General features: G+C 38.8%; 1 long non-coding RNA gene across 2 annotated transcripts; it reads right to left on the reverse strand.

The window, feature by feature from the left end:
• Positions 1–41,343: 41,343 nt before the first annotated feature.
• Positions 41,344–211,513, reverse strand: LOC139182717 (uncharacterized). 2 transcript variants are annotated; one of them, XR_011566247.1, is made up of 8 exons: positions 208,656–211,513; positions 155,268–155,356; positions 153,823–153,948; positions 153,153–153,249; positions 107,335–107,388; positions 62,896–62,960; positions 44,315–44,343; positions 41,344–42,500 (listed from the first exon to the last, which is right to left on the reverse strand). It is a non-coding gene; the product is annotated as an uncharacterized lncRNA (long non-coding RNA). The 2 variants fall into 2 exon arrangements; XR_011566248.1 differs by lacking the exons at positions 41,344–42,500; positions 44,315–44,343 and adding an exon at positions 44,375–49,127.
• Between the last annotated feature and the right edge of the window lie 42,457 nt (positions 211,514–253,970).

The following is a 253,970-nucleotide window of genomic DNA, read 5'->3' on the forward strand; positions in this document are numbered from 1 at the left end:
ACTTTATTTTTGGGGGCTCCAAAATCACTGCAGATGGTGACTGCAGCCATGAAATTAAAAGACGCTTACTCCTTGGAAGGAAAGTTATGACCAACCTAGATACCATATTCAAAAGCAGGGACATTACTTTGCCAACAAAGGTTCATCTAGTCAAGGCTATGGTTTTTCCAGTGGTCATGTATGGATGTGAGAGTTGGACTGTGAAGAAGGCTGAGCACCGAAGAATTGATGCTTTTGAACTGTGGTGTTGGAGAAGACTCTTGAGAGTCCCTTGGACTGAAAGGACATCCAACCAGTCCATTCTGAAGGAGATCAGCCCTGGGATTTCTTTGGAAGGAATGATGCTGAAGCTGAAACTCCAGTACTTGGGCTACCTCATGCGAAGAGTTGACTCATTGGAAAAGACTCTGATGCTGGGAGGGATTGGGGGCAGGAGGAGAAGGGGACGACAGAGGATGAGATGGCTGGATGGCATCACTGACTTGATGGACGTGAGTCTGGGTGAACTCTGGGAGTTGGTGATGGACAGGGAGGCCTGGTGCGCTGCAATTCATGGGGTCGCAAAGAGTCGGACATGACTGAGCGACTGAACTGAACTGAACTGGTGGTCCAGCAGTTAAAATTCTTTGCTTCCACTGCAGGGGGCATGAGTTCAGTTCCTCGTCCAGGAAGATTCTGCATGCCACGAGGTATGCCCACCAGAAAATAAAATAATAAGTAAATGAAATAATTCCAAATTAAAAATATAAGCCAAATCCCTGGGCAGAAATGTCCTTTGTTTCCTTAGGCAATTGGGTAGATTTTAGCGGTAAATGAAATATCTCTCTATAGCATACCTAAGGGAAGATCTTGTGATCATGAGAAAAATAATTCCTCATCATCTGCAGAACACTGATTTGATGCCATCCTTTGCATGAATAAAAATATTTTTTATCATAACAAACAAAACATTTAGAAATTCAGCAATTAATGACTTCTAAAAACTGTGCTAATAATGACGATAACTGAAATTACTTCATTGTAGGCTATATTCTCTACATTATTATGTTAAGTTATAATTACCTTGTTTTTTCCTCCAGTAATTTTTTTCTTTTAATAGTGTAGATTAAAAAGTGCTTTTTCAGACTGCATTCCACTGTGTTCTTTGGGATCTAGTCTTAACACCATAAACTACAGCAGAATCAGGAAATGGAGCCTAAAGGGACCCTACTTAAGGGAGTTTGCTAAAGAAATGATTAATGGATTTCAGCATGGAACAGTTTCCTTTTAAGTTTATGCTAAAGCATTAGCCCTGAAGGTTATGGTACTGGGAAATTTAAGTTCAATCTACTTTCATTGTAAATTGAGTGCAAAGGTCATAATTAAAGCCCATCTTCTGGTTCCCAAATTTTAGCTTCTCTAAATTATCTTTGGTTAACTAACACAATTACTCTCAAAGGGATGAGATATAATATCTAAAAAAATAAGATTGCCTTTACCCTGGTGGCTCAGATGGTAAAGCATCTGCCCGCAATGCGGAAGACCCGGGTTCAATCCCCGGGTTGGAAAGATCCCCTGGAGAAGGAAATGGCAACCCACTCCAGTACTCTTGCCTAGAAAATTCCATGGATGGAGGAGCCTGGTGGGCTACAGTCCATGGGATCGCAAAGAATCAGACACGACTGAGTGACTTCACTTACTCACTTACCTTAGAAATTAAGCAACTTCAATATTTTAAGGTCACAATACATCATTCCTTACCCAAGTCAACTCTCCTCCTGGCCTTCCCCATGACATAATTCTACATTTCAGACTCGCACATGGCTTAAATTTTCAGACAGCAGCAGGCTCAAAGGAGAAGCAGTTGTAGTACTTAAAGGGGTACCTGAGTGTATAGTCATTGACTAGTAGACAAACTAACAATACTTAGTTCAGTAGATTGGCTAGTTTTTAATCCAAGAGAGAAAGAGGGCTATTGCAGGAGAAGGAAAACTTGGAAGTCCAAAAGTATAAGTTTCTGTCCACAGATGAAGGTAGGAGTAGGAGACTCAGCACCTGGGGAAGAGAGAGAGAGGGCAGCAGAAACATTCATGCAAACTTATCGCTCATAGCTGACTGGAGGAAAGCCTTCTAAAACTCCATCACAAAGATGATGGTACCTCTCTGAAGCAGTCAGGATGCCAGCAAGTTGTGCCATGTAAAGGAGAAAACAAATTCACAGCTGTGAATTATCTTGTTCCAGATCTCAGCCAATGCAAATCACAAGATGCTACCTAAAATATTAACATGATTTACTTGGACCTTTGAGCGCAAATAAAAATAAATGCCAAAGAACATTGTCATAAAGTTAATCAATGATGAATAATGGCTATTGTTGAAGGGGGAAAAAAAGCCTCAAAATTGTTTTGAAACCACAAATATCCCATCAAAGTTTACAATATAGTGCATGTATTACCAAGATAATTTTCTTCCAATTAGAATAATAGAATCAGACAAAACCAAAATGTTAGGGAAAAATACAAATAAATTATACAGTTGAATTATTACATACTTTAAGACTTTGGGTAGCAGAGGTAAACTAATACTTCCAGTCTTTTGAAAGCAGCTTTCTCCTACACTTGGGCAGCCCTTCCAGGAAATTTCTTGTCAGTCTTTGTGCCACTGTTTACATTTCCAGCTGGCTTTCCAGTTTCTTGAAACTACTTGGAAGAAACCATTACATCTTCTCAGATTGAAATTTTTAATTGGTATAAACAAAATTATCATATGATTTCAACACTTCCCCTTGCTACAGTGCTTTTTTCCAAAACTATTTAACTAATCATCCTTCTAAGGATTTGGCCCAAACATAATCACAGCTTCTTTGTTGAAACAATTTCTCACCTTTAAAAAAATAAGTTGGCAGAAGTGGCTTGGTTTTTACTGTATCTTATTTGTAGTGAATTTTTTTTCCCCCATAGATAATAGTTTTGGAGTCAAACCCAGTCTAAGGATCTATGAGATTGACCCCAGGGTTTCACCACTCCAGGCATGAATGGCTTCCTGTGTAAACACACATGGCCCATGTTCAGAAGTGTCCTGGTCTTGGCTTAATGCTCTGCCATCACCATCTGAAATTCTTAATAATTTTTGAGCAGGGACCTTGCATTTTCATTCTGCATTGGGTCTTGCAAATTATGTACCTGGCTCAAGGTAACACCTTCATTAAACAAGTCCTTGCCAGAAGACCCTGCTTAGGTCCTCAGAATTCCTACCAGGTTGGGTCTGATACTGAAGATATGAAAAGAGTCATTTTTCAGAATACTATTACAGATTTGCTTCTTAGCTTGAGCCAAGTTATAAAGGGACCAGGTAAGCAATGGGAGAAGAAAGGGTATATAAGCAGGAAGGGAGAGGAAAACTCTCGGAAGATGTTCTGCAGCTTTCTAAGATAGACAAAGAATTTAGGGGGATTCTAGATGACAGAACAAAACTCTAAATATCACTCTCTATTAACATATACCATAATCAAAGTCAGTTTGCACTGAAAAAGCAAATAAACAATTTTAGCTTGATGATCATAGCTTAAAAATTAGAAGGGACTTTAGAAATCATGTAGTTCAACCTTTTCATATTTCTGTGTCAACAGGAATATGAAGATGACAAAGCCTCCAGGCTCACGTACAGTTAGGAGTTCAGCAGTGATGAAAATCTAGGTACTCTGGTTCCCTATCCAGAGGGCTGTCAAGCACACCATTTCACCTCTGAAAAATGAATGCAAATGTCCTTCAGAAAGCTGGTCCAACACAGGCACGGTGTTGAATCTAAGAATGGGCCCCGATGTCAACTACACTTTTACACAGTCTCCTCCATATAAAGTACTCAAGAGCTTGTTGTCTGGATTCTGTGAACACCAAAGCCAGATTTTGCATGGCTGGCTTTGACAGTGGTATCACTGTGGATTTACACTATTATAGTGAGGGTGAAATGGGGTGGTGGGGACAGTTTTAAATCATATTGTTCAAAGTATTTTTCATACAAAGTGTACACGCAACTCCCACTACATACGGTCTTGTGTTTTTGACTTAAGTATTGCCAGTTCTCAATAGTGGTTCTGTCTTTATTTGCAAGCAAATGTGACGTGCGATGCCCCCCCAAACACATTTTTCTTTTCTGGCACTTTTCATATTTATTATTGATTTGGGGGGGGCGGGGGCGCGGGTGGTGGCTGTACATGAAATTTAAGAATAAAAAGAGTTCAGTTCTGGTTTTGTCATGAAGTTAGAGCTCCCTCCAGTGATCTATCGAGTTCACTGAACTTCAAAACACCCTTCCTTTTCAACTGTTCCTCAGTGCATACAAATAAAGCTAAGCTTTAGCCTTTTTAATGCAGATTTTCCTTTGTAAAAATTAAACTCAGCTGGTAAATATATTAATATTGATTTCTCCTCAAATCTTGTTAAATGTCCATAATCCAAATTTTTCCTCTAATAGAACATTTAGAGGGTAGGATCAATAAAATAAGACCTGGTCAAGGAATTTTCATATTGGCAGAGAGGCTGTTCATGTATTGTTATTATTTATAAACTTTTATGACTCTGCAGGTGAGACTGAACTTTCACAGTCATTAACAAACAAAGAAACCAGATAGGATAAGTGCCCTACCATTCACACTAGAGTTATTTATATTTCAGAGGCTTTTAAAATGAACTGAAATAACTTTTTAGATTTATCACAGCCACCTTTAGCATTCCTCTCATAAACTGCATTCAATTTACTGGCTTTTACAAGCCAAGCATAATAGTGTTCATATCAGCAATGCCATATAACTTGATCAACTAGAGGTAGTACCCAAAGGAATACATGAATAATTCATGAAACTAACTGAGGGCCAAGTGGATATTAAATCAACTTTGACTGCAAAAACTAGTTATGATTTTTGTGATTTATTTAGTTAGTTACTTACTTGATAATTTAGTTCCTCTGAATACCAGATAAGGTCCTTCTTTGCTCAGGATCAGGGAATCACAGCCACAGTAATTGACAGGATGCTCTCTCAAACACTTGCCTATTCCATCTCTCCTCCTCTCCTTTTTTTTGTTCCTTCCTCACCTTATCTATTCTTTCTCTGTCTGCTTCTCTCTCTCTCACTATACATATATATATGTATGTAAGCAGCAATGGAAATAGAGATGACAGAGTTTCTGTATGAAGAGATCTTAGAAAATTTTAAAACAGGAAATCACATCAGCATACAATATTTCAAAACTATGGAATCTGGATTTAAGAAAAATTTTTTTGAAAAGTGCCTTGCTCTAGCTATTTACACAAATCTAAACAAGAGAACTTTATTTGATATCACTTCTCTTGACAATGATGTTAATAATGTTGCATTATATTTATCTAGCACATTATACCTTACAACGTTTCTTCACTTAGTATACCAATCCAGACAACCAGAACATGCTCTCTTTAAAGGTCAAGTACTACATACTACATATGGTAAGAGTAGGGAAACAAGAGGGACCTCAGAGTGGCCTTTTACATTTTACGCCACCATTAGTTCTGGGTTACTGTATAGCGGAGCTGTATATTCACTAAACGGAGAAGGCAATGGCACCCCACTCCAGTGTTCTTGTCTGGAGAATCCCAGGGATGGGGGAGCCTGGTAGGAGGCTGTCTATAGGGTCGCACAGAGTCAGACAAGACTGAAGTGACTTAGCAGCAGTAGCATATTCACTAAAATGTTTATGAAGTTTAAAGGAGATGTCAAATTTAGCACTTGAAATAGGAAAGTAACTAAGGTGTAGATAGTTAAAGCAAACTGCCTAGCCAAGAAAAATGTGCTGCCTCCTCTATAGCAAGCACAGGTGTTCTGTCACCATTATCCACGACCAGAAAGTCCATTAGGAGGAATAAATCTAACGATAGTGCTGGCGGTTAGCCTGAACAGCAAGATTTCCTTGGTAGGAGCCCACCTGCCTAAGTCAAAACGTTGTGGGGGAAGATTCCAGGAACATTCAACCATCTTGTTAACCTGGATTGTTTGCAATGTTCAAACAGTTTTGCTAGATGTAGGCTATTTTAGTAAGAAAGTAAGTGAAGACACCGAGAAAAAGTTCACTCTGCAGAGAAACACAGCAATCCCAGTTACTCACAGATGTCAGTTTCTATGAGCAGTAGAGCAGCTTCTATGACAGATGTGAATCAAGCCTCTCACTCTTATTCCATGGATCTCAGATGTTAGTAAGCATGAGAATCACCTGGAGATCTTGTTAAAGTGCAGATTCCCAAGTCTGCCCCCCAATCTTCTGCTTGTAAAGTACAGGTATCTTTCTTTTATTCAGGAACTTAAGGTGATGCTGATGTCGACTGCCTGAGTACCACACTTGGAGAAACAGCTGTGCAGACTAAGCCAGTGAAACACGTATGGAAGGCAGGAGTGAGGACGATGACCGCTGTATTACTTTCAGTTGTTTCTGTGCCATAGAAAGAGGACTGAAGCGAATGCCATAACAAATAGGCTCTCTTCCTGCCTCTGAAGAGGAGTTCCTTCAGCTTCTGGGGGAGTATCACTGACTTCAGCTTTTAAGATCTACTCTATAGAATCACAAGGTTAGAGTTTTGTTTTTTTTTTTTTAATATCTGTATGTAAGAGTGTTTCTCAAAAATAGAACACCAAAGTAAAATGCACATTTTATTAAAGAACAAACTGCTCAGGGAATTTGGCAGCATCATTCACAATGTACAGATACATACTTCAATTAGAAATGCAATGAATTCTCTCTTTTACTTGACTGTTGAAAATGACTGTGATAAACTCCTCTAAATTAGTAGTCCTCAGTATGAGAATCTCTAGGTCCATCCATGTCGCTGCAAATGGCATTATTTCATTCTTATTCTATTCTATTTAGGTGCCACATCTTTTTCATCCATTCCTCTGTCGATGGACATTTAAGTTGCTCCCATATCTTAGCTATCGTAGATAGTGCTGCAATGAACATTGGGGTGCATGTACCCTTGTAGATCATGTTTTTCTCCAGATATATGCCCAGCGGTGGGATTGCAGGGTCATATGGTAGCTCTATTTTTAGTTTTTAAAGGAATCTCCATACTAGTCTCCATAGTGGCTATACCAATTTACATTCCCACTGAAGAGTGCTGGAGGGATCCCCTCTCTCCACACCCTCTCCAGCATTTATTGTTTGTGGATTTTTTGCTGATAGCCATCCTGGCTTGTGTGAGGTGATATCCAATTACAGTTTTGATTTGCATTTCCCTAATAATTAGTAATGTTGAAATTCTTTTCATGTGCCTCTTGGCCATCTATATGTCTTTAGAGAAATATCTATTTAGATCTTATGCCCATTTGCTGATTGGGTTGCTTGTTTTGATGCTGTTAAGCATCATGAGCTGTTTGTAAATTTTGGAGTCTAATCCTTTGTTGGTCAGATCACTTGCAAATATTTTCTCCCAATCTGTGGTTTGTCTTTTTGTATTGTTTATTGTTTCCTTTAAACAATAAACAAAAGGTTTGAATTTAAGTAGGTTTCATTTGTTTATTTTTGTTTTTATTTCTATTATTCTGGGAAATGGATGGAAAAAGATATCGATTGATTTATGTCCAAGAGTGTTCTGCCTATGTCTTCCCCTAGTGAAGTAAGTCAGACAGAGAAGGAGAAATGGTGTATGACATCTCTTCTATGTGGAATCTTAAAAAAAAAGATACAGATGAACATGCTTACAAAACAGAAAGAGACTCACAGACGTAGAGAACAAACTTAGGGTTGCCAGCGGGGAGGGATAGTTAGGGAATTTGAGATGGACATAAATACACTTCTATGTTTAAAATGGATAACCAACAAGAGCCTATTGTATCAGATCAGATCAGTCGCTCAGTCGTGTCTGACTCTTTGCGACCCCATGAATCGCAGCATGCCAGGCCTCCCTGTCCATCACCAACTCCCGGAGTTCACTCAGACTCACGTCCATCGAGTCAGTGATGCCATCCAGCCATCTCATCCTCTGTTGTCCCCTTCTCCTCCTGCCCCCAATCCCTCCCAGCATCAGAGTCTTTTCCAATGAGTCAACTCTTCGCATGAGGTGGCCAAAGTACTGGAGTTTCAGCTTCAGCATCATTCCTTCCAAAGAAATCCCAGGGCTGATCTCCTTCAGAATGGACTGGTTGGATCTCCTTGCAGTCCAAGGGACTCGCAAGAGTCTTCTCCAACACCACACTTCAAAAGCATCAATTCTTCGGCGCTCAGCCTTCTTCACAGTCCAACTCTCACATCCATACATGACCACAGGAAAAACCATAGCCTTGACTAGATGAACCTTTGTTGGCAAAGTAATGTCTCTGCTTTTGAATATGCTATCTAGGTTGGTCATAACTTTCCTTCCAAGGAGTAAGCATCTTTTAATTTCATGGCTGCAGTCACCATCTCTAGTGATTTTGGACGGCCGGGAGGAGATACCCCATGCCTCAAGCCTGAGGCCAGGGTCGACAGGCGGGAGGAGCTACCCCACGGCCCTAAGCCCGAGGCTAAGGGTGGCGGTGGGGAGGACCAACCCCAGGTCCAAGGAGCCGTGGCTCCGCGGGCACAGGAGGGCCTAGAGGAGCTATCCCACAATGAAGGTCAGGAAGGGCAGCAGTGAGGAGATACCCCTTGTCCAAGGTAAGGAGCAATGGCTGCGCTTTGCTGGAGCAGCCATGAAGAGATACCCCATGCCCAAGGTAAGAGAAACCCAAGTAAGATGGTAGGTGTTGCAAGAGGGCATCAGAGGGCAAACACAGTGAAACCATACTCACAGAAAACTAGTCAATCTAATCACACTAGGACCACAGCCTTGTCTAACTCAATGAAACTAAGCCTATTGTATAGCTCATGGAATTCTGTATGATGTTATGTGGCAGCCTGGATGGGAGGGGAGTTTGAGGGAGAATGGATACATGTATATGTATGGCTGAATCCCTTTGCTGTTCACCTGAGACTATCACAACATTGCTAATCAGCTATACCCCAATGCATAAGGAACAAAACAAACACATATGCTTAAAAAATTTTAGAAGAAGAAGGAGAAAGCCTCTCAATGGCCAATCTGAGAAGATAGAGGCTGATGTATTTTTAGTGGTCAAGAGTTAGTATAATATAAAACTGAAATGGAGGAAAGAGGTAGAGAACTTATTTTAAAATGTTTTTTTTCTGATTTTTAAAATGTGTAAGGTCTCTGAATTTCTTTCACGAAAGACAATAAAGTGCTCTTAAAGTGAAAGTCGCTCAGTTGTGTCTGACTCTTTGAGACCCCATGGACTATACAGTCCATGGAATTCTCCAGACCAGAATACTGGAGTGGGTTCCTCTTTTCTTCTCCAGAGGATCTTCCCAACCCAGGGATCGAACCCAGTTCTCCCACATGACAGGCAGATTCTTTACTAGCTGAGCCACCAGGGAAGCCCAAAGTGCTCTTGGGTATCTGCAAAAAAATAAAATAGTAGTCCTAAAACAGGAATTGTTTGGAGAAGATGCACAAATGTTAAAATGCATACCAATTATAAAATAAAACAGCTGTGCAAAGCTGAACTTAGTCTATCAATCTGATAAAGTAATGCTGCTATATTTACCCTAATTTTTCAAAGTGGTTTACATTGAGTTTTGAAAATTGAGTCTGTGTTCTTTATCAAGATAAACCAAAATAATAAGGGCAGGCACCCTGGCATAAGTAGAGACGAGGGCTTTGGACTGAGACTAAAAAATGCAATGTTGGCTAAATCAAAACTTTGAGTCTTCTTAATACCCCAATCCCATCATCCATAAAATGGGGATTAATAGTGTTTCCCTCCCCTCAAGGGTTTCCTAAAAGGGATAACTAACAAAGTAAATGGTTGTAAATTATTTTGTAAGCCTGCTGTTTTGCTGCCAAATAGGAAAATTTCGATTTAAAAGCTGGGATTTTCAGAAGCTCTGAAATATTACAAAGCAAGTCACATTTCATGGCTAATTTAAAACATCAGGGGTTCACATAAGTTGTTTATAATGATATTTGCCAATTCCCATGTTACTTGATGATTTATATAGCTTCAACTTTTACAGCTGAACCTAGCCATACCTCTCTGGCCATGATTCTCTTTTATCAATACAACCAGCTCACATAACTGTCTATATCTTCAGGGGATTAAGCACCACTTTTTTATCTAGACCTAAGAGTAAATTCAGAGATGATAAAAAATTTCTGGTTGCATGTCCAATGTGTTATTTATTTAGATCAGAAAAAGAGCTGTTATATACAGGTTTAGGAGGACTTTCTAAAGCCCTGATAAAATCTCTCTATGCCAAATGGAATGGCACTGAAATTATTTCAAAACCTTAAAGCTCTTATAAGTGGAACTAATCATTCAGCTAAAGAGTCAAATTCTACTTCAGGATTTGGGACCAAAAGATGAAAGCCAAGCAAAACAAAACAATGAAAAAAGTTGGTGGTGGAGGGTGGGGGGACCTGACTACACCAAATCTCTGAGCCACAACATTAAAGTAAACAACATGTGTCTGCTTAAAGGGAACTGGGAGAATCTGAACTTTGGATGGAGATGGTATAAATGATACTCAGTGTTTGACAAAAATTATTTATCCTGAGAATTGGCTGGGATATTAGATAAAAATATGAAGTCTTAGACTTCACTCTAGCTCTCTTAAACCAGAATGTTGGGAAGAAGACACTAGAAACAAGAATTTTTAGTAAGTGTTGAGATTCTTGCAACATAAGGTATTGGTGGTGGGTCAGCAGTACACAGCATCACCTAGAAAGTTATTAGAAATGCAGAATATCAGGCTGCACTCCAGACCTGTTAAATCCAAACTGGTAATATAACAGAATCCCTGGGTATCTTTCTCTGATAGCTCAGTTGGTAAATAATCTACCCGCAATGCAGGAAACCCTGGTTCAATTCCTGGGTCAGGAAGATCTCCTGCAGAAGGGATAGGCTACCCACTCCAGTATTCTTAGGCTTCCCTTGTGGCTTGGCTGGTAAGGAATCTGCCTGAAATGCAGGAGACCTGGGTTTGACCCCTGGGTTGGGAAGATCCCCTGGAGAAGGGAAAGCTTACCCACTCCAGTATTCTGGCCTGGAGAATTCCATGGACTGTATAGTCCATGGGGCCACAAAGAGTCAGACACAACTGAGTGACTTTCACTTTCAATTTCCAGATATTATTGTTGTTGTTAAGTCACTAAGTTTGTCTGACTCTTTGAGACCCCATGAACTGCAGCACCTCAGGCTTACCTGTCCTTCACTATCTCCTGGAGTTTGTTCAAATTCAAGTTCTTTGGGTCAGTGATAGATAGCATCCAACCATCTCATCCTCTGTCATCCCTTTCTCCTCCTACCTTCAATCTTTCCAAGCATCAGGGTCTTTTCCAATGAGCAGGCTCTTCACTTCAGGTGGCCTAAATATGGAAGCTTCAGCTTCAGCATCAGACCTTCCAATGAATATTCAGGGTTGATTTCCTTTAGGATTGACTGGTTTGATCTCCTTGCAGTCCAAGCGACTCTCAAAAGTCTTCTCCAACACCAACAGTTCAAAGGCATCAATTCTTCAGTGCTCAGCCTTCTTTATGATCCAACTCTCACATCTATACATGACTACTAGAAAAACCATAGCTTTGACTACACTGACCTTTGCCAGAAAGTGATATTTTTACATACACTTAAGTGTGAGAATCACTGCCTCAGAGGATTCTTATATTCTAACAAGTTTGAAAAGCAAATACTATATTGGAAGGAGTCAGAGGATTTGATTTGGGGTCAAGCCCTAGCACTGCCACTAAACAACCCTGTGCTCCTTCTGTGAGATGCCTGGGAGTAGAGGACGACGTGTGAGTTCTGTAGCACTGAACAAATCATCACTTGACCTTTGCATCAAAGCTGAAGAGTTCCCAGAGGTTCTTATTTGAAGAAAAGGGAGAGAAAAGGCTAGCTAGGCAAAGATTATTATTAAGCAGTTAGTTCTCAACAACCACAGGGTAGGCAGGTGCCAGGCAATTTAAAAACTGCCAGCTTGCATAGAAAAAGATATATATACACACACACACGTAAACCTGGTGAAATCTGAATGAGGTCAGTGAATTTGATCAGCGTCAGTTTCCTGGTTGTGATGCTGTGCTACAGTTATGCAAGGTGTTGCTGTTATATAGGTGAAGGATATTCGGGATTGCTCAGTATTATTTCTTGCAATTATATGCGGACCTACAATTACATTACAGAGTTAGGGGAAAACAAAACAAAACTTCATGCCCAATAGAGATACACATTTTGTGTCTGAGAAATCTAAGGTCAGGAAAATCAACTTTCTCCAAAGCCTTTACTAACAAAATAGGTAAACTTAGAAAACAGTAGCTTATGGTAGATGCTACATCAGAGAAAAATTTCACAGACTGGACTGAATTTCTGTGTCTTCTATCTTATGTTATGGAGTGTTAAGTGTCATTGCTTTTAGTGCATTCATTAATGCAGGCACTACTGAATCCAAGTACTGTATTAATTCAGCATAAATCAAAGCAGGCAGAAAAGAAAGGGAAAAAACAAATCTTTCCATCATAAGAACTATTAGGTCTAATATCAGGGAACAAGAAACCAGGTGTTTTGAAAGAAAAATATTAAGCCACTGTTGAGTTTCAATCTTTTTCTTTCTTTTACACATTGAAGAGGAAATATTTTGTAACTTAAGGGGGACATACACTATAAACCTCCTCCAAATTGTAAATCAAAGTCAACAGAAAGTCTTTATCTCAGAAGCACAATTTTACAAATTTTAAAAAGTATTTCCAGTGATATCTATTTGTCTTAGAGAGAGAGAGAGGGGTAGGAAGGACAAAAGAAAAGAAGGACCAACAAAAGTTATGAAAAGAAGTAAAGACTATAGTAAGAGGTAAAAAACAACAACATGGAGCCTACTTTTTGAATGAGCACAGAAATTCATAGAGCAAGCAGTCAATAGGGTTTTTTTTTAATGCTCTTCTCTCAAAATGAAAGCACATGTTCTTTAACCTATCAAATGGTTAAATATATTCTGAAGAGTAGTAAGTTTTTCTAAAAATATGGCAGTACTGACCTATCATATAAGTGCCATACACTTAGTAAAAAAATGAATTAATATTACCTGTCTGGAACACACTTAGGTAATACACCTCTGAAAAGTCCAAATACTTCTATATAAGGATATTTATCATGTCATCACCTTTAACAGAAAAATTAGCAATACTATTAATTAGAAATTATATTAATATCTAACAATTATGCTCTAAATTATAAAACATCAGCATAGTAGAATAAAAGTTTATTTAAATAATTATTTTAATAATGTTCATTGACCAGGAACCTGATCATCATATTACAGATTGTTTCTTGAAAGGTTAATGATGATTATTTTGAATGTAAATTATTATTCTCTTTCTACAATTGACTTTCTGAATTTCCTACAATAAGCATGTATTTAAAATTAAGAATGGATGGCTCTAAGTTCTTCACTGGAAAAGAAAGAAGGATCTTCCTGGGATGATATCCCTGTCCATGGTTTTCATTTTCCCCATTAAGTTGGGTGACTGAGAGAAGGAAAATGAATGTAAAGAAAGGGGCAAGGATGGAAGAAAGGGCTAGCGGTCCATCTCCAGCCAGGACTACCCAAGATGATGAGGTAAGACTGGTAAAGAGACCAGGGCTACCAGTACCCTGAGCTCTGCCTGCCCAGTGCCTCTGTGGTCACCTTTGGTTATGATTAGAAACACAAGGTGTTTTTTTTTTTTTTTTTTTTTTTAAGATTCATCCATTTCAGTGCTTTTCTTCTTTTTCTTTTCCCCATTTAAGTTTCCTATTAAAATTTAGTTTAAAAGTTTCACCTTGTTTTCCCCATCTAAGTCAAATTAGAAGAAAATCAGTATTATGCATGCAGGAAGCATGAGAGGGACTTCCCAGGTAGTTCAGTGGTAAAGAATGTGCTTGCCAAGGCAGCAGATGCAGGTTTGATCCCCAGGTCGGGAAGATCCTCTGGAGGAGGAAACAGCAACCCACTCCATTATTCTTGCCAAGATAATCCCACAGTCAGAGGAGTCTGGAGGGCTACGGTCCATAGGGTCGCAAAGAGGTGGACACAACTGAGCATGCATGAATGCCAGTGAAATGGTGCTTTCAACTTACATCACTGCTTGGATCCAGAGAGGGAATTTAGAAGAGGAAAGACTAGAAGAGGTTAGCTAGCTGCAACTGCAGATTTTTGAGCTTGGTTTCTCTTTTTGAACTTGGTTTCTATTTTGCATACAAAATAAGCTATGCTTTGAGGCAGTAATTGGCACTGCCATAATACTGCAACATGCCATGTTTTTAAAGTCAGAGGAATTCCTAAGCATAAATGGAGTATGAGCACCAAACGCCTCTTTACACACTGCATTTTTATAAGGCAAGTGTTTGGAGTCTGCATATGTGCATAAATGCAGGAGTGTAAGGGTATCTATGTGTGCTCAGCAGTGAGATTTCCTCCCTCTGCATGTGCATAAAATAGAACTCTAGCTTGATAAAACCTTGCACCTCCTCCTGAACATAAAAATCCTCTATTAGTAAGTAGACTAGACAGCTCAGAGAGAAGAAAAGCAGAAACAGAGGCAGTAGTTTACAAATTAGCCAAACCAAGAGTAACAATCAGGGCTCCTGCCTTCCTCCTCCACACCAAAAGGCAACCTCTGACACTGTCCTTGTTACTTTGAGTCCTGCAGTGAAATGGTGCACTCCTGGATTTCCATAGGCAAGGGCTTCCCTGGTGGCTCAGATAGTAAAGAGCCTGCTTGCAGTGTAAGAGACCTGGGTTCGATACCTGGGTTGGGAAGATCCCCTGAAGAAGGAAATGGCAACCCATTCCAGTATTCTTCCCTAGAGAATTCCATGGACTAAGGAACCCTGGTGGGTTACAGTCCATGCGGTCACAAAGAGTCAGACACAACTGAGCAACTAACACTACATGAGCACAATAGACTGTCAGTAGCTATTGAATAAAACCCAAAACAGTGAAAAATTTGGAAGGAGTAAAACAGGGAGGGGAGGCATCTGATAGTCATAATCACTTTTGTTTCTGTATAAACGTTCTCTATACAGGTGTTCTAGTTTTACTTCTGATGAAAGGGAGTAAATAGAGGCATGCAATAGTAGCCAAATCTCATCTGAGAACACTCCATATTGTTACCTTTTCAAAGGCTCAGGCCATTTGGGTGTAACTCAGGTTGTATACGGAGAAGGCAATGGCAACCCACTCTAGTACTCTTGCCAGGAAAATCCCATGGACGGAGGAGCCTGGTAGGCTGCAGCCCATGGAGTCGCGAAGAGTCGGACATGACTGAGAAACTTCACCTTCACTTTTCACTTTCATGCATTGGAGAAGGAAATGGCAACCCACTCCAGTGTTCTTGCCTGGAGAATCCCCAGGGACGGGGGAGCCTGGTGGGCTACCGTCTATGGGGTCGCACAGAGTCAGACACGACTGAAGTGACTTAGCAACAGCAGCAGCAGCAGGTTGTATCAGATCAGATCAGATCAGTCGCTCAGTCATGTCCGACTCTTTGCGACCCCATGAATCGCAGCAGGCCAGGCCTCCCTGTCCATCACCAACTCCCAGAGTTCACTCAGACTCACATCCATCAAGTCAGTGATGCCATCCAGCCATCTCATCCTCTCTCGTCCCCTTCTCCTCCTGCCCCCAATCCCTCCCAGCATCAGAGTCTTTTCCAATGAGTCAACTCTTCGCATGAGGTGGCCAAAGTACTGGAGTTTCAGCTTTAGCATCATTCCTTCCAAAGAAATCCCAGGGCTGATCTCCTTCAGAATGGACTGGTTGGATCTCCTTGCAGTCCAAGGGACTCTCAAGAGTCTTCTCCAACACCACAGTTCAAAAGCATCAATTCTTTGGCGCTCAGCCTTCTTCACAGTCCAGCTCTCACATCCATACATGACCACAGGAAAAACCATAGCCTTGACTAGATGAACCTTTGTTGGCAAAGTAATGTTTCTGCTTTTGAATATGCTGTCTAGGTTGGTCACAACACTCCTTCCAAGGAGTAAGCGTCTTTTAATTTCATGGCTGCAGTCACCATCTGTAGTGATTTTGGAGCCCAGAAAAATAAAGTCTGACAGTTTCCACTGTTTCCCCATCTATTTCGCATGAAGTGGTGGGACCGGATGCCATGATCTTCGTTTTCTGAATGTTGAGCTTTAAGCCAACTTTTTCACTCTCCTCTTTCACTTTCATCAAGAGGCTTTTGAGTTCCTCTTCACTTTCTGCCATAAGGGTGGTGTCATCTGCATATCTGAGGTTATTGATATTTCTCCCAGCAATCTTGATTCCAGTTTGTGTTTCTTCCAGTCCAGCATTTCTCATGATGTACTCTGCATATAAGTTAAATAAACAGGGTGACAATATACAGCCTTGACAAACTCTTTTTCCTATTTGGAACCAGTCTGTTGTTCCATGTCCAGTTCTAACTGTTGCTTCCTGACCTGCATACAAATTTCTCAAGAGGCAGGTCAGGTGGTCTGGTATTCCCATCTCTTTCAGAATTTTCCACAGTTTATTGTGATCCACACAGTCAAAGGCTTTGGCATAGTCAATAAAGCAGAAATAGATGTTTTTCTGGAACTCTCTTGTTTTTCCATGATCCACCGGATGTTGGCAATTTGATCTCTGGTTCCTCTGCCTTTTCTAAAACCAGCTTGAACATCAGGAAGTTCATGGTTCACATATTGCTGAAGCCTGGCTTGGAGAATTTTGAGCATTACTGGATCAAACAAGTTAACATATACAATAAGTAGAATTTTGTAAATTAACAAAGGATAATTGGACATCTGAGGATCTCCTTGTCCAGCTTGCCATTTGCTTTTCATCAATTTTCTATCTTCACACCTTAAGATATCTACCATCATATAAAACTTATATAAATTTGATATGCAAATGGCTTCCCTTTGCTAGGAAGGCCAACAGCTGTGTATTCCTAGACTTACATAGTCTTAGAGTCTATGTGACAGAACACATGGAGATGTGTCTATTACTTAAGTAAAAAAATCCTCTCTATTTTCCCATTAAAATGAGTTGGCTTTTGCTTCTTAGGAAGGGATTTTTTTAGCTTTAAAATATAGCTTACATCTTTTCTGATTTAGCAGAACAATCACCCATTGAGTCCCAAGTCCATATTGAAAATCAATAAGGTTGACCTAGGGTGACCATATAATTTACTGTACAAACCAGGGCTTTTTTAAAGATGTTTTTAAACATGGACCATTTTTAAAGGTTTTATTGAATTTATTCCAATATTGTTTCTGTTTTATGGTGTTTTTTTTTTTTTTTTTTGGCCATGAGGCAGGTGGGATCTTAGCTACCTGACCAAGGATCGAACCTATACCCCCTGCATTGGAAGTAGAAGTCTTCACCACTGGACCACCAAGGAAGTCCCATACTGAAGCATTTTTGATAATGAAAAGGACTACTAAATAGACAGGCAAGCCTGGCTGCCAGACATTTTTAGCCTTGTCCCAAATTAAATATTAACAGCTGCTTCTTAGTGCATTTATCATATTGCAATCATTGTAGATACCACATAAAATATACTGTATTTTTCTCAGAATATAAAAAATAAAGTTCAAAGATATAACAAAAGCAGAATGACAGCAATGTAAGTTCTTATAAGGTGATAACAGAAAAATGCTTCATTCTCTACCCACTCTGTCTGGTTCTGCCCCTTCTGCCTCAGAGACCCCTCTGCCTGTGTTTTCTGCTCCTGTCTTGTTCCTACCAACCTGCAGGCTACACGTAAGAGAGCCTTAAGCAAGTGACCATACCAGCAAAGTCCTCACTAGGTGGTTATTTCAAATAGAAATTGGATGCAGGATTTGTTACAGAGCCACGGTAGAGAACATGATTCACCCAGAAAAAAAAAATGAAATTTTATCCTTTCATCTGTTTGCAGTTTCAGCGCTAGAGAAACCAAATCTCAGAATACTTTGTCATTCTTTACTTCTTTTCCCTTGATGTCTGCTCACTCTACCAATACATACACTTAGAGCACTGGCATTTCTGCTGTGATATTTTTCTCCTCTGCCATTCCTAGAAGATTCTACCTCTAAAACTGGCTGATCATAGTTGCATTCTTAAAAGTCACAACATGAAAAGAAGCTCGTTCATTTTATGCCTTTTTCATTTTGATATCTGATTTTTCCATGGACATCCCAAATACATCCAGAGGCATCAATCTGGGTGATTTTCAGAAAGATAAATTAATCCTGGGAAAAGAAGCTACCATCTGTTTTGAACTTGCCACACTTGTGGTAATGGAAGGGGAAAATAAATAAGCTTCTACTTCCAGAGCAAAAGAAAGGAATAAAATGAGAAAGGGAATCAGAATCACATTCTACATAAAAACCTCTCTCCATTTGTCACCAAATAGTTCTAAAAAAGGTGTTTCTCCAAGCCAAAACACTGATTCTTCTTTTAGGTAAAAATCTCACTTAGGTATCACATGAGCAAGTATGTGGCTCAATGAGTTTTAGCAAAATTAACACCACTGTGTAACCAAGTCACAGATCAGGAAATAGGACAATAGCAGCACCCCAAGATATCTGTGACCCCACTTAATTTTTATACTGTTTTCCCCAAAGGTAACAATTACTCTAATTTCCATCACTGTTGAATGGTTCATTCTGCCACCAAATTTTTTTAATTAATATTAATTAGGTAAGATTTATCCTTAGTTATTCATTTTTATCAATCCATGGTATTTTTTTGCATGCTTATATCACAATTTATTTATCCATCCTACAGTTGATGAACATTCAGGTTGTTTTCAACTGGGACAATGACAAATAATCCAGCTAGAAATCTTCTTGAATAAGTCTTTTGGTTTCTATACACACATATTTCTGTTGGATATAAGAATAAAATTGTTGGTCAAGTGGTACATAAATTCTGCCACACAATTTTGCAGATAAGTTGTATTACTTTACATCCCAGTGTGTAAGAGTTCCCATTCCTCTACATTCTCATCAATATTGATACTGTCTATCTTTTAAATTTCAACCATTCTGATGGGTGTGTAGTACTATCATGCTGCTGCTGCTAAGTCACTTCAGTCGTGTCCGACTCTTTGCGACCCCATGGACTGCAGCCTACCAGGCTCCTCCGTCCTTGGGATTCTCCAGGCAAGAACACTGGAGTGGGTTGCCATCTCCTCCAATGCATGAAAGTGAAAAGTGAAAATGAAGTCACTCAGTAGTGTCTGACTCTTTGCAACTCCATGGACTGCAGCCTACCAGGCTCCTCCGTCCATGGGATTTTCCAGGCAAGAGTACTGGAGTGAGGTGCCATTTTAGCTTTAATTTGAATGTCCTTGATTATTAATGAGAGTAAATATCTTTTCATATGTTTATGACAATTTGAGTATCTTCTGTGAAATGTTTGTACAGGTATTTTTCCAACTTTTCCTTGTGGTTCTTTTCTTATGGATTTGTAGGGATTCTTTGTATATTCTAAACCCTATGAATAAATATAAATATACATATATTCTATATATATTCTATATATATTATTCTATATATATATATATATACTATATAGAATATATATATTCTATATATATTAAAAACATATTCTCCAACTCTTTGACTTGACTTTTTAAATGTATTTGATCCTCTTTCTTAAAATTAGAATAGTCCAAATTATAATTTTGCCCTTTTTGCTTGTGTCTTTGGGATGGTATTTGTATTATAAAATATTCTTTTAGGCTCTCCTCTAGAAGCTTTATTGTTTTTATTTTACATTTAACTGAAATTTGACTGTATCTACATGTGAGGTGGGGCTTCCCAGGTGGCCCAGTGGTGAAGAATCTGCTTGCCAAAGCAGGTGGCACAAGAGATGTGGGTTCCATCCCTGGATCAGGAAGATCTCCTGGAGTAGGAAAAAGCAACCCACCCCAGTATTTTTGCCTGGAAAATTCTAACCTGGCAGGCTACCATCCATGGAGTCACAAAGAGTCAGATATGACTGAATGACTAAGCACAAGCATGCAAGTATGTGAGGATATTTTTTTTTCATATAGATATCCAATTTATTGAATTTCTCAGTTTCTAGGAAAACTCGTACTTTCCTCCCTGTATTCTGTGTCACCTTTACACAAAATAAATGATTGCATGTATGTAGCTCTCTGTCTTTAAGATATGAATATAAGGCTTTGTTGTTTTGACAGTCCTGCATCTGTATGACTTTTGTTTTCATAGGCTAATAAAACACATCTTTTTTATTCCATTGTAGCTTATTTTTTACTTATAATTTTGTTCTTTTTAAAAATTGTGTTGCTTGTTCTCAAATTTTTTAGTATTTTCCAGTTATGTTGTAATTGAATCCTAGATTTAATTCTAATATGATCGAAGGAAACACTCAATATGATTTAGTACTTTAAAATATATGGAAACTTTCTTAATAACTCACCATGAGTCTGATATTAATTTAGTTATAAAGCACTTTTGGACTTCTGTTTATATATTATAATTTTTCCTAACATTTGATTTTCAACATTTCTGTTTCAACATTTCTTTTTACTTAGGGTACATTTTTTTTCAAATAGCTTATAGATGTGTTTTATTTTTCAACTTTCAATGGGAATTTTTATTTTGCTTCCACTTAATGTAATAATTTGTATGTGCTCAGTAACTCAGTCATGCCCAACTCTTTGCAACTCCATGGATTATAGACTGCCAGGCTCCTCTGTCCATGCAGATTCTCCAGGCAAGAATACTGGAGTGAGTTGCTATGTCCTCTTCCAAGGGATCTTCCCAATCCAGGGATCAAACCCAGGTCTCCCACACTGCAGGTAGATTCTTTACCATCTGAGCCACTAGGGAAAGCCAAGAATACTGGAGTGGGTAGCCTATCCCTTCTCCAGGGTATCTTCCCAACCCAGGAATCGAACCAGGGTCTCCTGCATTGCATGCAGATTCTTTACCAGCCTGAGCTACCAGGAAACCCAATCATTTCTATACTTAGATTTAAATCTACCATCTCACTCTTCACTTCTAATTTTCCCACATTTTCTATCTTTCTTTCTTTCTTTTTGCAAAAAAAATGCATAACAAATTATACTTCTTTTACTTGTACTGACAACATTAGAGAGTGCAACAAGCATCCTCATTTTATTAAAATGTAATATAAATTAGAATTTTATCTCCTTCCAGATTATGGTAGGTCCTTAGAATATTTTAATTCTATTTTCCTCTCTTTTACCTTTTGTGTAATTATTGCCATCAATTTTAATTCAATATATAGTTAACTACAATGAGACATCATTTATATTTAGGTTGGCCTAAAAATTCATTTGGGTTTTTCCATAACATGGAAAAATCTGAAGAAACTTTTTGACAAACCCAATATTGTTATTTTCACTGTCAATTTTCACTTAGGTTTACTCACCTTTCCACCTTCTCCATTTTTTTTCTTGCTTTTCCCAATTTTTTGTTTTGGTATCATTTTTCTTCTCCCTAAAGGAATTTCTTTCATGTACACTTTAATGCAAGTCCACTGGCAACAAATTCTCTCAGCTTTTGCTGTCACAGAAATGCCTTTATCCTTTAAAGGTTATTTTTACTTAGTTCAGACATTAAAATAAACAACCATTTTTTTCCTCCATACTTTTAAAGATATTATTTAATTTTCCTTATACTTCTATTATTTCTATTAAAAACTCTGTTCTGCTTATCTTTTTAGTGATTATTGTCTTGGTTTCTAATCTTCTTGCCCTGTGCAGCTCAAGACTCACCAAATGACCCAAGGAAAAAACTTCTGCAGATTGTAGGCTCTCTTCTTTATATCTGCCTCCTATCCTAGGCTTCCCTGGTGGCTCAGAGGTTAAAGCGTCTGCCTGGAATGAAGGAGACCCAGGTTCAATCCCTGGGTCGGAAAGATCCCCTGGAGAAGGAAATGGCAACCCACTCCAGTACTCTTGCCTGGAGAACCCCATGGACGGAGGAGCCTGGTAGGCTACAGTCCATGGGGTCACAAAGAGTTGGACAGGACTGAGCAACTTCACTTTCACTTTCCTATCCATAACCATGGGCTCTCAAGTCTTAGATGCTTTGGCACTCTCTAGCTCCAATTTCTGTAACTGTAGTCCCATGAGATTATTTTAAATTCTGCTTGCTTCTCAACCACCTTATCTGACATACCCCTGGCTTCTTAGCCTCTTACTGTGTGCTTCTTAAGAATCAGCAAATGCCCTCTAGCAGAAAGCAATGAATGCCAGCCCAATTCAGTCAGCTTTTCTTCACTGCATGATTTTGGACTATCAGTCCCAGTGGCTTGAAAGACTCTGATCTCTGTAAAAAGTTTTTTTTTTTTTTTTTAATTCAGCTGTTCTAGTTATTTTTGTCAGAAGCACTGGTTTATAACAAGCCATTCTATCGGATCTGGAAGTAAAAGTCAAAATGTTCCTTCTTGAAACTTGGTCAAAGCCATTTTCCCATTTCATAATGGCCTTTTCAAGATTACAATAGACTTTCTAAAAAATATTTATTTGGCTGTGTCAGGTCTCAGTTGCAGCACTCAGGATCTTCGATCATCCTTGTTGAATGCAAACTCTTTGAGTCATGGCATGTAGGATCGAATTCCCTAATCAGGGATCGAACCTGGGCCAGCCACACTGGGAGCCTGCAGTCTTACCCAGTGGACCTCCAGGGAAGTCCCTCAAGATTACGGTAGAATTTAGTATGAACAATTATTAGCTTCCATTCCCAGCAACAGCATAATACATCCTTCTATCATTGGCATCAGCCTGGCCACGTGACTTCTTTTCAACAGTAAAATGCAGTCACTTTCAACCAGAACTTTAAAAGGAAGATTGTATATTACCATGTCTAGTTTCCCTCTGCCTGAGACAGAGTTACACATAGAAGCTGTTCCAATAGCATGAAGGACAGAGTGAAGGAGAAAAGGAAGCAGAGCCGGAGCTGCCTTGACATGGACACAGGGCGTTTATTACTATCAGGGCCTAAAATTTGGGGTTGATTTTACTGCAGAATAACCCAGCCTATCCTGACTGATACATAGATGCAGAAAGGAAACTGATGCAAATAATTAAAGTGTCTCCCTCGAGAGGAGCCAAGATGGCGGAGGAGTAGGACGGGGAGAACACTTTCTCCCCCACAAATTCATCAAAAGAGCATTTAAACGTCGAGTAAATTCCACAAAACAACTTCTGAATGCCGGCAGAGGACATCAGGCACCCAGAAAAGCAACCCAACTCTTCGAAAGGAGGTAGGAAAAAATATTAAAAACAAAAAAAAAGAGACAAAAGAGGGAGGGACGGAGTTCCGTCCCGGGAAGGGAATCTTAAAAAGAGAAACGTTTCCAAACATCAGGAAACCTTCTCACTGCCGAATCTGTGCCGAGCTTTGGAAGCACAGAGGGCAACATAACAGGGAGAAAAAATAAATAAACAATTTAAAACTCGCAGATTGCGAGCCCTACGGTAACTCCCCCAGCAGAGAAGCAGCGCAGACGCCTGCATCCGCCATTAGCAAACCGGGGCTGGGCAGGGAGGCGCGGCGTGGGCTGCATCGCTGAGAGTAAGAATCTGGCCTGAATACCCTGAGCGCTATCTGAGCGAAATAATTTGGGCTAGCAAACCAGACTGTGGGATACCTACCACGCGAAAAGCCAGCCCTAACCTAAGACCGCCAGGCCCGCGCACGGAACAAAGGACTGAACAGAGATAGCCGGCTGCAGACCTTCCCCCTCCGGTGACAGGCAGCCAGAGCCGGAAGGGGGCAATCGCAGCCCCAGAGAGACATTATCTATAAAACTGTAAGCAGGCTTCTTTGCTAACTAAAACTTCTTGGGGGTCTGGACGGTCAACATCTGCCTGAGAAGGTGCGCCGGTTTTACATCCAGATAACCGAGTGGCGGGGAGGCGATAAGTCGCAGCATTGGCGCTCGCCTGGGAAGAGCAAATTGGCGCTCGGACCTGGGAAGAGCACAAAACGCAGGCCCAACTGAGTCTGCGCTTCTGAGGACTACCCGAGTGCCTGAACCTGAGCGGCTTGGACCTGGGAGGTGCATGCAGCCCAGGGCCAGCCTAGGATTGTTCCCGGCGGAACAACCTAGAGTCCGAGCAGTGTGGACAGGGAGGCTACACGCGCCGTGAGCGGGGGCAGACCCAGGGTGGCTGAGGCACTGCGAGCCCACGCCAGTGTTATTTGTTTGCAGCATCCCTCCCTCCCTCCCCACAGCGCGACTGAACAAGTAAGCCTTAAAAAAAAAAAAAAAAAAGTGTCCTCCACCGTGCCCTTTGAGTCAGGGCGGAAACCAGATACTGAAGAGACTAGCAAACAGAAGAAGATATAACAGAGGGAAACGCCTTGGAAGCTACAGGCAATAGATCAAAACCCTGTGGTTACTACGGACTACATAGGAAGGGGCCTATAGATCTTGAGAAATATAAATCTGACCAAGGAACTAGCCAAAAATGAACTGAACCCACAACACCCACAAAAAAAAAAAAAAAAGTCCTAGATATATTTTTATTATTTTTATGATCATTCTTTCTTTTTTTTTTAATTAAAAAAAAAAATTTTAAGTCCTCTATTGTTCCTTTAATTTTCACCTTTATATCCTATTACTTTGCAAAAAAAAAAAAAAAAAAGACCCTATTTTTTTCTTCTTCAGCAAACTTCATATATATGTATTTTATAATTTTTTGACCTTGTTTTTTTTTGTTTGTTTTTGTTTTTTTCTTCTTTTCTTTAACATTATATTTTTGAAATTCTAAACTCTACTCTAGATTTTTAATTTTCGCTTTTTGGTATATGTTATCAATTTTGTACCTATAGTTTTTTTTTTATATAATTTCTGTGACTTTTTTTTTTTTTTCTTCTTCTCTGTTTCTTTCTCTTCTTCTTTTATATAACATTGTATATCTGAAATTCCAAACTTTACTCTAGATTTTTAATTTATGCTTTTTGGTATTTGATATCGATTTTGTACCTGTATTTTCTTTATAATTTTTGTGACATTGTTCGTATTTGTTTGTTTTCTCTCTTTATTTTTCTTCTTTTTTTTTTTTTTTTTAACATTGTATTTTTGAAATTCCAAACTCTACTCTAGATTTTTAATTTTTGCTTTCTGGTATTAGTTATCAATTTTGTACTTGTACTTTCTTTATAATTTTCGCGACCTTGTTTGTTTTTGTTTGTTCGTTTTTTCTCTCTTTCTTTTCCTTCTTCTTTTCTTTAACATCGTATTTTTGAAATTCCAAACTCTACTCTAGATTTTTAATTTTCGCTTTCTGGTATTAGTTATCTATTTTGTACCTGTACTTTCTCTATAATTTTCGCGACCTTGTTTGTTTTTGTTTGTTCGTTCTTTCTCTCTTTCTTTTCCTTCTTCTTTTCTTTAACATCGTATTTTTGAAATTCCAAACTCTACTCTAGATTTTTAATTTTTGCTTTTATGTATTTGTTACCAATTTTGTACCTATAAGGACCCAATCTTCAGGACCCATTTTTCACTAGGGAGTGAGATTACTGGCTTGACTGCTCTCTCTCCCTTTGGACCCTCCTTTTTCTCCACCAGGTCGCCTGTGTCTCCTCCCTAACCCCTCTCTACTCTACCCAACTCTGTGAATTTCTGTGTGTTCCAGACGGTGGAGAACACTTAGGGAACTGATTACTGGCTGGATCTGTCTCCCTCCTTTTCATTCCCCCCTTTTATCCTTCTGGCCACCTCTGTTACCTTCCTCCTTCTTCTCTTCTCTGTATAACCCCGTGAACATCTCTGAGTGGTCGAGTTGTGGAGTGCACATAAGGAAGTGACTACTGGCTAGCCCACTCTCTCCACTATTGATTCACCTCATCTGATTTGGGTCACCTCTAACTCCCTCCTCCCTCTTCTCTTCTCCATGTAACCCTGTGAACCTCTCTGAGTGACCCTCACTGTAGAGAAACTTATCATCTTTAATGTAGATGTTTTATCAATGGTGCTGTATAGAAGGAGAAGTTTTGAAACTACTGTAAAAATAAGACCGATAATCAGAAGCAGGAGACTTAAGTCCAAACCCTGACTCCAGGGAACTCCTGACTCCAAGGCACATTCATTGACAGGAGCTCATCAAATGCCCCCATACCGACACTGAAACCAAGCACCACACAAGGGCCAATAAGTTCCAGGGCAAGACATACCAAGCAAATTCTCCAGCAACAAAGGAACACAGCCCTGAGCTTCAAGATACAGGCTGCCCAAAGTCACCCCAAAACTATAGACATCTCATAACTCATTACTGGACATTTCATTGCACTCCAGAGAGAAGAAATACACCTCCACCCACCAGAACACCGACACAAGCTTCCCTAAGCAGGAAACCTTGACAAGCCACCTGTACAAACCCACACACAGTGAGGAAACGCCACAATAAAGAGAACTCCACAAACTGCCAGAATACAGAAAGGACACCCCAAACTCAGCAATTTAAACAAGATGAAGAGACAGAGGAATACCCAGCAGATAAAGGAACAGGATAAATGCCCACCAAACCAAACAAAAGAGGAAGAGATAGGGAATCTACCTGATAAAGAATTCCGAATAATGATAGTGAAATTGATCCAAAATCTTGAAACTAAAATGGAATCACAGATAAATAGCCTGGAGACAAGGATTGAGAAGATGCAAGAAAGGTTTAACAAGGACCTAGAAGAAATAAAAAAGAGTCAATATATAATGAATAATGCAATAAGTGAAATTAAAAACACTCTGGAGGCAACAAATAGTAGAATAACAGAGGCAGAAGACAGGATTAGTGAATTAGAAGATAGAATGGTAGAAATAAATGAATCAGAGAGGATAAAAGAAAAACGAATTAAAAGAAATGAGGACAATCTCAGAGACCTCCAGGACAATATTAAACGCTACAACATTCGAATCATAGGGGTTCCAGAAGAAGAAGACAAAAAGAAAGACCATGAGAAAATACTTGAGGAGATAATAGTGGAAAACTTCCCTAAAATGGGGAAGGAAATAATCACCCAAGTCCAAGAAACCCAGAGAGTACCAAACAGGATAAACCCAAGGAGAAACACCCCAAGACACATATTAATCAAATTAACAAAGATCAAACACAAAGAACAAATATTAAAAGCAGCAAGGGAAAAACAACAAATAACACACAAGGGAATTCCCATAAGGATAACAGCTGATCTTTCAATAGAAACTCTTCAAGCCAGGAGGGAATGGCAAGACATACTTAAAATGATGAAAGAAAATAACCTACAGCCCAGATTATTGTACCCAGCAAGGATCTCATTCAAGTATGAAGGAGAAATCAAAAGCTTTTCAGACAAGCAAAAGCTGAGAGAATTCTGCACCACCAAACCAGCTCTCCAACAAATACTAAAGGATATTCTCTAGACAAGAAACACAAAAACGGTGTATAAACTTGAACCCAAAACAATAAAGTAAATGGCAACGGGAACATACTTATCAGTAATTACCTTAAATGTAAATGGGTTGAATGCCCCAACCAAAAGACAAAGACTGGCTGAATGGATACAAAAACAAGACCCCTACATATGTTGTCTACAAGAGACCCACCTCAAAACAGGGGACACATACAGACTGAAAGTGAAGGGCTGGAAAAAGATTTTCCATGCAAATAGGGACCAAAAGAAAGCAGGAGTAGCAATACTCATATCAGATAAAATAGACTTTAAAACAAAGGCTGTGAAAAGAGACAAAGAAGGTCACTACATAATGATCAAAGGATCAATCCAAGAAGAAGATATAACAATTATAAATATATATGCACCCAACACGGGAGCACCACAGTACGTAAGACAAATGCTAACAAGTATGAAAGGAGAAATTAACAATAACACAATAATAGTGGGAGACTTTAATACCCCACTTACACCTATGGATAGATCAACTAAACAGAAAATTAACAAGGAAACACAAACTTTAAACGATACAATAGACCAGTTAGACCTAATTGATATCTATAGGTCATTTCACCCCAAAACAATGAATTTCACCTTTTTCTCAAGTGCACATGGAACCTTCTCCAGGATAGATCACATCCTGGGCCATAAAGCTAGCCTTGGTAAATTCAAAAAAATAGAAATCATTCCAAGCATCTTTTCTGACCACAATGCAGTAAGATTAGATCTCAATTACAGGAGAAAAACTATTAAAAATTCCAACATATGGAGGCTGAACAACACGCTGCTGAATAACCAACAAATCACAGAAGAAATCAAAAAAGAAATCAAAATTTGCATAGAAACGAATGAAAATGAAAACACAACAACCCAAAACCTGTGGGACACGGTAAAAGCAGTCTTAAGGGGAAAGTTCATAGCAATACAGGCACACCTCAAGAAACAAGAAAAAAGTCAAATAAATAACCTAACTCTACACCTAAAGCAACTAGAAAAGGAAGAAATGAAGAACCCCAGGGTTAGTAGAAGGAAAGAAATCTTAAAAATTAGAGCAGAAATAAATGCAAAAGAAACAAAAGAGACCATAGCAAAAATCAACAAAACCAAAAGCTGGTTCTTTGAAAGGATAAATAAAATTGACAAACCATTAGCCAGACTCATCAAGAAACAAAGGGAGAAAAATCAAATCAACAAAATTAGAAACGAAAATGGAGAGATCACAACAGACAACACAGAAATACAAAGGATCATAAGAGACTACTATCAACAATTATATGCCAATAAAATGGACAACATGGAAGAAATGGACAAATTCTTAGAAAAGTACAACTTTCCAAAACTGGACCAGGAAGAAATAGAAAATCTTAACAGACCCATCACAAGCATGGAAATTGAAACTGTAATCAAAAATCTTCCAGCAAACAAAAGCCCCGGTCCAGACGGCTTCACAGCTGAATTCTACCAAAAATTTAGAGAAGAGCTAACACCTATCCTGCTCAAACTCTTCCAGAAAATTGCAGAGGAAGGTAAACTTCCAAACTCATTCTATGAGGCCACCATCACCCTAATACCAAAACCTGACAAAGATCCCACAAAAAAAGAAAACTACAGGCCAATATCACTGATGAACATAGATGCAAAAATCCTTAACAAAATTCTAGCAATCAGAATCCAACAACACATTAAAAAGATCATACACCATGATCAAGTGGGCTTTATCCCAGGGATGCAAGGATTCTTCAATATCCGCAAATCAATCAATGTAATACACCACATTAACAAATTGAAAAATAAAAACCATATGATTATCTCAATAGATGCAGAGAAAGCCTTTGACAAAATTCAACATCCATTTATGATAAAAACTCTCCAGAAAGCAGGAATAGAAGGAACATACCTCAACATAATAAAAGCTATATATGACAAACCCACAGCAAACATTATCCTCAATGGTGAAAAATTGAAAGCATTTCCTCTAAAGTCAGGAACAAGACAAGGGTGCCCACTTTCACCATTACTATTCAACATAGTTTTGGAAGTTTTGGCCACAGCAATCAGAGCAGAAAAAGAAATCAAAGGAATCCAAATTGGAAAAGAAGAAGTAAAACTCTCACTATTTGCAGATGACATGATCCTCTACATAGAAAACCCTAAAGAGTCCACCAGAAAATTACTAGAAATAATCAATGACTACAGTAAAGTTGCAGGATATAAAATCAACACACAGAAATCCCTTGCATTCCTATACACTAATAATGAGAAAACAGAAAGAGAAATTAAGGAAACAATTCCATTCACCATTGCAATGGAAAGAATAAAATACTTAGGAATATATCTACCTAAAGAAACTAAAGACCTATATATAGAAAACTATAAAACTCTGGTGAAAGAAATCAAAGAGGACACTAATAGATGGAGAAATATACCATGTTCATGGATTGGAAGAATCAATATAGTGAAAATGAGTATACTACCCAAAGCAATTTATAGATTCAACGCAATCCCTATCAAGCTACCAACAGTATTCTTCACAGAGCTAGAACAAATAATTTCACAATTTGTATGGAAATACAAAAAACCTCGAATAGCCAAAGCGATCTTGAGAAAGAAGAATGGAACTGGAGGAATCAACCTACCTGACTTCAGGCTCTACTACAAAGCCACAGTTATCAAGACAGTATGGTACTGGCACAAAGACAGAAATATTGATCAATGGAATAAAATAGAAAGCCCAGAGATAAATCCACACACATATGGACACCTTATCTTCGACAAAGGAGGCAAGAATATACAATGGATTAAAGACAATCTCTTTAACAAGTGGTGCTGGGAAATCTGGTCAACCACTTGTAAAAGAATGAAACTGGACCACTTTCTAACACCATACACAAAAATAAACTCAAAATGGATTAAAGATCTAAACGTAAGACCAGAAACTATAAAACTCCTAGAGGAGAACATAGGCAAAACACTCTCCGACATACATCACAGCAGGATCCTCTATGACCCACCTCCCAGAATATTGGAAATAAAAGCAAAAATAAACAAATGGGACCTAATTAACCTTAAAAGCTTCTGCACATCAAAGGAAACTATTAGCAAGGTGAAAAGACAGCCTTCAGAATGGGAGAAAATAATAGCAAATGAAGCAACCGACAAACAACTAATCTCAAAAATATACAAGCAACTCCTACAGCTCAACTCCAGAAAAATAAACGACCCAATCAAAAAATGGGCCAAAGAACTAAATAGACATTTCTCCAAAAAAGACATACAGATGGCTAACAAACACATGAAAAGATGCTCAACATCACTCATTATCAGAGAAATGCAAATCAAAACCACTATGAGGTACCATTTCACACCAGTCAGAATGGCTGCGATCCAAAAGTCTACAAATAATAAATGCTGGAGAGGATGTGGAGAAAAGGGAACCCTCTTACACTGTTGGTGGGAATGCAAACTAGTACAGCCACTATGGAGAACAGTGTGGAGATTCCTTAAAAAACTGGAAATAGAACTGCCTTATGATCCAGCAACCCCACTGCTGGGCATACACACTGAGAAAACCAGAAGGGAAAGAGACACGTGTACCCCAATGTTCATCGCAGCACTGTTTATAATAGCCAAGACATGGAAGCAACCTAGATGTCCATCAGCAGATGAATGGATAAGAAAGCTGTGGTACATATACACAATGGAGTATTACTCAGCCATTAAAAAGAATACATTTGAATCAGTTCTAATGAGGTGGATGAAACTGGAGCCTATTATACAGAGTGAAGTAAGCCAGAAGGAAAAACATAAATACAGTATACTAACGCATATATATGGAATTTAGAAAGATGGTAACAATAACCCGGTGTACGAGACAGCAAAAGAGACACTGATGTATAGAACGGTCTTATGGATTCTGTGGGAGAGGGAGAGGGTGGGAAGATTTGGGAGAATGGCAATGAAACATGTAAAGTATCATGTGGGAAACGAGTTGCCAGTCCAGGTTCGATGCATGATGCTGGATGCTTGGGGCTGGTGCACTGGGACGGCCCAGAGGGATGGTATGGGGAGGGAGGAGGGAGGAGGGTTCGGGATGGGGAACACATGTATACCTGTGGCGGATTCATTTTGATATTTGGCAAAACTAATACAATTATGTAAAGTTTAAAAATAAAATAAAATTGGAGAAAAAACCAAAAAAAAATAAATAAATAAATAAAGTGTCTCCCTCATCATGCATCACCAGAGGAACAGTTGCTCTTTGGTCCAAAGATTGCCTTAATAGAAGAGAGCTGATCACTGAGTCAACCTCCCATATACCCAGAAGAGTCTTTTGTTAAGATTTTCAAAGATAAAGACGATAGAATAAGTCCCAAGGTGTTTTTGACTTTGACCTTTTCCTAAAAGCTCCGATTATTAGAATTCAAGTCATTATGTAAATTCAGATCATTGAAGAACTAGGTTCTTTTACCAGAAAAAGTCATTCAAAGGATTTCTCAGCTTTCTTTCCTTTCCAATGGTAATAAAAACTTTTTCCTTGACCTATTTATTTCATATAGTTGCCAGAAGACTTATATGAGAAGAGTACTTTGAAGTAGAAGAAAGCTTCATACAAATGCAAGGTGCTAAAAAAATGTATCTTTTATTTATGATGAAATTAACCCTCATAGGATACTTCATTTTCTAAAATATATTCATTCAAGGAATATTGGAGCATTTAATAAAGTAAATTCAAACTATTAGCATTTAAATTTGTTAGCTGAATAGTTTCATCCTGCCCTTACCTAAAACAGCAGCATTTCCTCCTTTATAATTAAAGGAAGTCACAGAGTCAAAAACCCAAAAAATTACCTAATGCCCTCACTGGCAGTAACTTGGTTGAAGTCCTCTATTGTCTCACATGGAACCCTGGCCTTGCCCAAAATGAAGCTCTGGTTTTATGCGTAGATTTTATAACCCTAGAAACTGACTTCCCATTAAAATAAACCTGTGACAGAAATCATATCACAGAAAATAGGAAGAAAGAAAATTCTACCTCATATGATGAGGTGTTACCTTATGAATGAGACTGCAGTTTAAATTAAGAATACTTTAGTGGCTTTGAAAATACTTTCTGTTTTTTAACTTTGAAGTGACCCGTTAAATTGATCTGTGAAGGTCATAGATACCCCTGGAAAGTGGTGCTTAAATTCTTTTCAGTAGCAGAAAGTCCTGGTTGAATTAGTGCAGACCCCATGGAGACTTCTGAAGCTGTTGATAAATCATGTTTAAGAGCTTTTCAGCCCAAAGCTCAGCTGTAAACTTAGGCAAAGCCATGAACAAAATTGCAGGTGGCAGTGCCCCATAACTATCCCCTTCTAATCCAAAGTGATCCCCTCTGAGCCACTTTGGCATCAAGCAACCATTCATCAAATTAGGCTGAGTCATGCATATCTTCACTTATACTCAGCTTCTCGGTGCAGTCAGATCTCAACCAGGTAAAGAGCAGGCATAGTGAATAACTCATTCATCAGTTAAGAGAAAGAGTGTAAATCTGTGGATCGAAAACAACCATGTAGGGCTTCAGTGTGAGCCAGTCCTGTCAGTGTTAGACAAAGACACCAGCAAGAGTCTCTCATTTTATTTGGATATCATGCTCCTGAAATATATACAGTAGTGTCACCAGTCTGAGCAAGCAACAAGACTAAGGAAAATATTTAAGTCATCTCTAGGCTTTTCTTTTTCCTTATAATAAGCTCTTTAACATTCCATAATACATATTTTCCTTCTCCAAGTGCTCAGGAAATAGGAAATAGATAAGAACCTTGTTGTCAACAAAGAGTATAACTTTAGTACATTCAGTTATCCCATCAGATTCCAGTCCCAATTCTAATTTAGGGCACAAGGCAGTAAGATACAACAGAGGTCGACTCCCGGCCACCAATTTAGCTGAGTTAGTCTTTGAGTCCTCTGGAGGAGAAGTTCAGACTGTAAGCTTACAGAAGGCAATGATAATGCCTTTACATTTTGGGGCTTAATATAGGGTGTCCAAACTGAATTCAGTCCCTGGGCTTCTTCCTTTATGTCACATATTATGATATTATAAAAATGCAATGTATTCAAATAACAGAATATTATGGAGAAGGCAATGGCAATCCACTCTAGTACTCTTGCCTGGAGAATCCAATGGACAGAGGAGCCTGGTAGGCTGCAGTCCGTGGGGTCACGAAGAGTCAGACACGACTGAGCGACTTCACTTTCACTTTTCATTTTCATGCACTGGAGAAGGAAATGGCAACCCACTCGTGTTCTTGCCTGGAGAATCCCAGGAACGGAGGAGCCTTGTGGGCTGCTGTCTATGGGGTCGCACAGAGTCGGACACGACTGAAGCGACTTAGCAGCAGCAGCAGACAGCAGCATGAAGCCTTAATAATGACATCAGTTTTTATTTGTATGGAGAAATGTTCATGATACATAGCTAAGAGAAAAGCAGGATGTTAAATTGCATTTACATCCTGAACATAAATGTAAAATATGAACATATGCAGTATATGTGCATGAGAAAAATACTAGACACAAGTAAATAACTAAAATGTTAACAAAGGCTCACTACGTGGATGGACTATGAACAGTCCCTGAGACACCCTAGGGAAAATAATATGCTAGGAAAAAAGAAAAGTTTGTCCTAATTCTTCCCTATGCCTCATCTTTGAGTTTGGGACATGAAGTCAATTTCAGAACTGAGAAGAAAGAACAGGAGACCTGAATCAAGCATCTTCCAGTTGCTCCAATAAATCAGCCATAGATTTGCCTACACTGCTCTGTATCTGAGTTTTTGTGTTTTTTTTTTTTTTTTTTTTAGGGTAAAAAGCACCTGGAAGTGACTAATTTTTTAGTTTTTTTCAGTGTTCTCTGTATGGTGTATTTTAATCAGCAGTACAATTTAGCAGTTGCATTAATTAATTAGCACATTAATCAGGAGAGCATTTTAGCAGCTAATCTCTAGCAAACTAGCAGTTTGTGATAAAATTTTAACAGTAGGAGAACATGCAGCATAGTAAATTATTTTTCAATGTTATCATCACTGTGGGGCTAGCAAAGGCTGAAATTATGTAACCAAATTGAAATCTTTCTTAAAATATACCTGCGCAGGGCACATTTGAGAAATTGTATGCTTCATGGGGAAAGGTTTAACAATTACTATTTTCTTTGCAAAGGAGCAGTTCTGAAGAAAACTGTCAGGCACTCCAGGAAACAAACTCTGTAAGTATTCTTAAAATACTCCTTGTGTAATTTCATAAAAATTTAAGTTTCCTCTTCTATTAGCAGGATCATTTATGTAATAATGAGAAGTTCCAAGATATTATTTTATTACATATGTTACAGTGATTAAAATGAAGGAAATACTTGCCTTGTGATGAAAATGTTACAAGTCTGATTTTAAGCTCTATAAAACCTTTACAATGAAACTTATACTTGGAAAGGGAAGAGAAAATATATTTCTTCCAATATAATGTTTAGGGATAAATGCATGTAGTACCACAGCCAAATGTAATATAATTTTTGATGAAATATAAGTCGAAGACTTTTGCGCATGGAAACATCACTCCTTTTTGCTTCATTATATCTGAAATGCAGTGACATGTGCTTTTATTGAATCCATGCATATTGAATTCCACATGTTCTAAAATTTAAAAATGTGACTGAAAAAATCCCATAGGCTGATATTAAAACTTCCTTTCATTTACAAAGCCTGGGGATATTGAATTCTCATATACAGCAATGTATTAGTCTGAACTGTTAAGCAGTTCTTTATCCTCACAGCATTTCCCTGGGAGAAATCAGCGTTCTTTCATGGCTCCACATCACTTTTTCAACCTCAGAAAGGAGAGGGTCAGGGTAACCAAGGGAGCATATGCTGGTTAAGCATTTCCTTACATTTCAAACTCTTGTTATATTGATTTTTTCTTCTAGCTCATAGAAATTGCACTCTATTTAAAACATATTATACAAGTTAGAAGAATTTTAATTTCCACTCTAACTTTTGTTTCCGTTTATAAATCACATCTGTATCTCCCAATCTTATGTCCTTTCTTTTCTAAATTTTCAACTCTATACAACCTACTTGATCAGCAACTCCACTCCAAACCCAAAGAAATCCCAAAACTACTGAGAAGGACAAATGAAATAGCTTATTTGACTACAAAAAAAGATATAAATTGCAGCATTTAGTAAGGATGTATTCAAATGTGATGGTACTGGGCGATTTTCTTATAAATGCCTGATAAATAAAAGGCCTGCCATTGCAATTAACTACCCATGCAACTCCATGAACTATTCTTTTGAGACAATGTCATGTATTGAAGATTTTTATGTGCTTAGGTTGGAATCTATGCATCCCTTTTGTCACAGGTAGAATCATTGTAATTATGTTGTTAGTGCATTAGTTGACTTCATTTGTAAGCACAGCATTTGTTATTAATAAATGTCTTATGGATGAAAAACCTCATTTAACTATGAGTCACCTCTATTGATATAATCCTTCTTACTTTATGAACTTTTATAATTAACATAAAGCTTGCCTGGGTTCACATTCTTTCTTGCTGACTAAATTATCTAGTCCTCTCCCATTCCCAGTCAGCTTGGATATACAGGCATGCACACATATGCATGCAGTGACACAAACACACACACACAAGTACACATGCATGCACACACACCATCCTTCTGATACAGTATCCATTTGAAGGTACCCTGGTGAAATATTGATTAATGTTGCTCTGTATTAAAGCATTAATTACTGAAGCATATTCATTTGCTCTCTCTCTCATGGCAGATTTCTATACTAAAACCTGGAACAGGTATAAACTAGGTATCCTTCGCTCATTGGCTCAATGAACATCTAAGATGTGATCAATTCATTTCTTCAATAAATATTTATTGAAAGCTGCAACATGCTTGGATTTTGCTCTTTAGGTCCTCAAGATTTGTTATCATGGTGAATACAATACTCCTGTGACAAACCTAGACAGAGTATTAAAAAGCAGATACATAATTTTACTGACAAAGGTCAATATAGTCAAAGCTATGATTTTTCCAGTAGTCATGTATGAATGTGAGTTAGGCCATAAAGAAGGCTGTGCACTGAAGAACTGATGCTTTTGAACTGTGCTGTTGAAGACTCTTGAGAGTCCCTTGGACAGCAAGGAGATCAAACCAGTCAATCCTGAAGGAAATCAACTCTGAATATTCATTGGGAGGACTGATGCTGAAGTTGAAGCTCCAATACTTTGGTCACCTGATGGGAAGAGCCAACTTATTGGAAAAGACTCTGATGCTGGGAAAGATTGAGGGCAAGAGGAGAAGTAGGTGACAGAGGATGAGATGGTTGGATGGCATCACTGACTCAATGGACATGAGTTTGAGCAAACTCAAGGAGATAGTGAAGGACAGGGAAGCCTGCCATGCTGCAGTCCATGGGGTCGCAAAGAGTTGAACACAACTTAGTGACTGAACGACAAGAATACTCCTAATCTGCTTTGCTGACTTTGGTACACCCCTTTACCAATAAACTATCATCTTTTACACTGTTGCTACAGGGCTCTTCATTAAACATAAATCTGATTGCATCACGCCTCTACATTAAATTATTAAATGGTTTTTATCACCTTTAGGAGAAAAGTTAAATCCTTCAGGATAGCCTACATTTCTTTCTTGATCTGGTCCTTGCCCACCTCTGCACTATCATCTTGTGATGGCTAATTTTATGAGTCAACCTCATTAGGCTAAAGGATGCTCAGATACCTGGTACAGCATTATTTCTGGCAGTGTTTATGAGACCATCTCTGGAAAATATTAGCATTTAAATTAGTAGACTGAGTAAAGAAGATCATACTCACCAATGCAGGGCAGCATCATCCAATTTGTGGAGGGCCTGAAGAGTGCCAGAAGGATGAGGAAGGATGAATTTTCTCTCTGTATTTGAGCTGGGACATTCATCTTTTCTACACTTAGACATCACATTCTTTGTCTTGGCTTTCAGACTCAGACCAGAACTCACAGCATTGGCCCTTCAGTTCTCAGGATTTTGAACTCAGACTGATTATGCCACTGACTTTCCTAGTTCTCCAACTTACAGATAGTAGACTGTGGAACTTCTCAGTCTCCATAACTACATGAGCCAATTCCTAAAATCACAATCTCTCTCTCTCCCCCTATATATAGACAGGGAGAGAGAGAGAATCACACATGGTGGCTGTAACTTTCGTAGTTTGAAGTGTGACAGGAAAACTAACTTGATTTTTTTTTCCCTTCTTCACAATTTTATTGATAGATTTGTTCTTTCCAGAGATCTTAGCAACCTCAGAATACATTTTTTTTCTTTTCTTTTAAGAACTTTACCTTTTCACTTAAAGGAAGTACTTTATGTCTTCTCTTTGGCATATCTAAATTGTTAGCATCACTACTCTTGTAATTCAGGGCTGTTTTGAAGTAAAATAAGGGTCAGCTGAACACAAGCACTGTGATACTACAACAGTCAGTATGATAACTGAGATGGCTACTAAGTAACTAATAAGCAAGATACTCTGGACAAAGGAATGGTTCACATCCTGGGTGGGACAGAGCAAGACAATGCAAGATTCCAACACACTACTCAGATAAGTATGCAGTTTAACCTTTATAAATTATTTATCTCTGGAATTATCCATTTAATATTTTGGAGCCACAGTTGACCTCAGGTACCTGAAACCATGGAGAACAAAACCGTGGATAAGAGGGGACTACTATATATATTGTTGTTCTTCAGTTGCTCAGTCATGTCCAACTCTTTCAGATCCCATGGACTGCAGGATAGCAGGCTTCCCTATCCTTCACTATGTCCTGGAGTTTGCTCAAACTCATGTCCTTTGGGTCAATGATGCCACCCAACAAACTCATCCTCTATCATCCCCTTCTCCTCCTGCCCTCAATCTTCCCCTGCATCAGGGTCTTTTCCAATGAGTCAGTTCGTCTCATCAGGTGGCCAAATTATTGGAGCTTCAGCTTCAGCATTAGTCCTTCCAATGAATACTTAGGGTTGATTTCCTCTAGTATTGTATATATCCCTTTAGTAGTGTATGCACACACACACACACACAAACACACACACACACTTATCTATCTATCCAAAACCATTTGGCATGGAACACATATTCTTAAGGACATTTTAGATAACATCAAATTTCAAGGACATTTTCATGAGGAACAAATGTCTTATAGGTGTTTTGCACTGGATCAGATTTCAAGGATCTTTTGGCATGGACTAAATGTTCTATTGATTTTTTCGACAGGATCAATGATTACCTTTTGGACAGAACCCAATGTCTTTCAAGCATAGTGTTTGATTCTATCCACAAATTCGGGCATTCAATGGGGGTCTTAGAACATATCCCTTGCAGATAAAGGGCTAGGGGCTACTCTATATCCTACTGGTTCTGTGTTTCTGGAGAACCTTGACTAATAAATACTTCTAGCTACTTCCCTGTGCCAATACTCCATTCCAGCATATTCCATTTGTTGTTTCCCAGATCAGAGATCAGTCGCTCAGTCGTGTCCGACTCTTTGCAACCCCATGAATCGCAGCACGCCAGGCCTCCCTCTCCATCACCAACCCCCGGAATTCACTGAGACTCACGTCCATCGAGTCAGTGATGCCATCCAGCCATCTCATCCTCTGTCGTCCCCTTCTCCTCCTGCCCCCAATCCCTCCCAGCATCAGAGTCTTTTCCAATGAGTCAACTCTTCACATGAGGTGGCCAAAGTACTGGAGTTTCAGCTTTAGTATCATTCCTTTCAAAGAAATCCCAGGGCTGAACTCCTTCAGAATGGACTGGTTGGATCTCCTTGCAGTCCAAGAGACTCTCAGGAGTCTTCTCCAACACCACAGTTCAAAAGCATCAATTCTTCGGCCCTCAGCCTTCTTCACAGTCCAACTCTCACATCCATACATGACCACAGGAAAAACCATAGCCTTGACTAGACGGACCTTTGTTGGCAAAGTAACGTCTCTGCTTTTGAATATGCCATCTAGGTTGGTCATAACTTTCCTTCCAATGAGTAAGCATCTTTTAATTTCATGGCTGCAGTCACCATCTGTAGTGATTTTGGAGCCCAAAAAAATAAAGTCTGACACTGTTTCCCCATCTATTTCCCATGAAGTGGTGGGACCGGATGCCATGATCTTCGTTTTCTGAATGTTGAGCTTTAAGCCAACTTTTTCACTCTCCACTTTCACTTTCATTAAGAGGCTTTTGAGTTCCTCTTCACTTTCTGCCATAAGGGTGGTGTCATCTGCATATCTGATGTTATTGATACTTCTCCCGGCAATCTTGATTCCAGCTTGTGTTTCTTCCAGTCCAGCGCTTCTCATGATGTACTCTGCATATAAGTTAAATAAACAGGGTGACAATATACAGCCTTGACGAACTCCTTTTCCTATTTGGAACCAGTCTTTTGTTCCATGTCCAGTTCTAACTGTTGCTTCCTGACCTGCATACAAATTTCTCAAGAGGCAGATCAGGTGGTCTGGTATTCCCATCTCTTTCAGAATTTTCCACAGTTTATTGTGATCCACACAGTCAAAGGCTTTGGCATAGTCAATAAAGCAGAAATAGATGTTTTTCTGGAACTCTCTTGCTTTTTCTATGATCCAGCGGACGTTGGCAATTTGATCTGTGGTTACTCTGCCTTTTCTAAAACCAGCTTGAACATCAGGAAGTTCACGGTTCACATATTGCTGAAGCCTGGCTTGGAGAATGTTGAGCATTACTTTAAGCATGTGAGATGAGTGCAATTGTGCAGTAGTTTGAGCATTCTTTGGCATTGCCTTTCTTTGGGATTGGAATGAAAACTGACCTTTTCCAGTCCTGTGGCAACTGCTGTGTTTTCCAAATTTGCTGGCATATTGAGTAAAGCACTTTCACAGCATCATCTTTCAGGATTTGGAGTAGCTCAACTGGAATTCCATCACCTCCATTAGCTTTGTTCGTAGTGATGCTTTCTAAGGCCCACTTGACTTCACATTCCAGGATGTCTGGCTCTAGGTCAGTGATCACACCATCGGGATTATCTGGGTCGTGAAGATCTTTTTTGCACAGTTCTTCTGTGTATTCTTGCTATCTCTTCTTAATATCTTCTGCTTCTGTTATGTCCATACCATTTCTGTCCTTTACTGAGCTCATCTTTGCATGAAATGTTCCTTTGGTATCTCTGATTTTCTTGAAGAGATCCCTAGTCTTTCCCATTCTGTTGTTTTCCTCTATTTCTTTGCATTGATCACTGAAGAAGGCTTTCTCATCTCTTCTTGCTATTCTTTGGAACTCTGCATTCAGATGTTCATATCTTTCCTTTTCTCCTTTGCTTTTCGCTTCTCTTCTTTTCACAGCTATTTGTAAGTCCTCCCCAGACAGACATTTTACTTTTTTGCATTTCTTTTCTGTGGGAATGGTCTTGATCCCTGTCTCCTGTACAATGTCATGAACCTCATTCCATAGTTCATCAGGCACTCTATCTATCAGATCTAGGCCCTTAAATCTATTTCTCACTTCCACTGTATAATCATAAGGGATTTGATTTAGGTCATACCTGAATGGTCTAGTGGTTTTCCCTACTTTCTTCAGTTTCAGTCTGAATTTGGCAATAAGGAGTTCATGGTCTGAGCCACAGTCAGCTCCTGGTCTTGTTTTTGCTGACTGTATAGAGCTTCTCCATCTTTGGCTACAAAGAATATAATCAATCTGATTTTGGTGTTGACCATCTGGTGATGTCCATGTGTAGAGTCTTCTCTTGTGTTGTTGGAAGAGGGTGTTTGTTATGACCACTGCATTTTCTTGGCAAAACTCTATCAGTCTTTGCCCTGCTTCATTCCGTATTCCAAAGCCAAATTTGCCTGTTACTCCAGGTGTTTCTTGACTTCCTACTTTTGCATTCCAGTCCCCTATAATGAAAAGGACATCTTTTTTGGGTGTTAGTTCTAAAAGGTCTTGTAGGTCTTCATAGAACCGTTCAACTTCAGCTTCTTCAGCATTACTGATTGGGGCATATACTTGGATTACTGTGATATTGAATGGTTTGCCTTGGAAACGAACAGAGATCATTCTGTCGTTTTTGAGATTGCATCCAAGTACTGCATTTCGGACTCTTCTGTTGACCATGATGGCTAGTCCATTTCTTCTGAGTGATTCTTTCCCGCAGTAGTAGATATAATGGTCATCTGAGTTAAATTCACCCATTCCAGTCCATTTCAGTTCACTGATTCCTAGAATGTCAACATTTACTCTTGCCATCTCTTGTTTGACCACTTCCAATTTGCCTTGATTCATGGACCTGACATTCCAGGTTCCTATGCAATATTGCTCTTTACAGCATCAGACCTTGCTTCTATCACCAGTCACATCCACAGCTGGGTATTGTTTTTGCTTTGGCTCCATCCCTTCATTCTTTCTGGAGTTATTTCTCCACTGATCTCCAGTAGCATATTGGGCACCTACTGACCTTGGGAGTTTCTCTTTCAGTATCCTATCATTTTGGCTTTTCATACTGTTCATGGGGTTCTCAAGGCAAGAATACTGAAGTGGTTTGCCATTCCCTTCTCCAGTGGACCACATTCTGTCAGATCTCTCCACTATGACCCGCCCGTCTTGGGTTGCCCCACGGGCGTGGCTTAGTTTCACTGAGTTAGACAAGGCTGTGGTCCTAGTGTGATTAGATTGACTGGTTTTCTGTGAGTATGGTTTCAGTGTGTCTGCCCTCTCATGCCCTCTTGCAACACCTACCGTCTTACTTGGGTTTCTCTTACCTTGGGCGTGGGGCATCTCTTCATGGCTGCTCCAGCAAAGCGCAGCCATTGCTCCTTACCTTGGACGAGGGATATCTCCTCACCGCCGCCCTTCCTGGACCTTTAACGTGGGATAGCTCCTCTAGGCCTTCCTGCACCCGCGCAGCCACAGCAAGAAGACTGTATTCTCTTACTTCTTCACCTTTGTGGATACTTTTTCTCTAATATGGACTGACCTCTTCTCTCCCTGCCCTGCACAACACATGTTAATTATTTAGGACTCCCATCTCATATCACTTATTTTCCCCACCACATTCTGTCCTTAATTAAGCCTATGTTAATTGCTATCTATGTGCCAAACTTATGCTAGTTGTTTTCTTTCTTTAATAGAATCCTATATTTGTCTCTTAGAAGTTACTATATTTGATTTTAATGATTTTCCAGTCACTCATTTCAGTCCAAGCCCCATAATCAGTGATTGTCTTTCATCCTTTATTCCCCCAATACTTTGCAAAAAACAGAGGATATTAAGTTTCAATTGTGTTAGTTGAAAATAAGGGTAATTTATTCAACTAAGCAAAGAAAAAGGCTTTGGGCTCCAGAATGGAAGCAATGGTGCTAGAAAGGATATGTGTTTTTAAAACATGACTTTTAAAGCCTTAAAGTGATGCTATGGACTTTTATAAAACCTGGACTTTTGCAAAGCTATGAAATCCATGAGTAGAATTAGCAGTAGAATAAAAGCCTCAGGCTGTTATGGATTTGTTTTATAGTGAAAAGTAGGACAAATCAACCTACTTCTCCTCTCATTAAGGGATGACACACTTTCACCATGCCCAAGCAACGGCAATATGGGAACACTGGAATTTACAGCACCTTAGCGGTCAAATCTTTTAGAATAAACCATGAAATTCATGAGATGCTAGCACAAAAATTCTCATCTAAGAGAAAGAGCAGTTCTATAATGTAGGCAGAACACCCACGACCTCGATTTTAGTCAAGGAAATTGAAGCCCAGTATCATTTAACGCCTTGCTCAAAGTTGCACTGCTAAGTAACAGATATAAGCGTCACACTTAATTTCTGAAACTAAGTCCATCATGCTCTTTCTCTATGAACAATACCAACATCCAGAATTCACAAAGATAACCAGTAGTCATAACTGCTTCTGGATATGTATCTATGTCTGTTTGGGATGGGGCAGGAAGCAGCAGGGAAGTGGTAAACAATGAATAAATATCATTCTGACATTGAAGTACTATATTAAGGTGAACTACTTTTAATCATAATTTTCATATATTATATTTATAGAAATAGCTATAGTTATATCTTTTAGTCAGAAGTAAAGTGTCAAATTGAAGAAGGAAATGGCAACCGACTCCAGTATTCTTGCCTGGAAAATCCCTTGGACAGAGCAGTCTGGCAGATTACAGTCCATGGGGTTGCCAAGGGTTGGACATGACTTAGCAACTGAACCAAAGTGTCAAATGGGAAAGATCCCTGGGAGGAGGGCATGATCACCCACTCCAGTATTCTTGCCTGGAGAATCCTATGGAAAGAGGAGCCTGGTAAGCTGCAGTCCAGTGGGTCAGAAAGAGTCAGATACAACTGAAGTAACTTAGCACACAAAGTGTCAAACAAGCTAATGCTATGGCTCTTACATCTTCTGAAATTAACCTTTTCTGAAAATTGAAACTTACTCATTGGGCCAAAAGCAGAAATGACATAGACTTTACCCTAGGTAACTACATTGATTAGCTAATGAACCAAAGTTACACCCAAAAGTAAATGTTGGTTTTAAATGGTTCCCTGAATGTCCAATCACCAAATACTTTGCAGAGAAAATCTGTAAGATAAAGACAACAGAAAAACACAAAGAAGTCCAGAAACTCAGGAGGAAAGTGAAGAAGCTATAAGAGGTACTACAAAATGACAAAAAGCACAAGCAAAGATATAAGTTCTTCCAACTCAGAAAGAAAGGGGATCCAATTATTTACATAGAACCCATGCTAGGAATTAGGGTGAAATGGTAGACAAGAAAATGTCACCTTGAACAATTATACTCACTGGCTTCTCTGAAGACATAGGCTAGCTTCCTGAAAAAAGAGAAACAGGAAATCTGGCTTTATTGCTTTCATGTTAGTGCAAGAAGAAGTCAACAAAAATATTCTCAGGAAGACCTGAAATTACTTGCAAACTCAGTAGACTGACATTTTAGGAGAAATTATTATTTTGATATACAGATATTGTAGGCTTAGAGATTTAGGAGTGGTTATTTGAGGCACTATGAGATTAAGGAATCACTCTTCAGTATTTAGTTCATATTCTTAAGAGACTGGTGTGCACAGAATGTTAATGTGGATATAGTGAGAGTAATCATTATCAACACAGCTCTTCCTTAGTTGAATTTCCTGAAACAGTGAATTGGGGAAGGGTTTTCAGAGTGAGAATGAGCATGATAGCCCTGTTGATTGTCACTGACACACATGGTGGACCCTCCAATGGGTCTAATCTTCATAACCAGCCTCTGTACCCAAGAAGTGGAAGGGAGAATGGCCCCATAGTCTCATTGTAGAGAGAGAATTCCAATAAGCAACAATGTCTCTCCTGAGTAGAAGACAGAGAAGCAATGTGCTGTTCTGAGTAATCATGGAATCAATAAACTTCCATGTTCTCCTCTTATAAGGATTGATTGGTAGTTATTATCCTAGTGAATTTAAATTTGTTAACAACAAAATTCTATAGGGTCTTGATACTATCTTGTAGTACCTCCTTGGAAGAAAAGTTCCTAGGAAGAAAAGCTATGACAAATCTAGACATCATATTAAAAAGCAGAGACATTACTTTGCCAACAAAGGTCCATTTAGTCAAAGCTATGGTTTTTCCAGTAGTCACGTATGGATGTTAAAGTTGGACCATAAAGAAAGCTGAGCACTGAAAAATTGATACTTTTGAAATGTAGTGTTGGAGAAGACTCTTGAGAGTCCCTTGAACTGCAAGGAAATCCAATCAGTCCATCCTAAAGGAAATGAGTCCTGAATATTCATTGGAAGGACTGATGCTGAAGCTGAAACTCCAATATTTTGGCCACCTGATGCAAAGAACTGACTCACTGGAAAAGACCTTGATGCTGGGAAAGACTGAAGGCAGGAGGAGAAGGGGATGACAGAGGATGAGATGGTTCGATGTCATCAATTACTCCACAGATATGAGTTTGAGCAAGCTCCGGAAATTGGTGATGGACATGGAAGCCTGTCGTGCTGCAGTCCATGGGGTCACAAGAGTCGGCCATGACTGAGCGACTGAACTGAACTATCTTGTAGGCATAAACTTGTATGATTTGATCAACCATCTCTCACTAAAAAGCAAGATCACCTTGAAATCCACAGCAAGAATTGTACATGCAAATTACAGTGAAATAATTAAGCAGTTAACTTGGTTGGAAAACATTTTACCCACCAAACAAATTTTATAAGTCAATCAACTTTATTAAATTGAGAATAAACAGCTAATAAGAGAGCACTGATTTCAACAGGCTCACACTGTTGTAGAGCACACTTATCATCACCTATTACTCCTTAATAAGTAGAGCAGTGAAAGTATCACTATAAATTAGCTTCAAAGTCCTTAAGAGGTTTCAATGGGAGAGGGGAAGGAGACTGTAAAAAGAACAGAAAGGATAAAGTACAAATGAGGGCAAGCCTTGCCAGCGATTCCACTGTTAAGAGAAAAGTACAAAGAACCTTGAAGAGGAAAGAAAGAAGTAGTGGGCCATTAAATTCAGAGCAGCAAATTCTGATAAAGTAAAGCAGTGGCAGGTAAATAAGAGGTGGGTTGAAAATATGTAATTAGTAACAGTCATGAGTTTCAGTTAATAACATGGCAATTAACCTCAAAATAAAGTAGTTTTATTAGTTAAAACAAATTATTTCTCTTCTTCACATAGGGGTTCAAAATACATTATTAATGGTATCTCTCTCTCTCCCTCTCTTTTTTTTTTTTTTTTTTTGGCTCCTTGGTAGATGTTTTCCCATTATTCCAACTACCAGTTGCATTTGCCATTCCATTTTCTTGACCCACATTAAAATTAGGCAAGTATGAAATTAAAACTCCAAACATTTTCAAGAGCTATTTCAAATTCAGAGATTTATATCCCTTGCAAAATGGGATTTTGACTTTGACGCTGGTCTGGGACATGAGATCCCTAAGAACATTTCAATAGAGATATGAAAGAGTTAGGGTAGCATGGAGGGAGAGTAATTTTTTAAAGTACCTGAAAGTCCTTTGTGACTAACTTCTCCAGGTTATTTATGTATGGAGCATTTGACAAATTCTAAATAGGCTCTAAGTAAAGCAAAATGGACTCTTATTTTCTTGGTAGCATTTAACTTTTATAATGACATGGGTATTGGAAAACAGATACCCCTGTGGTTCTTTCCATACTCAAAATCTAACCTAAGTGCCACTCAAGGTCATAAAATGCCCTCTAAACCCAATGACAACATGAAAAGCATACAGACAATCCATATGCAGGTATGCGCTATCTCCAGCTTACTCTGAAATCCAAGGTGGAGGGTGTACTTCTTTATTACTTAGAATAAAAAATGCCTTCTCGATTAATATTTTGTGAAAATAAATGCCTAGATATACCTCTTGTAAAGAACAAAATTTAGAAAGAGCTTGAAGGTTAGAAATAAAGATGATCCACTTAATACAAATGAGGTCAGGGTCCCTATACACAAGGAGCTTTTAATTAAGCAGAGAAGAAAATTCACACATGATAAAGAATCCCTTTCCCATACTCTCTCTCTCTCTCTCTCATACGCACACAGAGACACAAACACACACATGAACATCAAATTAAGCCAGAAAAGTCTGCTTTAATCCTGTCACATATATTTAAAAGTGAGCATTCCCAGGCAGACAAACCTGGATTGGATCCCAACTGTGATACTTGCTACCTGGATAACTGCCTTCTACTTACTTAACCTTCCTCAGACTTGGTTTCCTCAATATAAATTTGAGAGAATATTGTTATTTCCTGCAAAAGGCCGTTGTGAGATTTAAATTAGAAAATGCTGAATACCTATTATAAGGGAAGCTGTTGTGTAGTTACTAGACATTCAGAAGAGGAGTCTTCTTTAGTGCAGGGCATGCTGTGTAACATGTTCAGTTGCTTAGTCATGCCCAGCTCTTGCAACCCCATGGACAGTAGCCCACCAGGGATTTCCCAGGCAAGAATACTGGAGCGGGTGGCCATTTCTTTCTCCAGGAGATCTTCCCAACCCAGGGATTGAACTTGTGTCTCCTGCATTGGCAGGTGGATTCTTTACAAGTGAGCCACGTGGGAAGCCCTTTAGTACGTACACATATGATTAACCTCTGCAGCTCCATGGATACTTTCAGCCCTCACTCCTTTCTTAGTTCCTTTAAGAAGTCAATCTATGAGGAAAGCTGTGAATTAAAATATATCTCCTCTATTGACATTCCCCATCACCACTGCCACCATCTCAAATACTTCCTTCTCTTTTTCCCACAGATGGTGGGCCTTAATCTAGCCAATGATGCCCGGGAAAAGATAGAATCTCAGTTGTACTCCAAACTTTCTCTAAAATTTTTGCTTTTGATTTGTCTCCTTAAACCCTCGTCCCCTCTCTCAGTCAATCATCATTTCCATTAACTCTCTACCTATAAACAAACAAACCAAAATCATTGCCTTCATTATGCAAACTATTTTTATTTTCCTTTTCCCCACCACCAGTCTTCAGTGGAAGATGTCTCACACCAGTTCTCCTTCTCTGTAATGAATTCCAGTCCCAATCCTACAAACCATTTTTACATGCTCATCATTTGCTTCTCTGTATCAGTTCAGTTCAGATCAGTCACTCAGTCGTGTCCAACTCTTTGCGACCCCATGAATCGCAGCACGCCAGGCCTCCCTGTCCATCACCAACTCCTGGAGTTCACTCAGACTCACGTCCATCAAGTCGGTGATGCCCCATCTCATCCTCTGTCGTCCCCTTCTCCTCCTGCCCCCAATCCCTCCCAGCATCAGAGTCTTTTCCAATGAGTCAACTCTTCGCATGAGGTGGCCAAAGTACTGGAGTTTCAGCTTTAGCATCATTTCTTCCAAAGAACACCCAGGGCTGATCTCCTTCAGAATGGACTGGTTGGATCTCCTTGCAGTCCAAGGGACTCTCAAGAGTCTTCTCCAACACCACAGTTCAAAAGCATCAATTCTTCGGTGCTCCTGCTAAAAAGATTTGCACCTTGAAACGTCGCTCATTTCCATCCTATCTCCACATGTATGACTGCATCATCATCATCCCGTTGCTCCTCCTCATGCATGTGAATATACCATCTGAATAGAACACTAGCTAGAGACTTTTACTTATATTCAGTCCATCCTGCTAGTTCCTTCAGCAAAGTTCTCTAGCCCCTGGCACACACCTCTCTTGAGCTCTTCCATTACATTTCCTTCAGCTGTTGCTTTATCCTTGGCAGCCTGTGAGCATTTCCATCACTGTCAGTTGGGGCTTCCCTGGGTGGTGGTTCTGCTTCATTTGCTCTGGGAGGAAAGGACCTTGGAGCCATTTGTCATCACCAGTAGACTTTCTTCAGGTTATACAAGTAAATTCCTGACCAGACAGCTGTTACGTTTTCAAATGAACTATAACCTTGTCTGAATTTTCTTGTCATTTTTATCAAATTTCAATGATACTGTAAGAGACATAAAAAATCTGCATATAATCAAACTCTACCTATATATTTTTGAGGTTATAAAAAATGTTGACCCGGTGTTATTGTCTGTTACTGAATATGAAACAGCTGTGCCTTGATTTACTGTGTTTTCAAATCTGCGACATCACAGAATACTTTTCTGCAAAAATAAAAATAAAGGTGATAATACAATTATGTAAAGTTTAAAAATAAAATAAAATTTTAAAAAAAAGTTGATAGAGTGCCACTAGTAATATAATACATGCTTTAATTTTGTTATTAAGAGGAGCCTGTATTCTATGCACAGACATAGCTGGGTAAATAGGAGCTGATCTCCTTTGCTGTAAGTGGCTATCCTTATAAAAGAAAATACATTTGAAGTACAACTGGAGATATGGTGCTTTGGTCTATACCACAAATTAGACATAATCCTGGCCTTTTAGAAATTCACAGAATGGTATTTTCATAAATGTCTGTTTAGGTAATAGTACTTACAAATAATTTGACTTGAGTTTTCTTTAACGTTAGTGATTTTATTTACAGAACATGTCTGAAAAATTAATGTTTTGCTTCTTTTTTTTTTCTTGGCTGCATGGCACGTGGGATCTTAGTTTCCCAAATACGGAATGAACCTGTGCTCTCCTGCATTGGTAGCACAGAGTCTTAACTACTGGACCACCAGAGAAGTCCCCTTGCTTTGTTTTGTTTTGCAAAGTATGTCCTCTGACTCTGAGTTATAATAGAGAATTGTAAACTTTAAATGATAGATTTTCAAATCTTATAATTTATTTTTCTTATTTTTATTTTTTCTTATTTTTATTTTTATTTAGACTCTGAGTTATAATAGAGAATTATAAACTTCAAATGATTGATTTTCAAATCTTATAATTTCTTTTTATTATTTTTATTTTTTCTTTTTATTATTGAAATGTAATAGACATATAGCTCTGTATAAATTTAAGGCATACAGCACAAAGATTTGATTTATATACATCATGTAATGATTACCACAGTAAGTTTAGTGATTATCATCTCATAGAGATATAAAATAAAAGAAAAAATAACAATAGTTTTTCTTGTCACAAAACCTCTTGGAATTTACTCTCTTAAATTTTATGTATAACATACGGCAGTATTAATTAATCATGTTGTACACTATATTCCTAGTATTTGTTTATCTTATAATATGAAGTTTAAATTTGATTTCCCTTTTTTAATGAGTTTGCTTGTTTGTTGTTTTTGAAGTATAATTGTCCAAGCACATGTTATCCCTCTTACACAACACAGCAATTTGTTATCTCTATATATTTCAAATATATTACCACTTAATCTTAAAAAAAATTGTGAAGCCCAATTTTTTGTAGCTCTATTTATTCTATTATAAAGAAATTTATATATTTTCATTTTATCAGTAAACCCTGATAATTAGTGCCAATAGATTTCAGTGTAAAGGCATCTTTAAGTGGAAAAATTATTTTAAAATTATAAAGAAACAATTTTTTATAAATAGATGTTTTGTATACTTAATGACCATTTACACAAAACTATATAATATTAGAAACCCATACTTTCTTAGCATCATATATTAAACCTAGAAATATAAATAGTTTGATACAAATGTAAGCATATTTTAAAATATCTTAAAATTGGGATGAAAATAGCTATTGCCCAGTACTATGCATTGATATAGTCATCAAACAATTACATGTGAGTTGTTAAGCAAAGTGTTTTGAAGTTTTTCCTTTCAACTTTAAACATTTGGGCCTACCAGTTTTGTTTGTTTTTTTTTTTAAGACAAATACCATGTGATTCCACTCATCTATATTTAAGGTTGTCAGATTCATAGAAACATAAAGTAGAATGGTGGCTACTAGGGACTGCAGGAAGAAGAAATGGGTAGATGTTGTTTAATGAGTAGAGAGTTTCAGTTTCGCAAGATGAAAAGTTACAGAAAGCTGCTGACAAACACTGTGATACTTAACACGACTGTACTATACACTTGACAATGGTTAAGGTGGCAAATTGTGTGTGTTTTTTTAAATAACACTTAAAATTTGTTTAAAAGACAAAATGAAAACAAAACAAAATAAATTAAAAACACCCCACAAAAACTCATATATAGATCTAAATGCCTTTAATTCTGTACTGTAATTTAATTTTCTGCTCTGTGATAATATTGATAATCATGTTACCAGAAATACATAAGATAGAATATGCAAAAATAAACTATGGAATAAGGTAACTTCTGCTCAGTTTGAAGAGGGACATTTTGTTTTTTATTAATTGTGAAGTAAGATCTCTTGTGCTGAACTGTGAGGTCACTCTATTAGACTCTCTCTACATAGGAAAGAAGTGAGGTGTCTTCAACAAGATGGAAAATCTAGCTTTTATAGTAAGTAAGACTGAACTTCATAAATAGTAAAAGTGCTTATCCCTTGATACAACAGGAAAAAAAGAAGGTTCAAGCAAGCACATTAGCTTTACAGACATCATCCATGTCATTAAAATCTCTATTAAAGTATACCTGCCTCTTTTACTTGCTTAAAGCTAAAATAATAATACAAAGAAAGCAAACCAAAAAAAAGATTTTAATTTGCAAAAATAAAAGATATATTTTAATGATTTTAGAAACAGCCCATATCAGCAATCTTATTTCTATATTTTCCTAATAATGACTTGTGATGGCATAGATTTCCACACGAGAGGAAAAGTAAATAGTCAACTTCATCTGTCCCAACCTGAGACCAGATCCTTCCAGCTGGCATTTTCCAATGAATCAGAGAAAATATATGAACCGGCTAAACCACTGAGCCATAAAATCCACTTATAAAAAGCAAGTTATTTCACACTATGAAGGCAATATGGGTAAGCACTGGCACTTACTGAGCATCTTTACATGCTCAAGTCTGTGCAAGGTACTTTACATACATTACATTATTAAATATTAAAAATTCTATGAATTAGGCAATAATATTTTTCATTTTAAACCAAGGTTTAGTGAGCAGAACATGAACTCACCTACTTCAAAAATCTACATGCTTACCATTGCATTCAATATGTTCAAGAGCTTTCTTTTTTTCTCTCTCTGATTTCATTATATTCCAATCCTATTCTTTCATTTGCTTAATTCATCCCCAAGATTCATCCCCAAGATACAGTCCCTGCATGGGACCATATATTATTCATACACAGGCTTATTTATTCTTATATGAAATAGATATAATTTATTTTAAAAATTGCTTGAAATATAGAGATTCAATAGATCCATTAAAAATTACTTTTTTCTTTTTGGAATGAAGCTATTTATCAACACTCATCACATGAAACAAGGCTCTGTTAATAAATGAATCACTCACAAAAACAAAATAAAAATCTTTTCACTGCCACCACACCCTCATCTTCATAGCTCACTGTATTCCTTTCTGCTAAATCTTTTTTCATATTGGCTGTACACAGTCATAGTTCTTCCTCTTTATGACTAGAAGCAAGATAATTCCATTCTACTAGTGGAAATTTTAGGAATTTTTTATTTATATTTGTTCATTCATATACTCAAAAAATTGTGAATAAGCATTGAGTCTATGTCTACAATTAAGAGTGACAAGCCGGGGCTTCCCTGGGGCTCACAATGTTAAAGAATCCACCTGCCAATGCAGGAGACACGGGAAGATCCCACATGCCGCAGAGCAACTAAGCCCGCGTGCCACTACTGTGACTAGAACCTGGGAGTTGCAACTACTGAGTCCATGTGCCATAACTACTGAAGCCTGACTGCCCTAGAGCCCATGCTCTGCAACAAGAGAAGCCACCACAGTGAGAAGCCATCATAACTAAAGAGTAGCCCCTGCTCACTGCAATGAAGACCTAGCACAGCCAATAAATAAATTCATTAAAAAAAATTTTAATGCACTGTATATTCTTTTTTAAAAAAGAAAAAAAGTGATAAGTCTGATTTCTAATACTAACTAGTGTGGATGCTTTGACCAATTTTGGAGACAACTGTACAGCCATTTAACCCAACTGTTTATTATTGTTAGCCTCTGTGTTGCTAATTCTTTTTATTTAATACTCCCCAAGAGGACATTTATCCAATACCCTATATTAAATATTGATAATTCAAATGTCTACATTTTCTATCTTACTGCAAAACTAATTTTCATAGCCCCCCATTGCTATGTGGTTCTTATTAATGATTGAGATGTAGAATTACATAAATGGCATAAAACTATCTAGGTACTTATCATGATATTAGGTAAACTCAATGAAGCTTCCAAAGATAACAGGGCACTGTTTTCTGTTGTTGTTTTGCTTCTCCCTAATTTAAAGCACATAAAACTTGAGACTAGTTCTCATGTAAAAAATTCGACCATAATTTCCTGGAAGTTCAGAATACTTAAAATGATGACAAAAGTATGAGTTTGGGATGTGAGGCATGTCTCATAAGTTTAGCACATCTTTTTGTCTAATTTTCAGGAGACTTTGTGCTATATCTTCAGGCAACGTTCACTCGACTCTTGATTGTTGCTATATGCTTCCTTCACCCATTTGTGGCTAGCTCAAATCTCCCACATTAAAGATAAATAAAACCAGCTGAGTCAGACACGACTGAGCGACTTCACTTTCACTTTTCACTTTCCTGCATTGGAGAAGGAAATGGCAACCCACTCCAGTGTTCTTGCCTGGAGAATCCCAGCCTGGTGGGCTGCCGTCTATGGGATCGCACAGTCGGACAGGACTGAAGTGACTTAGCAGTAGCAGCAGTGTTAAAAACAACCTATTCTTTTGTTTTGTTTTACTGCCACAAAATCCTCCAGACCAATAAACTTGAGAAACTATACGCTAGGCACTGGCTTGGATAAGTTGACCAAATATGGCAGAAGGTGTAGAAAAGAAAGAAAAAAGAAAGAAAATGAAGTCACTCAGTAGTATTCGACTCTTTGCTACCCCATGAATTGTAGCCTACCAGGCTTCTCCATCCATGGGGTTTTCCAGGCAAGAGTACTGGAGTGGGTTGTCGTTTCCTTCTCCAGGGCATCTTTCTGACCCAGGGATGGAACCCGGGTCTCCCGCATTGCAGGCAGATGCTTTACCATCTGAGCCACCAGGGAGAAGGTGTAGAGGAAGGAATTAATTAATGTGGGCAGAATGGTTTTCCAACTCCCACAAACATACTCCACAGACTATAAAAATGACTTAGTATTCCTTTTCAAGATGCCTTTGATTTCATTTTAAACTATTCACTTGTTGAATAGTATTGGCGTGGAGAAAGGATAAATAAGAGAACTCTGGGCAGTGAAACAATATTTCTGCCTACCATTGCAATATCTTTTTGCCTTTTCATACTGTTCATGGGGATCTCAAGGTAAGAATACTGAAGTAAATTGCCATTTCCTTCTCCAGTGGACCACGTTTTGTCAGAACTCTCCACCGTGACCCATTTGTCTTGGGTAGCCCTACATGGCATGGCTCATAGTTTCATTGAGTTAGACAAGGCTGTGGTCCACGTGACCAGTTTGATTAGTTTTCTGTGAATGTGGTTTTCCTTCAGTCTGCCCTCTGATAGATAAGGATAAGAGGCTTATGGAGGCTTCCTGATGGGAGAGACTGACTGTGGGGGAAACGGTCTTGTTATGATGAGCGGGGCCATGATCAGTAAATCTTTAATCCAATTTTCTGTTGATTTGCAGGACTGTGTTCCCTCCCTTTTGTTTGACCTGAGACCAAACTATGGTGGAAGTAATGAAGATAATGGCAACCTCCTTCAAAAGGGCCTGTGCACACACTGCCACACTCAGTGCTCCAGGCCCTGCAGCAGGCCACTGACAACCCATACCTCTGCCAGAGACTCCTGGACACTCACAGGCAAGTCTGCGTCAGTCTCTTGTGGGGTCACTGCTCCTTTCTCCTGGGTCCTGGTGCACACAAGGTTTTGTTTCTGCCCTCCAAGAGTGTGTTTCCCAATCCTGTGTAAATTCTGTAATTAAAACCCACTGGTCTCCAAAGTCAAATTCCCTGGGAGTTCTCAGTCCCTTTGCCAGATCCCCAGGTTGGGAAATCTGTTGTGGCTCCTAGAACTTTCTTAGCTGTGTGAGAATTTATTTCGTACAATAAATTGGTATAATGAATCATGGCATCCAGCCCCATCACTTCATGGCAACTAGATGGGCCCCATCACTTCATGGCAACTAGATGGGGAAACTATGGAAACAGTGACTGACAGACTTTATTTTCTTGGGCTCCAAAATCACTACTGATGGTGACTTCAGCCATGAAATTAAAAGACGCTTGCTTCTTGGAAGAGAAGCTATGACGAACCTAAACAGCATATTAAAAAGCAGAAACATTACTTTGCCAACAAAGGTCCATCTAGTCAAAACTATGGTTTTTCCAATAGTCATGTGTGGATATGAGAGTTGAACTATAGAGAAAGCTGAGCACTGAAGAATTAATGCTTTTGATCTGTGATGTTGGAGAAGACTCTTAAGAGTCTCTTGAACTGCAAGGGGATCAAGCCGGTCAACCCTGAGGGAAATCAATCCGGAATATTCATTGGAAGGACTGATGCTGAAGCTGAAACTCCAATACTTTGACCACCTGATGCAAAGAACTGACTCACTGGGAAAGACCGTGATGATGTGAAAGATTGAAGGCAGGAGGAGAAGGGGTTGACAGAGTATGAGATGGTTGGATGGCATCACTGACTCAATGGACAGGAGTTTGAGTAAACTCCTGGAGTTGGTGATGGACAGGGAGGCCTGGTGTGCTCCAGTCCATGGGGTCACAAAGAGTCGGCCACGACTGAGTGACTGAACTGAACTGAACCACTGCAATATCAGTTTACCTTTTCCACTTTTCTCCACCTCTTACTCAGAAACAGGTTAAATGACCAAAGAACCCAAATAGACAAAACTAGCCTCAGGAGGGATTTAAGCATAAGATGACTCATCAAAACAAGTAACATAATTAATTATTCCATTTTTCAGATCAACCTGTTAGCCAAATTCAAACAAACATGATTTGACTATCTACAAAGAGGCACTGACCCAAATGACAGAGACACACATAGAAGTATTACAGGCTTATTCTGCAAAAAAAGGCAAATATGGGTGGTTGGAAATGGAGCTTATATTTATTGAACACCTTATTTAATCCTTATAACTGTTATAAATTATACTTAGTACTCTAATCTACACCTATGTAATTGATTCCTGAAATATCAGATAGTGTTTGAAATAAAAATGGGAAAATGTATCTCTTTATTTGTCAAATTAAAATATTCTCCTTCCCAGTAGTTTATTTAAAACTTTTTGTAAAACCAGATGGCTCTAAAGCAGTAGTTAGTTCTTAGCAGTTTTTACTAGATTACTTTGAGAATTTGAATCAAGAAGTTATGGATAATCTTTCACAGAAAAATGTGTCTCGAAAAAGTGTGAGTGCCTGCATTCTAAGTCTCCTCAATTGTATCCGACTCTTTGTGACCCTATGGACAGTAGCCCGCTAGGCTCCTCTGTCCTCCAAGCAAGAATCTGGAGTGGGTTTCTATGCCCTCCTCCAGGGGATCTTCCCAACCAGGGACTGAACCCACATCTCTTATGTCTCCTGCATTGGCAGGCAAGTTCTTTACCTCTAGCTACCTGGGAAGCCCATAAAATGTGTATATATGCCCCCAAGTTATTGATACAATTTCGGAGCATTCATGAGCCTGTAAGTATCCTTGTACCCACTGCAATATCTGGTACACAGACACAGACAGCCAGACACACACACACACACACACACACACATCAAATCCCCAAAGGCTGCAGCCTCTTTCTTTCTCTGAGTCTTTACATCATTACCTATACTTGATATCTAATTTTTTATATTTCCCCATTAATTTACTGAACATAATCCTTGCCATTTCAACCACAAAATGATATCTTCAAAGAAACGTGCCTTTTATATTCTAACTGGCACACAGAAGACACTTAATAATCACATGGGGAATTATTAGAAAGAAAAATACAAGTAAATGAAAGCTGTGATTACATGAGACTCTGCATGTTGCCCCTTGGAATGTTAACATTCCCACTTGAAACACATTTAGATAGTCTCTAATCAATGCTTCTTTGCCATCTCTTCTCCACTAACTCATGGATTACTGCATAACCTATGATCTTTTACACAAACATGGTCAAGATCTGCCCTGCAACTCACTGAATTTCAGCTTCAGTGAGCCAGAGGCACGTACTTCACAGGGCACAAGATTTAAATCCAACTTTGGGAGCTTTAGGGGAAAGACACCCTTACTTTCTTCTCTATCTCTGTTCAACACGATAATTCCCCATTTGACATCTTCACACTGCTGGGTCAAATCTCTTTGTCTTTGTGTCTGACCTAAGACTATTAAAAAGTATCAGGCCAGAACTAGGACTGCTATGGGGCTTCCTTTAATGTAGCAAATAGAGAAAACATGCTTCTCCTGGAGAGAAGTTTTGACATGCTTTGGTTACAGCAAGGTAGGTCACTTAACATGCTCAATTGACCACCTCCTGCAGTCCTCCAAAAACAAAGTAGAGCTGGGTATCTGATGCTAAGTATCATGGAAATCTCAGAAAATGTTTTCATCATTTGATCAGAGTTTTATACCTACTTCTCCTTTACTAAAAAGAAAAAAAAAATTACAGCACACGTGCTAACATAATTACAGGTACCACATGCAACAGGAAGTCACATATTATTTTAGCTTCCTTAAACTCAGTCATCATCCTGAACAAAAATAAAATTTTAAAGTCTTATTTTAAAAAATAAGTCTACACTCAAGACTACTTCCTAGAAAGTGGATTTAAAACAAAGGTTTTATGATATACAGATCTAATTTTTTGCTTCCTTTCCCTGGTCTTATTGAAGTTGTATTACATTAAAAATTAGAGAGAGGAAAAAGTGTTTCCTAAATTATTATTGGCCACTTGCTCATTTTTATAGATTCTATTCCTCCTCATATTATTTTCTCAGTGAGATTATCACTTTTTCATTTAGATAGCACTGAATATACAACTAAGAAGTCAGTTACACAAGTTGCTATTAAGAAAATGTAGTATGCATATATGTGAGAGATCTGAGGTAACCTCAGAAATACCAAAGTAGGGCTTGAGCTGTGACTCAAAGAGGGCCACCTGGCCATTATATGGCCACCTATCCATATAATGGATAGGAAGAATGGGTGATCCCAGAGACATAGATCACCAGAACAAAGCCTCAAATTAAATTATTGTTCAGCAACTATCATATAATGAATGATTAGTTTTGAAGTTTGAAGTTGCTAATTTTGGGAAGAACTCACAATCCCATATTTAGAAGAAATTTCTGATTAAACTGGGACTGACCCACCTACCAAATGCCACAGAGAACCTATCGAATGGAAACCAAAGGGAATGAGCAAAAAGGGTGGGGCATGGGTGGAAATGAGAAGGAAGATTGTGAGTTCAATTAGTTTCACTATGTAAAGAGCAAGTGGAAACCATGAAAAATACTAAGACAGTGAAAGAAAGAAAGTGAAGTTGCTCAGTCGTGTCTGACTTTTTGTGACACCATGGACTGTAGCCTATCAGGCTCCTCCATCCATGGGATTCTCCAGGCAGGAATACTGGAGTGGGTTGCCATTTCCTTCTCCAGTAGATCTTCCCAACCCAGGGATTGAACCCAGGTCTCCCACATTGTAGGCAGACACTTTACCGTCTGAGCCACAAGGGAAGTCCAAGAACATTGGGACTATTGTATTAATACAATATTAGAGCCAATGTCAGGAGCTCTTAGAGAAAAAATGTCTCAAAGGCCTTCTCTGATGCTTGCAAAGGCCCAAATGATTAATCATCAGAGGAAATGTTACCTTTTTGTTTTCTAATAATTGAAGTGTCCATAGGGCTTCCCAGGTGGTTCAGTGGTAAAAGAATCTACTTGCAGGAGATATAGATTCAATCCCTGGGTCGGGAGGATCCAGGGAAGAGGGTACCTGGAAGATCTACCTGGAAGAGGGTAGATCCCCTGGAGGAGGAAATGGCAACCAGTCCAGCATTCTTGCCTGGAAACTCCCATGAACAGAGGAGCTTGGCAGGCTGCAGTCCATGGGTTCTTAAAAGAAATGGACACGACTGAGCAATTGACCATACATGAAGTGTCTGATCACCTACACAGAATGAAGCAGCCAGATGTTTGTGAAAAGGCTCTGTTCCATCAGACCAAGGATTAGACATTGTTCAGTAATCTATTATTATTTATTTTCTTTATTGCCTTACATCTAAGTGGAATCTTAGATGGAAGAGAACATGAGATAAAAATCTAAAATGGACATTTCCCATGAGGGAGAAACCAACATAGAATGTTCTTTCCACTTTATATAACTGTGTCATGTAAAATCTGATTCCTGAATTTCACTTAAAAAATTTAGCATTGCCATCTGGGGTAAATATGTTTCATTAGTTTTCTATATGATGTCTCTTAAGGATATATGAGGCAATTACATAAAAAAAAAATAGTTCTGACCTGAGTCCTAATATGGCCTCACTAAATTGAACCACTTACTCAGAAGGAAAACTGGCCTTAAAAAATGTACCACATTTTAATTCAGCCTCCAAAATATCTCTTCTCTCCATTAAACATTTTTAGTTCCTCTGCAATGACCTACTACGTCCAACAGATTTTTGTTTGTTTGTTCATCTTTTATGAAACAACTGTTTTCTTTTGGCCTTGTATTCTGAAATTTCTCCAAAGTAAAAATTGAGCAATGATGAATTATGGAAAAATTGTTCTTGCTTCCAAAATATTCACATCTGACCTTTGTTTAAACAACTCTATCTGTCATTTTTGTCAACAGAAATTAACAACAATTTAAAAAAGATGAAAATGGACATCGTTTGATATCATTTCAGTTCCTAAAGGTTTGCCATTTTCACATAGGCTTCCCCACAAGACAAAAACCACCCCCAATATCAGAGAAATCACTCCAAGCCCCTATTGCTTCCTGAAGTGATCATTCAGTAAAATAATAAATCAGTCTCATTCCTACAGCTACTGTTTCTTGCTGTCTTCTTTTTATTTGTTTTCAGCTTGAGTGAGAAATTTATTTTTGACAGTTTGTTATTGTATGAAGGAGGTAGTTATGTTGCATTGTAAAATGCTGAAATCTTTTCTCACATAGTTACAGAGCACCTCCTTTTCCATTGAAATATAAGTTAAGTCTTTATAGAATTCCCATTAAATATCTTTCATTGTGGTACCATCATCAAATGATATTGAAACATGATCAAAGCAGATAATCCAAACTGCCAAGTATGTGGCAGTTTCATATACAAAGGAACCTAGATTTAGATTTCTGTGTTAGTGCAGAGAAAAACCAGTCATATTAGAACCAACTTGATTTTTCCCAACTTTACTCAGCTTAAGAAGTTCTTAAAGTTTCCCTCAGTTTGACTAAATTTAGACAGACCTCTTCTAGACTCTGGGCCCTCATTGCTCTTATCCAAGAGCACTTACTTTAGAAAAGTTGTCAATTCTTTCTCTGCCCCTTTAAGATGTAAAAAAATTTTAAAGCCTCTGGCCATTTTTTAAGCCAGGAATGTCTTTCTCAAGGAACTGGAAGTCATCTCTTTGAAATTCAGACACTGAGGAAGACAGAACCCCTGCCCTCCAATTTCTTTGAGAGCCTAACAGCCGAACTTTCCTGGCCACCTTGCTCCAGTTGTAAAATCACCTTATGAAGACTGCTACTCTTTGGGGTAAAGCAAAGATTAACAAATACAGATGGCTAAGAAACTCTCAGCATCACCTCAAATCTTAGAAAAACAAAACACAACTCCCACTCAGTCTCAGTTCTGGTTGAACAGGTCTCGAATAAGGCCTTCTTTGCAGGTTGAACTTTGTCCAGTGAACTTTTTGCTTGACAAGTGTTAATGGATGTGCTATTCTAGAGTATCCATATACATAAGGTTTTTCACACCAGTTTCTGGACATATTTTTAAGTATAAAAAAGAAAATATCAAAAACAGGCTTAAGGCTATCATGAAATACCAGAACTAATATAAAATCAAACCAGCTGCTAAAAAAACTATTAAAATGTTCATAAAGTCTAGGATCAAAAAAAAAAAGATTTATTTACTTCATGTTTCTTTCTACAAAAGTCTTTTGACAGTTTGAAATCAATAAAATAATAAAATATAAACAATAGAATGAGAGAATAATACAAATGCACTTCCTAGAAGAGAAAACATAGGTGTTGTGATCATGTTTCTTATTTGGTTCTGAAGTTACTGACAGCCAGGAGGAAAAGGAATCAATTCCTCAAGGCAATTTTTCTAAAATAATGTCTAAAAGTATGTTCATGTAGAATTTCATACAGAGAATAGTGAGAAATTTAAGAGTTTTCATGTTAATGTAAACGTGCATCTGTGTTTACAGCAACGCCATAACATAATTACACATTGTTAAGCCACCCAATCTGTGGTATTTTCTTATGGAAGACTGATAAGACTGATACAGCAGGTATGAATGAATAAAGGAATGAATGAATACTACCTTGCATTATTATGAATCCCTCTTAGGTCAATTTAAGAAATCAGAAAATTCAGTTGGTAAATTTGGCATCCTTTTGGCACACTGATACAATTTTTGGTGATTCAATTAATAGAGTTTATAGCAGTGAATTCATTAAGAAATGGGGCTAGTTTCTTATAGTTTAATATTGTAAATTAAATATGGCAAACCTGGGGAGGTGATTAATAAAAACACAAGGATTATAAATCAGAAGGCTCGAAGTTTATGTTTAAGCTCAGTCATTTGGAGAAATGTACTAAGAGCTATGACTATCACAGCAATGATTTACTAACTAATTTCTAAAGAGAACTCTGAAGGAAGCAGTGGTTTATAGATAAGCACTGTTGAGCTGATGAAACAGAGCTTTTAAATACATCCTTACTTCAGTTCTTCTTTGCTTTAAATCTTAACATGCTTTATTTATGCTGCCACTTAATATGCTTTAATCATTATCTGTTTCCATGTTATTTAGTCTCCTCTGAGATTTTGATTATTAATTCATGCTTTTGAACTTATAGTTTATCCATGATATTTCTGATATTCTAGAGTAAATTACCAAATGAAAAGACCAACAATTTATAAATGCCTTCAAATCATCTCTCATATTCTACTGATCCAGCCAATAGCCTTCAAAATCCCTATATGTGACCATGATGTGTTATTTTTATTAACTCATTCAACCAATATTCTTTTGGCCATCTACCAGACACTATGTCAGTTTCTGGGGCAGGGGAGATGAATTTGACATACTCCATGCACTCATTGAGCTTAACATTTAGTACGAAACTCACATGCAAACTACAAGGAGAGGTGGTAGTCAATTCAACCCAAGTGATGAGTTAATGCCTTTTAGGAAAGAGAGGACTGGCAGGACATTAAAAGATGAGAAGGTGTTTTCCAGGAGCCAGATGCATTAAGACTGAATCAGGAAGAACAAAAGCCTGGAGGTTGGCAAAATTTAAAAAAAAAATTTTTTTCAGAAAATGTTTAACCTAATTTGAACAACTGAGACACATAATACACTAGTTTCTAGAGTTTATAAAGCAAGACATCAAAGTTTATATTTCCTCAAGTTCTTATTCAGAAACATTTTCATGTCTGTCTAAACATATCAACACCAAGCACATGGATCCAACGACCTCCATGTGTTTTTATACAGAATATTTGTTTTACTTTTCAATTGACTTGTGAATCAAAATCTAGATGTGCTCAGTGGCTCAGTCATGTATGAATCTTTGTGACTCACCAGACTGTAGCCCACCAGGCTCCTCTGTCCATGGAATTCTTCAGGCAAGAATACTGGAGTGGGTTGCCATTTCCTTCTCCAGTGGATCTTCCCAACCCAGGGATCGAACACACACCTCTTGCATCTTCTGCATTTGTTGGCAGATTCTCTATCACTAGAGCCATCTGGGAAGCCCAAGATCTAGAGAAGCAATATAAAATAGAATTGATTATTTTAAATTAGATACATAGAATCTGATGTATCTATATAACCTGGGGTTCTAACCCTGAAGCCATTCATGAACTGTATACCTTAAACGTTAAAAACTAATATTGAATATTGTTTCTTTTCCTAATTAACACAAACATATTGAGAAAGATTTGGAAATACATAAAAATATCACGATCAGTCATTAATTAATGTTAACACTAGGTACATGTAATAAACATATCAGATACAGTTTCTATTTCCATTTAAATGATAGTTTCATTCTTTAAAGGACAAGGTCAAATTGCCCAACAGGAACACCACACCAAGTTCTAGTCCTCCAGAAGGGCATGTTTGTTAAAAAAAAAAAAAAAAGAAAAGAAAAAAAAAGTTTATTAAAGGCTTTGCAAATTTGATAAGAAAGAATGACATTTCATTATTCTAATATGCATTTCTTAGATTTGCATTTGCATTTCAGATAACATACTCAGCTCCATTTTCATCTAGTTCTTTGATTTCATTTTTATGTTTAAATATTTAATGCATTTTGGAATAGAATACAAAATAGAAACACATTTCCATCACTTTTCAACCAAGTAATTAATCAATTGTTAGAACATTATTACTGAGTAGTCTTTCATTTTCCAAATAATTGAGCTATTACTTTTATCATACTGACACTGAATATATCTCAGATTTTTTGTCACAGGGCTTTCTATTTATTTTCACCAATTTTAGATTCTTGTTCTGTACCACATCATTACTTCAACTATTGTAATTTAATAACACATTCACACCTGGTGGTTCAAATGACTACATATATTCAGATGTTGGACTATAATGATTCATAGAATGGTGGCATTCACCTTACATATGTGTATCAGATCAATATTGCCCAAACATCTGTAAGACTAACCTGAAGAGTGAAAAAAGCAGCAAAGAGCAAAAAAATCTGTTCATTTTAGTTCTTGAATACTTTAAAGGCAAATATCATAGAAATCTAAATTATGTCTATTATATTGTGTCCTCCTAATATTTTCCAAGTACAGCAGCTGATACACATATACATAATTGCTGAAGTGGTAATAACTGGAAAAAATTATTTTATGCTCATTCTACCCAGTATTTCCATTATATACATGACTTTAGAGCCATTGAAATAAAGTGAAAAGAGAATGTTACTATCAATTTAAGCACAAATTTAAGCAAAGGAATTTAAACAAAAATTTCAATGATTAGATATTTACCATCAGAGTGTTTTTAAAAAGCATATTAAATCAACTTCTTTGATTATTAGAGTTCAGAGTCTATTAAGACTATTAAGACCTTAGCAGCAAATAAAAACAAAGTTATTTGATCTTTTCTACTAAAACTGATTTTCAAAACAGTTGCAAAAGGTTCCTTTAAACTGGTAACAATAATACTGCACATGAAAGATGCTTGCTTCATTTGAGTATATTCAATTACTCAGTTCAATGATCATTCATACTTGTAACTAATAAATGCCATACCTGGACGTTCAAAATAATAGCCTATCATACTGCAGCCTCTTAAAAATGTCACTGAATTTGCAAGTCTTGCTTTAGAAAGTCATGCAAATATTTGGATAACACACAAATGAATTAAGTATGTATTATTGTCCTAACTTCATGTTGGGACATTTTTCATCTCATTAGAGTTGCTAAATAAATAACATACATTTTATGTATATTGAATTTTCTAAGTAACTCATAAGATATGACTTTCTGATAGAATCATGTCCAAAATATCGTGACTCCTTTCTTATCTCAGTGAGCTGGGGAATGGTGAGCCTCAACATGGTCCCCACAAGTATTTTCCAAAAGTTTACTAAAGAATCATCTATGGACAGAATCACCCACAGACAGAATACTTCATCATCCAAGGTTTCAAAGCTCCTTATCTAAAAATAATCAAACAGCAAGATGTTCCGCCCTAAGAGGGAAAAATAATAGCAGTACCTTACTTCTTTTCTTCTGTTTTCTTTTATTAGGTAGCTGCAGGGATTCATCGCATTTTCAGGAAGGTAAACATCTTCTTTATTAAAGTTTTCTCTGGTAGGAATCAGTAATAAAAGAGGATAATCTCTCCCTCTATACTGTCTTTCCTTGGGTAGTATATTTTTCACATCATTCTTTGACACTATTAAAGAACACTGTCCTCGTAGCATAGCCAACTTTTAAACTTTTAATATATTCTCCAATTTTATTTTAGAAAAGGAACTTTTTTCTGAAATGGGAAACACAGTAAATTTTAAAACTTTAATAGTTTCACTTTCTATACCATGTGTTCCAATTACATGAGTTGTGTATTTAAATGGAAAGCACTCCCTATACAATGCGGGAGCCTTGTTAGATAGGGGCAAATTTAGCAGACTTTTAGACAGATTTCTAAGGGAAAAGATAAAATCATGCCAGATATTATCCTACTAAAAAACAGAATTGATTTTGTAAAGGAAAAACAATGATGAAAAACAAGTTCATTTCTAAAAAATAAAAATCAACTTTGTTTAGCATAATGAGGTTTAAAGAAAAAAAAAAAAAACTAAGCAGGTAAAAACCTAACCCAGGGTTTCAGTTTTCAGAAAGTGAACAAAAATGTAGCTATCAACATACCAGGAAAGGGATCTGGACAAGCCCTGGGGATCAATTAGTTTAGTACCTCCAACTGGGCTTTCCCTATGGAGGTGACATATTTCTGTAAAAACAAATGTACATGGGTATGCATGTGTCTACATCAGACATATGGGGCCAGATGAGGCCCTGCTCTTGTCGTTTGTGACAGTTTGAGGTTGAAATGTAGAAACTCTCGATTGTCAAATCCTGTCACTTACCTTTTTATTGGCCTGTTTCTGCTTCAAGACGGAAAGAAAATAAAGGCTAACTCATTGCTTTCTCTAAAAACACCATTGTTGGAATGATTATACAATAGAACAATCAAGCTCAATGGTTAAAGTTGATCAATACACATGTTTTCATTGATTTTCAGTGGGTATGAAATGCAATTCACTTAAAACTGGCAAACATTTCCAAGAGTTAAAGAGAAATAGAAAAGACATCTTTTAGAAGTGTGATCTTGTAAATACATGTCAAATTTGATGTAAATAATTACAAGGCAGAATTACCCTCTCCCCAGCCTTTAACCTTTTGCCTAAAATATTACTTTCTTTGTGATAAAAGATCATTTGATTTTTTTACGCTCCAGAGTCCCTGAAGACAAAAATTACTCTTTTGAAAGTTGCTATTGTATTCTGCTAGGTCCATCAGTTGCAATTCTTAAAAACACCAAAGTTCTATTTAAGGAGAAAATCAGGTTTATAATTTGTCGGTTCCTCAATTTTCCTTCTTTTCGATACAAAGAGGAACACTTTATGTGACATTGCAATCAGGAGAAGAAAAGGGAGTGCTGAGGTAACAACCTGTACCTTTGTACGGTGCCAGGAACATCAAGAACAACACAAAATATACCAAAACCACTCATTGGAAAGGAAATCTTGATACAGAAATAAAGGACCTGATTATATTTACCACTTAGAGCACACGTTTCCCTCCTTACAACTAATGAAAATCAAGAAATTAAGTATTTCAGTGTTTCATGATTAGAAATAAATTCTAATGTATGTGTGTGCATTGTGTTATATTTAGCCATAAGAATATTTTTGCAAATCAAAGTAGACATTCCAGAGGTTCGCTTTTGCTTACCTGGGCTATCAATCAGAAAACACCCTAGATGCTGTGAAAAGTATACAACCCACTCCAAAGACCCAGGCTATTATAACTGCCACACATCTTAGCCAGGGTGAAAGAGGAGTCTGAGACAAGTATTAAAGTGCAGATCCTTTACTTGGGAGGTGCAAAACAAGGGTAAAAAGGAAAGTCAGCAAAAACGGCTCTAAACCAATATGAAGTGAGTCGCTGTGTGCTCCCTATCACTTCTCTGTAAGCCGCAGAAAAAGGTGCAGAGTGTTTAGCCGGCCTGGCTACTTAGAACGTGAGTCTTCTTTGGACCAGAGGCAAAGAGAAGCTGTGCCTTGAAATAGCTGATAAAAGGTAAGGAGGTAAAGGAATGGCTCTGCCTGCTTCCTCCTGACTTCTTTCCCAGGGAGTTAACACCCATGCACTCTGAACCTATCACCTGGCAGGCAGATGCTTAGAATGCCAGAGTCTACCCCTGGAGCATAATGTTTCATTGAGTCTGAAGTGATAGGAGCAGTTGGAAACTCGGCATGTGGCTGGTTGGCTCCACAGGCCATCTTGCTTGTTCAGTGTGGCCGAGTAGAAGGGCCAAGCCCTCCCAGAGTAAATGACTAAGCAAAAGACTAACTCTTCTGTCTTAGGGGACAGAACTGAGTGGACTTTACCTTCTGTCCCCAGAGAAAGTGACTAGCATGAAAGAGCTGCTGAAGTTTCAGGTAGGGGCAGTGCCTAGGTAAAAATGAGGAAGAAGATAATGTACCTATGTGTGGTGGATAAAGTAATAGGTTGGCATAGAAGCAAAAACATATAAGGGAACATATCCAAATGGAGCAATCACTTTGTGGGACATGATGGGTTTCTTAGACTGACTAGATGCCAGATTGTTTTCAGATCACCCCAACTCTCAGGCAGTTTCTGTTTGGCATCACAGAGTTAAAATTGCTTCACAGTCTAAGACAGATTGTCAAAGCAATGAAAAATAAGTCAAAGCTACTAACATCTGTGTCTCAGAAGATAAAGACATTGTGAGATTCGCATACCATTGATTCCACATCAGACAGAAGGCAAACACGGTAATTGCTGATGTATCCAGAGTCCTTTTTCCCATGATGCTGAGTCAATGATGGACATCAACACTGGTTTTATGAACAATTACATCTGCAAAACTTACCTGTCATGGCTAATATTAAACAAGACAGAAACATCAATGAGATCTGAGAGTAAAGTCAGAAGAGAAGATAAATGGTTTTCCCCAGCTTAGGTTCCTTATCCAATTGCCCAAAGAGGATAGTTTAAAGTGGTGTCTTCTTCAATGATATTTTCTTGGGGTCAGTTTCTGCCCTGTGCCTCTAACATTGAAAAAAGGGAGGGACAATTTCAGGGCAAATAACCCTCTGGATTGAGTTATATTGAACAAGTGGGGGACATTTTTCAGTCTATCATATGTAGTTGTGACGGGGGAATGAGAGGTGGCATGTCTGCCTCTTTAGGTCCACGGACTTTTCGTGAAAGAATTCTGTTAGTGTATCCCTTAGATCAGCTTCAGTCCTAATTTAAAATGCTGACCCCTGGGGTCCATCAGAGTTTTACTGATCTATGTGGAATGGGGACTAGAAATCTTCACATTAAAACAACCAAGGAGATTCTGAAATAAAGCTTATTAAATACTGATAAAATAATCTTCAAGGAAAATAATCTATTTGGTGCCCATAAATGCTTTTGAAAATGGAAAGAAATCACCTGATACCTCAGGGTTCCTTTCTAATAGTAAAGGTGCTAAGGCTTCAAGCCAAGATTTCCATTACAGACCTAAGGAAACAGGAGTACTCCTGTGCTGTTAATTAACAACTAAGACCCATGATCCCCCACCAATGAAAAGTTCTTAAGTAGCTCTGACTTGATCTCTCAGTACTAATAATTTAATTGGAAACATAAAAGACCATGCTAATGTGCATTAGGAAAAAGTCTTACTCAAGCCGTGTTCACTAAGCAGGGGTTGCTAATTTTCTCAATGTTCCTTAATATTAACTGTAGCTCTAACTTGGAGGTTTACCCAGTTTATATAGCTATTGACAGATGTTTACAATACCCAGAGTCCTTTAGCTCAGAGCTTTACTGTTATAAGCATCTCTGATGAGGACAAAATGTTGTGCATGGAGCAGAACACTCATTAAAATTTGTACTTTATGTTACTACATATTAAAATGGAAGTTTGGCCAAAATAGAATCGTATAATAGGTACTGTATTCCAAAGGAGACACTAGACCATCCACAGAATTCAAAAGGAGATTTTAGGAAACTATTCACATATTCTTTAACCACAAACTCACCAGAAGGATTTAAACAGATCAAGAGTGGCATATTCCAAAAAACTTGGAGGGGAGAACTATGCCACAATGCCACATTGTTCCCAAAGGGAAGTGAGAATGTAATGAGTGGTTTCAAGACCACTTGGAGGGCTTGGTATGTGTCACATGCAGTCTGGAGACACAATGGACAAGTTACTTAGTCACAGGTAAGAAATCTAAAGGGTGAGAGAGAAGGTAGCCTGCTGTTTTGACAATGGAGCAAAAGAGTTGGTGCTGGCTTATAAATTTAGACTCAGAATAAATCCTGCATGAATGCTTTCCATGGACCAGATTGAAGGTCACACACATAGGAACCCAATGTGAGGTCATCTTAAGACTCAACCAAGAAAACCACATGGCAGTTGACCATAAAAGAGAGAATTTGAAAATAACAAGAAATGTTAAAGGGCTGAGAAAGCAAAATGGAGATGCACTGGGTAGCGTCAAAAGAACTTCAGGTAAGATGTCCCCATAACTGGATAGGGGAAGGTTTCTAAAGTACACTTAAAAGAGAAGGAGCCTTCTTTAATCTCCTACTGGTCTGAGAGAGCATAGACCAGCCAATGACAGTATCAGTCAGTTGAGACTCTCCTATCTTTGTTTTGCTCTACCATTCAATACCCTGACTACAAAGTGGTCAGAAGGGTAGTTAGCCAGATCAAGGTAAGGGGATGAAGAGGAAAAATGGAAATGCTAGGGATGCAAGCGATCATGTCTTTTCCCAGTTGTAGGATTCCAGTCTGGCTCAAGTTAGGAATAGACAGAAATCTCAAATTTAAGTTTAGAATTTTGATTAGGACATGAGAATGGACATTTTAATTATGAACTAAAGATTGTGTCTAAACTTAAGGCAACCATAACTAGAAGAACAACAGATGTGGCTCTTATTTTTAACAGACACAGGAGAAGAACTAGCCTTATAGAATAGACTTAAAGAAACAGCAAAAGACAAAAATAAAGTTATTGTATAATTACAACTCATGAATTATTTTAGTTCAACTGTAATGGCTCCTTTTACTCAATGTTTAATTCTTTAAATTCACGTATCTAAAAAGCAAAACTTAGAAAATCCATTTTTTGTGGGCATTTAATTCTAAGATTGATTAATTAAATTCCTTTAAACAATTTGAAGGGCTTCCCAAGTGGTGCTAGAGGCAAAGAATCAGCCTGCCAATGCAGGAGACACAGAATATGAGGGTTCGATCTCTGGATCAGGAAGATCTCCTGGAATAGGATATAGTAAGCCGTAGGCTGCAGTCCATGGGGTTGCTAAGAGTCGGACACAACTGAGCGACTTCACTTTCACTTTTCACTTTCATGCATTGGAGAGGGAAATGGCAACCCACTCCTGTGTTCTTGCCTGGAGAATCCCAGGGACGGGGGGCGGGGGGGGGGTGGGGGGGCCTGGTGGGCTGCTGTCTCTGGGGTCGCACAGAGTCGGACACAATTGAAGCGACTTAGCAGCAGCAGCATAGTATTTTTGCCTGGAAAATTCCATGAACAGAGGAGCTTGGCAGGCTGCAGTCCATGGGGTCACAAAGAGTCAGACAGGACTGAGTGAACAACTTACTTAAACAATTTGAACTGCGGTTGGCAAATTAGTGTGACTGAATTTTTGGATACTTTAAATACTCTAAATAATAAACAAAACATACAGAAACACAATGATTTATAATGCCCCAAACCTTAAAATAATACTGGTAGCAAAAGTGCTAATACCATAAAGGAAATGTGCTTTAATTCTTAATTTTACATGTTTTCGGGGTTCTAATTTTTATACCTTCCTAAGTTTTATGAAGCTTTACCAGAACCAAAGTTTACAATCTTCACAGGGATTAAAAAAAATTTTTTCCAGGTCTAAAAGAAAGGCAATGTTAACTTAAAATACCAGAATCCAGGTTCTTGGCTAGTCATTTACATTTGCAGTGTGGGACTGGACTTGGTTGTATAGTCCACGATAAAGCAAACTTCTGTCTCTGCAATAGGTTGATTGCCCTTTTACATCAGACTTTCAATCATCACATCCTGATACCCATGTATCCCTGACTTTAATATAAATCTTAACTTTTGATGACTTTGCTTTCTCAAAGCTTCACATAGCCAGAATCCCCTATGCCATTGCCTTGATATTATGAATCACTGACCTGGTTTGTTTCAAGTATTGAAATATACATATTTCTTATTAGTAGTTTATAAAAATTCATAAAGTTTTATTCATAATAAGTAGATACTTCATCTCCTAAGAGATGAATGATTGAATTTTTGTGCTTTTGCTTCTCAAAACATTTGGATCATTTATAATTTTGGAGCATCGCATTTTGTAATGGCCATTGTGTATGCCTATATGCCATAGTTGTAATCAATGTTAACAACCCTGTAAGTTATTATTATATAACACCATTAATTCTGATACATCTGTTAGTATTTTCCTGGTCATTTTTATGTCAAGAAAAACGTCTACCTTATTGCACAGAAATCCTGTCATATTGGTTCATTTATTTATCTTAATTCCTTTTTCATTTTTACACAAATGAGTATATGTGCTAAATATATGGAAATATATGCTAAACAAAGAGAATAAAACGTCACGTGTCAACATTTTCCTACTTGTTTTAATCGATAAAGATTTAAAGATCCTACATTCTTTTCCATATTACAAGTACCTCTTTGCATACTTCATGTTTCCTCTTTTGAGTATTACTGGGAACTCATGCTTTTTGCAGGCTTAACTTGTTCCAATTTAACCATTAGCATTATTACTTCTGTCCTTATTTGCTGGCTCTTCTGTCATTGAAGCTCTACCTCTGAGGTTTCAAGCAGCAGCTTGTTGTTTTGAATCCATCTCATTTTGTCTTTGCACCAGACACGGAGTCATCTACCCTCCAGCGATCAAAATTTGTGTGCTAGGGGTATCCATGAGGGCTGGTAATAAATGAGACTAGTGCCCCTGCTGTAGGGCCATTTATAATAATGATAGAGCTGGAAAATAAGTCTTTTAAGGACATGAATTCACACTGATTTTTCCAATGTAACATATTACTGAACCCAGCTTTTCTCGTAGACTTGCTTTTACGCTTATAATAAATATGTAATAAGATGGAAAAAATTCATTACCTTCACAGCTGGTAGCAGAATTCCACCTCAAGAGAGATCAATCTCCCTTGGGAAAAATGTTTTAATTTTTTAGAGTAGAAGGTGAACTCCTTTCCCCTCCTGATTTCTAGCATCAAGGCCTAAAAGGATGACCTCAAAGTTACAGTGAAGAATTTAGCTATCTAAAGGCTGCCAGGAAGAAGGGATTTGAGTACAGAGGATGAAAGAAGGGGAAGGAAGGAGGGCTAGTACTGCCTCTCATTGACGATCCATCCACTAGAGAAACAAAAGTTCAAATTCCTGGAGCGCTGGTGGGTGCCGGTAGCAAAGTGTACAGGGGCTGTCCATGGAGACTGAAGAAAGGGCTGAGCATCATATAGACTGAGGAGCCGTAAGACAGGTACAGTATGCAAGCGTGCACAAACCCAAAGACTTGGAGAGATCTGCAATTGAAAATTCCTTGTAAATTTGCCAAAAATTTGGAAGATCCCTTGAGACTTCAACAGGGTAGAATCGGTGAGGTTAACGCCGATTTCATTTAGACCTAAGGAATAGGAAATTTCTTTGTCTTAAAACAGAAATAACTTCTTAGAATAGGGTTGCCAGATATAGCAAATAAAAACATACAACACCCAGTTGTTTGAATTTCATATAAATATTTTTTAAAAATTAGCAGAAGTGTGTCCTGTGCAGTATTTGAGACATAGTTATGCTACATAAAAATTCAACAAAATGGGTTGAGCCCACATTGTAAAATGAAATATAAATTGTAAACAGTTTACCAGATATGATTTTTATATATATTAAAAACTACAAATATATTCAGTGTAATTATGGTATCATCTGTATCCTTCCTCATTATAAATATATAAAGCCTTTAGCTGAGAGAAATATAAAAAAGCTCCACCCCATTTGTTTTTGTGTTTATTTGTGTATCGGTCATCCTGATTTTGCATTGTTTCTTCATCCCAAGCTTTCCGCATATCCTATGCCAATATGTGATAATCATGGTTTTTTAAAACTACTGTTCAAAATTCTCAGAATATCTATGGGATTGCTGAAAAATCAAGTAGGAAGTCTTTAAAAGCTTTTTCTTCAGCTTTAGTTAACTCTGTTCTCCAATGCACAAGACGTTATCTTGAGCTCAAGCACTGGAAGACATCCATATAAATTCTGCAAGATGATAGCTATGATGTCACCCAAAAGTGTTCCTTCTCATGTCTCCCCACTTCATCTAGCTCATCGGAAGCTTTGAGGCCTCAGTAGTCTTGTGATGCTGTTTTGAGGAGGGTGAAAAATTCTTTTCTGGTTGGAATAAAGAAGCATCCGGGTTGGGGAAAATGTCTACCTCGCTCTGCAGGAACCCTGTGGCATATCGTGTGACATGGGACCCTAACTGCAGTTACGCAGCATTTTTTCCTCTCTTCCCTGACTTCACACAGGGTACGCTCATTTTTTCTGCACCCTCAGGGCCCTGCCTTCTCAACCATTTTTCCGTCCTGGGCTTTTTGCGTGTAGTGACGTAAGGGGAATTCTCAGCTTAGTTTGGTCATATGATGGATCAGGGACACAGAATTAAGAATTCATCTGGGAGACATATTTCCAGTGAAAGATGCATATCTAGAGATCTACAGCAAGAAACTGGGTTTCTTGGGTGGGTTATGCAAAATCTTTTCCAAAGGAAACACAGAAAAAAACTTAATGAAACTTAACAAAAAATGATTATCTGGGAGCAAAATGCATTTGTGAAAAGCTAAAAGAAAAAAAAAAAAAAATGGCATTATCCAAGTCCTGCTGAGAGAAGAGCTGACTGAACTGCACTAACTGTGGTAAAGAACTCTAAACGAGCCCAGGCCCTCCAAGGGAGAAATTAAGAAAGAGGCACAAAGCCTCCTGAGTTTGCTTAGCTTCTCAAAAGGTGAGAGGCACTCTTCAAGCTTCATTCTTCTCATCTGCACAGAAAAGAGTTTGGGCTAAATCTGTGGTCTTCCAGCTGTGCACCAGCAGGCCTTCTGTTTCTGTGGTGACACGGAGATGGGGGAGGTGGGGTAGGAAGTTCTATTCAAGAGCCAGAACAGTTCAGACTAACTCTTTTACATACTGGAATTCACAGAAAAATGCCATTGATATAAATATTTAGTACCTGTATTCGTTTCCTAGGGCAGCTGTAACAATTATCACAAACTTCATGGCTTAAAACAATAGAAAGTTATTTTATTGCAATGACTATTGTATTTCTAATAATGATAAGTAGGTAGTTTATCCCAGCTCTTCTTTATATTCTTCATAAATATTCTCAGGCATTTATTATTTCATATTTGATAATTTTATGAAATCCCTCACAAAATAAAATCCTCTAGAGTCTAATTAAAATTGCATTGAATTCTTATATGTACCAATTTAGTTTATCCATTGATCTGTTGATGGAATTGAGTTTGTTTTCATCTTTTGGCTATGATGAATAAAGCTGCTGTGAACACGGGTATACAATTTTGCCTGAGTCCCTGCTTTTAGTTCTTGGGGGTATATACCTAAGAGTGAGATTGCTGAATCATTTGATCTATGTTTAATTATTTGAGAAACCATCACTCCTTTCCTTAATGCCTGCATCATTTCACATCTTCACCAGCAATATGTAAGAGTCCACAAAGCTTTCTTTAAACCATATGACTTTCATCACCTTTCTCACTTCTTCAGTCATAATTATTTTTTTCTAGGTCCCTACTTCTTTATCAATTTTGGTATGTTTACTTTGCTGGGAAATCAATAATTTTCTTTGGCATTTCAAAATATCTTCCATCCTTTTTCCCTTTTATTTTACCACTTATCACAGGATTTTAAAGCTTTAAGTTTTCTGAGTTTTTGCTGTTCTGTAGGTTTTGATATTCATCATTTTTTATATTTTTAAAGATAGTTTAGTATGGGCCTGCCAAGAATGTATTCTTAATTTCCAAGTATGTTGGGGGTTGGGAGAAAAAAGAAAATTACCATCTCATTGTCTCATCTGAACATTATCAGAGGCAATGGCACCCCACTCCAGCACTATATTCTGGAAAATCCCATGGATGGAGGAGCCTGGAAGGCTGCAGTCCATGGGGTCGCTAAGAGTCGGACACGACTGAGCTACCTCACTTTCACTTTTCACTTTCATGCTTTGGAGAAGGAAATGGCAACCCACTCCAGTGTTCTTGCCTGGAGAATCCCAGGGATGGGGGAGCCTGGTGAGCTGCCGTCTCTGGGGTCACACAGAGTCGGACATGACTGAAGTGACTTAGCAGTAGCAGCAGCAGTAGCAGCAGCAGCAGCAGCAGAGGTAGTAGTCTATAAAAATCCTGCTTTTAAAATTTTGTCAAGGCATGTCCATGGTAGTCCAGTGGTTAAGACTTCATACTCCCAGGGTAAAGGATACCAGTTTGAACCCTGGTCAGGGAACCAGGAACCCACATGCTGCTCGGCACAGCCAAAAACAATTATTTGTCAAAATATCTTTTTTATTTACTTATTTTTCATTGAAGGATAATTGAAGAATTTTGCTGTTTCCTGTCAAACCTGAAGATGAATCAGCCATATTTAGCTATTATGTGGTTTTCAGGCACTTTTGCTGTTTGGTTTCCAGATTTTTCGTAGACTGTTCAATTTATCACTTTACTATTGCAAAATTCCCCTATCTTGATTACTACTTTCAACTTTCCATACCTCTTTTGCTACTATTAACATAGCTCCTACTATTGCTACACCTGCTTTCTTTTCCCTTTTTCTTTTTGTGATTTCCTTGTATCTCTTAGTCATCCCTTTATTCTAATATTTCCTCTAGGTCATATGCCCTTAGTTCTTAGGAGCTCCTTTCACACAGAGGGATGAAGTGACTCACCATCACTCTATCTAAATTAGACCTTCATGTTGGCCTTATTTTCAGCCCCAAATAGATATATCCTTCTTCCTCTTGCTCTAACAGATGATAAGCTCTAGAAAGTAGGTGACTGAGAACTAAGTCTCCTTTAAGCCACAGTATTTCTGGAATCCTCTCACTCTCCATTGCTTTCCCACTAGAATATTTCTCCTAAATTATCTTACCTAAACAGAGAAAGGGAAATTTTTACAGGGAGTTGGAAGAACTGAATTTTTAATAAAGCTCTGCCAATAGCTGTGTGACCTTAAGCAAGTCAATTAAAGTTTCTAGAACTATGGCCTCAATTGTAAAATGTTCAAATTGACAAGATGGACTCTAGGGCCCTTTCCAGTTCTGCAATTCAGATTCTACCATTCTAGAGAGGAAAATTCAAGGAGGGAGAGAAAAGATACAAAGCCAGTATAGGTCAGATACAAAAGGTCAATTGCAAATTTTGAGAGCTAGGCACAAAGATAATCTTTTATCTTAATTATGTACCAAAATATCACATGCAAGGCTATGATATAGCATCACTAACTTTTAAAATTATGGTTATGAATCGGGCTATAGGTTTCAAAGTTAATTCTGTGGCTCATTTAGACATCTATTAAATTGAATACCTTAAAATTACATATTGGTCTCCATAATTTTCTAATTCAACCCTTAAATGATGAACAATCATGCATTTGAGATGTACCTATATCTGAGAAAATTATTTTGTGTCTGAATTCATTTCAAGTCATGGTACACTTATTAACCATTCCAGCAAAATTTATACACAAATTCCATTATATAATAATCCTTCTCCCTCTAAAGTTTAACAGGGAGAGCAGGTTAAATTGTGCAGTGTAAGTTTTCACATCCGTTCACAAGAATTGCAATATTACTCTTCTATATCAGAAGGAAGGGAAGTGTGGCAGGAAGAATCCCATGGATTTCTGGTAAATCTTAACACTTTACTGTCTCAAAGCCTGTCTACAGTCCAAATGTGAGAATTCTGGAAAACAAATTAATAATTCTAATGCTTCACTCTACATTGTTTCTTATGTAGTCTGAATATAGAATCAAAACTCAAAGCTAAGATTTTTTTCTCTTGGAACATGTGTAGGCCAGACCCATGCCTGCATTCTGAAGACTGATTCAATAGTAAATTGGTAGGCTTTACTGAGTGCCTATTATGAGCATTGTTTTACTTTAAACACATGATATAATGAAGTAGTAAATAGAAAAAAAGTAAAAAATATTTTTTAAAAAAGGAAGATTTGATATTCGTCCTTGAGAAACCTACAACCTGATTCAGGAAACATTAGAAAGAATACTGTATACAGTAATAAGAAAAATAGCTACATGGCAAAATGAAATAATCAAAATGGCATTCTGATAGGCTCAATAATGACGCCTCTAAAAAATCCATGTCCATGAAACCTTCAACTTTATTGCCTTACATGGCAAAAGGGACTTTGCACATGTGATTGATAATTCTGAAATAGGACTTATACTGGATTATATGGGTAGGTGCAGTATAATTACATAAGTTCTTGTAAAAGGGAGAGAAGATTGTCAGAGAGTAGTAGGAGATGTGGGGGATGGAAGCAAGAGGTTGGAATGATGCAAAGAGCAAGTCACAAGCAGGTGCCCTCTACAAGCTGAAAAAGGCTTCTTCCCTCAGATTCTCCACAAAAATCAGCTATGCCAATGTCTTGACTTCAGTCCAAGACTGAGTATGGACTTCCAACCTTCAGACTGTATGAGAAAAAATTTGTATTGTCTTAGCTACTAACTTTGTGGTAGGAAACTAATACAGCCATGGTATTATTTGAAAACATAGTTAGGAGGTAGCACTGAATGAAATGAAAGTATAATAGAAATGAATTATTGATGGTGATGATGACATTTTATGTTAGATCAGGAACATCCTCTCTTCAGTCTTCGTTTTCATAAAGAAAACTTTGGTATAACACACCCCTTCACTTCTGGCCTTTTCATCACTCTGGCCCTGGTAATATGGAATGATGTCTTTGGTTACTTAAAGATGGATATCTGGGCTTGCTCACTTCATCTTTGCCATTCTTGGAAAGAGCTTCCTGTAAAGACTAACATGTTCTGCTCTTTTTCTTCTTTCCATGGGATGGTTGGCCCAGTGGTACTGCCATAATAGGCAGGTTGAGTCTACTTAATTCTGGAGTACATTTAGCAGGACAATTTGTCTTTCAAACTAGACTGCATTCTCCAACATTTCTCCATGATTAATAAGGTAATATTTTGCCCATTTATTTTCTTTTTCTAAAATTCCCAATTATTCATAACCTGGGTAGGAAAAGAGAGGTGCAATTTTGGGGGGAGGAGTCTCGGATTCCCCACTGCTAACATTTATACAGAGCATACCAGGCACGGAAGAGAGCATTTTGCATGTATCATCTCATTTCACCCTCACAGAGACTTGATGAAGCACGTACTGATCTTACCTGCATTTTATAGCTAATAGAACCAAGGCACAGAGAGGTTAAGTAACTTGCTCAAGGTCTCACAACTTGGAAGTGATTCATGTTCAGGTCTTTCTCACTTCAAAGCCCAGGCTTTTGAACACTCTGTACATTGCCCTTCCTCCTGGAGGACATGAGGCTAGACCTGAATACTAATGATATTCCTAAAGAAAGCTCTGTCTTCTTGGTATCAATCTTGGTTTGACTTCTTTCTAATAAGCTTCTATAAAGTTTTTTTCTAGATATAAATCTCAGATTAAAAAAAATAGAAACTATAGATCATAGTAGGTTTGTTTTGTACACTCATTTAAATGGTATTAATTACCTAGGTCACCTATAACTTGCTTTCACGTGAACGCAGCCCAAACTTGATTGCAAAAATAAAACCTCTCTGAAAAGATTTCATCATTTAAAATACAGCCACCCAGAAAGCCTTTAATCTTCCATGGCATGGAACTACCCCCATTCAATCAGAAGCTGCCTAAGGGGTAATTTCAAACATGGATGCCTACAGCTGAAAATTAAGATATTAGACTTTCATCTCATTTGACCAGTTTTATTTTACTTTTGATTCCACTTCCCTCCCCTTCTCTTATCCTGCAGGCAGGGGACCATATATTTTTCACTTCATAGAGGATTTAATAGGTAGTCACAATTCTATAGCTGGACATCCCACCAAAACAATATTCTCCATGATAAATTCTGTCATTTTTGACCCTCAGCCTTCCTTTGAGAGCCATATCAACCATATTGATAAGACCTCATATTACCATCTCAAGAGTATAACAAGGTTAAGACGATTGCTGTCTCAGCAAGAAGCTGAGTTTTTGATTCATGCTTTTATAACAACAAGGCTGGATTACTACAATTTGTTGTTGGCATCCCTCCCAGAATGCTCACTGCTTTGACTTGACTTTGCAGAGAGGATTCAGCAGTCAGGGTGTTCAACAATGAATACAGAAGTGTGTGCACATACCATATCAGTACCACAAACATTCTGTTGAAAGAGAGAACTGGTTTGAAAAAGTGTAGGTATAGGTCCTTTCTTTTAACCCTGTGAAACACAGTGAACCTTTTCCTTCCAAAAACAAGGCTTTCATATATAACCATGGCTTAGAACTGACTGTGACTCAAGAGGTCTAAGCTACTTTATAAGAAAGTCATATTTCACTGGACTCCAGGCTTTGATCTGAATCCTGGGCACAATCTCTCTATTCAAGAGCCAATTCCCATTTCTAGCACTCTTAGTTATATCTTATCAGATGACACTTCCTTAAAAAAAAAAAAAAAGTAATGTATAGAATACAATACTATTCTATAATCTACATTAACACCTTGTGTGTGTGTACTCATTCAAGTTTGACTCTTTGCAACCCCCTGAACTGTAGCCCTTAAGACCTTGATGGTGGCAGTGGTTTGGTCGCTAAGTTGTGTCTGATTCATGTGACCCCATAGACTGTAGCCCACCAGGCTCCTCTGTCCATGGGATTTCCCAGACAAGAACACTGAAGTGTGTTGCCATTTCCTTCTGCAAGAAGTCTTCCCAAAGCAGAGATTGAACCCAGGTCTTCTGCATTGCAGGCAGTCTCTTTACTGACTAGCCACCAGAGAAACTCAAATCACACAATAATATGCCAGCATACAAGTCTCACTCAAAAGTATTTCTTACTTATACTTGTAATTCCTAGATGACGTCTCCTTCCATCTACTAGACCAGTACTTATCAAAGTATACTCCTGGAACCATCCATCTCAAGATAACCTGGAGTGTTCATTAAGAACACAAATTCCAGGGTTTACCCTTAGAGTCATAATCTCTAGGGATGAGACAAAGAACCAGAATTTTTTAAACAAGCTTCCCAAGTGATCTTAATACACACTGAAATTTGAGAACTTCTGTAACTAGAGACTGTAAACCCTAGGAGTGAACATTCACAAGTCTTGTTCAGAACTTACCATGCTGCCTGACCCTGGTAGGTAATCATTGTTTCTATCAATGATGTAAGAATAAATGAACAGTTGATGAACCCATATGGAGATTCACAAAGTCCAAGGCAATGCCTCCCTCTGTTCTTGTGATCTACTCAGCACTTCTGACAGGGGCATAGAAACCACAAGTAGAGTTGGGAGATTGAGTAAAAAACAACAAAAAGCACAACACCCACCTTGTTAAATCTGAATTTCAAAGAACAAGTAATCTTCAAGATGAGTATTTTCCATAAAATATTTGGCAACTCTAGCCCCAGAGTATATAGCTCTAGACTGACCCAGTCTCCTCTTGGCTGAGTTCTCACAGCCACAGAGGGAAGACACAGATACCTTGTACACAGGATCTCAGCAGGGGAGACAGGATCCCTTACTGTATTTCTCCAGGAGAGCTGTCAGTTTTACCCTTGAGTAGTGACAATTTCCTCCCAGTCTCATTGCTACTGCCTGAACAAGCCTTATCCAAAAGTGAGACTCTTATTTCTCTGACACTTTAATAACTCATCTTTTAAAAAAGAAGTGAAAATGTTCTCTCATACAAGTTGCTATGCTGATCAAGTGAAGGAACATGTGTAAGCTTAATGATATTATTTACTTCCTCAACTTCGCTCACTTCAGAGCTGTGATCACCTTCACTTTCTACTATCACCGTTGTCAACTCACACACATATGCACATCAGCATGTACCCACACTATTTCAGAGTTCTGCTTATGTTTCAGGCAGGTGATCGGCACGATAGAGCATGGAGATTAAGAAAGAGAGGGCTCTGGAGGGAGAATGGATACATGTATATGTTGGCTGAGTCCCTTTCTTGTTTACCTGAAAAAAGAAAGCTGAGTGCCAAACAACTGATGCTTTTGAATTGTGGTGTTGGAGACGACTCTTGAGAGTCCCTTGGACTGCAAGGAAATCAAACCAGTCAATCCTAAAGGAAATCAGTCCTGAATATTCACTGAAAGGACTGACACTGAAGTTGAAGCTCTAATACTTTGGTCACCTGATGGGAAAACTGACTCATTGGGAAAGACTCTGTTGCTGGGAAAGATTGAAGGCAGGAGGAGAAAGGGATGACAGGGGATGAGATGATTGGATGGCATCACTGACTCAATGTACATGAGTCTGAGCAAGCTCCAAGAGTTGGTGATGGACAGGGAAGCCTGGTTTGCTGCAGTCCATGGGGTCACAAATAGTCAGATATGACTGAGCAACTGAACTGAACTGAACTTACCCACAACATTGTTAATCAGCTACACACCAATACAAAATGTTTTTGGTGTTAAAAAAATAAAAATTTAAAAATAAAGAAAGAAAGAGAGGACTCTGAATTCAAGTATTCAAATTCCATCTCTGCCATTTATGTCTTCTGTGTGACTTGGGCTAGTTATCTAACCTCTTCAAATTTGAGTTTTTTAATTTGTAAAGTGGAAATAATAACACTTGTTTTATAGGGTTATTGTTAAGGAAAAGGAGCACATCAAGGGTGTGTACTGTCACCCTGCTTATTTAACTTATATGCAGAGTACATCATGAGAAACACTGGCTGGAAGAAGCACAAGCTGAAATCAAGATTGCTGGGAGAAATATCAATAATATGCAGATGACACCACTCTTGTGGCAGAAAGAGAAGAGGAACTAAAAAGCCTCTTGATGAAAGTGAAAGAGGAGAGTGAAAAAGTTGGCCTAAACCTCAACATTCAGAAAACTAAGATCATTGCATCTGGTCCGATCACTTCATGGGAAACAGATGGGGAAACAGTGGAAACAGTGTCAGAATTTATTTTGGGGGGCTCCAAAATCACTGCAGATGGTGACTGCAGCCATGAAATTAAAAGACGCTTACTCCTTGGAAGGAAAGTTATGACCAACCTAGATAGCATATACAAAAGCAGAGACATTACCAACAAAGGTCCGTCTAGTCAAGGCTATGGTTTTTCCTGTGGTCATGTATGGATGTGAGAGTTAGACTGTGAAGAAAGCTGAGCACTGAAGAATTGCTTTTGAATTGTGGTGTTGGAGAAGACTCTTGAGAGTCCCTTGGACTACAAGGAGATCCAACCAGTCCATTCTAAAGGAGATCAGTCCTGGGTGTTCTTTGGAAGGAATGATGCTAAAGCTGAAACTCCAGTACTTTGGCCACCTCATGCGAAGAGTTGACTCATTGGAAAAGACTCTGATGCTGGGAGGGATTGGGGGCAGGAGGAAAAGGGGACGACAGAGGATAAGATGGTTGGATGGCATCACTGACTCGATGGACGTGAGTTTGAGTGAACTCCAGGAGTTGGTGATGGACAGGGAGCCTGGCGTGCTGCGATTCATGGGGTCACAAAGAGTCAGACATGACTGAGCGACTGAACTGAACTGAACTGTAAAGATCAAATACATTGATATAAGCAACCACTTAGAACAGCACTTGCACATAGTGAGCTTCAACGGGTATTAGCTTCTAGATATTGTTATTTTTGGAATGAAAACTGACCTCTTCCAGTCCTGTGGCCACTGCTGAGTTTTCCAAATTTGATGGCATATTGAGTGCAGCACTTTCACAGTATCATCTTTCAGGATTTGAAATAGCTCAACTGGAATTCTTTCACCTCCACCAGCTTTGTTCATAGTGATGCTTTCTAAAGCCCACTTGACTTCACATTCCAGGATGTCTGGCTCTGAGTGAGTGATCACACCATCATGATTATCTGGGTCGTGAAGCTCGTTTTTGTACTGTTGTTCTGTATATTCTTGCCACCTCTTCTTAATATCTTCTAAGGCAATGCCAAAGAATGCTCAAACTACCGCACAATTGCACTCATCTCACACGCTAGTAAAGTAATGCTCAAAATTATCCAAGCCAAGCTTCAGCAATACGTGTACCATGAACTTCCAGATGTTTAAGCTGGTTTTAGAAAAGGCAGAGGAACCAGAGATCAAATTGCCAACATCTGCTGGATCATCAAAAAAGCAAGAGAGTTCCAGAAAACCATCTATTTCTGCTTTATTGACTATGCCAAAGTCTTTGACTGTATGGATCACAATAAACTGTGGAAAATTCTGAAAGAGATGGGAATACCAGACCACCTGGTCTGCCTCTTGAGAAACCTATATGCAGGTCAGCATGCAACAGTTAGAACTGGACATGGAACAACAGACTGGTTCCAAATAGGAAAAGGAGTACGTCAAGGCTGTATATTGTCACCCTGCTTATTTAACTTATATGCAGAGTACATCATGAGAAATGATGGGCTGGAGGAAGCACAATCTGTAATCAAGATTGCTGGGAGAAATATCAATAAACTCAGATATGCAGATGATACCACCCTTATGGCAGAAAGTGAAGAGGAACTAAAAAGCCTCTTGATGAAGGTGAAAGAGGAGAGCGAAAAAGTTGGCTTAAAGCTCAACATTCAGAAAACAAAGATGATGGCATCTGGTCCCATCACTTCATGGCAAATAGATGGGGAAACAGTGGAAACAGTGTCAGACTTTATTTTGGGGGGGCTCCAAAATCACTGCAGATGGTGACTGCAGCCATGAAATTAAAAGACGCTTACTCCTTGGAAGGAAAGTTATGACCAACCTAGATAGCATATTCAAAAGCAGAGACATTACTTTGCCAACAAAGGTTCATCTAGTCGAGGCTATGGTTTTTCCAGGGGTCATGTATGGATGTGAGAGTTGGACTGTGAAAAAAGCTGAGTGCCGAAGAATTGATGCTTTTAAACTGTGGTGTTGGAGAAGACTCTTGAGAGTCCCTTGGACTGCAAGGAGATCCAACCAGTCCATTCTAAAGGAGATCAGTCCTGGGTGTTCTTTGGAAGGACTGATGCTAAAGCTGAAACTCCGGTACTTTGGCCACCTGATGCGAAGAGTTGACTCATTGGAAAAGACCCTGATGCTGGGAGGGATTGGGGGCAGGAGGAGAAGGAGATGACAGAGGATGAGATGGTTGGATGGCATCATTGACTCAATGGACATGAGTTTGGGTGAACTCCGGGAGTTGGTTATGGACAGGGAGGCCTGGCGTGCTGCAATTCATGGGGTTGCAAAGAGTCAGACAGGACTGAGCAACTGAACTGAACTGATTGTTATTTTTATTATTAGCATCATTGTATCAAACCCCAATATGTTGTTGACATTCAGTGACCTCACAGGACCAAGAATTACTTCCCCAAGTAATCCCTCTGATTTAGGACTAGAAAAACCCCCAAGTCCCCATATTTTATTCTCATTGATTATCCTCTTTAGGAGCTGAGAAAATATTTAACGTATGTATCAATAAGCTGATTTCCAGCCTCCAGGAATTTCTAAAGCATATGTGCTACTGTGATCCTTTTTTAATTGAACTAAATAGCCACAAATAAAGAAAAAGCTTAGAGTTCTCATGATTCTATATTTATTTCGGTAACTAGTTGTTTGGTTGAAAAAGCATATCCTTAGAAATTGTCTAAAGATCAAAATATGTAACCCAGTATATTTTAAACATCTAACATAGATCGAAATATGTCCATATTTCAAAAATTGTGACTCATTATCATCACCAATTTAAAATTTTGTAAGAAATACATCTGACTCTTCCTCATTGTGCAACATGATATCACCCAGTGCCTTTTATCAAACAAATAATTAGAGTATTAACATGATAGCCATTTATTTATACATTGACATACCTATTTAATAGTATTCATTGACTGCCTCTATGTGTGAGGCGCTTTGCTATAGCAGCGAACAAAACAAATAACCTTGCTCTCATAGAGCTTACATTCGATGAGGAGAATGGGGAAAAAAGGAAAATATATACTGTGTCATTTGGTGATAAATTTGTGGGGGGGGGGAAATTAAGCAAGGATGGGCATAGGCAGTGCAGTAAGTGCTATACTTTTTACTTAGAGTTGTCTGGGAAGACCTCACTGATATTTGTATAGATACCCAAGAGAGGTGATCGAATGAGTCCTACAGATACGTAGGCAGAGGGGGCAGCAATGCAAAGACTTTGAAGCAGGTCAGCACTTGATGTGCTTGGCTGAGATAAATAGACCAGTGTGACTAAAATGGAGAGAACATGAGAGGGGATAATAAATGATGTCAAAGAGAAGCAAGATGATGAAGAGCATTGTAAGCAATTATATGGACTTTTGCATTTACTCAACTGACACGGGCCACCATGGAAGGGTTTTGAGCAGAGGGGTAATGGGATCTGGCTTATATTTTAAAAGGTTCATACAACTTGCTGTGTGGAGAATGACAGTGATGGGGTGGGCATCATAAATGTAAGGAGACCTATTAGGGGTAATGCAATTATCCGGGAGAGAGAGACGGTGGCTTGAAGGTGGTGATAGCAGTGAAGCAATGAAGGTGATGAGAATTAGTTGCATTCTGGATATATTTTGAAGGTGCAAAAGCACAAGTGTGCATTTTGTGCCTTCCAAAAATCTAAGTGTGCCCATTTGTGGAATAAACCAGACAAAGGTAAATGTATTGCAACTTTCTTTAAAAATATTTAAGTTTTGAATCAACAATGATGTCCAAAGGTATGGAGCTGAGAAACTGCCTCCGGGGTAATGGAAGAGAGATTAGAAAGATAAACAATGAAATAGAGAAACAGAAAGCCATTGTAGGTTTCTGAGGAGGTAAAATTAAAAGAGTTGGTAAGAAAAGTATTGTTTAATACCTTATCCATCTTGACTTTTCTCAAATTAAGCCTGAAAAATACTGCATACCCTGTGAGAACAAAATACTGTTAATAGTTTATATGTACTATTTCCAGTTGTATTTACAAAAGTGAAATGGTCCCTTTTCCCTTAGTAAAGGTGAAATTCTTTCTAGAATGGAGTACCCAGCTTTGGATCAGTGCTGTAAATCAGCAAACCAGGTGTGCTTCCTGAGAAACCCCACAAGTGAATAAGCACCTTCCCCTAATGCCGCATCCCCTTGAATGTTCAAGAAACCTGATTTATTTATCTATGAGTTTAGCCTTATTTGATAACACCTTGATGCAAACAGAATGTTTTGCCAAGAACCAAAGAAAAACAAACCTGTATAGGAATTGGATTTAGAAGTAAAAGGCAAAAGGGCCAGAAGAACCCAAAACAGGGCTTTAGAAGATAGATAAGCAGAGAGCAAAGATTAGATTCAGGGATTTTAAAATTCCTCAGAGTAGATGTTCTTTGGGTCAAAAATCAAAAAAGGTTCAGAAAAACACAAAGCTAATTAAAGCCTTAAAAATGGAGTTTTAAAACATTGTAAGAATACTGAAAAAATTTAACCTGAAGAAAAGGTAACAAATATTTAATAGGAATGGACTTTTAAAGTAAATATATCAAAATCTGGATTCACTATTAATACCATGTCCACTGAGAACCCATAAGATGAAAGTTGCAACCCAAGCAAAGTTGGCATCTCCTTGCCTGAGTTTATCTGAGTTTAACACTCTATAACCCAGGGTGATAATTCCAAAAGTCTCTAAAAGCAATACAAATAGGCAACGGGCAAATTCATGCAATGATTATGATGGTACCTTCATGGTGGCTATGCCATTGATTTCTGATACAGAATTACTCTCTAATGCTAATTTGATGTGGGGGGAGTGTGGTTCTATGAACTTGTCTGGAAGGGAATGTACTGACAGCCAATCAAAATTTTTATGAAAGGGCTTCCCTGGTGACTCAGCGGTAAAGACTCTACCTGCCAATGCTGGAGACACGAGTTTGATACCTGGGTAGGGAGGCTCCCACATTCCATGGAGCAACTAAGCCCATGTGCCACAACTACTGAGCCAGTGCTCTAGGGCCCAGGAACTGCAACTACTGAAGCCCACACACCCTAGAGCCTGTGCTCCGCAATAAGAGAGAATACCACAATGAGAAGCCCGCCCACACACTGCAGCTAGAGAGTAGCCCTAGCTCTTTGCAACTAGAGAAAAGCTCACACAACAAAGACCCACAGCCTAAATAAATAAATAAAATTACTTTTTAAAATTCTTATGAAAAAGTTATCTTCACAAGTGGAAGTAGAGAAAATGGCTAAAAATGACTAAAAATAATAAAAGCAATCAACTCAGAATACCAAAGCATACTGATAGGTCTTGAATGTCTAAAATGAACTGAAATGAACGAAGGAGTATTCTACAGGAAAGACTGTGCCTGTCAGAGGTCCTACCATGGAAGTAGACTGAGTTTTTTCATAAAAATTCACTTGTGACAAAGACTGTGATAGCTCTTGAAAATGTCTGTAATTAATTATATTTTGTCAGCTTCTTAATTTCTCCTAAGTATATTGTTATTAGTATGCTCATATACCTTTATTCTTTGGTGTCATAAATCATTCTATTGCTATTTCTATTCTTGTTTTGTTATAAATATATTTATGGGAAGGATGCTTTGAATTTACTTGAGATATATATATATATATATAGCAGGGTTAATTAATGTAATCTCGGTCACAATGTAAAAACATGAAACAAAAGCACTAAAAATCATTGTAATAATAATAATTACATTTATTGAGTCCTAAGATGTGTCACATATTTTACACATATTATTTTTAACCTCATGACAACCTCGCTGATATGTATTATCATCTTCATTTTTCATATACAAAATCTTATTCACATAAATTTAATTACTTGAAGGAAACAAGGCCAGGAAGTAATAGTGCTGATATCTGAAAAGATATTAATTTGAATTTAAAACTTCGGGACTTTCTACTACACTGTTTTTAGGAAGGAATGATGCTAAAGCTGAAACTCCAGTACTTTGGCCACCTCATGCAAAGAGTTGACTCATTGGAAAAGACTCTGATGCTGGGAGGGACTGGGGGCAAGAGGAGAAGGGGATGACAGAGGATGAGATGGCTGGATGGCATCACTGACTCAATGGACATGAGTCTCAGTGAACTCTGGGAGTTGGTGATGGACAGGGAGGCCTGATGTGCTGCTATTCATGGGGTCGCAAAGAGTCGGACACGACTGAGCGACTAATCTGATCTGATCTGATCTGATTCATGCCTGGAAAATCCCATGGACGGAGGAGCCTGGTGGGCTGCAGTCCATGGGGTCACAAAGAGTCGGACACGACTGAGAGACTTCACTTTCATGCATTGGAGAAGGAAATGGCAACCCACTCCAGTGTTCTTGCCTGGAGAATCCCAGGGACGGGGGAGCCTGGTGAGCTGCCATCTCTGGGGTCGCACAGAGTCAGACATGACTGAGTGACTTAGCAGCAGCAGCAGCATTCAGTTTACTTGTTAAATTTGTGCTTAATCATTTTTGTTAAGTTGATGACATTTAAGAATATTGAAAATTTAGTTTGTTTCATTGTTATTTTGATTTACTCTTACTAAATCAATGTGTATGGGCAACATTTTAAAATGATACTTTGGAACTTTTATTTCTATTACAATTCACTACAAATACCATATGAAAAGATGTTCGAATTTTAGTGTAAGGGCTGTATCAGTTATGAATTCTCTTCTACAAAATAAATGAACAGAGAGTTCATTTTGCAGTAAGACTTAAAAGAATGAGAATTTAAGAACATCAGCTCCAACTAAAACCCACAACTTACCAGGTTTTAGAGATGACGGTTTGGGTAGCCAAAGGAGGAAGCTCACTTACACGAGGGAGGTCATGGAGGATAATAGTGCTGCTTGAAATCTGACCTCCTAGTATCACCTATGGATATTCCCAGAGTCAATTTAAACCCATGAGAATATCAGAATTGATTTAAAATCCAAAAACATTCATTTCTTTTTACAAAGAGTAAAACTTTTGTAAAACAAAATATTTCTCTCTGAAGATTAGGATGCAAATTCCCCTCCCTCTGAAAACAAATAAAGCAAAACAAACACAATAAACTTCAATGAGGCTAATTTACTTCTGAATTACTTAGATTAAATCAAGCCATATAGACCGCATGCTGAGGGCAATTTTGGCCCCAAACCCTAGGGTTATATACCAGGCTACCACTGTACTGATTCAGCCTTTTTGCTGCAGTTAGTAGAGTAAGAAATTCTGTAAGTGAGCTAAGCCATTTAGAATCAAAAGGCTTACCTTGTGAATCTTACTACTGTTTTGCCGGGACTCTTTACCTATAACCTCTCCAACTGTTCAGGGAGACACAAATGGGCAATGAGGAATAGAGTCAGTTCCAATGAGGGAGAAAAAGACAGGAACTGGCTTGTCTTGCTTGTTCCTGAAAGCCCTAATTTCAGAGGTGATCAGTATGTGTTTAAAAAAAAAAAAATAGTGTTTTTTAATATGCCTAGTTCTGTGTTCTCTTGTGCTAAGTCATGCTCAACTTAACGCGACCCCATTGAGTGTAGCCTGCCAGGCTCCTCTGTCCTTGGGATTATCCTGACAAGAATAATGGAGTGGGTTGCCCTTTGGGGATCTTCTCACCCAGGGTTTAAACCCACATCTCCTGCATTGGCAGGCTGATTCTTTACTGCGGAGCCACCAGAGAAGCAGGTAATAATGCCTAAGCCATTACTAACATATCTAAACTATTATATGTATATTGAACTTCTAAAGTTGGTTCAAATAAAAACACTCAAGAAAAATATGAATGTAGCAGTATTTCACTTCAAGAAAGTTAGAGATACCAAGAGAACATTTCATGCAAAGATGGGAACAATAAAGGACAGAAATGGTATGGATCTAACAGAAGCAGAACATATTAAGAAGAGGTGGCAAGAATACACAGAACTATACAAAAAACATCTTCACAACTCGGATAACCACGATGGTGTGATCATTCACCTAAAGCCAGATATCCTGGAATGCGAAGTTAAATGGGCCTTCGGAAGCATCACAATGAACAAAACTAGTGGAGGTGATGGAATTCCAGTTGAGCTACTTCAAATCCTAAAAGATGATGCTGTGAAAGTGCTTCACTCAGTATGTCAGCAAATTTGGAAAACTCAGCAGTGGCCACAGGACCGGAAAAGGTCAGTTTTCATTCCAGTCCCAAAGAAAGGCAATGCCAAAGAATGCTTAAACTACCGCACAATTATACTCATCTCACACACTAGCAAAATAATTCTTAAAATTCTCCAAGCCAGGTTTCAATAGTATGTGAACCGTGAACTTCCAGATGTTCAAGCTGGGTTTAGGAAAGGCAGAGGAACCAGAGATCAAATTGCCAATATCCGTTGGATCATCAATAAAGCAAGAGAGTTCAGAAAAACATCTACTCCTGCTTAGACTATGCCAAAACCTTTGACTGTGTGGATCACAATAAACTGTGGAAAATTCTTCAAGAGATGGGAATACCAGACCGCCTGACCTGCCTCTTGAGAAATTTGCATGAAGGCCAGGAAGCAACAGTTAGAACTGGACATGGAACAACATACTGATTCCATATAGGAAAAGGAGTTCGTCAAGGCTATATATTGTCACCCTGCTTATTTAACTTATATGCAGAGTACTTCATGTGAAATGCCAGGCTGGATGAAGCACAAGCTGGAATCAAGATTGCTGGGAGAAATATCAATAACCTCAGATATGCAGATGATACCACCTTTATGGCAGAAAGTGAAGAAGAACTAAAGAGCCTCTTGATGAAAATGAAAGAGGAGAGTTAAAAAGCTGATTTAAAACTCAACATTCAGTAAACTAAGATCATGGTATCTGGTCCCATCAGCTCATGGTGAATAGATGGGGAAGCAATGGAAACAGTGACAGACTTTATCTTTTTGGATCCAAAATCACTGCAGGTGGTGAATGCAACCATGAAATTAAAAGATGCTTGCTCCTTGGAAGGAAAGTTATGACCAACCTAGATAGCAGATTAAAAAGTAGAGACAATACTTTGCCAACAAAGGTCCATCTAGTCAAAGCTATGGTTTTTCCAATAGTCTTGTATGGATGTGAGAGTTGGACTATAAAGAAAGCTGAGCGCCATAGAATTGATGCTTTTGAACTGTGGTGTTGGAGAAGACTCTTGAGAGTCCCTTGGATTGCAAGGAGATCCAACCAGTCCATCCTAAAGGAAATCAGTTCTGAATATTCATTTGAAGGATTGATGCTGAAGCTGAAACTCCAGTACTTTGGCCACTTGATGCAAATAACTGAGTCATTGAAAAAGACCCTGATGCTGGGAAAGATTGAAGGCAGGAGGAAAAGGGGATGACAGAGGATGAGATGCTTGGATGGCATCACTGACTCAATGGACATGAGTTTGAGTAAACTCAGGGTCATAGACATGGAGGCCTGGCATGCTGCAGCCCATGGGCTCGCAAATACTTAGACACAACTGAGCAACTGAACTGAACTGAACAATGACATTTCTCTTGAAAAAGGCAACACTCACTTCTTGGTTAATTCTTTTCTGTCGCAAAGACAATGAGATGCATGACAATGCTTCTGTCTCTTCCTCTTCTATACTAAGAACTGAGACATACATTCAGACAACTTTATAAACCACACTGTGACTATTCATCAACCACAAAATCAAAATCTTAAGGCTACATCTGATCAGAATATTTTCATTGCAATTATCTCATCAGATGACAGAAATGTGACTTAAAGTAGCTCCTGGTGAAATACTTGCCTTTGCAACTGAGGCACACCTAACCTATGTAATTTTAGTTTAGATGCTATTTTCCAGGATTCAGGTGATGTCATCAGGATCTGGTTTCTCTGAGTTGAGAAGTACTAATAGACAGGATTTTAAGTCAAATCAGGATTTGAGGCCCAACTCTACTGTATTTTGGAAATATTAGAGAAAGCATGAATTCTGTGAATTTCAATTTGCTTATTTGAAAACTGGGGATAATAATAGCTTTTGAAATAGGATCAAAAGAGACTATAAAGGAAAGTGTTGTTAAAATTCTAAGGTATTATATAAACATTAATGATAAAAGCACAAGACTTTTCCTCCTAATAGGGTGTTAAAAGAAATTCCAGTAACAAATTACTCTTATAAGGACACATGTTGGATTTAGGGCCCACCCACATCCAGGATAATCTCTCAAGATCCTTAACTTATTTATATCTGCAAAGACCTTATTTTCAACTAAAGGCCCCATTCATGTGTACCAAGGCTAGGACTTGGATACACGTTTGAGGCTACTATATGGGGTATATGTACAATCTTTGCAACTTTTCTGCAAATATAAAATTATCCCAGAATAAAAGATTTATTCATAAAAAGGAGGGGGCAGTGGTTAAGTGGAATCAGTATAATGGATGTGAAATCTTACACATTGAAAAAATACTTCCTCAGAGACAAAAGGAAAGAAGGGGAGAAGAGGACTGAAAACAGATATTTAGAGGTTTAGGCAAGATATTAAGATGGCTCATGGCAGAAGAATCCCATTCACTCTAAATATGAGGTGTTTTATAAGCAAAAAAGGGAGAGAGTGAGAGTGAATGAGTTTGAAGATAATACGATAAGACCTCTGAGGAGAGGATGCACTTTCCAAAAGCTGAAAAGACTAGAGCACTAAACCTTCCTGGGCTCCAACTGAAGTCATCAACCATGACTAAGCAACGGTGTCAGTTAAGTTAGGTCATTTGCTCCAGCAGGCCTCAGCAGCTTGTGCACAGTAGCGGATAAAGAGGGTGGCTTGAGTGATCTAAGGAGAGGATTGGCCAATAGATACAGTGACAGGTATGTTAGTGATGAACAAACCAAAATATTTAACATTGAGACCCAGGATAGATGGGAAAGGGAGTAAAGACTGCTAGAATCATTTTCCCAATGTTTTCTTCTAGAAGTTTTATAGTTTCAGGTCTTATATTTTAAATCTCTGGTCCATTTCAAGTTAATTTTTGTGGATGGCATTCACAAAATGCCGTTTTTCCTCTGCAAAATGCAGTTTCATTTCTCTGCATGTGGACATCCACCTTTCCCAACACCATTTATTATAGAGAGGATCCTTGATCCATGGTGTGTTTTGGGCACCCTTTCAAAAATTAGTTGACCATGTACGTAAGAGTTACCATCCAGGCCTACTATTCTGTTCCACAGATTTATGTGCCTGTCTTTTATGCCAGTACCATATGGTTTTGAGGAAAATCTGAAAGTGATAGAGCAGTTCTTTTCAGACTTGTATGTACATATGAAGCACCTGGGGATCTTGTTAAACTGTGGATTAAATTTGGGGAGGGACTCTCAAGTGAGGCCAACACCACCACGATTCCACCAAACTCATTTTGAGAAGCAAGACAACCTAGAGATCCTGAGGATGTCACAATGCAGAAAAGAGAGGCATACAACTGTGGCAAGAAATGAAACTGGGAATTCAAAGATTCGGTTTTCTGAAATCGATTAGTGCTAGAGGATGACGGAGCCCAGACAGTTGTCCTGGGCATGAGTGGTGGAAATCAAGTGGCAGCAAATTTTGTTTGAAGAGTGTCTGAGGTGTTTGGTGGGTCTTCCCTATAGACACTTATGTCACATGAAATGAGGACAGTTTGAGTCCAGAGAAACACAGTCAGGTATTAAATTCTTCAATGTCTTTTAAGAGGAAAGACATAGAGACTACTGAAAGGTAATATAACCCAGGGAATCTGAAGAGCAGATATGTTTCCATTCATATTTTGGAAGTGAAACTCTCCGGAAAACACTGACCCCAGTTTCTAAGACACAGAGAGGTGAAAGAATGAACAGTCCCAATCAAAGTTTGGAGGGAAGTTTTTCAAATAAACTTCATTAATGACTCAGACTTACTAATAAATTCCAGTTAAATAAGAACATGGTAAACAAAATTACCCTGCTTATTTAACTTATATGCGGAGTATATCATGCGAAATGTTAGGCTGGATGAAGCACAAGCTGGAATCAAGATTCCCGGGAGAAATATCAATAACCTCAGATATGCAGATGACACCACCTTTATGGCAGAAAGCAAAGAAGAACTAAAGAGCCTCTTGATGAAAGTGAAAGAGGAAAGTTAAAAAGTTGACTTAAAACTCAACATTCAGAAAACTAAGATCATGGCATCCAGTCCCATCACTTCAAGGCAAAGGGATGAGGAAATAATGGGCTCCAAAATCACTGCAGATAGTGACTGCAGCCATGAAATTAAAAGTCACTTGCTCCTTCTAAGAAAAGCTATGACCAGCCTAGACAGCATATTCAAAAGCAGAGACAATACTTTACCAACAAGGGTCCGCCTAGTCAAAGCTATGGCTTTTTTCCAGTAGTCATGTATGGATGTGAGAGTTGGACTATAAGGAAAGCTGAGTACTGAAGAATTGATGCTTTTGAACTGTGGTGTTGGAGAAGACTCTTGAGAGTTCCTTGGACTGCAAGGAAATCCAACCAGTCCATCCTAAAGGAAATCAGTCCTGAATATTCATTGGAAGGACTGCTGCTGAAGCTGAAACTCCAATACTTTGGCCACCTGATGTGAAGAACTGACTCATTGAAAAAGACCCTGACACTGGGAAAGATTGAAGGGAGGAGGAAACGGGGATGACAGAGGATGAGATGGTTGGATGGCATCACCAATGCAATGGACATGAGTTTGAGTAAACTCAGAGAGTTGGTGATGGACAGGGAGGCCTGTCGTGCTGCAGTCCATGCGGTCACAAAGAGTTGGACACAACTGACTAATTGAACTGAACTGAAACAAAATCAATTAAAAGGCTCAATGTTATCAGGAAAACTGAAGGTGCAGGATGTAAAGTTTGTGGGGAGTCAATAGGAGAAGGCTGGAATGAGATGGAGGGAATGAGAAGAAACCTTGTCTTGTGGTACTTGCCCCTCTGATGAGGACTTGGGAAAGCTGGGAAGAGAGAGGAAGAGTGGAGAGCTAGACAGGGAGGCCATAAATGAAGTCAATATATTCCCAGGACTTAGGAAAAAATCACTAATAAAAAAAACTGTTTCTCTCCAAAATACACAATTCCTAGTTCTACACATGGATATAAACAAGAAACAGCAAGAGTGCTTCTCTGATGATCTTTAAGTTCTAAGAAAGATGGTATCTGTTCAGGAGCAATGGATTGAAGACTTCACAGGAATACAATTATCAGATTTACTTTAAATTTTGAAATATAAAAAGGTGGCTTTTTTACCTCCTGCTGTTGATTCTCATGGAAATTATGCTTATCATAGGTTTTGGGAAATGTAGCTTGGGGCCCTGTGGTGATTGACAGGAGCGCTAACAGTGGATGTAGTCCAGAATGGTGGATTAGAGATGAGACCTTTAAAGCTGTCCTGCATTCTAATTAGATGATAGTCATGAAAGATGTAAGCTTCAGACATTGACATTGTCACTTCAGGCAAGGACAAAAGTCATCTAACTTATATTAATATGAGAAAAGTTTAAATCTGTTCATTTAATATGGGAAAGTTTAGGCAAACTTTCATTAGCTTTTTGGGTTGATAAATGAAAGACTGCAAGACTCTAAAAGCCACATCATTTATTCTATAAGTTAACAAAGACTGAAAATCATCTTATGGTAAATCACCATTTTTATCAGTAAAAATATCTTTGTACTGGAGCAAACAGAATATTTTATTATCATCTTTAGAATCTTTCTCATATTATTTTTAAAGACATATACATTTTGCCTATTCCATAAATTAAAGTTAGGAGAAAATAGTAAGGAGCTGAAAAATCTGGAGTTAATATGGAAAATATTTGTATCCTTAAATATATATATTTGTTTTCAGTGTTTTTTTCTCCCTAATCCTTTGGGTTAATGTGGTATATTTATAGTTTTAAGCTCTTCAGTCTAGTCCTCTCTAACTTTATTATACTCTTGCCTACAGTGATTTAAAGACATAAGATCAAGACTTAGATTTAATTATTAAGATAATTCCTATAGTCTATTTTATTTTTAAATTGCAGTGCTTTCACCCTGTTTATGGGTTAGAGTGCAGTGTTACAAGGCTTCTACAGAATTAAAGATACATTTAAATTCTATACAATTTCAGTGGTGGGTCTGGGAAAAAGGCAAATCAAAAATTGCTATACCTTTTGAAAAGAACTAAGTTACAACTTGCTTGTTAACCAGCAATGTGTCCAGAGCTTGGACTTATTTATTTAGCAAGCAGATGTTGACCTTAACTACATCCCAGAAAGTGTGCCAAGTGTTTTTTGTTTTTTGTTTTTTCCACAAAGTATGGAAGATGATTCTTTTTGTTACAGAGTCTACAGCTTAACTGAAGAACAGAACATATAGGGCTTACAAAGATCATCATCAAAGCAGCATATGATTAAATGCAGACACTAATATCATTTCCTTTACTAAACATTTAGATATTTTCTTAAAATAGCTGATCTTTAGAATATTACTAAATACTTTTCCCTCTAGAAAATCCCAATTTATTCTAGAGTAAGTTCTTGAGGCTTACCTCTATTTTGTCAAGGTCTTAGTCTTGAATCATTTCTTTTAGTGTCTAGCACACAATAGGAACACAACAAAGGATTGAATGAATGGATGAGTGACTAAATTAAAGAATGTTGAGAGAAAATGAAAAATATATAACTTTCTCAGATGTTTCTGTTTTATCTGAACATGAGAAAATTTTATTTAAATATACATTAAGTTAAATCCATGTTTTCATCACTGTTTCTCAAAACAAAGCCAGACATTAAATCCAACTAAAGTATCTTGGAAATTTTCCTTCAAAAGCAGTAACATTCACTCCATCTATAATTTGTTTTACCTAAATGAAATATCTATAGAGTGATGCTAGAATGATTTTCTTAGTAATATCATCTTGGATGTATGCCTTCTTCACATTTATCATTTATTACCTAATTTTTTTATATAACTAGAAACCAGAAGCACACTTGTAATGTCCTACATCAATAATGACCGACATTAGTCCTTAATATTTCCCTTCTCTGGACCAAGCTTGCTCTTAATCTCCCCTTGTTTTTGAAGGATGTTGCCCTCTTCCTTGACAATCTTCTTCAAATATGGACTCTGTGGGAGAGGGAGAGGGTGGGAAGATCTGAGAGAATGGCATTGAAATATGTAAAATATCATGTATGAAACGAGTTGCCAGTCCAGGTTCGATGCACGATACTGGATGCTTGGGGCTAGTGCACTGGGACGACCCAGAGGGATGGTATGGGGAGGGAGGAGGGAGGAGGGTTCAGGATGGGGAACACATGTATACCTTTGGCAGATTCATTTTGATATTTGGCAAAACTAATACAATTATGTAAAGTTTAAAAATAAAATAAAATTATTAAAAAAAAAACAAAACAATGTCATGTTCTGAGTCAATCCTCACTATAATGATCCATTTCTCTTAATGCTATTTATTTCTGCAAATTTAGGATTATCTTTAAATCATTTTTTCACTTTAACATGACTTTTAATAGTCTTGATATTATAGAGTAATAAGAATAAATTATGGGGGGGAAGTAATGGTCCAATCTAGTAATATTTTTAATGATATTTTTCTCCCATGCACTTGTCCTCACTTTAAAGCCAGGATCACTATGCCATCTCTTTCTATTCCTGCCAGAAGGTAGCTACAAAAGGAAATTCTAAGGAACAACTGAAAAAAAGTTAACAAAAGGCATAATAAATATTAATAAGCCTGAAAAATATTCAACCAACAGCCTATTGTTATTATTTACATCAAAAGAAAACATGGGAACTAAGCCTCAAAAGCAAAAATGAAGGGGAAAAAATTAATACAACAGAACTTAGAAATTAGATGAAACATCAGAAAACTGAAAGGGGTTCAAAGGAGAAATCAGAATATCCAGAAGGAAGTAAGGATGACAAGAGTTACAAATATGCTATGGTATGAAGCAACCGGTAACTATATCATAAAGAATTCACATTCTTTACTTTAAAAAATAATTCCTTCAGGCTTCACTTCTCATTAAAGGCATGCTGCTAAGTCGCTTCAGTCATGTCCGACTCTGTGCGACCCCATAGACGGCAGCCCACCAGGCTCCCCCTTCCCTGGGATTCTCCAGGCAAGAACGCTGGAGTAGGTTGCCATTTCCTTCTCCAATGCATGAAAGTGAAAAGTGAAAGTGAAGTCACTGTCGTGTCTGACTCTTAGTGACCCCATGGACTGCAGCCTACCAGGCTCCTCCGCCCATGAGATTTTCCGAGCCATGTGGCAGAGCTGTTCTCCTGGGTTCCCTTACCCTACTGCTCTCCACCCCGGTGCCCATTCCCAATAAAATCGCTTGCTTTGTCAGCACATGTGTCTCCTTGGACAATTCATCTCCGAGTGTTAGACAAGAGCCCAGTTTCAGGCCCTGGAAGGGGTCCGCCTTCCTGCAACAAATGGTGACTCTGGTGGGGACTCTTCTTCACTGAGACTGACATCCTGACCACTCAGGGTACTCAGGGGCCAGCTTGCCTGCCAATGGACCAGACCCAGCGGCCACAACTGGGACCCCTTTGTCCCTGGTCTCCTCCTAATGTGGCCAACTGGCCAGAGTGCCCCGACCGGTAAGGAACAAGAGACTTTATTGACCTCTCTCCCATTCCCTCTCTCTTTCCTCTCCTTAACCCTTCTTATCCTTCCCCGTTTTCTAGTCCCCTAGTCCTGAATGCAGGAATCTGGTCAAAGGGCCTCAGCCTGAGCTGAGGATTAGAGACTTATCACCTCCTCTTGGCAGAGAACTCGAATTCTGGTTTTGGTCTGGTCTGATTTCTGGTAGGGCCGAGTTCCAGTCCTCCCTTCTCTGGAGGCCCAGGGTAAACTCCCATAACGCCTGGGTATCTGCCGGCGGCAGGAGACGTCTGTAAGGCCACCCCTTTTGCCCCTCTCTCCCGCCTCCTCCCCCTTCTTCTTTCAATCTGGATTCCTTTCCTCCCTTTGAAATCCTTGAAGACCTGAGATATTTTCCTTTACTCTGTTAGTACTTGGATCTGAAGTTCTGTGTCTCTATAGGAGGTTTTCTGAGAGATTGTATTAAATGCATGAAGTAGTTCAAATATGAATTAACTAGTTATTCATGCATTCATTCATCAGAAATAAAACATCCTTAGTCATCAAAGAATGCAACTGACTTCTAGAAAGTGTCTTTCTTTGATGGCCCCAATACATGGTGCATTCCATAAGGATTTCATAAAGTTCCAGTTTCTTTCCCCTATAGGTTCCAATTATTTCGTATCTCTTATCATTACTTAAGATTTCTGGCAAGATCTAAAAAAAAGTGAGTCATAGGCAAGACGTTACCAGAAAGAATGAGAAAGATACTACGCAGTTTGTTATTGGTGTATTGCCCATGTCACCAAAAGGTGCACAGCGTAATCTTTAGATGGCAAAGACATTCTTCTTTGATTCACTCCTGTATTCCTATTACCAAAAACTGCATGGCATATAGGTGTTGAAAAAAATGCAGATTAAAATTGGATGCCTTCACAGGGATATTCATAAAACTGGTTCACTAATTAGGTATGTCTTTAGAAACGTTTTAATACTTTCTATTACTCATTATAGCATCCATTCAAGATGAGCTTCTCTGGTGGCTAAGTGCTAAAAAATCCACCTGCCAATGCTGGAGACACTGGTTCAATCCCTGCGTCAGGAAGATTCTCTGGAGAAGCAGATGGCAACCTGCTCCAGTATTCTTGCCTGGGAAATCCCATGGACAGAAGAGCCTGGCAGGCTACAGTCCATGGGATTGCAAGAGTTGGACATGACTTAGTGACTAAATCACCACCACCAATACTCATTATTCAGTGTTTAAGAAGTAGTGTAGTCACAAAATGAATAGCAAATTCACACAAGGAATATTATGTTCAAGTATATTCACATAACATATATCAGCATTAACATGGAGAAAACAATTTCTCTGAAAACTGAGAATTAGTGAAAAAATAATTTACTAGGAAATAGATTAGAAATTTAAAAAGCATTTAAAAATGTGGCAAATTTGCCAATTCATAGCTCATATAATAGAGTTCACAGCATGGAGAAATGCAGGGAGTTTCCTACCTAATAAGCAAGGGAAAATTTTTACAGAATCAAACAAAACAAAACAAAAAACAAACAATAAGCAAACTGATATTCTATAAAATAAAAATTAAAAAGACTTTAACAGAAAAATCTAATACACAGGATTTAACTGGGCATAATTTGAAAGCATTCTTAGCTCTAAGAAATTATTATACAAAAATGAGGACTTCCGGATTGGAAGGACTTCCTGAACATTGAGTACATGAAGGAAGGAAATAAAGATTCAGGACTATGAAACAAGTTGGACAATGAAATCTCGATTAGTATAAGAGATGTTTCAAAAGGAAAATAAAAGAATGTGGGAAAAGGCCAAGTTATAGAAGAAGCTTATTGAAGAATAATGGGTTTTCAGTGCCTGTCTGATGAGTGGATGAATGGGGGACAAACAAGTAACAATACATGTATGTTTTAGCTGTTTTAAATAACTATATATTTAACAAAAAAACATGTTTTGTTCTACAGAAATGGTTCTCAAAGTGAGACAGTATAAGAAATCCAAAGTCTTAAATTCAGTCCACAAGTTGAGGTGATTTTCTCTGATAACATAGCTTTGTAATATATCCACATCTATAACATAAAGTTTGTCCATGGTAAGAAATAACCATTTTCTTAAAACATGACATGAAAATTACTTATTGTGATAAACAATCATGCTGAGGATGTATAAAATGTTTTTCATACTTCTTTTGTACTGTTAATGTAATACACAAACAACTTGGAAAAGATACAGGGTACTGATGGGGAAATTTAATAAAATAAGCTTATCATTACATGTTAAATAAATAATCCCTTGGAAGAAAAGGGAGGTAGCTAGACAAGGGCAAAAAATAGAAGACAGAAAAAAAAAAATAAAGAAGGAGAGGGAGAAGAGGGAGGAGAGGGTATGGGGAGGAGGGGAGAGAGGAAGCAAACGAGACTGCCTACTGTTCTCAGCTTGACTAAACTTCAGATAGGTTTCCTCTGGACCTCCTGTTCTTAGAGCATATACTTTAGAGAACTTTTCTTTGTAAATTCTTTCCCTGCCCCACTGAGATGTATGTAAATCTTTTCAAAGCTTCTTGATTGTTTGAAACCCAGGAATCTTTCTCCAGGGCCTAGGAGCCATCTCTTCGAAATGTAAACATCAGGGGAAATAGTGTCCCAACTTTCTACTAGTGTGGAGAGATAGGAGACTAACCCCAGTGTGCCGAACTTGCTTCAAGTATTAAAACTGTCTCCTGTCTCAGGTTTCCCTAGAGGTCCAGTGGTAAGGAATCTTCCTGCCAATGCAGGGGACACGAATTCCATCACTGGTCTGGGAAGATTCCACATGCCACGGAGCAACTAAGCCTGTGTGCTACAACTACTGAAGCCCTCGTGCCTAGAGTCTATTGGTGCTCTGCAACTAATAAGAGAAGCCGCCACAATGAGAGGCCCATGCTCTGCAATAAAGAGTAGCCCCAATCTGCTGCAACTAGAGAAAACCCATGTAGCAGTGAAGACGCAGCCCAACCGAAAGGAAATAAATAAATACATAAATACATAAACTATCTCCTGTCCTAAAGACAAGAAAATTTACTTTTCCTTTGGGTAAAGCCTATCATCTAACAAACTCAGATGGCCTATGTTCTCTCACTCACCTCAGTCTTTAAAACTCTCACAACCTTTGCTTTTGGTGGGGTTGAACTCAGAGTGAGTTCTGGTCTTTCTCTCTCTTATTGCAATAACCTTGAATACAAAGTCTTCCTTCCCTGTTTAAATTTGTTACTTTTTTAAAGATGGAAGAAAAGCAAATTTTTGACAGAAAAGAAGAGAGATAAATAATTACTAGTTTAAAGGCATAATAAATGAGAGCTTTTTTAATCACATGGTTTTAACTAATCATTTGCTGCTACTGCTGCTAAGTCGCGTCAGTCCTGTCCGACTCTGTGCGACCCCATAGACAGCAGCCCACCAGGCTCTGCCATCCTTGGGATTCTCCAGGCAAGAACACTGGAGTGGCTTGTCATTTCCTTCTCCAATGCATGAAAGGGAAAAGTGAAAGTGAAGTCACTCAGTCATGTCCGACTCTTCGCAACCCCATGGACTGCAGCCTACCAGGCTCCTCCATCCATGAGATTTTTCAGGCAAGAGTACTGGAGTGGGTTGCCATTGCCTTCTCCGAACTAATCATTTAGTAGATACTGAAGCACTAACTTATCAAGGATGCTAAACCACTGTAAAGTGAATACATTATCAAGCATGAATCATTTCTCAATATCTCAGGTGGCTATAAAGTAGGCTCAACTAAGAGGCATTTGGGACAGTGCCAGCTGATTGTGAGGAGGAAGAAATCAGGACAGAAAAGAACAGGTAGTAAATTCAAATGCCACCAACCCAGGTATAGTGCCAACTGCTGAAGATGACTTTTGGTCTGATGTTCATCATCCCAGTGCTAGGAAGACTCACACTTGGTTCAACCAGGTACTGCAGTCCAAGCCAACATATAGAGTACTGCAACAGAAATTCAGAGCACATGTTGGTTGAAGCTGAGTTGGTTCCAAGAGTATTTTCAGTAGTCAGGGAACAGAGAGCTGTGTGTATTATTCTTGTCAAAAGGACATGGCAAGGACCCAAGGAAGAACAAGCCAGAGAAACAGAAGCCAAAGACCATCAGGTGGCCTGAACAACTCCATGAGAGGACATAGGCAATTCAGTGGACATATATACTGCTTGCAGCAGGCATCCTTGGAATTTTGATTCTGTCAACAAGACTAATTCTGCATTCCAAGGTGAGTGTGCAGAGACTCAAATACACATCCAATAATTGTTATGGTCTTAGATGCTGGGAGGTAGTGATGGGAAATGATGATGGGTCAATGAAATGGACTAAGCCTTCAGGTGGAGAGAACAGACACTAACATAAAGAGATGGGCAAGACTGAACACTTAAACTGTCTCCTTCCTTATTCCAAGGTGCTAGGCATTGTTCTTTTAAGCTTCTTAAGAACTTTTGAAAATTCCTGCTACTTTTGTCTCCAGGGGCAAGCACAGATATTTATTTAAAGGTGTGATACATGGAACTTTTTCATCAACTCACAAAATGTGAACCCTTCCCAGAAAGCAAAACAACATACTCCTATTGTCTTTCATTTCCAAGTGCCAGAGGGGAATAGCTTTTAATAAATACTTTTACACTGCACTTCAGTTGAATTGCTATCATGTGAAACAGGCCTGAGGAGAATAACACATTGCCAAATTCCCTCCAGTGAGTGCAAAATAATACTGTAGGGTCTGGCAGAGAAATAAAATGGAAATCTGATTACTTTGTTTTATTCTATATGGAGATAATGTGTGAGTACATTTAAATACATAATTCAGTGCATTTCAGCTATAGCCATAGATGATGATTTAATGTCAGCCTAACACTAACCTTGCAACATGAGAGCTGCATTTAGAGCTGACAACTAAAAAGAAAGTTGATGAAATTACACTTTATTTTATTTTCTGCAGAGCTAAGCAGACCTGTTTATTCCATTCCTAATGCCAGCTACCACTATAAATTTGAAGAAACTAAACCTACCCAGAAAAGGCCATACATATTAATAAAGCCAAAGGAACTGTCTGCTTATCATACTGGAATAGATTCAAAGAATAAATAAAAAATAAATAAAATATGGAGATCATTTTCATGGGTCAAACTACAGTAAGTGACTTATAGTCCAAATAGATTTCTAATAAATTACCTTTTAATTGTATAAAATCCATCATTGTGTTAAAGATAAGTAAATTGCTACTTTTGAAGGAATGTAGAATAGAAAACGCAGTACAGAAGATAATTTGTAAAAGTTAAGAGTGTAGGAGGCTACTAGTAAGATATTAGGTAGAGACTATCAACATTCTTCAGTAATACTACAGGAGAGCTGAAATATATTACACTGGGAAACAGTTGTAATAATTTTAAGATGATTATTTAAAAAATTGAGTTTCTCCCATTTTATGTATTTTACTTACTTCTTTGGTAACAAGTATAGTGTAGTCAGAAAGTTGAGGCATTGTCTAGTTTAATTCTAACACTAATTTTCAGGCCACAGATATAGCAGATGAGACATTATTAGGAGACGTCCAGAATGCTGTGAACATGGTGAACATGTGAAATGTTTAATAATGCCCATGTAAGATTCAGGTTATGTTGTAATATTCACATCTGAAAAGCAGTCTCCTTTCAAAGGTCAGTTTTCCAACTCCTACTTCTGTGACTTAAGGCTGAGGAGACAATTGGATCTCCTCCCACAACAGAAGGAAATAAAAATAAAAATTTAAGGATTTCATATAATGTTCTTACTTCCTTACTTTAATGACTTTTTTTTTGATAGAAATTTTTATTAAAAAAAAAAGAATTAAGAACTAATATAATGAATAACATGGGAAAATAAACTCCAATTTTACTTCTAATTTACACAAATAAAATAAAGGGCTAGTCTTAAAAGTAAATTATCTTTGACATAATCAACTTTTGAGTTTCAAAACATTTCTTTTGCTGATTACATATTTTCAGTTGGCTTACAGGGTAGCTTTTAGCAGTGCTTATCTATTTATGCTTAATTAATAAATTATAGCTTATCTTGTTTTCAAACAACAAAAAAAAAGGTATTTGAAGCAACCATCTGTAGGTTTGTCCTGGCTGCAGGTTTTTGTTTTTTTTTAATTCATTTAATTCCAAATTGTAATATATAAAAATATCTGCCTTAATTGCTACTGCTGCTACTTCTATGTCTACTATTCTGCCACCGCTACTCTTCATGTTGCTTCTACCTCTGCTTCTTTATAGTTACACAGATTGCACTGAACTGAACAAGGGGTTTGGAAATGTCTGTGTCTACCTGGGACATTCTAGAATTATTTCGTCTGCTACATTTGGTGCAGAGTGATTTGGCTCTGAGACCAGGGGACTTCATGGTGCCCACATGGTGAGGTGACTCTGATCTCATGCTACTTTGGATTCTCTTTTCAAGGTCAAGGCTTCTTCTCAGTCCCCAAGACTGACAGGTATATTCTCTAAGGGTCTTCACCAATCACAAGTTCTACAGCTCATTGTTTTCACTAGTCACTTCTACCCTTCTCCAAAGAACTCTGGCTTTATCATTAGTGATTTTAGCTGTCACCTCTTCTTGATGGCCACTTCGGCTCTGGAGAAAATTGCCAAACTGCATACCTCTGGATCCACCCTGTGGTCTCATGATTCTCAGGTCTCATTCAGTTCAGTTCAGTCGCTCAGTCGTGTCCGACTCTTTGCGACCCCATGAATCACAGCACACCAGGCCTCCCTGTCCATCACCAACTCCCGGAGTTCACTCAGACTCACGTCCATCGAGTTAGTGATGCCATCCAGCCATCTCATCCTCTGTCGTCCCCTTCTCCTCCTGCCCCCAATCCCTCCCAGCATCAGGGTCTTTTCCAATGAGTCAACTCTTTGCATGAGGTGGCCAAAGTACTGGAGTTTCAGCTTTAGCATCATTCCTTCCAAAGAAATCCCAGGGCTGATCTCCTTCAGAATGGACTGGTCAGGTCTCATTAGGGTCTGTTTAGTTTATTAATTCTCACAATGAGTGAGACATTTTGAAACCTGGAGCCTAAAAGTGCCTAATATACAGAAACTGTTATTCATATCAAATGGCTGCCATATTGTTCCAGAACTCTTCTCTGTATTTTCAATCTTCTCTTTTTGTATAAGGGTATGCTCTCAGAATGAATCTAGATGATAACAAACAACATGCCTGACCCAGCAGTTTCATTTGTCACAACTCTGAATATTGCTGTTGTATCTTTAGGTGGCATTTCTGCATTGAATTGAGCCAGTGGGCTGTTTAATACCAGTGCAGTCTATCTGAATTCATATAAACCCAACATCTCCATGCATACAGGATTTTGAAAGAGTTAAAAATAAGACCAGTTAAAATTCAGAGTATAGCTAACCAATACACATAGGTCCAAAGTCTCTCATGACAAGAAATGTAAACTAAAATACTTTAATTCTCAGATTTCTTTAAGAATTAAAATATTCAATAATATTCAGTCACTTTCATTTCTATTAATTCTTGTTGAAGAATTGGTGAAATTGTGACAATCCTATATCAATTTCTTCAACTATAAATGGAAATAATAATACTTATTTATAGTATAAGCATATCATATACTTAGCTTTATACAAATGCTCATTTACGTATACAAGCATATGTATAAGCATATACAAAGTAATTAGAATTGTATCTGACACATAAAACTCTAATGTTAGCTATCATTATTATTATTATCTACATTTAAAATAAGCAGACCTACGACTTAGCAACTTCATTTATAGGAATTTATCCCAGAAATAGAGGCAGACTAGGCTTTGTGAGGTCAGAAACTTAAGTCACTTAATGCCATCTTAAAGATAGCATCTTTAAGAAAAAGAACACAGCAAAATGAATTCAAAATCATTACAAAAGTGAATATATATAATAAGAAAAAAATTAAACCAAATTATAGGAGTCTTAAAAATCAGGTCCCTCCTTTTTTAAAAGCTTTCTTTAGAAAAAAAAAAAAAAGCTTTCTTTAGGAAAACCATCAGAAATACTCATGTAAAAATGTTTTCTGTTTGCATCCTGATATCCTCTTGCACCAAAAATCCTCCACACCTCTCAGCATTCAGAGAACCATGCAAGTGACACGTCCTAAAGCTTCTACTTCATTGTATTCATAGTAAACCCACCTCTGCCAAGAAGAATGCACATGTGTAATAAGGATATCATTAAAAGTCTACTACTTAAAGATATGTATGTTCATATACTCATTAAATTTAGTAGACATATAGATACAAATAAGAGGTTGTTTACTACAGCATGGCTTATACTAGCAAACAGAGAAAAAAATAAGGTCTATTAATAGGCAGCAAAGCATAATGGCTGAAAGAGTGAAGTCTGAAGTCAGAGGGACTTGGGTTAAATCAAAGCTCCACTACTCACCGCTGTTTGACTTGAAGCAAGTTACTTAACCTCTCTGTTCTTATGTTTCATTATCTGTAAAATAGGGATAATAATATTTTCTATGTCATTATGTTATTATGAAAAGTCAATGAGGTGATATTTATAAAGAGCATGTAACAGTGCTTGGCACATAGTAAATGTTATTTAAATATGAAATAAATACGAATCTACTTGGAAACTAATTAAGTCCATTACATCCATACAGTAGAATACTATGGACTTCACTGGCGATCCAGGGGTCAAGACTTTGTGTTCCCAGTGCAGGGGGCATGGGTTCCATCCTTGATCAGGGAAGATCCCACATGCTGTGTGGTGTGCCCCCCTCCAAATAAATCAGCACAATAGAATTCTATACAGACAATTAAAAAGTAAAGATAAATTTATATTAAAATTAGATAATGATATTGAAAGCTGTTGTATAAGAAAGGGAAATTACAAACTACAAAATTCAATATATCAAGGATGAGGGAAGAAAAAGAGAGACTTGCTTTTATGCTACTTATAGGTATAGGTAGAGTAGTTCAATATCATACTATTCAGAGATATTATTTGTGTCTAATGTGAAGAAAAATATGTAAACAATTCATGACAGTACAGCATTCATACTTAAGGAAGTTTAAAAACAAATAGTTCCACAATTTTTTTAACCTTCTTCCCATAGGAAAATGAGGTCTATTTCCTCCTCTTTGAACCTAGGCTTTGTCTCTGTTCTACTTGCAGAATAGGATGAGAGTGATACTACCCAGTTTCTGGATTCAGGTTATGAGAAACCTGTTTCCACTTTCTGGTATCTGGTATCTTGGGATATTCATTATCAAACCCAGCTTCTGTTCTGAGGAAGCCAAGGCCACATGAAAAGCCCATCTACAGATGTTTGGGCTGACAACCAAGCTGAGGCCCACTAAACATCCTGCATTAACTACTTAACATCTGAGCTAATATGGCTTTTGATGTAAGCCCTACCCCTCTTTTCAGCTGAGGTCCTAGACCTCATGCAGCAAAGACAAGCCACCAACACTTTACTCTGTCCAAATTCTTGTTCCCAGAGGTTTTGAACATTAGGACCAGTTTGATGGCATTAAATTTAATGCTGGTTATTATACTATAGATAGACAACAGGCAGGTAACTAGAATATATATGTTTTTCTCATGATCTATTTTATATGCTCTCAGTCAGTGACAGTATCTTCTTATCCAACTATACTTCCAACTTGTGAGTATCTAGAGTATAAGTGGACTCAGTGAGGTCTATGGCATAAATTGGGTGAGGTCTGTATCTTCCATTATCTGCTGTCTGATGATTTGTCTTTCTGCCATTTGTCTATGGATGAGCAAATAAATTAAATTAACCTCATTGAAAGCTTGTTAATGACAGGGCTGGACCTGATGCAAAGGGAAAAGTTTTCGCCACTGCTGAAAATACAAGTTTGGTGAATGCACTAAGGGCTTTGAGAGAATAGTAAAAGAAATCTAGGCAAATCTCACCCAGTAATTGAGAACTAAAGGAAGTGTTTGATATCATAAAGGACATGTTAGACTTAACTGTAATCTGGAAAGGACTGGGCAATAGTTGCATGAAATCATTGGAAAGCTGGAAGAAACCTTGGTCAAAGGCATGACATCAGTCTAGGAAATTAAATGAACGTGGAGTCATTGCCTTTGCATGGTGCATGACGCATACATCCATGTGGAAGGTACCCTATACTGTGTTTGTGTGGATTCTTTCCGGGAACCCTACTGCTCTATCAAACTGTGCATGGGTCTGAGATCACTAGACTCTGTGTGTGCATGCATTTCCTCACATGCATGTCTATATGAATCAAAAATGCCTACATATATGTTCAAGAAATTCATAATAGTGGTTAATAACAATTCCTTTTGGAGAGTCTAGGTACAGGATTTAGGGAAGCAGATGGTCTGTGGGAAGAGTGGAGAAACAATTTTTTAATTTCTTTTTTTTTTACAAGAAGAATATTGCTTATGTAATTTAAATTTAAAAATTGATTTTAAATAAATGAGTCTAATTAGAAGCATGGAGTTTATAATTTCACTTCTTGGTTTTCTCACAGATAACATGGCAGTGTTTTTTCCTGGCAAGTTTTCCTCTACTCCCTTTTTGAAAATGACAGTACTAGAGAGTGAGTTGTAAGTATTCCTTTTCAACATGGAATGGTTATAAAATGTCAGACCCTTCCACTTTTTCTTTTTATTATTTAGCTCTAAAGATTTCCAGGTTCTAAAAATAAGATAAACTTCTCTCCTGAGTTTATGTACCTTGGACATATTTTAAGTATACAGTGGTCATTTATGAAGTGCGTATCTAAAGGTGGACATCAAAACTGTGTTTGCAATAATCATTTTTCTTTTCAAGCTATCTCAGAGTGATCCCAGGAAATGTTCCTTCATGATCAAAGCAAATCATCGCCTGGAAAAATGCACTATTTTCAGTTAACTCTGCTATAAGCAAGTGCCAAATGCATTTGAAGACAGAATGTTTCACACTAGAGAAAGTTAAGTACAGCACTAAAAAGCAGCCATGAGATCACCAGGAGAATCTACACAGAAAACATGTGGGCAGACTGCACATATTTATTCAGGGCAAAAGCACCATCAATGCGCACAACTTAGCTTTATATATCCCACAACATGCCCCAGAGAACAACTGAGACTTGAAAAAGACAGAAGGCAAATATGCATGCCTCCCAACTGTCAAAGCAGGCAGTTGGGCAACTATATTAATCATGATGTAAACGCTCTGTAGCATATTCTGTTTCAATGGCATTACATTTCTTTCTCACCCCTGTGGAAAAGAATATAATCCCTAAGAAAAATGGGCAATTTGTACTTGAACTAACTTTAAAGCCCTGACTAAGGACAGATACTGTAGTGTTTCTGTCTCAGTGGATAATAATTCCTGTTAAGAAGACCACAGGCTATAGAAGAAGCCGTAGATGCAAACTCACACAGCAGCTTATGATTAGGGAAAGCTGGTCATGACAAACACATTCTTTCTTTCTTCTCTTCCCACCTCAATTAATATCAACTTCATCACGCCTGACTATCGGGAGCACAAGGGAGGGAAAGGGAAATATACTTTATTAACTCAACAACAGTTACATCCTTGCTACTAATTATGACTCAAAAAATCACCTTTCATTTGCTACACAGCTTGTCCACACTACTCTGCCACTAAAGCAGTAATTTTTGGAAGTGAGATGTGGGAAGAAAATATTGAAATTCCACTTATCCTATTCTAGAAATAGAAAAAGGCAATTAAGCTTTACTAATATTTACTGTTGAATGATCCTGGGTTTCCACCCTAAGTCTATATGTCAGAGAGTCACATGTGACATATGCTCCACACAGGATATGGAAGGAAGGGTAAGTCTTCCTCCAACTTGCCGTTCTCACTGGTTCCTTAGATTTCAACATATTGCAATGAATTACAGATTGTGTATGCCTAGTTAGAAGGTCTACAGCCTATATTTATAAGGTTTTCAACAAAACTAAATCTTCTCAGCATGGTCAAAGGGCTTCTAAAAACATCTCTGCAAAGAAACTCAGATCAAAGATAAAACTAATGATGCGAGTTCAAGTAGATAAAAAATAAAGTAACAGAGTTAGCACATCTATGCTTAATATGAATTCTTTGCTGTGTTGTAAATTAAAAACAACAATGATTTAATCATATGTGGATCTATGTCAATCCCCTCAATTATAAATTATTTAAAGTCTTCCACAATATTCTCTAATAATGAACTTCTTTTAATTGCACATTATTCTTTGAGATAGTAATTAGAGATAGTTTATATATAGATAGTTTAGGGAACGTATATATATATATATATATATGTTTAAACATATATATATATGTTGCTACACAGCTTGTATGTGTGTATATATATATATATATATATATATATATATATATATATGTTTGTATGTATAGATATTGGAGAAGGAAATAGCCACCCATTCTAGTATTCTTGCCTGGAGAATTCCATGGACAGAGGAGCCTGGCAGGCTACAGTCCATGGGTTCACAAAAAGCCAGACATGACTGAAGTGACTGAGCACAGCACATGTATAGATATAACTTATAAATACATATATAAATATGTATTGGGGAATGCATACTGAGTTTTTTAATGATAGATGCATATATTCAAAAATATTGAGGCCGCTTGTCAAAAAAAGAACAAGGGGCAGGAGAGAATTAAGAGCATGTAAGTTCTTAATTTCTAGATGATTTGTTCTGAAATGCTGACAAAGCTCATTTCAGCAAGAAACCACTAAGTTAAGCAGCTATACATTAAAGGGATTACTTTTTTAAAGTACCTTGTTTTGCAAACTTTGGCCTACTCACCTCCAGAGCCATTTTCTTGAAGTGATTAACTTAAGAAATGCATGATGACACACTGGATTCCAAAAGAAAATGTTGATTCACTTAAATAAGTGAGTAATCTCCATCTTTCTTAAGCAATTTAAATGGAAATGATCCATTTTATGTTTTGTTTCTGTGTCTTCTCTTAGGAGAAATGTGCATATTATTTCACAGTGAAAGTAGAAAAGATGGCTTAGAAATTAATATTTACCAGGAAAAACACAGGCAAGGACTGTCTCTGCTCTTTTCCCATCATACAGATGGAAGAGATATCAGAAATCAGCCATTGCAGCCCTCTCCATTGTGCAGGTAGGTGTGGCAGGACTGCACAGTTCATTAGCCTACAAAACCAGGACCAAACTCTTTTGACTCATGAACCAGTTATTCTCCAATGAAAGGAGACCAAAGCAGAAACACTGTGGTATTCCTAGAGAGGAGTCTGCTCAAAAAGTTAACTCATATACAATTGGTTTTCCTAAAGGAACTACCTTCCATAGAAATAAAAATAGGAAAAGAGAATGGACATAAAAAGAAGAAAAACAATAATTTTAGGACATAAAACAGTCTTTACATGTGGTTTTAAAGTGATTGCACAACTAACTGATTGCCAACTGGGAATGGTGCACATTTTCATTCTTTGTACAGAATCTCTTTGTATAGTTATGCTCTGGAAATGTTAGAAGATGAAGCACATTTAAGATGGTTTTACCTAGCATAAAGAGTGTAGTGTACTCCACTTGTACTTAATGTACCCCCAGAAAAGTGTGCAGATTTTCCTTGGCTTTGGTGACCCAGTGACTTTTTTATTTTTTTGGTATTATATCTTTCTCTAGTGGGAATAGTTTTACCTTCAAATGAATTTGGCACTTGTGAGTAGCTGAATTAACTAGAAACAATGTACTTTTTCAGGAAGTGATTTACCTTAATTATACAAGATTCCCCAAGAAATCTTTTGAGCTCCTCACCAACCTAAAGTAAGGTTTTTAAAAATATATATATAGTATCTTGGAGGTTCTGATTCGTTGAATCTGGGAACTACCATTTTTAGGAAGCACCTCTGTGATTCTGATGTAGGATCATACTTTCAAAAATACTGCTTTGTAAGAAACTTTCCAAGTGCTTATTTTAGAGGCAATTCCCTTAAAACGGGGCAAGTACAATATTCCCATAATGTGTTCAGTGCAATAACTGCTTGATATTGTGTAAGCAGATGATCTACTTATTTAAATGAATTTCTCAGTTTGACAATGTGGAATCACATTTGTTGTTGTCATTCAGTTGCTCAGTCATATCCAACTCTTTGCTACCCCATGGACAGCAGCACACCAAGCTTCCCTGTCCTTCACCATCTCCCGGAGCTTGCTCAAACTCATGTCCATTGAGTCGGTGATGCCATCCAACCATCTCATCCTATATCATTCTCTTCTCTCCTGCCTTCAAGCCTTCCCAGCATCAGGGTCTTTTCCAACGAGTCAGCTCTTTGTGTAAGGTGGCCAAGTATTGGAGCTTCAGCCTCAGCATCAATCTTTCCAATGAATATTCATGGTTGATACCCTTTAGGATTGACTAGTTTGATCTCCTTGCAGTCCAAGGGACTCTCAAGAGTCTTCTCCAGCACCACAGTCTGAAGGCATCAATTCTTCAGTGCTCAGACTATTTTATTGTCTAGCTGTCACATCCATACATGACTACTAGTAAAACCATAGCTTTGACTACACAGACTTTTGTCAGCAAAGTAATGTGTCTGCTTTTAAATATGCTGTCTAGATTTATCTTAGCTTTTCTTCCACAGAGCAAGTGTCTTTTAATTGCATGACTGCAGTCACCAAGCACGGTGATTTTGGAGCCCAATACTACATCTTCATAAAATCAAAATCATATACTACCTGTTACAAAGAAGAATGTTTTCAGAGATCACAGAAGTTATAATACATAACTTGAAATACACTATTGTAGGAGTTCCCTAACTAAATATAAATTCTGAAATGCTTTTTACTTGGCTTCAAATAGTTCCCATTGTTTAAGAATAAATAACATAAAGGAGCATGTAATAAAGAAAGCATTTTGCCCTTCAGATAAGTCTATCACAGAACTTGTCAGGATATGGAAATGAAGAACTCCTACATGACATTACTTCTCCCATTTATGACTCCCACCAAATCCAAAACTCCTAATAATACCTATGAGCCTCTATTGATCAGGGTTATCTAGAAGAATGGCGTTAGTCCATCAATGGCCATTAATGTGTAAATGCAGATTGACTTAGCAAACAGTAATGAGAAGGCTGAGCGCCCAAAGAATTGATGCTTTTGAACTGCGGTGCTGAAGAAGACTCTTGAGATTCCCTTGAACAGCAAAGAGATCAAACCAGTTAATCCTAAAGACAGTCAACCCTGAATATTCATTGGAAGGACTGATGCTGAAGCTGAAACTCCAATACTTTGGCCACCTGATGCCAAGAGCCAACTCATTGGAATGAGAATGTATGCTGGGAGAGATTGAGAGCAGGAGGAGAATGGACGACAAAGGATGAGATGGTTGGATGGAATCAGTGACTCAACAGACATGAGTTTGAGCAAATTCAGGGAGATAGTGAAGGACAGGCAAGCCTGGAGTGCTGCAGTCCATGAGGTCTCAAAGACACACAACTTAGCGACTGAACAACAAGCAAGATAAGGAACTAATATCTTAATGAGAATGCAACCAAGCTGGTAAAGAATCAGCCTGCAATGCAGGAGACCCCAGTTCAATTCCTGGGTTGGGAAGTTCCTCTGGAGAAGGGATAGGCTACCTACCCACTCCAGTATTCTTGGGCATCCCTGGTGGCTCAGAAGGTAAAGAATCTGCTTGCAATGCGGGAGACCTGGGTTCCATCCCTGGGTTGGAAAGATCCCCTGGAGGAGGGCATGGCAACCCACTCTAGTATTCTTGCCTGGAGAATCCCCATGGACAGAGGAGCCTGACAGGTTACAGTTCATGGGGTCTCAAAGAATCGGACACAACTGAGCACCTAAGCACAGCACAAAGATTTAGATTAGATTCCCGGTTGTGTGCTCTGGGCTGGAGAGGTCTGGAGCAGCAGCTGGATTCTCCCAGCCTAGAGAAGCATGAGCAAACTGAAGCCAGCAGCGTGCAAGAAGAGAAATGATAAGAAAGGAAGGATCTGCTAAACTAAGACTACTTCACAATTTTGACCTTTTCCCAGGGCCCTTTCATATTGAATATTTAAAATGACCTGGCTTCTTCTAGTAGAAGCTGCCTGGCTGAGAGAGATGGCCCACATTTGCAAAAACAAAACAGAATTATAATCCAAGCCCTAATAGCAGCTGTGTGATCTTGTAGAAAACATCACCTCTGTACCTCTCAGTTTCCCATCTGTAAGAGGGGGATATGAATTCCTGTTCTTGGACCTTTGAGAATTAAAGAGATGGGTATGTAAAGTTCCTGATATGGTGCTTCTTCTCTTCATCTGCTCATCTGTTTTCCTCCATCTGCTCACCTTTCAGTGCAGGAAAAAGGAAAGGGGGAGGCACTTTCCCTGGTGGTACAACTGAAGCATTTGTGAGATTTTTCTGATTTTCCTTACAAATGGGATTTCCCAGTTAGCACAGTGTAAAGAATCAGCCTGTTGATGCAGGAGTCACAGGAGACCAGGGTTCCATCTCTGAGTTGGGAAGATGCCCTGGAGAAGGAAATGGCAACCCACTCCAGTATTCTTTGCCTGGGAAATCCCATGGTCAGAGGAGCTTGGCAGGCTATAGTTTATGAGGTTGCAAAAGAGAACTTTGAGACTAAACAACAATTTCTGTCTTTTTACAAATTCTGCAGCCATTTCCAGGGAGAAATGAGTATCACCCCATGAATATGAACTGATTATTTCTAATTTTCTGTCATTTTACTACTCTTATAGAAAAGGTAAATATAGACTTGGAATGTTGTGGATCTTTATGAAATAAAATTAACATTAATTCTTTGAGAGATCATTATATTTGGCACTAGAGGAAATACAAAGAAATATAAGACACACGTCTTTTGCACTTCTGCATAGAACTTAATTGATTAGAGTCTCAAGGCAAGTGAAAAGTTTCACAGCCATAAAAAATTAAATGGCAACTCAAGACATAATAGGAAAGATGTCATGGGGCAGTCATGATTAATTTCAAAATGAATTGCACAGACAATAATTTTTAAATGCTTTTGAAAGAGAGAATGATCACTTCAGTTAACATACTGAAGAAAGTGTGAAGCAGAAATTGGTGGAAATTGGTGACCTATAAACTGAAGTCAACCTTCAGGTCTATTTAGTTTGAAACGCATAGTGTTTTTTTGTTTTGTGTCTTTTTTTTAGTAAGTCACCAACATCAAAATTGAGGAGAACAATGCCTATGGTCCAGGGAAGGCCTTTCTAGACTAAATTGGTTATCCTGGGAATTTAAAGGAAGAAGAAGAGAGAAATCTAATTATAGTCCTACTCTCCATTAGTTCATTCATTTGTGAATAGCATCTTTCTTCTATCTGGGCATTTCTTACACTCTCTGAAATTTATTCCGTCTTTCCTGCTGTCAAAAATTCTTGTTAGCAACAACTTTAGATAGACTTACTATTTCTTGAGCTACCAGAGATAATTAAAATCATCAGGATAAAAACCAGCAGTTCCTCCTCCTAGGTGATTATCAGCTGAGAGCTGACTTCACGGGCTGACCACTTCATACAGTGAAAAAGCAGGTAATTAAATCTTCAAATCTGTAGGAATCCACAGGGACTAAACAGCAACAAGAAATTTTACATTTGAGACATTTTGAGAATCAGGTCAATGAATAAACAGATATTTCAGATTTGATTCCAGCATATATACTGACACAAAGAAGCAAAATAAAAATGAAAGAGCTTTGTTCATAGTTGCTGTCTTTTTATTGAACTCCACAATTTTAGTAGAACATTGAAATATTCTCATTTAAATATTCAGAAGCTCAGGATGGTTTGTTTCCCCAAAATTTTTCTTTATCATATAAACATATGTCTATCACTGTGGAATTTAATTGATATTTACTGCAAGTTGTTTTCAAGACATTTTATTCCTTGAAAACACCCAACATTCTGTGACCCAATCTGCATATCCAAAGGTTTTTTTTTTCTTTATGCAACATTTCAAAGTTGATTCTACTCACATGTCTACCAAGTAATGTAGCACATTTTAATATCTTAACACTTTGGTCTCTAGACTTACCTTCTGAATTTTCATTGACAATCAGGAGAATCACTCATATCCATATGCAATATTTGAAATAGGAGGAAAGATAAATATTTTCTGGCAGAGTAGAGGCACTAACCATACATATTATTCCCGTGCGTGCATGCTAAGTCACTTCAGTCGTGTCCCACTCTTTGCCATCCCACGGACCATAGCCCACAGTTTTCTCTGTCCATGGGGATTCTCCAGGCAAGAATACTGGAGTGGGTTGCCCTCTTCCAGGGGATCTTCCCAACCCAGGGATCGAACCCACGTCTCTTCTATCTCCTGCATTGGCAGGCAAGTTCTTTACCACTAGCACAACCTGGGAAGCCCCATACATTATTCCCACGCCCACTCAAAACCTCAACACACGAAAATTTGACTTTCAAAAAATAAGAGCCATTTTTCACTTCATACAACTTTTTGAGTTGCTACATAGTATCCCTTTAAACAGACATCATTTCAGTGTCTTATATACAGTAGATGCTTGATTTACTCATTGAACATGAATTCAATGACTAAATGAGATACTTATAACATCCAAGTTTTACTTTCAGAACTTCTTAGAAATATATATATATATATATAGTTATAGTTATAGTTATAGTTATTTGAATACACTAATTATGTGGGAGTTAAGATCATTTTCACTCACTAATAAGATCAACTTCACTCACTAATCTTTTTAAGAGAAGATAAAAACAATTCATTTTGGTCAAGCCTGGGGAATCTACAACCTAGTCATGTTGTAAGTTAGCCCTGAGGATATCTAAGAATCTACTGTAAATGCTTTCAATTTACAGTTTCAGAGGATGAACGTCATTAGCCCACTAACCTGGCAGCTCAACCTCTTGGTGTTACAATTAAACAGATGGCAACATTTTGTTGAAATATCCACCTTCATAGACATAGAAGAAAAAATTGTGGAGAACAAAATGACCTTTGTAACATATTTTCCACCTAAACTAATATAGGGAAATAAATAATAATAATGAAGCTGCTTTGAATTTAAAGAAGACCACACTGTGCTGTAAGCAGTGCTGGACAGAGGACCAAATATGTCTATTTATTTATTTTTATTTTTGGCTGTTCTGGGTCTTTGTTGCTGCATGGGCTTTTCTCTAGTTACAGTTAGCAGGGACTGCTCTCCAGTCGCAGTGCAGGAACTTCTCGTTGCAGTGGCTTCTGTCCCTGAAACCACAGGCTCCAACATGCCCAGGCTTCAGTAGTTGCAGCACGTGGGTTCAGTAGTCATCGTGCACAGGCTTAGTTGCCCTGAGATATTTGGGATCTTTCTGGATTCGGGATCAAATTTGTTTCTCCTGCATTGGTCACTAAGTCACCAGGGAACCCCAAACATGTCTCTTAAGGCATGTAGTTCTAAAACTAAGAGTTTTAAATTAGGTCCCTCTGGCAATCTCGGCCCCAGAGACAGCATTCTCTACCAAACTGCAAGCAGGCTCCCAGTTACTAACCAAGACTTCCTGGGATCCTGGATGGTTGACATCTGCCAGAAGGGTCACAGCCAGACATCAGCTCCCCAGAGGAGACACACGGCACCCCTAAGATGCTGTGCATCCAGGAAACTGAGCGGCTGGGATGGGGGAGGTGATAAGATGCACTGCCCTACCTGGGGAGAGTGCGCTTACCAAGCACCTGGTCACCTGAGGTGCTCAGACCTAGGAAGGGCACAAAACGTAGGCCCAACTGAGGCTGTGCCTTTGTGGAGTACCTGAGAACCTGAACCTGAGCAGCTTAGACGTGAGAAGTGCACGCAACCCAGGGCCTGCTTTAGACAGTTCCCCTGCAGAGAAACCTGGAGCCTGAGTAGTGTAGACTGGGAAAGCACACACACCATGAGCGGGGACAAACCCAGTATGGCTCAGACACTGCAAGCACTCCCCACATATGCCAGTGATATTTGTTTGCAGTGTTCCCCCCTCCCCATAGCATAACTGAATAAGTGAGCCTAAGTAAGTGACCACCTTCACCCCCTTGTGTCAGGGTGGAAATTAGACACTGAAGAGACTTGCAAACAGAAGAAACCAAAATAAACAGAGGGAACTGCTTTGGAAATGACTGGTGCAACAGATTAAAACCCTGTAGTTAACACCGTCTACATTGGAAGGGGCCTATAGACCTCGAGAAGAAGTATAAGCTGGAACAAGGAACTATCTGAAACTGAACTGACCCCACACTGCCCACAACAACTCCAGAGAAATTCCTAGATATATTTTACTATTATCAATTTTTTAATTTAAAAAATTTTTAATTTTGTAAGTCCTTTATTACTCCTTTAATTTTCATTTTTATAACCTACTATTACCTTGTGAAAGAAAAGATCCTATTTTTAAAGAAAATTTCATATATATTTTTTATAATTTTTGTGATTTTGTTTTGTTTTCATAATATTGTGTTTTTGAGAGTTTAACCTCTACTCTAGATTTTTAATCTTTTCTTTTTGGTATTTGTTATCAATTTTGTACCTTTAAGAATCCAATCTTCAGTATCCATTTTTACTTAGTGTGGTTACTGGCTTGATTTCCCTCTCCCCCTTTTGACTCTCCTTTTTCTCCCCCAGGTCACCTCTATCTCCTCCTTCCCCCTTCTCTACCCAACTATGTGAATCTCTCTGGGTATTCAGGGCTGTGGAGAACAATTAGGGAACTGATTACTGACCAGATCTGTCTCTCTCCTTTTGACCCCCCTCTTCTCCTCCTGGTCACCTCTATCTCCTTCCTCCCTCTTCTCTTCTCTATATAACTCTGTGAACCTCTCTGTCTGTTTCAGGCTGTGGAGAGCACATAGGGAATTGATTACTGACTAAATTGTTCTCTCCCCTTTTGATTCTCCCTTTTCTCCCCCTGGTCACCTCTATCTTCCTCCTCCCTCTTCTCTTCTCCATGTAACTCTGCGAATCTCTCTGGGTGTCCCTCACTGTGGAGAATCTTTTCTCCATTAATCTAGATGTTTTATCATTGGTGCAGTATGGATGGAGAAGTCTTGAGGCTACTGTAAGAGTAAGACTGAAAACCAGAGTCAGGAGGCTTAAATCTAAAACTTGAGAACACCAGAAAACTCCTGACTCAGAGAACATTATTCAACAAGACCTCATCCAAAAGGCTCCACACCTACACTGAAACCAAGCTCCACCCAAGAGCCAACAAGTTCCAGAGCAAGACATACCATGCTAATTCCTGCAACGCAGGAACATAGCCCTGAGAATTAATATACAGGCTGCCCAAAGTCACATGAAACCCACAGACACCTCAAAACTCACTACCAGACACTTCATTGCACTCCAGAGAGAAAAGACCCAGCTCCACTCACCAGAACACCAATGCAAGCTTCCCTAACCAGGAAACCTTGACAACCCACTCATCCAACCCCACCCACAAGGAGGAACCTCCACAACAAAGAGAACTCCACAAACTGCCAGAATATGGAAAGGCCATCCTGAATACAGAAATCTAACAGGATGAAAAGACAGAGAAATATTCAGCAGGTAAAGGAACATGATAAATGCCCACCAAACCAAACAAAAGAGGAGGAGATAGTGAGTCTACCTGAAAGATAATTCAGAATAATGATAGTAAAAATGATCCAAAATCTTGAAAACAAAATGGAGTTACAGATAAATAGTCTGGAGACAAGGATTGAGAAGATGCAAGCAATGTTTAACAAGGACCTAGAAGAAATAAAAAGAGTAAATCAATAATGAATAATGCAATAACTGAGATAAAAAAACACTCTGGAGGGAACCAACAGTAGAATAACTGAGGCAGAAGATAGGATAAGTGAGGCGGAAGACAGAATGGTGGAAATAAATGAAGCAGAGAGGAAAAAAAAAAGAATTAAAAGAAATGAGGACAACCTCAGAGACCTCTAGGTCAATGACAAATGTCTGAACATTCAAATCATAGGAGTCCCAGAAGAAGAAGACAAAAAGAAAGGCCATGAGAAAATACTTGAGGAGATAATAGTTGAAAACTTCCCTAAAATGGAAAAGGAAATAGCCACCCAAGTCCAAGAAACCCAGAGAGTCCCAAACAGGATAAGCCCAGGGCGAAACACCTCAAGATACATATTAATCAAATTAATGAAGATCAAACACAAAGAACAAACATTAAAAGCAGCAAGGGAAAAACAACAAATAACACACAAGAGGATTCCCATAAGGATAACAGTTGATCTTCCAATAGACACTCTTCAGGCCAGAAGGGAATGGCAGGACATACTTAAAGTGATGAAAGAGAAAAACCTAAAACCTAGATTACTATACCCAGCAAGGATCTCATTCAGATATGAAGGAGAAATCAAAAGCTTTACAGACAAGCAAAAGCTGAGAGAATTCAGCACCACCAAACCAGCTCTTCAACAAATGCTAGAGGATCTTCTCTAGACATGAAACACAGAAAAAGTATATAAACTCAAACCACAAACAACAAAGTAAATAGCAATGGGATCATACTTATCAATAATTACCTTAAGTGTAAATGGGTTGAATGCCCCAACCAAAAGACAAAGACTGGCTGAATGGATATAAAACCAAGACGCCTATATATGCTGTCTAAAAGAAACCCACCTCAAAATAAGAGACACATACAGACTGAAATTGAAAGGCTAGAAAACTATATTTCACACAAATGGAGACCAAAAGAAAGCAGGGATAGCAATCCTCATATCAGATAAAATAGACTTTGAAATAAAGGCTGTGAAAAGAGACAAAGAAGGACACTACATAATGATCAAAGGATCAATCCAAGAAGAAGATATAACAATTATAAATATATGTGCACCCAACATATGAGCACCACAATATTTAAGGCAAATGCTAACAAGTATGAAAGGGGAAATTAGCAGTAACACAATAATAGTGGGAGACTTTAATACCCCCACTCAAACCTATGGATAGATCAACTAAACAGAAAATTAGCAAGGAAACACGAACTTTAAGTGATACAATGGACCAGTTAGACCTAATTCACATCTATAGGACATTTCACCCCCCAAAAAGTGAATTTCACCTTTTTCTCAAGTGCACATGGAACCTTCTCTAGGATAGATCACATCCTGGGCCATAAATCTAGCCTTGGCAAATTCAAAAAAATTGAAATCATTCCAAACATCTTTTCTGATCACAGTGTGGTAAGGTTAGATGTCAACTACAGGAAAAAAAACCTATTAAAAATGGAAACATATGGAGGCTAAACAACACGCATCTGAATAACCAACAAATCACAGAAGAAATCAAATATGCATAGAAACGAATGAATATGAAAACACAACAACCCAAAACCTATGGAATTCAGTAAAAGAAGTGCTAAGGGGAAGGTTCATAGCAATACAAGCTTACATCAAAAAACAAGAGAAAAATCAAATAAATAGCCTAACTCCATACCTAAAGCAACTAGAAAAGGAAGAAATGAAGAACCTCAGGGTTAGTAGAAGGAAAGAAATCATAAAAATTAGGGCAGAAATAAATTAAAAAGAACCAAAGAGACCATACCAAAAATCAACAAGCTAAAAGCTGGTTCTTTGACAAGATAAATAAAATAGACAAACCATTAGCCAGACTCATCCAAAAAAAAAAAAGGGAGAAGAATCAAATCAACAAAATTAGAAACGAAAATGGATAAGTCACAACAGACAACACAGAAATACAAAGGATCATAAGAGACTACTATCAGAAACTATATGCCAATAAAATGGACAATGTGGAAGAAACGGACAAATTCTTAGAAAAGTATAACTTTCCAAAACCGAACCAGGAAGAAATAGAAAATCTTAACAGACCCATCACAAGCACAGAAATCAAAACTGTAAGCAGAAATCTTCCAGCAAACAATAGCCCGGGACCAGATGGCTTCACAGCTGAATTCTACCAAAAATTTAGGGAAGAGCTAACACCTATCCTACTCAAACTCTTCCAGAAAACTGTAGAGGAAGATAAACTTCCAAACTCATTCTATGAGGCCACCATCACCCTAATACCAAAACCTGACAAAGATGCCTCAAAAAAAAGAAAACTACAGGCCAATATCACTGATGAACATGGATGCAAAAATCCATAACAAAATTCTAGCAAACAGAATCCAACAACATATTAAAAAGATCATACATCATGACCAGTAGGCATTATCCCAAGGATGCAAGGATTCTTTAAGGTCCACAGATCAATCAATGTGATATATCACATTAACAAATTGAAAGATAAAAACCATCTGATTATCTCAATAAATGCAGAGAAAGCCTTTGACATCCATTCAACATCCATTTATGATAAAAACCCTCCAGAAAGCAGGAATAGAAGGAACATACCTCAACATAATAAAAGCCATATGTGATAAACCCACAGCAAACATTATCCTCAATGGTGAAAAATTGAAAGCATTTCCCCTAAAGTCAGGAACAAGACAAGGGTGCCCACTCTCACCACTACTATTCAACATAGTTTTGGAAGTTTTAGCAACAGCAATCAGAGAAAAAAGAGAAATAAAAGGAATCCAGATTGGAAAAGAAGAAGTAAAACTCTCACTGTGGATAACATGATCCTCTACATAGAAAACCCTAAAGATTCCACCAGAAAATTACTAGAGCTAATCAATGAATACAGTAAAGTTGCAGGATATAAAATTAACACACAGATATCCCTTGCATTCCTATACACTAACAATGAGAAAACAGAAAGAGAAATTAAAGAAACAATTCCATTCACCATTGCAATGAAAAGAATGAAATACTTAGGAATAAATCTACTTAAAGAAACAAAAGACCTGTATATAGAAAACTATAAAACACTGATGAAAGAAATCAAAGAGGACACTAATAGATGGATCAGAAGAATCAATATAGTGAAAATGAGTATACTACCCAAAGCAATCTATAGATTCAATGCAATCTCTATCAAGTTACCAATGGTATTTTTCAGAGAACTAGAACAAATAATTTCACAATTTGTATGGAAATACAAAAAACCTCGAATAGCCAAAGCAATCTTGAGAAAGAAGAATGGAACTGGAGGAATCAATAGCCTGACTTCAGAATATACTACAAAGCTACAGTCATCAAGACAGTGTGGTGCTGGCATGAAGACAGAAATATAGATCAATGGAACAAAATAGAAAGCCCAGAGATAAATCCACGTACCTATGGACACCTTATCTTTGACAAAGGAGGCAAGAATATACAATGGAGAAAAGACAATCTCTTTAACAAGTGGTGATGGGAAAACTGGTCAACCACTTGTGAAAGAATGAAACTAGAACACTTTCTAACACCATACACAAAAGTAAACTCAAAATGGATTAAAGATCTAAATGTAAGACCAGAAACTATAAAACTTCTAGAAGAAAACATAGCCAAAACATTCTCTGACATAAATCACAGCAGGATCCTCTATGACCCACCTCCCAGAGTAATGGAAATAAAAGCAAAAATAAACAAATGGACCTAATTAAACTTAAAAGCTTTTACACAACAAAGGAAACTATAAGCAAGGTGAAAAGACAGCCTTCAGAATGGGAGAAAAGAATAGCAAATGAAGCAACTGACAAAGAATTAATCTCAAAAATATAGCAAGGTTATGCTCAAAATCCTTCAATGTAGGCTTCAGCAGTATGTGAACCAAGAATTTACAGAAGCATAAGCTGAATTTCGAAGAGGCAGGGGAACCAGAGATCAAATCACCAACATTCACTGGGTCATGGAGAAAGCAAGGGAGTTATATAAAAATATCTGCTTCTCAACTGACAAAGAATTAATCTCAAAAATATACAAACAGCTCCTGCAGCTCAATTCCAGAAAAATAAATGACCCAATCAAAAAATGGGCCAAAGAACTAAACAGATATTTCTCCAAAGAAGACATACAGATGACTAACAAACACATGAAAAGATGCTCAACATCACTTATTATCAGAGAAATGCAAGTCAAAACCACAATAAGGTACCATCTCATGCCAGTTAGAATGGCTGCCATCAAAAAGTCTACAAACAATAAATGCTAGAGAGGGTGCAGAGAAAAGGGAACCCTCTTACACTGCTGGGGGGAATGCAAACTAGTACAGCCACCATGGAGAACAGTGTGGAAATTCCTAAAAAAACTGGAAATAGAACTGCCATATGACACAGCAATCCCACTGCTGGGCATACACACCAAGGAAACCAGAATTGAAAGAGACATGTGTACCCCAATGTTCATCACAGCACTGTTTACAATAGACAGGACATGGAAGTAACCTAGATGTCCATCAGCAGATGAATGGATAAGAAAGCTGTGGTACATTTACACAATGGAGTATTACTCAGCCATTAAAAAGAATACATTTGAATCAGTTCTAATGAGGTGGATGAAACTGGAGCCTATTATACAGAGTAAAGTAAGCCATAAAGAAAAACACCAATACAGTGTGTTAATGCATATATATGGAATTTAGAAAGATGGTAATGATGACCCTATATGTGAGACAGCAAAAGAGATACAGATGTAAAGTACAGTCTTTTGGACTCTGGGAGAAGGCGAGGGTGGGATGATTTGAGAGAATAGCATTTAAACATGTATATGATCATATGTGAAACAGATTGCCAGTCCAGGTTCGATGCATGAAACAAGGTATGCATGAGGCTCAGGGCTGGTGCACTGGGATGACCCAGAGGGAAGGGATGGGGAGGGAGATGGGAGGGGGGTTCAGGATGGGGAACACATGTACACCCATGGCTGATTCATGTCAGTGTATGGCAAAAACCAACACAATATTGTAAAGTAATTAGCCTCCAATTAAAATAAATTAATTTAAAAAATAATAAATTAGGTCCCTCTGCTGGGTAAATTTAAACCTTTCAAAGAAACAATACCTCTTTCCAGACCCCCATGTAAGAAAAAAACAGATCCCCATGTAAGAATAAAACAATCTATAGCCACAGGGCCAACAAAGATAAACAATTGCTGGCAAACTACCAAAGTTCCTCTAGAGTATATGTATTCATTTAAGCAGCAGAAGGATAAACAAGACTGAAGGTTCTGCTTTGTTCCAGTCTCTGTGGCAATGTTCTGGACACTATCCAGCTGAAAAGAGCAAATATTCACAGCATGTTAAAGGAGTGAGTTTGAACCTTATTGGTTGAGGAAAATAGAGATTTGTGTGGCTTTCTTACTTGCTGGAAATTGTCTCCTATTTCTTCAGTTCTGGCTTCTGACCTCTTGACTCTACCAAGATGGGTCTTGAGTACATTACCCATGAGTTCCTAACTGCAAAATAGTGTTGACATTTTTAGGCTTCACTTTAATACATCTTTCTGCAACACTCAGCATGCAAACCACTCCATTCCCCCAAAGCCCCTCCCCTCTCAGGTCTCATGGACTTGTATGCTACCACTTCTCATTCTATCTCCTGTTAATCTTTCTCCATCTCCTTTGTGGAGCTCTTCTCTGCTTCCTTCCTAAAATGCCAGTATTCCAACTATCACATTCTCTTTAGGTAGAGTTTTATTTCCCCTCATACTTTTAATTACAACTTATTAAAAAAAAAAATTCTACAGTGGTTGCCAGGGTCTAGGGGAAGGAGGGAGAGGGAGTGCCAGTTTAATGAATATAAAGTTTCATATTTGCAAGGTGGAAAGTTCTGGAGATCTGCTTCACAACATTGTGAACATATTTAACACTGCTGAACTGTACACTTAAAAATGTTAAGATGACAAAAAACACACGTGTTTTTTTACCATGATAAATGTTAGAAAGATTATACATTCCAAATCTCAAATTTAGGATAATTTTGATTACAAGCAGCAGAACAGCCATTCTCAGGCTGCTATCCAAAAGTCTACAAGCAATAAATGCTGGAGAGGGTGCAGAGAAAAGGGAACCCTCTTACACTGTTGATGGGAATGCAAACTAGGACAGCCACTATGGAGAACAGTGTGGAGATTCCTTAAAAAACTGGAAATAGAACTGCCATATGACCCAGCAATCCCACTGCTGGGCATACACACTGAGGAAACCAGAATTGAAAGAGACATGTGTACCCCAATGTTCATTGCAGCACTGTTTATAATAGCCAGGACATGGAAGCAACCCAGATGTCCATCAGCAGATGAATAGATAAGAAAGCTGTGGTACATATACACAATGGAATATTACTCAGCCATTAAAAAGAATACATTTGAATCAGTTCTAATGAGGTGGATGAAACTGGAGCCTATTATACAGAGTGAAGTAAGCCAGAAAGAAAAACACCAATACAGTATACTAACCCATATATATGGAATTTAGAAAGATGGTAACAATGACCCTATATGCGAGACAGCAAAAGAGACACTGATGTATAGAACAGTCTTTTGGACTCTGTGGGAAAGGGTGAGGGTGGGATGATTTGGGAGAATGGCATTGAAACAAGTATATTATCATATGTGAAATGAATCGCCAGTCCAGGTTTGATGCATAAGACAGGGTGCTTGGGGCTGGTGCGCTGGGATGACCCAGAGGGATGGGATGGGGAGGGAGGGGGGAGGGGGCTTCAGGATGGGGAACACATGTACACCCGTGGTGGATTCAAGTCAGTGTATGACAAAACCACTACAATATTGTAAAGTAGTTAGCCTCCAATTAAAATAAATAAATTCATATTAAAAAAAAAGAAAAGCCATTCTCAGCACCCTGGCTAGCGCACTACATGGCTTCAAGATGGCTGCATGTTTGCACACATCTGGCCTAGTAAGCATTAAGGAACTCTCCCAGTAGGATCCAGTAAACACCCTTCTATTTCTCATTGACCAGAACTGAAACACCAGCCACTTTCTAAGCAAATGACTGGTGCAGGAATTGGTATCACTATGACCAGAAGAGACTATTCAAGCTGAGAGGCTTCTCAGAAACCTTTGTTGAGGCTGAAGTTGGACTCAACTTCCCAAAGCACATGGCTGCACAGAGAAGGATGAGGATGCAAAGTCAGACCTCTACCAGCAGGGAAGAAGAAACGTGGGGAAGATTTAGTTGGGCCACAACTGTATCTGTTACACTGATCTCTCCTATGAGCAACAGATACATGAGTACAACTGTTTCTGAAACATGTGCTCTATCAAACTTAAAATGTGCAAAACCAATCATTTGCACATCTTCTCATATTGCCCACTGTATTTGAGAACACTTCCACATAATCAAAAGCCTAGTCGAAAGCTTGGAGAAGTCTTCCACTCATTCCTTTCCCTATATAAACAATGATCTCCAATTTCAATAACCTTGACTCTCCCTCTCATTTCTATTGCCACTCCCTCCTAACTCATTTTCCTTGTCTCTAGGCTGGCCTTTCCTAATCCTGTCCAGCTGCTAAGCTGATACTGACTAGAACAATGACTCTGAAGCACAGACCTGATCACGTAAGTCTCTTTAGGCATGATCTATACTGGCAATTCTTTGTCTGTGATGCCCTGAAATCAGATGCAAAACTTTTAAATGAGTAAGCGAAACTTCCTGGAAAACTATCCCAGAAAAATCCATGACCTGGTAAAGCTTAAAAAACTACTGACATAATGGATTTTAAAAACCTAAGATATTTAGTATGAAATAGAAGAACTTTTATGGTCTGTTTCCTACCTACCTCTCTAGACTCATTGATTGCATTTCTTTCCCTTACGTCTTATCATTCCACTTAAACTACTTGCAGCTACTCAAGCAGTATAACTCATGCCTATGTATAAACTTGGAGAAGGCAATGGCACCCCACTCCAGTACTCTTGCCTGGAGAATCCTATGGACGGAGGAGCCTGGTGGGCTGCAGTCCATGGGGTCACAAAGAGTCGGGCATGACTGAGCGACTTCACTTTCACTTTTCACTTTCATGCATTGGAGAAGGAAATGGCAAGCCACTCCAGTGTTCTTGCCTGGACATTCTCAGGGACTGGGGAGCTTGGTGGGCTGCCATCTATGGGGTCACACAGAGTCGGACACGACTGAAGTGACAGCAGCAGCAGCAGCAGCAGCGTGTATAAACTAGCACTTCTTTCTAGCTTTCTTTCTTACTTTTTTTTTTTTTTTTTGGCCATGCCACGAGGCTTGTGGGATCTTAGTTCCCCAACCTGGGACCAAACTCGTGCCCCCTGCATTGGAAGCACAAAGTCCTAACCACTGGACATCTAAGGAATTTCTAAATTAATACTTCTTTCCAGATTACTTTTTCTGCCCTAATCCATTCAGAACATACCAATACATTCTTCAAAATCCAGTTTGTGTATCACTTCCTCTGGAAAGTCTTCATTTATGTCCCCAGAATATATAATTTCCTTCTATGTACCTTTATTTTATAGATTTTTTTCTATTTATAATACATTTGTCATTGTGGAGCATGTGTGCTAAGTTGACTCAGTCATGTCTGACTCTTTGCGACCCCATGGAGTGTAGCCCACCAGACTCCTCTGTCTATGGGATTCTCCAGGCAAGAGTACTGGAATGGGTTGCCATGTCCTTCTCCAGGGGATCTTCCAGACCCAGGGATTGAACCCGTGTCTCTTATGTCTCCTGCATTGGCAGGCGGGTTCTTTACCTTGTCACTGTAATATATCTTTACGTATTCTGTTCACCAAACTGAGCTGTCCAAGGAAATGATGGTGTATTATTCTTTTTGTCTGTTCCCATCTTCTAGGAAAAAAATCTCAGTACAAAGTAGATGTTCATAAAGTATTTGTTGAAAGACACAACTCAAAAATATGTTTACTCACAGTTGATATACAATAATGGAATTGTAGGTTAACAAGATACTGGGTTTTAACCTGACAACTGCTTCCTTTCTCTTACGTAGGTTTGACAGCAATTGTTCTCAAACTTTACTTTGCACCAAATATATCAGTGAAGCTTCTTAAAAATACAGAGAGAAGCCTTGGGCCCAGACCTACTAAGCCAGAATCTCTGGGGCTATGGTTCTGACATCTGCTTTAATAAGAGGCTGCCCGGATAATCATCACACACATCAGAGTCTAACTCTTGCTGTCAACTACTGACAGAAATCACTTTCCATTCCAGAGCAAGGACCAAAGAAATATTCCCACTTTCTCCCCCATTGTGACCTTAGGCAGAAAGGTCTGTCACTACTTATGACATCAGAGGATAATCCATGTTAGTCACTGCCAACCTGCTTTCACTGAAGTTTACCATAGCTAGGCCATGGAAGCAACCTAGATGTCCATTGGCAGATGAATCGATAAGAAAGCTGTGGTACAACGGAATATTACTCAGCTATTAAAGAGAGGAAATGTAAATCGAACTTCAGTCCTGGAAGTCATTTGGACGGTTCCAGCTGAAGAGCCAAAGTAGAAAATTAATATTCCAGCTCCCAGAAACTTTATTTCCATGTTCCTTCTGGGCATAAATGATTTGTAAGTCAAATAGAATTATTCTGGCCCTAGTAATTTTGCATAATGGCTCACAGCATGGTATTCTAGTTCACTTTTAGTATTATTTTTCTTTCATTTCCATAGAAGACTGGCCACATGATTCCCTAAGCATACCAACAGAGCCCCAGACCTACACACAGCCCCTGCCCAGCACACACATATATGTGCTGGGCTTAGTTGCTCAGTAGTGTCCAACTCTTTGAGACCCCATGGAGTGTAGCACACCAGGCTTTTCTGTCCATAGGGATTCTCCAGGCAAGAATACTGGAGTAGGTTGCCATGCCCTCCTCCAGGCAATCTGCCCAACTCAGGATCAAACCCAGGTCTTCCACGTTGTAGGCAGATTCTTTACTGTCTGAGCCACCTGGGAAGCCCTGGTTCTTATTTAGTTGAGTTTAAAATAAATAACTTATGTACATAATTCCTCACAAAAGAAAACATTTTAAGAGTCTATATGAGAGTATTTTCCATAGTCTCTCAAGCTATTAATTTTTAATGTAAAATTAGGTTTTATTCAAATCTAACCTGTTGAGTTCAATAAAAACTTCTTATAATATCAGGTATTAAGAAAGCACCTTTCAAAAGCCTACAGGTTTTTAATTCATTGGCTCACTTCTATCTTAACTCTATAGAAAGCAACTCAATAATCTCTCAGTTAGCATGCAATTCTGCAATTTTTTTTTATGCTCAAAAGTGGTTAGTGGGGGTCATAGAGGGTACAGTGGGAAACTTCAAAAAATTGAGGCTGTTGCAAAGAGCATGCTGCTGCAGGCAAATTTGAAATGGAACACTGATTTTATTTTGATCAATAAATCCAGATAACACGGCATTACCATTCTCAAACACTGCAGTTTTTGCTTCATTTTAACTGAATGTGTCTTGTGGAATCTTGTTTTATTCCATAAGACAGAATGACATTTTTTTCCCCAGACAAGCAAGACCTATCTAAAAATCAATCTTTCAGCATGGCAAATACATTGTAAATTATAAGGCAATGTGTATACTAAGGCAAGTGTCGTAGTTAATTTTAACAATTTATTAAAAGCGTGTCAGGATTTTGATAATACCAAGGAGATGAAATTTCTTACACAGCATGCCGGATCAGCACAGTTTTCGATTTGAGATTATAGGCCATTGACTAACATGTCATCAGGTTCACATAGTATCTATGGTCGATACACTCAAGAAATTAAAAGCACTCCATCCTGGGTAAGACATAGATATGAATGACTGAAACAGAAGACCTGAAAACTTTACAATTTTGATAAATATATACCTTTAATAGATGTTTTGATATATTTTCCAAGGAACTCAACATCTGCTTTAAAATCAAAGCTTCATGGGAACCTTCCAATGCTCTGGTGTCAACACGTCCCTTCAGTTCAGTTCAGTTCAGTTCAGTTGCTCAGTCGTGTCTGACTCTTTGCGACCCCATGAATCGCAGCATGCCAGGCCTCCCTGCCCATCACCAACTCCCAGAGTTCACTCAGACTCATGTCCATCGAGTCACTAATGCCATCCAGCCATCTCATCCTCTGTCATCCCCTTCTTCTCCTGCCCTCAATCTTTCCCAGCATCAGGGTCTTTTCCAATGAGCCAGCTCTTCACATCAGGTGGCTAAAGTTTTGGAGTTTCTACCTCAACATCAGTCCTTCCAATGAACACTCAGGACTGATCACCTTTAGAATGGACTGGTTGGATCTCCTTGCAGTCCAAGGGACTCTCAAGAGTCTTCTCCAACACCATAGTTCAAAAGCATCAATTCTTTGGCGCTCAGCTTTCTTCACAGTCCAACTCTCACATCCATACATGACCACTGGAAAAACCATAGCCTTGACTAGACGGACCTTTGTTGGCAAAGTAATGTCTCTGCTTTTGAATATGCTATCTAGGTTGGTCATAACTTTCCTTCCAAGGAGTAAACGTCTTTTACTTTCATGGCTGCAGTCACCATCTGCAGTGATTTTGGAGCACAGAAAAATAAAATCTGACACTGTTTCCACCGTTTCCCCATCTATTTCCCATGAAGTGATGGGACCAGATGCCATGATCTTCGTTTTCTGAATGTTGAGCTTTAAGCCAACTTTTTCACTCTCCTCTTTCACTTTCATCAAGAGGCTTTTTAGTTCCTCTTCACTTTCTGCCATAAGGGTGGTGTCATCTGCATATCTGAGGTTATTGATATTTCTCCCGGCAATCTTGATTCCAGCTTGTGCTTCCTCCAGCCCAGCATTTCTCAGGATGTACTCTGCATAGAGGTTAAATAAGCAGGGTGACAATATACAGCCTATACGTATTCCTTTTCCTATTTGGAACCAGTCTGTTGTTCCATGTCCAGTTCTAACTGTTGCTTCCTGACCTGCATGCAAGTTTCTCAAGAGTCACCTAAAATTCAGGTCTTTGTTTCTATATTAATTGATCCCAGAGAATAAGAATGCATAATTCTATCTTTTCACTAGATCTTTAAAAACCATTCTTTCTTTCTTTAACATTGCTCAAGAACCCCACTTTTTGAAGCATATGTCATTCATTCATACTAAATACATCAACATATACCTTCTGTTGGAAAAGATTTTAAAAAGGAGAAGATTGTTTAGTAAAACATAAGTTGTTTTATTTTGCAGAGGAAAGGGGGCTGTTTATTTTGTCTCGTTAATGGTTTGGCTGGTGATCAAGCTCTGGAATTTATAAAGAAAGCTGGTTCAAATGCCCAGCTTCAGGAATCTGCATTTCTATCCCTTTAACGTTCCCTCTTCTGTCTTCCCTTTCTTTTTTGGTGATCCTATGCACCCTCTTAGCTACAACTGCCCCTTCTTGGCTAATGATCCATTCTAGCTTGGACTTTTCTCCTAAACTCAGCCAGCTCTGTAGTTCCACCTGTGTATGGCACATCTCCACAAAGGTATTCTCTTCACAAATCAAAAATCAGCATTACTGCATGCATGCTAAACTGTTTCAGTAGTGTCAAACTCTTTGCAACCCCATAGACTGCAGCCTGCCAGGCTCCTCTGTCCGTGGGAGGGATTCTCCAGCAAGAATACTGGAGTGGGTTGCTATGTCCTCCTCCAGAGGATCTTCCCGACCCAGGGATCGAACTCACGTCTCTTATGTCTCCTGTTGGCAGGCCCGTTCTTTACCAATAGCGCCACCTGGGAAGCCCTTAACATTTTACTGAAGTACAATTTATTGAAGTTCAATAAATACTCATTTAAGCTAAAATGTGCATTTTCAAGATGTGAAAAATTGAATCTTAGAATGGTTTATTAGATTATCTATAGCTGCCTCCTGGAAACAAACCTATTTCTCTAATCAATAAAACTTGAACTTTGTTCTTTGAGATGACTAACAAAATTGAAAAACTTCTGATTTATCAAGAAAAATAGAGAAGACATTTAAAAAATTATCACATCAGAAAAGGATGATTTTTGGTTCTTGAATTTCCACTTATTCCTTATTATAGATTTCAGCTTTCCAATGAAACTCCCCATTCTGTCATCAATTTTTCTTGAACATAATTTTTAGTTCTTTTAAATTCCAATATCTGAATCACCTGTGTGTATTTTTATTGTCTACTCTTTCCCAAGGTCCTATCTAGTAATAAGTCAAGGCACTGGACAGAAAAATTGTAGAGAAACTGAAAGGGCAATTCTTCCTCTAAAAGGCTTTTCTCAAGCTTCTAGAAGGCAGTTTTGAATAGGAGCAGAAACATTAACCAAGTCAGGGCTTAAGCTGATTGGGGTAAAACTTTCAATATTCCTCAAGCTGATCTATTTCTGATTTGCCCTTACTTCTTGTGTATTGTCATTCAGAGCTCTAAACTGAGAACCTGGGCCCATTCACTTAGCAGACTTTATACTCCAGTTTTTGTCTCCCAGTACTATCAGATTTCTGATAACTGCTCTCTGTTCAGCTTCTCTAACTCCTGGTCAGCACTGCCTCATGGGCAAAATTGCTTAGAAGGTAAATCTCACTTCTCTGCAATTCTTTTTATTCTAGGATTATGACTGCTCAAATCTTGGCTGCCTTGGAAACCATACAATGCCTTCCAGCAGATGTTTTTCTATATTTTATCCAGATTTTCTAGTTGCTGTCAGGGAGAGGACTGGTTAACTCCAAGCCAGCCCATCATAGCTGGAAGCCAAGATATATTTTGAAGATACAGTGACTGGGATTTGCTGACAAATTAGACGTGAAAATCGAGTGAAAGAAACTAGTTGAGAGTGACAATGGGGTCTTGTTTGGGGAGTTTTACCCTCAAGGAACCATAATAAGGGAGTTGTAAGTAGTTAAAATGGGGAAGGCTAGGTGGGGCAGATAGGCTTTGAGGGAAAATTGACAAACTCAGTTATGAATACATTTAAAGTGAGACGCCTGCTATATATGCAAGTGGTGGTGCTGAGTAGATGGTTCAGTACACAAATTTAGAGTTCAGAGGTGTCCAAGATGAAAACATGAGTTCATGAATCTTCAGCCTGTGCTTTTGGAGTTTACAAGGTCAAGGCTAAGATTTATACAATATTGAAATGCAAAACAGTGAGTGGCACTTAAAAATCTTAATGAATTTTTCCATTTTTATAACAGGACTTTCAGATTGGAATATCTGAAGTAGAGCAAGAAAGCAAAGTAGAGCAGAAAGAGGCAGGATTCCACTTTCAAACAAATCCTACCACATTGTTTCTCTAAAGACAAACAACCATGATCACTTTATCTTCTCACTCAGATAGGAGGTTTGGCACCATTAATTCCCTTTTCATCCTTCCTCTCAAAGGACTCCATCTGTAGAAAGAAGCCTGAATATAGACAGAGTGGTCTGTATTAAAAGGGAAACCAGAGAGTACAAAAGTTCTTGAGAAAGAGAATGAAAAATGAGAATTTAAAAAAAAAGGTAAAAAAAAAAAAAAATACAAGGATACCTGAAAGTGAATAATCCATGAATTTGTAATATTTACTTATTTCCAAACGCTTAAATTAGGATGTCAGGGCAAGAAAGTTTGAGTCTAACCTTAGTTATCTCTAGGGGATACACACCCTCATTAATTAGTAATGTGTGTGTGTATGCTCAGTAGCTTCAGTTGTGTCTGACTTTTTTTGACCCTATGGACTATATCCTGACCAGGCTCCTCTGTCCATGGGATTCTTTCAGGCAAGAATACTGGAGTGGGTTGCCATGCCCTCCTTCAGGGGATCTTCCCAACCCAAAGAATGAACCTATGTCTCCTGCATCTCCTGCATTGCAGGTGGATTCTTTACCCAGTGAGTCACTCACTTATTTAACTAATTAAGGAACTTTACAAGGAAGGAAAATAAACTTGCTTTTCTAGCTAAGAATCTCTACATCTGCTTTTTAAAAAGTCAGTTTTTTTTTCTATAGCCCCCCTAAAACACTTTCATTTACCATTTCATATACTTTGTTACCTATAGAGACAGGATTCATCCAGGACAAAATCAGAATCACAAAATTTGAAGCTTAAGTAGCTGCATTTTTTAAACTTCCATTGATTTCAGAAAGCCTTGGTTAGCAACCATGATAATTTTCTGTCTTTCCTCATTATTGATGTTATTCAATCACTAATTGCTACGGACAGTGTTTGTGTCCCTTCAAAATTTATTTGTTGAAATCCAGTCTCCCAAGTGGGCTTCCCTGGTAGCTCAGCTTTTAAAGAATCTGCCTGCAATACAGGAGACCCCAGCTTGATTCCTGGGTCAGGAAGTTTGCCTGGAGAAGCTACCCACGCCAGTATTCATGGGCTTCCCTGGTGGCTCAGATGGTAATGAATCCGCCTGCAATGCGGAAGCCCTGGGATCAATCCCTGGGTTGGGAATATTGCCTGGAGGAGGGCATGGCAACCTACTCCAGTATTCTTGCCTGGAGAATCCCCATAGACAGAGGAGCCTAGCAGACTACAGCCCATGGGGTCGCAAAGAGTCAGACACAACTGAGCAACTAAGCACAGTACAGCACAGCAACCTCCCCATGGATGGTATCTGGAGGTGGAGCTTGGGAGAAGTGATTAGGTTATGAGGTCAGAGCCCCCATGATTGGGATTAGTGCCCTCCTGAGACTCCAGAGAGCCCCCTTGCCCTTTCTGCCACATGAAGACAGCGAGAAGATGACTATTATGAACTAGGAAGTGGGCTTTCAGCAGACATAACATCTGCCAGTGCCTGAGTCTTGGATTTCCTAGTCTCGAGAACTGTGAAAAATTACTGTTTCTTGTCTAAGCCACTCAGTCTATGTAGTGCTCAGTCATAGTAGCCTAAATAGACTCAGACACTAAATGAAGAGTGATCCAGAGCTTCCATCATCACTTGAAGGGTACCTATTCTCATCAGTTCTAGATTAGCTCAGAAACCTCATGCTCTTTCTCTTGGTTTCAACCTATTTGCCAATATCCAGACCTGATGGAATAATCTTCCTAGAAGACCACATTGATCACATCACTCCTAGATGAAGAATCTACCATGACTTACTACCTCTCAAGTTACATTTTTTATTCATAAACTCAAGTCTCCCTAAAATAAACCCATAATTCTTCATCTTTGCCTCTAATGTTAATCTCCCTAATGAATCATATAACAAAAATTAAATTCTGTTTATGATTTATTTAGTTTATAAGGTCTTCTTGTGATTTATAATACACCATTCTGTTTGTGTATAACGCATGATATAACTAGTACCAGATATTTAAGTTGACTCCCAAATCTTGCCACAAAGGCCATCTTGGAGAATATTAGGAAAACAAGCACATCATGACCTAAGCGTCAGATCAGAATTCTAGCACTGAAGCTTCAGCTTCAGTGCTAACCAGTTGCATGACCTTGGGAAGATCATTGTTTCTTTAAGTCTCTGCTTTGTTATTTGCAGAATGCAAAGCTTGAATTCAATTACCTCTTAGGTCCATGCAACGCTAATGCTTTATGAGGCTCTCACCTCTCATAGAGAAGGGTGAACTAATGACTAAAAATAGATGGCATTAACGTACAAGTTCATGATTTTATAGAAAATAGGCATTTGAAGCAACTTAATAAGCTAATAATACTGTATTTAATAGATACATAAATTACATTTATTCTTATAAGTATTTTTGTTTCTTCTTTTTGTCATTTTGTGCAAAAAGTGTTCTGTTCTTGCTTAAAATCTAAAACGGTCCACCTCTGTCTGATGTGTCTTTTTTACACAAACTCTAATATTTCCAAACAATTCCAAATGCTTTGAATCTGCTCACATCTGGTCACAATAAAGATAAAGCTGTGACAGTATTTCTAAAAATAAGTTAAAACCATCTGAGATGCCAAAAAGCAATAACCGCAATAACCATAATAATGGAGATTGCTTCATCTGCACAAAGGGAAATGCTGCAGATTTCTGCTTCTTGGTCATCATTACCTCCAAACTTTGATTATCCACCACCCAAATTCATACGTTCTTTCAAGGTCAGGCTCAAAATTTCACTTCAGTAAATTTTTGCATTGTGCTATTAGTCCAAATTCATTAGTACTTTCAAGGTCAGTCTCAAAGTTTGGTTCACAAGCCCTTCCCTCCTATCATACCTTTATTCTTCTTGAGACAGAGGCCAGGCTTAGCTTCACTTTACTCCCTACCTATTTAAGACCTCCTTCTCCATGGCTGCACTGGGTTTCAGTTGCAGCGCAGGGGGCTTAGTTGCCCTGAGGCATATGGGATCTTAGTTTGTGTCCCCTGAATTAGAAGGCAGATTCTTAACCACTGGACCACCAGGGAAGTCATCGATTGTGTTTTGCATTCTTCAGTTACCTTGTGATAATGGAAGGATTTGATTCTGTTCATTCTTTTTGGAGGAAAATGTAACTTTGTGATCAGATTTACAGCTAAAAGCAAGCCTCCTCTCAGTATGACACAGTGTTTCAGCAGCTCAAAGGTATTAGTGTTTAAACCTCTCATGCTCAATCTCGAATGAACTGGTGCCAGTTGGACAACCAGTTGACAACTGTCCGTCAGGCTACCAGTTGTGGCAATTTTCTGGAATATGTCATGGAAAGATTTTTCTGAGTCTTTTGGTGAGACTGGAGCCAAGGATACATTCACACAAAATACCCTGGACCCCATATGTTACAGGTAGTTCCAACATAAAAAGTATAAAAAGAACAAGGGACATCAATTTCTATAGCTGTAGAGAAAAGATCCAAAATCATTTGCTTGTTTTATCCTCCTTCATTTAAAATTGATTTTCTTGAGCACAACTATTTAAGAAAATCAAATTTTAGTGAATACACTTGTTTTATTTAATCCAGGGGAAAAAAAAAAACCTGCCCGCTTAGAGAGTCCTACATGCTTCATAAAATGCTTTCTGAGTCGAGTTTTATGTCAGGGAATTTTGGAATGCAGATTGGCAAGTGATAACAGCCTTTGCACAGAGAAAAGATGGATAAATAGTCATGCTTGAGGAAAACAACTGAAAGGATGTCACTGTCCCCTGGTATAGGATGAAAGGTGAGTTATTTGCTAGCACTGGGCCTCCTGGAATTTGGGCAACAAAGAATACAATGAAGATGAGCTAAGGTCAGCTATTCCAGAGGAAACTAAATACAGGTTTCTTGGCAAGCAAGAGAAGCTGAGACTGTGGATGCTGACAGACTGGAAATGACCCACATGGCAAAGGCTTCTGATGGGCAACAGAGGGGAGAAAGACTGACCAGCCAAGCCTTCAATGGTCACGAGGCAGATGAACATTTGGAAGACTGATTGTTTTGCTTGATTCTCAGTTGTCTCTTTTTAGTCTTCAGATAAAATATGTGTATGCATGATATGCATGGATCAGGATAATTTCAATGGTTTGCCTTACATTCCCTTTCCCTTCTTTTGCTTTAAAAGCAGACGGCAGGCTCCTTGTTGGTTTGTTTCAGGAGAAGTTCATGTCAGGGTAATCTGGGCTTTATTTTCAGAAGTTTAGCACTGCGGGAGGAATAAGGTTTGAAAACAAAAGATGGCCTGGGCTGAATTATGAGCCCTTGGACCAGGAGTGGTATTATAATCCATGGTCACATTAAACTTCAAGGAAACTGGATCCTACATGGGTCTTCTGGACTGATCAGAGCCCCATAATCCAAGAATGGCATGGGAAAGGCAGAGTTATCTAATTGAAAGAGTAAGGCATGTTGGTGGGAGAGAAATTCCTGTGGTTCCACTTTCTTTCAGTCTCTAAGCAGTCCCAAATCATCAGGCCTATTGTGGGGGATAGATAAGAGTATCCATACAACAGACCTTACTGTCCCCAGCCAAGGGGACAAGTAGAGAAGTATAACTGAGTTTTAAGAACAAGTGGGTGGGAAGTACAGGCAGGACCACGTGAATTCAGAGTCGCTTGGCTGACTATCACTGAACATCACTCACACTCCTTGCCTAACAGCTTATAAACTTCAAAGATAAATTTAGGGTTTTTATAGTTAAGAATTATTTCCCTCATCATTTAATATTTTATTTGCAGCATGAAACCCTCAGACTTTACCCTGACCTTCCCCCTAAACTGAAATCGTCAAACAACACAAACCTCTAGCTTTGTTCACTGATTCACACTCCTCTCTCTACTCCTTAATGGTGTCTAACAATCTCCTTTAACATGGAAGAAATTTCTCTCACCTCAAATCCCACTGGACTTCAGCTTTCAAAACAAAACCCACAAAGTCCTCCCACAAGCTTCTCTCAACAAAGAAGCAGTCACTCTTACTATTTTCTTGAATGGAGGGAGGAAAAGAGGGGGTTTTTTATTATAAAATTTTAAGATAATGGCTTAATGTCAGAGCTATGGGAAGCAGAACAGGTACAGTTTCATTCCTCTTGAATGTTAATTCTAGTGGGTCTAACAACTGTATTCTAGGCTTTTCTCCTTTTAAATTTTCTTCTTGTCTCTCTTTTTGGGCTGAAAAATATGTAGAGCCTTCTATGCCCTAGTCAACATTTTCAAAAATTTACTCTTAATAATGGACATTTCAGTTATACCCATGGTAGAAAGGTGACCAGTGACCATCAAGGCCTATCTGAAATTTTAGTAATGTATATGAAACTTGGGGAGGGGACACTCAAGGATAATTATAGTCACATTTCCCTGCAGTACCTCAGGAAGAACTGGAATAGTGTAATTCCGTTTTTCTCTCAGGGGAGGCAGTAGTTGTACAAATGGTCTGAAGAGCTACACTTTCTGAATGGGAAACCTGACTCCATCAGAAGTATATGACTTGGGAAAATGCTCCTGGTCCTTCAGTGCCTGAAATCCCTCAGCAGCTGAGTGAAAATACTAATAGTATATGTTTCCATTTTGGGGGGATGACTGAGTTAAAATTTATAGACATTCATATTACAGAGGGCTTCCCTGGTGGCTCAGACTATAAAGAATCATCCTGCAATGTGGGCGACCCAGGTTTGATCCCTGGGTTGGGAAGATCCCCTGGAGAAGGGCATGGCAACCCACTCCAGTATTCTTGTCTGGAGAATCCATGGGCAGAGGAGCCTGGCTCCATAAGGCTCTACAGTTCATAGGGCCCCAAAGAGCTGGACACAACTGAAGTGACTTAGCACACATGCACATAATACAGACAGACAGAAAGGGAAAATCGAGAGGAAAGGACACTCCCTCCCAGAAATTTCACACATCACTTGTGTTTTTATGTTCCACTGGCCAGACTGGAGTTACAGGAATACTTCCAGTAGTCAAGGAAATGTGGAAACCATGAGCTGCCATTTACAGAGTTCCATTTCTCAGAGGAAAGGAGAATAAATATAGGAGAACAATTAGCACTTTCTACCGGAGGTATCTCTTGGAAGACTGAATTTGTAGATGGCGATTTGTTCCTGCTACATAGGCTATTCTGTCTCTTTCAACAGCCTATACTGAGGTGATATGTGAGGTGAAGAATTTTGTTCTTCTCCCGGATGTAAGTAGTTCCGCATGAACGGGAGAAGATGAACTAAGGAAGAAGATATTCCTAAATTTAGAAACCTTGCCTTCTACAAAAGAGTTTGAGCAAAGTAAGAGTTACCCAAGAATAACTTCACTGGATTAGCTAGCTGACATGGTGGACAAGGCAAGAATTATAACCCTGAATTTATAGGTGAGGAAAATTGAAGCTGATAAGGAAGCTGACAGCATTCACACAACTGTTCAAAGGCAAAGCCTGATCTCTTATCCATGACTTCTGACCACAAAAACAAGTGTTCTTTTCATTAAACCAAGTTTAGTTTTATTGCCTAGCTAAATATTGAATCATTGTTCACAGTACTTTTTAAAAGAACAAATGGCTCTGAGGAAAGCAGTGTTGTGATAAAGTTGTATTTTAGGAGCTAGGCACCTGAATTCTGTTCTCAAGCCTACTATTACTTTTGTGACTTGGACAAATCAGTAGTATTTGTGTGCTTGACTTACCAGATTGAAAAATGTGAAAGCTTTGTAACTTTACTTAGTTCTACATTATGTGTCAGTACTATAATATAAGCTAGTCCCAGGCAAGAATCTAGCCTTCATGTAACAGACAGAGAACCACTTGTCACTCAGCATACAAAAATAACTCTATCATATGTGACCTGCTGGACTAGATGACCTCCAAGGCTTTATGGGAAAATTTTTGGATACCCAAGAAGCATCCAGAAGCACTCAGTAACTGACTGGTGAAAAAGGAAAGGCACCTCTGATTTATACTGCTTGGTGAATAAATCATTTGATACTTGTGGCAAGTGAACCAAAAGGAAATTGAGATATTCTAAAAAGCAAAGTGAATCAGAAAAGAGTCTGAAAAAAATTATTTTTTAATGAATTTAACTGCTGGTAATTAGGATTGGCAGTAGAAATTAGCATAAACACACTGTCCAAATGGTAATGCAACTAGAAAGTTGTTATAAATTCTTAATGCCCCTTTTAAGAATAGAAAATGACAACTCATCAAAGAACAATTCATCAGGGTTCATGCAGCACTGACCTGAGCGCTTCATTGCTCTGATCTGTAGAGCCCATTCCAATTTACTAGGCAAAATGCTTTGAGCAGAGAAAAGAGAATTTTCATATAGTAATAGTCAAGACTGGTAGGTTTCAAACTTTCTGGGCTGAAGAAAATTGTCCCATTTTTCAAAGGAATTAGTAGGCAGAAATTCAATATAAGAATAATAAAAATAGCAGTAACTAACACTGACTATTAGTATGTATTAATAGCAGGTGCTATTTTAAATTTATGTGTTATTTTATTGAAGACTCACAGCAGCACCCAGATATTGGTAATATTATCCCAAGTTTGCACCAGATGAAGAAAGTTTGTAATAAGGAGGTTAAGTAAATCATGACGATCACCCAAGTTGTAATGGAAGAAGCCAGGTGTCAATGACCAAATCTGCCCCTGAGCCCAGTTACACGCTGCTTAAAACAGATGTACCAGAGCTGTTCTACTAGTGCTGCCTACTATTCTAAATGAAATCTGCCTTCAGAACACCTCATTCATGGATATCTTGAAAAGTACTTGTGATTCTGTCCTTAGATTTACTAGACAGAAGTCTCTCCCTTTATAACTTAATATGTATAAACACATCTGAACCTTTTGTATTTAATTTTCCAGTCAGATCTAAAAGACAGTCATGTCTGAATGAGACAATAATCAATTTTTGGAAGCCTCCAATCTAGAGCAGAGGTACAGAAGTAGACAGCAGGTGTCCCATAATAAACATTCAAGGCAACTACATGTAACTACAATAGGTGTCACATGATTGTAGGAGAGTAGTGACCTCATAGAACGCTGCTGCTGCTGCTAAGTCACTTCAGTCGTGTCCGACTCTGTGCAACTCCATAGATGGAAGCCCATCACGCTCCCCTGTCTCTGGGATTTTCCAGGCAAGAGTACTGGAGTGGGTTGCCATTTCCTTCTCCAATGCGTGAAAGTGAAAAGTGAAAGGGAAGTCACTCAGTCGTGTCCGACTCTTAGCGACCCCATGGACTGCAGCCCACCAGGCTCCTCTGTCCATGGGATTTTCCAGGCAAGAGTACTGGAGTGGGGTGCCATTGCCTTCTCCATATAGAACGCTAGCGTTTATATACCGAAGAGTTGACCAACCACCATGGTGGCTAGAGAAATGCATTAAAGATGCAAAAGCTACGGTTTTCATTTTCATGTGGTAGATAACTCAACTTTAGTTTGTTTCTAGGCTAGTACTTACACCTTGAATCAAAGTGAACTTCCTTGCAAGTGCAAAGTCCTTTTCTCTTTCTGAGGCCTTCTCTCTTTATCTTTCTTTGTCCCTACAAAGTAGAATGTATCTCCAAATCATAGCCCCCTATTTTGCAATAAATGCAAGTAACCAAGACAGACAAGATGAGAGTATGACCAACAAACCATCACGAAAATTCAACCACTCTGGGAGACACAAATCCAAACATCCCAACCTAACTATACATCAGGGTATATATTTTACTATTTTTTTTTTGTTCAAAAGACAGCATAATGCTGTATCCACAAGAACGCAGACCTCATACAGTAATAAATAAACTTCTGCGTGCTTTTAAAATGTCTTCTTATAATTCAACTCAGTAAATGTTTATCCAGCCTCCTGTCTGTCCTTGGCACCAGTGATACCAAGATGACAGTGACACAGTGTCACCCAGTTGGTACAATCTTAGCCATCTTTGCTCATTTGTAAACTTTTATTTGTCAACCATTTGTCTCTAATTATGGGTGAAGTTTTTCAACCTTAAACACTTTTACTTCCACAGTGAACATCTCCAGTGCTTCTCCTGACATGGCAACAGTAAGGAGAAAGTATTACTCATTTCAGCATCTTAGAAGCAGCCTCAGAGGGCAGGTTCCCAGGAGAGGCTTAGGCAGGGTTTACCCAGTGAAAGTTTAATCAACTTCACTAGTGGTTGTGAAGCATTATTGAGCAATACCCACATAAAATGGGCTTCACAGGTGGCACACTGATAAGAATCCGCCTGCCAATGCAGGAGATGCAAGAGATGTGGGTTTGATCCCTGGATGGGGAAGATCACCTGGAGGAGGAAATGGCAACCTCCTCCAGTATTCTTGCCTGGAAAATTCCAGACAGAGGAGCCTGACAGGGCTACAGTCCGTGGGGTTGCAAAGAGTCAGACATGACTGAGCCAGCAAACACATCCACACATAACATAATCCTCATCTTTGGTATGTGTATTACACATGCTTTGGTATGTGTATTACAGAAGTTTTACTAGCAGGATGAATTGGCTGTTCAAAAAAAAAAAAAGCTCTCTACTGACAACATTGTATAAATGAGATATATCTGATAGGTCAATGGTAGGAAGGAAGATCATGTTCATATTTAAATCTGAAATTTTCTACTTTATACCAGAGAAATGGGCAAAAAGATAGGATACATGCACTGGATAGAAAATGAGATTTCTAGTTCTAAACATCAGTCTTTTACAAGAAATTTTAATTATTAATAATCTTTTCAAAAAAATATAAACAAGGAGCATATACCAATTTATAATGATATCAAATTTGGCTTGAGATTTTGAAAGCCTATGATTTAGATATGCAACTGTATAACTGTTACTCCTGCTGTGATCAGAGATTATAAAACATGGAAGTGTGAGATTGCTATGCTTTACTGATTACCTTTTGCTATACTCAATCTTACTTTGGCTTTGTTTGGGGTTTGTTGTTTTTCTTAAAAAAAAAAAAAAAAAAAACAGGTCCATGTACAACCCTACTTTGGTGAAGTATGACTAGGACAATATTAAGAGTTCATATTGAAAAGTATAATTGATAACAATAATTTAGTAGCACTTCTATTTTTAAAAAATTGAAAAAGCTGATGCACAGCTCTAGAATGCACAGAAGTTATGCAATTTAGTAGTCATTTACAAAGGAACATAAAAAATAAAGTACCCATTTTTCCCAAGAGAAATGGAAATGCAATTTCCCCAGCAAAATCTATTCATATTTGAATTTTTATTAGCTTTCTGTAATGGAAAGGCTATTAAATATATATTGTTTTGTGCTTCTGAATAGTTTTCACATCTTCTTAAGTGAAGACAAGATCAGTATTGCATTATGAAAAGTACCATTCACGCATTGTAAGCACCAGTTCACAATGCAACGGGCTGAATAAAGCAAAATAAATTCCAAAATCTAAATAGGGCAAATGTGTTAAAAGTGAATGATAGCTTTATTACTTACTCCATTGATGCCATGGAAAAGAACACAAAAATCTGAGGTTTGAAGCGAGCTTTTACTGAAATGATCTTTAAAGCCATTTGTTTGAAAATGCAATGACATCTAGTGGCAGATTCAGCTCATCACTTCTGTGTTCGCACTGAGAGACTTTTGTGTCCACTGCTGTTTTAAGACATTCCCAAAATAGGACAATAAATCCAGCATTTGGGGTCAACACGAAAGCTGGCAAGACTGTTTACTTCACCTAAAAGAGCTTTCACTTAACAGTTAAGGGTGACAGAGTGAGACTAAGACAGCACTGTGAGAGAGGAGGGCACTGCTCTGTGTCCTTCCTCTTCCGGTGTTGGTGGTCCCTGTGTACCTGGCAGAAATGTCCTAGAATCAATTCCATCATTTCAATGAGGACAATTAAATTATTCAAAGCTTAGTGTCTATTCTGGGAACATATGAAAATGTCTGCTTATACAAAAGATGTGCAGAAGTTTGGTCTTGATCCAACCCTACCCTAAGTGAACCAAGAAGCTCCGAGTCCCCTGTAAATCATTCCTCTCTTCTCTAAGGAGCCAGCCCAGATCAAAGTCTCTGAAAACAGTTACTGAGAACTCATAGTCAGGTTAAAGAGCCACCCTTAATAGGGCCTTTTAGATACCATGGTTTAAATGGACAATTTCTCCCCTCAAAAGTATATAATACGTGAAGTATTTAGGCCACCTTAAACCATCAAGGAATTCTCCATAGGATATGTCACAACTAAAAAATACTTCTCTATTGGTGGAAGACCAGTAGCAAGAAACTATTTGGAAGAATGGTTGAGAAAGTTAGCAATTTCACTAAAAGCAAAATTCCCATGGAGCTGTACTTGGTTCTTAATTTTAGTCAGCAAAGATACATTCAATACTGCTAAACCCCAGGCACTATATTACACCCAGAAGAGCAAAGCCAAATAAGTCACAAATTTGACATTGGAACTTCTCAGTCTGGTGGATCATGAGACAAATGCACTAATGATAAGGCAAAGGTAAGCACGGGGTCCTTTTTATGAGAGTGATCTGTGGGGATAGGGGCATTTACCTAACCATGATTGGGCAGCAAGGGGGGCAGGAAGTAATAATAATAAGAAAAGTCCTCCCTGATCAGATCACATTGGTGCTTTTTAAAAAAATTTTTGATTGGACTCTAGTTGACTTACAATGCTGGTTTACTTTCAGGTGTACAGCAAAGTGAATCTGTTACACACATACATATCTCCACTCTCCTTTAGATTCTTTGCCCATATAGGCCATTATAGACTATCAAGTAGCATTGCCTGTTCTATACACTAGGTCCTTATTATTATTATAGGTCCTTATTATACACTAGGTCCTTATTAGTTATCTTTTATATATAGTAGTTAGGACCAGTGCATTTTCTTGGCAAAACTCTATTAGTCTTTGCCCTGCTTCATTCCATATTCCAAGGCCAAATTTGCCTGTTACTCCAGGTGTTTCTTGACTTCCTACTTTTGCATTCCAGTCCCCTATAAAGCCAAAGATGGAGAAGCTCTATACAGTCAGCAAAAACAAGACCAGGAGCTGACTGTGGCTCAGACCATGAACTCCTTATTGCCAAATTCAGACTTAAATTGAAGAAAGTAGGGAAAACCACTAGACCATTCAGGTATGACCTAAATCAAATCCCTTATGATTATACAGTGGAAGTGAGAAATAGATTTAAGGGACTAGATCTGATAGATAGAGTGCCTGATGAACTATGGAATGAGGTTCGTGACATTGTACAGGAGACAGGGATCAAGACCATCCCCATGGAAAAGAAATGCAGAAAAGCAAAATGGCTGTCTGGGGAGGCCTTACAAATAGCTGTGAAAAGAAGAGAAGTGAAAAGCAAAGGAGAAAAGGAAAGATATAAACATTTGAATGCAGAGTTCCAAAGAATAGCAAGAAGAGATGAGAAAGCCTTCTTCAGCGATCAATGCAAAGAAATAGAGGAAAACAACAGAATGGGAAAGACTAGGGATCTCTTCAAGAAAATCAGAGATACCAAAGGAACATTTCATGCAAAGATGAGCTCAATAAAGGACAGAAATGGTATAGACCTAACAGAAGCAGAAGATATTAAGAAGAGATGGCAAGAAAACACAGAAGAACTGTACAAAAAAGATCTACATGACCCAGATAATCACAATGGTGTGATCACTGACCTAGAGCCAGACGTCCTGGAATGTGAAGTCAAGTGGGCCTTAGAAAGCATCACTACGAACAAAGCTAGTGGAGGTGATGGAATTCCAGTTGAACTACTCCAAATCCTGAAAGACGATGCTGTGAAAGTGCTACACTCAATATGCCAGCAAATTTGGAAAACTCAGCAGTGGCCACAGGACTGGAAAAGGTCAGTTTTCATTCCAATCCCAAAGAAAGGCAATGCCAAAGAATGCTCAAACTACCGCACAATTGCACTCATCTCACACGCTAGTAAAGTAATGCTCAAAATTCTCCAAGCCAGGCTTCAGCAATATGTGAACCGTGAGCTTCCTGATGTTCAAGCTAGTTTTAGAAAAGGCAGAGGAACCACAGATCAAATTGCCAACATCCGCTGGATCATAGAAAAAGCAAGAGAGTTCCAGAAAAACATCTATTTCTGCTTCATTGACTATGCCAAAGCCTTTGACTGTGTGGATCACAATAAACTGTGGAAAATTCTGAAAGAGATGGGAATACCAGACCACCTGATCTGCCTCTTGAGAAATTTGTATGCAGGTCAGGAAGTAACAGTTAGAACTGGACATGGAACAACAGACTGGTTCCAAATAAGAAAAGGAGTTTGTCAAGGCTGTATATTGTCACCCTGTTTATTTAACTTGTATGCAGAGTACATCATGAGAAATGCTGGACTGGAGGAAACACAAATTGGAATCAAGATTTCTGGGAGAAATATCAATAACCTCAGATATGCAGATGACACCACCCTTATGGCAGAAAGTGAAGAGGAACTCAAAAGCCTCCTGATGAAAGTGAAAGTGGAGAGTGAAAAAGTTGGCTTAAAGCTCAACATTCAGAAAACAAAGATCATGGCATCCGGTCCCATCACTTCATGGGAAATAGATGGGGAAACGGTGGAAACAGTGTCAGACTATTTTTCTGGGCTCCAAAATCACTACAGATGGTGACTGCAGCCATGAAATTAAAAGACGCTTACTCCTTGGAAGGAAAGTTATGACCAACCTAGATAGCATATTCAAAAGCAGAGACATTACTTTGCCAACAAAAGTTCATCTAGTCAAGGCTATGGTTTTTCCTGTGGTCATGTATGGATGTGAGAGTTGGACTGTGAAGAAGGCTGAGTGTCGAAGAATTGATGCTTTTGAACTATGGTGTTGGAGAAGACTCTTGAGAGTCCCTTGGACTGCAAGGAGATCCAACCAGTCCATTCTGAAGGAGATCAGCCCTGGGATTTCTTTGGAAGGAATGATGCTAAAGCTGAAACTCCAGTACTTTGGCCACCTCATGCGAAGAGCTGACTCATTGGAAAAGACCCTGATGCTGGGGGGGATTGGGGGCAGGAGGAGAAGGGGACAACAGAGAATTAGATGGCTGGATGGCATCGCTGACTCGACGGATGTGAGTCTCAGTGAACTCCAGGAGTTGGTGATGGACAGGGAGGCCTGGCGTGCTGTGATTCATGGGGTCTCAAAGAGTCTGACACGACTGAGCAACTGATCTGATCTGATACATAGTAGTGTGTATATGTCAATCCCAGTCTCCCAATTTACCACTCCACTGCTTTATACCCTCGTGACCATGTTTTTTAATAGGGAAGAAATAGACGAAGTAATGCAAGGTAATGGAGAAAGGGTGGAACTTAGGTGGAAGTAATGGAAGGTAGAACATAACAAGTTGGGGAGATCGTGGCATGTTACATAAAAAGCAAATCATTCAACATAAAATTTGCACTAAAGGTAATCAGTTGTCTTTGAAGGATTTTCAGGGGAAAAAAAGTGATAATACTGGATTGGAATTTTAGAAATATCACTCTCCATGGAGAAAAACTCAGGGACTCTATGAGCCTCACTTAAGTCATGGAAGACTGTGTGGAAGACAGAGTTCACTTGATTCTGGGGGTAAACTCGTCTACCTAATTTAATCAGAGTTGGCTAATAAGACTCAGAATCCATGCAGCTTGGACAGAAACTCACAAATAAGCAAATTAGTCATTTTTAGCAATCAAGCAACTCTTAGTCATTCTGTGAATGTGGAAAATTATTAAACTTGTTTCCTCCTACCTAACAACAAAAAAAAATTAAGAAGGAAAACAAGAAGATAATACAATGAATAGTGGCAAAAGTTCTTCTGAAAGTTTTCTTACTGCTTCATCTGCTGCCAAACAGGTTAGCCATCAGTCCTATTAGAGCTGGCTTCTCCAAGAAGTATAAGCAAAAAAGTAAGACATGGAGAGATGAAAATGGAGAAGATGGAGAGATGAAGTGTACAACTTGGAGAGAGTTTTTAAGACATTGTTGCTGTTCAGTCGCTAAATCATGTCTTTGAGACTCCATGGACTGCAGCACTCCAAGCTTCCCTGTCCTTCACTATCTTCCAGTTTGCTCAAACTCATGTCCATTTTAAGACGTATGCAGTCTAGTCTCTCCATGGGTGGGCTGATGGTTTTTGTCACTTTAGGAAAATGGCAGAACAAGCTCTTGGACTCTTCCTCTCTTCCAGATTCTATCCAGAGTCGAGATGCTTTAATTTTCCCTAGAGGCACAATCCAAAAACACAACTATTTCTCCAAACCACCTCACAGAGCAAAATCAAAGCAATGACTCAATGACTACAGACTTGATTCAACCACTGAAAGGATTTCAGAAGGAGAATTTTTATTTCATTCCTTATACACTTTGTATATAAAACAAAGGAGGAAAGGAGGGTAGGAGGGACCACTCCATAATATGCAAACAAAGTGACTGAGGTGGCTACAATTTTCAAGACAAGAAAGGGTGTGGGTCTAAACAAAAGCAGTGGGAATAATGTGCGAAAATGTGACCATTTTAGAAATCCTAAGGAAACTGATTGAATAAGATTTGCTGACCAGTTGGATGTGGAATAAAGGGGAATGGAAAAATCTTGGATAATTCCCAAATTTCTGGCTTAGAAGGTTAAGTAGTGATGCCATCCATCAAGCTTGAGGAGCAAAGATAGGTGGAGGGTGTGAGAAAGAGAGGAAATTAAGTTTTATTCAAGTAAGGCTACATTTTCTATGCAACATTAGTGAGCTGTCCATCAGGCTACTGATTTTTTTTTTCCTGTTATTAAGTTGTCTTTACCTACTTTCATATGAATCTCTAATCACATATTTGCAAATATCTTCTCTCATTCTGTAATTACTTTATAATTTTGTTGATGGTTTCCCTTAGTGTGCAGAAGTTTTTAGTTTGATAAAAGAACTGAATCACTGGAAAAGACCCTAATGCTGGGAAAGATTAAAGGCAGGAGGAGAAGGAGACAACAGAGGATGAGATGGTTGGATGGCATCACCAACTCGATGGACATGAGTTTGAGCAAGCTCTGGGAGTTGGTGATGAACAGGGAAGCTTGGTGTGCTGCAGTCCATGGAGTTGCAAAGAGTTGGACACAACTGAGTGACTGAACTGATAGTCTAATTTCTTTATTTTTGCTTTCACTGCCTTTGCTTTTGTTGTCAAAAAAAGATTTAAAAATAAGATACTTATTTCTATATACTTATTTGACTGCACCAGGTTTTCGTTGAGGCATGCAAGATCTTTCAGTTGCAGCATGTGAGATTTAGTTACCTGACCAGAGATCGAACTGGGGTCTCCCGGAATGAGAGCAAAGAGTCTTAACCACTGGACCACCAGGAAAGCCCCCCAAAAAAAGATTTTTTTAATAACAAACACCTTCATTTTTTCCCTCTTTGCAAATTTCTTTTCTTTACTTCATGCTGCTGCTGCTGCTAAGTCACTTCAGTCGTGTCCGACTCTGTGTGACCCTATAGACAGCAGCCCACTAGGCTCCTCTGTCCCTGGGATTCTCCAGGCAAGAATACTGGAGTGGGTTGCCATTTCCTCATCCAATGCATGAATGTGAAAAGTGAAAGTGAAGTCGCTTAGTCATGCCCGACTCAGAGACCCCATGGACTGCAGCCTACCAGGCTCCTCGGCCCAGGGATTTTCCAGGCAAGGGTACTGGAGTGGGGTGCTATTCATACTCAGCTCTTAATGGGGACTTAACTTCTCAGGATGGCAATTGCCTTGACTATACATATTAACTTGTCCATGCATTTAGCTCCTCTTTGGAATTCCTTTAGAGGAGTTGTTTTGTTCTACTGTGGCATGGGATTTGCATAAAACAATCTCTAAGTAACAGAATTAAGCACAATCAGCACTCCTTTCCTTTACGACAAAAGAGAGCGTCCAAACCCTTCTCGACAGATTTGGATCACCATGAAACAGATGGCAAAAAATTAGCATGGGCCTTAAAGCCATACTAATTATTTTATTGTTCTTGGCAATGAAGAGTCATTTGTTGTTTTAAGAAGAAAATAGACATGATAAGAGAAAGATATCTGAGAAAGTTTAGAAGAAGCGTGGAGAGGAACTGAGATGGCTGAAGATGAAATATTATCAGGAGGATATTTAACTAAAGTAGTTGAGAAATGGGAAAGTCAAATGAGGGAAATGGCAGAGTAAATGAAAGAAGAAAAAAGAAATTTCAAAGTTAGTTTTGACATACTATCAACTAGACTTATGGATCAGTTCCTGGAGCTGTGAGAAATAGGAATCAAAGATGGCAAAGTTTCCAAAGGGGCTGACTTCAAAGTAATTCTATTAAGAGGGTTTGAAAGTGGAGAAGGGGAAGCAAAAGTTTACCAGAGAATAGTAGTTAGCTATGTGACCTTTGAGAGGCATTACAACCACTAGGTGAAAGCAATAATTGGCAACTCAGACACAAGGTCTGGGCTGGAGATAAAGGTTTGTGGAAATCAGCAATAGTTGAGGCCATGGAAATAAATAAAAGAATGAAAATAGTAAAAAAAAAAAAAAAAAAGAAAGAAAAGAAAAAAGAAAGAAAGAAAGAATTCAACCTTTGGTGATATCAATATTTACAAGCTACTGAAAGGGAAAAAAAAAAAAAACTTAAAAGGAGACTGATTTTTTAAAATGGTAAAAAATAAGAAGAAGAGGAATATGGGAGAAAGTTGTGATTCAGAAGCCAAAGGATGCTTTGTCTGAAATGCTGCAGAAGTCCTAGAGGATAACTGCTGAAAAGAAGCCATTAGATAGGGCAGGTGGGAGACTGTCAGTAACCTTTGAGAAGCTAGCTTCTGTAAAGTGATGGATGGGAATGAGAACTGAGAATCCCGGCCTAGCTAAGGAAGACTGAAGAAGTGAGTATGGACTTTTCCTTCAAATTCGACTGCAGAGAGTAGGGACAATATTAAGCACCAGGGGGACTCAAGATCCAGGGAAGCTGTAATAATTCTTAGTATGTAGACATTTTTATAGATGGACAAGCTGGCAAAGGCCAGCGAAGAGGAAAGTTCTGCAGATATGAGAGAGTTGGAAAATAAGACTAGATCCTAAGAAGAGTGAATATGGCATCTTTAAGAGGAACAGAACTCACATTTTATAACCTGGTTTTCCCTTATCTCTTGCCAGTCTCCCAATATTTTCAGAGGAACAAACTTAGCTTGCAGATGCTAGGAGCCCAGGATAAATACCTAAAAAAAAAAAAAAAAACAGCTGATCTTTTTCAGGCAGTTATTTTTTATAATCTCTTCAGACACACAACCCACTATGTCTGCAATGCCCAGTAATCCAAGTCCCCAAATCAAGGTGTTTAGTGGCAGATATTGCTTGTTTCAGAGTGTGGCACCTCACCAGTGCCCTCCAACCTCTATTTCTCACCAGGCTTTTATTTACAGCTCTCTTTTGTGTGTCTCTCAGATACTTTAGGAATAAAGCACTCTCTCATTAAGCCTCTCTTCACTTACCACAGGATTTATCCCACCTACTACTAATAAACTGGTATGATTTATGACACAGGATTTACTTTCACCAACAGCAGTCATCTAAGGCTATCTCTGAAAACTCTCCAAATGCTTATTCAAATGTTACTGAAGCTGAGCCCCTCTCTGTTCCTAATTATTTCATAGAATAACTTAGAAGAAAATTTCAAAGTTTCCCTTAACACAGAGCACAAACTTCCCTCTATGAGACACACTTCTTCAGTCTTGAAATAGGCTTCACCTGTTTTGTCTCTTCTTTGGTGGCTCAGATGGTAGAGAATTTACCTGCAACGAAGGAGACGCAGGTTTGATCCCTGGGTCAGGAGGATCCCCTGAAGAAGGAAATGGCAATCCACTCTGGTATTCTTGCCTGGAGAATTCCATGGACAGAGGAGCCTGGTAGGCAATGGTCTGTAGGATCACAAAGAGTTGGACACTACTGAGAAGTTGGACACACTTTCTTCTTTAGTCATTCCTATCACCCAAACTGACTTCCCTTGTGGCTCAGACGGTGTAGCATCTGTCTACAATGCAGGAGACTCGGGTTCAATCCCTGGGTCGGGAAGATCCCCTGGAGAAGGAAATGGCAACCCACTCCAGTACTATTGCCTGGAAAATCCCATGGACAGAGGAGCCTGGTAGGCTGCAGTTCATGGGGTCGCAAAGAGTTGGACATGACTGAGTGACTTCACTTTTTACTTTTATCACTCAAATTGGGGCCATACTTTCAATGCTACTGAAGTGTGCAAAGTAATGAAAAAGTGAGTCTGGGGAGGAAGAGTCAAGGGAGGTTCAAAAAGCTGTTGAGGAAAATCCAGATGGAGTCAGATAATCTTACTCTGAAACTTAAGGCAAAATTCAGGGTTAGAGATAACACTCCCTATGCTGGAAGGAATCCCTTTCTTATTTTAGCAGCAATCCTTAATGCTTGCCAGATGGGAGAAATGGTTCAGATAATATTATATCTATTTTCTCCAAATTGGCACTCAGCACTCCTAATGTCAGGACCTGTCATAAATGACAAAGATTAATACTGGTTTTTTAAGGATTAACATCAAAAAATGGCTCCAAGTCTTAAAGATTCTCATTCAGCAACCAGAAACAAAGAGAAGATAGAAATAAATGATGATGAGATTTTAGATGATAAGTTCACATCCATGATAAGAGAATAAATAGGTTCCATTTAATCAAGTGAATAGTTGTTTCTTAGTTCATTTTTCCTTTTATTCAGCTTTCAAACTAATATAAATGATTATGGAAGAGGTTAGAAACAGGGGAAAAAATAGTAAATCTGAGCTATGAAAACATGGGAAGGTAACATTCAGTATGATCAGCAAAAGAGAACTAATAGAATTCCCATTAAAAGTTACCATTATAAGAAAATACTTTAGAAAAAAAAATGGTACTCCTTGTTTATGAAAATAGAAAGTAAGCAAAACTATTTTTCCCAAAACAATAAAAACACCACTTCTGCTTTCCTTTGACAAGGCATTAATGAGGGAAATAATTAATGATGCCATCTTACAACCATTCGCCCACAAAATTTCCTTAGCAGAGACCTTTTCTAGTTCTGTAGTTTATAAATGGATCTGGGCTTCCATATTCTGTAGGAAAGCTCTTATTAAATGAATCACTGTATTCTGTAATAAGGTCCTTGACTCTCCAGAAATCACAGCCCCCACGTCAAATGCCATGGGGGACTGACTGCCTAATTTTAGATGATGTCTTACCTCATTAGTGCCGAACATTGAGGAGATGCATGATGCAGTATAAGAAATTTGGGCTTGGAAATTCATAAACAAGGGTCCTATCTCTGCATCTAAAAAGAAAGTGATTTCCATTAAACTATAATCTCTAAGACTATGTCTCCTTCATCCTTTTAAAAACTTGATTTTCTTGTTACAAAAGAAGTTGGGATGATCATAATTATCACAAGTTAGCATTACTTTTTTGATGAGAGTACTGCATTTAAAAAAGCTGAGACCAAATTACATTATTAACATTTTATATTATTTTCTAAATTACCTTTAATTACCATCATAGTCATGGTGGTTAATATAAGGAGTAGATTAGGTAATTTATATTTGATATTTAGACCAGATAATATATTTAAAAGGACTTTGCTCTTCTGAAGTCCTAATTTTCATATGAATTATAAACACCTTTGTTATTAACAGCTGTTCTACTATCATATCTTTCTTGGAGCACATAGGTGTGATAGCATTGAGATCCACAAAATGCACAGAGAGATAAATATCCTCTTAGTCCATTCCAGTCATACAGTATTTCTTCCTGTGGTGAACATTTTCTGAAGAGTCATTAAAACACTATTTCCCTGCATAACTAATAGCAGCATGGGGTTAAATCAAGTGAATAAATGACTAAATGGAGATCATTTTCTTAGAGAAATTGTTTTCTCCTATTTGTCTCAAGCTTGTGAATTGTCTGATATTTGCCTGACCCATCATCACTTTTAAAAATTATGAAATAAATACCACATGTGTGCACTTGCACTCATTTACATATCACACAAAAGAGAAATAGGCATCATGTCTTAACAGGAAAGCCTGGATTATAGTGGAAATCTAGAGTTCTAGAGGGTGAAGCAGATAAGCAGCTTCAAACTGTTATGATTCCCCTGTTTTACATGGCACAGACCTTACCTTGACATTGACATTCACTCACTCATTCATTCACGTACATGTTAATATATGGATCCCTGGCTGAAAGCTGAGAAAACATAAAGGTAGCCTGAATGGTCAAAAACTACTCAATTTATGACAAAAGTGGATATGTATTCAATACAATGTGTTAAGTTTTATGATAATAAAAGTTTGTTCTGGATACTGGGGACTGCAGAGGGGAGCACCTCTGTTGAATGTTCTTCAGTTATACTTGCAGATCTGGTTTCCATCCTTCCTCCATGATGCTGCCAGGAGGTGGACCTTATGGCTATTTCAACACCTTACCAACTGGCTCCCAGTGGGGTACAGACAATGGGAAATGTTGAACAAAGGGCAGAGAGTGCAAGAATACCAAGGATAGGTATTTATCTCCAAATTCCTCTTTGAGAGGTAGCTGCAGGTTGTGCAACAGACCACATCTCCTGTGAGTTGGTCCCTTCTGGGGTAACCACTACCACCTCTTGTCCTGTCAGACCTAGGAGAAATTATGACTCCCAGATGCTGCTAGTCCTGTATTCCTGCACTATCTCTTATGGGTTTCCCTTAATCATATCTAAACTTTTGGAAATAATCCCTGTATTAAATCCTCCTTAAATGAACAACTTTGAGCATGCTGTTTTCTTGATACATCTACCAACCCAGACTCAGTTGAAAAGAACCACATTTAAGAAGACAAATTTCTCATTGTGTCATGAAAAAGAAGGGAAGACTGGATAAGAGAAGAAAAAGGATTAAAGAATGGAAAAAAAAAAGGATTAAGACTGGAAAAAAAAATTGCATTTGCAAAAATGTAAAGAGCAAGGAATATTTGATATTTCTGAGCATCAGTAGCTCAGAAAATGGTGGGAGAGATAGCCAAAGAGGCAGTCAGGGGCCAGATCATGTAGCACCTAGTGTGATTCAAGGAAATTTGGGTCTCATTATGAATATAGCTCACTTTTCTTGAAGCGTTTGGTTCGGTGCAGTTTCAAAAGGTCACAATAGTGGCATTTTGGAAATTAGAGGCAAGAGAAGCAAAACTGGAGACAGGAAGACCATTTTCAGTTTAGTACAATTATCTCAACAATACAGTTGAGAAGTAACACACATCTGGACTGAGGCCATATCAGAGGTGATTGAGGAAAGGAAGTGGAGAAGCACATATGTGATCGTACTTTGTGACCAATTAAATACTGGGAGAAAAGTAATGAAACAAACTGGCTAGATAACCAAATATATGTGTGTGTGTGTGTGTGCGTGCGTGCGTGCGCCCCACATATATATTTGTTGGGGCATTATTATGTGCTAAGCACTGTTCTTACAGTTTTGCATATTTTGCCTATTTTGGCTGTTTTTGTCCTCCCAGAAACTCCTAAAAATAACAATAACTTTATCCCTATTTTTTTCAAATGTAGCAAGCAAGATACAAAAAGCTTAAGCATCTTATGCAAAGTCCATTCAGGTAATAAACAGAGAAGACAAGATTATAGAAGGAGAAAGAATTTGGAGAGGGGGTTGAGTGAAATTAGGAAAATCAGGTTGGAATTCATTAGTCTAATAGTTGGAAGATATTTAAGTAAAGAAGTCTGATAAGCAATTGTATACAGTAGCTTGGAGTCTAGCAACACAGAAAGCTTGAAATTTTTCAACATCTATTCTTCATAACTGAAATCTTAGGACTAGATGTGAGTCCCTAGGGAGATTATGTAAAGTGAAAGTGGGTTTCAGGTTGGAGACTAAGGCAGTATCAACATTTAATAAATAGATTAAGAGGGATATGAGCAGGAGACCACACAATCCATTCCTGTCCCAAATTGTTGCTGTTCAGTCACTAAGTTGTGTCCGACTCTTTTGGGACCCCATGAACTGTAGTACATCAGTCTGCATGGAATTTTCCAGACAAGAATTCTGGGGTGGGTTGCCATTTCCTTCTCCAGGGGATCTTCCTGGCACAGGGATCGTATTCGCACCTCCTGCATTGGCAGGTGAATTCTTTACTGAGCCACGGGGGAAACTCAAATCTTCTGCCTAATCTTCCATCTTTCTCCACCGAGAATCATCTGCTCCAGACAAATTTATTTCCTCCTCTTATATTGTGCTTTTTCTAAATAACTTCCTTTGAAAGATGGCCCCTGTGTTCCATTCATCCAAACTTTCTCAGTCCATTTCAAATCCTACTTGCTCATTGGAATTTGGTCCCAACTATCTTATTCTAGGAATTATATGGGCTTCCCTGATGGCTCAGTGGTAAAGAATCCATCTGCCAATACAGGAGACACAGGTTCAATCCCTGGCCTGAGAAGATCTGCTGGAGATGGAAATGGCAATCCACTCCAGTATTCTTGCCTGGAGAACCTCATGGACAAGAGCCTAGCAGACTATAATCCATGGGGTCACAGAGTGTCAGACATGACTTAGTGACTGAACAATAATAACAACAAAGGAATTGTACATAGCACTCTCCTATAAAACTCAGGGAGCTTTCTCAATTCTTTTTGTGGATATTCATATCACACACTAGCAAAGTAATGCTCAAAATTCTCCAAGCTAGGCTTCAACCATGTGAACCGTGAACTTCCAGGTGTTCAAGCTGGATTTAGAAAAGGTAGAGGAACCAGAGATCAAATTGCCAACATCCACTGGATCATCAAAAAAGCAAGAGAGTTCCAGAAAAACATCTACTTCTGCTTTATTGACTACCCCAAAGCCTTTGACTGTGTAGATCACAACAAACTGGAAAATTCTTAAAGAGATGGAAATACCAGACCACCTGACCTGCCTCCTGAGAAATCTGTATGCAGGTCAGGAAGCAACAGTTAGAACTGGACATGGAACAGACTGGTTCCAAATCGGAAAAGGAGTATGTTAAGGCTATAAAGACGCTTACTCGTTGGAAGGAAAGTTATGACCAACCTAGATAGCATTGGAGAAGGCAATGGCACCCCACTCCAGTACTCTTGCCTGGAGAATCCCGTGGATGGAGGAGCCTGGTGGGCTGCAGTCCATGGGGTCACTAAGAGTCGGACACGACTAGGCGACTTCACTTTCACTTTTCACTTTCATGCATTGGAGAAGGACATGGCAACCCACTCCAGTGTTCTTGCCTGGAGAATCCCAGGGATGGGGGAGCATGGTAGGCTACAGTCTATGGGGTCACACAGAGTTGGACATGACTGAAGTGACTTAGCATAGCATAGCATAGATAGCATATTGAAAAGCAGAGATATTACTTTGCCAACAAAGGTCCATCTAGTCAAAGCTATGGTTTTTCCAGTAGTCATATATGGATGTGAGAGTTGGACTGTGAAGAAAGCTGAGCACCGAAGAATTGATGCTTTTAAACTGTGGTGTTGGAGAAAATTCTTAAGAGTCCCTTGGACTGCAAGGAGATCCAATCAGTCCATTATAAAGGAGATTAGCCCTGGGTGTTGTTTGGAAGGAATGATGCTAAAGCTGAAACTCCAGTACTTTGGCCACCTCATGCGAAGAGTTGACTCATTGGAAAAGACTCTGATGCTGGGAGGGACTGGGGGCAGGAGAAGGGGATGACAGAGGATGAGATGGCTGGATGGCATCACTGACTCAATGGTCATGAGTTTGAGCAAACTCTGGGAGTTGGTGATGGACAGGGAGGCCTGGCGTGCTGCAATTCACGGGGTCGCAAAGAGTCAAACACGACTGAGCAACTGAACTGAACTGAACTGAGCTGAAGGCTGTATATTGTCATCCTACTTATTTAACTTACATGCAGAGTATATCATGCAGAATGCCAGGCTGGATGAAGCACAAGCTGGAATTAAGATTGCCAGGAGAAATATCAATAACCTCAGATATGCAGATGACACCACCCTTATGGCAGAAAGTGAAGAAGAACTAAAGAGCCTCTTGATAAAAGTGGAAGAGGAGACTGAAAAAGGTGGCTTAAAACTCAACATTCAGTAAACTAAGATCATGGCATCCAGTCTCATCACTTCATGGGAAATAGATGGGGAAACAATGGAAACAGTGACAGACTTTATTTGGTGTGGGGGGGGGGGACCTCCAAAATAACTGCAGATGGTAACTGCAGCCATGAAATTAAAAGACACTTGCTCCTTGGAAGAAAAGCTATGACCAACCTAGACAGCATATTAAACAGCAGAGACATTACTTCGCCAACAAAGGTTCGTCTAGTCAAAGCTATGGTTTTTCCAGTACTCATGTATGAATGTGAGAGTTGGACTATAAAGAAAGTTGAGTGCTGAAAAATTGATGCTTTTGAACTGTGGTGTTGGAGAAGACTCTTGAAAGTCCCTTGGATTGCAAGGAGATCCAACCAGTCCATCCTAAAGGAAATCGGTACTGAATATTCATTGGAAGGACTGATAATGAAGCTGAAACTCCAATACTTTGGCCACCTGATGTGAAGAACTGACTCCCTGGAAAAGACCCTGATGCTAAGAAAGACTGAAGGCAGGAGGAGAAGGGGACAACAGAGAATGAGATGGTTGGATGGCATCACCGACTCAATGGAGATGAGTTTGAGTAAACTCTGGGCGTTGGTGATGGACAGGGAAGCCTGGTGTGCTGTAGTCCATGGGGTCGCAAAGAGCCAGATACGACTGAGCGACTGAACTGAACTGATGTTTGTTATTGCCTCTTTGTTTTTTTCTGTAATTTGATGTCTGTATCTTAAACAGATCAGAGACTCCATAAAGGTGAAAGGATTTATATTTTTTTAATTTATTTTTAATTGGACTATAATTGTTTTACAATATTGTGTTAGTTTCTGCTGTGTAAATCAGCGAAGGTGTCTTATTTTTTACATTCTGTTGTTCCCAAAGTAGTGCCTCATACATGACGGATATTTGTTAAATAGTGTACATTCTCTGATTTGATGTTAACAAGGAGTTGTTGCTCTTCAGTCACTAAGTTGTGTCCACTTTTTGTGACCCCATGGACTGTAGCCTGCCAGGCTCCAGGGGGTTCTCCAGGCAAGAATACTGGAGTGGGTTGCCATTTCCTCCTCCAGAGGATCTTTCTGGACCAGGGATCAAACCTGTTTCTCTTGCATTGGCATGCAGAATCTTTACCACTAAGTCACCAGGGAAGCCTTAACAAGGACTAGACGCTATCCATATAAGCAAGTACATTCTATATTAAGTTTCTGAAAGAAATTATGGAGAGTTGAAATCTTTACTCTTTACCATGCTCTTCTCTCATATGCCCAGCATCTTCATGTTTATTGCGATTACTCTCATAGGAAATGTCATGAGCTCTACACCCTTTCTGATCTACCTTCTATACAAGCTCATCTGACCACAGTCATTCTCTCATTGCAATCCTTTCTGCAAGATGAGAAATCGCTAACCTAACTTACTGACTTATTTTTCCTCCACCAGATAAAAGGTGACATTTCCATCTAGAACTGCATTAAACCTATTTCAATGGCAAGAATTTAGGCAGCTAGAATATACTTTGAGACAAATAAGGTTTATGATTTTTTTTTAAATCTTACTACATGCTTCTAGTTCTTAATTATTTCTAGGATCTTGACTTGAAACCTATTAAAGTATAAAGGTATCTGGGGTAGAATTTTCCCACATTATAAATTCAGTACTTTACTGTTTCTCTTTATATGACTTTGGACCAATTTTTAGGAATAGAATGCTTTTCCCTTAAACGATATACTAGGAAGAACATCCTATCCAAAGTTGTCCTATCCCATATATCTAGTTATGAATGAACCATCCACTTGCCCCAACTTTGAAAGTGAAAGTCGCTCAGTTGTGTCTGACTCTTTGTGACCCCATGTACTATACAGTCCATGGAATTCTCCAGGCCAGAGTACTGGAGTGGGTAGCCTTTCCCTTCTCCAGGGGATCTTCCCAACCCAGGGATCGAACCCAGGTCCCCTCATTGCAGGCGGATTCTTTACCAGCTGAGCCATAAGGGAAGCCCAAGAACACTGGAGTGGGTAGCCTATCGAACCAAGGTCTCCTGCATTGCAGGCAGATTCTTTACCAACTTAGCTATGCCCCAACTTTAAATCCTATAAATCTTAGTATCTAAAATATCTATACTTTTCACAAATAATGTTTGCCTTATCTTAAAGATGAATTTTGTATGTCTTTTTTTTTCAGTATAACTGTACATGGGTTATTAAAATGGCATGTGTAAATGATAATACGAATAAAATACTAATTTGTATTCTAATAATGGTCTCCCACTGATATAAAAATGCTGGGAAAGATAGGTTGACTTTATTTCTGAAGCAGTTTTAGCTCATTATAAGAACAGCAAAATCTTCTATCGTTTTTTTTCCCTAAGATAATGGTACAGTTTCAAAGCTCATCATCCATTTGACATTCATCTAAAGGAAGGAATGCTATTGATGGCTGATAGTGGCTCGAGAATTAATAAATCTTGGATTAAGTGCCATTTCTCACTAATTAGTTTTCCTTTTCAGGTTCTAAACTTCTCACTAATTAATTTTTTATCATTTAGGGAGTAAACTCAACATTTAAAGAGTCAATAAGGCTATATCCATTTAAAATATCCACATTGATATGTGCTTTGGAAGCAGGTTTCAGTTTTATTAGTTGCTGGATTAAGTTATTAAATTGTGATTTTTCTCAAAGTCCTGAATAATGTGTGAATAACAAAACTACAAGGATTCAATCAGCTACTAAGTATGAAAACTGAAGTACTCTTAACTGGAAAAACCCTATATAAAAATAACTTACTAACATTATCCCAGATCTTTGAAGAGCTTACTAATTTAGTGTGCTATAATGGAGGGAAAGTAGGTTTTGAAGTTCAACACCCAAAGTTTTCTTAAGTTTCTACTTAGGAAAACTTAGATATTTACTTATTATCTAAATACCAAAAATTTCAATCATTGAATTCCAACCCACAGAAGAAAAAACTGGACAGTATACAAAGTTATAACATTTTGTGAGCCTTCAGAGAACAAAGCCTCCAGACAACTAAAGAACTGAATTCCAGAGTGAAAAACTCCCTCCCCTTAAAGAAGAATGGTAATCTTCTTTATTATTATTATTATTTATTCTCTGATTCCAGGACAGAGGTTAGCAATATTTACTGGTGAACAGGGTCACACTATTTAAATGAATGAAAAAATGAAGTGCCTATAAATGTGGCCATTTCTTCATTCTCATACATGCTTTTTTCCATGTTTTATCTTTCCCTATAGAAGCACAGTATGCCCTCAAATCTGGATTAGGAGGCAAGGAAAAGGTTCAGGTCATAAGTATTCTGTTGGAATTTTAGGCACAATTCCAGCCCAAATAAAGTGTTTCTTTGCATCTATGTTCCTTATGTGTATATCTTTCTTAGGACAACAGGGAGGGTCAGCTCTAATTTAGGGCAGAATGTGATTATTGCTGAGTATGTGCATGCTCAGTCACTCAATCATGTCCAACTCTTTGCGACCCCTGGATTGTAGCCCACCAGGCTCCTCTGTCCATGGGATTTTTCAGGCAAGAATACTGGAATGGGTTAACATTTCCTTCTCGAGTGGATCATACCAACCCAGGGATTGAACCTGTGTCTCCTGTGTCTCCTGCATGAGCAGGAGGATTCTTTACCACTGAGACCCACCTGGGAAGCCCTCTATTCCTGAATACTTTTGGCATAATAATATAACCACTTTTATACAATCAAAACCTTACTAATATTTCTAAGAAGTATTATAATAAAATTAAGATAAAGAGCTTTTACTGTTGATATAGCATATTTGTTACCACGTTTCCCAGGTGGCTTAGTGGTAAAACATCTGCCTGCCAATGCAGGAGACACCAGATGTGGGTTCAGTTCCTGAGTTGGAAAGATACTCTGGAGGAGGAAATGGCAAACTACTCCAGCTTTATAACAGACAACTGTATAGTGCTTTATACTTTAAGAACTTTTAACATCCCTTAGAATTGTACAGCCTTGGGGAATTACCTGGCAGTTCAGTGTTTAGGACTTGGTGCTTTCACTGTGGAGCCTTCAGTGAAAGTTGGTACTTTCACTGTGGGGGCCTGAGTTCAAACCCTAGTCTGGGGAGTGGCCAAAAAAAAAAAAATTTTTTTTTTTAAGATGCACAGCCTTGCAAAGTGAAGCTTCTTATTCTTCTAGCTCTACACAGCTCTCTTTACATTTTGAGGTTCCCACATTAGGTGCATCTCCCAGCATAAAAACTATCTTGCTATGAAGCACATTGTTTTCAAACATAGGTCTCCACTGCATGTCTTCACTCAACCAGAGAAAACCATACTGGTCATTTTAAAATATGCAGTGTCTGTTTTCCCACCATCCCCAGACCCAACTAAGGATCTTTTCACTGCAGTACACAGAAAGCCATATCCAACACACATTCCAAAATGCTGGAATAGATACAACAAAAGGAATTTGCTCCAAGGGTTAACTCCAAGTTCAGCTAGACAGATTATTGCCATAGTTTTAAGTCAGACCTGGCTGAAAAACCAGAGAGCAGAGAAATAAGGAATGCAGAGTTACCTCTGCATGGCTGGACAAAGCTCTTTGGCCAAAAAAAAGAAAAGGAATATATAATGAAATGTTATCAGGATTTTTCTGACAGTATAGCTTGGATCAGTTTATCACTTCAACTGTATTAGGCAAAAAGGAGAAAATGTAAGACAGATCTATGTATATATTTTATCACCGTGCAATGCCCCTATCCTCTGGCAAATATTTTACAAATAATCTCTGAAATTTAACTAATTAAATTATCATCCCTCTATTCTGGGGTAGATTGAAGAGAGAGGGTAAATGCAAGAAACCTACAGATTTTCCACACCAACACTATATACTTAGTAAATAATTTATAAGGAACAGCAACCACAAATCTTCAGAAAACAGTGTATTTTCTTTTATGTCCTTTCTACCATTGTAATGACCTCCAGGTCTCCCAGTCTCTTCCTAAAAGTTCTTCCTTATTAATTATCACATTCCTCCTTATTACTAGTCATTTGTATTTAGGTTTTTTCCCTTCCCCAAAGATGGCAAATTATTTGACAAAGGTACTGTGCCTTATTTCTCTTTGTGTCCACTTCTGTATACTCCACACAGTAGTAGTTCTATCAGTATTGATCAGTGCCATTGACCTCCCTGCTGCTCTTCTCAAACAGGTAACCAAGCCAGGAGAGAACTCAGAAGTTCTGTTTTGCTTCACACTCTGACTCAGTTATATTATTGACTCTGAGGTGGAAGCTAAGCTTTAGCCAAGCTTTTATTACTTCTGAGCAAGTCACTTCATTAAGACTCTATTTGCACTTTCCACGTTTTCACTAGAGAATAATGGTCAGCTTCAAATCTACCAGACTGGATGACAGAAATTTCATTTGGCATCATTTATTATATCCAAACATTATTATACAGTGTCATTAATTCTGTCATTCAGCTGTGAGAGATCTAATCTTACAAAACGACTTGGAAGAAAAAGATGAAATACAATTGACAGCCCTCTCCCTTTGCGTGGATAATCCCTTCAGTTGATAATCTAAAATAATCCATCATCATCACTCAGATCACTCTCCATGCCAAAAAATAGCAAGGAGCTGGTACTTTCCTTTCTCCACTGTGTAGCTAGAGAGAGAGGAAGACAAGCTTTATAGCTGATTTTTTAAATTAATTTATTTATCTATTTATTTTTGGTAGTGCTGGGTATTCATTGCTGCATGTGGGCTTTCTCTAGCAGCGTGAGTGGGGGCTACTCCTTGTTAAGGTACATAGGCTTCTCACTGTGGTGGCTTCTCTGGTCACCAACCACAGGCTCTAGGCTTGCGGGCTTCAGGAGCTGTGGCACAGTTGTTGTGATGCAACTAAGCTACAGGTGTATCCCACAGCATGTGGAATCATCCCAGACCAGGGATCGAACCCACTGCATTGGCAAGAGGACTCTTAACCACTGGACCACCAGGGAAGTCCTATAGCTGATTTTAAAGCCACTATCTTTTATAAATAGTGTGTAATGTGAAAATAAATGATTTTTCACATTGAATAATTAATACTTGCAATATTCTAATATTTTAAAAGTTTGGGCCAAACCAGTCCTCACAACTGAAACAGTGAACTATGCAAGGTTTCTCCTGCCTTTCTTTCCAAGAGAGAATAGCTTAGTTTTGACATCCACTTGAAATAAACTCCACTGTCCTAGAATAGTAGAACAATGTGTTTGCAAATTCGTGGGGAAATACCTGCTCAGTACAGCAATGCTCTGCCACTGAGTTAAAGATCCCCATCAATTACTCAGAGTCATCCAAGACCATGACATGCTTCTGAATTGAGCCATTCTCTGGCCCACTAATCCAGGACTTTCCTGTGTTACTAACCACTGATTCTCTAACAGTTTTGATTATTTATTCCTCAGCCACTGTTGGTAGCTACTAATCTATAATCTCCATAAATCTTACAGAAACATCCTAGAAAGGTTTTTTTTTGTTTTTTTGTGTTTTTTTTTAATCTTTGCTACCACCAAATTTCAACTACAGCCTGTATCTGCTGTGTTCTAGAACAAACTTAGCTCCATGCAGCCCACATCCTGGTCTTATCCAAGGCTGGGTTAAAAACTGACCCACACCCTGAGTGTGTTTCAAAATAACCAAACTTATCCCAACATATGTTTTCAGTTCTCTGTACAGTAAGCCAAATCAGAGACAATACTTTGCCAGCAAAGGTCTGTCTGGTCAAAGCTATGGTTTTTCCAGTAGTCATGTATGGATGTGAGAGTTGAACTATAAAGAAAGCTGAATGCCAAAGAATTGATGCTTTTGAACTGTGGTGTTGGAGAAGGCTCTTGAGAGTCCCTTGGACTGAAAGGAGATCAAACCTGTCAATCCTAAAGGAAATCAGTCCTGAATATTCATTGGAAGGACTGATGCTGAGGCTGAAACTCCAATACTTTGGGCACCTGATGTGAAGAACTGACTCATTTGAAAAGACCCTGATGCTGGGAAAGATTGAAGGCAGGAGGAGAAGGGGACGACAGAGTTTGAGATGGTTGGATGGCATCACCGACTCGATGGACGTGAGTTTGAGCAGGCTTCAGGAATTGGTGATGGACAGGGAAGCCTGGCACGCTGCAGTCCATGGGGTCGAAAAGAGTCAGACATGACTGAGTGACTGAATTGAACAGTACAGTAAGCCAGTGTTAAAATAAAGGATTCAAATTGGTACATTTATTATTTAAAAGAGGAAGAAACATGCCACCAAGGAATAAAATCATATTTAAACCAACTCTGCTCTTCCCATAAAAATTATGTATACATTAATATTTTACTTTTTCATTCAAGTTAATAATCAGAAATCTTTGGCAGTCTGCATTTCCCAATATAATGGTACCCCATGTCCCACCACATCATTCACATATTCTTTGGGGTGGGAAGGGGTGTACCACTACACAGTTTGCAGGATCTTAGTTCCCAAATCAGGGATTGAACCCAGGGCTATGGTTGTGAAGACACAGAGTCCTAACCACTGGACCACCAAGGAAGTCCCAAATTATTTGCTTTATTTAATTTTATTTTATGAAATTGGATTCTGGTTCTTGTGGAAACATATAATTAAATCTCTTGTGCTGCTCAAGAGAGGTTAATTGTTTTAAATAAAAATCGTTACAACATTTTGCAATGACAACATGAAAACAAAAGTTTCTTTTGACAGACCACAACTTTTGGTAGAAATTGTAAAGAAATCAATCAACAGAAAAGGGATGGTGACCTAACTCTTTGTATTTAAGAAATCTTTTTTTTTTTTTTGCTAGAATTAATTAATTTTAGCTAAGAGCGCTAAGAATTCATTTACCAAACTAAACTCCCACACTTCTTTAAAATTATAATTTAAATTCTTCAGTAAACATGCATGTATAATCCATTCTTCATATTTTTTGCCAAATGATATGACCTTCCATTTAATAAGCATTACTGACAAACAGCTTAGTTTTTTTAAACATGAAATATTGTTTGAAGATTAAAAGGTCTGTCTCTGAAGGGATCATAAGCACTTGAAAGTAGACATCTGAAAAGTAGTAACTATTCCTTAAGTTTCAAAGTATCACTACCATACCACCTGCTGCTGCTGCTACTGCTGCTAAGTCGCTTCAGTCGTGTCCAACTCTGTACGACCCCATAGACAGTAGCCTACCAGGCTCCCCCATCCCTGGGATTCTCCAGGCAAGAACACTGGAGTGGGTTGCCATTTCCTTTCCAATGCATGAAAGTGAAAAGTGAAAGGGAAGTCGTTCAGTCATGTCTGACTCTTAGCGACCCCATGGACTGCAGCCCACCAGGCTCCTCCGCCCATGGGATTTTCCACCTACTCCATCTTAAATGTCAAGTTCACATGGGTTAAATGCTAGAAGTCCATAAGGTTGTAAGATAAAGGTCTTGAATGCATAAATATGCTAATAGCTACTAAAGAACAATCTTTATATTTTTAATAGCTTAAGACAAAAAATATTTCAAAAGAAAACTATGTCCATCTTTCTTTTATTGATATGGAATAATTACTTAGTAAATCTCTTTTTTTACTCTATGCTTATGATTGAAACAGGTCCGGTAGAAAGAAAAACTGGCATTATTCTTATTGAGTCTCTCTTATGTTGCAAAGAGAATCCTCAGATTTGAAGTTGAAAATATGGTGTCCCTGTTTATAGAATGCTCACACTGTACCTGGCAGGGTACCAGGGAAGGCAGAGGTAGGTTTCTGCTCCAGAGACTTACTATCTAAGAAATGCAGACAAAGCTATTTGCATATAACAAGAAAGCCTGTTCTTCAGTTAAATGTCAGTTTCAGAAGTACTGGCTTTCAGGCATCTCAGGTTTCCACCCTCCCTTTTTCCTCCTGCACTTTTTTCCTCCCCTTCCTTGAGTTTCAGTGCACACAGGATTTTCACAGAAAAGGTAAATGAAAAACTTGCATTCTGATGACAAAAGAGGAAAGAAATGGACAGTTACAAGTACACCGGAATGTTTCGGGATCTAGAGAACATAACAGAGAAAAATCTCACCAGGACATAAGAGACTTAGAAAGGAATGCGAGTGAGAAATGGAACCAATTTCTACAGCTGTTATTGAGTTCTGGACATGAAGATGAAATAAATGTTCTGTCTTTTGTGGTTTACTTTGACACCAGTGAGATTGTAGAGTAAGAAGCAGCTATTGAAAACACCCCTTTGCCTCTATCCCACTTTGAGTTACATTAAAATCCTGCAGATGTTGACTGAAACAAGTAGAGAAAAACATCAAGGTCAACTAGACATCCCATATAAAATATTATAATTTAGGTGCCCAGAAAACTTAGGGTTGAAAGATTGCAATTACTTTACTTGTACTAGACTAATCACGAAAGCATAGTCTGAATAGACTCCACTTTACTTTTGTTTTCATTAATTTCCTAGTGGGATAACTTTGTACCTTTCTTTGTGTGTGTGTGGTGGAGCGGGGGGAATACCTTTGAATGTGTGTACTGAAGCAAATGTTGATCATTTTTTCAGGGAACTTAGCTCAATGTGATGTGGGAGACTCAATGGAAGGGGAGTTTGGGGAAGAATGGATACATGTATGAGTATGGCTGAGACCCTTTGTTCACTGTTCACCATTGTTTTTGGTTGTTTTTTTTTAAAACACTTGCTGCCCTAAGCTGCTTAATTTTTAAGATTTAGTTATTTAGGGCTGCACTGGGTCTTCATTGTGGCATGCTGGCTTTCTCTAGTTGCAGTGCATGGGCTTCTCATTGTGGTGGCTTCTCTTGCTGTGGAGCATGGACTGCAGAGCATGGTCACAGTGGTTGTGACATATGGGCTTATTTGCCCCGAGGCATGTGGAATCTTCCCTGACCAGGGATTGAACGCATATCCCTTGCATTGACAGGCAGATTCTTAGGCACTAGACCACCAGGACAGTCCTTATTACAGCACTGTTAATCAGCGATACTCCAATACAAAACAAAAAGTTTAAAAGAATGTTGATCATCTTTTAATGATATGGCGCACAAAAGGAGAGCTAGAATAGTCAGAAAATACTGAATTCTTCATGCATTATCCTAATAATATCTCACAAATCTTCAGGTAGGAATTAATATTACCCCTTTTTTGCAAAAGAGGAAACGGGAGCTTAACTGGATATTCAATAACATGTCCAAGGTCACATAATTAGTGAGTGGGAGGTCAGAAATTGAACCCTCTCATCTACCTCCAGAGCCGGCATCATGACTCCCTACTTACAGTTATGCATGAGCTCATCCTAAGGATGAGTCAGAGACGATTAGATGGACTTGGGAAGGTGGGTTAGCAAAGTCTTTCACAAAGTGTAGTACACACATCACTGGTGGTGTTCAAGATGAATTTTTGGTGATATGTAGACAGACTTTTTAAAAATGTAATAGTAGTATATTTGTTAGGATATGTTAAGAACTAACATGATCAACTTATTAAACCCAATATTTCATGAATTTTTTGTTGTTTAGAATAAGGCTAAAGTTTTTTAAGTGAACTGTTTAAAATGTGTGCAAATAAAAAAGTCATAGGAAAGTAACAGTACAGATGGAACTCTTAATTCGGGAAAAGGCACAAAGAAAAGAAATCAAATTTGGGAACCATGGAATTAAAGCACTGCATGATGGTAAAAAATCACTAGTAAAATGTCATGGAGACTTGAAAGCAGACAATAAGTATACAGAAGAGCAAATATGTCATTATGACTAGATTATGGGGTGGCTAGATAGAAATTAACCTGAGAGGTTAGCATGTTAAGAAGCTTAGAATTTAAAACAAAAGAAATTGGAGAGTCATCAATAGATTTGACAGTCAGATTTACAGGTAAGAAAAAACACTCTAGAGAAAAGTCCTGGAGACAGAGGCCATGACATCACACTCATTTTGATGGCTACTACCAGGCAATGGCACCCCACTCCAGTACTCTTGCCTGGAAAATCCCATGGACGGAGGAGCCTGGTAGGCTGCAGTCCATGGGGTCGCTAAGAGTCGGGCACGACTGAGCGACTTCACTTTCACTTTTCACTTTCATGCATTGGAGAAGGAAATGGCAACCCACTCCAGTGTTCTTGCCTGGAGAATCCCAGGGATGGGGGAGCCTGGTGGGCTGCCGTCTATGGGGTCGCACAGAGTCGGACATGACTGAAGTGACTTAGCAGCAGCAACCAGAAATCCAGAAAATGACAATGATTAGCAAGCATGTATAGAAATTGTAACCCTTGTGCACTATTGATGAGAATGTAAAACCCATGCAGCTACTATGGAAAACACTAGGGTGATTTTTCAAAACTTTACAAAGAGAATTACCATATAATCCAGTAATTCTACTTTAGGGTATATACCCAAAAGAATAGGATAGGTACTCAATGAGATATTTGTAAAGTCATGTTCATGCCAGCATTACTTGCAGTAACTTAAAGATGGAAGCAATTCAAGTTTCTATCAACAGATGAGTAGGTAAACAAGATGTGATATATATATAACTCAGTCTTAAAAAGGAAGGAACTTCTGAAACATGCTACAGAATGGATAAACCTTGAGAACAATACGCTAAGTGAAATACCTCAGACACAAAGGACTAATACTGTCTGATTCCACTTAAATCTAGTACTTAGAGTAGTCAATTCACAGCGACAGAAAGTAGAACAATGGTCACCAGGGCTGGGAAAGGAGGGAATGAGGGAAATTATTGTCTAGTTGATACAGTTGCAAGATAAAAAGTGTTTGTGGATGGATGGGAGTGATGGGAGGACAACAGTGTGAATATATTTGGAATCCATTGAACTGCACATTTAAAAATGGCTAAGATGTTAAATCTTAATGTATTTTAACAATTATTTACTTCAAAAATGAAAAAAAGGAAACCATTATAATAGTCCACACACAAAAGCATTGAATCTTTAGCTAAAACTTTAACTAAGAAGCAACAACTGATGGAGTCACTGATTCCTAGTCATGGAAATGGCTGGATAACCAGCAGGGCATAACTAACTCATCTGTTCAACAGGTTGGGTCACTTCAGATGTTTTCAGCAAGTGATTTATTCATGGAACTTTTGGATTTATTTAAATAAAAAATCATTGAACACTTAGTGCATATGAAGCTGTGTAAGTCCTGGGGATAAAGTGGTGAAAAAAAAAAGATATTATCCATCTCATTTTCTAGAATGGATAGTAATGGATCTTTCCACCACTGGCAGGTGTGAGCCCTTTAATTATTCTTATCTTGTGAGTCCAGATAGCACCTTCCATCCACAGCCCATTTGCTTAGTCAATGTTTGCCAGACTTGAGGCATGCCAACTTTTCATTTTGAAAGTTCTTTTTAATTACCATTGATTCAGAAAAAGAAAATCTAACATGAAAACAATAGTCTAACACTAGATATAATCCTAAAATGAAGATCAATCTAATAAACACATTTAATTATAACTCACTACTTGCACCTTATTTTTTCTTTTTTGTCATGAAACAGTAACAGTATCTTCAAGGGTATTTACTGTCCTGTGGACATTTCTGAGTCAACCATTAGAAACCACTGGACTAGGATACTTGCCAATTCCCCAAGTCTGATTCAAGTTATCTCTGCCTTCTTCAAATTAATTAATGGCTTCAAGGGATCCTACTTTGGCTGTCTTTGAACATTAAGACCTATAAATAAGAGATACACATAATAATACCTATAAATACCCAAAGATTTCTGCCAAGCCCCTAACAGTTCTTCCTGCCATTAAATGATAAAATTCAATTCAAACTCATTGACAAACTCTAATTGAATACCTCCATGTAACAGATAACAGATGAAGTACTGAAGGCGAAAAGTTCTTCACCATAGAATGGACATCTCCTCTACTAAGAGTGAAAGGGGGCCCTCTTAATACTTATATCAGCAAAATTGACCCAAAATTTAAGAGATTATACTTACCCTACTTAGTTGAGTTCAGTTCAGTCTCTCAGTCGTGTCCAACTCTTTGAGACCACATGGACTGCAGCATGCCAGGGTTCCCGGTCCATCACCAACTCCTGGAGTTTACTCAAACTCATCTCCTTTGAGTCCGTGATGTCATCCAACCATCTCATCCTCGGTTATCTCTTTATCCTCCCATCTTCAATCTTTCCCAGCATCAGGGTCTTTTCCAATGAGTCAGTTCTTAGCATCAGGTGGTCAAAGTACTGGAGTTTCAGCTTCGGCATCAGTCCTTCCAATGAATATTCAGGACTGATTTCCTTTAGGATGGACTGGTTGGATCTCCTTGCAGTCCAAGGGACTCTCAAGAGTCTTCTCCAACACCACAGTTCAAAAGCATCAACTTTTCAGCACTCAACTTTCTTTATAGTCCAACTCTCACAACCATACATGACTACTGGAAAAACCATAGCTTTGACCAGATGGACCTTTGTTGGCAAAGTAATGTCTCTGCTCTTTAATATGCAGTGTAGGTTGGTCATAACTTTTCTTCCAAGGAGCAAGTGTCTTAATTTCATGGCTGCAGTTACCATCTGCAGTGATTTTGGAGCCCCCCAAAATAAAGTCTGTCACTGTTTCCATTGTTTCCCCATCTATTTCCCATGAAGTGATGAGACTGGATGCCATGATCTTAGTTTACTGAACGTTAAGATTTAAGCCAACTTTTTCACTCTCCTCTTTCACTTTCATCAAGAGGATCTTTGGTTTTTCTTCACTTTCTGCCATAAGCGTGGTGTCATCTGCATATCTGAGGCTATTGATATTTCTCCTAGAAATCTTGATTCCAGCTGGTGCTTCATCCAGCGTGGCATTTCTCATGATGTACTCTGCATATAAGTTAAATAAGCAGGGTGACAATACACAGCCTTGACGTACTCCTTTTCCGATTTGGAACCAGTCTGTTGTTCCATGTCCAGTTCTAGCTGTTGCTTCTTGACCCGCATACAGATTGCTCAGGAGGCAGGTCAGGTGGTCTGGTATTCCCATCTCTTTCAGAATTTTCCACAGTTTGTTGTGATCCACACAGTCAAAGGCCTTGGCGTAGTCAATAAAGCAGAAGTAGATATTTTTCTGGAACTCTCTTGTTTCTTCAATGATCCAACAGATGTTGGCAATTTGATCTCTGGTTCCTCTGCCTTTTCTAAATCCAGCTTGAACATCGTTCACGGTTCATGTACTGTTGAAGCCTGGCTTGGAGAATTTTGAACATTACTTCGATAGTGTGTGAGGTGAGTGAAATTGTGCAGTTGTTTGAGCATTCTTTGGCATTGCCTTTCTTTGGGATTGGAATGAAAACTGACCTTTTCCAGTCCTGTGGCCACTGCTGAGTTTTCCAAATTTGCTGGCATATTGAGTGCAGCACTTTCACAGCATCATCTTTTAGGATTTGAAATAGCTCAACTGGAATTCTATCACCCCCACTAGCTTTTTTCATAGTGATGCTTCCCTAAGTCCCACTTGACTTCACATTCCAGGATATCTGGTTCTAGGTGAGTGATCACACCATTATGGTTATCTGGGTCATGAAGATCTTTTTTGTATAGTTCTTCTGTGTATTCTTGCCACCTCTTTTAATATCTTCTGCTTCTGTTAGGTCTTTACCTTTTCTGTCCTTTATTGTGCCCATCTTTGCATGAAATGTTCCCTTGGTACCTCTAATTTTCTTGACAACATCTCTAGTCTTTCCCATTCTATTGTTTTCCTCTATTCCTTTGCACTGATCATTGAGGAAGGCTTTCTTTCTTTTTTTTTTAATCAATTATTTTATTTGGAGGCTGTTTACTTTACAATATTGTAGTGGTTTTTACCATACATTGACATGGAGGAAGGTTTTCTTATCTCTCCTTGATATTCTTTGGAACTCTCCATTCAAATGGGTATATCTTTCCTTTTCTCCTTTGCCTTTCACTTTTCTTTTCACAGCGACTTGTAAGGCCTCCTCAGACAACCATTTTGCCTTTTTGCATTTCTTTTTCTTGGGGATGGTCTTGATTACTGCCTCCTGTACAATGACACGAACCTCCTTCCATAGTTCTTCAGGCACTCTATCATATCTAATCCTTTTAATCTACTTGTCACTTCTACTGTATAATCATAAAGGATTTGATTTAGTTCATACCTGAATGGTCTAGAGGCTTTCCTTATTTTTTTCAATTTAAGTCTGAATTTTGCAATAAGGAATTCATGTTCTGAGTCACAGTCAGCTCCTGGTCTTGTTTTTACTGACTGTATAGAGCTTCTCCATCTTTGGCTGCAAAGAATATAATCAATCTGATTTTGGTATTGACCATCTGGTGATGTTCATGTGAAGAGTCTTCTCTTGTGTTCTTGGAAGAGGGTATTTGCCATGATCAGTGTGTTATCTTGGCACACACTCTAATAGCCTTTGCCCTGCTTCATTCTGTACTCCAAGGCCAGGTTTGCCTGTTACTCCATGTATTTCTTGACTTCCTACTTTTGCATTCCATTCCCTATGATGAAAAGAACATCTTTTTTGGGTGTTAGTTCTAGAAGGTATTGTAAGTCTTCATAGAAATGTTCAACTTCAGCTTCTTCAGCATTACTGGTCGGGGCATAGACTTGGATTACTGTGATATTGAATGGTTTGCCTTGGAAATGAACAGAGATCATTCTGTCATTTTTGAGATTGCATCCAAGTATTACATTCCAGACTCTTTTGTTGACTATAATGGCTACTCCATTTCTTCTAGGGGATTCTTGCCCACAGTAATTGATATAATGATCATCTGAGTTAAATTCACCCATTCCAGTGTACTTTAGTTCGCTGATTCCTAAAATGTTGAAGTTCATTCTTGCCATCTCCTGTTTGACTACTTCCAATTTGCCTTGATTCATGGACCTAACGTTCCAGGTTCATACGCAAAATTGCTCTTACAGCATCGGACTTAACTTCTATCACCTGTCACATCTACAACTGGGTGTTGTTTTTGCTTTGGCTCCATCTTTTCATTCTTTCTGGAGTTATTTCTCCACTGATCTCTGGTAGCATCTCCAGTACCCTACTTAAGGAGGTCACAAATTGATAAGTAGCATAATCAAATTATTGGGGCTGCCCAGTCAGTGCTAGTGGTAAAGAACTCTCCTGCCAATGCAGGAGACGCAAGAGACATGGGTTTGATCCCTGGGTCAGGAAGATCCCCTGGAGGAGGGCATGGCAAACTACTCCAGTAATCTTGCCTGAAGAATCCCATGGACAGAGGAGCCTGGAGGGCTACAGTCCATAGGATCACAAAGAGTTGGACATGACTGAAGTGACTTAGCAGGCACGCATGATCAAATTTATATGAAAACTCAAATGAAAAAGCACTTAATTGGTGGGTATGGAGAGACTTAAGGATGGTGATTGGGGATACTTCCAAAGAAACTAAGGCTTTAATTAAATCTCAAAGAACTACCAGTATTTCAACCCAAGGAAGAAAATGAGAAGTACACTTTGAGCAGAGGAACAGCAGAGAGCTCATCAAAATACTGGCTGCAACTCTAATATTACCATTTACAGTGGAAAATATTAAGGGTTTCTAAAATGCATTTGTCATACTCTTTACCTGTGTGGAGCTTATAATTTTTTTAATGTTAAAACAATTTTTTTAAAGACAAAATAATGGACATCTTTTCCCTGACTGTACGATACACACATAAGATTCAGATATTAAAAAGGGGGGAGGGGAGGGGAACAGAGACAGATACTGAGAAAGAGAGAAAGCAATAAAGAGAGAGAAGGGGGATAAAAGGAAGGAGAGGGTGAAGGAAGGAAAAGAGAAAGAAAGAAAATTTACCAGCATAATTGAACAGGGTTCTTAACTTCCAGCATGACAGTTTTCTGGATTCAAGATAGATTTCAAGGATGGATGTATAGAACTACATATATTAGATTATGTTACAGATGCTAAGGTCCTATTTTCAGTGGCTGCTATTCTTTGTCGCTTGGGAATGACTAACAGAAGATAAGGGGCTTCCCTTGTTGCTCAGCTGGTAAAGAATCTGCCTGCAATGCAAGAGACCCCAGTTCTATTACTGGGTTAGGAAGATCCACTGCAGAATGGATTGGCTACCCACTCTAGTATTCTTGGGCTTCCCTGGTGGCTCAGCTGGTAAAGAATCCACCCATAATATGGGAGACCTGGGTTCAATCCCTGGGTTGGGAAGATCCCTGGAGAAGGGAATAGCTACCCACTCCAGTATTCTGGCCTGGAGAATTCCATAAACTACAGAAGATAGTCTGATTTATAGCTCTCTTCATTTTTTTTTAACATCATGATGTGTTACTTCCTGGCATTCAGTGCATGAGTTCTCCCAACTAATTCCAAAGCTTGCATATTAAATGAATTTTTTAAGATATCTCTCATTATAATATTTTATAAACTTTTCTGATGTTCAGCTCCTTCTCATCATCATGACAACCTGGCAATTATCAGGTAGGAGTCCTATTACACTGTCTTTTAATTTCCATTCCCTTTGATAATTTTTATCATCTTTTGATTTTCAGCTAAACCTTATGGCAGTTGAGTTCTCATGTCCAATCTCACTAAATCAGGCAAGTATACATAATTATGTAATTTTTATGTGTTAACCAGGGCTGTGTTCCAAAGTGTTTCATTGGCTGCCGACCTCAGAACTATTTGAATGGTTATTAAAATGCAGATTTCTAAGACCAGTTTCATAGTCCTGGAAATTTACATTTTTAACAAGTTCCAGGAAAATTCTCCCTTCAGACTCGTGTCATTTAGAAATACATGAGGCTTGACAGACTCATCAAGAAACAAAGGGAGAAAAATCAAATCAATAAAGTTAGAAATGAAAATGGAGAGATCACAACAGACAACACAGAAATACAAAGGATCATAAGAGACTACTATCAGCAATTATATGCCAATAAAATGGACAACGTGGAAGAAATGGACAAATTCTTAGAAAAGTACAACTTTCCAAAACTGGACCAGGAAGAAACAGAAAATCTTAACAGACCCATAACAAGTATGGAAATTGAAACTGTAATCAGAAATCTTCCAGCAAACAAAAGCCCAGGTCCAGACGGCTTCACAGCTGAATTCTACCAAACATTTAGAGAAGAGCTAACACCTATTCTACTCAAACTCTTCCAGAAAATTGCAGAGGAAGGTAAACTTCCAAACTGATCCTATGAGGCCACCATCACCCTAATACCAAAACCTGACAAAGATGCCACAAAAAAAGAAAACTACAGGCCAATATCACTGATGAACATGGATGCAAAAATCCTTAACAAAATTCTAGCAATCAGAATCCAACAACACATTAAAAAGATCATACACCATGACAAAGTGGACTTTATCCCAGGGATGCAAGGATTCCTCAATATCTGCAAATCAATCAGTGTAATACACCACATTAACAAATTGAAAAATAAAAGCCATATGATTCTCTCAATAGATGCAGAGAAAGCCTTTGACAAAATTCAACATCCATTTATGATAAAAAAAAAAAAAACTCTCCAGAAAGCAGGAATAGAAGGAACATACCTCAATATAATAAAAGCTATATATGACAAACCCACAGCAAATATTATCCTCAATGGTGAAAAATTGAAAGCATTTCCTCTAAAGTCAGGAACAAGACGAGGATGCCCACTTTCACCATTACTATTCAACATAGTTTTGGAAGTTTTGGCCACAGCAATCAGAGCAGAAAAAGAAATAAAAGGAATCCAAATTGGAAAAGAAGAAGTAAAACTCTCACTGTTTGCATATGACATGATCCTCTACATAGAAAACCCTAAAGACTCCACCAGAAAATTACTAGAGCTCATCAATGAATATAGTAAAGTTGCAGGATATAAAATCAACACACAGAAATCCCTTGCATTCCTATACACTAATAATGAGAAAACAGAAAGAGAAATTAAGGAAACAATTCCATTCACCATTGCAATGAAAAGAATAAAATACTTAGGAATATATCTACCTAAAGAAACTAAAGACCTATATATAGAAAACTATAAAACACTGGTGAAAGAAATCAAAGAAGACACTAATAGATGGAGAAATATACCATGTTCATGGATTGGAAGAATCAATATAGTGAAAATGAGTATACTACCCAAAGCAATTTATAGATTCAATGCAATCCCTATCAAGCTACCAATGGTATTCTTTACAGAGCTAGAACAAATAATTTCACAATTTGTATGGAAATAAAAAAAACCTTGAATAGCCAAAGCAATCTTGAGAAAAGAAGAATGGAACTGGAAGAATCAATAGTCTGACTTCAGGCTCTACTACAAAGCCACAGTCATCAAGACAGTATGGTACTGGCACAAAATATAGATCAATGGAACAAAATAGAAAGCCCAGAGATAAATCCAAGCACCTATGAACACCTTATCTTTGACAAAGGAGGCAAGAATATACAATGGAGAAAAGACAATCTCTTTAACAAGTGGTGCTGGGAAAACTGGTCAACCACTTGTAAAAGAATGAAACTATAACACTTTCTAACCGCGTACACAAAAATAAACTCAAAATGGATTAAAGATCTAAACTAAGACCAGAAACTATAAAACTCCTAGAGGAGAACGTAGGCAAAACACTCTCCGACATACATCACAGCAGGATCCTCTATGACCCACCTCCCAGAATATTGGAAATAAAAGCAAAAATAAACAAATAGGATCTAATTAAACTTAAAAGCTTCTTCACAACAAAGGAAACTATAAGCAAGGTGAAAAGACAGCCTTCAGAATGGGAGAAAATAATAGCAAATGAAGCAACTGACAAACAACTAATCTCAAAAATATACAAGCAACTCCTACAGCTCAATTCCAGAAAAATAAATGACCCAATCAAAAATAGGCCAAAGAACTAAATAGACATTTCTCCAAAGAAGACATACAGATGGCTAACAAACACATGAAAAGATGCTCAACATCACTCATTATCAGAGAAATGCAAATCAAAACCACAATGAGTACCATCTCATGCCAGTCAGAATGGCTGCGATCCAAAAGTCTACAAGCAATAAATGCTGGAGAGGGTGTAGAGAAAAGGGAACCCTCTTATACTGTTGGTGGGAATGCAAACTAGTACAGCCACTATGGAGAACAGTGTGGAGATTCCTTAAAAAACTGGAAATAGAACTGCCTTATGATCCAGCAATCCCACTGCTGCATACACACTGAGGAAACCAGAATTGAAAGAGACATGTGTACCCCAATGTTCATCACAGCACTGTTTATAATAGCCAGGACATGGAAGCAACCTAGATGTCCATCAGCAGATGAATGGATAAGAAAGCTGTGGTACATATACACAATGGAGTATTACTCAGCCATTAAAAAGAATACATTTGAATCAGTTCTAATGAGGTGGATGAAACTGGAGCCTATTATACAGAGTGAAGTAAGCCAGAAAGAAAAACACCAATACAGTATACTAATGCATATATATGGAATTTAGAAAGATGGTAACAATAACCCTGTGTACGAGACAGCAAAAGAGACACTGATGTATAGAACAGTCCTTTGGACTCTGTGGGAGAGGGAGAGGGTGGGATGATTTGGGAGAATGGCATTGAAACATGTATAATATCATATATGAAACGAGTCGCCAGTCCAGGTTCGATGCACGATCCTGGATGCTTGGGGCTGGTGCACTGAGACGACCCAGAGGGATGGTATGGGGAGGGAGGAGGGAGGAGGGTTCAGGATGGGGAACACATGTATACCTGTGGTGGATTTATTTTGATATATGGCAAAACCAATACAATATTGTAAAGTTAAAAAATAAAATAAAATTTAAAATAAAATAAATTAAAAAAAAAAAAGCCCTAACTACCTACAGCAGTTCCTATTACTGCAGCTGATCTTGGGACTGTAAAAAAAAAAAAAAAAGAAGAAGAAATACATGAGGCTTGAAATAAGTCCCCTGATTCCATTTGAGCCACCTTAACAACTTGAAGTAAAATGGCAGGTTCATCTCAAAGGAACTAAGGAAATGCTATTGTGAGAGGAAACAACCACAGGTATGTTGGAAAACTAGTGGATGGCATCATCTAGGTTAATAACTTAGCTACAAATGGCTCACTTGCTAAAACTATTTTGAGATCATAAAATTTTATAATTGGATGTGTCTACAGGATCATATAGAATCATATAGGATCGACTGAACTGAACTGATAGGATCAATAAGGCTTCCCTGGTAGCTCAGGTGGTAAAGAATCCACCTGCAATGTGGGAAACCCAGGTTTGATACCTGGGTTGGGATGATCTCCTGGAGAAGGGAATGGCAACCCACTCCAGTATTGTTGCCTGGAGAACCTCATGGACAGAGAAGCCTGGTAAGCTACAGTCCATGGGAATCACAAAGAATCAGACATGACTGAGTGACTAACACTTGACTTTAATAGATCATTTGGCTTCCCTGGTGGCTCAATGGTAAAGAATCCGCATTCCAATGCAGGAGACACAGGAGATGAGAGTTTCATTCCTGGGTTAGGAAGATCTCTTAGAGAAGGAAATGGCAACCCACTCCAGTATTTTTTCCTGAGCAATCTCATGGACAGAGAAGCCTGGTGGCCTATACTCCACAGGGCTACAAAGAGTCAGACACAACTTAGCAACTAAAGTATGGGTATATATAGCACCATTTAGTGTAATGTTAGCTTGACCTTCATATTAAACCTGAGGAAACCAAGGATTATAGAGTCCAGTTATTATGTTATTTTATTTACTTTAAAATAGGAGATTTTTGCTTGCTTTTTCAAGTGTAACACCTAATAATGACATACGGAAAATGTATTCATTTTACCAAAATAGTCAGTCTCCTGCCAGTTTACAGAGTGTAAGTATAGCAGGCCTGACTTATTTTTTGCTATAATTTAATCCAATTATCTAAAGCTCCAAATGCAGGGGGAAAAAACTTATGTGAATAACTGATTCAGTCTCACAGTTATGAGTAGGTTAGAATGTGTCAATCATCCGGTGCCCTGAGAAGGCTATGAAGACACAATTTCAAATGTCATGTTTCTTCTTGCTGGGAGCCACATGAAGGTTACTGAATTTTAAACATATTTGTAAGCTTAATAAGTACAGATTCTTCTGCACATGTGCCATAGAAGCTCAAGAATATTTTGCTTATTTCTGTGTTATGCTGACAGAATCATCTAACATGACAAATCACAGAACACTTAAAAAAGAGATTTTTTTTAATATGAAAAAGCAGCCCATAGAAATAAATATTTGACCAAAAGCTAAACAAATTTTTCCCTGGTGGCTCAGCTTGAAAGAATCTGTCCACAATGTGAGAGACCTGGGTTCAATCACTGGGTTGGGAAGATCCCCTGGAGAACATAGCAACCCACTCTAGTATTCTTGTCTAGAGAATTCCATGGACTGAGGAGCCTGGCAGGCTACAGTCCATGGAGATGGAAAGAGCAGGACAGGACTGAGAGTCTAAGCACAGCACAACATATTTAAACAGATTTAACCAAGACTGTCCACCAAAAATACACAAAATTCAATCCTGGGTAAGAGAAGGAAAGTAGTTTCTTTTTTTAGAGCATGTAGCTAACTTTAAAATTTGTTTTCACTGGGAAAATGAGGTTTTTAATCACACATTGTTACAGACACTCCAACAGCTGCTTCACACTCCTTGCTTCTAACGCAAGTTCACCTTTCACTGAGAAATTAGAAGCAGTCCTAAAAGAATGTCCACAAGCTCTGGCCACAGCACAAGCACAGCTGTGCTTACCCATCCTGCTTTGTGGATGTGCTCTCCATTCCTCTCACGAAGGCCAAGCCCTCCACTTACACTGACTGGTAATCCTCTCATCTTCTCAACAGCAATCACTCCAGTGATGTAAAGCGTCTGTCTACAATGCAGGAGACCCGGGTTTGATCCCTGCGTTGGGAAGATCCCCTGGAGAAGGAAATAGCAATCCACTCCAGGACTATTGCCTGAAAAATCCCATGGACAGAGGAGCCTGGTAGGCTAAAGTCCATGGGGTCACAAAGAGTCGGACACAACTGAGCAACTTCACTGTAGTCACTATAGTCAATGGTCTTTCCTCTCTACTAGAGTATAAAAATCTATAATATTGCACATCAAAGAAAAGGAAGAAAAGAAGGAAGGAAGAGGATGAGGGCAGGAAGGAAGAGAAGGAAAAGGAGAGAAGAGAGGAAGAGAGAAGTTAAGAAAAGCCCTCCTATACCTTCTCCTGCTTCTCTTGTTACTAGGAAATAAGGCTCACCTTATCAGGACTAATCTTCTTTAACCTGGGGTCCTAGAAAAGAATTTGTTTTCTGATGGAGCTCCTATGGAAACTGGGGAGCTAGTACTTATAATATTCAACCCTGGTCAGCCAGAAACTTGAACCTCAGCCCTGTTAGCAATTAAGGCAGGGATTTAAGGAATTGGGCTGAAATCGGCCCCTACTTACATCAGAAGAGGAGCTGGTGCAGCTTTAAAGCCCCACCGCCTAGTGTCAGAATTTCTCTCCTGGAGCCTGACACTCAGCCCTGCTGGTTCTCTGTGCACTGCCCTAAATGTCATGTGCAGCGGGGGCTCGTGCATCGGACACTGGTTCTGCCCCTTGGAGCTTTTCCCAGCAAACACTGCTCTAGCCAGCCTGGTATGTATGCTGCCTGGTTACCCATTCAACACGGTTGGGACAATGGTACCATTCTCCTGTTTAGAGCAAAACTCATAAATAGTTACTTATACTGTTGCCTCTATTTTTTTTATTGTCTCTTTTTTTTTCTAGACATTTTTAAATTAATTAATTAATTACTTTTATTTGTGGCTGCTTTGTCTTTGTTGCTGCATAAGGGTTTTCTCTAGTTGTGGTGTGCCAGCTTCTCATTGCAGTGGTTTCTCCTGTTGCAGAGCACAGGCCCTAGGACTCACGGGTTTCAGTAGCTGCAGCTTGCAGCCTCTAGAGCACAGGCTCAGTAGTTGTGATGCATAGGCTTAGCTGCTTCACAGCATGTGAGATCTTCCCGTGTCTCCTACATTGGCAGGAGGATTCCTTATCCACTGTACCACCAGGGAAGTCCTTAAATTTTCTTTTAAACTCTCTCCAGAAAGCCTTTTCTATTAATATTTCTCTGAATAACTCACAAAATGGTCAACAATGATTCCCAGTTGCCAACTCTGTCCTTATTTCATAGACCTATTGTTGCTTTTGACACCATGCCCCCTCCCTCCTTTCTGAAGCAGTTACTTCACTCGGCCCCTGAAAGACCACTCTTTTGGTTCCCTTGTCCCTCACAATCTCACCCCTTCTCAGCCTTTACTGTGGATCCCTCCAACCTCTAACCCTGGAAAGAACCCAAGCCTTGGGTCTCAGAACTTTTCTACCTAAATTACTCCCTAAATGATCTCTTCCAGTTTGCTGTATTTAATGGTATTAAACATCAACTTTATGTTGACCACTCCCAAATCTACATGTCCAGTTATGACCTTTTTCTTGGAACCAAATACTCATCCGTAATGTCCACCCTGGATTTATCCCAAAATGAACTGCCGCGTTCCCTACCAAACTCTCTTTTCTTCAGCCTTACCCTTCTGAATTGCTCAGACCCCAAACCTTGGAACATCTTTGCTTGCTTTATTTCATACTTAACATCAAATCCATCAGGATATTCTGTCACCCTTATCTCCAAAACAAAGCAAAAATTGAATCACTTTTCACATCCTCTATTGCTGTTGCCCTGATCCAAACCATTATCCCCCATTGTCTGGATATGAACTAGCTTACTACAGCATTTCTGCATTTTGGCACCTTGACAGTTTTTCTTATAGCATCCAGACTAATCCCTTTAAAAGGAAATAAGATCACTTCTCACGATTATGACTTTCTATTCACTTTCATCTCACTCAAAGTAAAAGCCAAAGTTATATAACGGCCTCCAAGGCCCTAGAAGATCTGACTCTTCCCACTTGCTTGCTGATATCTGTTACTTTCCTGGCAGTAAAGGTCTCCTTGCTATCTCTGGAGCATACTCCTAACTCAGGACATTTGATCTTACTCTTCCTTCTGCCAGGAACACTCTGCCAACAAATACAAATATGGCCCATTTGTCCCTTTTTTAGGTCTCCAGGGTGGCTTCCCCAACTGCAATATGTAAAATGCTACTACCATCCACATTCCCCATTCTGTTCTGTTTTCTTTTTCCATAGTACTTACTGCTACTTGACACACTACATCATTTTTTATTGTATCTATTCCTCCTCTAGAATCCAAACTCCACTAAGGGAAGGGCTTTGCTTTGTTCTCTAGTGTGACCCCAGAACCTAGGACAACAACAGCCTTATTGGAGGTGATCACTGTATATTTGTTGAATGAATAACTACATAAATATTAAAATTATTAACACGTTAAACCATGTTCCTTTATATTTCAATCACAGCATGACTAAAAATATAATTATGTAATATGCCAATGAAAGGCTTATTTTTGTCATGTGAGATTTTATTCTGAGATGGCTGATTAAACATTTCATTTCTGAAATGAAATCTCTATCCTTGGGTCACTTATTTTCAAACAACCTTTCAGCTCTTTTGAAAGAACCTCACATAGATTATTATTTACTCTTTTTATTTTTTCATGACATTCTCAAAGATCAAGTGAAAAACACATGTCAAAGCAATTTCTCCCTGCTCTTTCTGATTAAAATCAATATTCTCCCTGCTTTTAGCAGCAGTAAAAACCAACACAACAGTTTCTGTTAACTCAATAGAATGTCAAGTGATATCTTAGTGTATTGTTACCAGCAAGGATATCAACAGAGAACTACCAACAGCCTATAATCACTGCTGTTTTATTATCTACAAAATGTCATCTGTGCATATGGCATTTTACAAAACAACACAGTGAAAACAAAGCTCCTGTCTCAAGTAAACCTTATTTAGACAAAGAACTAAAGAAAAGGAGGCAAAACTTAAAATGAGAGCCTGTTGTTGTTGAGCAAAGAGTGTGATTGATCCAAGTAAGGGCAGGGTAGTGAGTCTCATTCCTGCTCTGTGAATATGTAGCTTGATCCTGCTCTTTGGATCACAAACAACAGCCATAACCCTAACTGGTTTTCTCAAAACACTCCTCCTGTTGATCACAGAGAAGAGAGCTCAGGACATACCCATCAGAAAATACACTGTTAGATATGTCCAACAGCAATATAAAACCACACCCCACCAAGAGTTGCTGGCACCTTTTAATATTTTGCTTAAAAAAAAATTGAGCTTTCCCAAGAAATCTTATAAAAACTGTATTGACTTTAGCCTAATAGTGAATTTCTAAGTTTACATAATTTATATCATCTAAATTAAGGAAATTTACAGTAGGATTATTAGTAATAATTAATATTAACATTGCACTTACTAAGAAATGATTTTACAAATACGTAAAAATGTGCATTAAAAAACTAAATATGGTAACAAACAAAAAATTGGAAACAACCTAAATGTCCAAAAGAAATTATTTGAAAGGACTGGATAAATAAATTAAATCTAGTACCACAGAATACTATTCAGTCATTAAAAATGGATCTTTGGGACTTCCCTGGTGGTGGACTTCCCTGGTGATTGCCTTCCAATCAATGCAGGGGGTGTGGATTCGATCCCTGGTCAGGGAGCTGAGATCCACATGCCTTGCAGTCAAAAAACCAAACTATAAAACAGAAACAATATTGTAACAAATACAATAAAGACTGTAAAAATGGTCCATATTAAAAAATATATTTTAAAAAAAAGAGCTTTGGATCTAGATTTATTTATTGTTACAAAAAATATTTTAATTATAAGGCTGCATGTATCCTATGGTCCTATTTTGACATATGTATATATATACATACATACTCACATTCACGTCACATATAGAGACTCACTCACACTACATATGTATGACTCTGTATACAAAGAACGTGAAAAACAGTGAGAGTGTGTGTGAGATAGAGAGATAAGGGGCAAAAAAGCAAAAATAAAAGACAGGAAACCCCTTATAGATAGAATGGAGTAAAGCATATAAAAAAAGAGAAATCTCAATGAAGAAAGAGAAGCCAGTCAAATAGGCCCACTGAAGACACCCACAGAATGGTCTGAGATGCACAGATTAAGTTGTGCCCACAAAGATTCATACAGACAGGTGAAGGATGAAAGGATAAATACTAAAAGGCTAATAGTGGTTAAGTCTGAGTGGAAACATTATAAGTAATTTTCAAGCTACCTTTCTATATTACATGATTTTCTTTTACTATGAAAATTTACAGCATTAATAATCAGAATTAATAAAATAGAAAGCTATTAGCAAAAAACACTAGAACTCGAATGAAATAGACACACTTTAAACACAGAAATAAACACAACCCTCAAATTCTTAAGTGTTAAAAATTTAATGAAAATATCATTTACCCTTTAAAATCCTGAAAGTTTTTGGTTTCTACTTATTTAACAACATATCTTAGTGAAGTCAACAGAAAAGCATGCAGCCTGTTCTCCAAAGGCCCACTGTATGCCAACAAAGAAGTTACTTCTCATTCAGAATATTATTTCCATATGAAAAGAGCACATACGTATTTGTATTTCATCTTCTCTTTAAATCTCAGAACTTCAAAGCCTTGAGGCAATTTCAACATATCTAAGTAGGAACAAAGATAATCTCCATCACATCATCCAAATCAGATATTGAAGGAAGTTTTTCAGGGAAAAACAGAATTCTTGATCAGAATTCTCTAGTTCTCAAAGGTAGCTTTAGACAGATCCAAATATAAAGAAAAGTTTGCAAAACTGGCACACAATTTTTGCTTTAGAAAAGGTCAGAAAACGTCTACAACTTTAGCAAATCATAAAATAAGTCACTCTATGTGTCCGAAAGTGATGAAAATATACACTACTTTTAATTCATCAAATTATGATTTTTAACTTTTTCACCAACCTACAAGGAATTCACTAGTCTGAAAGCAAAACTAAAGATAATCTCTTTCTCTTTTTTTTTTTTTTAGCATAAAAAGCACCAGTATATGAGGTTTTATTTCTGAGTTTAAAAATCAGTAACTTTTAATTCACTAGAGAAACTAGAAATCAATAATACAGCAAAATCTAATGATTTTCCACTTAAATTTCTTATGCATATAAATATGGCTATGTGCATTAAAATAATAATGTCAGATTTCTCAATATCAGACAAACATAATGCTTAGAAGGCTATAGATTAGGTGTCTCATTTCTAACAAAACCTGGAATAAGCATCATTTAAAATTTTGTTATTTTAAAACATTTTCAAATACGTGAGTAGAATAATTCTGAGCCACTGGAAGTTTATTAGTAAATGTTATTTACAAAAACCACAATAATTCTCTTAAAATTCAACAGTATCACTACTCTTTCTTATAATCCTTTTTCATTCCATTCTTCCACTGATGACAAAGTGACCACTTGCTAAATTTAGAGATTATGTCCCTGATTCCTCCAAGGTACTCGTGTTGATCAAAATTATTCCGTTGCAAATGGCAGAAACCCATCAAAGTATATTAAACTTTTAAATACACACACACATTAGTTCATGTAAATAAACCTTAGAAAGGGAGAACAGAGTCTATCTTTTTAAACCCAAAAGAAAGCTCTCAAACACTGATAAGAAAATACTTTTCTCTTTTTTCCATTTCTCTTTGTAGGTTACTTCACTCTCTCAGACCATCTTCTCCAGATGGCTATGAATTAGTAGCTAAAAGTCCTACCTGACACCTTAATACCCTCTAACTTAGGGGGGGAAATCAAATGAACAAAAAACAACAAAACTTCATCTTCAAACTCTAGTTAGAAACAAATCCACAGAAGTATTCTGACCAGCTCAATCTGGCCAACAGCTTAAATGGAAAAGGACAGACTTCAAGGAGGAGGATTGTTCACAGAACCTTTAAGGAAAGGCATTGTTGATAGCTGGAAAGAGTGAGGTAGTTGATGGGTTTGGTGGGACAGGAGGGGGAATACTCACACAACATGGGGTGAAACTGCACAGCATGTTCCAGGAATAAGAGACACTCCAATGCAACTAAGGATATGAGGTCGGTAGAAGCCTTGATGGACTTCTCTCAATGTGAGTAGATGTTCATTGTCCAGAGTTAACCTACTCACATCCTCATATTCTCCCTTAAGCCTGATCATTGTGAAGAGCAGAGAATTCTATTTTCTTCTAAGATGCTCTCTCACCTACATAGTATAGTGATACAGCATCTTGCAGGCAATATTCCCCATAATCACACGTTCCCATAGGGAATACACAAAACTGTCCACAAAGTTGAAAACCTTGTGGCTTCCTCTTCTCTGTCTCTCTCTGAGCCTCCCTCTCCATCTAGAAGTGAAGCAAGTCTGTGCGTGCACCATGAAGCATGCAGCAAGAGGTCTTATTGCAGGGACAGCGTGGAAACGTGAAAAGGACTATTCCAGAAAGACATTTAAACTTTGACCTAGAAATGTGGGTTTTAAGAAATCAAAAGCCAGGAATTGATGCCTCGGATACTGAAAAGTTTACGATTCTGCTCCATCTCTCTATAATATCCTGATTTGGAAAGCAAACTTGGTTGGTAGAGAAACTTTGGTTCAGTCATAAAGAAGCCCTCATGAAATCCCTTTGCACTCTCCACTGCCTCCCCCCACCCCACTCATTACAGAGAATGTCTATTGTTTTTCCTCTCAGAATCAATTTTCACCTCATCCTAGAAACAGCCCCTGGATTTCCTCTTAGGCAGACACCTCTCACAGCTTAGAAATATCTGAGAAAATAAAATTGGTGCTCAGCTGGTGACTAAAAAGAAGGCATGTATGAACTGCTTTAAGGCATAATGTGAGTTTTAAGTGTCAGTATCCCACTGGAGAAAGATGTTAGCACACACTATCTTCCCCTTGCATTAACTGGTTACTAATGTGGCTTTTATCCCCCAAAGTTTTATTAATTGTTATTAATAGGATAGCCCTTTAAAAATAATTGTAAGTCAAATGATTTGCCCTCCAAGAAGAAACAAGGCACTACTTTCCTCTCTCTTTAATACGATCATTGCTGAGGTTAAGATGGAGACATATCCACCTGCGAGAGACACATCTCTTAGGGGCCCCTCAGGCTGTTTCTCTGAAGGTAATTTTGCATACCATATTTCTAACACCATGACTTTGACCCTAGAATGACTGCAGTCATATTTTGACAATATCTCTTATTAAAGTATTCACTCTTCAACCCCAGACAATGGCTTTTTTTTTTTTAATGTACACCTTCTTGTCTGTAATAATGGTTAAAAAGAGAAAAGAAAAGAAAGAAGTTTCTTCTTAGCTATTCTACTCTCATTTTCCACATCTATAAGAGAACAGATGAACTGATTTATGAAGTTTCTTTGGCTCTAATAACCCAAGATTTGAAAACACACTAAGCATTTCAGTTGGCAGCATGGCCAGGTAGAATGACCTCTCACTCTGCTACCATTCAAAAATAGTAAAGCTATCATTCAGTGTGTAGATGAATGGGCACAAGACAAGCTGACATTGTCTCACCAGGACTTACAGACAGAACACTGAAACCTGAGTTAAAGAAATGAGTATATGTGGAGCAAACGCAACAGGATTCATAGGCATGGAGTTGAGAGGTTAGGTTTCAGATGGAAGGGGGCTGTCATCTTCTCTATAAATGTGAAGCAGTTCTTGAAAATCCCCTTTAGCAAAAAGACATAATCATGATGACATTTCCTATGAATCCTATAAAAAACATAAAGCGTAACCAGCCCCTTTGTCAATGTCGTCTATTATGAGTGATTTAATGAAATTTGAAGGTGACAGTAAAAGTCTCATGACACACTTTAGATCAATAAAACAAAGGTGAAACAAACCAAAATATAAAGCATATGCCTGGTATTTTAAAGTTACATACTTGCAACCTATCACAGGAGTCAATTATTCTGACACATTCTGTTCATGGGCATGTAAAATATGCACAAAATTAAAGGTTTCAACTTTAACCATGTACTGCTGCTGCTGCTGCTAAGTCACTTCAGTCATATCCGACTCTGTGTGACCCCATACACAGCAGCCCACCAGGCTCCTCTGTCCCTGGGATTCTCCAGGCAAGAATACTGGAGTGGGTTGCCATTTCCTTCTCCAATGCATGCATGCATGCTAAGTCACTTCAGTCATCTCCAACTCTGTGCAACCCTATGGATAGCAGCCCACCAGGCTCCTCTGTCCGTGGGATTCTCCAGGCAAGAATACTGGAGTAGGTTGCCATTTCCTTCTCCCATGTGGTAGGGACTGAATATGAGCCAGTCGTTTGAGACAACACAGCAAAGACAGACTCTTGATGTCATTGATTATGTACATTTTTCAAAGGATGCAAAATATTGAGTGGATTTTCCTTCAAAATTTATCTAGAATTTTACCACTCTTTCTCTATTTCTATTGTTAATACCCTGGATAAAGCTTCCATCTTCTCTCATCTGATTAATATAAAAGCCTTTGGATACCCTATTTCCACTCTGGTCCCCTGCATCTATGTTATCATACAGCCAAACTCATCTTTGCAGTGTGCTCAATGGCTCGGTCATGTCCAACTCATTACGATCCCCATGGACTGTAGCTTGCCAGGCTCCTCTGTCCACCTATGGGATTATCCAGGCAAGAATACCAGAGTGGCTTGACATTTCCTCCTCCAAACTCATGTTTAATGGTAACATAACTGAAATGAAAATGAGATTTTGGTTGACTGCAGGGTCAGTGGTATTGTACAAGCACTAGAAAAAAAATTTTAGAACTTATTTTATTGCTTTTGAGGACAGTAAATATTTGTAGAATATATGATCATAAAAAGGGAAGAAATAATTGCTCTTTTTACTATGCTGATAAAAGTAGGGTTGCACAGTCTGAGAGGGTCGCTAGTCAACAAGAATTGATCAAGATAAAAATGAACAAAATATTGAGAAGGAAAAAAGAGTTGTGTCATGTGGGGAATACTCAATTCTCATGAACTAAAGAAATTTGGGACATTCAACCACAAGAAAAAAATTCCCACATGATGGATGGAAATAAAGGGAAAAAAGACATGAATGGCTGCCTTAAAAATAGGAAGGACTTCCATATAAAAACAGAATTAAATTTGTCCTGTATGGAAGTTCCAAGATGGTAGTTTGACTCTGTATGGGCAAGACCTATTCAACAAGCACAGCACTCCAAAATTAAGAGAATATTAATAGCTCCAAGAAATGTTCACATAAAGTATGATTATAGTCCACCCCTCCACCTGAGTTACTTTTGCAGCTTCTTCCTACCTGATCTCCTATCTCCAGTGCCTCTCCAACAGCCTAAGCAAACCATTCAAAGTATAGAACTGCCCTGTATTCCCCTACTTAAAAGTCTTCAAAACATTCCACTGCCTTTAGAACAGAATCCAAACTCCTTCACTAAACATTTTCAGCCTCCTCTTTCATAGTTCTGCCTTTGTACTCTGGACTTCAGACCGAATGAATGTTTCCCAGACCTATGAAAAGAACATGCTTCACTCATCTTCAGATTTCAGCTCTCATTAGTGTCTTTATATACCACACAATAATTTCCCCTCAACATTGGGTAAGTTCTTCTCATCCTTCAGATCGCAGCTTTGGTATCCAGCTCAAATATCCTTATCAGATGAAACATGCTGAAGTCATCATCAAGCTCATAAACACTAACAAAAGAAACAAAATCATGTGATCTTTTGAAAACATAAACCAGAACACCCCACTCTTTGTTCAAATTCTACAGTCGCTTCTGATCACATTTAGAACAAAATCCTCTTCACCATGGTCTGCAAAGCTTTGTGGTGACCTCTGGCTCCCTCCATCCTCAACTGCTGTCAGTGCTTCTCTCTGCTCCAGCCATGCTGCCTGCTTGCTGTTCCTTCAACATGTGATGCATGTTCCTGGCCTCATAATCTTTTCACCTGCAGCCTCCTCTACCTGGAACAATAGTTTCCCAGATATTTGCATAAGTTACTTCATGCAGAATTTGGCTCATTTGTCATTTCCCCACCACCATCTATCAAAAACAGACTTCTCCACACTCTTTCCCTTTTTCTTTTGTTATTTCATTTTATAATCCTTATCACTATCTGAGATCCTATTATACATTCTTGCTTATGTATTCTTTCTTTCCCCTGACAGAAATAAATGTAAGCTCCATGAGAAAAGAGACAATGTCTTGTCTTGTCTGTATCTCTAGCACTTAGACCAGGGCAAAGAAAATACTAAGCACTCATTAAATTTTAATAATGAATGACTGAATCATCCTGTTTTTCTACATAGCATTCATTATTATCTGAAATTTAGCCTACTCATTTCCTCTATTGTTTGTTTACTCTGTCTCTACCTTTTAAATAGAATATAGGTTCTATGAGCCCTAGAAGTTTATCTCTCTTGATCCTCGAGAGAACAGGGCTGGGGAAGAAAAAACAAAATAGTGTGTGAACTTGACAGGTGAAAGTGTTAGTCACTCAGCTGTGTCCGACTCTTTGTGACCTAATGGACATAACCCACCAGGCTCCTCTGTCCACGGAATTCTCTAGGCAAGAACACTGGAGTGGGTTGCCATTTCCTTCTCCAGGGAATCTTTCTGACCTAGGGACTGCCACATTGCAGGCAGACTCTTTACCAAGAGAGCCACCAGGGAAGCAGAATAATATCCTATATAGTCCTGGTTATAGCCCTTGCACTTTACAAAAATGCTTATTTCATTGTCTGTATTTTCCACTAGACTGTAGGCTCAGAGAAGTCAGGAACTTATTTTCTTCACGAGTTACACCCTCAGCATTTACCATAAACCCTTGGTATAAAAACTTTCATTTTATAAGTGTATCCATGCAAAGAAGGAAAAGAGTGGAGGAAAGGACAAAAGAACAGGCAGAAGGAAAGATGAAGAACTTTTTCAGAGGGTTGAAAAGATTATTTAGGATCTAAAGTGATTGAACGAGATGACCATTGATATTCCTGAGTTTTTCCCAAGGGAAGTCCCAAAGGAGCTACAAAAGAATAAATGCATAAATTAAGGCTCTAAAATAGATTCTAAGAAGCCAGTTAGAGTATAAGAATCTAAGCACGTGGCTTCCTGTCAAACATTTGTCACTAGGACACTGCTCACATTAATGTCAAATATATACCAGTCACTTGCGTCAACAATGCTCAAGTAGTTCAAATATTTTTGTTTGTGGGTCCTAGGGAAAATTCTTTCTTTTCCTAGAATTTCATATTTCTCCTCCTGTGTCCGCACAGCTTGTGATCTTTATATACATTTTTATACTTGAAAGTTGTTCACTATCACCTTATTATAGTTCTCTACAACAAAATATAGGAATTTTAGTATTCTATGAACACAAGGCTATACATTTTCTTTGAATTAATAATTCATTAAAATTAGTATTGATTTAAAATGAACAAAATAACATATAAATTTAAAAGGTGAACATAAATATAAAAAAGTATATCAATATTAAATAGAAAGTAAAATTGTAAATATGAAAACGGAACTTTATTGGGCCTATACAGCTTAATGAGAAGGGGAAATGTACCATGTCTTTTTTTTTTTTTGTACCATGTCTTGGTTAGAGGACTCACTGAATGGTCCCTCTGCCTGTGGCTCTACTGGCTTTGAAGTCCCAAGGTCAAGTCTCATAATAAGATTCCTGGTGGGTGAAGGTAGGTTTTTCTTTTATAATTTGAGCAGAGAGGTTTTGTGGAAGAGGAGGTCACAAAGGGAATATCCACCTCAGATAACTTCTGAGGTAAATCAGTTTTTGAAAATAGTACATTCTTGCATGCTCAGTCACTCAATCATGTCTGACTCTTTGTGACCCCATGGACTGTAGCTTGCCAGGCTCCTCCGTCCATGGGATTTCCCAGCCAAGAATACTGGAGTGGGTTGCCATTTCCTTCTCCAGGGGATCTTCCCCACCCAGGGATAGAACCGTCACCTCCTGCATCTCCTGCATTGGCTAGGGGATTCTTTACCACTAGCATCACCTGGGAAGGCCATTCTCTGGGAAATGGTTCCCCTAAAATGACCCACCAGTGTACCCCTTAGAAAATCTCTTTGTACCCTGGTCTGAGGATCACCGGCTGTCATCACAGTGAAGCTCATCTGAAGCTCTCCTCCTCTTGTGAGCATCTCTCCCCCAGCAGTTTCCCTCACTCTCTTCACTGAAATTTAGAGCCTCTCTACTAAATTTCAGGCCAGCCTTTCCAGCCCTGGCATGGTATTCCCACATGCACACCTATCTGAAAACTTACAATCCACACACCCCAAGATAACATTATCCCTGTCTCAGCCCCCAAAATAGGTTACACCATCTCTTATATTTTCTATTTTACACAGTGGCATCACAAACCTTCCAGAAACTCAAGCTAAAAACATTAACTCTGAACAGTGAATCTAGTAAGAATTGAGATAATTAGCTGATCTCTAGCCAGCAGACTAATGAAGCTCAGACATGACACTTTCTGGGTGGTCTTGGAAGCTGGAAGTACAGAAGGTATATCTCTTTCCCTTGAAGATGAATCTTAACAGATGAGATCTCAGTAGGTGGAGATAGGCTGATTCTTCTGACAATGGTCAGTAAGCCCTCCAGAATAAGCCAGGGAACCTTGGTTAAGACTGAGCCTCTTAATTTGGTTCTAGTAAATTAGAATGGGTCTTATACAGGAAGGATATAGTTATAACACCATCCCCTCCCATGGGATTACAGATCTAATGTGATTGGACTAGAAGCCTTGTTTCTGGTTCTATTCAAAGACAGCTTTCCCATGTTCCTTTTCACGTCTAGAGTTAAAATACTGGTCATGAGGTGCTGACATTAGCTGCTTAGTCGTGTCCAACTCTGTGACCCTATGGACTGCAGTTGGCCAGGCTCCTCTGGCCATGGGATTCTCCAGGAAAGAATACTGGAGTAAGTTGCATGCTCTCCTCCAGGGAATCCTCTCAGCCCAGGTCTCCCACATTGCAGGCATATTCTTTACCTTTTGAGCCACCAGGAATTCCCAAGAATATTGGAGTGGGTAGCCTATTCCTTCTCCAGGGGATCTTCCTAACCCAGGAATCAAACCGGGGTCTCCTGCACTGCAGGTGGGTTCTTTACCAGCTGAGCTACCAGGAATTAAATACCAAGAACTACAGTTTGCTCTTTGAGATGTTAACCATTCCTCAGTCCCAAGGTCTGGAAGAAGACACTACAATGAACTAAGGTGGGGTCTACTTCACAGCTTCTACAGAGGAACCTGAGAGATATGTATTATATATAATCTCAACATAAGAAAAGGGGGAAGAGACACTGAAAGTAAATAGAGCCCTAAGCAAGTAGGATGGGAACTTGAGATACAAAAATATTCAGATGCTCTGGACTAATAAAGACTAATTCATGGAAAGTATTACTGGACAATAATTATTCATGTGAATATTCCCACAAAGACTGCTGAAGATGTGCATTATACAGAGCTCCTTCCATTTTAAGGGGGGGAAAATCAACTTAAACTAGCTGAAAAGAAAAAAAAAAAAAAAACTGTGGGATTTATTAATTCATGTGACTGGAGAATTCAGGGGCACATCAGCCTTAGACACTGTTAGACCCTCAGGCTCATGCTGCCAAGCCATGTATTTTCCTCCCCATTTTCAGTTCTGCCCTCCTCCTTGGTCAGCTTCATTTTCCAAGCAACCTATCAAATTCAACCAAGGAAATGAAGGAAAATGAATGCTAGCAATTCTACACTATGACCCTTATAGCTAGTGATACACAGAGGAAGAAAGAGTCCACAACCAATCTCCAGGAGGGCATTTGACTGACCCGATTTTGGACACGTGTATGTCCTTGAACCGCTCATTTTGTCAGGGGAACGAGGGAGTTTGATGGCCAGTGCTTGAGTCCATCTATCACTGTGGCCACCTGGTAAGCCTTAGAAACTCCCTGACAGTATTCCCCACAGGAAGAAGTTATATACCAAAGAGAAAAGGAAGAAAAGGGAAGGGGAGGGAAGCAAGCCAGAAAAATCAAGCTGTAACTATTAAAGACCCTGGTAGGAGGATTCCCATGTTTGCTGGCTTGGTTTCTTTTCCTTCTCTGCTTTCAGAGACTGATTTTCTCCTGCCAGATTGGTTCCTCTGGATCTTTTCTTTCAAAATCAGTACATAAGAGAGAATGGGGAAAAAGAAGAGAAAAGACATAAGGTGTGCAGGGGTGTGATTTGGCAAAACTTGGAGAGAAAGAGGCACAGAGCTGAGATTGTGTGAGAAAAATGGATGGGTGACAAAGGAAATATTTAAAGTATTGCTTTAGGTTATGTAATGCCTTTCATGTGGTTTAAGCAAATAAGTAAACAGAGAGCTATTCTGAACTGTTGTTGGGTTTCTAAATCATTCCTTTGACAACTATAGTATGATTAGATCCTATTGTAGAGTATTGTACAAATACTATACTCTATTAATGTTTACACATGTATCTCCCTTACTAGATCAAAGTTTTCCTGAAGGTCGTTATATCTTACACCATAGTGCTTTGCACACAGAAAGGACTCAGAAACTTAATTGTTGATGTGTGATTTTTTTTCACTCTCAAGATACTCCAATAAATTAGGTCCTTCATTTTTAAAAATCCTAAAGATCGTGTTTCCATGGCCTCTGATTACAACTTTTTTTAAGTACACAAGAATTCCCTTTGTGCCTTCATAAACTCATTCTAAGGAATTTTCTCTCTTCATTTAAAAATCAAGATAGTTAGATCAGATCAGATCAGATGAGTTGCTCAGTCATGTCCTACTCTTTGCGACCCCATGAATCGCAGCACGTCAGGCCTCCCTGTCCATCACCAACTCCCAGAGTTCACTCAGACTCACGTCCATCGAGTCAGTGATGCCACCCAGCCATCTCATCCTCTGTCATCCCCTTCTCCTCCTGCCCCCAATCCCTCCCAGCATCAGAGTCTTTTCCAATGAGTCAACCCTTTGCATGAGGTGGCCAAAACACTGGAGTTTCAGCTTTAGCATCATTCCTTCCAAAGAAATCCCAGGGCTGATCTCCTTCAGAATGGACTGGTTGGATCTCCTTGCAGTCCAAGGGTCTCTCAAGAGTCTTCTCCAACACCACAGTTCAAAGGAATCAATTCTTCGGTGCTCAGCCTTCTTCACAGTCCAACTCTCACATCCATACAGGACCACAGGAAAAACCATAGCCTTGACTAGACGGACCTTTCTTGGCAAAGTAATGTCTCTGCTTTTCAATATGCTATTTAGGTTGGTCATAACTTTCCTTCCAAGGAGTAAGCGCCTTTTAATTTCATGGCTACAGTCACCATCTACAGTGATTTTGGAGCCCAGAAAAATAAAGTCTGACACTGTTTCCACTGTTTCCCCATCTATTTCCCATGAAGTGATGGGACCAGATGCCATGATCTTCATTATCTGGATGTTGAGCTTTAAGCCAACTTTTTTACTCTCCTCTTTCACTATCATCAAGAGGCTTTTGAGTTCCTCTTCACTTTGTGCCATAAGGGTGGTGTCATCTGCATATCTGAGGTTATTGATATTTCTCCCGGCAATCTTGATTCCAGCTTGTGTTTCTTCCAGTCCAGCGTTTTTCATGATGTACTCTGCATATAAGTTAAATAAACAGGGTGACAATATACAGCCTTGACATACTCCTTTTCCAATTTGGAACCAGTCTGTTGTTCCATGTCCAGTTCTAACTGTTGCTTCCTGACCTGCATACAAATTTCTCAAGAGGCAAATCAGGTGGCCTGGTATTCCCATCTCTTTCAGAATTTTCCACAGTTTATTGTGATCCATACAGTCAAAGGCTTTGGCATAGTCAATAAAGCAGAAATAGATGCTTTTGTGGAACTCTCTTGCTTTTTCCATGATCCAGCGGATGTTGGCAATTTGATCTCTGGTTCCTCTGCCTTTTCTAAAACCAGCTTGAACATCAGGAAGTTCACGGTTCACATATTGCTGAGACTGGCCTGGAGAATTTTGAGCATCACTTTACTAGCCTGTGAGATGAGTGCAATTGTGCGGTAGTTTGAGCATTCTTTGGCATTGCCTTTCTTTGGGATTGGAATGAAAACTAACCTTTTCCAGTCCTGTAGCCACTGCTGAGTTTTCCAAATTTGCTGGCATATTGAGTGCAGCACTTTCACAGCATCATCTTTCAGGATTTGGAATAGCTCAACTGGAATTCCATCACCTCCACTAGCTTTGTTCATAGTGATGCTTTCTAAGGCCCACTTGACTTCACATTCCAGGATGTGAGCACACCATCATGATTATCTGGGTCATGAAGATCTTTTTTGTAGAGTTCTTCTGTGTATTCTTGCCACCTCTTCTTAATATCTTCTGCTTCTGTTAGGTCCATATCATTTCTGTCCTTTATCAAGCTCATCTTTGCATGAAATGTTCCTTTGGTATCTCTGATTTTCTTGAAGAGATCCCTAGTCTTTCCCATTCTGTTGTTTTCCTCTATTTCTTTGCATTGATCGCTGAAGAAGGCTTTCTTATCTCTTCTTGCTGTTCTTTGGAACTCTGCATTCAGATGTTTATATCTTTCCTATTCTCCTTTGCTTTTCGCTTCTCTTCTTTTCACAGCTATTTGCAAGGCCTCCCCAGACAGCCATTTTGCTTTTTTTGCATTTCTTTTCTATGGGAATGGTCTTGATCCCTGTCTCCTGTACAATGTCATGAACCTCATTCCATAGTTCATCAGGCACTCTATCTATCAGATCTAGGCCCTTAAATCTATTTCTCACTTCCACTGTATAATCATAAGGGATTTGATTTAGCTCATACCTGAATATTCTAGTGGTTTTCCCTACTTTCTTCAATTTAAGTCTGAATTTGGCAATAAGGAGTTCATGGTCTGAGCCACAGTCAGCTCCTGGTCTTGTTTTTGCTGACTGTATAGAGCTTCTCCATCTTTGGCTGCAAAGAATATACTCAATCTGATTTCGGTGTTGACCATCTGGTGATGTTCATGTGTAGAGTCTTCTCTTGTGTTGTTGGAAGAGGGTGTTTGTTATGACCAGTGCATTTTCTTGGCAAAACTCTATTAGTCTTTGCCCTGCTTCATTCCATATTCCAAGGCCAAATTTGCCTGTTACTTCAGGTGTTTCTTGGCTTCCTACTTTTGCATTCCAGTCCCCTATAATGAAAAGGACATCTTTTTTGGGTATTAGTTCTAAAAGGTCTTGTAGGTCTTCATAGAACTGTTCAACTTCAGCTTCTTCAGCATTACTGGTCGGGGCATAGACTTGGATTACTGTGATATTGAATGGTTTGCCTTGGAAATGAACAGAGATCATTCTGTCGTTTTTGAGATTGCATCCAAGTACTGCATTCCGGACTCTTCTGTTGACCATGATGGCTAGTCCATTTCTTCTGAGGGATTCCTGCCTGCAGTAGTAGATATAATGGTCATCTGAGTTAAATTCACCCTTTCCAGTCCATTTCAGTTCGCTGATTCCTAGAATGTCGACATTCACTCTTGCCATCTCTTGTTTGACCACTTCCAATTTGCCTTGATTCATGGACCTGACATTCCAGGTTCCTATGCAATATTGCTCTTTACAGCATTGGACCTTGCTTCTATCACCAGTCACATCCACAGCTGGGTATTCCTTTTGCTTTAACAAGATAATTAAGGCAATATAACCTATCAACATCACAGAATCAAAGTAAGTAAGGCATGGAAGAGAACTTAAAATACCAAAACCAACTCCTTCATTTGCTAGAAGGAAATGGGATCTCTTTCTAGTTAAATTATTTGTTGACCCATATGACTATTTAGAGCCTAAATCACGGATTTGAGTTCCAAAACTACAGTTTCAGGACTGTTTCTATGCATCATCTTGCCTCGTAAACATTACACCTTCTTGAAGACATGTTCAATCCTCTTCTCTTCATACTGCTGCTGCTGCTAAGTCGCTTCAGTCGTGTCTGACTCTGTGCGACCCCACAGACAGCAGCCCGCCAGGCTAAATAAGTATAATTATTCCTGCCTTTCCCATAGTTCCCAATTAAAAAAAAAAAAAAAAACAGTGTGTGAATAATATGGGGTAGTATAAGAACACATCTTTAGATTCTGACCAGTCTTGATTCTTCTTTTTTGAAGTTGTATGATTTGGTGGAAGTTTTTCTATAAAATTCATGTAATCATACTTATAGTTTACCAGGTATCTATAAGGTACTGAACTGTAGGCACCGAAAAGATAAAACAAATAACATATCATAGACCCTAAACATATATTAGGAGTTTTTTTCTGCCAAACCACAACCCCATCCATAGCTGAATAACATTTATGAAAAATACTGAAACATACAGAAGTCTATGTCAGAAGTTACAATTTTAGCTCAATGAAGAAACTGCAGTTGAAAGTTGGAATATCAAGAAATTTAAGTACTATATGTTAAATTAATCATTGCTCAAGTTAATAACATTTCTTAGCTAACTCACAGCCCCATGATACTAATGAAATAAAATATTGCTTTAATTTTTTTTTTATCATGAGAATGTATTAGCACCAAATAAGAATAGGAGCCCAAACCACAAAGTACTCAGAGGGGTCTGAGATTTATTTAAAAGACAAAGTTATTTTGTCACTGATAGCAGTAGAGATTAGAAACTAAGTAACAACTCTCTCTCAAACATTACCACCTAATTTACAATAGCGCAGCAGCAAGGAGAGCAGTCTTGTAGATGAAAAGTAATTTGATAAAATAATGGCTGCCATTTTTCTACTGCAATTGCTCTGCAACATAATTTATAGGGCCCATACTTCTCATCTCCTTGATGACAGGTAATGGAAAAAATTTCAGCAGCAAACCTTGATAGTAGGCTAAGACCATTTGGATCAGTATTTCTAACTCATTTTTAACTGTTTCCTCAATTATCTTCTTTCAAATTTTATCCCATTTCATCAAAAAGAAGGACAAAGGTTGATAATAAGAAAATCTCTGTTCAACATTGAGACTTTCAGATTAAAAATAGCTGTAAAATGATTTTGACTCTATATTGTAAAGATATTGGTTCATTTTCTACATTGAGATGATAATAAATTAATCTACAACTATCACCATGAATACTAAAAGATGCAATACAGAGTTACATGTATGGCTCTTCTAAAAATGAAGCTCACAATTTTTTTTTTTTTTTAGTTGACTCTGTGCCCTATGCATTTCAAGTAAGCCCTGAAGTAATTTAAAAATTATCACAAAATGTGATATTTAAGAACAAAAGTGAAACAGACCACCAGAAAGATGTAGGTGGAATATAAATTTTAAGCACCTAAGTTGAGTTGATTAAAATCTTGAATCCTAAATTTAGCTATTGAATTTCTGTAATCAAATGATATAAATAATGAACAACTGCAGTAACTTTCACTTTTAGCCACTCACACCATCCTTTCCCTCACATTTTGTATGAATTCTAATTTCTTCCATACTCTTTGTATGGATCTTATCTTGATTTTGGGATTATGTGGGGTAAAATGATAAATAGGTAAGTCAGATATTTGATCCTTAATCTTTCCTAGTCATAGGTCAGGATGCCACATCTCCATGCAAGATAATAGGGGGGGAAAGACCATTAAAAACCCAAAAGATAAAATTTTAAAGTACTAAGTTAAGAAACGACTAATTATATTTTATAAAGGCTTCCCAGGTGGTGCTAGTGGTAAAGAATCTGCCTGCCAATGCAGGAGACATAAGAGACTCAGGTTCGATCCCTGGGTTGGGAAGATCCTTTGGAGGATGGCATGGCAACCCCTCCAGTATGCTTGCCTGGAGAATTCCATGGACAGAGGAGCCTGGTGGACTATAGTCCATTGGGTTGCAAAGATTCGGACATGACTGAAGTGACTTAGCACTCATGCATGACAACTAAGATTATGCTATTGATATTCAGCTGTTCCTCCTAGTAAGTGCTAAGCATAAAATTTAACCTTTTAGAAACTGCTCCTAGAGCAAGGCAATATACTCTGTATTTAACACAGTCAAAGAAGTTTCATTATTTCTGGTACAGTTGAAGGACAACTATACAATCCATCTAAAGAAACTATTCCAAAATATTTACATAAAAATCTACATGTTTATTCTCCCAATAAATAATCAGAAACTTCGGTGTTCTGGGCACCATTCTGGAAGCACGAGATTTAATAGCAAAGCTGCCTTTGCTGAGTTTCCTTTCATTCCAGGGAAGAATACACAAAAAAATAGATCTGGAATACAACAGGCAAGTGCTCTGAAGAAAAATAAAGCACCATGGAGGAGAGAAAAACATAGGTAATATTTTAAATAATTAAATCTGAGATAATACAGATTAATATTTTTCAGAGTAACTAAGAAAACACCTTTAAGGAGAAAATTTTGGAGCAAACTGCTGAAAGTGATTATGTAGCCAACAGAAAAGCATGTCCTAAGGTCCTGAGGCAGGATATTAGAAAGGAGACCTAGGGTACAAACCAGGATAATGCTAATTTAAAATAGAATTCCACATCATTTTATATCTTTCCTCTCTCTAATCGGGTTTTGACAACAATGTTTTAAAACAGAGTAAAGAAATAATGATAGTCTGAGATCAACTTCCTGGGCATAATTAGGCCAATATATAGCTTCTGAATGTTGAGAAAAAGGATTCTGATAAGCCAATTAATTATTAAGTTGCCTTTAATCATCCTTGGCAATTTTCCTAGTAACATGAAATTGCTTTGCATTGTGACTGATAATAAAACACATGCTCTTAAGTTATGCTTCTCATATGAAATACAGTTTGAGGAAATGATAATTCAGTTGTTTCTAAGCTAACAGAGTCTGAAATGTATGTCCAGAATTTGGTCTATAATTTTGAAGTCATAAAGTGACTGCTTCCTGAAAGAAGCATAAAACTAGAACTAATTTAAGAGTTTGACTATTAGAGGTAGGGCTCATCACTCAGGAAAGATTTTGTGTGGTTTTTCTGCCATGTGATTCTCTCTTGGGGTTTTGTTCAACTTGACCTGTGAGAAATTCTAAGGGAAATGAGGCTGAACTAGCTTAACTATGGTGAAGGTGCTGAGGATGGCATGTGAAGAGAGAAACCTGTCATGTGTATATGTTAGCAGAACGCTCAAGGTTTTCTGGAGAATTTATCAACAACTAAAATGGTTTTCTTTGATGGTGGTCATCTCAAAACAAAACAAACAAACAAATTCCAGCCTAACTTCTCTACTACTTGCCAGATAATTATTTTACTGAAAAAATGCAAAAATGTTTTTTCTCGGATTAACTATAGTTATTGTTGTTGTTTAATTACCCTCACCCCTCTCTCTCTTTTAATCTTGATTTTTTCCTTTGTTTCTTGGCTCAGTCTACCATGTCTCCCCAACATTTGAGTGTACAATTTTCCTTCCAAATGACTTTGAGAATACAAACATATCCAGTTAAATATCTCTGAATTATTCCTTGGTTAATCTTCACTGATCCTTCAAGAATCTAATGAAAGTTATTGAGTTTCTCCCCTCCTAAAATGCAACACATCCATGCACAGAAAATTTTATGCAGATTCTCAGGCTTCTGTGAGAATCCCCTTGTGTCACATAAAGTAAGAGCTCCTGCTGATATGGAATTACAGACTTCTCTAATGCCACCCACAAAAACTTTACATCCAATTACAAGTCAGACAGACACAAACTAACACTTTATAAATATTTATAGATTTTATTTATAAATATTATATATTTATAAATATTTATATTTATTTATTTTTATAAATATATTTATAAATATTTATAAATTATTTATTTATAAGTCATTTATAAATATTAAATATTAGCACTTCTCATTCTGCTCTTTCATGAAGCCATGTAATGAGCACAGCATCTCTACCTGTCATGAGCTTGATCTGAATACCTGATAAAACCTGCCTCCTTAGAGAATGCAATGTGTTTAAATTGTTCTATAAGCCAACGAAGCCTTTGATGGCTTCTATTAACTTGCTTATGACATTGTCAAGATAGTTTTGCCTGATACTCCTAGTTTCCTATGGGATTTTGCCAAATAATATAGCCAATATTATCAGCTCTGTTTCTTTCTCTCTTTCTCTCTTTAGTCCCTAAGTCATGTCTGACTCTTGCAACCCCATGGATTGTAGCCTGCCAGGCTCCTCTGTCCATGAGATTCTCCAGGCAAGAATACTGGAGTGGGTTGCCATTTCTTTCTCCAGGGGATCTTCCCAACCCAGGGATTGAACCCAGGTCTCCTGCACTGCAGGCAGATTCTTTACCAACTGAGCTATGAGGGAAGTCTGTTTCTTTAACCAAGGCTAACTGTAGCATATCTACTGTTTGTTTCACATAATTAGAATCTTTCAGACAGCATCACATGCACCATATTATCAAAACCCAAGAAATTCTCCAGAAAAAGAACGAGATCTTCACTGTACCTAGTGGACTTACCTCTCATAGCTTTACCTTTCCAGTTTAGCAAGTAACCAGCTTGATAATGAGAAATATAAAATTTAAATTGGAAATAATCCTTTTACATGCTCAATAACATTATTATACCTTATTGAAGAAGGTCAATAAGCTGGCATTGAATGTACATTGGGAATATGTGCCCACAGGAAAGCTGAGATCCAATATCAATGTTAAAAATGCAGAAACCTATCTCGCTTGGCAATTTTCCTTGAAAAAGTGAGTAGTTTTTGTGCTTTCTAATGCTTAGAAAAAATCCAATTTGTTGAAATTGAGCATACGCTAAATAATTAATGTGCATGTCCTAAAAGCTATTCATTGTAAAGCTAGTCCGGCCCTTATTTAAGTCATCCTGCATAGGTATTCTGCATCACTCAATACCTAATAAAAAATAATTGAGATAACCACAGAACTAAAGGCACTCAGCCAGGTCACTTAGCAAAACTCAGTGTTGAGGAGCTGTTTTCCATAGCTTCAACATGTGTTGTGACAACTTTCATCTGCACTATATTTCCAAGAATGTCTGCATGGCAAACAGTCTTAAAAGAAAGAGATAATGTCTCCCTCTGTGCAGAGAATAGAGGTCTTTAGTGACAAGAATAATTTAAAAAGTCTCTCCCTCTGGAACAAATTTTAGCAAACTGGCTAGCATCTTCTTCATAACACTGAGACTCAGGATTCCTCAGCTATGCCACAGATCCACTCTCTACACTATGTATCTAGATCATTTCATATCATGCCATAGGACTTAGGGGACAAAGGAAACCAATAAGAACAGGAAGTTCAAGTTTCTTGATCTGCCCAGAATAATAAATCCTTTGTCTCTGATCCAGGAGTCTCCTGTCTTCTACCAGCATTTTAAAACAGAGGCCGACTAACTTGTTATTCTGCAGTCTGGGTGAAATCTCAGACTCTTCATGGTTCTTGATGCTAAGCTAAATAAGCAAAGCCAATTGAGATAGAAAATTGAATCTAGGAACTTCTGCATTTGGCCAAGACAGAGTAACGAACCAAATTTAATATCATGCCCAAAATAACTATAACAATAAAAAAATACAGGAACACAATGTTTTTAAGACACTTGTACATCAGGCAGTATAGAACAGTGATCTCTGAGAGAGGGGGAACAAAGTGCCTGCTAGAATTTCCAGTCTGCAAAGAGAAGAACCCAGCAAGAGCCATCAGTTCCCCTAAGTTAAGGAGATACAGTTGAGAAATCTAAGCAATTAGAGTTTGCAAGGCAGAGGAAAGGACAGAAGGAAATGGCACAGAGAAAGAACTCCAGAGACTGGAGAGAATTCTCCTTCAGTCATCAACTGAGTACTGATCAGTGCACATGTATGAAGAAATCACCAAAGGCAGAGAAAAGAAGCCCCCCTGGGGCTCACAAAGGGCAAGGAATAATTTGTGCTCCCAACAGCCGGAGTGAAAACCCCCTAAGTGATGGAGAACATAAAAGAGTATTGTCTCAGTTCTTTTTTCTTTTTTTAAGTCTCTCAGTCGTGTCCAACTCTTTGTGACCCCATGGACTGTACAGTCCATGGAATTCTCCAGGCCAGAATACTGGAGTGGGTAGCTCTTCCCTTCTCCCTTACCAACCAAGGGATTGAACCCAGGTCTCCTGTATTGCAGGTGGATTCTTTACCAGCTGAGATACCACGGAAGTGGAATAAAATCATCCCCAGACTAAATTAAGACTGCTCTGGATCCACCAGACACCTCAAAAGAATCAAACTGCTTCCAAGTGACTTAGCTGCACCCCAGAACAAAATTCAAGAATATTTATATTAATAAACAAGTAACAATATTCAGCATGCAACAAGGTAACATTCATCATATCTGTATCCAATCAAAAGTCACTATACGTGCAAAGAAGCAGGAAAATACAACTTGTGGATGGTGGAGGGAGATATCCAGGAGATTCTCTCTATTCAAAATGTGATTCACAGATCAGGAGCATCTGTCACCTGGGAGCTCGTTAGAAATGCAAAAAATGTTAGGCCCCACCTCAGCTCCACTGAATCAGAATCTGCATTTCAATAAGATCCCTCAGGAGATTAAATGCACATGAAAATTTGAGAGTCACAGAACTAAAACTCAGAAGTCAAGGGAGTAATTCTAAGGACTGACTTGAAGAAATGTTTGCTCAGAGACTTATATAAAGAACACAGATGTGGAAAGGAATATTTATTAAGCATATTCTAGATTCTGGATATTTTATTTTCTAAACATATAACAAAGTAATATATGCACTTGTTAATAAAAATAAAATTCTATAATAGGTGTTTTAAATGGAAAGTAGAATTCCCCAATCCACCTTTTCCAATCTGAACTCTGGCTTTCAAAAGGTGATCACTTTTAACTTTTTTGTTTCAGCTCTTCTAGTAGTTAGTTCTTTAATATTTAAAAATATGCTTACATTAAAATCTCTTGATCTGTCAAATCTCTCTGGTATAAAATATAAAGACAGCTTACTAATACTATTTTTCTAGCCTCTCCTTATTTTTGACAGTTACTATAAATTTTTACTATAACTTTACATTTCTACTGGACATCTATGTAATTTTAAATCATTAATATATGTATATATAATATTTCTTTTTTTCTTAAGTAATGGCATCCTTTGATGGCAGTAATGCAACTATTGGAATAAGAGATCACAGGAGAGGGGGACTTCCCTGTTAAGAATCCACCTTCCAATGCGGGGGACACGGGTTAGATCCCTGGTCTGGGAACTAAGATCTGCCATGCCGCAGGGCAACTAAGCCCGCACACTCTGGAGCCTAGGGCTCCGCAACTAGAGAGAAACCCACGCACCTCAACAAAGATCCTGAGTGCTGCAGCTAAGACCAAATAAATAAATAAAAGACCACAAGAGAAAGAGCAGGTGACATGTCTGGAAGACAGACGTGGAGTACAGAAAGAGGGTGGAACAGAGTCATTCAGTGACTATCACTGTAAAAATACAGTACATTATATAGATATCTGCATCATCAATTTTCAACTCCAAAATAGTACTTACATTTTCATTACAATCTTCATTAGGGAGCAGTTTTTCTTTAAAACCTTGGCTGGATGGCAAATTAAAATTTGGGGTGAATTCATAGTCCCACGGGGTTCTTAGGCTGAATATTCCAAGTGAAGGGTTCCAGCTTCACCACAAATTTCTGTTTTAAAAAAGTATTGAGTTTTGCTTTTACAAAAGAAGATTCTCAAAGGAAGCGGGAAACACCCAACCACAGCACACTGAGTATTCTTCCTTACTTTACAAGCACTAAGGGCTGCAGCCCTCTGCTTCAAGGCTGACACTGGCGGCTGAAGAAAAATCTCACTAATTATGGTTTTTAAAACAAAATGAAAAAGACACAGAGACAACCTGATCATGGTGCACTGACCCTTTGGAGGCTGCTCAGTCCGCCCTTGCTTCTGGTGATGGTTATAAACAATTTATATGTTTCAAAGAAAGTATTACTTTAAAAAAGAGAGGGGAGGAGGGACAAGGAGAGAGAGAGAAAGAAAAGAAAGAAAAAAAAAAAAACACCCGAACTCCTTCCCCCAAGTTTCCAATTCTGCATGAGGCCCTTAAATATTGCACTGGGAAGATGGGGTGCAGGGAGACGCTCGATTCCGGCTTAACATGACTGGCGAAAGGGGGAGGTCGTGGGGACAAAACCTTTAAAAACATATTTCAGGGACCCAGAGTCTGGCTTACCCTCGCGGGCCGAACCGTTTCCAGCAAACCGGCTTCCGGAACCGGAGAGGGTCTTGGGGGCCAGTTTCAGGAAAGAGCGAGCTACGTGGGTACGTGGGTACGTGGCTAACCCGGGGCTGGCGGGGGCGCCCTCTGGTGGCGAGTCGCCTGTGGCGGCGCAGGGACCACAGGGGCCTTGGGCCTGGGCCTGTTGTAATCGTTCCACCTGTGACCTCCGCCTCGCACCCATTCCCACTGGCCTTCCCTATTGGAGGCCCGACTTACAGACAATTAGGGCTCTTCGGCCTGGTCAGCTGAGCTCTTGCTATTGCCCTCGAGGCCCTTGGTCCAGGCGTCCACATGAGCAGTCTGCCACTGGCTAAGTACCCAGGTGGCTGCTTTGCCACCTGCATTGGGAGTCCTTGGGTCGTAGAGGCGGACGCTGGTCAGCACGTTGCCCCGCCAACTCCGGTGCTCTGGTCCAGGTCGCCAGCACGCGGGGGTCAAAGCGGGCAGCTGCAAGTACATGCCAAGGTCCGGCCCGGTGTGCTGCCCACAAAGCCTCTCAGATGCTCGGGATAGTATCTGCTTCAGCTCCTCAAAGTATAAGAATATTAGTGGTCTTCTCCCCTCGGTACCATGTCACTCTTTAGTACCAATATCTGAAAATTCTGCCTGTACCCAGAACTTAATAAAATCAAACAGTTATCTCAGCTGCTTCTTCAGCCCCTCTTTAGGCGCTCACAGTTTTAGTCCCTGGAAGGAGAAATTGATACCAATCTCTCCTCTTCATTATCATTCTCACTCCTTCCTGCCCTGCCTTTAGCAAACCCTCCTTCATCTCTCCTGGATGTGTATATATATATGAGTCCCATTAGTTATCAATAGATGTCAGTGCTAAGTTGCTTCAGAAGTGTCCGACTCTTTGTGACCCCAAGAAGGCCTGCCAGCCTCCTGTATCTATGGGATTTCCCAAGCAAAAATACTGGAGTGGGTTGCCATTTCCTTCTCCAGGGAAATGTTAATGCCTATGTGACTTAAAAAGTGGTCCTTTATGAGTTAATTCCTATGAGATCTAAATGGTACTATTAGCAGAATTATATAGTTATTTAAAGCTTGGCTGTGAATATTATATGCCTATATATGTTTTATTCATATGTAAAAACTTATAAAAGTATACATATAAAACAAACATACAAAAGCATCTCATGTTTAAGTTAACATGAAAATGAGCATTTACTATGTTCTTTCCATTTTTTTCCTGTAATGCTATGTGGTTCCTCAACATCAATTCAGTTCAGTTCAGCCGCTCAGTCGTGTCCAACTCTGCGATCCCATGAATCGCAGCACTCCAGGCCTCCCTGTCCATCACCAACTCCCGGAGTTCACTCAGACTCACGTCCATTGAGTCAGTGATGCCACCCAGCCATCTCATCCTCTGTCGTCCCCTTCTCCTCCTGCCCCCAATCCCTCCCAGCATCAGAGTCTTTTCCAATGAGTCAACTCTTCGCATGAGGTGGCCAAAGTACTGGAGTTTCAGCTTTAGCATCATTCCCTCCAAAGAAATCCCAGGGCTGATCTCCTTCAGAATGGACTGGTTGGATCTCCTTGCAGTCCAAGGGACTCTCAAGAGTCTTCTCCAAGACCACAGTTCAAAGGCATCAATTCTTCGGCGCTCAGCTTTCTTCACAGTCCAACTCTCACATCCATACATGACCACAGGAAAAACCATAGCCTTAACTACATGGACCTTTCTTGGCAAAGTAATGTCTCTGCTTTTGAATATGCTATCTTGGTTGGTCATAACTTTCCTTCCAAGGAGTAAGTGTCTTTTAATTTCATGGCTACAGTCACCATCTGTAGTGATTTTGGAGCCCAGAAAAATAAAGTCTGACACTGTTTCCACTGTTTCCCCATTTATTTCCCATGAAGAGATGGGACCAGGTGCCATGATCTTCATTTTCTGAATGTTGAGCTTTAAGCCAACCTTTTTACTCTCCACTTTCACTTTCATCAAGAGGCTTTTGAGTTCCTCTTCACTTTGTGCCATAAGGGTGGTATCATCTGCATATCTGAGGTTATTGATATTTCTCCCGGCAATCTTGATTCCAGCTTGTGTTTCTTCCAGTCCAGCGTTTCTCATGATGTACTCTACATATAAGTTAAATAAACAGGGTGACAATATACAGCCTTTACGTACTCCTTTTCCTATTTGGAACCAGTCTGTTGTCCCATGTCCAGTTCTAACTGTTGCTTCCTGACCTGCATACAAATTTCTCAAGAGGCAAATCAGGTGGCCTGGTATTCCCATCTCTTTCAGAATTTCCCACAGTTTATTGTGATCCACACAGTCAAAGGCTTTGGCATAGTCAATAAAGCAGAAATAGATGCTTTTCTGGAACTCTCTTGCTTTTTCCATGATCCAGCAGATACTGGCAATTTGATCTCTGGTTCCTCTGCCTTTTCGAAAACCAGCTTGAACATCAGGAAGTTCACGGTTCACATATTGCTGAAGCCTGGCTTGGAGAATTTTGAGCATTACTTTACTAGCGTGTGAGATGAGTGCAATTGTGCAGTAGTTTGAGCATTCTTTGGCATTGCCTTTCTTTGGGATTGGAATGAAAACTGACCTTTTCCAGTCCTGTGGCCACTGCTGAGTTTTCCAAATTTGCTGGCATATTGAGTGCAGCACTTTCACAGCATCATCTTTCAGGATTTGAAAGAGCTCAACTGGAATTCTATCACCTCCACTAGCTTTGTTCGTAGTGATGCTTTCTAAGGCCCACTTGACTTCACATTCCAGGATGTCTGGCTCTAGGTCAGTGATCACACCATCGGGATTATCTGGGTCGTGAAGATGTTTTTGGTACAGTTCTTCTGTGTATTCTTGCACCTCTTCTTAATATCTTCTGCTTCTGTTAAGTCCATACCATTTCTGTCCTTTATTGTGTCCATCTTTGCATGAAATGTTCCCTTGGTATCTCTAATTTTCTTGAAAAGATCTCTAGTCTTTCCCATTCTGTTGTTTTCCTCTATTTCTTTGCATTGATTGCTGAAGAAGGCTTTCTTATCTCTTCTTGCTGTTCTTTGGAACTCTGCATTCAGATGCTTATATCTTTCCTTTGCTCCTTTGCTTTTCGCTTCTCTTCTTTTCACAGCTATTTGTAAGGCCTCCCCAGACAGCCATGTTGCTTTTTTGCATTTCTTTTCCATGGGGATGGTCTTGATCCCTGTCTCCTGTACAATGTCACGAACCTCATTCCATAGTTCATCAGGCACTCTATCTATCAGATCTAGTTTCTTAAATCTATTTCTCACTTCCACTCTATAAACATAAGGGATTTGATTTAGGTCATACCTGAATGGTCTAGTGGTTTTCCCTACTTTCTTCAATTTAAGTCTGAATTTGGCAATAAGGAGTTCATGGTCTGAGCCACAGTCAGCTCCTGGTCTTGTTTCTGCTGACTGTATAGAGCTTCTCCATCTTTGACGGCAAAGAATATAATCAATCTGATTTTGGTGTTGACCATCTGGTGATGTCCATGTACAGAGTCTTCTCTTGTGTTGTTGGAAGAGGGTGTTTGTTATGACCAGTGCATTTTCTTGGCAAAACTCTATCAGTCTTTGCCCTGCTTCATTCCATATTCCAAGGCCAAATTTGCCTGTTACTCCAGGTGTTTCTTGACTTCCTCCTTTTGCATTCCAGTCCCCTATAATGAAAAGGACATCTTTTTTGGGTATTAGTTCTAAAAGGTCTTGTAGGTCTTCATAGAACTGTTCAACTTCAGCTTCTTCAGCACTACTGGTTGGGGCATAGGCTTGGATTACTGTGATATTGAATGGTTTGCCTTGGAAACGAACAGAGATCATTCTGTTGTTTTTGAGATTGCATCCAAGTACTGCATTTCAGACTCTTCTGTTGACCATGATGGCTAGTCCATTTCTTCTGAGGGATTCCTTCCCGCAGTAGTAGATATAATGGTCATCTGAGTTAAATTCACCCATATCCATTCGCTGATTCCTAGAATGTCGACATTCACTCTTGCCATCTCCTGTTTGACCACTTCCAATTTGCCTTGATTCATGGACCTGACATTCTAGGTTCCTATGCAATATTGCTCTTTACAGCATCGGACCTTGCTTCTATCACCAGTCACATGCACAGCTGGGTATTCTTTTTCTTTGGCTCCATCCCTTCATTCTTTCTGGAGTTATTTCTCCACTGATCTCCAGTAGCAAATTGGGCACCTACTGACCTGGGGAGTTCCTCTTTCAGTATCCTATCATTTTGCCTTTTCATACTGTTCATGGGGTTCTCAAGGCAAGAATACTGAAGTGGTTTGGCGTTCCCTTTTCCGGTGGACCACATTCTGTCAGATCTCTCCACCATGACTAAGCGCAGGCAGCTGCGACGACCGGCGCACAGTTGAGAGGAGCTATCCCACGTCTGAGGTCAGGGGCAGAAGCCAGGAGGACCCCATACCCGAAGGGCGGTGGCCAAGAGGAGTTACCCCATGTCTGAGGTCAGGGGCAGTGGCCAAGAGTGCCAGACTGCAACAGTGCAGGAACGGCCGGGAGGAGCTACCCCGTGTCCGAGGTCAGGGGCGGCAGCCGGGAGGAGCTACCCCACGCCCCCACGCCCGAGGCCAGAGGCCGCGGCTGGGAGGAGCAACCCCACGTCCAAGGGCACAGGAGGGCCTAGAGGAGTTATCCCACGTTGAAGGTCAGGAAGGGCAGCGGTGAGGAGATACCCCTCGTCCAAGGTAAGGAGCAGTGGCTGCGCTTTGCTGGAGTAGCCGTGAAGGGATACCCCTCGTCCAAGGTAAGAGAAACCCAAGTAAGATAGTAGGTGTTGCAAGAGGGCATCAGAGGGCAGACACACTGAAACCATAATCATAGAAAACTAGTCAGTCTAATCACACTAGGACCACAGCCTTGTCTAACTCAATGAAACTAAGCCACGCCCGTGGGGCAACCCAAGACAGGCGGGTCATGGTGGAGAGATCTGACAGAATGTGGTCCACTGGAGAAGGGAATGGCAAACCACTTCAGTATTCTTGCCTTGAGAACCCCATGAACAGTTCCTCAACATAGCCTTTGGTATTTGCTTCAAAGTACAGATAAATACTTAACCTCATTTTTATATTTAAAGAAAACTATGGTAAGATGTTTTTCTTAAAGCTTTTTAGTTCAAAACTTGAAATTCCATCCTAAGACCCAAATTACACTCCTCTGCAGAAGTCAGAATTCGTGAGAAGCATGTCACGCTCACCAATGACAGCAGTAAAACAGGGGAAGCCTGTCATGCCAAGACAACACAACAAGCCCTTCTAGAATATGCCAAAACCTGTGGAAAGGGAGAATAATACATCATATGATAAAATGGAAATGTTATCTGACTCCTTTTTAAGTCTTTACACAATTATCTATTCTGTTTCTGTAATTAAAGAGCAGACCATGTTGTCAATTTTATATAATATTACTATAAAGAGACAGAAATGTGTGATAATCACCACCCCAAATTTGGCAGATAAAAAAGCGGTAGCTCCCCTTCCCCCCGAAAATAACAATTTACATTATTTTTTATGCTCAAAGAAAAACTCATGGATTTTTTAATGCCTAGTCAGTTTTCTATATCAACTTGACTTGCAAGGGTAAACTTCCTTCACGGCTTGAACTAGTTCTCATCCCCAATATTGAATTTCTGCTTTAAAAAGTGTTTTTCTGTGTTAGGCTATAATTGTAACCATTTCTGTGTTCCTGGATTATCAACCTTGATGTGAGATTTGTGCTGGATAGAGATAACGCTCTCTATTTTTTTCCACATGGGCAGCTCAGTCCCTTCCTTAAACAGAAGGATAATTAAAGGAAAGGAAACATGAAAAAAAAACACGTGCAGGCCAAGGACCTCCTTACCAAAGAGAATCAGGCCATATTAAGAACACATCAGCTAACTGTAATTTAGAATAGCTTTCTAAGGAGGCACAGAAATATAAAGCCTCTTTTCCAGTGGTTACAGGTTTCATATAGATTCTGTCCAGATAATATGGAAAATGATCGGTCTAAAATGAGTTAACTGCTCAGCATAATCCAGTACCACTCCTGGAAACGTATTCCAAATGAGTGCCATCATTTGCACCAAAAAGTGAGAGAATGCACTTTAGCTCATATGCAGATACAGACCATAGAAGTCTACAAGCCTATAAAACTACCCCTCCCAAAAAAATAAAGTATTAACCATGTATGGACAAAAATATTGTTTATGGTAGTCAAGTGACTCACTCACTCTCCACCCACATCAGCAAACTCAATAAGAATGTCTGTTTTTCTTAACATTTGAATAGAAAATCAGACATATTTCAGTAGCCAAAATACTGGTCTCCTTTGGGTCTCAAGAGCCACCATTAAAAGTGACACTAATTGGTGTCATCGCTGACAGCACAGAGTGATGGGTGCAGGCTCTGCAAAAGAAGCACAGTTCATCTCTGGGAGTGCATACCAGCTTACTCATGGACTGGGAAATTCAGGTAACCCCTGGGTGAGCCTGCCCTTGTCATTCATACTCTGTGAAGACAAAGGATGACAGGACTTTTGATCCAGCATTTCCTCCAAACACTGTTTACTCGCTGCCTCTGTGCACAGTGCCTCCCTTCCCAAGCTGAACTGAGGAGTAGGAACTGAAAGGCAATGAAAGCCTGGCTCTGATCAGTGATGCATGCATGGCAGATGCTGAGAGGCCCAGGGCAGTACTCAGCTGTATGTAGGTGTTATGAGAGGAGCTGAAGACTGTGATGATGATGAAACCTGTACAACAGAATGCTTCAACCCAAAGAAGCACCGCACACCTGAGTAACAGGAATCTTCTTGGGTTCCACTGTTGTTCACTTATGGTGTACATGGAAAACTCATTCTATTGCTAATTCTGGGTTTTGTTTTTACTTTTTATTTATTTGGTTAGTTAGTTGTGGCTATGCCAGGCCTTCGTTGTTGCTCGGGCTTTCCTCTAGTTGCAGCAAGTGGGGGTTACTCGTGCACGGGCTTCTCATTGTGGGGGCTTCTCTTATTGTACGGCACGGGCTCTGGGGCACCCAGGCTTCAGTAGTTGTGGCATGTGGGCTCATGAGTTGCAGCTCCTGGGCTCTGGAGCACAGGCTCAGTAGTTATGCTGCATGGGCTTAGTTGTTCCACAGCATGTGAAGTCTCTCTGGACCAGGGATAGAATCCATGTCTCCTGCATTGGCAGGCAGATTCTTTACCACTGCTGCTGCTACTGCTAAGTCGCTTCAGTCGTGTCTGACTCTGTGCGACCCCATGGACTACAGCCTACCAGGCTCCTCCATCCATAGGATTTTCCAGGCAAGAGTACTGGAGTGGGGTGCCATGAAGCCCTAATTCTGTTTTATTTATATCCTTCATTCTGTTCTTACATAGCATCTGGATTCTTCCTAATATAGTCCTCTTATTCCATACCTATGTAACTGCTGTTGAACTGTAATAGTATATCAGAAAATCTGCATTATAAACCCAAATGTACATAGACTTTATATTTCCTATTGGTAAGAAGAAAAAAAAACCTTTCCTGTTAGGGCATGATCCAGAATGTTCATCTTGAAACAATTTATATACAGATAATTAAGATAGCCAAAGAAATGCCCTCTAAAAAGCCATCCATGTACAAATCACAGATTTTTGAATTAGGGAAAAGAAAGGAGAATAATTTCAAATCAAATATTGAGCAGTTACTGAAAAAAAATAAAGATGCATGAAAGGATCCATCAGTTCAGTTCGGTTTAGTCGCCCAGTCACGTCTGACTCTTTGTGACCCATGGACTGTGGCACGCCAGGCTTCCCTGTCCATCACCAACTCCTGGAGCATACTCAAACTCATGGCATCAGTGATGCCATCCAACTGTCTCATCCTCTGTCGTCCCTTTCTCCTCCCACATTCAATCTTTCCCATCATCAGGGTCTTTTCCAATAAGTCAGTTCTTCACCTCAGGTGGCCAAAATATTGGAATTTCAGCTTCAACATCAGTGCTTCCAAGAAGGGATCCATAATGAATGAATAAATATAGGATACCTTAAAGAGAAAGAGTGCAAATCTGCATATGTACTCCTTTGTTTTATCTTGAGCCATAGAATAGCATAGATTTTACAAGTCATTTTAGAAGTCATTCTGTTCATCATAATGCCTCTCTGTATAAGATGGCATATGAGGGGAATGAGGTTCTATTAATAATACTAGTATTATCATATGTTTCCCATGTACTGCACAAGTTTTGGAAAGTTGGAACTTATGTCCCCAATAGCAAAATCATACCATAATGAGGGGTATGGGAGTGGGGATAACAGAACAAGGTCTACTTCTCCAAAAATAACAGCCATTTAACCAAATTTGGAGGAGAATTTCATTTTTAGATCGTCAGGTATAGGTTCATGCAGAATCCAAAGTCGCAGAAAGAAGGTCATATTGAATCTATATTTCTTGAACTCACCCACTCAGAGTCCATTCAGAGTAGAAGTTATACCAACGTATGAGACCATCATCCAGGTAAAATAAAGTAACTCTACAGTCAGGAATGCCTCAGAGCACCAAACTAATGATAAAAAAGACACACAGTGGAATTGTATATTGAAAATATTCATCAAAAAATGAAAAACGATTGGAAAGAAATATATCTGACACTCAACATGTGTGAAGAATAAAAATGACTTTTCAACTATAGTTAAGAGCATAGCTGGATTCGAAATTTCATATTACTCAGTTCTAGATGAAAATTAATAGTATTATATTACTTTAGCATGGCAGCATCCATAACAAAGAGAGCTGGCGTTCTCTATGAACTTCTTGGGCAAAAATGAGGAAAATGTAGAAAGTGAGCTGGTAAGTACCTTTTACTAAATTCTTCTTTGGTATCCCGAACATCCCCTTATACATCATTTAGTAGATCCTTGCTGAGTCCTTAGAGGGGCATAAAAATCTCTGCAAAGCAAGCTAAAGTGATTTCCCTCAGGCAAGGAAAATTACAGATTCTAAGGTTCCAGTCAAATCTTAGTGATCAGAATTCAACCTCTCATTTTTCCGATGGAAAAATTTAGGTCTAAAGTGGTAAAGGATGTCCCCCCAAGGAAAATTCAGTCAGTCAACTAGAAAGGGCCAGTCTCTTCAAGGAGTCAGAGTTTCCTTTGCTGTCACTCTGTGTCAGGACTCGGCAAGACGCTGCCAAAGACGAAGGTAGTATCCTTGCCTTCATGCAGGTGACAGAATGTCACTTGCAGAGTGTAGAATATTTAAAATAGCTCCTATAGATTGAATTGTGCCCCTTCAAATTTCATATGCCTAAGTCCCAATGTAAGTCAGTTAAGTCAATGTAAGTCAATGTAAGGCCATTAAGGTTAAATAAGGTCATAAGGGTGGGACTGTGACCTTTTGAAAAAAAGACCGATCCCTGCCCCCTCTCTCTTCCTGTCATGTGACAATACAGCAGACTGTCTGCAAACTAGGAAGAGAGAACTTACTAGAAACCGAATCCTGCCAGGACCTCAATCTTGGACTTGCCAGCCTTCAGAACTTTGAGGGGGAAAATGCTTTGTTTAAGCCACCTAGTCTATGGTATTTGTAGTGGCAGCCCAAAGTGACAAAGCCAACAGAGACAACAGTGTGTAGTGAAAGAGAGTGGATAGCACTCCTCAAAGGGGGATGCATTATAACCAGAGAGCCTTATATAGACAAGGTGGTGTGCCTTCAAAATACAAGTAAGGAGAGCTTTGGGAAACTTGTAGGCAAGATGATATATTCATGAAAAATTAAGCAAAGATGGTCAAAGAAAGAAGGTGCTGGCAGTTCCCCCTTCTACCTGGATGGCCTTAGTTGGGCAAGGAAGGAGATCTGTTATTAGGACTCCCAGTTCTACCGTGTCTGTGACCAGGGTGGGATACTGGAGGAGAGATCGAGAGTTGTAAAGAGACAAGTTTATTAAGTTTTATCTGACCTAGAAGCCAATTTTAATAGAAACCTACATACTAAGGTTGGGGAGTAGTCCTTTTTTTTTTTTTTGAAATTTTGAGTCCTTTTTTATTTCATGATAAAAGGAGACCAAGAGAAGAGGCAGGGTTTTATAGAAAAACTAAACAGAATTGTATATATCTAGCCAGACTTTTCTATTTCCGAATACAGAAATAAATTACTTTCTACAAGCATTGAAGAAGAGACCACATGAAAGATTAAAAAAAAAAAAAAAAAACCCAAACTCAGAAACATAGAATGAGGATTATAATTAGCATAGTGATCTCTGAAATGGCACCCCACTCCAGTACTCTTGCCTGGAAAATCCCATGGATGGAGGAGCCTGGTAGGCTGCAGTCCATGGGGTCGCTAGGAGTTGGACACAACTGAGCGACTTCACTTTCACTTTTCACTTTCATGCATTGGAGAAGGAAATGGCAACCCACTCCAGTGTTCTTGCCTGGAGAATCCCAGGGACGGCGGAGCCTGGTGGGCTCCCGCTATGGGATCGCACAGAGTCAGACGCGACTAAAGTGACTTAGCAACAGCAGCAGCAGTGATCTCTGAAAATATGTCACAGGGGGTCTGTTAGGACAGAGGCCTTCCTGAGGAGCTAACATTTAAGCTAAAAGATGGTTAGGAGTTAACCCTTTGAAAGAACAGTGGAGAGTGATAAGAACGGCTCAGTCAGAGGGCGTTCTACAAATGTGCACTGTTTGGGCACATGTGCAGAGTTCCTGAGATGAAGCAAAACATGGTGCGTTAAGGCATAAAATAATCAGAGTGGCACGTATGAAAGAGGGGAGGGAAAAGACAGGAGGGCAACAGTACAGAAAGGGTCCAGGTGGCAGACCTTACAAACTGAACTCAGGATCTTGACTTTATATCAGGACAAGAGGAAATCATGACAGCATTTTAAGTATGAAATGTGAATTATGAAGTTCTATAATATTTCTGTAAATAAAGAACGTAAAAAGGTTTAATAGGAACATGATTACAACCAGGAAGACAAGTTAAGAGCTGTCACAGAACTCCAGGTCAGAGAGGACAAAGGGAGGTGTCAGTGGGGATCTGAAGAATGTAACAGTTCATGTGTTAACTCCATACTTGACATTTCCTTCCTAAACAGGCAAATCATGGCGTCTTCTAAAGCAAAACATATTCAAAGCCCTACTGATGATTTTCAGTCTTTCCAGACTCAATAAAAGACACATGCTGCTAGATATGGAGGTCAGAAACCTTGGAGATATAACGGATGCTTCTATTTTTTCCTATTTTGCCTCCCCACAACCGCCCACCCCCCATATTCAGTCTTCTCTGCTCTGTTCACAAATTTCATTAATTCTGCCTTCAAATTTGGTTTCTGATTTTCTTGATTAAGGTTGGAAACAGATTCAGAGAAGACTTACAGGCAAGAAGTCAACTGGGGATGGCTCAGGACAAATTTGTGGGAGAATAGGGAAGCAGAATGGATAAAAGTAGAGGCTGAACTGAAAGTGCAGCTGCATAGAGGGCTCAGACAGTTCCACGGGAAACTCAGAATGGCCTTTCAGAGTTATCCCAATTTAAAGCAAGAACCTTATCCTCCCCGCTCACTGACCAGATACTGGATGTTCACTAACTCAGAGGCATGATCTTGAGTGAGGCATTTCTGTTGGGCAAAGGACAAGTCCTGGAGATCGACTAAGCTCTAAGCTGTCAGCAGCCAATACTTGTAGCACTGGGAGAGCACCTCAGTCCTGGAAGGGGCATCTGGGTGCCATGGCACAGAGTACTCCATATCAAAGCGATTTAGTTCCTTTTTTACTGCTCCCAGCATTATTACAAGTAACGATGGTGACCTTGACCTCTTTCACCTTGACAGTGTGTTAGCTCTGAACTGGATTTCCCTGTCCTTACTCCTGATACCCTCAAATCCACTCTCTACCAAATAACCAGAAATATCTTTTTGAAATGTGAAGCTGATTATGTCACTCCCCAATTTTCAATGACTTTCCACTGCAATGAAAATAAAAAACCAACTCCTAATCCTGCTTGGGTCTACTACTTTCTGAGCCTTTGTGTCTCAGTCAATTCAGGCTGCTCTAACAGAACTTGTAGAGTGAATGGCTGATAAACAACAGACATGTATTTCTCACAGTTCTGGAGGATGGGAAGTTTAAGATCAAAGTGCTGGCAGATGCAGTCTCTAGGAGAGCACACTTACTGGTTCATGGATTATCATCTTTTCACTGTGTCCTCACAGTGTAAAAGCAGCAAGGAAGTTCTCTGGGGTCTCTTCTATAAGAGCACTAATCCCATTTATGAAGGCCTATTCTCAAGAACTAACCATTGCCCCCAAATCTTACTTCCAAATACCAGCATATTGGGGTTAGGATTTTAACATTCGAATTTGGGAGGACACATTTAATCACGGCTTCCCAGAAGGTGCTAGTGGTAAAGAACCTGCCTGCCAATGCAGGAGACATAAGAGACACAGGTTCAATCCTTGGATTGGGAAGATCCCCTGGAGGAGGGCATGGCAACCCACTCCAGTATTCTTGCCTGGAGAATTGCATGGACAGAAGAGCCTGGCAGGCTACAATCCATTGAGTCACAGAGAGTCAGACATGACTAGTATGCATGCAAACTATAACACTTTAACCATTTATCTCAAGTCAGTTCTTCAAATCATGTTTTTTCTCTCTTCAGAACCTTCACACAGCTCTCTACCACCACTCTAGCACCCTCTGATATTTGATACACCAATTCTTGCATGACTGGGTCCTTCTCACTTTCCATGCCTCATCCTGAATATCACCTTCTCAGGGAGGTCTTAACTAATTATTCTTTTTAAATTAGGTTCCTCTTCCCTTATTCTCTAACACAGCATCTTATACTATAGCAATTTGCAAGTGTGCATTTGTGTATTTATTTATTTTTCCTTCACACTGCATTATCAGGACTGTGAGGTCAGGACCACGAAGACTTACTCATCTTTGGATCCAGAACCTAGCACAGTACTTGACACTTCAGTACCTTCTGAGCGAATGAACAAGCCAATGAATGAATAACACATCAAGATATTTGGGAAATGAAATCAACAGAATTCCGCCAGATGGCATGGTGAATTGAGTGTGATGATTTAGGGAGCATGACACCTACAATCCTATATCATACATTAGGGTGTCACCTTTTGAGATGCTTCATAAAGAGAAGTGGCTTGAGGGGAGTAGAAAGAACGTCATCTAAGCCTGATTCTTAGTGATTAATAAATATATACCTTATCCCCTACAATTCTGAGAACAAGAGATGTGCCAGACATGCCTCTTTATACCTTAAAGCCAACTTCTCTTTTAATAGGCAACTCCCATAACTTTTGGTATCAGCAAATACCAATCCACCCCCTTTGCTGCTTGCTTTCTTTCTCTGCATTTTACAGTTCTTGAGAACTCCTCAACCTCTGAAAGAAAGTAAAGTGAAAGCGTTATTTGCTTAATCATATCTGACTCTTTGTGACTCCACGGACTCTAGCCCATCAGGCTCCTCTGTCCATAGGATTTCCCAGGCAAGAATAGTGGAGTGGGTTACCATTTCCTCCTCTAAGGAACTTCCCGACACAGGGATTGAACCTGGGTCTCCTACATTGCAGGCAAATTCTTTACCATCTGAGTCATGAGGGAAGCCCCTTCAGCCTCTACCACATACACACACCAAACTATGGCTGCTCTTAAGGAAGAAGCATGAGAATAAGAAATACAGAATTAGAAAGAGAATGAAGGAAGCTGAATATGGAAAGGGACAAATAAAAGAGAAGTGCTGCCTAGGAGGAAAATAAACCCTTGCCCCATGAAAAGCAAAAGACGAAGACCCAAATCTAATCTGAGAGTGTAGACCACATGGAAAACAGTCAATGGCTTTACCATTATTATCTTTGACCTTCAGTGGATGCTAATCTGCAGGCATATATTCTAAGGGAAACAAAAATAAAAAACATAGCCATCTCTGCAGTATTGGAATTCCAGCATTCTCTCATGTTTCAGCTTTTCATTGGTTCCAAATACTTGCATTTAATTTCATATCACAAAGCTATAGCAGGCTTTGTACAAAGGACATCTGTGTTTATGTCAGCTTCCAACTAACCTTGCTGTGATATTATGGATAATCCCAAATGGTGATAAAACTAAAATCACATCTAAATGATTTTCATTATTACATACATTTGGGGCTGTGGATTTGCCTTTCCTAAGTATATATTACAGAAGTTATCTGTGATTCAGTAGTGGTAATAGTGACCTTCACAAGTTAGAACAATAAGCTTCCTCATGTATGAGGAAGAGTCACAGAGACTTGCTTATTTGGTGGTATAGCCAGCACCCACAGTTTCCAGCCCCCTGTTCATCAGACTCAGTGGTACAGCCAAAACTGCAGGCATGGATTTTTTTTCATGACCCAGCAGTTTCCAAACTTAAGACTTGCAATGCTGTTTGTCACTGGCCTTTTTGACATGACCCCACAAAATGACTTTAACCATTGTTTAGAAAAAATTTTAAACCCCTTCAGATAACTGGAGCACATTTCAGGAAACAATAGTACAGCTGAAAATTAGAAATGTTGTGGTTATTGTTCATTTAGCGCCATAAATTTGTTCTTAGCTCTTCTTCTTCCTGCTCTGTCACTGGTCCAATGGACCAAGGTACTTGAGATCCTTTGTGGCTGAGCTTAAGTAAGGTGTGGCCACTGGGCAACATCAGAAGGAAAACATGTTGGGAGGAGAGAGAAGTCATAGTTTTTCTACCCTTATGGTCTATGCTTTAGGCTATATTTCTACCAGTTACATTCCTCCAATACTGCAATTAATATTAATTGATCCCTTCTCCAAAGCTCCAACTCTCGGTAGGCTCAAATGATACTATTTCTCTTCAAGCCTGGGGCCTCAAATGATATCTCTTGTTGCTAGTTTCTGAGTGCCTCAATATCACTTATTTATTTCCTTAAAACCACTCATCCTGGACCTGCTGCTGCTGCTGCTGCTGCTGCTAAGTCGCATCAGCCCACCAGGCTCCCCCATCCCTGGGATTCTCCAGGCAAGAACACTGGAGTGGGTTGCCATTTCCTTCTCCAATGCATGAAAGTGAAAAGTGAAAGTGAAGTCGCTCAGTCATGCCCGACTCTTAGCGACCCCATGGACTGCAGCCTACCAGGCTTCTCCACCCATGGGATTTTCCAGGCAAGAGTACTGGAGTGGGGTGCATCCTGGACCTAAAGATTATCATACTGAGTGAAGTCAGATAGAGAAGGAGAAATATCGTATGACATCCTTTATATGAGTTATCTAAAAAGAAATGATACAAATGAACTCATTTACAAACAGAAACAGACCCACAAACTTAAAGAACAAATTTATGGTTGCCGGCAGGTAAGGATGGGGCAAATGGATAGTTAGGGAGTTTGGGATGGGATGGACATGTGCACACTGCTGTATTAATATTTTATATGGATAAACAAGGACCTACTATATAGCAGATGAAACTCTGTTCAATGTTGTGTGACAGCCTAGATGGGAGGGGAGTCTGGGGGAGAAGGGATGCATCTGTACGTACAGCTGAATCCTTTGGCTGTCCACCTGAAACTCTCACAACGTTGTTAATCAGCTATACTCTAATATAAAATGAAAGGATTTTTTTAATTAAAAAAAACACCAACAGGAAATGGTTTTATATTTACTTGGGGGAGGAGGGGTTATTGTTTGTGCTTTTTATCATAAAGAGTAACAATAGTAGGGCTATGATGACCCATTTAGGGGAGGAGGAAAGAACAGAGAAAACCAAATTCAGACGCTTGAGAAAACGTCACCTCTCTCCCCAATCCCAGATTTCTGAAGTAGTCAAAGTTCACCTCAGAAATACCACTCATCTAGCAGTAGTATTAATTAGATACAAAATGGTGATGTTATCAGAAAGCACCAGAACCTTGTCTGAAAAATTGCTACATTACCAGCAAGTCCCTGACAGCTCAATTCGATGTTAAGGTGTTTTCGCCCAAACAATGGCTTAATCACACCATTACAAGCAAAGCTACCAAAAGAACTGATAAGGCTTATAGCACGCTATCCCTTATCTCTGGCAGCAGCATATAGGTCAGCCCATGAGAGGGTGACTCCCAGGAGTGTATATCACAAATCCATGCTTAGAAAAACTTCTGGCTTCAGCAGTTCCTGCACTTCCCAGTGATCACACTTCCTCAGAGACTGGGAGAAACAACACTGACATTTTGTGTAAGAGTGCAGGGGGATTTATAACCAGTATTGCCACCACTATGTCATCTTCCAGAAACCACAACTCATGGGACTCCCTATAGGTTCACATTTAATTTAATCAAAATTTAAAACCATCTTTCTTGCTGCTGTGTGGATTAAGGATTACAGGAGTGTGGCTGTGCCTGGAAGCAGGCAGATGAATTGGGCAACTTTTGTAGAAGTTTGGGAGAAAGATGATGGTAATTGGTAATAGGGTAATGGAAAAAAAAGGGGGAGAAAACCAAGGGTTTTGGAGTGTTTTTTTTTTGGTTCTGTGGCACGCAGGATCTTAGTTTCCTTGGCAGTCATCGAACCCATGCTCTCTGAAGTGGAAGCATGGAGTCCTAACCACATGAAGTTTTTAAATGTCATATTTAAATAACAAAATAAGAAAAAATTTCCTAAATTTTCCTATTAGTTGTTAAGAAAGAGATTTTTATTTCCCCTAAAATCAAACCAATTGAAGATGAACAACTGAATTGTAAGAATGTTATGTAGCAAAAGGAACAAGCTTAAATTATTTTTCCAAGAATAACAAAGGAGCTGTCATGCACTGAGAATGTTTCTCAGTCAAAACCTTAAGTAGTAGACAAGGCGTCTAACTCTCTGCCATTCAAATCCTTCTACCTCCTTTCCCTCCTTGCCTTTGTATTTTGGCTCATACTCCTCCCTTTATCTGGAACACCATTGTCCAATAACTCTACATTTTGAGATTATAGCTATTCTTCAGATGCCATTCATTGGAAAAATCTTTTCAGTCTTTGCCAAACAGAATTAATCTTCTCCTGTAAACCTGGGGAGGCTGTTTCACCTTCTATATAACATTTATCACATCCTGCCCTCTATCTGGGCATGAGGACCTCTGATAAGTTCTGTGAGGACAGGAATCATGTCTTATTCATTGCACACTGCCCTGAAAATAGTATCAGTTTAGTTCAGTTGAGTTCAGTCACTCAGTTGTGTCCAACTCTTTGCAACCCCATGGACTGAAGCACACCAGGCTTCCCTGTCCATCACCAACTCCCAGAGCTTACTCAAACTCATGTCTATAGGGTCAGTGATGCCATCCAACCATCTCATCCTCTTTCATCCTCTTCTCCTCCCACCTTCAATCTATCCCAGCGTCAGGATCTTTTCCAATGAGTCAGTTCTTCACATCTGGTGGCCAAAGTATTGGAGCTTCAACTTCAGCATCAGTCCTTCCAGTGAATATTTGGGACTGATCTCCTTTAGGATGGACTGGTTGGATCTCCTTGCAGTCCAAGAGACTATCAAGAGTCTTCTCCAACACCACAGTTCAAAAGCATCCATTCTTTGGTGATTCCCAACAAATTGTCACTTTGAAAAATGTACTAAAGTTTTCAAACATCCTGTCCCACCATGATATGCATTCAGTTCATTTCAGTCGCTCAGTCGTGTCCAACTCTTTGCGACCCCATGAATCGCAGCACACCAGGCCTCCCTGTCCATCACCAACTCCCGGAATTCACTCAGACTCACGTCCATTGAGTCAGTGATGCCATCCAGCCAGCTCATCCTCTGTCGTCCCCTTCTCCTCCTGCCCCCAATCCCTCCCAGCATCAGAGTCTTTTCCAATGAGTCAACTCTTCGCATGAGGTGGCCAAAGTACTGCAGTTTTAGCTTTAGCATCATTCCTTCCAAAGAAATCCCAGGACTGATCTCCTTTAGAATGGACTGCTTGGATCTCCTTGCAGTCCAAGGGACTCTCAAGAGTCTTCTCCAACACCACAGTTCAAAAGCATCAATTCTTTGGCGCTCAGCCTTCTTCACAGTCCAACTCTCACATCCATACATGACCACAGGAAAAACCATAGGCTTGACTAGATGGACCTTTGTTGGCAAAGTAATGTCTCTGCTTTTGAATGTGCTATCTAGGTTGGTCATAACTTTCCTTCCAAGGAGTAAGCATCTTTTAATTTCATGGCTGCAGTCACCATCTGTAGTGATTTTGGAGCCCCCCAAAATAAAGTCTGACACTGTTTCCACTGTTTCCCCATCTATTTCCCATGAAGTGATGGGACCGGATGCCATGATCTTCGTTTTCTGAATGTTGAGCTTTAAGCCAACTTTTTCACTCTCCACTTTCACTTTCATCAAGAGGCTTTTTAGTTCCTCTTCACTTTCTGCCATGAGGGTGGTGTCATCTGCATATCTGAGGTTATTGATATTTCTCCTGGTATAATGATATGCATTAGGACTGAAGAATAAAGGACAGACCACATTACTAACCAAGCTTTTTCATAGTATGCGATTGCTGTAGAGATGGAAAGGGAGGTCAAAAGCTAAACCTGTGTCTTGTAAGTTTGGTGGTGGTGGTGGTTTAGTTGTTCAGTTGTGTCCAACTCTTTCGACTCCATGGACTGATAGCCCCACATGCTCCTCTGTCCATGGAATTTTCCAAGCAAGAATACTGGAGTGGGTTGGGTTGCCATTTTGTCCTCCAGGATATCTTCCCCACCCAGAGACTGAATACTCATCTTCTATGGCTCCTGCATCACAGGTGGATTCTTTACTGCTGAGCCACCAGAAAAGCCCAATGATGCCCGAAGAGGCTAAAACTTTGCTCTTATGGCTGACATCCACAGATAACAATCACCCAAGGTGATTTTTAAATGCTCTGAACCTCTGTTTGACTTTGTGATTAAATAAAGTTTTCTTTATAAAAGGATCAATTTGAATAGTTTTACATCTAAGCAAGGCTGATTTGTGGGAAAAGCCATAACACGTGCATTGTTTGGTATGCTTAGAAAAATATCAAGATGCACTTACCACCTCTAAATACAAAGCATCATTCAAGCTTCTTTAAGGTGAAAAGTAGCCTTTAAAACTTAGTGCTTAAGAAACTCCACAGATGGAGTTAAATAACAGTTATTCATATGCTAATTGAATTTGTATAATGAGATTGCCTCCACTCTGACAGCCAGTAAAAAATGGCGGCCCTGGAAGAAGAACAGGTTTGAAGTCAGAGGGAGGAGGAAAAACTGTAACAAATTAAACTGCTTTATGAGCACAGAGCTGATGGGTGTCTCAGCTGACCCTGAACAGTAGGGTAGGAATCAGGAATGGGAAGAGGGATATGCCAGAGATCACACAAGGAAACAAAAGAGAAGATATGTGGGTGCTAAGGAAACTTCTAAAACCTACCACTGAGTGTCCTGAGACAACAGTCAGGTAGGCTGAGTTTATGTGATACCAAGCAAATCCTTTGGCTTCACTCATGTAATTATGTTGGAGTGGAGGATAAAATCAACACTACTCTCTGACATTTTAACTGTCAGACTCCCTGATTCACATTAAGAAATTTCTGTAAGGTAATTCAGAGGCAATGTCTACATGACGGGAAAGAATTAGAAAATATATATTTAAAGACATCCATAACAAATGTCTAGATGACCAGTTAAAATTAAAACAAAAATATAGAATAAAAATTTGGTATCACCCCACAAAATATTAAGATAAACTTCCTTTCTAATCATTTTGATTCAAATATTTGAAACCCTGCCGTGATCCAGAAACTGGATTAAAAATAAAAAATAAATGAGATATCTTTGTTAGCTTCAAATAGCTTGCAGTCTAGGAAGGGAGACAGACTCAGAGATAATTCAATAAAATTGGAAAGAATTGACTGGACACAATAGAAGAAGTGGTGATTCATGCAGAACAAGCAGTGGAATGAGCCATCTGGGGAACCACTTTAGTTCTGCCTAAACTATGAAGCAGCCAAAAATGAAGCTTTTGCCCTATAGGGGATAGAACTTGAACATCTTTCTCTGCCATACTGGGAAATTTAGGGGTTCTTTTTTAAGGAATGGAAATACATAGAAGAGTTTTAGGCAGGGGAGTGAAATGGTTAGATGTAAGGTGATGTGTTATGTAGTTGGATGTGAGCATATTGGGGAGTTGAAATGAGACTAGGCAGCTTTAGCCGTAGTTAAATAATAAGTAAGAATCAAAAAGCACAGAGCAAAATACCAATAATGTTCTGGTTCTTGGGAAGGTGGCATGTTCACTGATGTTTTCTATATTATTACACACAGTAAACATGCATACATAACATACTTTTCAATATTAAATATTTAGTTTAATAGACAATTAAGCAGAGTAGTTACAGATTCAAGGAGATAGAGGAGTTGCAGATTCAAGGATATTCAGGTGTTGAAAACTGATCAGATGTAGGTTAAAAAGTAGAAAAATCTAGACTGAGGATTGTTCCCTATTTTTATGCATGTCATGCTCCAAATTGAGGAGGGAAATGGGAACTGCAATCCAACCTGAGCTTTCCTATGAATAGAATCTGTGTATGCACAGAGGAATGTCAACACTTTCTGCTTTTCACAAAAGCACAAAAAAGTTTTTCTGTCTCAAGCAACTGGATAAATGGTGATATCATTAACACTAGAAGAGTCACCATTGCTGGGTAGTGCTGGGGAAAAAGAAGAAAATGGTGATACTAGTTTCAGGTTGTGTGTGACACCCAAGTGAAGATGTCCACCAGGACTGTGTATCTATGATTCTCCACCTCTCAGGTGGAGAGGTCAAAGCTGGATACAGAGGTCAATGGCACATGTGCAAGAGAGAGGCGAGTAATTATAAAACTAAGTAGCACTTAATCTATAGGGACAGCAAAGAGGAGCCGGAGAGAAATAATATTTGAACCTATTGCTCTAACCAGAGATTTAATATTCCCTAATAGTTTGTTTCAGTGACATCCCATTGCACTTAAAATTTTCCTGAAAACTTAACGCTTTTTTCCTGCAAATAACACATTCTGTCCCCTAAAGCCCCAGCAAGCCCATTTCTCATCAACATTAAAGCTTTTAACTATGTCCTTATCACTTCTTGAAAAAGAACTGATTGCTGTCATTGGCTTATACTTTTCAAGATGGATTCTGTAAAAGGTATTTCATCTTATGTATTACCTTAGTCAACCAAAGATGTATTGCCTCATGTTTCAAGATACATTCAATTCAAAGCTGAAATTTCAGCCTCGTCCCCTAATGCTTTGTCCTTTTGCCCCTGTAGAAAATAGAATTTTTATATAATAATTTCAGTAACATTTTTTTGCTGTTCAAATGGTTTTTAAAGCAACACTGCACTGTAACATCTCATTAGTGAAAAGGAAGAAGTCTGAAGTGGATTTCTGAAGAAATCTGAAATGCTTTCACTCATATGTTGTCCATAAAGGTCTTAATGGGTGAGTTCTCAACTAAATTCACAGGATTATCTGATTAGCTTAGTGTTGACTATTATCAACTCCACTTCTGTTTTGAGGGAGAGAGGCCAGACTTTATGTTAGATCTTAGGAATTCAAAGAAGAATGGGACATTATTCTCACATTTTAACAATTCAACCTAGCAGACTACCAAAAGCAAAATATCCCAAATTATCAGTTGACATTTTCTCCAGTTCTAGTTATATAAAAAAATGTGTAGAGGTCTCCTTCATAATTAAAATTTTATTTTAATTTTACCAAAAGATATTATTACATAGCTGAATTCATTCCACTATTGCGTCCTTTCTCCCCTAAGTTTTCAATTTTAAAATTTCAAAGTAAAAGAGGCTTCTATGACATTATTTATGATATTTTTAATGTACTCATCACTATTCAAGGTAAATGCCATATGAAAAGAGATAAATTATATGTCTAGGTGGCTGCAGTTCATAATTCTTGCTCTCTTTAATGTCAGTGAGCCCTGGACAAGTTTTCAGGGACAAACCAGCAGTTAATGTAGATTATGTAGATTCAACCTTAACCATTATTTTATGACCCAGAAACTCCTAGATTTCCAAGCCTGAATTACCAATCAATTTGATATCATTTATTTTTATTTTATTCACCTGATTATACCCTGCAAAATTAAATGAAAAACCTAAGATAGTATATCATGTCATTTATTCTCTTTGAAACCAATAGGACATGTACCTTGTCCATTCATCCTACAAATAATAATTGAGCACATATATTGTGCCAGACACTACCATAGTTAAGAATGGTATTTACGCTGGTGAATAATACAGTACCTGATTGCTTAGAAAGGTTTATAAACTCTCAAAAAGACTCTTGTTGATTATCTCCTGAAATGATATAGGTGGGGGGGGGGGGGGGGGGAGCGGGGAGGGGCCTGGAAGTCAGATGTATTTCCCAGAATATAAACTTAGGAGAGTTACATCACATAAACACCAAAAAAAAAAAAAGTTACTCAGGAAAAACCCCTTCTGTAGCTCAATTCAAAATGTGCAAAATGGGTTTATTGTATATTTTGATGGTCATCACAATGTGATTCAAAGCCTAGGGAATCCACAATTGATTTGATTGACAAATTCAAAATCAGCAACTACTGGAAACTTGGGTGGTATTAGTGGGTAAACAGAGTATTTTCCCAACAAAAACTGCATCAAATTTAAGTTGTTTCATTATTTCTTTTCCAATTCCCTACAATACGTTTACCATTCCCTTTGGAACTAGAAAGAGAGATACATCTGAGTTTTTCTTCACCCTTCGTCGATCTTCTTTAGATATATTATTGACCTTAGACTTTCAATAACTCCCATAGTATTTCTCTAAGAACTGTTCTTAATCTCAAAATAGCTTCCAAATATACAACTTATTTTTTGTTCTTTACATGACATTTACATATACATTTAAAATATATATTCTCAAATCTCCTGAGAATCTAGTTTTCTAATTCTTAGAAGATATTTCCCTTAATTGTTTAAAATAATTCCCCTTCCTGCACAAACACATACACACACACACACACAATTTACATTATCTTCTTTTTCCTCTACCCAGTATTCAAAAGACTGTTTATTTCAGATTGGAAGAAATAAAATAAACCAAGAACATAACTGATTCTACAGACTCTTACTTAAATAAAATATCTGAAATAGGCTCACAATCAGTAACAGTTTCAAGTCCATCTTGTCCTATTCATGATGGATTGTCCCATTCATTAAATCTACCTATAAGCTGACTTCTTTTTGGCAACCATCCTCTATAAGGAGTCAGGCTCAAAAAGGTCATTCTTTTGCATCCTATATCTGGCACACACTGGCTGAAACAAAGCATTAAACCACATTTAGTAACTTTTGGACTGGCCTGCAAAGGAAATAAATATCATGCTAACAAGCATACTACATGAACAAAGGGTTAGTATGAAGACAAAGGTTTTTGGTTTTTTTTTGTCTTATATAACAAAAGGGGAAACAAGATATCCTGTTATTTTAGGTGCCCAAATTATTGGCATGCTACAAAATTCCACAGTAAAAATTTCATTTATCTGTTTCTTTATTTTCCTAGAAGTACTAAAGATGGACATATATTATTTTATCATTTCCTCATTTTCTCTTTTTAAATAATACGTCCATACTTCACTCTTAGAAATTCTGCTATCATACCCCAAGATAACACTCTAGCCAAAGCTAACTGGAAGAAAATATCCACACTGAGCCAATTATATCATCTCATTTGGATCATCATTTTGAAGTTAGAACTGGGATACCTCAGTCTGTCTCTGTTGAATATTTTAGTTGTGAGATAACTTAAAAGGGATTAGAATGTTTATTTTTCACCTTATGTGAAATGAAGTACAAAAGGTCAGTTAACATTAAGAGAATAAAGTGAGCACAAGAGAATTGTAGAGACTGGAGACTCTGTTGAGTGGAAAACACAGAAGAATGACTGCCTTAAATTCATAGCCTGGCAGGCTCCTCTGTGCATGGGATTCTCCAGGCAAGAATACAGGAGTGGTTTGCCATTTCCTTCTCCAAGGGATCTTCCTGACACAGGATCCAACCCATGTCTCCTGCATTGCAGGTGGATTCTTTACCATCTGAGCCACCAGGGACTGTTCAGTTCAGTTCAGTTCAGTTGCTCAGTCGTGTCTGACTCTTTGCGACCCCATGAATCGCAGCACACCAGGCCTCCCTGTCCATCACCAACTCCCAGAGTTCACCCAAACTCATGTCCATCGAGTCAGAGATGCCATCCAGCCACCTCATCCTCTGTCATCCCCTTCTCCTCCTGCCCCCAATCCCTCCCAGCATCAGAGTCTTTTCCAGTGAGTCAACTCTTCACGTGAGGTGGCCTAAGTATTGGAGTTTCAGCTTTAGCATCAGTCCTTCCAAAGAACACCCAGGACGGATCTCCTTTAGAATGGACTTGTTGGATTTCCTTGCAGTCCAAGAGACTCTCAAGAGTCTTCTCCAACGCCACAGTTCAACAGTATCAATTCTTTGGTGCTCAGCTTTCTTCACAGTCCAACTCTCACATCCATACATGACCACTGGAAAAACCATAGCCTTGACTAGATGGACCTTTGTTGGCAAAGTAATGTCTCTGCTTTTCAATATGCTATCTAGGTTGGTCATAACTTTCCTTCAAAGGAGTAAGCGTCTTCTAATTTCTTGGCTGCAGTGACCATCTGCAGTGATTTTGGAGCCCAAAAAAATAAAGTCTGATACTGTTTCCACTATTTCCCCATCTATTTCCCATGAAGTGATGGGACCAGATGCCATGATCTTCGTTTTCTGAATGTTGAGCTTTAAGCCAACTTTTCCACTCTCCTCTTTCACTTTCATCAAGAGGCTCTTTAGTTCCTCTTCACTTTCTGCCATAAGGGTGGTGTCATCTGCATATCTGCAGTTATTGATATTTCTCCTGGCAATCTTGATTCCAGCTTGTGCTTTTTCCAGCCCAGCATTTCTGTAAGACCACCCAAATCTTCCTTTTGGCTTAACATATTATTAATAGGTTCTATGTTGTATAGTCAAATCAACTTTGATTAAGACATTGATCTTTTAAGTACAGAGGTAAAAGCAAGGTTCCAGGCATTGTCAGAAAATCTGATTGTCTTGTCTTAAAATTAGTATCTAATAGTGCATATGCGGTTGTTCAAAAGAACTGTATGATCTTAGGAAAGTCATGGTAACACTGAATCTATGTTTCTTTACCTTTGAAATAAAGGTAGAAGGACTTCTCCATTTGACAGTAAGACAGATTAGATATCCTGAATAACCTGTTTGAATAAAACAAAATATCAGATAAAATATTTGAATTATTCTTAAATACATCACTGAGATAACAAAGAAGTATAAAGATGTCAAGCCTTAAAAGTAACTTAAAAGTAAAAAGAACCAAGGCTGAGTTTTGACCTGAAGATTTTTATTGAACTTGTGTGACCTTGAGCATCTATTTGACACCTGCTTAGAAAGTAGGGGCTTTCTGACATAAAGGCCAGGGCACCTCAAGATGGGTAATTCAATAAGTGGTCCCTGCTGCACTCACTGTATAAGGGTGAGTGAGACATAAACCCCACCACACAGAATGGAGCAGAAAAGAAACTCATCTGTGCCAAAGAAACTCATCTCTTGGAAGGGAAAGAAATATATGTATTTACCCTAGTAATTCACAACCATAAGCCATTCCTCAACCTCGTTTACAATCTGAGTTCACACTATCTGAATGATCTGAGAAAAATCCTCAAGAGAAAACTTTTAACTTATGGTAGCTCCAGATTGGTATCAGCTCCAGGGAACTGGCAGAGTGAATGCAAATCTTACTTTGAGATGTGCTGATCAACTAACTAAACAGAGAATAATTCATAGAGCAAATTAAATACAGTCCTACTTTCTAAATACAAAGCTGGTCATCTCACCCTAGTTCTTAAAAATTTCATTGCCTTTTAAAAGTCAAACTGTGTTTGAAAAGTTTACTTCCATTATGTGGATCACACATAATGATCCACCCACAATGTGTTTTGTTCCTACCCCACACATTTGAGTAGTTTAGAGATTTTCACCACAGAAAAGAGCAAATTGCTATACAAGGAAGGAATTTCTACAACAGGCATCCAACAACAACTCACCAAAATGAAAGCTGAGACTGCCTCTGACAGAGCAGGGATCCTCTTGCCATTGGGAAAATAGGCGAAAGTGGTGTTAGAGTGCTGACCAAGATCCTGAAGTAGTTACTACAATTAAATGGGTTCAAGGATAACAGCTGGAACCCAGGTAATTCCCTGGAACATTTTTTTTTTTTTTTAATAATCATGCTTAGTGATAAAAACTAAGAACTTGACTTAATAAATGGGTAAAGAACTTGAATAGACATTTTCCCGAAGAAGACATTTAAAAGGTCACAGGTATAGAAAAGGTGCTCAATATCACTAATGATCAGGGAATTGCAAGTCAAAAATCACAATAAAATCTCATACCTACTAGGGTGGCAATTATCAAAAAAAAAAAGGAGATAAAGATAAATGCTATAAAGAATATGGAGAAATTAGAACACTTGTATGCTACTGCTGGGAAAGTATTAGCAACACGGGGTAGCCATGATGAATAATAGTGTGGCTGTTCCTCAAAAAATTAAACATTAAACTACCATATGATCCAGCAATCCCACTTCTGGGTAAATTGAAATTAGGATTCTTAAAGATCCTGCCACTATATTCCTTTTTCCCTAAGTTGGCCTGAGGTGGGTTTTTGTTTTATTTTATTTATTTATTTATTTTGCATGCATGCACCCAAATAACTAACTCATTCAGAATAAGATATTTTAAAATCTGACACTAATACTACTTTTAGGGTCTAAGAGTTCAGGAAAAAAATGAATAATTACAGAAATCACTTTATTTTCTTTTTGAGTAAAGATACTGGACAATGAGGAATGAATTAACTGGAATAGTGTTAGCTAACAAAACTTGCAGCAGTGGTGGAAATGCCCTCAGTCTGTACCGTTCAGTACACCAGCCGTCAGCCACACGAAGCTAGTGAGCACTTGAAATTCGACTACTGAAACTGAGGAACTGAATTTATAACTTTATTTCATTTCAACTAGTCTTAAATTTAAATAGCCACATGGGGATCCTTCGACAGAGAATCAGAGTTTTTATATTTTTATAATTAAGAATAGTCATATATGATAGAGCACCTCAAATAAATGATTAGTTCTTTAACCATGAGCATTAATTACTCTAATATTTACAAATACTCTTGAATTTCACAACCATGACCCATGGTCAGTGGGCTGGATATTGTGTTTGCCCTTTCAAATCAAGTCTCTACCTTTCTCTTCAGTACTCTAGACCCCACAGGCTGACAGGCATGAATTATGTAAATAGACTCATTTGCCCTCTGGTTTCCATTTGAACTCGGTTACTGTGAATTCCCTACAGATGGAAAAGAAGGAGCAGAGGAAAATTGGGTTACTTCTCTCCCTATTCCCTTCCTGCTGCATAGCTGTGGGTTAGCAATATCCCTCAACCACAAGTCACAGTTCCTTTCAGACAGCCTTCTCCAGATACCTTTCTATCTCCAGGTTCTGGTAATTATCCCACCTTTTTGGCTCCAACAGATAGTGATGACACTCCAACTGTTACTAGCTCTCAGGTACTTACTATGCTGGGTTTCCCTGGTGGCTCAGAGAGTAAAAATCCACCTGCAATGCAGGAGCCCTAGGTTCAATCCCTGGGTCGGGAAGATACCCTAGGGAAGGGAATGGCATTCCATGGACAGAGGAGCCTGGTGGGCTACAATCCATGGAGTCGCAAAGAGTCGGACACAACTAAGCGACTAAGCGCACGTGCACACACACACACACTTACTGTGCTATGCCTTGCTCCCCATATGGGCCTTTGTTTATCATTCCCTTTAAGTATCCCATCTGTTTTCTGCTGAAATGCTCACTGATAAAATCAGTCAATATTTTGTTTAACAATACTTTAGAATAAGGTTTAAAACCATATGCTAGCAAATGAATAGATTTCCCTATAGAGCTGAAAGAAGACCTTCATCAAAGGTTTTATTGATCATTTCTATAGATACTTGTCATTATACACACACACATGCACATATACTCACACAGCACAAAGGCACACACACAGAGTCAGGAATAAAATTCAACTCCAAGCTCTAAGGGACAGTGACAATAGTTTTATCGTTAAAAGTGGATATCAAAAAAGTAATTACAAGTATATTCACACAGATCTTAGATTGCAATTTGGTCTGACTCCTGGGAGCAATGTTTTCTAATGCCGGTCTCTTAGAAAAGAAGGTAAAATATTACTGGATTCCCATCAGGTTAGTCAGTTAAGTTACTATTAATCAAAACAGAAAGTGGAAGCAGAATTTAGTGTTATTTGTGAACTAAATACAGAAGAACAAAATGGAAAAACTTGTTGTGTTTTCCCAAGAGGATGAGAGCATGTTCTATCCTAAAGAATCTTTAAAAATTCATCTAACTAAAAATGGTCCAAATTCTGTTCTGAGTGGCCCTAGGAAGCTTCTGCAGAGCCTTCCCTAATCTGGTGGAATTCAGCCCTTCACCCACTACCATCATTTCAAAAGGAGAAATTCTGAAGTTAATTTCCATCAGATTTTAATTTGAGCAAGCAAATCACTGATAAAAAATGAAAAAGAAAACTATGAAAGCCACTTCTATTTCAAAACCACCCCTTTACTTTCCATTAATTAACAGGGTCCTAATCCAAGTTAGGTAAGGGATCTCCCCAGTGTCAAATATCTTGCAACTCAAATCAGATCCCCAGAGTATTTGTCCAGTGTTCTTATCATCATATTCATTATTCCATTTGAAACATCATCAATGATTTCCTTTTACATATATGGGTATGTGTGTGTGTATTGCATGTATAAAGATCTTATGTATCTAATATATACATTGTATATATGTTGTTTTAGTCACTAACTCATGTCTAACTCTTTGTGACCCCACTGGTGGACTGTAGCCCACCAGGCTCCTCTGTCTATGGGTTTATCCAGGCAAGAATACTGAAGTGGGTTGCCATTTCTTCCTCCAGGGCTTCATCTCAACCCAGAGATCGAACATGCATCTCCTGCATCTCCTGCATTGGCAGGTGAATTCTTTATCACTGAGCTGCCAGGGAAGCCTATCAGATCAGATCAGATCAGATCAGTCTCTGAGTCGTGTCCAACTCTTTGCGACCCCATGAATCGCAGCACGCCAGGCCTCCCTGTCCATCACCAACTCCCGGAGTTCACTCAGACTCATGTCCATCAAGTCAGTGATGCCATCCAGCCATCTCATCCTCTGTCGTCCCCTTCTCCTCCTGCCCCCAATCCCTCCCAGCATCAGAGTCTTTTCCAATGAGTCAACCCTTCACATGAGGTGGCCAAAGTACTGAAGTTTCAGCTTTAGCATCATTCCTTCCAAAGAAATCCCAGGGCTGATCTCCTTCAGAATGGACTGGTTGGATCTCCTTGCAGTCCAAGGGACTCTCAAGAGTCTTCTCCAATACCACAGTTCAAAAGCATCAATTCTTCAGCGCTCAGCCTTCTTCACAGTCCAACTTTCACATCCATACATGACCACAGGAAAAACCATAGCCTTGACTAGACGAACCTTTGTTGGCAAAGTAATGCCTCTGCTTTTGAACATGCTATCTAGGCTGGTCATAACTTTCCTTCCAAGGAGTAAGCGTCTTTTAATTTCATGGCTGCAGTCACCATCTGCATTGATTTTGATGCATATGTACATTTATATATGTTTGTTAATTTATGAACTTCTTAAGGATATTTAGGAGGCGTATATGATCCGAAGTTTAGTTAATAGCTATATTGGTTGGAGCAATACTAGCTGCCAAAATGTGTATTGCTTCAAACTCAATAGGATTTTATTTCTTGCTGGGCAGCTGGTCAGATCAGGGGTGCCTTCACAGTTATTTAGGGACCTAAAGTGACAGAAGCTTTGCCATCTTCAGTGTGTAGCTTCCAAGGCTATCATGGTCATTTCCCTCCCAGCCAGACAAAAAGCAAAAATAGGATGGAAGATTTTTTAAAGCCAGAAAAAAATGTGGCCTGTATTACTTCTACTCACATTGTATGAGCTCAGACACATAGCTATCCCAAATGGGGTGCAAAAGAGGCTGGAAAATTAGCCAGCTGTGTGTTCATGAAGAAAAGGAGAATGAGAACTTGGGGAACATCTAATAGTCTCTGCTAAAAATGGCATTGAACCTTTCTTTCGACTCCCAAAACATATACCTAGGAAACAAAGAAAGAGAATCGTTGCCATTTTCTAAATGGGAGACCTAAAACGCAGAGAGTAAGCTGATGATAGACGCAAGAAAAGGTCCCCACCCTCACCCCAAACATACATACATTAGACCTGAGATTGGTATTAACCTTCCTGCCAGGATAAAACACACTAAGCTGAAAACAGCATGTACTAGAGGAGAGGATCCAGGGAAATAAATAACTGACTAGTTCTACCATTGCCCTAGAGAGTAAAATCGTCTTCGTTCACTGCTCTACTTCCCAGTACAACATCTATGAAATTTACTGCCCACAGCAGGGGAAATTGAACCTCTTGACCTATACCAGAAGGCTATACACTTGCTACTTATTTCCCCTGGAGTGGTCTGGGGCTCAATCCTGTACACAGTTCCGAAAACTGACAATGGTTAGTTAAGATGACATGGGCAGCTTTTAAAACAAGAAACCCTGAAATCTCTGTGGCTGAATACATAAATGTATCTATCTTTAATGTAAGGGAAAAGAGGATGCTGCTGATCAGCTGCCAGCATTCCTTTGAGCAGTGTTTCAAGACCCAGCCTCCATCCAATTTACTCCTCTTCTGTTTTCAGCAGTGGTCTCCAAGGTAACCCCAGGGGTGTTCATCCAGCCAGTAAGTGAGAAAAAAGAGGCTATGGAGAGGGTGTGCCTCATTCTTCACCCTCTTTTCCTGCAAGGTACACATGTCACCTCTGCTCGTATTTCATTGGCAAGGCCGCTGGCATGGCCATACCTAGATGTGAGGGAGGCTGAGACAGATGCAGTCATTTCTCAGCAACAATTTTACACTGTAATAAGGACACAAGTTTCTGATGAAAGGCTAGCTGTCTCTGTAACAACCCACTAGGAACCCATGGAAGGAATTCTTTTATTTGACTAGTTGTTATCTGTGCCATAGAGTTCTGTTTCCATAAATAATTATTACAGTGGGTTTTCTTTAGCCTGGTATGGCTGAGCTTCAGATGTAAGTGAACACTTTGAAATGTATGCAAATTTTTATGAGGTACAGGCTGCACTTTTTAAAGGATCTGCATGTCAGATTTCAGAGGGCTTCAAAGCCCCCAGATATTTTTTTTTTTTTAATATCATTGCCATATAGAGATTTTCTAATCTATCTTTTCCTTCTCAGCTTCATTTCCTAACCCAGTAGTTTCTGGACTAAGTAATCAGACCCTCTGAGGATCACTTTGAATGAACAGATTTCAGGATCTTCAGTTCAGTTCAGTTCAGTCGCTCAGTGGTGTCTGACTCTTTGCGACCCCATGAATCGCAGCACTCCAGGCCTCCCTGTCCATCACCAACTCCCGGAGTTCACTCAAATTCACGTCCATCGAGTCAGTGATGCCATACAGCCATCTCATCCTCTGTTGTCTCCTTCTCCTCCTGCCCCCAATCCCTCCCAGCATCAGAGTCTTTTCCAATGAGTCAACTCTTCTCATGAGGTGGCCAAAGTATTGGAGTTTCAGCTTTAGCATCATTCCTTCCAAAGAAATCCCAGGGCTGATCTCCTTCAGAGTGGACTGGTTGTATTTCCTTGCAGTCCAAGGGACTCTCAAGAGTCTTTTATAACACCACAGTTCAAAAGCATCAATTCTTCGGCGCTCAGCCTTCTCACAGTCCAACTCTCACATCCATATATGACCAAAGGAAAAACCATAGCCTTGACTAGAAGGACCTTTGTTGGCAAAGTAATCTCTGCTTTTGAATATGCTATCTAGATTGGTCATAACTTTCCTTCCAAGGAGTAAGCATCTTTTAATTTCATGTCTGCAATCACCATCTGCTGTGATTTTGGAGCCCAAAAAAATAAAGTCTGACACTGTTTCCACTGTTTCCCCATCTATTTGCCATGAAGTGATGGGACCAGATACCATGATCTTAGTTTTTTGAATGTTGAGCTTTAAGCCGACTTTTTCACTCTCCTCTTTCACTTTCATCAAGAGGCTATTTAGTTCTTCTTCACTTTCTGCCATAAGGGTGGTGTCATCTGCATATCTGAGGTTATTGATATTTCTCCCGGCAATCTTGATTCCAACTTGTGTTTCTTCCAGCCCAGAGTTTCTCATGATGTACTCTGCATATAAGTTAAATAAGCAGGGTGACAATATACAGCCTTGATGTACTCCTTTTCCGATTTGGAAACAGTCTGTTGTTCCATGTTCAGTTCAAACTGTTGCTTCCTGACCTGCATACAGGTTTCTCAAGAGGCAAGTCAGGTGGTCTGGTATTCCCATCTTTTTCAGAATTTTCCACAGTTTATTGTGATCCACACAGTCAAAGACTTTGGCATAGTAAATAAAGCAGAAATAGTTGTTTTTCTGGAACTCTCTTGCTTTTTCCATGATCCAGCGGATGTTGGCAATTTGATCTCTGGTTCCTCTGCCTTTTCTAAAACCAGCTTGAACATCAGGAAGTTCACGGTTCACATATTGCTGAAGCCTGGCTTGGAGAATTTTGAGCATTACTTTACTAGTGTGTGAGATGAGTGAAATTGTGTGGTAGTTTGAGCATTCTTTGAGCCTTTCTTTGGGATTGGAATGAAAACTGACCTTTTCCAGTCCTGTGGCCATTGCTGAGTTTTCCAAATTTGCTGGCATATTGAGTGCAGCACTTTCACAGCATCATCTTTCAGGATTTGAAATAGCTCAACTGGAATGCCATCACCTCCACTAGCTTTGTTCATAGTGATGCTTTCTAAGGCCCACTTGACTTCACATTCCAGGATGTCTGGCTCTAGGTGAGTGATCACATCATCATGATTATCTTGGTCGTGAAGATCTTTTTTGTACAGTTCTTCTGTGTATTCTTGCCATCTCTTCTTAATATCTTCTGCTTCTGTTAGGTCCATACCATTTCTGTCCTTTATCGAGCCCATCTTTGCATGAAATGTTCCCTTGGTATCTCTAATTTTCTTGAAGAGATCTCTAGTCTTTCCCATTCTGTTGTTTTCCTCTATTTCTTTGCATTCATCGCTGAAGAAGCCTTTCTTATCTCTTCTTGCCAGCCCTGTTCAATGACATTTCAGTTGGAAAGGGGCAAGGATGTGAAGCAGTCTGGGAATATATGCATTTTTTTTAACTCTCCTGTGGAGCCACTGTCCTTTGTCCTGAAACTAACCAGGTGCATTTCTTTAAAAGAGAAGTGAGCATGTGCCCAAGTGATTAGCTTCCCCCACTCAGAGGACACCTGCAGTTCCTCAGTCTATCCATAGTTCTCTGCTTGTTTCTAACAAACAACTCTGTGTGTATTCATCAGACCCATTTTCCATTTCATACATCCCTTAGGTATCCCTTTTTAATTATGATGACTGACATTTATTAAGCATCTCCCCTGTGCCGGGCATCACATTTATCACTTCATGTTTAATTTAAAACTCACAGCAACCCACTTATAGTTGAGCAAACTGGAGTTTATAGACCCAAGTATTTCATCTAGTGTCACAGGGCTGCTAAGTGCCCACACCTAGATTCAAACATCACTGCCTGATTCCAACCTGTTTGTTTGATTCACGAACCTATTTTCAATCTGTCCTCCTCTTCAGAACATTGCTGAATATTTTCATGGCTTTATTATTTGCCTCTCCTACTCTCAGCAGTTTTTGCTCCCTCTCAAATATTACTTTAGATTTTTATCTTTCCCCAGTTTAAAATTGTAATTCTGAGTAGTCCTTGAATTAAAAAGAGGAACTATATAAAATTTCCCAGTGGTAACAATGCCCATATTTGTCACCGATTTTTTCAAGTCAGAGGCACCAAATGAAGCAGATACGAAACATTCTGGGTCTTACCGGGATGTCAGCTTGAGCTACAGAGTTCTTTTTCTCTGCTTAAACAGAAAGAGATGTTTGCTGTTATGAGTCTACAGATATCCTTAGAGCTTTGATCACAACACGCACAGCTGAGTGGGGCTGTTAACGACAAACACTTCAAAAAATAATTAACTGTTATATCTGACTTCATGTATCAAGGAATTTAAGGTGCAGTATCAGGAATCTGTACTGAGACTGTAAATTATTTTATAGCAGATGGCACATGGCTACATTCCCTTAATTCATTCGGTATAAATGTCCCATGCTATGTCTTTCTGAGACCCTGTCTCTGTTTTCTTTCCCTGCTGACATGAGTGACTAAGCTCCATTGGCAATAGAAAAGCAAGTCTGGAATCAGCAATGTCATAAGGAAATGGTTACAACCTTATAAATGGCAGAAAGTTCCCGATCACAAAAACTTTTTCTTGAATTTTCCAGTTGTATAGGCTACTTCAATCTTCTGGTTGGAGTTGGGAGAGTTCGACAGTATTTTGTTAAATATTTTTGTTGAAAGAAATGTTAGAATTTTTTCTCATTAGTATTTTTTCCTGGGGGTAAGTTGTAAAGTAAATGGAGAAAAAACATGTCAGTCAATGACATTATATTTTGAATTCCACTAAGATACTAGGCAGTTCCAAATGGTTAAATATAGTCTTAAAATAGTTTATAATGAATTATCAGGGAATTTTACTTGTTCCTGATATCCTTGTGCCAGTAGCAATGGTGTTTGAATTCTACTACAAACCAGAAAAAGGCAAAGAAAGAGAAATTCCATCACTTATAATAAGAGATCAGAGACAGAAAGTCTTGGCACAGATAGCAATGATTTAATAAATCAACTTAAGAATTAGACACTATGCTTGTTTACAAATATCTTCTGGTATCCAGCTCACAGAGTTGCCAAGCTGTCACTGGCAACTGCCTATCAAGGTGAAATCTTCCATATTTTTTTTCTCTTGGCTTCTTTAGTACCATAATTTTTTTAACTTTTTAAAAAATAATTGTATGTATTTTTTCTTTTTTAATTAATTTATTTTTAGTTGGAGGATAATTGCTTTACAATATTGTGTTGGTTTCTGCCATAAATCAGTATGAATCAGCCATAGACATTCATACATCCCATCCTTCTTGAACCTCATTGCTCTCCTCAGGCTTTCTTTAGTTGCAGTGAGCTGGGGCTACTCTTCATTGCAGTGCTAGGGCTCTAGAGTGTAGAGTCAGTAGATGTGGCACATGGGCTTTGTTGCTCATCAATATGTGGGATCTTTTTGGACCATGGATCACATCTGTGTATCCTGCATTGCCAGGTGGATTCTTATTCACTGGACCACCAGGGAAGTCCCTCAAACTTTTAGTCCTTTTGCAACCTCCAGTCTCTCACCTCTAGCTAATAAACATGCTCAAATTTCTTCTATCCTGAAAAAGGATCTCTTCTTGGCCCAGGCCTTATCTCTAACCCTGTGCTCATTTTGGTTTTTGTTTTTCAGCTACATCTGAGGAATCCTCTTCTCCAACTACCTTGGCATCCTTGCCTCCCATTCCTATATTCCCTCAACCATGAAAAGCTGGTTTTCACCTCCTGTGCATCACACATTTGCTTCAACTCTACAAAAATTGCTCTGGAAATGGCAACCAGTGGCCTCCATCTTGTCAAATCTATCAATTCTCTATTCTCGGTTTTTTTAGTCTTTTCTTTCTTATCTGAGAGTGATTGAGACTCAGTCCTTTCTAAAATTGCATATCCTTGGTTTCCATGATATTATTCTCTTCTAGGTTTACCTCTATTGTGTTACCATCTCCTATATGAGTATATTTGCTTCTCTTGTACCTGTTCCTTAAATATTAATGTTCTGCAGGGTTTTATCCTCTCATTATTTTTTCTGCATAACTGCCTTTCTCACCATAAACTCTTTTCAGGTAGTCTCATGTGAGCTAATGATTTGAACTCTCACTTATGTGCTAATGACAACCAAAACTAGTTCTAGAGTTCTGCCCTCTGCCCTGAGCTTCAGATTCAACCAAACAAATCACTTCTACATACGTGCTCTTGGATATCTGCAGTCACTTCTTGTTCAATACAGGCAAACATGACTTTGACATCGTCTCCCCATAACACTTCTTCTGTGGATTTATTTCTCCTTTGCTCCCAGTAACATTTTTGGTAACAATGTATTTTGTGACAATATCACATCTGTATTATCAAGGAAACATTTCCCACCTATTGTCCCTGCTGAGAGGACAGTAGATTATTGATTCCCTCTGCTCTGCAGCTGATGGACAAGGGGAAAGATGTAGTCCTTTGCAGTGCAACTGAGTCCCCATGCTCCTGCCACTAAAGTTCATGGGGAGCCTTGTATCTAGAACTATGACATCAGACCTCCTGTGAAACTGAGACCTCCTGTGATGCTCTCAGAGAACAGTCTACTTTGTTCAGCACACTTGAGAAGGATCTCTCTTTATTGAAACCAGAATAATTCACACAAAGAACAAAAAGCAAAAAGAATAAACAAAAAGCCCCACTTATTTCTTTAAATCAAACTGACCTCAACACTTGGAAAGGGTGATGATGCAATCACTATTAACATACAGTGTCTCTACCGCTGAGTGTTCCTCATTTCCATGAAGCTCCTAGAATAGACTCTAACATGGCTATCTAGATGCATCTAACTAAACAAAACCCTACAAAGCATATTGTCTCTGTTCCAATTCTCTTCTCACTCAGGAGCTGCTCAAAATCTAAAACGTCAAATACAAATTATTAAAGAATGCTTTTAAGAAGTTGTTTCTGTAGGTGTCTGGAATTTCTGGTGTTACATTTCTGCTAGATGTTTTAATAATCCTCTTTTGAATTCCGTTTGTCAAATTACCTCTAATCAGCAAGAGTGCTGTTGCATGTGATATAGAAATGGGAGAGAACACAGTGTGCCTCAAGGTGCCTCCTCTTGGAATGAGCCAGAGAAGTGACTCCTGAGAAAGCCTGGTTTTAAGAAAAGGTGTACTCAGTTCTAGCATGAAATGTCAACCTTTATCATAAAGGGAATCCATATACAATAGGTATTGCCTGACATCAGATGATAATATTCATAATTGTTAAGTTTAAAAGCATTTCACACATGATCACTTCTTTCAGGAATAAAATGGAGTCCTTTCTGAAACCAACCTGGGTTTGGCTATTCTTTAGTGTGTGAGAAGTAACACAGAGCAGCTAAAGGTTAAAACAGTTTATCATAGTCACGTTTATCATAGTCATGTGTGAGCAATTCAAAGTTATTTAACCTTGGGGAGACGGTCCTAAGATGGCAGAGAAATAGGACAGGGAGACCACTTTCTCCCCCACAAATTCATCGAAAGAACATTTAAACGCTGAGTAAATTCCACAAAACAACTTCTGAATGCCGGCAGAGGACATCAGACACCCAGAAAAGCAGCCCATTGTCTTCAAAAGGAGTTAAGAAAAAATATAAAAGACAAAAAAAGAGACAAAAGAGGTAGGGACAGAGCTCCATCCCAGGAAGGGAGTCTTTAAAAGAGAAGTTTCCAAACACCAGGAAACACTCTCACTGCTGAGTCTGTGGCGAGCCTTGGAACCACAAAGGGCAACATAACTGGGAGGAAAAATAAATAAATAATTAAAACCCACAGATTATGTGCCCAACAGTAACTCCCCCAGTGGAGAAACAGTGCAGACGCCTGCACCCACCACTAGCAAGCGGGAGCTGGGCAGGGAAGCGTGGGCTGCATTGCTTAGAGTAGGGACCAGGCCTGAATGCCCAGAGAGCAATCTAAGGGAACTAACTTGGGCTAGCAAACCAGAATGTGGGATAGCTACCACGTAAAAAGCCCTAACTTAAGACACCACCAGGCCCACTCACAGAACAAAAGACTGTACAGAGCTAGTCGGTTGCAGACCATCCTCCTCCTGTGACAGGCAGCCAGAGTGGGAAGGGGGCAATCGCAGCCCCAGAGAGACATTATCTACCAAACTGCAAGCAGACTTCTTTGGTAACTAAGACCTTGGGGTTCTGGACAGTCAACATCCACCTGAGAAGGTGCGCCAGTTGTACACCCAGAAAACCGAGCAGCAGGGACAGGGGAGGCGATAAGTCACAGTGACTGCACTCACCAAACACCTCATCACCTGAGCTGCTTGGACCTGGGAAGGGCACAAAACACAGGCCCAACCGAATCTGCACCTCTGAGGATTTCCTGAGTGCCCGAACCTGAGCAGCTTAGAACTGGGAGGTGCATGCAGCCCAGGTCTGGCCTCAGATGGTTCTGAGTAGAGCAACATAGAGCCTGAGCAGTGTGGGCAGGGAGGGCACACACGCCGTGAGTGGGGGCAGGCCCAGTGTGGCTGAGACACTGCGAGCACATGCCAGTGTTATTTATTTGCAGCATCCCTCCTTCCCCACAGTGCAACTGAACAAGTGAGCCTTAAAAAAGTGTCCACCACCGCCCCCTTTGTGTCAAGGCAGAAATCAGACACTGAAGAGACCAGCAAACAGAAGAAGCTAAAACAGAGGGAACTGCCTTGGAAGTGACAGGTGCAATAGATTAAAACCCTGTCGTTAGTACCGACTACATGGGAAGGGGCCTATAGATCTTGAGAAATATAAGCCGGACCAAGGAACTATCTGAAAATGAACTGACCCCACAGTGCCCACAACAACACCAGAGAAAGTCCTAGATATATTTTTACTATTTTTACGATCATTCTTTTATTTATTTATTTAAAAAAAATTTTAAGTTCTCTATTACTCCTTTAATTTTCATTTTTATAACCTACTATTACTTTGCAAAGAAAAAAATACCCTATTTTTTTAAAGCAAACTTCATATATATATATATATATTTATAATTTTTGTGAATTTTTTTTTCTTTTCTTTAATATTGTGTTTTTTAAAATCCAACCTCTACTCTAGATTTTTAATCTTTGCTTTTTGGTATTTGTTATCAATTTTGTACCTTTAAGAAACCAATCTTCAGTACCCATTTTTACTTGGGAGTGAGATTACTGGCTTGACTGCTCTCTCCCCCTTTGGACTCTCCTTTTTCTCCACAAGTCTCCTCTATCTTCTCCCTCCCCCTTCTCTTCTCTACCCAACTCTGTGAATCTCTTTGCGTGTTCCAGACGGTGGAGAACACTTAGGGAACTGATTACTGGCTGGATCTGTCGCTCTCCTTTTGATTCCCCACTTTATCCTCCTGTCCACCTCTGTCTCCTTCCTCCCTCTTCTCTTCTCTGTATAACTCCATGAACATCTCTGAGCGGTCCAGACGGTGGAGCACACATAAGGAAGTGATTACTGGCTAGCTTGCTCTCTCCTCTTTTGATTCCACCTCATCTCATTTGGGTCACCTCTAACTCCCTCTTCCCTCTTCTCTTCTCCATGTAACTCTGTGAACCTCTCTGGGTGTCCCTCACTGTGGAGAAACTTTTCATCTTTAACCTAAATGTTTTATCAACGGTGCTGTATAGATGGAGAAGTCTTGAGACTACTGTAAAAATAAGACTGAAAACCAGAAGCAGAAGGCTTAAGTCCAAATTCTGAGAACACCAGCGAACTCCTGACTCCAGGGAACATTAATCGACAGGAGCTCATCAAACGCCTCCATACCTACACTGAAACCAAGTACCACCCAAGGGCCAACAAGTTCCAGAGCAAGACATACCACACAAATTCTCCAGCAACACAGGAACACAGCCCTTAGCTTCAATATACAGGCTGCGCAAAGTTACTCCAAACCCATTGACATCTCATAACTCATTACTGGACACTTCATTGCACTCCAGAGAGAAGAAATCCAGCTCCACCCACCAGAACACCGACACAAGCTTCCCTAACCAGGAAACCTTGACAAGCCACCCATACAACCCCACCCACAGACAGGAAACTCCACAATAAAGAGAACTCCACAAACTGCCAGAATACAGAAAGGCCACCCCAAACTCAGCAATATAAACAAGATGAAGAGACAGAGGAATACCCAACAGGTAAAGGAACAGGATAAATGCCCACCAAACCAAACAAAAGAGGAAGAGATAGGGAATGTACCTGATAAAGAATTCTGAGTAATGATAGTGAAAATGATCCAAAATCTTGAAATCAAAATGGAATCACAGATAAAGAGCCTGGAGATAAGGACTGAGAAGATGCAAGAAAGGTTTAACAAAGACCTAGAAGAAATTTAAAAAAGAGTCAGTATATAATGAATGATGCAATAAATGAGATCCAAAACACTCTAGAGGCAACAAATAGTAGAATAACGGAGGCAGAAGATAGGATTGGTGAAGTAGAAGGTAGAATGGTAGAAATAAATGAATCAGAGAGGAAAAAAGAAAAACAAATTTTAAAAAATGAGGGCAATCTCAGAGACCTCCAGGACAATATTAAACACCCCAACATTCGAACCATAGGAGTCCCAGAAGAAGAAGACAAAAAGAAAGACTGTGAGAAAATACTTGAGGAGATAATAGTTGAAAACTTCCCTAAAATGGGGAAGGAAATAATCACCCAAGTCCAAGAAACCTAGAGAGTCCCAAACAGGATAAACCCAAGGTGAAACATCCCAAGACACATATTAATCAAATTAACAAAGATCAAACACAAAGAACAAGTATTAAAAGCAGCAAGGGAAAAAAAAAAAAAATAACACACAAGGGGATTCCCATAAGGATAACAGCTGATCTTTCAATAGAAACTCTTCAGGCCAGGAAGGAATGGCAAGACGTACTTAAAGTGATAAAAGAGAACAACCTACAGCCCAGATTACTGTGCCCAGTGAGGATCTCATTCAAATATGAAGGAGAAATCAAAAGCTTTACAGACAAGCAAAAGCTGAGAGAAATCAGCACCACCAAACCAGCTCTCCAACAAATGCTAAAGGATATTCTCTAGACAGGAAACACAAAAACGGTGTATAAACTAGAACCCAAAACAATAAAGTAAATGGCAATGAGATCATACTTATCAATAATTACCTTAAACATAAAGGGGTTGACTGCCCCAACCAAAAGACAGAGACTGGCTGAATGGATACAAAAACAAGACCCCTATATATGTTGTCTACAAGAGACCCACCTCAAAATAGGGGACACATACAGAATGAAAGTGAAGGGCTGGAAAAAGATATTCCATGCAAATAGAGACCAAAAGAAAGCAGGAGTAGCAATACTTATATCAGATAAAAAAGACTTTAAAACAAAGGCTGTGAAAAGAGACAAAGAAGGTCACTACATAATGATCAAAGGATCAATCCAAGAAGAAGATATAACAATTATAAATATATATGCACCCAACATAGGAGCACCACAATATGTAAGACAAATGCTAACAAGTATGAAAGGGAAAATTAACAATAACACAACAATAGTGGGAGACTTTAATACCCCACTCACACCTATGGATAGATCAACTAAACAGAAAATTAACCAGGAAACACAAACTTTAAATGATACAATAGACCAGTTAGATCTAATTGATATCTATAGGACATTTCATCCCAAAACAATGAATTTCACCTTTTTCTCAAGCACACACGGAACCTTCTCCAGGATAGATCACATCCTAGGCCATAAATCTAGCCTTGGTAAATTCAAAAAAAATTGAAATAATTCCAAGCATCTTTTCTGACCACAATGCAATAAGATTAGATCTCAATTATAGGAGAAAAACTATTAAAAATTCCAACATATGGAGGCTGAACAAACATGCTGTTGAATAACCAACAAATCAGAGAAGAAATTAAAAAAAATCAAAATATGAATGAAAATGAAAACACAACAACCCAAAACCTGTGGGACACTGTAAAAGCAGTGCTAAGGGGAAAGTTCATAGCAATACAGGCATACCTCAAGAAACAAGAAAAAAAGTCAAATAAATAACCTAATTCTACACCTAAAGCAACTAGAAAAGGAAGAAATGAAGAACCTCGGGGTTAGTAGAAGGAAAGAAATCTTAAAAATTAGAGCAGGAATAAATGCAAAAGAAACAAAAGAGACCATAGCAAAAATCAACAAAGCCAAAAGCTGGTTCTTTGAAAGGATAAATAACATTGACAAACCATTAGCCAGACTCATCAAGAAACAAAGGGAGAAAAATCAAATCAATAAAATTAGAAATGAAAATGGAGAGATCACAACAGACAATACAGAAATACAAAGGATCATAAGAGACTACTATCAGCAATTATATGCCAATAAAATGGACAACGCGGAAGAAATGGACAAATTCTTAGAAAAGTACAACTTTCCAAAACTGGACCAGGAAGAAATAGAAAATCTTAACAGACCCATCACAAGCACGGAGATTGAAACTGTAATCAAAAATCTTCCAGCAAACAAAAGCCCAGGTCCAGACGGCTCCACAGCTGAATTCTACCAAAAATTTAGAGAAGAGCTAAAACCTATCCTACTCAAACTCTTCCAGAAAATTGCAGAGGAAGGTAAACTTCCAAACTCATTCTATGAGGCCACCATCACCCTAATACCAAAACCTGACAAAGATGCCACAAAAAAAGAAAACTACAGGCCAATATCACTGATGAACATAGATGCAAAAATCCTTAACAAAATTCTAGCAATCAGAATCCAACAACACATTAAAAAGATCATACACCATGACCAAGTGGGCTTTATCCCAGGGATGCAAGGATTCTTCAATATCCACAAATCAATCAGTGTAATACACCACATTAACAACTTGAAAAATAAAAGCCATATGATTATGTCAATAGGTGCAGAGAAAGCCTTTGAGAAAATTCAACATCCATTTATGATAAAAAAAACTCTCCAGAAAGCAGGAATAGAAGGAACATACCTCAACATAATAAAAGCTATATATGACAAACCCACAGTAAACATTACCCTCAATGGTGAAAAATTGAAAGCATTTCCCCTAAAGTCAGGAACAAGACAAGGGTGCCCACTTTCACCACTACTATTCAACATAGTTTTGGCCACAGCAATCAGAGCAGAAAAAGAAATAAAAGGAATCCAAATTGGAAAAGAAGTAAAACTCTCACTGCTTGCAGATGACATGATCCTCTACATAGAAAACCCTAAAGACTCCACCAGAAAATTATGAATATAATAATATAATCAACGAATATAATAAAGTTGCTGCTGCTGCTGCTGCTGCTGCTGCTGCTGCTAAGTCACTTCAGTCATGTCCGACTCTGTGTAACCCCATAAATGGCAGCCCACCAGGCTGCCCCATCCCTGGGATTCTCCAGGCAAGAACACTGAAGTGGGTTGTCATTTCCTTCTCCAATGGATGAAAGTAAAAAGTGAAAGGGAAGTCACTCAGTCGTCTCCAACTCTTAGCGACCCCATGGACTGCAAACTACCAGGCTCCTCCGTCCATGGGATTTGCCAGGCAAGAGTACTGGAGTGGGGTGTCATTGCCTTCTCCAATAGTAAAGTTCCAGGATATAAAATCAACACACAGAAATCCCTTGCATTCCTATACACTAGTAATGAGAAAATAGAAAAATTAAGGAAACAATTCCATTCACCATTGCAACGAAAAGAATAAAATACTTAGGAATATATTTACCTAAAGAAACTAAAGACCTATATATAGAAAACTATAAAACACTGGTGAAAGAAATCAAAGAGGACACTAATAGGTGGAGAAATATACCGTGTTCATGGATGGGAAGAATCAATACAGTGAAAAGGAGTATACTACCCAAAGCAATCTATAGATTCAATGTAATCCCTATCAAGCTAACAATGGTATTTTTCACAGAGCTAGAACAAATAATTTCACAATTTGTATGGAAATACAAAAAACCTCAAATAGCCAAAGCAATCTTGAGAAAGAAGAATGGAACTGGAGGAATCAACCTGCCTGACTTCAGGCTCTACTATAAAGCCACAGTCAACAAGACAGTATGGACTGGCACAAAGACAGAAATATAGATCAATGGAACAAAATATAAAACCCAGAGATAAATCCACACACCTATGGACACCTTATCTTTGACAAAGGAGGCAAGAATATACAATAGAGAAAAGACAATCTCTTTAACAAGTGGTGCTGGGAAAACTGGTCAACCACTTATAAAAGAATGAAACTAGAATACTTTCTAACACCATAAACAAAAGTAAACTCAAAATGGATTAAAGATCTAAATGTAAGACCAGAAACTATAAAACTCCTAGAGAACATAGGCAAAACACTCTCCGACATAAATCACAGCAGGATCCTCTATGACCCACCTCCCAGAATATTGGAAATAAAAGCAAAAATAAACAAATGGGACCTAATTAAACTCAAAAGCTTCTGCACAACAAAGGAAACTATAAGCAAGGTGAAAAGACAGCCTTCAGAATGGGAGAAAATAATAGCAAATGAAGCAACTGACAAACAACTAATCTTAAAAATATACAAGCAACTCCTGTAGCTCAATTTCAGAAAAATAAATGACCCAATCAAAAAATGGGCCAAAGAACTAAATAGACATTTCTCCAAAGAA

The sequence above is a fragment of the Bos indicus genome, chromosome 4 (genome assembly GCF_029378745.1).
Source record: "Bos indicus isolate NIAB-ARS_2022 breed Sahiwal x Tharparkar chromosome 4, NIAB-ARS_B.indTharparkar_mat_pri_1.0, whole genome shotgun sequence".
NCBI classification, from domain to species: Eukaryota; Metazoa; Chordata; class Mammalia; order Artiodactyla; family Bovidae; genus Bos; species Bos indicus.